At 46.8% G+C, this 217,665-nt stretch overlaps 2 protein-coding genes across 2 annotated transcripts; both read right to left on the reverse strand.

The window, feature by feature from the left end:
* Positions 1–4,164: 4,164 nt before the first annotated feature.
* p2rx1 (purinergic receptor P2X, ligand-gated ion channel, 1) lies at positions 4,165–29,292 on the reverse strand. The gene is made up of 11 exons (XM_055657415.1): positions 26,118–29,292; positions 23,127–23,274; positions 20,391–20,555; positions 18,353–18,422; positions 16,394–16,490; positions 15,200–15,280; positions 14,956–15,097; positions 13,399–13,535; positions 10,242–10,332; positions 5,945–6,010; positions 4,165–5,372 (listed from the first exon to the last, which is right to left on the reverse strand). Exons 1-11 carry the CDS (start codon positions 26,255–26,257, stop codon positions 5,259–5,261), a joined length of 1,251 nt encoding a protein of 416 aa, XP_055513390.1. The 5' UTR covers positions 26,258–29,292; the 3' UTR covers positions 4,165–5,258.
* Positions 29,293–43,343: 14,051 nt separating this feature from the next.
* On the reverse strand, positions 43,344–172,899 carry atp2a3 (ATPase sarcoplasmic/endoplasmic reticulum Ca2+ transporting 3). Its single transcript, XM_055657834.1, has 21 exons — positions 172,628–172,899; positions 146,098–146,115; positions 140,917–140,999; positions 124,614–124,715; positions 118,576–118,714; positions 108,333–108,413; positions 100,887–100,972; positions 97,130–97,594; positions 83,308–83,396; positions 82,346–82,448; positions 79,669–79,800; positions 78,502–78,624; positions 77,806–78,024; positions 72,865–73,200; positions 71,796–72,016; positions 70,802–71,004; positions 69,081–69,166; positions 66,632–66,765; positions 65,049–65,166; positions 63,182–63,299; positions 43,344–44,772 (listed from the first exon to the last, which is right to left on the reverse strand). Exons 1-21 carry the CDS (start codon positions 172,743–172,745, stop codon positions 44,726–44,728), a joined length of 3,021 nt encoding a protein of 1,006 aa, XP_055513809.1. The 5' UTR covers positions 172,746–172,899; the 3' UTR covers positions 43,344–44,725.
* Between the last annotated feature and the right edge of the window lie 44,766 nt (positions 172,900–217,665).

Consider the following 217,665-nt stretch of genomic DNA (forward strand, 5'->3'; position numbering starts at 1 on the left):
CATTGTTATACAAGAATTTTCCAGACGTCTGTGACCCATAGTGCTATGTTTAAAGCACATAGTGCTGCAGCCGACAGCTCTTTGTTTAAACTCCCACGCGTTAATGACAGCGCTCTATTTAAACCTTTGAGCGCCAAACCGGCAGCAAAATTATTCCATTTCCCTAAAATTACCTGAAGACAACCAGAATTTCCCGAATTTCAGGTAATTTCCTTCAAAGTGGAAACACTGGAGTCAACAGCTTCAAGTTCCTGGGCGTGCACATCTGTGAAGATCTACCCTGGGCTGACGACATTGATACAATTACAAAGAAAGCTCACCAACGGCTCTATTTCCTTGGATATTTGTGGAGAATCATCATGTTACCGAATACTCTATATCGCGGTTCTACAGGTGTACGATGGCGCGCATACTGACTCATGGACTGGTTCGGTAACTCAAAAGCTCGAGTTCAAAGGAAGCTGCAGATAGAGGTGGCCATTGCCTGGTCCATTACGGATATTGACCTCCCCACCATTGAAGGATTCAACAGCTCTGCCTCATGAACGCAGCTAATATCACCAAAGACCCACATCACCTTGGCCACACTCGTATCTTGCTGCTGCCATTGAGAAGAAGCCATAGGCGCCTTCGAACCATCAGCCATCATCAGGTTCTTGAACCAACCTGCATAGCCCTACTCAGCACCAAATTACTATAGACTTTGCACTACGAAGTACTCAGGTTGGCACTAATATGGTCCTGTGCATGGGTGCAGGTTTGGGCCCAGGAGCCTGGAAGTCCATAGAAAGTTGGGACCCTAGGATGTGTGGGGTGCAGTGGGCAGGAACAAAACTAATCAACTCCATCCTGGGCAAGGGGCACTAAGCACTTTGGACCCACACTCAGGTGTGAAACCCCCATGTTGCAGACTGCCTGAATGTGGGTGTGGTGCCCGTGGAATGAGTGTGGCTAGTGGTAGCCCAGACGGCAAGTTAATCTGGAACCCACACTCACACTGCCAGCAGCCGCTCCCACCGGTAGTGCCCCCCCACCCCCCAGTCTAGCAGCAGACCTCCTCCTCCTGTACCTGGCCCTCTAGTTCCTCACCCACCTGTCCTTGGCCACTGCCATTTCTCACGCGTGCCACAGCCCCACCTTGGCTTTATCACTCGCCGTTCTGAGTGGAGAACCTATCGTGACCACACTGCAGAAAGCAGCAAAGTTGGTGCTGGTGGTGATTTGTGCATCTCTGGAGGATTGCCAGGGACAGAGAGCATGGAATCAATGACTCAGCTTCACCAATGCATTTACAGATGGAGACTGGTCTCCTGTCTCCACCCTGTGGAGTGGAGAGGGACTGCAATCATCAGTGACTACGAGGAATGGTCAACAAGTAGTTCCATCCATTCTGTGGAAATCTGTCCATCAGCCACCATCTTCTTTGCCTAATGAGAGTATGAAAACTCTATCCTTTCCTTGCTGGACTTAGTTGTAAAGTGAAGTCATTTAATCAGTTGCCTCTGCTGTCTCTCCCTCCCCCCTCCAACTGAAGTGTTTGAATGTACTATTCTCCACCGGCTACTTCTACTATTCCCCAATTCTGGCCTCAAATTAATCCATCTCTACTTCTGCTCCAATTTTCCTAATGTCTCCTCTGAGCGTGGCCTATTTTCACTAATCTCCCAACCATCCAGCATCTCTGTGGCTCATATTGTTCACAACTTTCCTCCATCCCGTTTCTTTCCTTTAATGTTGCCAAGGGTCGATCCTTGCTCTTTCCCATCCATTGTCCACATCATCAGAACAACGCCATTGATTTGCACCTATCCCTCGCGGGCATCAACTTTATTTCCCCATCACCACTCCTGGTCCTTCATTGTCTTAAATTGTCAGTCTGCTTATTGGATAAAAATTCCTGGGTGGGCAGAAACCTCCATTACCCAACAGAGAAACTGAGCCTTATCAAAATACATGGCAGCATCCTGTGAAAATGGAACCAAGTCAATGTTTCAGGTTGAAGATAGACTCAAACTGGTGGAGTAACTCAGCGTGACAGGCAGCATCTCTGGAAAGAAGGAATGGGTGCAATTTTGGGTCGAGATCTTTCTTCAGACTGGAGATGTGTGAAGAGAGGTCTCCATTTTGTGTCTATCTTCGATTTCAACCAGCATCTGCAGTTCCTTCCTACACAATATTTCAGGTTGTTGACCCGACATCGGAACTGGAAAGGTGAAGTTGGATCATGTTTGACACAGCCCATGGATGTCAGCGCTCGTGGAAACCATGTGTCGTCGTCTCCTGTGGTCTGGTTATTGACAAATGTTACAAGTTTCAAGGTTCAAAGGTTACTTTATTGTCACATGTACCAATTGTGATCCAGTGAACCTCAACTTACCATACAGCCATACAAAAAAAGCAACAAGACACACAACTACATAAGAGTTAACATAAACATCCACCACAGCGGATTCCCCACATTCCTCACTGTGATGGAAGGCAATAAAGTCCAATATTCTTCCTCACAAATAAGTAACAACATTGGTTCCACCAATTCCATTGGACCAGTTCATGCAAACGCCCAATCTGAGGACTTACAACAAGTGGACATTGAAATCCAAAACAGGAGGGTGGATGCAATTGGGTCAGTCAATGTGTCACTGGTGTAAACGCTGCATTCTAAAGAGGGAGAGGTCCTCTTTGGAAGGTTGCCACTGAAGACTGTAGAGGCCAAGTTAATGGATAGTTTTAAGGCAGAGGTAAATAGATTCTTGATTGGTACGGGTGTCAGGGGTTATGGGGTGAAGGCAGGAGAATGGGGTTAGGAGGGAGAGATAGATCAGCCATGACTGAATGGTGGAGTAGACTTAATGGGCAGAATGGCCTCATTCTGCTCCTATCACTTATGAACATGACGTTTGAGGCCAAGTCCAGTGGTTTGGGAGGGATGTACGCAAAATAAACTATTAAAGGAAGGTTACACAAAAAAGCTGGAGAAACTCAGCGGGTGCAGCAGCATCTATGGAGCGAAGGAAATAGGCAACGGTTCGGGCCGAAACCCTTCTTCAGACTGATCGGGGACGGGGGTGGGCGGGGACAAGAAAAGGAAAAAGGAGGAGGAGCCCGAAGGCTGGGGGATGGGAGGAGACAGCAGGGGGGCTGAGGAGGGGGAGGAGACAGCAAGGACTAACAAAATTGGGAGAATTCGATGTTCATGCCCCCGGGATGCAGACTCCCCAAACGGAATATGAGGTGCTGTTCCTCCAATTTCCAGTGCTCTGCTCGCTGTGGCCATGGAGGAGACCCAGGACAGAGAGGTCGGAGACGGAGTGGGAGGGGGAGTTGAAGTGCTGAGCCACCGGGAGGTCAGCTTGGTTATTGCGGACCGAGCGGAGGTGTTCGGCGAAACGATCGCCCAACCTCCGCTTGGTCTCACCGATATAGATCTGCTGACATCTAGAGCAGCGGACGCAATAGATGAGGTTGGAAGAGATGCAGGTAAACCTCTGTCGCACCTGGAACGATTGCTTGGGTCCTTGAACGGAGTCGAGGGGGGAGGTAAAGGGACAAGTGTTGCATCTCTTGCGGTTGCAAGGGAAAGTGCCCGGGGGGGGGGTGGTACGAGAGGGAAGGGAAGAATTGACAAGGGAGTTATGGAGGGAGCGGTCTTTGCGGAAGGCAGATATGGGGGAGATGGGAAGATGTGGCGAGTGGTGGGGTCACGTTGGAGGTGGCGAAACTGACGGAGGATTACTTTTTGTATGTGACGGCTGGTGGGGTGAAAGGTGAGGACTAGGGGGACTCGGCCCTTGTTGCGAGTGGGGGGATGGGGAGAGAGAGCAGTGTTGCGGGGTATGGAAGAGACCCTGGTGCGAGCCTCATTTATGGTGGAGGAGGGGAACCCCCGTTCCCTGAATAATTAGGACATTTCAGATGTCCTGGTGTGGAACGCCTCATCCGTGGAGCAGATGCGGCGTAGACGGAGGAATTGGGAGTAGGGGATGGAGTCCTTACAGGAAGCAGGGTGGGAAGAAGTGGATTACACAAAAAAGCTGGAGAAACTCAGCGGGTGCAGCAGCATCTATGGAGCGAAGGAAATAGGCAACGTTTCGGGCCGAATTACACAAAAAAGCTGGAGAAACTCAGCGGGTGCAGCAGCATCTATGGAGCGAAGGAAATAGGGAGATTGACTTGTCATGCTGGCTTTATTTGTCACGTGCAACTGCACAGTGAGTTCCTTTTTGCATATTTACACATGCAGGCACCGCCATGTTTTGCTGTCAGTTTGCTCTAGTTGAATTGGATTGGCATTTTTCTGATACGCAGAAGACATGGTTCTGATGACAGGACTCATTCTGCCTGGGCATTTCTTCAGGAGTAAGAGGAAGGGCATCTTTGTTAGTCTTTGGTCTCTGTTGGAAGCAAATCCAATAACATCATGCCATTGCCTGAGAAGGCAATATTGTCATCCCACTAGTTAATCGAAGCTAATCAAAGAGCCAGGATCAAGTGTAAGTTTTATTGAACTCCTCAGTCCAGACTATTCAGGTTCCTAAAAGTAAACGGAGTGAGCGTGCGTTGGATAATTTGGTTTGGTGTGGTTAGTTTATGTTTATTGTCACATGTACCAAGACACAAAGAACCAGTTTGTTGTGCGTGTTATCCTGGGCAAATCACACCACACATGAGTACATCATGCGTTATAAAAGAGGGTGGAAACAGAGTGAAGAATACAGTGTTACTGCCAGTGTTATAAGTACCGATATGAAACAATTACAAGGGCGCAACCGAGATAGATTGGAAGATCTGGAATTCATCCCAAGTACATGAAAGGTCTGTTCAGTCAACTGATAACAGCAAGGAAGAAGCCTTTCTTCAATCTGGTGCCATGTGCTTTCAAGCTTTTGTGTCTTCTGCCTGGTGGGAGAGCGGAGAAGAGGGAATGACTGGGGTGTGAGTGGTCATTGCTTACGTTGGCTGCTTCTTGAGGCAACGTTACCTTGGGGAGCTGCTGCTGGACAACTCAATGGTTCAAATGTACTTTATTGTCACATGCATACAGTTCAGTCAAAATCTTACAATGCGAAGGCAGAATCATACTTAACAAGTGTAGGAAGAGTAGATTTCACTGAGACAGTTCTCTAGAGTTGCCACGTTTCTGGCGCCATTTTGTATAATTCAAGTCAAACGTTGTTAAAAACCTAACTTGGCCATAAAGGCCTATTGTCCTGTTGGTGGCACTGGGTCAGAGTTGCAGGGTCAGCCTGTCCAGGCGATGCCTAATGTCCACTCCCTGCTCGGAGTGATGATTCCACGTTCTTGAACTTCTTTTGCTTGTAGTAGTTGCGTTTTGGGAGGAGGTGAAGGAGGACTAAGTCACACACAATAGTCGCCTTTAAAGAAAGAAACGGATCATTCAAAAACAGCCACCTTTCAGCTGCAAAAGCTGATCTACCGCAGACTGCAAGATGAATGCCCCATTGAGTCAAGTCCCCCACCTCTCCAACGCCCACAATAACCTTCTGACCCTCACCCAACCCGGTTACTGGCCCTGACCCACCAAGTATCTGCTATATGGCCAACCTGACCCTCCCCCACCTGATCAGCTGACTCCCTCCTTGATGATCACCAGCCATGGCCCTGACTCGTTCCCCTGTCCCAGCTCCAACTACAGGGCAGCTCTCTGGGCTCGGTCAAAGTCCCGGCCCAACTCACGTTTCTGAACTTGACTGACCGCAAGTCCTCGCGAGCAGAGGGAATGGGCGGAGGCTGTTCGGCCCTAATGTTGGCTGCCTGCCCACCAACTCCCATCTCCTCCCAGTTTCGTAGACCCCGGGCACTCTGACTGCTTGCCCTCCCCAACCCTGGCACAACATCGCAGAGGCAGCATGCAACTTCATGCAGGCAGTTCCCTCTCCTGGGGTCTGGCCTGTGTGTGTGGAGATAATCTAGTTATTCTACTCACCACCCCAAACACACCGATCCCAGAGCCGATGGTTGTCATGGTCGGGATGATGTTAAATTTACCAGCCTGGGTAAAACAGAATGAAGCCGAGAAATTAAGTGAGCGTGTCAGACGGAGGAGCAGATGGGTATGTGTCACAGGTACAGTCCAAAAACGTGCCGGTTTGTACATTCATTGGCTTCTGTAAATTAACTGTAAAGTGCATAGGATGCAAAAGTGGAGTAACATTGTGGTCACTCCAAAGACGCACAGGTTTGTAGGTTAATTGGCTTGGCATTATTGTAAATTGTCCCTAGTGTGTGTAGGATGGTGTTAGTGTGTGGGGATTGCTGGTCGGAGAGGACTCGATGGGCCAAAGGGCCTGTTTCCACGTTGTATCTTTATACTAAACTAAAACTAAACATAGAATGGGTGGGTGATGGATGGTCAGCGTTGACTCGGTGGGCCGAAGGGCCTGTTTATATGCTGGATCTGTAAACTAGATTTTCTTCACAGAAATTAACACAAATAACTCAGCTGCACATTTAAAAACAAATTAATTCCCAGAGCAAGTGCAGCACCATTGGCCATCCCCAACTGGCCTTGAGAACCTGACCTGCTTTTCTGAACCATCGCAGTTCTTCTGATGCAGATACTCCTACAGTGCTGCTGCAGAGGATTTCTGGATCTAGATCCAACGATGATGAAGAAATGGTGATATATTCCCAAGTCAGGATGGCGCGTGACTTGGAAGGGAACCTGCAGGTGGTGGTGCTTCCATGTAGCTGCAGCATTTGTCCATGGTGCTGGGCTTACGAGCTGCAGTTGGAGTAGACTGGGCATGTACCTACAGTGTAGATGGTACACAATGCAGCCACCGGGTACCAGTGGTGGAGGGGGCGGATGTTTAGGGTGGGTGATGGGGTGGCAATCAAACGGTTGGTGCTGGGCTTCTTAAGAGTTGTTGAAGTTAAAACATCGAAACATAGAAAGCAGGTGCAGGAGTAGGCCATTCGGCCCTTTCGAGCCAGCACCGCCATTCAATATGATCATCCAAAATCAGTACCCAGTTCCTGCTTTTTCCCCATATCCCTTGATTCTGTTAGCCCTAAGAGCTAAATCTAACTCTTTCTTGAATTTGCATTCATGCAGACAAGTGGGAAGTGAGCCTGACTTGTGCCCTGCAGATAATGGAAAGGCTTTGGGGTGTCAGTTCATGAGTCACTTGCGGCAGGATTCCTAGTCTTTGACCTGAAATTGTAGCCAAGGCACAGATGTGGTTGGTCCACATGTGTTTTTGGACATTGATGATGGGGTCTCGACAATGGATATGCCATGGATAGATGGTTAGACCAGCTCCTGTTGGAGATAGTCACTGACTGGCACTTTAGTGGCATGAATCTGACCTTGCTTACAAGCCCATGTCTGAATATTGTCCTGATCTTGCATGGGCAGCTTCATTATCTAATGAATTGTGACTGGAAGTGAATGGTGCACAATTATTAATGAAAATCTCCATCTATGTCTTGTGATGGAGAGTGATCACTGAGCTGATGTTGTGTCCAGAATACTGAGTCATGGCTGACTCTTGTCTGAAGCAGGATCTCCACCCGAAACGTCACCCAGAGATGCTGCCTGACCACCTGAGTTACTCCAGCATATTGTGTCTATGCTGGGTCATGGAATCATTCAGAATGGAAACAGGCCCTTTGGCCCAACTTGCCCATGCCGGCCCAAAATGCTCCATCTGCACTAGTCCCACCTGCCTGACTTTAGGCCACATCCCTGCCATTGAGTTCTCCAATTTTATGTGAATACATAATCCACCCCATCTTCCTTCTTCCCTCATATAAACCCCCTTTCTTCCCTCCTTCCCCCGTGCCCCATCTGGACTCACCCCTATTTCTCCACCCCCCCCCCCCACCCTTCCAACGACATTCCTTCCTCTAGCTTCACAATTTGCAACTCTTCAATCCTTCCGTCACACCAGAAGTCTTTTCATGTCTGGCCTTTGTCCAATCATCTGCATATCATATAACACTCCATCACCCTGTGTCTGTCTATTGCCTGCCGGGCTTAGTCCTGCCCCTCCTCTCTTCCAGCTTTCTCTCCCCCACCCCCACCGCGCCCCCCTCACAATCATTCTGAATAATTGTCCTGACCCGAAACATCACCTATCCACGTTCTCCTGGGATACTGCCTGACATGCTGTGTTACTCCAGTAATCTGTGCCTTAACCCTTTTCTATCCATGTTCTTGTCCAAATGTCTTATAAATATTGTAATAGTGCCTGCCACAACTAACTTCTCCAGTAACTTGTTCCATGTACCCACCACCCTCTGTATGAAGAATGAAAAAAAATGAGCTGGAAGATTTCTGCGCTTGTCCTGGGGCTGAGATGACTGCCCTCTAGTGACCACAGCCATCTTCACAACCATATTGAGGTTTGATTCCCCATACATCAGTTTCATCAGGGCTGTTATCAGTGCAGCACGGTGGTACATCGGTAGAGTTGTTGCCTTACAGCACCAGAGATCCGGGTTCGATCCTGACTACGGGTGCTTGTTTGTACGGAGTTTGTGCGTTTACCCCGTGACCAGCGTGGCTTTTCTATGGGTGCTTTGGTTTCCTCCCACTCTCCAAAGACGTACAGGTTTGTAGATTAATCGGCTTGGTATAATAGTAAATTGCCCCTAGAGTGTGTAAGATAGTGTTAGTGTGCGGGGATCGCTGGTCATCGCGGACTCGATGGGCCAAAGGGCATATTTCCGCGCTGTATCCCTAAACTAAACTAAACTTTAGATTCAATGCTCAATTAACTGCTCCGTTGTTGTAAAGAGCAGCCAACCCCTGATACGTATTATGCTCCAGTTTGGCCGAAGGCTGTCATTTGGGTGGGATTGGGACCTGGGGTACTTTGAGGTGTAGGGTTGGGGGCCATTAGGATGGGTAGGATGAGCTGGGCCATGACTATGTATGGAACAAGCTGTCAGAGGAGGTAGTTGAGGCAGGGACTATTCCAACATTTAAGAAACAGTTAGACAGGTACATGGATAGGGCTGGTTTGGAGGGATATGGACCAAATGCCGCCAGGTGGGACTAGTGTAGCTGAGACATGTTGGGTCAAAGGGCCTGTTTCCACACTGTATCACTCTCTAACTCTATGACTCCATGACTATCTGCTGGGAAGAGGTGATGTTGCTGCAACAAGTGATGGTGACAGGCGACTGGTTGGTGAACTGGGGCATCAGTAGAGTGGTAAGTGGCGAATGGCCTTAAACTGAGCACCAAAGGATGTAGCTACAATGGCTTGGGCAGGTGGCCTTTGAAAGACGTTTGAAGCAGTGAAACTTCAACTGTTCAAGTCACTGTTGAAAAGAAGGATGTGTAGTATTTCTTAACAGGCGGACAATTCCCCAGGTCCGATAAGATGCATCCCAGTTCCCAGCTTGCCTACGGGAGTGCAAGGGAGAAGATAGCCGGGGCTCTGACAGAGATGATTAGATCTTCATTGTCCACCAGAGTGATGTCTGCCTGCTTGCCCGGCAACAGAACAGAATCCCCTGTGACTGCAGCTGACTGGAGCTTTCTCTTCACTCTCCGTACAGCCAAGCCACCCATGTTGTTGGCTGCGGCTTCTATCCCCAAGGGACGCCTTTCCCCTCTAGGCCTGGCTGTTGGCATGAAAGTTGTCTTGTGGTTCTCACTGATAACTGATGCATTCCGGGGCTGAGAAACAAGTGACGGCCACAGTCTGACAGCGATCAGCAAAGTTACTCCCGATTAGTTATGCTACTTGATGGAAGTTGCAGAAGGCAAAAATAATAATAATAATAATAATAATTGAAAGAGTCGTCAAGTCACACAACACAGGGACAGGCCATTCGGCCCACTGGGCCCATTCTGACCATCAAGCTCCCAGTTCCTTTAATCCCATTGGATTCTTGTCATCATCCCATCAATACTCCCAGATTTTATCACCCACCCACCAGGGATTATTGATAGCAGTTCATTCCCCCCCCCCCCCCCCCCCCTCCTCATACACACCACAACTTGCACATATTTGAGATGTGGAAAGAAACTGGAGCTCCTGGCAGGAAAGCCCGCTGTCACATAGAACATGCAAACACCACACAGACAGCGTTGGAGGTCAGGATTGAACCTGTTGAGGCAGCGGCTCTGCCAGCTGTGGGAGCTGGCCTCAGGTAGGGTCATCATTGCACTAAACCCACTTGACCACGTGGTACCTGATGAAGGCTCCATCCCCATCACATATATCCTTTATTTTGGAGAACACAAGAGCAGTAAATAGCCTTACCTTTCCGTGCACCATCACATCAAACCGAATTCCAAAGACCTTGTAGAGATCTCTCATTTCTGTGCCATTTTCCACATAGTATTTAGCATACCTTTGGAAAATAACAACGGGATTTAATATGCTACTAATATCAGGCTAAGCCTGAAAGGAAAAGATGGCAGATGTTGGAATCTTGATCAAAATACAAACTGCTGGAGGAACTCAGCGGGTCAGGCAGCATTTGTGGAGGGAAATGGACAAAGGACATTTCGGGTCGGGACCCTTCTTCAGATCGATGGAGTAGAGAGGAGAGAGCTGGCAGAGAGAGGTGAGGAGAAGGGGTGAGACACAAGCTGTATGTAATGGGTGGATCCAGGTGATGAGGAGTTGATGGATAGAGTCAGGTGGGGAGAGAAGGATGGAGGTAGCAACTAAACCTGGAGATGATAATTGGAAAAGACAGAAGGGTGCAAATGGTGCAATGTGATAACGAAGGAAGATGGGGAGTGAAATGCAGAAACAGAGGGAGTTGTTTTTCTCTATGGCATCAATCACAATCTCAGCATGATCCAAAGTCACTGACTTAGTTCTGATTGAAGTCACCGACGTAATGTAGTGGTGGGCAATTAGATTGTCCGCAAACAGTTCAGCTCCAAATGTCTGAAGCAGTTGAGTTTCCCTGCGTCCAGCCCGGGCACAAGGGGAATGTTATTTGTGTAAAGAAATGTTTCTCAGGCCTTTTATAGTTTGAATTCTAAGTATCCCAACTTTGTGGATTTATACTGGATTCCCTTATTCAAGTTGCATTGTACATTTCTCCGCCATTTGACAGACCATGGGGCTGCTCTTTACTCTTTCACCTGCAGCTTCTCTTGGGTCTACAGGTGACCCAGGCGGTTAGTGTAGTGAAGGTGTTTGATATCCAGCTGGTCTTGTATGTTGAAACAAAGAACTGCACATGCAGCACGCTGCTCAATACACAAAAGGACACAAAGTGCTGGAGTAAATCTTGCAGGTGATGTTTTGGGTCATTTCTTGAGTCTGACGAAAGGTCTTGACCCGAAACTTCACCTAACCATGTACTCCAGATACACTGCCTCATCTGCTGAGTTACCACACCACTTTGTGTCTTTAAGGCATTTTGCATGTTTGCCTTCATAGGCTCAGGCATTCTGCATAGGAATTGGGAAGTCATGTTGCAGTTGCACCAGACACTAGTCACACTGCAACTATGTACAGTTCTGGTCACCACACCACAGGAAGAAAGTGGTAGCAACAGAGAGAGAGAGAGTGCAGAAGAGACTCATCAGGATATTGCTGGAAAGGAGGGCTGTAGTCAGAGGACAGGCTGGATTTATTCTCATTGGAACATAAGAGGCTGCAAATTGACCTGATGGAGGTTTATAAAATAAAACGACAGGCATGGATAGGATATAAAGACTTTCTCTGAGGACAGTGGGGTCCAGAACTAGAGGTTTAATGTGAGGTCAAAAATGTAAAAGAGATCTGGTAGGTTTTTCTCACTGAGGGTAGTGAATATCTGGATTAGGTTGCCTGGGGAGGTGGGACTAGCAGATGCAATTACAATACTTAAGAGGCGTTAGGATAGTTCTATACAGGTAAAAAAAACATAGAGGGAAATAGGTCTAATGGGAGAAAATAGGCTTCATGATCAGCAGTCACGGAAACAGACCCTTTGGCCCTACACATCAATGTGAACCAAATTGCATACCCGAGCTAGTCCCGTTTACCTGTGTTTGGCCTATATCCCTCTAAATGTTTCCTATCCACGTACCTGCCCAAATATCTTTTATACCCTGTTATTGTATCTGCCTTTACTATGTCTTTTGTCTGCTTGCTCCAGATACCCTCACGTCTCTGAGTGAAGAAGTTGCCCCTCAGTTCCCCTTTAACTCTTTCCCTTCTAGTTTTAAACAATCCTACCTTGGGAAATTGACCTTGACCATAAGACATAGGAGCAGAATTAGGCCATTCAGCCCATCAAGTCTAGTCCATCTAGGCCATTCAATCATGACTAAGTCAGCAATTTTGTTGTCATCCACGAACATGCTAATCATGCCAACTGAATTCTCATCCAAATTGTTAATATTGATAACAAAGGCCGTGGTCCCTGCACAGACCCTTGCTTTGTTCTTCAAAGAAAAGGAAGGCCTTAAGAGTGTTAGAAATATTAACTCAACTTCTCTCTCCACAAATGCTGCCTGACCTGCTGAGTATTTGTGTCACTCTCTGCTTTTATTTCAGATTTTCAGCATCTGCAGTTCTTTATTTCCAGAAACAATCCATTGCTGCTTTGAGAAATACATTGGAACCTGATTTGAGGACAGCCTTATTTATATTTTGTGTGTTTATTCTCACTATACATTTTATATCAATGCACCCATTTACACTAAATCCATGTTATTCTCACCATATTCTATCAACTCTCTATAGATTTAACCACTCCACACACAATTATAGGCGGCTAATTATCCAACCAAACTGCACATCTCTTGGAGGTTTGATGAAACTGGATCAATTGGAGGAAACTCATGCAGTCATAGGAAGAACGGTGGCGCAGCGGTAGAAATACTGCCTTGCAGCGCCAGAGACCCAGGTTCGTTCCTGTCTACAGGTGCTGTCCGTATAGAGTTTGTACGTTCTCCCTGTGGACTGCGTGGGTTTTCTCTGGGTGCTCCGGTTTCCTCCCACACTCCAAAGACGTAAGGGTTTGTAGGTTAATTGGCTTCGGTAAAATTGTAAATTGTCCCTAGTGTGTGTAGGATAGTGTTGGTGTGCGGGGATCGGTGGTTGGCGCAGACTCGGTGGGCCGATAGGACCTGTTTCCGTGCTGTATCTCTAAATTAAACTGAAAAAACCTTGCAAACTCCACACATATAGCACCCAAGGATGAATCAGGGTCTCCGCGCGCTGTGACTCTACTAGCTGCGCTGCTGTGCTGCCCAGCCCCTTCACCAGGCCTAGTGCATTCTCCCATCAAAGGCTGGGGCCTGATACCTCAGGATCCTGCTTCCCATGAGTTGGACTGGGTGAGACTCCCTTACCACCTCCTGAGCTCTGTGCCATAGGGAAATCCTCCTGCCCTTACACCGGATGTGTGTTAGGTATAGATGTGAACCCTACTCACCAGCACTGTCACCTGTCGGAGGTTGCTCACCTGAAGTTGAAGCCCACTGACACCTGGTCCTTGGTCAGGCTCCGGTAGTGCTGGTGGAAGCTGTAGGTGGGTTTGCAGTCAGTCACTGGCCAGTCCAGGTCACAGTCCCAGTCTATCACGATGCCAATCATGGCTCCCTTCAACAAGGCAAGACCAGAGCCCTCTGTCAGCAATGCTCTTCGAATGTGTCTGGTCTCAGGCTGTACTTTCACCTCTAAACCAGGTTATTGTTGTCACATGGCACTTGGACTGGTATTCAACACACAACAGGAGTGGCGGGCAGTGACCAGAAGCAGTGGCGGGCAGTGACCAGCCTTTGTCAAATCTGCCTGCATCTCGTTCTGTTATGTCAGAGTGATCACAATAGCGCAGATTCACAAGGTCACTCAATAAATCCACCTACTGAAAAATTATAACTTCCACTTCCAAGCAGGAGAAACTCATCCTCACGTCCACTCGCTTTCTGATGCTCAGTTTTATTGACGCCACTGCTGGCTGGCTGGCGCGCGGGCGTGTGTGTGTGTGTGTGTGTGTGTGTGTGTGTGTGTGTGTGTGTGTGTGTGTGTGTGTGTGTGTGTGTGTGTGTGTGTGTGTGTGTGTGTGTGTGTGTGTGTGTGTGTGTGTGTGTGTGTGTGTGTGTGTGTGCGTGCGTGTGTGTGTGTATTTGTGTCAGTCCACGGATAAATAATCAGAAACTTTTCCCCATTCCTAGAAGTAAGAGACTCGAGGCCATGGGCTTAAGACAAAGTTGGTCCCTTGTCTCTGTGTGTATCCTGAGTGTGTGTGTGTGTGTTTCCTCTGTGTGTGTTCTGTGTGTGCATCCTCCGTGTGTGTGCGTCTGGTGTCCATGTGTCCGGTGTTCATTTCTGCGTGTATGTGCATGCGTGTCTGTGAGCACGCGCGTGTGTGTGCGTGTGTGTGCGCGTGTGTGCGCGCACGTGTGTGCATATGTGTGCGTGTGCGTGCGTGTGTGTGCGTGGGTGCATGTGCATTCACCCCCACCGCCAGGTACCTATCCATATTGATCCCATTTAGCAACACGTGGCCCATAGAGGCAGAATAGACTCGTTGGGCCGAATGTCCTACTTTTGCCCCTATGACTTCTGAACATAAAATTCCTAGGGCAGGCGCAGCAGCCTAGAGGAAGCCCGTCAGTTGTGGGCAATGTGGAGGTGGAGCACAGTGAAGGTCAGAGGAAGGTAGAGATGTGATTTGAGGCAAGTTATCACCAGCAGCTGCCTCTCCTTTTAAGAGCACGTTGAATACCCCCGCCTGCTCCGGCAAAAGGAAACAAGTTCTCGATTGCTAGCATTTTTGATATTAAAGTAATCATAAGATATGGGGTTATTGCAGGAAAAAGTTCCTGAGGTAAAAGATGAGCCACGTCTTATTAAGGGGCGGAGTTGATGGAAATATGGGGAGAATAAAATGTGATAGTGTTAGATTAATATAACAATGGCCGTTTGATGGTTGGTGGGACCTGTTTCTATGAATCCATGATGCTAAGTTCTGTAGAGTCCTCCCTCCATCCCCACAGTAGATGGAGTCTAGACTTACTCTGTATGCCAGTGTAGAGAAGTTCTCCTTTATCTCTTCAGCAATGTGTCCCAAACGAAACACAGGACAGAGGGGGTGATGGACCTTGTGGTAAGTGCAGTTGCGCAGATATGCCTTGGTAATGAATTCCACCAAATTCCTCCTGGAAAACAGTGTACACTTGGTAAAAACACAGCTGGCTCTTTCTCTTCCCAAAATTATCTTGAAAAACTCTGAGTGAAAACTCAATATTGTGAATTGGTACCTTGAAACGCCGAAGGCTGTGAAAGTGACCGAGTTCTTGATAAAAATGGTGAAGTTCTCTGCAGCCATCAGCAAGGGCGGACTATGGAAAGCAGTAGGAGGTCATTGTCAGGGATTACCGACGGCAGCAGGCCGGGCTATGATGGGGTGCTGGTGTGACCTGCCATGTCATCCCGGGACAGGGATGGGAAGGAATTCCTTCACCCGAAAGGTGGGATATCCTTGGAAATCTCAAGCAAAGAAGGAAATTGCTGGAGGAACAATGAGCGGCTCCCCAGCGACTCTCTCAGGCATCTGGAGGTCAAGCAGCATCCGTGGAGGCAAGTGAACAGTTGACGTTTGGGTTTGGGGTACTCATCTGGACTGAAAGAGTAGAGGGGAGAAAACTAGTGTGAGGAGGTGAGGGGAGGGGTGGGGCAGGTGATAGCAAGTGACAGGTTGATCCAGGTGAGGAAGGGTTGATGGTAGATGGAGTGAGATGAGGGAAGGGCGGGTGGAGATAACGACAGAGGAAGGTGATGAGTGGAGAGAACAAAAGTCTGCAGGTAAGGGAATCTGAGGAGGAAGGAAAGTGGAGAGTGGAGGTGGATAAGGATGGAGGGGGGAATGGTAGACAGGCAGCGGAAAGCATAGGGAACAGTGGGAGGAGTGTGGTGGATGATGGGATAGATGGGATAGATGGGTGAAGGGAAAGTATGCAATAAGGGGCGGCCTGGGGGGGGGGGGTGTCAGGGGTTGTTGGAAAGTAGGATGTGCAAGCAGACTCAGGTGGATCAGAAGGAGATGGAAAGGGAGCAAAGCCTTGATCTCATGGAACTGGTGGAAAATGGGGTTAGAGCAGGAAAGTGGTGTTGAGCTAAAAGATCAGCCTTGAACATTGAATGGTAGGGCAGTGATGATGGGCTGAAGGGCCCCCATCTGCTGCTATTTCTCATGCCCCTCCCTACATGCGATGCATGAGAGAGTTGCTGGGGAGCCACTCATTCATTGCATGAGCAGCAAACACTGCAGGCACAGTGAACTTTGCAGCTGGTCCTAACATAAGGGCATGATATCTTATGGTTCGGGTGTGTCAGTAATGGGCTGTGGATTTAGGGCATTGTTGCTTCAACAGCAGGGCCACGGGTGTAGGTTTGACTTCACTCCCGTACGTCACAGGCGATGTCAGGCCTGGAATCTGACAAGAGATCCTTACTTTGGAAGATGGAGGTCATCTTCCACGGGGCACCAGCCGAAGATCTCACAGGTCTTCACTCCCGCAGAGTTGTTCCGGCAGCTCCCACTCATCATGCCTGACGATAACAAATGTCAGTAATTAGCAATTTAGTTGCTTCGTTTAGTTGCTATCGGCCCACCAGTCCGCGCCGACCAGCGATCCCCGTACACTAGAACTATCCTACACACACTAGGGACAATTACATTTGCACCAAGCCAATTAACCCGCAAACCTGTACATCTTTGGAGTGTGGGAGGAAATGTAAGATGTCGGAGAAAAGCCACGTGGGTCACGGGGAGAATGTACGAACTCCGTACAGACAGCACCCGTAGTCAGGATCGAACCCGGGTCTCTGGCGCTGTGAGGCAGCAACTCTACCGCTGCGCCACCGTGGCTGTCGTTCCAAGGGGTAAAATGCAACGTGCATGTTACTGAGGGTGTGAGCAATGCTGGCCAATGTGGACGTGGACCACGGTAAAGGGGTGGGGAAATCTGCTGAGGCCAAGCGTAGGTCTAGAAAGGAAGAGGTGGAGCTGTGGCTGTCACCTCTCCTCACTGACAACCTGGGTTCGATCCTGACTGGATGGAGTTTGCACCCTCTCCCTGTGACTGCACTGCTCTCCTCCGCTTTCCTCCCACATCCCAAAGACGTCCAGGTCAACCGCTGCAAATCACCCCCGGTACGTAGGGTGAGTGAGAACGTTGAGGAATTGATGGGAGCAAGCGATGGAACAGGTAAGCAGGTAAATAAAGGGAGATTGCTCTGAGAGCCGGCATAGACTCAATGGGCTGAATGGCCTCCATGGCGTGAGAAGATTGAAATACATAGAAAGAAAACCATCAAAAAGCATGTGTTGCGCTTGCCATATCTAATCTATTTTCCTCTTATCTCCAAATATTTTCATGTCTCCCTCCAGTTTTAGTGCAGTGTCTGTCGTTCCACTTCTCTTGCCCCTGAGATATTTTGGTGGGTCTGGGGATCCAGACTTGCTCCAAAGTAGCTGAGGTGAGGAGAACCCTGTTTCCTCCCAGTTTCTGGGAATCTCCTGACATTTATCATGTAAGTCAGGGAATACCTGTGTTGGCAAATGTTGAAACTCGGCTCGGTTTTCATCAAATCATAGTCATAGTCAGGAACCTGCCCTTTGCTCCATTGTAACTGTGTGATCATAAGCTACCTGCACACAAGAATGTCGTTCTATTCTCTCCACATTGCCTTCAACTCCCCCAGATTCTTCCCCCGCCCACCCATGCAGTGGGAGCAATTAATAGCAGACAATTAACCCACCAACCTGCATGTGTTTGGAATGCTGGAGGAGACCCATGTGTCACGGGGAGAATGTGCAAACACACACTGAGGTCAGGGTTGAACCCCGGTCTCAGGAGCTGGGAGGCAGCAGCTCCACCAGCTGCACCACAGAGTTGCATGTTTAAGGAGAGGATATTCTCTACCCTTGCATACTTGGTTGCTGGGTTTTGGATGCAAACTGTGACCGAAAACTGTGACTCCAAAATCGCCCAAAACATGGGCTCAGTCTTGATCCAAATCAGCCAGCGAGGGAAAATGGAGGGAGGGGGGTGTTTTGTGGGGGTGAGGGAGAGTGGAGGAAGGCCAGTGTTCTGTGGGGGCGGGCAGTGAATGGTGGCAAGAGAGCTGTCGGCATGATGTAATCACGACATGTAGCGAGTTAGAAACAGAACTGCGGATGCTGGTTAATTACACAAAAGGACACAAAGTTCTCGAGTAACTCAACAGGTCAGGAAGCATCAGTGGAGATCATGGATAGGTGATGTTTTGATTTGGGACCCTTCTTCGGACCTTGCTTGAAGCTGCTTTCACGTAGCTAGTGGGAGTAGAACTGCCCAGCTGCCAGCAGCATCCACGGCCCACTGGGGATACTTTGCAGAACACGAGCATCGTGAGGATGTGATCCTTACCTTGTCCATAGCGGCTAAACTTCCCAGTGGGACAGTCGCTGTCTGCTCCACACTCTCCGGACGTTCGATGCTGCGGTAGAGACAACACAGCAGGTGACAGGCAAGTGACAAGTCATAATCCAGCACTGCCCAGATCAGTCTGACCACGTTGGTTTTCTCCGGGTGCTCCGGTTTTCTCCCACACGCCAAAGATGTACAGGTTTGTAGTTTAATTGGTTTCTGTAAATTGTCCCTAGTGTGTAAGATAGTGTTGGTGTACGGGGTGATCTGATCGCTGGTTGGCACGGACTCGGTGGGCTGAAGGGCCTGTTTCCATGCTATATCTCTAGTCTGAAGTCAAAAGCCCCTCCATCTTGCCAACCCATGCTCCAGCTCGACCCTCAGCAAGACCTGCTTGGAATCAGAAGGCTGTGGGTTTGAGTCCCATTCCAGACCAGTGACTGAGAAAGGCTGGCATTCAGACACCTTGCCTCAGGGTGAATCATGGCCCCAGGCAAACACAAAGACAAACCCCAGGACCAGGCCCATCGCTAGTGAGAGAGTCACAAAATGCTGGAGTAACTCAGCAGGACAGGCAGCATCTCTGGAGAGAAGGAATGGGTGATGTTTTGGGTTGAGACCCTTCGCCAATCTGATCTAGTGAGAGGGAGTTGACCTATGATGTTCAACAGCATTGACATGTTGGGTTCCGCATCATCAACATCCAGCACAAAGCCATTCCTCTCCCCTTCTTCCAGTTGTCACTTGGAGTCGAGGGTGACTTGCTTCTACTCCAGTTGCAAGATCAAGGTGGGACCTGCAGACATGCCACAGGTGGAACAGGCAGGTGGATGGCGATGGGGGTGACTTGTACTGACTATGCGCGCTCCACATGCATGGGCTCAAAGTTCTCAATACTATCAGCAAGCTGATCTGTGTCCATCTTGAGCAGCCATAGACCTGAGTTTCCAGGAGTGGATGAGGACCTTTCACCTTTCCAAGGAGACTTTTTTACATAAAGGGTGGTGGATGTATGGAACTAGCTGCCGGAGGAGGTAATTGAGGCAGGTGCTATCGCATTGCTTAAGAAACATTTAGACAGGTACATGGATAGGACAGGTTTAGAGGGATATGGGCCAAACGCAGGCAGGTGGGACGAGTGTAGATGGAACATGTTGATTGGCCTCGGATAATTGGGCCAAAGGTCTATGCTGTATGACTCTAAGACTCTATGACTTTGAGAGCACCTTTGACTCTTCTATCCACTTGGTAGTGTCTTCCTCAAGCAAAGCTTGAGATGGAAAACCTGTTTCTGATGTCAGGAGGCGATTGTACTGAGAGCCTCACTGGCCTGGGAGAGGCTGCTGACGGTTCACTGATCCTGTTATTCTGAGTAGACAAAATTGCTGGAGAAACTCAGCGGGTGCGGCAGCATTTATGGAGCGAAGGAAATTGGCAAAGTTTCAGGCCGAAACCCTTCTTCGGGCATGGCCTCAGAATAAAAGGACGTACCTTCATCTTTCTAAAGAGCAATTTCTTTAGCCAGAAGGTGGTGAAACTATGGGCCAAGATATTGAGTATTTTTGAAGTGGCAATTGATATGTTCTCCAATAGTAAAGGCTACACAGGTTGCGAGGAGAGGACAGGTGAATAGGGTTGAGAGGGAAAAATAGATCTATCTCTTCAAGAGAGAGTTAGATTATAGCTCTTAGGGCTAATGGAATCAAGAGATATGGGGAGAAAACAGGGATGGGGTACTGATTTAAGATGATCAGCCATGAGCATATTGAATGGCGGTGCTGGCTCGCGGGACCAAATGGCCTACTCCTGCACCTATTTTCAATGTTTCTATGATCGAATGGCAGAGCAGACCAGATGGGCTGAATGGCCTAATTCTGCTCTGATCTCTTGTGGTCTTATGGAGTGGCCTGGGTTGAATCTGATGCCCATTTGTTGGCGTCAATACAGCAGCACATGGGACGGGGTGTAAATGGACTCCACCCACACACGGGCAATGGTGGCCCAGGCACCACCACTGGGAGAACACCTGGGAGCTTACCTGTCCGCAGAACTTCATGGACTGCTTCCGAGTTAGGATGTAATTGGTCATTATGACAAAGGAGCTCGATCCCTTAGGAAGGAAACACAGACAGGTGATGAGAGGCAGAGAGAGATAAGTAAGTAATTCCCTCTCTTCACTCTGAGTGATACTGTAGTTAACAGCCTAGATATGGAATTTCAACCCTCTCAGCACAGTTTGTTTTAATTGCTTTAATATTTTTATTAGAAGCAAACACATATTATAAACATTTCATTTATATCAGCCGTACATTATTAATATTATCAATTGTGGATTGATTCTGCTTCTAGTTTTTTTTTTAAGATAGGAAGTAAGAGAGAAAGAGGAAAAAAACCCACAAATGTCAATATTAAAAAAAAAGAATGGAATGATTTACTAATAATACGTGATTGGAGATAGGTTCGTGGATTATAAAGAATAACTTTTCATCTAATCCTGAGTCCAAGCTTCAGTTAAGTTCCAGTGCTGAACCGATCTACCCCTTCAAATAGTCAATGAATGGAGACCATATTCTAACAATATTCTCAGCACAGTTTAAGGAGCACAGTCAGCATCTGAAGCAACTTTGGTGCAGGCTTTGCAGAGCTGGCATGGCGGCCGTTTAATTTCTGCCACTGGTGGAATCTTTCTCCCACCTCTCAATCTCCCCAGGGTCATGACCCTGAACCTTCGCCCCCCCCCCACACAGCCATGGCCGTGAACTTTTCCCCAAGTTCTCTGGCTCTGGACTTTTCACAAAGGTCTCTGACCATAGAACTTTTTCTCAGGTGCAAGACCCTGAACCTTTCCGCCATGAACAAGGCCCCAAAACCCCCCCCCCGGCCCTGAACAATTCCCCCAGGGTCATAACCCTGAACTCCGACCCAGGACCTTTCTCCAGGGTCATGACCTTGCACCTTTGTCTCAGCATCACAGCTCTGAAGGTAGACAAAAATTGCTGGAGAAACTCAGCGGGTGCAGCAGCATCTATGGAGCGAAGGAAATAGGCAACGTTTCGGGCCGAAACGTTGCCTATTTCCTTCGCTCCATTGATGCTGCTGCACCCGCTGAGTTTCTCCAGCATTTTTGTCTACCTTCGATTTTCCAGCATCTGCAGTTCCTTAATAACAGCTCTGAACCTTTTACCAAGAGACCCTGGACACCCCTCCCCCCCTTCCCACACTGCCCCCCTGTGTTAGAGTTCCTACACCAACCCCGGACCTTACCCCCAGGATGTTGACCCTGCAGGCCCAAGCCCCTGATCCTGAAGGTGTCACCTGTCCTGAAAAACACTGAAATGGTTTGTTTTGTGTTCCCTCCAGTCAGATCGTACCACACATAAATGTATACATAATCGAGATGGAGCACAAGAGGAATATCACTGAATGTGGCGTAAAGTGTTTCAGCTTCAGAGAAGATACAGTTAAAAAAGTGCAAGGGCCATAAAGAGGTAGGTTGGGGGATCAAGACTTCATCTTCATGTGTGAGACGACTGTTCAAGAATCTGATAACAGCAGGAAAGAAGATGCTCTTGAATCTGGTGGTACGTGCTTCAAGCTTTTGTAACCTATCAACGACATCCTCTTGCCTCATCTCTTTGGTCAAAATAGGCCACAATGGGGTCTGGAGCGGAGTGTCGATGGTTAGCATTAGCTTCATAAGTTCATGTTAGAGGAGCAGAATGAGGCCATTCGGCCCATCAAGTACACTCCGCCATTCAATCATGGCTGCTCTATCTTCTCCTCTCAACCCCATTCACCTCCCTTCTCCCCATAACCCCTGACACCCCTACTAATCTGGAGTCTGTTAACCTCTGCCTTAAAAAATATCCATTGACATGGCCTCCACAGCCGTCTGTGGCAAGAATTTCACAGATTCACCACCCTTTGACTAAAGAAATCTCTCCTCATCTCCTTTGGCTTGTTGGATTTGAAGTATCAATTGATGTTACAGTTACTAACACTGTTCATCTACTGGCAGACTGGGTTAATAACAGCAAAAAAACTTATACTTAAATTTTGGAAAAATGCTAATATACCAACATTTAAAATGTGGATCAGTAATATGCTGGACACAGCACATTTGGAAGAAATGAGACTCCTCCTAATAGACAAACAAGACCAATTCTTAATGAGTTGGTCCCCATTTATCGATTTATTGGATTCATGTGGTGACATAGTATCATGAAAACTAAAAGTTTCAGGTATGGGTGAAAGATGATTTAGAATATAAAAAATTCATCTCCTTGTGGCGAATGAATAATCTCCCTCCTGCTTTCCTTCTTCACATTCCTTTTTTTCACTTTTTCTTTATCATGTTCACTAGTATATTCTTCACTTTTCACAACCTCTTTTTCCTCTCTCTTTTCTCACCTCTCTTTAAAAAAAAAGGAAGTTGTACAGAGAATGTAATATGTTAATATAATTTTTGTACCAATGCATTGTACTTACTTCTAATAAATTAAAAAAAAAAATTTTTTAATTAAAAAATAAATTAAATTAATTAATTAATTAAAAAAAATCTACTTGCAGACTGCTGGGCGATAATTAGCTGGGCTAGTGAAGGAGCCAAGTTGTCCCGGTTTCAGGTCGATGGTGTTGTAACTGTCCACCCCATCCCACCCTACCACGCCAGGTGACCCCAAAGGTGACCCTGAAATGTCGGCAGTGGGTCAGCCCTTGGGCTGTTGCACACCGATGGTCAAATGCAGTTGACATTGACACTCGCCTTTCTTACCTGCGATGGGAAAGTGTAGTCAACCACGTCCAGCACCTTGGGGCCAACGCTGGAGAGGTTGGTGAAGCCGAAGCCTTTCACCTTCACGGAGACGGAGCTGATGGTGGAGCCTGTGCTCTGGTAGCCCTTCTCGTAGATAAAAACCCAGCTGCAGCAAGTGAACAAAACCTGGATGTTAACTTCAGCCGGAAGCCTGCAGTGAGAGGTGGCAAACTGGGAAATCCCTGGTCCCGTCTCCAGCTCAAGGTACAGGGACATTTCCCAATGTTAGCATACCCACCCGACCCACCAACGCCAAGGGACCTAGCACACCCAACTGCAGCCCGTCTCCAGACAACGGAGGGAGAGGTATAACCAACATTGCCTTTGTCCTGAAGGCAGACACAGAAAGCAGGAGTAACTCAGCAGGTCAATCAGCATCTCTGGAGAAAAGGAATAGGTGATGTTTCACATCGAGACTCTTCTTCAGACTGCTTTCTGTGTCTGTCTTCAGTTTAAACCATCATCTGCAGTCCATCCCTGCACACATCGCCTTTGTTCTGAAGGCCACCTTTGTTTGTGGCTGCACCAACACTGGGGACTGTCCCAGCTCCCGCTCGCCCCGGCCTGATCCCTACCCCAGGCTCAACCTCTCATTCCAGCCTTGCCCCTCAATCCATGGCTTCTATCATTTTGCCTCTTTATAGGCCGTGGGGATTTAACTTTCTTGCATGCCATCAGTTGCATTTTGACAACACAAGGGGACTGATTTCCAGCCCAGGTTTGGCCATCATGTGGCATCCTGCATGTTGTTGGCATGTCCCCAAACATTGCAAAGCCAAAGAATTACTCTGTATTCGTATAATACCATCCCAAAGCTCCGGTGGATGGCATTGGTCATTCCTCCCGCCACACTGGCTCCCACCTCTCCATATCTCTATCACTTTCTCAGGCACTACTATCCATGAGATTCCACGCTCCTCCAATTCTCATTTCTTGTGCAGTCCAACATTGCAGGTTAAACTAAAACACAAAGCGCGGAGGCATCAACAAGCCAGGCAGCATCTGTGGAGGGAATAGATAAGTGATGTTTCGGTTTGCGACCTTCCTTTTTGTCTCCATTGTAGGGTATACCTTCAGGTGTCTGGGTCCCAGTTTCTGGATGTCCCTCAATAAACCTACCCACCCCTCGCTTCCATTTAAAACTCCCTTCTTTAACCTTGCTCTTATTCACACCTCGACGTAGCTCCTCAGAAGGCACTGTGCCACATTGCACATGATGGCGCTTCTGAGACATGATTTAGAATGTCTCACTGCGCCAACAGTGCCCTCAAAGGCACATATTTCCCAAACTTCTGGAATTTTGGGATATCTATCTGTAAGTCATGGGAAATTGTTCCCCACCTCGCTTCTCGTCTTACTCTCTGGGGCATGAGTCTGGCGTTAGTCCTCTGGAATCTCATGGCTTGTTTTTCACACACTGACATGCAATGGACAAAAACTCACTGGAAATTGCACCATAACATTCGGTCACGGTTGTAATTTTAATATGCTTCTTACGAGTTAACTAAACACGATTTATTGTTTCTGTCTGGTGATGGCTGTCTGGGTGTTTAGAGTTAGTTTCTCATAGTCAGCCGATAATATTTTGTGCTCATGGTCTAACTGTACCGTTAGACTTTAGAGATGCAGCCTGGAAACAGGCCCTTCGGCCCACCAAGTCCGCACCGACCAGTGATCACCCCATTCACTAACACTATCTACACACTAGGGACAATTTACAGAAGCCAATTAACCTACAAACCTGTACGTCTTTGGAGTGTGGGAGGAAACCGGAGCACCTGAAAACCCACACGGTCACAGGGAGAATGGACAAACTCCATACAGACAGCACCCATACGTAGTCAAAATCGAACCTGGGTCTCTGGCGCTGTAAGGTAGCAACTCTATCGCTGCGCCGCTGTGCTGCCCTAAAGCCTCCTGAGCATGGGTAAACAAAGTCAGTGTTGCACCATGAATAGACCATCTAATACAAAGGAGAAGGCAGCAAGGTTTTGATTTGCAGAGGAGATCGCGCCTCACAAAACCTGAAAAGAGCTTTTGAGGAGGTAACTGTGAGAACTTATGAAGGTAGACTGATTGATATGGTTCACATGGACTTCGGTCTGGCTTTTACCAAGATCCCACGGTAGGCTGGCGCAGAAAATTAAAGGGTAAGGGAGAAGGCTGGAGAATGGGGTTGAGAGGGGATGATAGATCAGCCATGATTGAATGGTGGAGTAGACTTGATGGGCTGAATTGCTTAATTCTGCTCCTAGAACTTGTGACATAAACATTCTGTCCACTTCTGTCCTTATTGACACATAGCTCGATACCCACCGCAACATGGACTTTGGGAGCACCTTCACCAGAAGGTCTTCAGTGGTTCATAGAGGAAGCTCATCATCACCTTCTCCAGGAAGGGGTATGCTTGGGGGCATGCATTGAAGGTTGGCCTTGCCACCCATGTCCCGATCCTCGAAGATGAATTAATTAAAATAAAAACCATGCACCTATTTTCTATGTTTCTATGCATAGCTGTAGCATATCTTCCAAGCACTGTTCCAGTATCCTAAGGTACCCTAGCAACAGTGAAATCTCATGTGGAGAAGAAACAGATGAACAGGGAAGATTGGACGGCAGGTGGAACGATCATAAAAGATAACTGATGCTGAGAGCAATGGGTGTGGAACGGTGGGAGGGAAGGAGAGAATAAGCTGAGAGGGCGGGGAAGCTAATGCTGATCGTTCAACAACCCCGGCAATGTTGGTCCACAGTGTAACTTCAAGACTGGGGATTTTAGAAAGCAGATTGTGGCCAACCTCAACCCAAGTCTCTTCTTGCCTCTTGTTATAGGTGGAAAGGCAGCCTACTAACATCCATCTACCCTTACGTGCAAAGTGACCAGAGTCTCATCTCTCCAGCCTCACTTAACGTACAATACTCAAGATGGGGAAACAAACGTTCTCTTACCCCACAACGTACGCAAGCACAACGAGCTGGATCAGCCGGAAAATTAGTCCGACCCTCTTGTCCCTCAGAGCTATCAACCGAGGGGTCTTGTACTCAAATAAAAAGCCAGACACATTTTCACTCAGTTTGTTGGATCCCATGGTCTCTGGAGTGAAGATTCCCCACACTGATTCGAGCTGGAAACTTCACTGCCCTTCTATACATCTGTCTGGAATTCATTGCTGGTATCTGGTGGGTGGAGCATATTGACAAAGGTATTTCATGAGTAAGAACAAGCACTTTCCCATCGGGTGATGTATTTGGGACCAGTTCCATACGAGTGAAAAAAATGGATCTGCCGGAGACGGCTTGTTAACCCTTTGTGAACCGATTGTTTGGCATCAGGACAAGAAAGGGCCTGTTTTTATTACGATTCTCGTTTTGGAATGTGACCTCAGGCAAAGCCAGCGAAACTTAAAACAAAATAGAAGCACGAATGGGCTATTCAGCCCACACATCTTGAGCCTATCCCCGTCTTTTAACAAAACTCCACTCTTTTGCACCCCTCAATTCCTTAAATTTCCCCAAAATCTATCCACCTCTAATCTGAATGTACCTCCAGTTATTGAACCGCCACTGCCTTGGGTAGAAAAATCTGAAGATTTACTGTCCTCTGAGTGAAGAAGTTTATTCTCATCTCAGCCTTGAGTGATGTATTCCTTACAGTGCATTCAGAAAGTATTCAAACCCCTTCACTTTTTCCATATTTTGTTATGTTGCAGCCTTATTCTAAAATGGATTACATTCATTTTTTTTCACCGTTCTTCTATGCACAATACCCCATAATGAAAAAGCAAAACAAGGTGTTTAGAAATTTTTGCAAATAATTAAAAATAAATAACTGAAATATCACATTTACATAAATATTCAGACCCTTCACTCAGTACTTTGTTGAGGCACCTTTGGCAATGATTACAGCCTCAATTCTTATTGGGTATGACGCTACAAGCGTGGCACACCTGTATTTGGGTAATTTCTCCCATTCTTCTCTGCAGATCCTCTCACAGACTTGGCACGAAGCCACTCCTGCATTGTCTTGGCTGTGTGCTTAGGGTCGTTGTCCTGTTGGTAGGTGAACCTCCACCCCAGTCTGAGGTCCTGAACGCTCTGGAGCAAGTTTTCATCATGGATCTCTCTGTACTTTGCTCAGTTCATCTTTCCCTCGATCCTGACTAGTCTCCCAGTTCCTGCCGCTGAAAAACATCCCTACAGCATGATGCTGCCACCACCGTGCTTCATCTTAGGTAAAGTGATGAGCTGTGCCTGGTTTCCTCCAGACGTGACACTTGGCATTCAGGCCAAAGAGTTCAATCTTGGTTTGATCAGACCAGAGAACCTTGTTTAGGTGCCTTTTGGCAAACTCCAAGCGGGCTGTCATGTGCCTTTTACTGACGAGTGGCTTTCGTCTGGCCATTGTACTATAAAGGGCTGATTGGTGGTGTGCTGCTGATATAGTTGCCCTTCTGGAAGGTTCTCCCATCTCCACAGAGGAACTCTGAAGCTCTGTCCGAGTGACCATTAGGTTTTTGGTCACCTCCCTGACCAAGGCCCTTCTCCCCCGATTGCTCAGTTTGGCCGGGCGGCCAGCTCTCTGAAGAGTCCTGTTGGTTTCAAAGTTCTTCCATTTAAGAATGACAGAGGCCACTGTGCTCTTTGGGATCTGCAATGCTGCAGAAATTATTTTATACCCTTCCCCAGATCCGTGTCTCGACACAATCCTGACTCAGAGGTCTACGGACAATTTTTGAGAATCATAGCAAAGGGTCTGAATACTTATGTAAATGTGATATTTTCAGTTATTTATTTTTAATTAATTTGCAAAATTTTCTAAACACCTGTTTTCACTTTTATATTGTGAGGTATTGTGTGTAGATTCATGATTAAAAAAAATGTTTTAATCCATTTTAGAATAAGGCTGTAACGTGACAAAATGTGGAAAAAGTGAAGGGGTCTGAATACTTTCTGAATGCACTGTATATGGAGACTGTGATCCTGATTATAGACACCTTAGTCTGGAAATGCCATTGCTAGATACACACTGTCAAACTCCTTAAGAACATTGAACATTTCAATGAAATTACCTCACATCCTCATTGTACTAAAACTTTACAACCCAGTTTGTTTATTTTCTCCTCTTTGGATGCGATAATATTCTGGCGAGCCTTCTCACGCTATTACAAATATATCCATCCCTAGGCAGGGAGACCAGACCTGGACACAATATGTCAAGTGCCGGAGTGATCTCAGCGGGTCGGGCAGCATCTCTGGAGAACATGGATAGGCGATGTTTCACGTCAGGACCCTACTTCAGACTGCAGTAAAGGGCAGCAGCAGGAATCGCAGAGGGGAAGCAGTAAGAGAGGGTCTCGCTGTACTCCCATCAGAGAGCGGAGGAGAACGTCTTTAAAGTAGGCATGCTGTGAGGAGATTTCATAGCGGAGCAGTCAAAATGTAGAAACAAGGAACCGCTGATGCTGGTTTATACAAATGGACATTAAGTGCTGGAGTAACTCAGCAGGTCAGGCAGCATCTCTGGAGTACACAAAAGGATACAAAGTATTGGAGTAACCTCCAGAGATGCTGCCTGTCTGCTGAGTTACTCCAGCACTTTGTGTCCTTATAAGATGCCTCTAGTTTTGGACTTGAATCCTGTTGCAATAAAGACCAGCTGGCCATTACCTTCAAATTGCTTGTTGTACCAACATTTACCTTTCAGTTATTGGTCTTCAGGCAGACACAGGTGCTGAATAAAACACCTTTCAATCATTCAGCATTTTAACAATGTGATGCTTTCCTATTTTATTCTGCTTAAATGGCTTATATTCTTCTGCCATGAGTGTCCATTCATCTGAACAGGAAATATCTCATAACTATACAAATATAGGAGCCGGATAAGGCCATTTAGACCTGCTCCTTTCATCAGGACCAGGGCTGATCTTCCACTTCAGCACCTCTCTCCTGCACTATCCCCATGCAAAAAGCTGTGAACACTGCCCAGCCCATCACAAGTTCTGTTTCACAACCATTGAAGGGATTTACAGGAGTCGCTGCCTCAAAAAAGCCAGGCAGCATCATCAGAGACCCACACCACCCTGGTCATACATTCAATTCACCCCTGCCAGTTACAGGAGCCTGAAAACTGTAATGTCCAGTTTCAGTAACAACTTCATCCCTACAGCCATCAGGCTATTAAACACTACAACCTCCAATAAGCTGCGAACTATTTAGACCTGGGGACAATTGCTTTGCCTTTTTACACTATTATTGTTTGTTTTTCATGAGTACGTACGTATGTGTGTATGTCTATATATATACGTGTGTGTGGGAATATACTGTATGTGTGTGTGTTTGTATACACACGCACACACTGAACTTTTTTTTCTTGTTTATTGTATTGTTTACAGTGTACTATCTTTAAATATTCTGTTGTGCTGCTGCAATTAAGAATTTCCCTGTTCTATCTGGGACACATGACAATAAAACACTTGATTCTTTTGCTTCTCTTAATATTGAAATACCTGGTGATCCTGGATTTGGATTTACTCAGGGACTGAACCTCCAAAGACCTACAGGGTGGAGAATTCCAAAGGTTCAACGTTCCCTGGGTAGACAATAGACAATAGGTGCAGGAGTAGGCCATTCGGCCCTTCGAGCCAGCGCCGCCATTCAATGTGATGATCACGGCTGATCATCCCCAATCAGTACTCGGTTCCTGCCTTCTCCGCATATCCCCTGACTCCGCTATCTTTAAGAGGCCTATCTAGCTCTCTCTTTAAAATATCTAGAGAACCAGCCTCCACCGCCCTCTGAGGCAGAGAATGTCACAGCCTCACAACTCTCTGTGTGAAAAATTGTTTCCTCATCTCCGTTCTAAATGGCTTACCCCTTATTCTTAAACTGTGGCCCCTGGTTCTGGACTCCCCCAACATCGGGAACATGTTTTCTGCCTTTAGCGTGTCCAAACCTTTAATAATCTTATATGTTTCAATAAGATATCCTCTCATACTTCCAAACTCCAGAGTATACAAGCGCAGCCACTCCATTCTCTCAGCATATGACAGTCCCGCCATCCCGGGAATTTACCTAGTAAACCTATGCTGCACTCCCTTAATAGCAAGAATGTGCTGCCTCAAATTAGGGGACCAAAACTGCACACAATACTCTAGGTTTGGTCTCACTAGGGCCCTATACAACTACAGAAGGACATATTTGCTCCTATACTCATCTCCTCTTGTTATGAAGGCCAACATGCCATTCGCGTTCTTCACTGCCTGCTGTACCTGCATGCTTACTTTCATGGACTGATGAACAAGGACCCCCCCCACCCCCACGATACTCCAGGTGTGGTCTCACTAAGTAAGAAATGTTCCCTTCTCTCAGTCCTAAATAGCCCAAAGCTTAGTCACAAAATTATGCCCTCTGGTCCGAGACTATCAAGGGTTCCCCACTCTCCCGTCCCTGCAGACTTGGTCTAGTTAACTTGGTCTCTATTGCCTCACCTCACCATCCAAGTGCTCGGGTTTTTTCTTTGGTTTGATTTCAATTTTTTTTTGCCTTTGTTAACCGCTCTCAAGAACCTTTCTCAAACAACTTCAACAAATTAAATCATGTCAAAAGATTTAATTGGACTTGAAAGTAAGTGGATGCTCTTAGTAACGCTGCATCCTGTTGCAGCAGCCAGTTCAAAGCCCGCTGAGTGCTGTTTACATTTGGAAAGGTTGTGTCCCACTCTGCCTCTCCCACTTGGGAAAGTCTATTTATTGCTGCCTTCCTTGCCATTAAACACCCGATGATTGAAGTCAAAGAATTCAGAAGCTTTTTCCCAAATGGGGCTGGGTCAGCGAGGAGTGCCGAATGCCCCACAATAGACCACGGTCACTGCAGACTGAAGTTGGGAGGGTGTGAGGTCGGGCCCATTGACACCAAGATTCACCCAACAAGGGAGTGTTTCCCTTCCTCCCAATAACCTCTCTGGTCAAACAACATCCACACTAAACTGATTGTCTGCGGAGCGGGCTTCTCAGCAAATGCTGGAAACACCCTGCAGGTCCGCAGCATCTAGGTGTAGAGAAACATAGTCAATGCTTCATGTCTAAGACTCTTCGTCAGAACTGGGAAAGAGAGAAAACAGTTTGCTATTCCACTCCCATTCTAACCCCTGTCATTGCCCTCCTGCGCTGTCACAACCCAAGCTCAGAGAACGGCAAGTCATCTTCTGTCTGGGCACCTCACCAGACCAGTGCGGAATCTTCAGTTACAGTTAACCCTCTACTTCCTCCTTGTATCAGACGTGACCCTGTCTGCTGTGGGTTTAACTCAATGTTTATCTCTCTCCCTCTCTCCTGCCTTTTCCTGATCATTTCCTGCGTCTCCAACCCACATTTTGCAGCCATTGCATGTTCTTCCGTTGTTCGTTCTCTCTAACTGCCCACATTCCGCATCCAACCACAGGGGTTCATCAACAGCTTTTCCCCAACGTGTGCTCCATGTGCAGCATGGGTTCCGCACACTCCGGGGTATGCCGGGGAGGACCTTGCTATCCCAGCCTACTGCTGCATCCTCCACACACACACACTGCTGGTGGTGCATCTCAACTCTTTGCCAGCAAGTTGCAGAGCATGAGGGGAGGGGAGGAGGGAGGTGGAGAGGAGGAGGCGGAGGAGAAAGGGGCGGTGCCCAGTGGCTCTTCAGGTCCATACAGCAGCTGTTTGCCATGGTTCTCATGAGGTGAAGCCACAACTGAATCAGCCCTGGTGGATGGATGAAGGTCATTGCAGCCTGTAGACATGGACCCACCTCATCGCCCACCTCCCACTCCCTCTACCAGAGCCCTTTGGTCGACCAGCTCTATACTGACCATCAACCACCCGTGTACCCTGATCCACTCCACTTAGTTCCCCGGGTATGTTTCCACCCTCACACTTAATCAACCATGGTTATGTTTCTCCTGTTCTCTTTAGCTGGGGACCAGCAGATTTTGGACAAGGATTGGGCAAGTCAGGCCCCATATCACCTCAAACAACCTGCTGCTTTCAGTGCAGTCCGTTTACGAGGGACTCTGCTGTTCACAGTTGTCTTCAACATAGTTTTCTCTCTACACTTTGCCCAGTCAGGGCCTCACCCTCCCAGTGTTAAAGTCAGAGGTCCACACCCACATCTCCCATTAACCTCAACCACCAAACTTCCCGACAACTTACCACCCGAGCCTGTGTTGTTGCAGGAGTCGCTGAAATCAGATCCACGTGGGAATGAGTGACACAGCTCCCCTGACACCTCTTTAATCCCCGTGTAGTAGGTTAGTGTTCCCAGTACTCCGGATGTTTTATTCATGTTAGTATTTCAGCAAAGTGCCAGAACCCCTTCAACAAGCATTCCCGTTATTTAGGAGATTTATCCCCCTGTCACCGATAACTATCTTTAACTGCATTCCATTTATCTTTGAGAATGATGACTGTCGGGGCTGCAGTAACTTTGCTTTGCTTTTCAGTGTCTATTAATATCGTGCAGTCCAACAGTTCACATTAGTCACGTTTGATCTCTATTGGTTTGCTGGGGGCTTTAGTGAGACTCTACGGCAGAGGAGAGGAGGGGAAGCTTACTGGAAATGGTGTATGGAATGAGGGGTTTCGGTTCACTGGGTAAGATTGGCAAACCCTGGCCAGTTGAAGAGCCATCGACTGAACACGGCTGAATGAGGATAAACACAAAATGCTGGAGTAGCTCATCAGGTCAGGCCATCCATCTGATAGACATCATTGGAAGTTCTTCCATGTCGTTTGAAATGAGCCTACCTGTTATCTACAGGATCTTTGCAGTGCCCCCACTGTGAGATCAGCTTAATTTACCTGTCATTTCCTGTTTTCAGTTGTTCATTCTGGGTGAAACCTCCTGCTCCTTACCGATCCACACCACTTACAACCATGTGTAGGAAGGAGCTGCAGATGCTGGTCGGCACGAAAGAGGGACACTAAATGTAGGAGTAATAGGTGACTTTTGGAGTCGAGACTCTTCTTCAGACTGAGTATCTGTCTTCCTTTGGGGAAGAAGGGTTTCACTCCAGCAGTTAGTGTACATCTTCGGTGTAAACCAGCTTCTGCAGTTCCTTCCTACACTTGGTTGAAAGAAGCTTGGATCAATCAGGAGCAGTCAGTTTAACCCAACATTAACTAGAAACATGAAATGACAGATTAGTCAAGCCAATGTTCACAGTGGAGGGTCATAAGGTCATAAGGATTAGGAGTAGAATTAGGCCATTCGGCCCATCAAGTCTACTCCGCCATTCAACCATGGCTGATCTATCTCTCCCTCCTAACCCCATTCTCCTGCCTTCTCCCCATAACCTCTGACACCCATACTAATCAAGAATCTATCTATCTCTGCCTTAAAGATATGCACTGACTGGGCCTCCACAGCCACCTGTGGCAAAGAATTCTACAGATTCACCACCCTCTGACTAAAGAAATTTCTCCTCATCTCCTTCCTAAAAGAATGTCCTTTAATTATGAGGCTATGACCTCTAGTCCTAGACTCTCCCACTAGTGGAAACATTCCCTCCACATCCACTCTATCCAAACAATTCCCTATTCTATATGTTTCGAAGAGGTTCCCCACTTATTCTTCTAAACTCCAGCCAGTACAGTCCCAGTGCCGACAAACACACATCAGAGGGCACTGCAAATATCTCATAGATAACAGGTAGGCTCATTTCAAACGCTGTGGAAGAACTTCCAACAATCTCTATCATAAGGACAGGACATTGGAAGAATTACTAGGATTAAAGGCTGATAAAGTGGCCAGGCCCAGATGACTTGCTTCCAAGGGTCTTGAGGGGAGCGGAGGCAGAAACACAGAAGCTGTTGGTTGTCCTTGTTCAGTATTCACTGTGCTCTGGAAATGTTCCTATGGATTGGAAAACAACAAATGTGACTGCATTGTTCAAGAAGGCGAGGAAACAAAATGTTCCAACATAGCCTTACACCTTGCTTGCACCGGCACCATACGCACCTAGGCTCAAAAACAGAAATCATTTTATATACATAAATTACTCATGAATTCTACAAAACTGTGAAAAGGAAAAGACTGTGCATAAAACAAGCAGTTAGCCTGCAAACCCGCACGTCTTTGTGATGTGGGAGGAAACCAACGCGGTCACAGGGAGAACGTTTAAATTCCACACAGTCAGAGCCCAAGGTCAGGATTGAACCTGGGTCTCTGGCGCTGTGAGGCAGCTGCTCTTTCTGCTGTGCCGCTGTGCTGCTCTCAAGATGGAGGAAATGAGCTGTTTGTGAACCTGGTGGTGTGGAACCTCAGGCTACTCTACCTCCTGCCCGATAGGGGTAGCGAGGAGTGGTGAGAATAGGGCCTGACCCTCGTTGATGCTTTCTTGAGGCAGAGCCTCATATAGATACTTTTGATGGTGGGGATGGATGGATGGGGCCTGTGATGGCCCAGGCTGTGTCCTCCACTCTCTGCAGCACTTGTACTCCTGAGCACTGGAATTGCTGTACCCGGCCACAATGCAACCAGAGGGAGGAGTGAGGCAGGGGTTAACCGAACGACCATCCCTCTGCCTCCTTTGATGCTGCCTGACCCACTGAGTTCCTCCAGCAATTTATTTAATATTCCAGATCTCAGCACCTGCAGTATTTTTATGTTTGTCTTCATAAAGCCGCGATCTCCGGTGGGGAAGAGCCGACTCTGGACTTACCTGGACTTTTACCTGTCTGCACATCTGGACGCCCGCAGTGAAGGCTGCGGAGGGTTGAGGTCCCGACCACGGGGGGAAATGGAGGAGGACTGACCAAATTTTGTGCCTTCCACCTCAGTGATGAATGCTGTGGTGGATGTTTGTGTTAAATTTTCATTATGTATTGTGTGTTCTTTCTCATTGTACCACTGCTGGCAAATTCATTTCACTTGCACTTTATGTGCAATGTGACAAATAAAACCGTATTGTATTGTATTGTATTGTATTAATCTAAATGGCTGGTTGGTGGTCAGCATGAACTCAGTGGGCTGAATGGCCTGTCCCCTGTGATCACAAGGTGTGTGACTTAACGTTTGACAAAGCATGAAACTAGAACAGGAGGTGGTTCGTTCTATCAATAACCCTTTGCTTAAGTTGAGGCGATGCAGGAATGTTTTACCTGAAGTCTGTGACATTGTGATCCACCTGTGAAATGACTCTGTCTAATGACTGACAATACTCGTTGTGGTCTCTGATCAAAGGAGTCACAGCCAAGTGTTCCCAACTGTGATTTATTAATAAAAAACATTAAAACTTAAGACCTGCAAAATATTTTGATTCCACATTTTTCTGTAATGGAAATGATCATTTATCTTGTCCCGTGCGTATATCCCGAGCTGTCTCCTTGCATAGAGCAGTGAAGGCTGGAGATTAGGTCTGGACTCAATCAGTATATTCAAAGGAACAGCTTACGTCAAAAGAGAGTCAGGAGATGAAATATTAGTTAAAGGAATTCTGTTAGCAATTTTAACGATTATTATTAATTTATATGTAATATATGGAAGAAATGACCGGCTATATATACCATACATTTCACGTTATACCAAACTACGGCTGATAGACTGCGGGCCAGTCACACACTCAGCACCTCCTTACACAGGCCCATGGCTAACACTCTGTTGTGTCCAGTTTGGGTCGAGGGCTGAGATTGTGATCACACTGATGTACAGCAGGCACAGTGGTGCAGCAGGTAGTCCTGCTGCCATGCGGCACCCTTGCCCCGGGTTCGATCCAAACCTCGGGTGCTGTCTGTGCCCAGTTTCCACAAGACTGCGTGGGTTTCCACCAGATGCTCCGGTTTCCTCTCGCATCACAAAGACATGGGTTAATTGGCCCTCTATAAATTGTCCCCAGTGTGTAGCTAATTGGTGGAATCTGGGGTGGACTTGGTGGGAATGTGAAGAGAATAGAATTGGATTAGTGTAAGTCAGTGCTCGATGGGCCAAAGGGACTGTTTTCACACTGAGTGCCTTTATGAATCTACTTATAAAGCAGGTACGTGCTGCTTCTCTGGGTGATCGGGTTTATTTAGACACATGGCCACATGTTTGGATGGGGATGTTAAACATCCTCACAAATCATTCCTCCTTTCTTTAAAAAATCGAATTGTATTTTGATTTAAGTAACCTTTTGGAATCAGCGTCTCAGTACAGGACGTTTTTCTCCCTGCAGGTAGACAGTCTAAACACAGGCAGACGACAGTGTCAACACAGGCAGACTGTGCCGTGCAGAAAACCTCAGCAGAGGCAAACCATGCAGCACAGGCAGACAACCAAGTAACCGGTTACACAGGTAAATAGTATCAGCACATGCCGACTATGCTATAACACTGAGAGATCCCTAGCACAGGCACACTGCTACTACAGGTAGACCATTTCAACACAGGCAGATCACCGAGTATCAGGCTGCACAGGGAAACATTATCAGCACAGGCAGACTACTATTACACTTAGCAACCCCCTGTACAGGCAGACTGCCAGTATAGGTTGACAGGCAGAGCACAAGAAGACTGCATCGTTATGGATAATCAATTTCAGTAAAGGCCAACTGCAGAAACCAGGAACTGCAGACCGTCATTCAGTATTCAGTATTTACTTTAATGTTATTTTAACTGAGTACCTGTACTTACATACACAGATGAAATGAAACAAAAAAATAGTTTCTCAATCAGTTCCCATCAGTGCGGTTAATAAAAACAGAATAAATACATATAACTTTAAAAATTAAAATTAACATATCTAAAATAGGCCTAAAAATTGAAATAAAAACAGACATTCCGACGGAACAGTGGCTTTGCTTTGACAGGTGCCTAGCTGTCAAAGTATGGGCGAGGTTAGATGTGTTGGTGTATGATATATGGGGAGGGGACACAGTCCGTTAACCAGTCTTATTGCCTGTGGGAAGAAGCTGTGTAGCAGCCTGCTGGTTTTGCAGCTGATGCTCCTGTAGCTCTTCCCAGATGGCAGAATGGAGAAGATGTGGTGTGATGGATGATAGGGGTCCTCAATAATGGAGATGCCACCCTTCCATTGACTCCATCTACACTTCACACTACCTCGGCAAGGCCGCCAGCATAAACAAGGATCAGTCTCATCCCCGATCACTCCTTCTTCTCCCTACCCCCATCAGGCAGGAGATACAGACACCCCAGCAGTTTGAAAACACCTACCTCCAGATTCAGGGTCAGTTTCTTCCCAGCAATTTCAGCGGTTTCAGGCAATTGAACCGTCCCCCATTAAAGAGCAGCCCTGACCACCTACTTACCACATTGGAGACCTTTGAACTATCTTTCAATGGACTTTACCCAGCACTAAATGTTGTACCTTTAATCTGTGCACTGTGGACAGCTTGATTGTAATTATATAGCATTTATTTTTGACTGGATATCACACAAACAAAACCTTTTCACTGTAGCTCGGTACACGGGACAATAATCAACAAAAGTAAAAGTAAAAACAGAGTTTTTAAAGTGCTGGAGTAACTCAGCGGGTCAAGGCGGCATCACTGAAGAACATGGAGAGGTGACTTTTCGGGTCAAGACCTTTCTTCAGAGTCCATCCATGTTGTCCATAGATGTTGCCCGAGTTACTCCAGCACTTTGTGTCCTTTCTCAGTAAAGGCCAACTGTGCAGAAGTGTATGCAGACAAACTCAGCACAGACAGACTGCACCTACACAGGCCGATTGCAATGGTACAGGCCGACAGACTCAAGCCGATTGTATCAATACAGGGACTCATTAGCTTAGCATAGGCTGATTGTTCCACCCCAGCGCAGAGGGAGAAGAGGAGGGAAGAGACTGCGACCTAAGACTTTTGCCTCCATCACAGTGAGGAGATGCTGGGTGGACTCACTGTGGTGGATGTTAATGTGTGTTTATTGTTGTTTTATTGTATTGTATTATATGTATGACTGCTGCAATTTCGTTCAGACTAAGTCTGAATGACAATAAAAGGCTATCTATCTATCTATCTATCTATCTATCTATCTATCTATCTATCTATCTATCTATCTATCTATCTATCTATCTATCTATCTATCTATCTATCTATCTATCTATCTATCTGTTTGTACATTCCTCCTGTGACCATGTGGGTTGGGGTTAGGGACTTTGACCCTTTAAGGGGCAAGATAAGTCGCAGTAACCTTGCATCATTAAGCTGATTTGCAGTCTTCTACTTGTGATTCCCCCGCAATTAAAGTTCACCGCAATGTTTCCCACAAACTGCCGGACAGCTTCAGAGCACGACGCAATAGAGAGCCCACTTTCTAGAGAGGCGCACTCTGATAGCGCACCTTTTCTCTGCTTCACCCTCAAGACAAGTTGATGCCATTTTTAAATATTGAATTAATTTTCATCTGGAGTCCCTCTTCATTGCCATTTATACCCAAAGGAAGAAGTCTGTTTCTTTCTGTGAAAGGCCTTGAGCAGCAGAACTGTCTGCAGTTGGGGACACATCATTAGATTTGACCCGCTTCACCCACGGTGTAACAAACCTGCGGCGTGTCCCTGCACCCGCAGTAACGTGGGAAGCCACGAGGTGGCGGGAGAGGGCCTTTCTCCAAAGACGGATAGTTGCATGGATGGGAATCCCCTGTGACGTCCCATCTCCTTTACACGGCTGCACATTCACAGAGGTCACGGTTCAATGCACGGTTAGATGGAATTGCTCAAGAAACCACGTATGGATGACATCAGAAGCAGAATATGTGAGAGCAAGATGCGGAAGAAATCTTCTTGATTCAGCTGATCGAAGAGATCTACTGGGTCAGGATTAGTGTAGGATGAGTGTGCTTGACTGTCGGCACGGAGTCGATGGGCTGAAGGGCCTGTTCATGTGCTGCCCGACTCTCTGCTAAAGGCTAGGGGGGTGAAGATATCAGAAAATCATAGAAACTCACAACACAGAAGAAAGCCATTCAGCCCATCGCTTCCAGACCAGCCAAACAAACTCTTCTCCCAGTTCTCAGGCTGCAGCCCTGCAGTTCACTGATGCTCTGGTACTAATGTTCTGTGGGTCTCTGTCTGCACCACCCCATCGAACGGTGACTTCCAGCAGACACTGTTGGTTGTAGTAGATACATGTCCTTACCTCCTCCACAATCACTTTCTAAATTATTTTTAAACATTGTGATCGTACCTGCCTCAACTGCCTTCTACGGCAGCTCATTCCATATATTTACAGCCTTGCCCACTGCTCCGTAAGTACCTCCAGCCTCTGCTTTCATAGCCTCAGAATTAAAGGGCGCTCTTTTAGAAAGGAGGTGAGGAGGAACTTCTTTAGTCAGAGGGTAGTTAATCTGTGGAACTCATTGCCACAGAGGGCTGTGGAGGCCAGGTCAACTGATATTTTTTAAGGCAGATAACAATTCTTGATTAGAACGGGTATCGAGGGTTTGGGGGAAAAGGCAGGGAAATTGGATTAGGAGACAGAGATCAGCCATGATTGAATGGCGGAGTGGACTCGATGGACCGAATGGCCTAATTCTACTCCTATAACTCGTGAACTTGCTTCGCCACATTGCTCTCTCTGATCGCCTCGAGTCTATGGAGGGTCTTCGCTTCCACCAAACGCCCGCGGCAGTCCTGGGAATCAACGAAAGCACCTCACACCTGAAAAATCTATGCAAACCCGCCGTTCCCCCAGGAAATTCCCGGGATCGCAAGAAGAGATTGGGATGAAAGTAAAATGTGGGACTAAGTGTTGGGATAGCGTCTAAAAGCATGGATGAGGCAAACGGTAAAAAACAGACTGAGAGTGGTGGTCAAGTCCAGCGTTGTCACTTTATTTGTGTATAGAAAATCTCACTTCAAAATCCAGCTAGCAAAGTGGAACAGTACAATAAATATACCAAATTATTATTGTCCCCACATTCATAAAGCTATTTACAGTAGTTTAAGCACAGAATACCCTGTAGCAGAAATGATCAAAGACTCAATTATATTAAAGTTAGACAGTTCCCTTGATTCATGTGCAACCTCTCATATCAGGGCACACCAAGTAGATTCATTACCAATTCCTCACTTCAAAACAAATATATTGTACAAGCCCTGCTTTTGATTTTGTTTTCTTCAATGCAAATCCTCCTTGTTTAACCCTGTCATCCAAGCCTGACAGTCTCCCAAAGAAATCGTGGTGATCTTCACCCTTCTCACAGTGCACCCACAATTATGTCCTTGCTCCTGGGATCCCAAACTTGTTTACCGGTGAGGAAAAATATCATGATCGCAATGAAGATATCCCAAAATATTCCAGCCTCAGTGAATGAGAATATTCGGTTCCAACCAGCTGTCCCAGCTTGCCCCAAGCTGGACAATGGTTTTCCAGCGAGAAAACAAGACATGGGTGTCAGGGGTTAATGGGGAGAAGGCAGGGGAATGCGGTTGAGAGGGAAAGATAGATCAGCCATGATTGATGGGCGGAGTAGACTAGTTGGGCTGTATGGCCTGAATCTTAGACTAGAATGGCCTAATTCTGCTCCTAAAACATCGACATTAACTATATGACATGAATAATCATTAAATGAGGCAAGTGGCTTTGTTAATCCTCAGCATCAGTTCGTCAAACAGAAGAAGGGCCTCGACCCAAAACGTCATCTGTCCATTTCCTCCACTGACATTAGTTGGCATGTTTTAAATTGTATTGGCCAGCCCTGGTCCCTGGGATTCTGGTGCAGGAGACTTCCTGTTTGTTATGGATCGAGCAAGTTGCTAGTTAACTCCATCTCCCCTCAGAGGTGACCCCTGGCGGCAGAACTGTGAAATGCTCAGGTTTTCCATGGTGAGGTTCCCTGGGTCGCTGGGAGGAACTGGGACAGGGGTTGGCGTGAGCAGGTGAAGGTCCTTGTGCAGTGGGACTGAACGGTGTTTACCGGGCAGCTTACTCTGAATGAACTAGCAGGGCAGATGTGGAGCACACTCTGTGCCGTTGCTCAGACTAGAGACCAAGTTATTAAAGGAACATTCCACTGAAGAGAAAAGTAACAGCACAATGAAAATATTAAAGCTGCCAGCACCTGGAGAGACTGAGTCACGTTGTTTCCACAATCTAGCCAGTGCTGGAGGTCCGGCTTCTTCCGATACAGCAGTCTCATTCGGGAACAGTTCATTGATAGCTGTTGACTGTACACAAGTCTTTAACCCAGTCCCTGTCAAAACTTTCACTCCACCCCCTGAGAGCACTGCACTTGGCCACACCATCTCAGACACGGCTTAGCCCAACACTTTAATTGTTGGGCTTCCGTTATGTCAATGGTGAACCAGATCCAGCAACTACGGACTGCAGCAGTGCACAACCAGCCCTCCAGCAGTGCATGCACATGACTGCAGTGTTGCAAGCCCAGTACTGCAGTGCAGCAAGCCCATGACTCCAGCAGTGCACAACCAGGACTGCAGCGGTGCATGCCCATGACTACACTGGTGAAAACGACATGACCTCACCTGCAAGTGAATAATCCTCGATACCATCTCAGCCACAGTGCATCCATATAGTACCTTTAATATGGTCAAACATGCCAGGGTGGTTCAGAGGGGGAGCATTGGGCCTCTTGGAGAAATGTAAGGAGAGGTGACCTAAAGATGGGCATCATTGTGCAGAGAGGTGAAGAAGGCAGTAGGTGGAAGGGAGAGGTCTGGGTCAGCTGAAGACATGCCCATGGGTGGTGGTTGAAGGGAAGGCTGGACCAAACGCCTCACACCTGAAGAACCACTGGCCAACGGGATAAAGAGAACAATTGCAATCAGATGGTGGGGCCGGGATCTCGTCTGCTAACAATGGCAGGAAATGTGGGAATCCTCCCCCTCGGCGTTGTTGCCTCGTACCCCACATTACGTTAAGACCTTTCAATGAAGCCACTTCTACTCATTTTAGATAAACAGAATTTATTTGTGGTCAGCCACCAACTGGGACTAAATGGAGCCCCCGAGGATTGGGCTGGTGCCCGGACCATGCAAGACTGCCTGACCTTTCTGGAATGCAGAGTGGAACATAAGGACCGCGCGGATGCATTTCTGTTCCTGCCCCCTTCTGCAAAGCAAGCCCCTCCACCCGCCACAGTCACTCAACTCTATATTAAATTCAAAGAGTAACAGGCAAAAGAGAATCAGCTGTCTCCCAGAACAATATATGATCGACCCATCGAAAATCATCATCATTTGTAAAAACTTGAAAGAACATTTTAAAACCCTTTAAATACAGAACATTTTCACTACAAAAAAACAATAACCCGCGCATGAAGCGGGCAATGGGGTGAGGGTGAGCTGCCCGTCCCTCTCGACTGGGATTGGGTTCCCGATCTCTCGGGCTTCCCAGACGGAGGAACTAACTGCTTGTCAGACCCGCAGGTCCGACAGTAAACCGACCGCTGGAACTTTTCATCCGGCCCCGTCGGAAAAATCAGCGAGTGTGTGTGTGGCAGGAACGGGGGTGGAATGTGCAGAGATTGGTGCGCGGCTCATTTGGAACGAGTTAACACGTTTGAAGCCAAAATCTGCGCCTCGTGTCCAATTGGAAGAAGTGAATTGTGCCGACTGAGTTGAAGGAATTGTCTGTTTGATAGTTCCTGAAGTTGGGGCTTTTAGTGGAGCTAGTGGACCCTCCCACGGTGTACAGTGAGAGGGGAGCAAAATAACATCCATCTATCTACCCGCTCACATCGGTGACGCCGCTCTCCCATGGCTGAGATTGACTGCTCTTCTGTTGGGATCCAACCCTATACACACACACACACATATATATATATATACATACATATATATATATATACATACATACATACATATATACAGTGGTGGACTGGCCAGGGTATCAGCTTGCCCGATGGCAAGTGGGCCCCTGATGAAGTGGCCCCCCTTTGTCTCCTGGCAACCAATATTTTTAGACCCAGTCCGCCATTGTATATATATATATATATATATATATATATATATATGTGTGTGTGTGTGTGTGTGTGTGTGTGTGTGTGTGTGTGTGTGTGTGTGTGTGTGTGTGTGTGTGTGTGTGTGTGTGTGTGTGTGTGTGTGTGTGTGTGTGTGTGTGTGTGTGTGTGTGTGTGTGTGTGTGTGTGCATGTGTGTGTGTGTGTGTGTATGTGTGTGTGTGCATGTGTGTGTGTATGTGTGTGTGTGTGTGTGTGTGCGTGCGTGTGTATGTGTGTGTGTGGGTGTGTGTGTGTGCGCATGTGTGTGTGTGTGTGTGTGTGTGTGCGCATGTGTGCGTGTGTCTATAGTATCTCACTTGTATCCCATTCTATGTTGATGCAGACCTAGGTAACAGATGACCATCAAGATCGACCTTGAATCGTCATCAACTGCTCTGGAAAATGGTAACTCTTTTCCATGTTTTACTGAAATTATTGGTGCCTGGGTGCCTCAGCCTCCCAAGTACATACACATCATATGTGCATATAGACGGTGGAAGGGCTCACAGGGACTAGAGTGGGGCTGTTTCCTATCCCAATGGTGTTGGGTTTTGGGCACATTCTGGCACTGTTGAACTCCCTGACCTTTAGAATATTGATGTCCTGATACGTTAATAGTTTCTCTCTACTTGAATTCACATTTCCAGCATCTGCCATATTTGCCTATTTTGTAGGATTTTCTTTTAAACCTTTAAATCTTAGAAGGACAGGTGACCCTAAGAGGGAATGGGGAAGCTCACTGGAATTTATAGTGAAAAGTCTGGATAGAATGGATGTGGAGAGGACGTTTCCACTAGTGGGCGAGGCTAGGACCAGAGGCCATAGCCTCAGAATAAAAGGATGTACCTTTAGAAAGGAGATGAGGAGGAGTTTCTTAAGTCGGAGGGTGGTGAATCTGTGGAATTCGTTGCCACAGATGGTTGTGGAAGCCGAATCAACGGATATTTTTATGGCGGGGAATAACAGATTGTTGATTAGTATGGGTGTCAGGGGTTATGGGACGAAGCCAGGAGAATGGGGTTGAGAAGGAAAGATAGATTAACCATGATTGAATGGTGGAATAAACTTGATGGGCCGAATGACCTAATTCTGCTCCAAAAACACATACATTTATGAATTTATGACACTGGACAAGAATGGAACATAAACTTCCGGATTTTCTTGTGCCGGTTCCAACAAAAAGTGACTTCAAGCCATTTCCTGGTCGTTACAGAAAAGTGTTTCTTCCTGATTTCCACAAACAATATAAAACTCATGCTACGAGACTTTTTTTTCTCCATAGAATTTAAAGGGGGATTCTAATTTTCTGGTGAACAGTACAATGAGGAGGAAAGGGCACAGAGCCAACAGGAACTACTAAACAAAACACCACATCATTCTGTCAAACGCTAAAGATCCGTTATAGAATTCATTCCAGTTGACATTTGTTTACCCTTACACAGACACTCGCGTTTCAGACGCAGGCCAGCTGTCCAGTTATTGCACACGGCGTTCACAGGGAGATCTACACAACTGGGAAATGCAAGAAGTTTGGCCGCACACCCCTGACAGAGAACAAACGCTCGTTGGTGCATGATGTGAACGTTGTGCGTTGGACTCTCTCGGAGCGCGAATTTCCGGCCAGTTCCTAGAACTTCAGCTGCCTGTTCTTCCTGTATCTGTCGTCTTCTCCTCCTGAAGAAGCAAAGAAAAGATTGGATCATTAGATCGGTAACAATCCCTTTCCAGACACTGGTGCTCTCCTGAAACTAAGCAACTCAGCTGGACAGGCAGCATCGCTGGAGAGAAGGAATGGGTGACGTTGAGTTTAGTTTGGTTTTGTTTAGTGATACAGCGTGGACACAGGCCCTTCAGCCCATCGAATTCGTGCTAACCACCAACACTATCCTACACACACTGGGGAACAATTTACAATATTATGAAAGCCAATGGAGTGTGGGAGGAAACCAGAGCCCACGGAGAAAACCCACGCAGGTCATGGGGAGAACGCACAAACTCGGTACAGGCAGCACCCGTGGTCAGGATCGACCCCGGGTCTCTGGCGCTGTAAGGCAGCAACTCTACCAACTCCACGTAACACTGTGCAGTGTTGCACTGCGCCTTAACCGATCTGGGGGTGCACAGCCTGAGCCAGCGGCAGGAACCGGCCTCTACAAGATCTTGTGAAAGGAGAAGTAAAGAATGGAAAAGGGGGAGCGGTGAGAGGACACAGGGACATGGTCCAAATGGATACTTGGTCAAAGGGCCAGAACACCAAGCATGGGCCAAGTGGCCTCTCCAGCGCGCTGCATCTTGGCGATGCAATGGTTACTTCCTGTTCACAGACAGGAGGAAACTGGGCCGTTCAATATGTGTTGTATGTATTTGAATATCCCATGTGTTGCTTCAGTCGGCAGCCAGGCCAAGCCTGGGGAACCCACCGATGAACAACCGCCGGGAATCTGGCAGGGTCTGTGGGACGCGAGGGGAGAGTTGGACAAGCTGCAGAGAGCAATGAAGGAAGGTCCAGGCCGCCCCCAAGCACCGGGCCTGGGGCTGACAGTGGGCATCGAGAGCCGACTAAGGAGTGAGTGAGTGAGTGAGTGAGAGATGCTCTGCGCGCAGATAAAGGGCCAAGGAGGAAGTCAACAGGAAGTTGTGTTGTGGCAGATAATGTAACGCGTATCGTAAATACATCTGCAAGAAGCCGTTAACACACATTTTAAGAGGGAAACTATTTTGAGAACAACTGAATCGGAGAGACGGTTTCTGTGTTTCTCTCGGAAATGCAAATTGCTATATTACTTTTAAAACCAATCTGAAGATTATTGACATAATCAGGAATTATTGTTACAAACCCTCTAGCTACTGAGGGTGGGGAACTCAGCTAGTTATCTATCTGGAACCCCCCCTCACCTCATCCCAATTGTAGCATTTAACCACGTTATTACTACATCGAGACAGACACAGGCCCTTCGGCCCATTGAGTCCACACTGACCATGAAGTCCATTTCCACGTCCTACAATAATCCCATTTTATCCTCCCCATATTCCACCACTCGCCTTCAGACTAAGGACCATTTACATCAGCTGATTAACCTACCAACCTGCATGTCGCTGGGACGGGGGGAAGAAACCTGAGCACCCGGGGGAAACCCACGTGGTCATGTGGAGAACGTGCAAACTCCACGCAGTCGGGATTGAACCCGGGTCTCCAACGCTTTGAAGCATCAGCGCTACCAGCTGTCACATAGGTTTCCCTACATCATCTCAGAGCTTCTGGCCCCTTTTGTTGAGCATGTCAAGACCACTCCCCATCATAAATGTGACACTTTTAAGCTCCTTGAAGGATCAGTCCCACACTTACTTTACACAACTTTAGGAGAGGGAATTAAACAAAGCTGGGAAAGAAGTGGGTGCGGGGAGAAAGCATCTAGCAGGCTGTACTAAACCATGAGAGGAATAGATCGGGTAGACGAATAGAGAATCGTATCCAGAGTGGGGAAATCGAGAACATAGGTTTAAGGTGAAGGGGGAAAGATTGAATAGGAATCTGAGGGGTAACTTTTTCACGCAAAGGGTGGTGGGTGTATGGAACGAGCTGCCAGAAGAGGTAGTTGAAGCGGGGACTATTTCAACGTTTGAGAAGCAATTAGACAAGTACATGGATAGATACATAGAAAATAGGTGCAGGAGTAGGCCATTCGGCCCTTCGAGCCTGCACCGCCATTCAATATGATCATGGCTGATCATCCAACTCAGTATCCCGTACCTGCCTTCTCTCCATACCCCCTGATTTCTTTAGCCACAAGGGCCACATCTAACTCCCTCTTAAATATAGCCAATGAACTGGCCTCAACTACCTTCTGTGGCAGAGAATTCCAGAGATTCACCACTCACTGTGTGAAAAATGTTTTCCTCATCTCGTCTTTCAGCCCTCTAGGATAGATATAGAGGGGTATGGGCCAAACGCAGGCATTTGGGACCAGTGTAGATGGGAAATGTTGGTCGGTTTGTGCAAGTTGGGCCGAAGGGCCTGTTTCCACGCTGTGTGACTAAGATTCGATAATAGAGATTGGATGATTGCTGAGAAATTGGGTTGGAGTGAGTAACTCGTTTGCGGGTACAAACAGGAGCTGGGTTGTAATGGCAGCCTTATTTTTACAGTCCCACTGTCGATGATACTCTGGGCTGTAAATATTAATTACACTGCTTGCTGCAGTAGAGGCTCACGATTCATGCACAGTAACCAATGGCAACTCCATTTATTGCTGAGCAATTTAGAAAGTTACAGTTGCAGCCCACGTCGATGGCAGCGACTGATCATGTCCCGTCAGTCGATAGGGGGCAAAGATTGATGAGCAGGAGGCGCTCACACATCATTCACTCCGCACAGCCAGAAATAAAACGGCCCGTGCACATCTTCACCCCTTGCGAGATTTCCGACCACAACGGCCTGAAACGTGGCGGGCGCTGCTCAGTCACACTACTCAGCGTGAACAACGAGGCTCGGGCTGGGGGTCGTTTAAAGGACCAGGCACAGCCCCGTCTCCTCCGTGATACGACAGATATTGGAACCGCAAACCCAACGCGGCTTGTAACAGTGTTTAAGAAGGAGCTGCAGATGCTGGAAAATCGAAGGTGCACAAAAATGCTGGAGAAACTCAGCGGGTGCAGCAGCATCTATGGAGCGAAGGAAATAGGAAACGTTGCCTATCTCCTTCGCTCCATAGATGCTGCTGCACCCGCTGAGTTTCTCCAGCATTTTGTGTACCTGCGGGTTGTAACAGGGTGCACACAACGCTAGGCTGAACCCACAGAGGACAGGGTGAGACTCTTCTCTTCTCTCCCCCCCACCCCCACCCCCACCCCTCCCTCTCAAAGACAGCTGGCGTCAACACATCTCGCCTTTCATCCCTCTTGAGACTAGGAAAAACCTTTTCACCCAGTGAGTTGTGAATCTGTGGAATTCTCTGAAGACAATGGAGGCCAATTCACTGGATGTTTTCAAGAGAAAGTTAGATTTAGCTCTTAGGGCTAATGGATTCAAGAGATATGGGGAGAAGGCAGGAATGGTATACTAATTCTGGATGTTCAGCCAGGATCATGCTGAATGGCGGTGCTGGCTCGAAGGGCCGAATGGCCTACACTGCACCTATGTTCTATGTTCCTGTCACGCCACAGCGTTCCTTCAGCAACTAGGGTTGTTGGCAAGAAATGAGCGCAGGCTGCTATGAAGGGGGCAGAGGGGGGGGGGGGGGGGGGGGGTTGGAGAGTCCTCACGTGGCACAGGGGAACTTACACAAGCTGTTGACGCGGAGTGGGCGCAGGAGGGACCTGCTTGTAGACACTCGTGGTCTCAAGTGTGCCAGGGAGCATTCTATAAAGGCTGGGCTGCCCCCAGAGCCCAGGCCAGCAGCAAATGCCCCTCTCAGAGGTGAAAGCGAGAGTCACAATGACGAAAAGCAAAAGGTTTCCACTCGACCAGGTGTAGGAAGGAACTGCAGATGCTGGTTTAAACCGAAGATAGACACAATATGCTGGAGTAACTCAGCGGGCCAGAATAGGAGGAATGGCTAACGTTTCGGGTCGAGACCCTTCTTCAGACTGAGTGACCGATACGTCACCCTATTCAGGTTTCCACTCTACCAGGTGAAGTGCTTGAGACTCTCGGGCAGTGGGCGGAGGTGGAGGCGTCAGGTGTGGGCCTGTCACCAGCGACGGCCTGCAAGGTGTCCGGGAGTGACGGGGTCTGACTCCAAGCAGGGCAGGTGCGTGAGGTTTCTCTGTGAAAACCACAAACACAGGCTCCCCCCCACTAACTAACGCCTGCACCGGGCACCACCGAGAGACTGCTGCTTGCATTGCGAGGTGAGATCAGAGGAAGGAAGCACTGACTTGAGGTCAGGGGACCCCAATGTCTGCAGCTCTGGAGGCAGACTGTGTTATGCAAGGGAGTTGCTGACCCTGATCTGAAACTGGGGCAAACCTCCATTGAATTCTGCACTTTCTGCAGAACATTTTAGCCCAGTAATATGAAGCCTATTGGTGAAACTTAGTGTGGAGGAAGGAACTGCAGACGCTAGTTTAAACCGAAGACAGACATACGCTGGAGTAGACAATATGTGTAGGAGTAGGCCCTTCGGCCCTTCGAGCCAGCACCGCCATTCAATGTGATCATGGCTGATCATCCCCAATCAGTGCCCCGTTACTGCCTTCTCCCCATATCCCCTGACCCCGCTATCTTTAAGAGCCCTATCTAGCTCTCTCTTGAAAGTATCCAGAGAACCGGCCTCCACCGCCCTCTGAGGCAGAGAATTCCACACACTCACAACTCTCTGTGTGAAAAAGTGTTTCCTCGTTTCCGTTGTAAATGGCTTACCCCTTATTCTTAAACTGTGGCCCCTGGTTCTGGACTCCCACAACATCGGGAACATGTTTCCTGCCTGTAGCGCGTCCAAACCCTTAATAATCATATATGTTTCAATAAAATCCCCTCTCACCCTTCTAAACTCCAGAGTATACAAGCCTAGCCGCTCCATTGTCTCAGCATATGACAATCCCGCCATCCCGGGAATTAACCTTGTAAACCTACGCTGCACTCCCTCAATAGCAAGAATGTCCTTCCTCAAATTCAGGACGAAACTGCACACAATACTCCAGGTGTGGTCTCACTAGGGCCATATACAACTACAGAAGGACATCTTTGCTCCTATACTCAACTCTTGCCATAAAGGCCAACATGCCATTTGCATTCTTCACTGCCTGCTGTACCTGAATGCTTACTTTCATAGACTGATGTACAAGGACTGCCCCCCCCTCCCCCATCCCGTTGTACTTCCCCTTTTCCAACTTGACACCATTTAGATAATAATCTGCCTTCCTGTTTTTGCTACCAAACTGCATAACCTCACATTTATCCACATTAAACTGCATCTGCCATGCATCTGCCCACTCACCCAAAACGCTGGAGTAACTCAGTGGGTCAAGCAGCATCTCTGGGGAAAAGGAATAGGTGACGTTTCGGGTTGAGAGTCTGAAGGAGGACACATTCTTCATTGATACCTGACCCGCTGAGTTACCCCAGCGTTTTGGTGGAGCTCAGCGTTAGGGGGATCGGTGAAGCTGGTTTACAGCTGAAAAAATAGCACAAGTGATTGATATTCCAGGCCAAAGGCCACAGACAGGAACTGCAGCAATCTACTGAAGGCCGACAACTTCATACTGTATGATTGTGATCATTTGTTAGGGTATTATGCCCCTGTCCCACTTGGGAAACCTGAACAGAAACCCCTGGGGACTTTGCACCCCACCCAAGGTTTCCGTGTGGTTCCCGGAGGTTCCCGGCGGTTTTTGTCAGTCTCCCTACCTGCTTCCACTATATGCAACTTCCGGCAACCACCTGCAACCTCAGGGAACCGCACGGAAACCTTGGGTGGCGCGCAAAGTCTCCAGAGGTTTCCGTTCAGGTTTCCTAAGTGGGACAGGGCCATAAGGGATACTCTTGAGTTTGGTCAACCCCTTATTAATGCATTACAAAATCTAAGTTGCAACTCAAGAATCAGACTAATCAGAAATTATTTGAAGGTAAGATTCAGGCAACCTTTGCCTTACCCTGAGGATGGGATGTGTGACCACACTGTCCTTTGATACACCACCTGCTCAGGAGATAATTCACTCCCATGTCAGTAGGAAACCAGGCATCAAGACCCAGATACGCGGCTCAATTCTGTCCTCTCACATGTTCACCTGTTGCCTTCCTATTTTTGACTACACGGGGCATGGGGAATAAACACCTTGAGGTCTGCGTAAATACACTGCAGTCTTTGTCCTCCAGAAGCTGTCACTTCTCCTTCCTGCGCTCAGCCATTATTAACTCACAGCTCCCTCTTCGTCAGAGAGCAATGGAAGACAAGTAAGGACACAAGAAGCAGAGGCCATTCTGCTTGCTCCGCTTTTCCACAAGACCACCACGATTCTGCACGCACCTCGCAGAATCGTCCACAGCCCTCTAACGCAAAGAATTCCAAAGATTCTCCACCCAGCGTGCGGAGAGGTTTCTTCTCCTCTCAGTGCTGAATGGGTGACCTCCGAGTCTGAGACACCTGGTTCTAGACACCTCAGCCCGGGTAATCATGATACCTGTATCTACCTGCCAAGAATTTTGCATGTTTGAGTTTATATTATGAGTTTATTTTCCTAAACTCCAGAGAGTACAGGCCTAGTCTGCTTCCCCTTGTACAACAACATCCCAATAATCAACCTGATGAACTCCCTCCATTACAACCATATCCTCCCCTCGGCAGGCTGACCAGACCTGTGTACAGGAATCCAGGTGCCATCTCACCCAAGCACAGGAAACGAATCATCTCTACGTTTTGACTTGGTTTTTTTTAAAATTGAGAACATTTTTATTCTCCTTTAGTCTTCTACGTAGTACATTTTCAAAGACTTCTTGAAAACCTATTGGCCTTCCCCCGCTCCCATCCCTGTCGGTCCTTCAGCCATTCCAACAAGATTGTTGAGAAAGAGATTCCCTTCTGAAATTGATTTTGCTATCTTTAATTGTTTTTCTTCCCCTTGAAGTTTGGTAAATTTATACTTTATAGATCCAGTATCCTTCCACCACTGATGCTGAATCACGCCAGCCCATAACAGAATTAGGCCATTCGGCCCATTGAGTCTGCTCTGCCATTTGATCATGGCTGATCTCTTTTTCTCTCTCAACCCCATTCGCCTGCCTTCTCCCTGTAACCGTTGACACCCTTACTAATCAAGAACCTATCAATCTCCGCTTTAAAAACACCCAATTACTTGGCCTCCACAGCATTTTGTGGCAATGAATTCCAGATTCATCACCCTCTGGCTTTAGAAATTTCTCTGCATCTCCATTCTAAAGGTAGGTCCTTTTATTCTGAGGCTGTACCCTCTGATCCTAGACTCTCCCACTAGTGGAAACATCCTCCCCACATCTAAAGGCCAATAGCTGCATGCTTCATCTACCCGAGCTGTGTTTAACTGTGCTGCACTACAATCAGCTGCTGCACACGTATTCCCTCTGTCTTCTCCCAGCCACTCCTTCGCACACGGCCAAGTTAATCTGATGGTTATTCGGCTTCACAGGAAGCCAACAGGACACGCACTAATCTTAACCACATCAAAGTGAGGAGATCCGTGTTTACGAGACACTTGTTTCTGACGCCTGGGTCAGGTGAGGCAGAGAGAGCTGCTGACTCACCTCAACATCTGCTGCCTCAGTAATGCCTGCCTCCTGAAACAATGGAATCTGAAGCGGCAGTGTCTGCTTTACAAGTTCACAAGTTATAGGAGCAGAATTAGGCCATTCGGCCCATCGGGTTCACTCCGCCATTCAATCATGGCTGATCTCTGCCTCTTACTCCCATTTTTCTGCCTTCTCCCCATAACCCTCGATACCCATTCGTTATTCAGAGAGCTTCCTGCATCTTGCTTACATTTCCTCTCTTCTGGGCCATACACAATGAATGCTGCTTGTGGTATGTATGTCACTTCCCACACCAAATTACCAGTCCTGCTTCCTGCTGTCAAAACCAACAGATGGATTCGCCTTCTCATTGTGACTGATGAGACTAGAATGAGCCAGAGTGAAGAGAGTCTAATGGCCCATTTCCCATATCTCTTTATGGATTATTAGAAGGACATTCGTTGCATTGAATCTATGGCAATTCACCGAACTTCCTATTAGAGCCATACAGTGTGGAAACAGGGCCTTCGACTCAACTTGCCCATGCCGACCAACATGCCCAATCTACACTAGATCACCTGCCTGCATTTGTCTCATATTTGTCTGAACCTATCCTATCCATATACGTGTCCAAATGTCATTTTAACATTTTAAAAACACTGTGTACTCTCCCACTACATTTCTCTGTTACTTATCCTCATCACATCCCCATCAGTTTTACCACCCACCCACCTGCAGTGGGAGTAATTGACCACAACCAATGAATCTTCCAACCCACTGAGCTTTGGGATGTGGGAGGAAGCCCGAGCACCCAGAGGAAACCCACCTAGTCACAGGGAGCCTAAATGGATTACTCACGCTTCCCGATTTGTCACTTCCCTGTTTAGTCCATCAGTTCATTGACATCTTCCCGCTGTTTACAGCTTTCTTCCTCACTACCCACTGCGTACAGCTCTGGTCACCACACCATAGGAAGGACTTGAAAGTCACTGGAGATTTCTAAGGATGTTGTGACGGTTGGAGAATTTTAGTTACAAGGAGGGACTTATGAGTGTTTGGTCATTTGGTTTGATCAAAAAGACTGTGGGGACGTTATGTTGAGGTGTAATGAATCACGGGAGATCTACAGAACAATTTTCCTCAGCTGAGAATAAGATAACTGGCAGCACAGAATTCTTGGAAGCATTAGTGGCAAATAAGGAACAATTTCCCCCTGGAGAGTGTTAAAGACCTGGGACGCACGGCTCAAAGAGGTAGAGAAACTAGAACTCTATCAGCACATCAAATACAACAATATGGTAGCTGAAGGGGCAGCACATTTGGTAGAGACACTGCCACATAATGCTAGAGTCCTGGGTTCAATCCTGACATGCGTGTGGAGTTTGTACGTTCTCCCTGTAACAACATTAGTTTCCACTGGGTGCTCCAGTTTCCTCTCATATCCCAAATGGGAATATAGGAAGGGTAAATATAGGGCTGGGGTAGATTGATGGTGAAGATGAGATGGGGATGATGGCCTGTTTCTGTGTTGGATGACTCCCTGAATCTTAGAGCTGTTCCCGACAAAACTCCAGAATACAAGCTTGGGACTAGGGTGGTACTGGGCCCACATGGCCACGATGGGCTGAACGGCCTCCTCTTCCACATTTTGATGACTCAATCGTGTGACAAACTTTGCACCAGCTGCAAACTTCTTCACGGTGGCTCCAAAATGTGTCTAAATCGTGGAAACAAGCGGCAGGAAACCAGGGTCCAGCACCGAGCTCTCAAATTCTCAATGGGGAACAATCTCAACCAGTAAAGTGCCTGATAACTCATGCTGACACCATCATCCCCCCCCCCCCCCCCCCTCCCTTCCCTCACTGGGCTGTTTGGTGAAATCTAAAGGGGTTCTAGTTTTCATATCAGATGACCCTGTGGTATATGGTCACATTCCTACCAGCAGCAGCTATAAACCTCCCTCCCCCAACAAGGAGTAATGTTGTACCCTTTGCTGGAATGGAAACGATGAATTGCTCACCCAGCAACAACGTCTGTGGTTGACAGAAACATACCGCATTTCCAACAGAGCGGAGACAATTTCTCTCCCAAACAATGAGTGGTAGAAGATTCCATTTCACAGGAGCAAAGATACCAGGTTATAACGATTAAATAAAGTGATACCCCATCACTACCTGGATTTCCGTAGGAAAATGACTTCACCCGACACTTAACTTGGTCTCCAAATCTAGTGACTGAGATCAACCGTGGCAGGATTGCATCTCCAGCACACGATAAAGGGAGAATGTTGGTCCGATAAAGGTCCCAAGCAGGAGAAAGTGCAAAACTACCTGTAACCAGCTGAGATGGTCATGTTATAATGATTTCAACACTTTGCCTGGCAGTGGTGAAGCAGAATTAATGATAACTTTCAAAAGGGATTTGGATTACATTTTGCAAGGGAAAGATTCATAAAAAAACAGCAGGGAGTGGAACAGACTGGATTATTCTTAGAAGAAGCATTAGCATCCACCTTTATCATTCTTTAAATAGTATTAGAGGAGTTTAATAATCTGCTTCAGCAAGCGGGCAATTAATGAAGACTTAAAGTTGCGGCAGCACAGTATTTAGGAACCACACAAAGCTTCAGGGTAATTAAACCATTGACCGGTAGGAAGATGGCAGTAGATAACATATGCAGCAGATCCCAAACACCAGTAGTGAAAGGAAACACCAACACAGAATTAGTCAGATTAACAATGATCAAAGTATCTCTCTTCGTTGTTTCAAGAAAATGAATTGGGCCCCCAATGATACAATCAATTTATTAGACTCAAGCAATTTGCAATGTCTTTAATCTCACAATTGCTTGAAATTTGCGCTTTTCCGAATTGACTATTAAAACACATTCAGAGCCCATTTCCAATATTGTGGAAATGTTAAAACCAGATTTTTAACCCCTTCAGTTGAGCTTCAGCTCTGTTTTAGTGTAGGATATAGTGTAAATGGCATGAACTTAGTTGGTTGAAGGGCCTATCTCTATGCTGCGTTACTTTACTGAATGAATTCGACCATCAGCCGAGACCAAATTTTAGTCCGGTGTAACGCTGAGGCTCTGGCATTCCCTGGAGAATGTTTATAAAAATAAAACAGATCTCCCCGGTTCGAATGGACAGGAGATTCCTGGACTTAATTTAGAAACAAGGAATTGTAGATATTGGCTTACTAAAGAAGACACAAAGTGCTGGAGTAACTCAGCAGATCAGGCAGCATCTCTGGAGGCTGAAGAACTGAAGAACAGTCTGAAGAAAGTTACCAATCTGAAACGTCACCTATCTACATTCTCCAGAGATGCTGCCTGACCCGCTGAGTTACTCCAGCACTTGATGTCTTCTCCTGGGCTTAAATCTTCCCTGTTATGGCCTGGATGATGTTCAGGCCAGGTGCATTTGGAAATGGGTCAGTTTCCAGATCAGATGGTATTCTGCTATTTAGAAGTAGATTCAAGAGGGCCAATTTCAGTAGAGGATCACAGGACCCCAGTAGTGTGGTACCGGGGGGGCCCAGGATGTGTGGGGGGGGGGGGTCAATTGAAATCCTTGAGAGGAAGGTCCGATAAAGGTCCCAAGCAGGAGAAAGTGCAAAACTACCTGTAACCAGCTGAGATGGTCATGTTATAATGATTTCAACACTTTGCCTGGCAGTAGTGAAGCAGAATTAATGGTAACTTTCAAAAGGGATTTGGATTAAATTTTGCAAAGGAAAGATTCATAAAAAAAACAGCAGGGAGTGGAACAGACTGGATTATTCTCAGAAGAAGCATTAGCATCCACCTTTATCATTCTTTAAATAGTATTAGAGGAGTTTAATAATCTGCTTCAGCAAGCGGGCAATTAATGAAGACTTAAAGTTGCGGCAGCACAGTATTTAGGAACCACACAAAGCTTCAGGGTAATTAAACCATTGACCGGTAGGAAGATGGCAGTAGATAACATATGCAGCAGATCCCAAACACCAGTAGTGAAAGGAAACACCAACACAGAATTAGTCAGATTAACAATGATCAAAGTATCTCTCTTCGTTGTTTCAAGAAAATGAATTGGGCCCCCAATGATACAATCAATTTATTAGACTCAAGCAATTTGCAATGTCTTTAATCTCACAATTGTTTGAAATTTGGGCTTTTCAGAATTGACTATTAAAACACATTCAGAGCCCATTTCCAATATTGTGGAAATGTTAAAACCAGATTTTTAACCCCTTCAGTTCAGCTTCAGCTCTGTTTTAGTGTAGGATATAGTGTAAATGGCATGAACTTAGTCGGTTGAAGGGCTTATCTCTATGCTGCGTTACTTTACTGAATGGATTCAACCATCAGCCGAGATCAAATTTTAGTCAGGTGTAACGCTGAGGCTCTGGCATTCCCTGGAGAATGTTTATATAAAAAAAAAGAGATCTCCCCGGTTCGAATGGACAGGAGATTCCTGGACTTAATTTAGAAACAAGGAATTGTAGATATTGGTTTACTAAAGAAGACACAAAGTGCTGGAGTAACTCAGCAGATCAGGCAGCATCTCTGGACTCTGAAGAACTGAAGAACAGTCTGATGAAAGTTACCAATCTGAAACGTCACCTATCTACATTCTCCAGAGATGCTGCCTGACCCGCTGAGTTACTCCAGCACTTGATGTCTTCTCCTGGGCTTAAATCTTCCCTGTTATGGCCTGGATGATGTTCAGGCCAGGTGCATTTGGAAATGGGTCAGTTTCCAGATCAGATTGTATTCTGCTATTTACAAGTAGATTCAAGAGGGCCAATTTCAGTAGAGGATCACAGGACCCCAGTAGTTGGTACCAGGGGGCCCAGGATGTGGGGGGGTCAATTGAAATCCTTGAGAGGAAAGAGGCAACCATGATCTCACAAGTGGGCAGGTTTGAGCACCTCTCCTCTACGCCAACTTTAGTGAAGAACGGTGTGAAATCAAACGTCTTTTGAACCTAGTATGGTGTCAATATTTCAGCCCAGTCAAAATGAGAACTGCCTTTGGTAAAAGAGATACATTGACCCTGCATCTGAAGAACTTGTAAAACGTAATTAATACAGTATACTAAACCAAGCCTTAAGTACATTCAGGGTGGGGGAAAATCTTTTATTTTAGGTAAGCAACACGTGCAAAGTGATAACAAAGGTTACAGCATTGAGGCTTCAATAAATATCTTTCTTTTTAAAAAAAAAACTTTTTTGTTTAATTTAATTTTTGTTAGAAAAATAGCACTGTTATGAGAAGACATTGTTGGCCACGCTTTGTAATGTTTCACATGCAAGTTAGCATCACAGCCCAAAACCACCGACATGGATTAGGAGAGTCAGGGGGAGAGGGGAGGGAGCAGCTGGAAGGTGGAGACGGAGGAAGAGGGGAGTGGGAAGAGAAGGAGAAAGTCAGAGAGAAAAAGAAAAAGTGGAGAGAGAGAGAGAGTAAGATCAGGGGAAAGGTGGAGGTGGGAATACAACTCCCGACTTGAAGCGGAAACTGAATACCATTATAATTTGGAACAAAGGTCAGACCATGACATGCTTCTAGGCTTAGCCTTATATTAAACCATGCTCGGCATTCACAGGGGGGAAGATGAACATCCTCACTGTGCTAAAAAATGATGCACAGAATATCTTACACGCTCCAAAAATAACATACATTTCTCAGAGTTGAGTAAGACATGATGGTCCAGGCCACAGATGATCCCAAGAACCTCAGACAAGCTGATTTGTTGAGCGATACGACATTGAATGACAGTGACTCTCCTGTCTTCTCCCAGGGCAGCCGTCTCCTCCTCCCACAGGGGGTAGACTAACACCCAAACTCTAAATCCCCAGGACAGGGATCACTGGGCTCTGTGAGGGATGCAGGCAGCCACCTCTCAGAGTAGGGGATAAGTCTCCACCGCGAGGGGGATTTGTAGTATCAGAATGCTCTGGGGTTTTCCTGGGTCTCTGCCATGGACCGGGGAACTCCACATGTCAATGGAACACAAGAATTTGTCTAAGCTAGCTGGGTCGTCCTGGTAACGGGACACAGGTGCGGGAATGTTTAAAAACAATTGTCCTGACACTGCTTTTGGGAAGATACCGGCACAAAAAGCTGGAGTGGCACAGGCAGAATCTCTGGAGAGAAGGAATGGGTGACGTTTTGGGTCGAGACCTTTCCTCAGACTGAAGCCTTTAGGAACTGGCTAACCACAATTCTGTGGCCCATTGTGAAGTGGATGATGTAGGTATCTGTATCTTTCTTGCCAGGTAGATGTTCCTGTTGGCCTAACAACCGTGACAACCCCCGCACAAGCAGACAGTGTGCGGGAGGGCAGGTTGTGAAGGGGTAAGCATCAGGGTCAAGTTTTCCAAATAATCGAGAACAAGAGGACATAGGTTTAACGTGAAGGGAGAAAGATTTAATAGGAATCTAAGGGGTAACTTTTTCACACAGAATGGTGGGTGTATGCAATGAGCTGCCAGAGGAGGTAGTTGAGGCAGGTAGCAATGTTTAAGAAAGATTTAGATAGGTACAAGGATAGGACAGGTTTAGGGTGATATGGGCCAAACACAGGTAGATGGGACTAGTGTGGACGATGAGACATGTTGGAAAGTTAGGTTGAAGAGCCTGTTTCCAGCTGTAAGACTCTATGACTCTAAGTGAACTGCTGGAAAATGGTTGACTTGGGATTTCACGTTCGAAAAACTAAATCTTTGATTGCACAGTCCCGAGGAAGAACAACACTTTGCACCTGAATGTCCAAGAGGAAATTTCAGCAATATGTCAATATTGACAATGTTGGATCTGACCACTGCCACACTACATGCCAGGTTCCCGGAGATGCAGTTGTGGTTTATGTGTGTCCAATGGGAAAGAGCACACTGTGATATTTCTAAATCATCTTCTTGCAAACTGGGACTTCCTGGTCACTTCCTCACCATGGGGGTACCTATTCCCATCTCCGCCCCCGTCTCCCCCCGTGTCCTGACACTGTGGTAATGTCATGCACAGTGCCATCTCTACCTCTCCACTTCACGGGTACCATTAGCTCCATGCTTTGGTCTCGACCTCTGGCATCACTGGTTTGTAGGGCAGAAGTACCTAATGGTAGGATGATGCCCAAAGGTGAACCCCAAGGACAGATAAGGCGTATATTTCGGATATTAAAGGATATATTTATGGTGAAAATTGGCAGATTCTTGATTAGGCAGGGTATCAGGGGTTATGGGACGAAGGCAGGAAAATGGCGTTGAGACCGAAAGATAGACCAGCCATGGTTGAATGATGGAGTAGACTTGATGTGCTGAATGGCCTAATTATGCCACTGGTCCTACACTTTGTAAGAATTAACTTCCTATCTTGTTCTGCCCAGTGGGAAACTGCCTGATGAAAGGTTAGGTGAGTATAAAAGGCGGGAGGAAGTAGATAATCTGATAAAAATGATTGATTTGTCCTTAAAAAAAAAAATCTGTGATTTTGGAATGTACACAATTTTGTAGTGGAGATTCTTGGGAACATCTGAGAGAGCTTGGAACACCACGTAAAGAGCTGCAAGTACAGGCTCTGTGTTTCCATACAACTTGTACCCAGAACAGCACATTGCAGACCAGGTGGTACACAAGGACAGAACCCAACCTGCCCTCAAACACACAGAGGCCGTACATACATCATCTCAAATCAGTGCTCCCCATGCTGGCTCTTCAGTCCACCAAATGGACTCAGTACCTGCCCTTCATTTTACAGTCTTTGTTTAAAACATAATAATCTGCATTAAACCACAGCTGCACGACTGGTTAATACAGCTTCACAGTCTCCTTCACGATTATGTTATCATTTGTTAATGACATCAGTAATAAAATTACAATGAGTGCTTCTCCAATTCAGGCATCTATAACACAGCACTGGTTTCAATCCCAAAAAACTCCCTGTAAACATAGGACTTTTACCATCGAAGCAAACCTAGACACTAGAGGGGGGGGGTTAAGGAACCATTGAACAGTTCATCATGCCTTTCACAAACCACACTCAGGGATTCTAGACAGCCCCTGCCAAGTCCTGACTGTCAGACGGGCCACGTCTGAAGTTCACAGATATGTTTCTTCTGACACTGCATCCTCACGCTCAGTGGCCAGTGTTGCTGGGTCATACTGGATCTTTACAGCTTGGCTTCAACTACCTGGGACACTCCCAGCATTGCACCTGCAACCTGTACTAACACTCAGCCATCCACTCACAATGCACTGAGCTCTCGTAGTGCCCATAATGACAGCGCAGCCCCACATCCACCACTCATCGACTATCTCAGCATAGACACCATCTCGACACCGAGCTGAGCTCTCCCTGGGCATGAACATTAATGCCCCCCCCACTGTAATCCCCTACATGTAAAGGTAAACTAACGTTTCTCCAAGCTGCATGCCATCCTGATTTGGAAATACATCATTGGTCCTTTATACTCTTTGGGTCTAATTCCTGGACCTCCCTCTTCACTAGGGCTGTAGATAGCTCCTTCATCACAGAAAGGTTCAAGGTGATGGCTCGACCCCACCTTATCCAGGGCAACCAGGGATGGCATTAAAGCCTGGCTTTGCCTGTGATGCCCAGAGCCAATGAATGGGGCCGTTCAATAATCTTGCTAGGTGTGTTTACTTGGGTCTGTGAACGATCGCTGTGCCAATTATTATCAGCTGGCATGGAGCACGTTAAACATTACTGCAAGGCAGTTTGATCAGAATAGAGCTGAGCTTCAATGGTGTGAATAAAGGGGGCTTTCATCAGCTGTGTAGTGTGGGCTGGACCACCCAGTTGGTTTCAGAAGAGGAAGGGAATTAATCAGGAAGGACCCACCCATCCACCCACCTTCCAAGATCATAGGCAATGGCAGATATTGGAAGGTCCATGGTCACAATGACTGATGGTGATCGCCAAAATTGCTCCTCTAAAGGAGCAAGAACTGAGCTCCGAGGGGGGGAGAGGTCAAACCTGGAATTCTAATGGACAGGAGCTGACAAGGTGTATGTAGCAGGAGATTTCTGGGTCAATATCCTATTCTACCTGGAGCTACCTGCATCAACTGCACTGATAGAAAGATGCATTTAAGCAGTTTCTGGATGGTCACAAAGGCTCCACATGGTTCCTGCAGGGTCTGAGACCCCACCTCGGTCACCTGCTGACCCTGCCCGTGACTCTTGATCACTAGTGGTTACCTTGTAGAGGTAAACTTCCCAGTGCAGTTGGCGTTGACTTCATGGACACTCCACCTTAAAGAAGATCCTCAGCCTCACGCTGGCAATCTCTACGCCTGGCACTGCCCTTGGGCTGAGATCTCTGCCAACCCCAGTGATGAGCAAATCAGTGCTCAAGCCAATCCAGGGACACGGGCAACATGGAGGAGCAAGGATTCATCTCAGGACGGGCAATGAATGAGTTCTATTCCCACGTCCCTCCACCACACATCAACGGGAGCCCCCCCAGAATTTGTAACCTGAGTGCAGAGAGCGGTTTGATTGAATTGAAAGATACAGCAAGGAAACAGGCCCTTCAGCCCATCAAGTCCACTTCGACCATCAATCACCCGATCACACTAGTTCTATCCTATCCCAATTTTGTGTCCACTGCCTATACATTAGGGATAATTTTACAGAGGCCAATTAACCTACAAACTCGCATATCTTTGGGATGTGGGAGGAAACCAGAGCACCCGTAGGGAACCCGCGCGTTCACATGGAGAACGTGCAAACTCCCCAAGGTCAGGCTTGAACCCGGGTCTCTAGTAGATGTGAGGCAGCAGTTCTACCAGCTGTGCTGCACTAATGATTGACGAGAGTGTTGTTTTGTGGGACTTGCTGTCCATTACCTGACGTGTAGGATTAACAGGAGATTTGTGTACAATGTCACAGAACACTATGTTTGTCCCATTGTGAGCTGCTCTGTGTACGGGTCTGGGTACTGAGGTGTGTACTGTGTATGGGTCTGTGTACTGAGGTGTTGCTTTAGTGACATTACTGGGTCCCAAACAATGAGGACTCTGGCACAGACTAATCTTTCACTGGCAACATGTCAACATTCTCAAATTACCATGAAAGAGACAGGTTGGAGATTTATTGCTGGTGCCATTTAAAAATGAACCTTCAGAACTTGAAGGAGCTTCAAAGAATTTCTGATGTCATTCAGCAAAAGATATCGTTTGGAGATGTGCTAATGTTGCCCGGGGGCCATTAAAGACTCAGCCTGACTTATTCCTGACCCTCACGATCCTTCCAGGGGGTTTGGGATGGTTCTTAAAACACCAGAGGTCAGTGTTTGATCAAATGGTTCATCGTCTTATTCCAAGCCTCTTGGAGCTTCGGGCATTTTGTTTTGCTTCTAGAAGCACTGGCAACGTTATTCCCTCCAATTAGCTAGTTACTGGATGCTTCGAGTATAATTGAGGAGCAGGGAGGAATCGCATTGACCAATTGCAATGAGCTGCTGTGTAGCCCCATGAATAAATGAGTGCACTCAACAAACCAGCAATAAACACAGCTGTGGAAGAGCATTAGACTAAGCCCCACAGCTAATCCTGGGCCTGGAACTCACCATGATCGTCCTCCCCTTCTGACAACAAACTGTCGCATAAACAGAAACACATTGAATAGGACCCAAGGCATCCTTTTAGGACAGACATAGAGAGTAACCAAGTCCCACAGGAAATAAAAGCAAGCTGGTATCAAGAAACCAGTTCCTTCTGGTCAGCATTGCAGCAGTCCATGGAGGTTAAAGCAGACAGTAAAGCCAGCAGATTAGAGGCGCCGAGACTAAGACGAAGAGCCAGGAAATGTCCCCAAGACATGCCGGAAGCCCGCTAGTGCTCGGACAGACTGCAACAGGGTCTTTACCCTCAATGTAGTTACGGGACAGAAATTTGAGTGACTCGTCCACTAAGATGACGGGCAGTGAGATCTTCAGGACCATCACCCACTGGTGCCAGTCCAGAGCAGTCACTTGGAAGATCAGCTGCAAGGAAACAAAGAGGGAAAAATCGTGTTAATTTAGGCACTGAATTCATCACAGGAACACATTGTGTAAAAAGGAACAGCAGACGCTGCTATACACAGAAGATAAACACAAAGTGCTGGAGTAACTCAGCAAGCCAGGCAACATCTCTGGAGAAAAAGGGTGGGTGACATTTCCGAGAAGGAACATGAACACCTTGGTTTTGCATGGAGGTTAACACACTTAGGTATTTGTTAAGTAACTGGATGTACATATTTTGTGTGTACATGGGCAAAGTATTTTGCAATAAAAATTAATGCATGAGCGAAATCGAATCATTATATTATTTGTTAAAGCAACTCAAATCGCCCTTTTTCTCTCTTTCTTACAGTTCGGTTGAAGAGTCATTGACTAGAAACATTAACTTGTTTCACTGCAGATGCTGCCTGACCTGCTGAGTGTTTCCAACATTTTCTTTTTTTATTGCTATTGGGTAACATTGATATGCTTCCCCTAAACTGGTCCCCCTGTCTCCTAGGCCCTCAATTTATCACGGGGATGGGATGGGTTGGGGGTTAGCTGTACCATCAGGTCATTTTATAAGTGACGATGTAACATAAAGATTGCACGGTCTGTACCCATTGGGGCAGGATTTATCGATGGAAGATAGTCACAAAATGTGTTTCGGTACGAGATCTATTATCAATTATCAATGGAAATTGGAAAACAGCAGACTTTGAAATAAGACTGATTGTGATCATTAACACTGAATCTAGAATGAGCTTGGGGTGGGAGATTGCAACCTTCCTGTGGTTTCGACCAATGCAATCAACCTGGCGTGCACAATCAAATAAGAACAAATAGAACAAGTTGTCCTACAACTTTAGGTTGTGCAAGAAGAAGAATGTGCTTCATCTAACCTCAATTCCTCTGTTTAAGAAGGGAAGTAGAGATAAGGTATTAAACCAGTCAGCCTCACATCAGCGTTAGGGACAGCATACTATTGGAGAGGATTCTTCAGGTTAGGATTTAATTGCATTTAAATAAGAATGGGATGAAGGACAGTCAGCATGGATTTGGCGGCAGCAGGTCATGTCTTCCTAAATTGATTGTGTTTTTTGAGGAGGTGATGAGAGTAGGGCAATGGATGTTGTACATGGATTTTAATATAGGCAACGGATAACGTTCCTCATGGTAGGCTGATCCAGAAGATTAAGGTGTATGAGATCCATGGTGACTTATTAGTTTGGATCAGAACTGGCTTACCCATGGAATAAAGAGGGTAGTGGTGCAAGGGTGTTATTGTGGCTGGAGGTCTGTGACCAGTGGTATACGCAGGGATCTGTGCTGGGATCTCTGTTGTTGTGACGTATATTCATTACTTGGATGTAAATACAGATGGTTTGGTTAATAAGTTTGCAGACAACACCAAAATTGGTGGTGTTGCAAGCAGTGAAGCTATTCAAAGGGAGTCCAAGGCTATCCAAAGAATGTCCATGGATATTCAAAGCTGTCAAACAGTGGGATATACAGTGGGATATTGATCAGCGATAGAAACGGGCGGAGAAATGGCAGATGGAGTTTAATCCGAGCAAGTATGATGTGTTGCACTTTGGGAGGGCGAATATAAGGGTAAAGTGTACAGTTCAGACACTTAACAGCATTGAGGTGGAGGGATCGTGGGGTCCATGTCCATAGCTCAGGAGTGAATCAGCCCGCACTGTGCCGGCCTTCAGTTAGCATGGTCACCAAGTGTACATTCATACTCACAGGGAGCGGCTCCACGTAGAGGATCAGGAAGTGCAGAGACATGGATATGCAGATTGTCCCCAGAAGCCAGATGTTCACCCAGGGCGGCATCCTCAACAACGACTGGTTCTCTGACAAACTAAACACACAGCAAGCAGGGTCAAGCAGGGTCAAGGGTTAACAGGGTCAAAGGAAACACAATGAAGTCTTAATTTTATTTTTAAACTGATCCAGATAGACCAAGCCCTTGGATAGATCTACAGCCCAGGGCTGTCACCACTGTCACTTGGTACAACAGTGTTCATTATGTGACTGGGGTAGTGCTTTTCACCCACATGCCCTCCAAGATACCCACCCACCACCCCCCCCCCATGGGGAGCTGTTGCTGTAGGGGGCTGGGGTAAATTAGTGATGGGGAGGGTCTGCACTGTCGGGAAAAGGGTCCAGTGATGGATGACAACAGTGAGGGAGGGGGTCAAAGTGAAAGGAGATGGATCCAGTGATGGGGGTCCGATGATGGGAGGGCTTGGTGATGAGAGGGGCCCAGAGATGGAGAGAGGGGCAGAGTGAGGGGGGGGGGGGGGGGGGGGGACAGTGTGGAGGATGGGGCCCAGTGAGGGGCAGTGAGGGAGGAGGAGCCAAGTGAGGGGGAGGGGCACAGGGAGGAGGGATGGGTCCATTGAGGGAGAGGGTCTGATGATGGGGGAGGTGCTCAATGGGGTGGGAGGGGCACAGTGAGGGGTGGGGGGTGAGGGGGCAGTGAGGGGGGGGGGGGGAAAGACCCCAGTGAGGTGGGAGGGGTGGACTCACTGAGCTGGGGCTACTGCAGGATTGGGCCTGTGAGTTGAGGCCAGGGTTCTCCTGGCAGGAAGGGGGAGTGTCGTTGCCTCTGGTGTGGAAGTGTTGAACCCCTGGGTGGACCTCCGGGTGCTGTGCCGGGACCCTCACCCTGCTCTCCCTCAGCCCCAGCTCCCTGCACACTCTGGAACAGGGCAAAGCTAGCCAAGGCCTCCATACTGAGGGGCTGAAACTCACATTAGATGCTAAATATTTATAAGATGTCAAAATAGGTGGACAAAATGACCACCAATATTATACTTTGTGGTTTTAACGAGGGAATCTGGATAAACTGTTCACTTGTAATGTGAATGAGATCCTTCAGACAGTGAAATAAATCACACACTCAGAATCCTATCAGGCCCCATTCTGCAGGAATGAAGCTCCTGAATGGGTGCGTTGTCCTTGGACCAAAGGGGATGTTGCAAACTGCGGAATACCCTTCCCTGTGTCTCTCCCTCTCCACTGTATACCCACTACATATGAATGAACTCAATTAGACTCGAGTTGCCCGGCCAGATGATGATGTCAGTGAACTTCACCGCTGCGGTATTCCGGGCTAGAAATGCTTGCCACTGACGTATGCCATGGACTGTGTGTGTGTGTGTGGCTGGTGCCTGTGAGTTGGCTCCCCTACACCATTACCCCCACCCCTCCACACCCTACCAACCCCCCGTCCCCCTCCCCAGGCCCACTCCCTTGCCACGGCTCCGGTGGTGGGTGGTGAAGCTGGGCGACAGTACTTGCCGACTCCAGGCAGCACTAACCTGTTCAAAGCGTTGCACATCTCGATGGTCACCAGGACGGACAGCGCCATGGTTGTCGGGAAGCGGGAAGCAAAGACGGAACACTCAACGTTCTGGTAAAGCGGGTTGTCCGCGGTGCACTGCATGAAGTGTCGCTGGGGGAATGGGGGGAGAGAGAGGCCGGTGAACTGACTGAGAGACTGCATGCAATCTCCCCACACATTTCCCCACATCACTCTACTCCATCAGTACCCCCTACGTTCTGTGTCTACACCAACAGTCTCTACTGCCCTCACCCTGGCTCAGAAGGTGGCGAGTTAAGACTCACTCCACAGCCTTGAGTCTGTCGTAGAGCCATTCAGAATGGAATCAGGCCCTTCGGTCCATCAAGCCAGTGCTTAGGTTTACAAATACAACTTGGAAATAAGCCCTTCCGCCCAGCAAGCCTGTGATGATCATCGACCATCCATTGACACCAGTCCTATTTCATTCTCTTCATGTTCCGGCCACCGTTCCCTGAACCCCAGATTCTATCTCTCTCCCGACATATTGGGGGGAACTTACATTGGTCGGTTTAACCACAGTTCGGCACGTATTTGGGATGTGGGAGGAAACCGGAGCAGCCAGAAGAAGTCCACGTGATTACCGGTAGAACATGCAAAATCCACACATACAGGACTGGGGTCAGCACTGGACTGGGGTCTCTGGCGCTGTGAGGCTGTGGCTCCACTTTCTGCACCACTGCCCCTTAACGAGAGCCCGTGTTCCAGTACATAGTTGGCAATTGGGGGGGTGGGAGAGGCAGGGTTTTCAATCAAGCTCCTCCTGGGTGGGTCTGTCTCATTCATTGCAACACATGAGTGACTGTACAAAAGCTCCAGGCGATGTCCCGACTCGGACAAAGCCCTTCCCCAGAGCCTTTTTCAGGGTGGCAACCTGGGGACAAGGGGCGATCTATGCCCAGTAACCTGCACTGTAAGGGTGGCATAAAGGATTTGCTTTACTGTTGAGCGCTTGCTCTCACTGGGGCTTCCTTGCTCTTCTCTGTGGACCCTCTCTGTCTGCTGGAGAGGAGGGGTGGTTGGTTGCACACCAGTCCCTCGACCCCCCAGCTCGAACTCCCAGCACGGGACCAGGAATGAGCATCTGGCTCACAGACACGCCCCCAGTGTCAACCTCGCGTGCCGGGGTGGCTCAGTGCTCTCTTCCCGCTCCACGATTCCCAGCTCCCTGGCTGCTCTGTTTGGAATTGACCGATGACATTTCCGTTCGGGACAGTTAGCTGCGATAAAATGCTCAGTGATCGGGTAGGTGGTTTGAGAATTGGTGGGTGAGGGTTGGGGTTGGCAGGCACATAGGGGACAAGTGTTACACACACTACCCAGTGTTGGGGTGAGTGTGTTACACACAATACCATGTGTTAGGGTGAGTGTGTAACGCACAATGCACTATGTTGGGGTGAGTGTGTTACACACAATACCCTGTGTTAGGATGAGTGTGTAACACACAATGCACTGGGTTGGGGTGTGTTACACACTTGTGCCCTGTGTTGGGGCGAGTGTGTTACACACAATACCCTGTGTTAGGATGAGTGTGTAACACACAATGCACTGTGTTGGGGTGAGTGTGTTACACACTTGTGCCCTGTGTTGGGGCGAGTGTGTTACACACAATGCACTGAGTTTGGATGTGTTTGGTACAGAGAGTGGAGTAGCTCGGAGAGTTGTGCACACTCGCCCTCTCCTCGATGTGACAGCCCCTGTTGCATTTCGCTGCCTTCTCAGCCGCTGCTGGATCAAGTTGATTAATGGAGTCTTTGGGAAAGTAATTATCTCCGCCTCTCATCGCTGAGAGATATACAGTCCCCAGGCAGCGCTGCGTCACTGTACAGGTCAGTGCAGAGCTGTGCACAATGAAGTGCTTGCTCAAACTGACTGACTGTTATTTACACATTGAAACGCAGAGGAGGGCTACCCTCATGCATCAGAGAAAACGTTTAACGATCTGTTTTTGTCTGGTTTCGGTTCAATTAGACCAAGGCTGTGGATCAACGCAATGAATACAGTACAAAATCAATGGCTAAGACTTTCTAACAGGCAGCCAATAGTAAGTAATGATTGAGACTTCAACCTCCATAAAGCCAGCAGCTATTGTTTAGTTTTTCTGTTTAGAGTTCCAGCATAGAAACAGGGCCTTCGGACAACCGAGTCCACGTCAACCATCGATCACCCTTTCACACAAGTTCTGTGCTCTCCCGCTTTCACAAACGATTTGTGAAATGTCTGAAGAAGGGTCCCAGCTCGAAACGTCACCTATCCATGTTATCCATGCCTGACCTGCTGAGTTACTCCAGCATTTTGTCTTTCCTTTACAAAGGACTCGCAGTAAATGGACAACTAGTGAACTGAACCTCTTGCCCACCCCCCTCACTCCCCCACCCTCTTGAAGGGGAGATATTGAAGCTCCATACCAGCTGGTTGAAGGTGACCTGTGGACCACTCTCATCATACATGAACCACCAGGTGGCTGCTCCGACTGTCGCCAGGCCAACGTACACTGAAAGAGAGCAACAAGTAGGGTAAGCACAACCGAATCATGGGATGTCCACAGCGCTCCACTCCTGTAGCCTGTCAGTGGGGAGAGGACTGTATAACCCTTCGCCTCTGACCACCCACCAGACCAGCCACCCCGCCAACTGTCCTTGCTTTCTCCGAATTGAACCAGCCACAATTTCGGATCAGAAACACAGGCAGGGACTGTGGCCCTTCAGCCCTTTCGGCCTGTGTTGCTCTTTGAAAGGCCCATCTGATGCCGTGCAGAAATAAGGAACTGCAGATGCTGGAATCCTGAATAGAACACAAAGTGCTGGAGTTACTCCAGCATCTCTGGAGGGTACGGATTGGGTCGGGACATCTGAAGAAGAGTCCCAAACCAAAACGTCATCTATCCATGTCGTCCAGAGTTGCTGTCCGACCTGCTGAGTTACCCCAGCACTTTGTTTTCCATATCTGAGATTATGATATTTTAATTAAAACTCTGTCCAATGGTGTCTATGGTTCACCAGTGATAGTTTCCAGAACTGACCCTCCTCCCTTCACTGTAACGGATCAGGTCACAGCAGGCTGCGGAAAAAAAAAGTCTTTCCACTCTGACTCTTTTGCTAATTTAACACTTTCCAAATCCTGTCCAATTCTGAATTCCCCTGAAACTGCCTTAATAGACAAATAAGTGGCTTCTCTGGTAAAAAAAATCCTTCATAACCATTTCTGCTCTTTACACGTCCTTGGCACCAACTCCTAGATCTTGGATGTGGGCTAAGATTTTGTTGTGTGTCTGGAAAGACTTCAACTTCCTGCCAACACAAGAAGTTCAGAGGATGCAAAGCTTTTTAGGGACAATCTGGAGACCCCCTTCCTTGCTGCTGGGTTTGCAGGTCAGAACCACCGACTGGATACAACAGAATCATTAGACGAGACTATAATGTAATCTAAACAAAAGCCTGGTCCCTTAGCTCCATTCCAAACCAATATGTTCCTGAACACACTTGCCCAGCTCCAATCATTGATCCTCGAGATGATCGGGGCATCAGGTGCATGGGAATACCACTTTAAACTTTACCCCCCCCCCGCACTCGGTTATAGGTGACAATCGCCAATAACGGCCACCATCCTCACCCCTCATCCCCCGTAGTCCGTTACTGCAAGGGGTTATTGTACCTGCAGATACCCCTCCAAGCCAGCACCATGACTTGAAAGTATATTTGCATTCCTTCACGGTCATTGGGTCCAGATCCTGCAACTCTACCCAGCAGCACAGTGGGAGCAGCTTCACCAGAAGGACAGGGGTGGTTCAGAGGCAAATGGCAATGGGAAAGAGCAATAAATCATGCTCTTGCCAGCAGTGCTCAAGTCCTGGAACTGAGTAAATCAGTTCAGTTTAGTTTATTGTTCCATGTACAGATACAGTGAAAAGTTTGTGTTGCATGCTAACCAGTCAGCGGAAAGACAATACGATTACAATCGAGCCATTTACTGTGTGTAGAGATTTAAAAGTGTGGAGTGATTGTAATATGCCATTGTACATCTGCTTCCGTGGCCAACAAGCAATTGTCGCCTGGGATGGACGGCATCTTGGAAGAGATTCACCAGGGGACGGCTTCAGTGTGCGAATGCTAGTGTGCGGCCTGCTTACCTCCAATGGCGATGTATCGGAAGAAGAGCCAGCCGCTAATGAGGGACTCCTTGGGATTGCGAGGTGGTTTGTTCATGATGTCGAGGTCGGGAGGGTTGAAGCCCAGAGCCGTGGCTGGAAGACCGTCTGTCACCAGGTTCACCCAGAGCAGCTGCACCGGGATCAGGGCCTCGGGCAAGCCCAGGATGGCAGTGAGGAAAATGCTGCAGGGAAACAAGGAAGAGGAAGGGTGATTGGATTTAACCACAGTCAACGTACCACAACAGGAAATGTCCCTTGTCAGTGATGGGGCTCCAGCCTGTCTTGGGCCCCAGGCTCCATTGTCCTAGTCCTGATACATCATCCATCTCCACAGCAACAAACCAGAGCTCAGAGCAAACATGTACGTGGAGTACATGCACCGATCTTGGTCTCATCATCTGCGGTCGGGATGTTTGAGACTTATGACTGGGTTATAATATGGTTAACCCGAGAGCTCACATACTGGGGAGCATGATGGGAAAATGGCCAAGATAGAACGTAGTTAAGTAAAGTCAGATATAGGGGAGGGGTAGAGTACAAAGCTCCCTCCGACATCATCACCCAAACACCAGTGGAGAGCAACATTGAGCAGTAAGTACTTTGTCCGTAATGTCCAGCCTCTATCTCCACAGTCAATGATTTCATTCAATGATACTTTATTGTAACATGTACCTAGGTACAGTGAAATGCCTTGTTTGGCAAACAACCCGGTAAAATCACATAGCAGACCTCATCCAGACAGTACACGAGAGTCACCACGTTTTGCCGCCGACAATGTCAATTGTGGAATTCAGGTTTTTATGCATAAAACCACTGCAGCAGGCAGTACAGAGGAGAAAGTCTCCATGCATGGCAAGCAAGTTTGGTTGCTCCCATGAGGGATGCACTTGCCACCATGAAGCAGAGTCCTGCAAGTACCGAAAGACCAGACGGCAGGCCATTGTGCTTTAATTTGACAAAAACAAAGCCTTACCAGACCACTTCGCCCACGTTGGAGGAGATGAGGTAGCGAATAAACTGCTTCATGTTGTTGTAGATCGCTCGCCCCTCCTCCACGGCCGACACGATGGTGGAGAAGTTGTCGTCTGACAACACCATTTCTGCTGCCGTCTTAGCCACAGCAGTTCCCGAGCCCATGGCAATCCCAATCTCAGCCTTCTTTAGAGCAGGAGCATCATTAACGCCATCTCCCGTCTGCGGAGAAGAAAGGAATTATTGCTCTCTCCTGGCGGAATTGTCCCAGGTCCACAATCACCTCCAGTGCAGTAGCGCGGAACCACTGAAGCCCCAACATATCCTCAAAGATTAGTTCCCCAAACTCAGGGCATACTGCTGTATCCATCCGTGACTCTCAGATAGGTGCAGGGATTATTCCTATTCCAACCCATTTTATTCTGCAGGCATCAACTCCACTCAGATATCTACCACTCATCTTCACACTGCAGGCAATTTACACCCGCCAATCAACTGGTCAATCTGCACGTCTTTGAGATGTGGGAGGAAACTGGACCACGGAGAATGTGCAAACTCCACTTGAACAGCACCGGATGTCGGGATTGAACCAGGGTCGCTGGTCCTGTTGTGCCAATGTGCCAGCAGTCTGTGGTCTGCTGGTGCATCAAACTGTGCCAGTTGCTTGAACTGAACTCTGCCATGTCACGACAAGTTGATGCAGGTTGATGCAGTAGGTGCTTCCGAGAGGGGTAATTAGACAGGATGTGTAGAAAGGAACTGTACAAAATGATGGAGTAACTCAGCAGGACAGGTAGCATCTCTGGATAGAAGGAATGGGTGACGTTTTGGATTGAGACCCTCCTTCAGACTGAGAGTCAGGGAAGAGGGAGACATAGTGATGTGGAAGGGTAAAGTGTGAAAAAGGAGAAATCAAAGGGGACGAAGGTCAAGGAAAATGTAGAGTGTCACAAAATGCTGGATTTTATCTTCAGTAATTAGACACACATTGGCCCTCGGCTGGGGGCAAAAGCTGGGGCAAGGAGGCATTTGGAAGGAGAGGTGGAGCCGTGGCCAGCACCTGAACTCACCATGGCTGTGATCTCATCGAACGACTGTAGGTACTCGATGATCTTCGACTTGTGCGAGGGCTCGACGCGGGCAAAGCAGCGGGTGGAGCGACAGGCTTCCCGCTGCTCCTCCAGCGACAGGTCGTCAAACTCGCGGCCAGTGTAGGCCTTCCCCGACACGTCCTCGTCCACACCGAAGATCCCAACCCGGCGGCAGATGGCGATGGCCGTGCCCTTGTTGTCACCGGTGATCATGATGACACGGATCCCGGCCTTCTCACACCTCCGGATGGCGTCCACTACTTCCTTCCTCGGGGGGTCCAACATCCCCACACAGCCCACAAACGTCAGGTCAGTCTGCAGGGGAGAGGGAAGAAGCAATGCTTAGTTCACAAGGTCTAGAAGCAGAATTAGGCCATTCGGCCCATCAAGCCTACTCCGCCGTACAAGCATGGCTGATCTATCTATGCCTCTCAACCCTTGCCCCATAACCCCTGACACCCGTCCTAATCAAGAATCTGACAATCTCCGCCATTAATATATCCATTGGCTATGCCTCCACAGCCTTCCGTGGCAATGAGTTCCACAGACTCACCACCCTCTCACTAAATTCCTTCTCATCTCCTTTCTAAGGCAGTGGCCTCTGGTCCTAGACTCTCCCACATCCTCTCCACATACACTGTATCCAGGAGTCAGCAGTGAGGCAGTACGGTGCACATCACGGTACACTTACCTTGACCAGAATCTCAGCCATGATGCACAGCCACGAGTAGTCTGTGGACTCGCTGTGTTGCAGACAAGAAAAACAAGGTCCTGTGGCATTATTAGATCATTAGCACCTCGCTTAAAGGTGCTGGTGTGGCAGCAGGTAGTGCTGCTGCCTCACAGCACCAGAGACCCGGGTTCGATCCTGGCCTTAGGTGTTGCCTGTGCGGACCTGCAGAGGTCACTCACTTTGAACGACACAGATGCTTTTGTTCATCTCGCTGCTGGAAGGGAACCCTCCAGAAAGGCAGTGTTGGGCACCTGACCCCACAGGATCAGAAGACGGCTGGCACGGTGGTGCAGATGTAGAGTTGCTGCCTTATGGCACCAGAGACCCTGGTTCGATCCTGACTATGGGTGCCGTCTCTACGGAGTTTGTACATTCTCCCTGTGACCTGCGTGGGTTTTCCCCAGGTGCCCCGGTTTCCTCCCACACACCAAAGGCGTGCAGGTTAGTAGGTTAATTGGCTTCGGTAAAATTGTAAATTGTCCCTCGTGTGTGTAGGATAGTGTAAGTGTGCGGGGATCGCTGGTCGGCACGGACTCGGTGGGCAGAAGGGCCTGTTTCTGCACTGTATCTCTAAACTAACCTAAGAGACCAGCTCTTTGAAGTCTTTGGCGAGGACGGCACTCTGCCTCGCCGCGGACAATGGCTGCCTCGTTGTTGCGTTTGTCAATAGGCCGTATCTGTGGGCTCTCGGTGCCCGGGATAAAATAAACAACAGAAGATTTTACAGCTGCAAGATGACTTTGTATTTAAGTGTTATGGTTGGATTGGGAATTCATGCTCTAGATGTGAATGGGAAGTGGTTAGGCGGTTTGGAATTCCATTTGAGGAACAGCACCTCATGTTTCGCTTGGGCAGCTTACAGCCCAGCGGTATGAACGTTGATTTCGCTTGGGCAGCTTACAGCCCAGCGTTGTATGAATCCATCCCTTGTATTCTTCTCTAATTTAAAGTACCCTCAGATGCATTTTCATTGTCCTCCCAAAATGCCTCCACCATCCTTGTCGTTGTACAAATAAATAATAGTTCCACGCTTCACATCGTTGTTTTATATCCCTTCAGTATCGACCTGCTCTTCTCCAACCAACAATGGGACGCCTTATGGGGTTTAAAACCCTTCTTGGCGATGCTGAGCGCCCTCCGCAGACAGCGCTGCTGGCAATGGAGTCCTTTGTCTTGCTGCCGGCCCGGCTTTGTTCTGGCCACCAGTTCCCTCCCCTCTGCTTTTAGTCTGAAGAAACATCAGCCATCCCTTATCTCCAGAGATGCTGCCTGACCAGTTGAGTTTCTCCAGTGCTTTGTGTCTATTTTTGGAATTCCTTTGCTTGGGTTGGGCATACATTTAACGCAAATTGGCTGTTGTTATGATCTGGTACAGAAGTCCTCTGTGGGACTGGTACTAATGTCCACTATGGGATTGGTACTGAGGTCCACTATGGGCGACAGAGTAGTTGGCGTTTGTGCCAGTGCTGCCGTGTCTGGCTGGGTAATGAGGTGACAAGGCCCAAGCTCGGGAATTCCCTCCAAGTACCTTTCTGCCTCTCTCTCCATTTTCCCTTTCCGAGGCTCAGTAACACCCACCCCTTTGACCAAGGGCTCAGTCATCTGCTCCAATATTTATTCACGAGGGTGGACATCAGCCGATGTTTGATATTACCTCCGTGAAGCATCGGGAAACATTTTGTTATTTTAAGGGCACTTCATAAATGGATGTTGTTATTATCATTGCAAAGCTTGTCAAAATAATCTGTTATAAAAGCAAAAAAATCTGGAGGCTGGTATGAGGCATAGCAGAAGCCAAGAACAGTAAGTTTATAATTGGCTCTTAGTCACCGAATACTGACTAAGATGCGGGATAGCTGTCACATTCTCTCATCCTCTGCCTCTACTGATCACACAGCCAGATTCTTGCAAGGGAGGACTACATTTCAAAGGCATCGTTTGCTTCAAGACCTTTTCCATGCCCACCTACCACTCCCTTTTATTACGGCACTTTCCCCAAGAGCAAGGGATGACACACCCGTCATAGAATCAGAGTGATACAGTGTGGAAACTGGCCCTTTGGAGCAACTTGCCCACATCGGTCAACATCTACATGAATCCCACCTGCCTGTGTTTGGTCCACATCCCTCCAAACCTGTCCTATCCATGTCCCTGTCTAACTGTTTCTTAAATGTTGGGATAGTCCCAGCCTAAACTACCCCCTCTGGCAGCTCATTCCATACACCCACCACCCTTTTTGTGAAAAAAATACCCCTCAGATTCCTATTAAATCTTTTCCCCTTCACCTTGAATCTATGTCCTCCGTTCCTCGATTCCCCTACTCTGGGCTAGCGATTCTGTGCATCTACCCAATTTATTCCTCTCATGATTTTGTACAGCTCTATAAGATCACCCCTCATCCTCCTGTGATCCAAGGAATAGAGACGCAGCCGACTCAACCTCTCCCTAGAGCTCAGACCCTCTAGCCCAGGCAACATCCTCGCAAATCTTCTCTGAACCCTTTCAAGCTCGACAATATCCTTCCTATAACATGGTGCCCAGAACGGATCACAAGATTCTAAATGCGGTCTCACCAACATCTTATACAACTGCGACATAACTTGCAACTTCTCTACTCAAAACTCTGACTGCCCTTTCACCTCTTCTCTTCCCACCATCTAAAGCCCCAAACAGTTTTCACGGGTGAAGCAATGATTCACTTACACCTCTTGGGGCCTGCTGCAACTGTGTTCATTCAGTGTTGCCAGTGTGGTCTCCTCCACACCAGAGAAACCCAATTGTAGATTTGGGTCATCGTTTGTGGGGCACCCGTGCTCTGTCCTCCACAATGACCCAGAGCTGCCAGCTGTCTGCCACTATAATTCTCCATCCACACGTGATCTTTCCACAGCTGGCCTCCTTCACTATTACAACACAACTACACCAATGCCTCACAGCGACCAGCGACCAGGTTCGACCGCATGGGTTTTCTCCGGGGGTCTCGGTTTCAGAGACGTGCAGGTTTGTAGGTCAATTGGCGTCTGTAAATTGTCCCTTGTGTGTGGAATAGAACTAGCGTATGGGGCGATCACTGGTCGGTGCCGACTTGGTTGGCTGAAGGGCCTGCTGTATCCTGCTGTTGCCACGCTGTATCTCTAAACTAAACACAGCCAACACAAGCTTGAGGAACCCCTCAATCTTCTGTCTGGGCATGTCTGGGAATATCCGGGGGTTTTCATTTTTATAACAGTTAATTGCAGGCGAGGCAATGAATGAACCTCTCTATCAGTTTGAAGATCTACTTCCAAACATCAAAGACGATTTGATCATCAGCTTGTTGTCTTCCTGCTGGTTGAATCTTTCACTCCCTTTGCAGCTGTTGAGATCTAGTCACATATGACTTTAGATGTTAGTGATACAGCGTAGAAACTGGCCCTTCGGCCCGTCGAGTCCGTGCCGACCAGCGATCACCTTGCTCACTTGCGCTATCCTACACACACTAAGGACAAGTTACAATTTTACAGATGCCAATTAACCTACTAACCTGTACATCTTTGGGGTGTGGGAGGAAATCAGAGCACCCAGAGGAAACCCAGCGGTGACAGGGAGAACGTACAAACTCCGTAACAGACAACACCCGTAGTCCGGATCAAACCCAGTCTCTTGTGCTGTAAGGCAGCAACTCTACCGCATTGCCACTGTGCTGCCCACAATGAGCTAAATACACCTGAGACACATTGACTTGAGAACAATTCAAATCTCAGGGACAAGTAGCAGTGGACCAGCACAGTAGCTTGGGGTACTCTGGCCAAATTTAGGAAGGAGCAATGGGATCCAATCTGATCACAAGCCCTGACGACAGTGTTCCCGATGAACCAGTTCCAGTGGTTGCACCAGATATATTGACAGCAACATTCCCTTTGAACCAGAACAGGGTAGTTTCAATGCCTAGCTCTTGACAGGTACAATGGTCCATCCCATGTACACCAAGTCCCAACAGAATTGAAGCCCTCTTGAAGACAACCCCTTCCACCTACAGACTGGCTGGTGTGTTGCTACTAAATGGAGTGCTCTCATGTGCAGGGAAAGTGTGTTCAGGGAGATGGCAAAGGATAGAATGAGAGGACATTCCTCTGGCAGCCTCTCCCCCCTCCCCAAACCCTAGACCCCTTCCCTCAGACACCCGCAGCAGAAGAAACATTGCTCACCTCATACTTGATGAATTTGGTGGCATCCTCCAGGTCCATCTCGTCCTTCTTGGGCGGGCTGTCCCGGGTTGCCAGCGCCAAACAGCGCAGCGTGTCCCGTCCCGTTCCCCACTCCTTGATCACGCTCAGGATCTGCTCCTTCAGTCGGGGTGTCAGGGGCACTTTGGAGGTGCCGTAACGGATGTAATTGCAACGCTCGATTACTCCTTCAGGAGCCCCCTAAAGAAACAATGTTCTCGTAGAGTCACAGTGTCGCATAGCATGGAACCAGGCCCTTCATCCCAACATGCGCATGTCCACCAAGATGCCCCATCTAAGCTAGTCCCATTTATCCATGTTTAAGGTCATAAGAAATAGTAGAATTAGGCCATTCGTCCCATCCACCATTCAATCATGGCTGATCTATCTCTCCCTCCTAACCTCATTCTCCTGCCTTCTCCCCATAACCTCTGACACCTGTACTAATCAAGAATATATCTATCTCTGCCTTAAAAATATCCACTGTTTAGCCCTATCCCGCTAATCTGAAATTTCCTATCCTAATTCAGGCAACAGCCTGGTGAACCTCTCCTGCATCCTCTCTATACCCTCCACATCCTTCCTGTAAAAGTGCGACCACAACTGCACACAACACTCCAAATGTGGCCGAACTACGACATGCCCGACTCTCCCCGCGAGTGTACGGAGGCCTCTCACCTTCACAAACATCTTGTTCCCAGCTCCGACCGATGGATTGACGGGAGAGCAGTAGACGGACATGGACTTGCGATCGCGGGAGAATTCCAGTGTCACTTCCTTCTTCATCAGCTGCTTGATGGTCTACGAGAGAGTGAGTGGCAATAGTCAGTTGCTGGAGCCTCCAACAATTGTAGTAGTGAGTGAGTCAGCCAACAGATGCGTGTGCGCACGTGTGTGTGTGTGTGTGTGTGTGTGTGTGTGTGTGTGTGTGTGTGTATATGTGTAGGACGGAAATGCAGATACCAGTTTAAACCAAAGATAGACACAAAATGCTGGAGTAACAGGCAGCATCTGTGGAGAGAAGGAATGGGTGACGTTTCGGGTCGAGACCCTTCCTCAGTCTGAAGAACACTCTTGAATCACTAACTATAATTCTGCTATAATGCGTGTTTCCACAATGTTAATTAGATGTTACGCGCGAAATGAACTAGGCAACACAATTTGTGTTACATGGGTTAAAATAGCTATCGCAATTGGGTACTCGAGAACCACTTCAAAGATACCTTGAAAATTGAAAAGCAGGAAAAAAAGTTGTCATGGGGAAAAAAAATCTGAGGAAAAATAAACAGTTTCCATGTAACCTCCTCACAGTAATCAGACACCATTAAGGGCCTGTCCCACGAGCATGCGACTCCATGCGGCAAGCGCGACCTAAAGGTCCGGTCCCACCAGCATGCGCCTGCATGCGGCAAGCGCAACCAAACCAGAAGCGGGAGCCGCGCGGAGGTCGAGTGAGTGACACGGCGGCTGCGGGCCGGCAGGCCGTTGCTGCGTGGAATTTTTAAACATGGTCAGTTTTTCAGAGCCCCGCGCGATGTCGGGACCAGCTCCGCACAACTCCGTACGGCTCCGGCGATCGAAGTGGGACCGGCCTCGCGAGGCCGTACGGCTCAAGCGACCAGGTTAGGTTACGCTTGCTGCATGGAGTCGCATGCTGGTGGGACCAGCCCTATAGATCGCGTTTGCCGCATGGAGTCGCATGCTGGTGGGAACGGCCCTTTATCTCTTATGAACATAGTTTATCAGTTTCATCGTGACTGGCCATTGAAATTGACAAGCAATAGCTGCTATTGATACTAGTGTAACAATACTCTATTAAATAACGATTCACAACATAACACTTACATTGTTGCAGTAGGTGGCTTTCTCCACTTTAGTGATGTTGTTGATATCAGTGTTGAAAACGTTCATCTTTTCCACCAGGCAAACGAGAGCAGTTTCTGTGGCTTCCCCAACCTTCTCGTAAATTCCCTTAGCCTGGGATAGGACGGGGAAAGGAAAGAACGAAGAGTGTGTATAAGTATGTCATGAAATCTCACTGTTGTTCACATCATTAAAGCGCAGTTTCAGGGTTTTTAGACACCCGAGTCCTGAATGTCCATCAGAAACATTTGTTCCATTTTATTAATGATGCAAGGAGACATCTCATTTGAGACAAAATCCTGTGCACTTTCCAGATATTTCAAGGTTAGGAGGGAAGAGGGAATAAGACTCCGTCAACCCTGAAATTAATCACTTTTAGACTTTTACATTTTAGAGATACTGGCTGGGAACAGACCCTTCGGCCCACCGAGTCCGTGCCAGCCAATGATCACCCATACACTAGCACTATCCTACACACTAGAGACAATTTACAGAAGCCAATTAATCTACAAACTTGCATGTCTTTGGAGAGTGGGGAAAAAAAATCAAAACACCCAGAGAAAACCCACAGGGTCACAGGGAGAACGTATGGACTATTTTTTTTAAATGTTTTCTTCCGTCAACTCCTTTCATTTCAAATTATTATTCATATTTAAGTTATTAAGTCAGAGTCTTACAGCGTGAAAACAGGCCCTTTGGCCCAACTTGCCCACACCAGCCAACATGTCCCATCTACACTAGTCCCACCTGCCTGTATTTGGTCCATATCCCTCCAAACCTGTCCTATCCATGTACCTGTCTAAATGTTTCTTAAACATTGTGATAGAATTTGCCTCAACTACCTCCTCCGGCAGCTCGTTCTAAATGTTGTAAATGTTATTTTCAGTTTTGTAAGGGGATAGGGGTCAGGAACTTCTCCACATTGGAATGGGACGCTGGGCCGAATGGCAGATGCAAAACGATTGTATCGGAAGGTAGAGGTGTAATTGCCCCGTGACCAGTGATCACAGGAAGATCTGTTGTAATTGCGGAGCCAGGAACATCAACAGGGTAAAGCTCCAAAGGTTGACAAGAATATGATGGATGACAGGAAACAAGATTTTGTTGGCTGCGTGCATGTGCGATATATTTAATTATAGCACATTTCCAATAAAATGAAAATTACACTTGGGAATTTAAAATTGCATTGAAACTATATTGAGTAAAGACTAAGATGCTTTGTAATGGAGAACAGCATGGAGATATTGATGCAGATGAGCCAGACAGTGAGAAGGATGAGGCTAAATTTTCTTTGACTTAGCTGTCCACTAAAGCCATAGCTATCAGACAGAAACAGCCCCCGAACAACAAGCACAATGGTGGCGCAGCGGGTAAAGCCGCAGCCTCACAGCGCCAAAGAGACTCGGGTTCGATCCTGACCTCAGATGCTGTCTGTGTGGAGTTTGCACATACTCTTCCCTTTGACCGCGTGGGTTTTCTCCGGGTGCATCGGTCTCATCCCGCATCCCAAACATGTGCATGATTGTAAGTTAATCGGTGTCTATACATTGCCCCCTAGTGCCTTGGGAGTGGTTGAGGAAGTGGGATAACATAGAACAACTGTTAATGGGTTGGTGTGGACTCAGTGGGCCGAAGGGTCTAACCGTTCCCATGCTGTATCTCTCGAAACTTAAAACATCAGTGAGGAGAACAAGAGGCAGAAGTCGTGAAACCCGTGGGTTGTCGACATTCACATAGGCAATTGATGGGTTAATCGTCTGAAAACCAAGTTTTCAGATTATCTGCAGGGTAGCATGACTCACTGGAGACTGAGAAGAAAACTTTCACATCTATAACAGAGGAATTAAGATTCAGGCTACATCCCATAGGAACTGATGGAAGTATTTCAGTAAGAAACTGAAATAACAATTTCAAAAAAACAGCTTTTTTCCACGAGCAGTAGCTCTACTCAAAAACCAAGTCTGTATCCTCCTTTTGCTCTGGTATTCTATTTCATTCACATGTTTATTCTTAATGTTTTATGTTTTATTCTTAATTGTACTGTATGTCGTATTGTTACTTGCGAGCGGAGCACCAAGGCAAATTCCTTGTATGTGTAGGTACTTGGCCAATAAACCTATTCACTCATTCATTCATTGTTCTATCTGGGACATATGACAATAAAACACTCTTGACTCGTGACGGTATAAAATTCGGGATTAATCAAGTACCTTGCTTCTGACATACGTCGATACACACATACGCACATGCACACAGCAATATTCAATATTCAATACAATAAAACCAACACATTCAGAGGGAATGTTAAAGGAACAAGGAATCGAGCACCAGAGGACAAAGGTTTAAGGTGAGGGGGGAAAGATTTAATAGGAATCTGAGGCGTAACTTTTTTTACACGAAGGGAGGTGGTTGTATGTAATGAGCTGCAGAAGGAGGTAGTTGAGGCAGGTACTATCACAAGGTTTAAGAAATATTTAGACAGGTACGTGGATAGGATAGGTTTAGAAGGATCTGGGCCAAATATGGGCAGGTGGGACTAGTGTAGATGGGACATGTTGGGCGGTGTGGGCAAGTTGGGCCAAATGAGCATGACTCTATGAGCTCCTTATGTCAGTGACTGTAAAGATCAGCAATCAAATTAGTCAAGTTTTATACTCACTTCATTGTAATCCAGGGAGGAATCGTTGCACAGGGCACAAATAGTAGCCAGCTCAACAAGTCCGGCGTACTGGCTGGTTTCAATGGGCTTGTCACCAATGAACCTGTAAAGAGAGAAAGACTTGGATTGAGATCAGCAACCTTTTTACCCTCGACGATAGTGTTGAGTTTCATCGGCAAATGGCATCAATGGGAAGAGAAATATCTGATTTGTTCAGCTCTCCCGGGATTAGACAGTCACATGGTCATATGCACAGAGAGGCTCTTCAGCCCATCAAGTATGCACCATCCATCAACATCCATTTGCACTAATACAGCTTTATTCTCTCCACATTCCCATCAACTCCTCTCAGATTCCACCACTCGCCTACATAAGGGGGACAACTCAAAGAGCAAGAGTGGGTTTCTCAGTGTGTGTACTGTGCAAGGCTAGAGAGAGACCATCTCATATTCTGTCTGGGTGGTATGAATGGCCTGAACACTACACTGAAACACACGCACACACGCACACTCTCTTTCTTTCTCTTTTTCTCTCTCTCTCTCTTCTTTCTCTCTCTGTCTGTCCAATCTTCCTTTTGCCCTCCCCTCCACCTACATTCCTTCCTCTAGCTTCACCATTCGCAATTCTTTAATCCTTTTGTTTCACATCTGTATCCACCTATTGCTTGCCAGGCTTTGTCTTGCCCCTCCTTTACTCCAGCTTTCTTCCACCTCACCCCCACACAATGTCTGAAGAAACGTCCCGTCCTGAAATGCCACCTATCCATGTTCTCCAGAGAAGTTGCCTGACCCGCTGAGTTATTCCAGCACTTTGTGGCATTTTTTGCTAAACTGGAATCTGCAGTTCCGTGTTTCTGCACTAACGGCCTGCTTGTCATCTGCATTTTTGGGGCCAAAGGCAGCCCACAGGGCAATGCCGAGTCTGGAGCGTATGATGTTGGGAGCAAGGATGCCGTTACTCACACTTCCCCCTCTGGTGCGTAGGTAGATCCCGTGATGTTGAACTCATGCAGCTTACACTTGTCCCCCACCACCGTATCGACCACGAACATCTGAGGCAGAGGGAGGTTAGAGTCAGGTTAAAACATTCCCAATCAGATCCCGCCTTTCACCGGAGATTATAAAACAAGAGGCCATTCGGCCTGCAGACAGCCCTTCACACAGTCAACTCGACCACGGAGAACCACCTCTGCCCTTTCACCTTTGAAGGACAATTTCCTTATCTAAAAATCCCAAATCGCAGTTGTAAATGATGCAAATATTATTGATTAATTGTTTCATGGTCAATATATTTATTTATTTGATCTCCACCTCTTTTCCCCTACCATCTATTTGTGTTTTCCATATTTCCACAAAGAAGGAGCCAGTTCAGTCCATCGAGTCTATGCTGGCTCATCAAGAGAATCAAACCCCAAACGTCCCTCAAACCCCACCCCACCCCCCCCAGAAAAGTTGCAGATGCTGGAAATCTACAACAAAAACAGAAAACTCTAGAAACACGCAGCACGTCAGGCAACATCTGTGGGAAGAGAAACAGAATTAATGTATTAGATCAAAGAGTCTTCATCACAGCTGCTTCAAGATGAAGCATCTCTAACCTGAAACATTGTTTGCTACTCCTCCCACAGACGCTGCCTGACCCGTTGAGTATTTCCAGTGTTTACCGATTTTGTAATTTTTAGCCCATGGCAAATGAACCAGAGGTAATATACATTGTGTAGTGTAGGAAGGAACTGCAGATGCTATTTTACACCAAAGATAAATACAAAATGCCGCATTAACTCAGCGAGTCAGCAGCATCTCTGGAGAAAAGGAATAGGTGACGTTTTGGGACGAGATTGGGAGAAGAAGAATCTCAACCCAAAACATCACCTATTCCTTTTCACCTATTTGTTTTCTCCAGAGAACTCTGGCAAATTTTGATTTGCTCTTCGCTAATTATGCTAACAATTTGGTGAAAGACACTCTTTAGTCTGCCCACAACTTGTTGGACACCCAGCAGAGAAAGATATCCTTCTGCGAATGTTGCCGACTGGCCCATTCCAGACTGCAGGAGTACATGGTGAGGGACTCACTGAAGCTTGACGCAGCCAACACCAAGGTTCTGTGAGAGCAGGATCACATTCTGCTGCTGGTGGACATTGAGGGGCAGAGCGGATCCGGAATGGACACCCTTCAAACAAGGGAAGGGATATCATCCCGGGGACCACATTAGTGGTAAGGTGTTCACTTTAAGGATAGATGTGAACACTACTGAATATGACACTATTGAATGCACAGGCACTGAAAAGTCTGAAGAGTTTTTGCACAGTTTTTGTTTTGCATATATCTTTTAATCTGAATAAAGTTCATTTTTGGTAGCAAAACAAAAAAAGAAATTGCCTGAGAGGCTAATCGATCTAGGTCTACTTATCTCCCAGGGAATGAAAAGATGAACCCATCTCTGGTGGGGCAAACCCCTAAATGGCTAAATTAGTCCTCAACTATTATAATTATTCCTCAACCGCTGTTATCGGAGAGAGATTATGTCTGGTTATTTATCTTATTGCTAGTTTGTTCCAGCTTGATAATAAGTTGACTGCTCTGGTTTCTACATTGCTATAGCAACTATGCTTGGATAGTACTTCAGTGGCTGTGTTGCACTCACAAAAAGCCTTGGGCAGATGCAAGATGTGTCTTATTACTGAGTGCAGTAAAACTCACATAATTTGGCACCTTGGGCCATTGGTGGTGGTGGACTGGCAGAATCCCCAAACTACTGGATGTTATTCTAACAACAAAGCAACCCAATTTTAATTCACAAAAGGACACAATGTGCTGGACTAACTCAAGGCAGGTCAGGCAGCGTCTCTGGAGAACATGGATAGGTGACGTCTCAGGTTAATTCACATTTTATTACGATGTTGCACAGTGGTATGATACATTTTCCAGTGAACCGGGCGAGTTTAAAGGGAAGCCCAAAGAATAAAAGCCAGCGAGTTTAAAGAGAACACAGCCAATGGTGCCCTGGCAGTTTAAATGGAGCTCAGGAAATGTGGCCCTGGCCAGTTTAACAGGAGAGTGAGAGGTGAGGTCAAACAGCCAGTTTAATGGGACTGTGGGAATGGGTTCCTTGTGTCATCCCTCAAGCTGGCAGAAAATAGCGATAAGATAAATAACCAGACACTCTCTCTCTCTCTCTGAGACAATGGTTGAGGAATAAGCATCAGCCACTCACGGGCTTGCCACACCCGAGATGGGCTCAGTGTTTCATTCTCTTCAAGAACAGGACAGCACGGTGGCACAGCGGTAGAGAGTTGTCTTACAGCACCAGAAATCCGGGTTCGATCCTGACTACGGGAGCTGTCTGTACGGAGTTTGTACGTTCTCCCCGTGGGTTTTCTCCGGGTGCTCCGGCTTCTTCCCACAATCCAAAGACTTGCAGGTTTGTAGTTCACTTGGATTTCCCGGTGGCTCAGCACTTCAACTCCCCCTCCCATTCCCAATCTGACCTTTCTGTCCTGGGCCTCCTCCATTGTCAGAGTGAGACCCAGCACAAATTGGAGGAACAGCACCTCATATTTCGCTTGGGTAGTTTACACCCCAGTGGCATGAACACTGACTTCTCTAACTTCAGATAGCCCTTGCTTTCTCTCTCCATCCCCCTCTCCTTCCCAGTTCTCCCACTAGTCTTACTGTCTCTGACTATATTCTCTCTTTGTTCCCCCCCCCCTCCTCTGACATCAGTCTGAAGAAGGGTCTTGACGCGAAACGTCGCCCATTCTTTCTCTCCAGAGATGCTGCCTCACCTACTGAATTACTCCAGCATTTTGTGTCTTCAACCAACAGCACTGCAGTTCCTCCCAGTGAGCGCACTCAAAGCTCCCTCAACTAACATCATGGAAACAGAGTGATCACTTCCACACTTATGTAGAACCATGGTTGCCCACATGGTATGACATGTTTAAAAAGGATCCAGCGGCTGTAAATCGCTTGGCATTCACAATGAAATTATTAACATGTGCAAGTTGAATCATTCCTTTCAGTGTAGAGCCGCCAGCAGCCCATTGACCATCAGTGGGTCACATCACTAACAGCGGAGAGCTGAGTGGTGGCTTATGTGCTAGTCCCACTGAAAGATAAAGGGCAGTATGCCATCCCAAAGAACTGTGGGCCACAGTGGTGCAGTTGGTGGAGCCACTACCTCACAGCACCAAAGATCCAGGTTGCATCCTGATGTCAGTTGTGTGGAGTTTTCTGTGTGGAGTTTGCACGTTCTTCCTGTGACCACGTGGGGTTTCCTCCAAGTGCTCTGGTTTCCTCCCACATCCCAGGGATGGGTGGCTAAGTAGATTAATTGGCTGCTGTAAATCATCCCTCGTGTGTAAGTGAGTGATAGGTACTGAGGGGAGACGAGGGGATGTGGGGAGAATAAAATTGGTTGGTGTAGATGGGTATTCGGAACAAGCTTGATGAGTTGAAGGGCCTGTTTGTGTGCTGTACAATTCCAAAATAAATCTTGCAAGTTGAGGGTGGCACAGTGGCGCAGCTTAAGTTGAGCAGGTGGTACAGTTGCTGCCTGGGCCCAATCCTGACTACAGGTGCTGTTTGTGTGGAGTTTGTATGTTCTCCCTGTGACTGTGTTCTCTGGTTTCTTCCCACACTCCAAAGACATACAGGGTTGTAGGTTGATTGGCTTTGGTTAAAAATTGTAAATTGTCCCTAGTGTGTCGGGTAGCGCAAGAGTACAGGTGATCGCTGATTGGCACGGACTTGTTGAGCCGAAGGGCCAATTCCCACGCTGTATCTCCAATGTCTAAAGTAAAGTAAAACTATAGTATTCTGAAAGGGTTATTAAAGTTTTAAAGCTTTAAATATTTAGGTACCTGGTTGAATTTACTGATCCAGAGTGACCAGGGACTTCCTCTTAATGCCACCCCAGGAGAAATTCTTTCACCTTCACAGAGACTGAGCAAAACCAACAACCCCAGCACTGAACCAGCGACTAGTCGTCACTGCCACTGTGCTGAGATACAGCGCGGAACCAACCCTTGACAAGAGGGTCAAGAATGTTTCAGATTTTCCACCAGCTGCTTTCAAAGATGAGCAGCCACCGTCCCATTCAGCTGCATGTCGACGAAAGCTTGGCCAAAGTCAATCCTTTGTTTTAACTCATTAAGATCCTATGTCCAGGGCAGTTTCGAGTGTATCACACTGTCTCTGCCGAACATGAAGCCGTAATCATGTGTTCCTGCTGGGAAGAATTCGTTGGGCTCTTTGTAAGAATTAATCTTGTTGAAATTACATCCTGGTTTACTGCAGATCTTAAAAAGGAACCACAAGTCGGGTACAGACTGCTCTGAAGTCTCATTACAGATCCCTTGCATGACTTAAAGAGGCCAAATGTCATCCTGGCAATCCGACAGCACTGGCCTCCAATGTCGAGAAATTACAACTAAGCGGCTGAAGGGAACAGTGAACAAATTTGTGAAACAAATCCAGGGAGAAGCACTAAACCCATTGCTTTTGGTGATAACCTATTTGGTATTTGGTTCACTTCTGCATGTAATTTATAAAAATGCCAGAGGACAAGGCAAGAATTTTCAGAATTGGGAGGTCATGAAATTGAATCCTCCAGAATATGCAGCTGGCATGAGAAATGATTCACCCTTTAGGTGGTAAGGTTTATTAACCCAGGTGGATGACATGGTGGCGCAGCAGTAGAGTTGCTGCCTTACAGCACCAGAGACCCGGGTTTGATCCTGACTACGGATGCAGTCAGTTTGGAGTTTGCATGTTCTCCCCGTTACCTGCGTGTGTTTTCTCCGGGATCTCCAGTTTCCTCCCACACTTCAAAGACTCAGGTTCCACCCTGATGTCAGGTGCTGTCTGTGTGGAGTTCGCATGTTGTCCCTGCAACCACGTGGGGTTTCACCCTGGTGCTCTGGTTTCCTTCCACATCCCAGAGATGTGTGGCTAGGTAGATTACCTAACTGCTGTAAATTGTCCCTTGTGTATAAGTGAGTGGTAGATATGGGGAGAGCTGAGGGGAATGTGGGGACAATAACAAGGGGTTAGTGTTTTAGGGGTAGTCAGAACAGGCTTGAGGAGATGAAGGGCCTATTTCTCTGCCGTACAACTCCTAGCAGGTTAATTCGCCTTTTTAAGTTGTAAAAATGTGTGTAGGTTAGTGTACGTGGTGGTCGCAGGTCGGCGTGGACTCGGTGGGCTGTTTCCGCACTGTATCTCTAACATCTAAATCATGGTGGAGCTACAGTTTTCTAAGCCGCTCCCATTAACTTGCCCCCGCTATTCGAGAAACCTTTCAGTTTTGCTGTCCATGGGTTGCACCATTGCAGTTGCTGTAGAACTGGTGCAAGGCAACATGTAACCAGCCTGGTCTGCAGTGTCTTCACTGACCAACCACCTCGGCATCAGTTTGCTTTATCCCCAGGGTTTCTTTCTCATCCCAGAGGAATGAAGGAACCTGGAGGCTTCCAGCAGTTGCTCCAGAGCATGTCAATGCTGCGAGAATAATTATATGGGCGATGAGTGTAGACTTCAAGGTGGTATGGATAGGCAGATGAAATGGATATAGGTGGCAGATGACATTTAATGCCAAGGAAAGTGTTTCAGCAAAAAGAATGAGGAAAATCAAAATAAACTGTCCGACACAATTCTAAGAAATGCAAAATAACAGGGATCTAGATTTGTTGGTTTACGGATCATTATAAATTGGCAGGGCAAGTGGTCAAACACAGAACACTTTAGAACAGGAATGGGCCTTTCGAATTCTGCCACTCTAACGTAATCCCATCTACATCCCTCCATCCCCTGCCTGTTCCTATGACAGTCCAAACGTTCCATAGACTTTGCTGTTCAATCCGTTTCCACCACCTCCAGTGGCAGCAAATTCTGGGCAGCTCCCACTTGCAATCTTCTTTAAACTTTCCTCATCTTATCTTAAAAATAAGCAGTCCACTATTTGGCATTTCTACCCTGGGGAAATGCTCAAATTTCAGGTAACAACCCTGTTCCCTCTCTCCCTTTCCTGTGCACCACCTCCCCCACCCCATGCATACCCATTTCTCCCACTAATCCCCAGCCGTCTTCCTCCCTCTTCACACCCCATCACGTCCCGTTTTACCTATATCTCTCCCTCTGGCTTTACATTTCACTCTTCTCTCCTTATCAGACATCCTTTTGTCTCCTTTTCATCTCTAGCCTTTGTCCACCCATCTGCTAATCAAACCCCTCCCTTGCCTTTATCCCCCAATCACTTGCCAGACTTTGTCAAATCCCCATCTCTCTTCCCCCTTCTAGACTCAGTCTGCTGAAGGGTCCTGACCTGAAATATTTCCTATCCTTTCCCTCCATAGACGCTGCCTGACCCGCTCAGTTGCTCCATCAAGATTTCAGCATCGGCAGCTCCTGGGAAAGGGACACTCTACCCTATCTACACCTTTAATAATTCTTACATACTTCTATCAGGTCACCCGTCAACCTTCATCGTTCCAGAGAAAACAATTGATTAGTTGTACAGCCTCCCTACCTAATCCTCAATTTCAGAGAACATAATCCTTCAACCTCACGCCCCAATCTGTTGCACACAAGATTAGTGTCATCTTGACAACACACACTGTGCTCCAGAAACTGGAGCTGCTCATTGACTCCGAAGCTCAGATGTCTCATTAAAAGAACACGTGATCAAAGAGAGAAAAAAACTCACATAGAAAAAGTGATAATACAACAAGTGAGAATGGTTGAGGAGAAACAGAATCTATTTTTTGGGCTGAATTTGAACTCATTTTGCAAAGCTAATGAAGAATTCTAGCATGCAGTCAACCAGCCTCTTTGTAGAAATGAACAAGTGTCCTGAAAGTGTTGCAGCTTTTCACAAGCTAGTTGCGATGCCAGGGCAGTTTTCAGTGCTGCCAACATGCCTGTTGGCCTGAGTGTCAGCTCAAGACAGCAATGATTTATAAAGGATATAAATTACTCCATGGAGCTGGCTTTCAAATAACTAACCTATTGTGTGTGTGGGATGATGTGATGTGGACTCAGCACTCACTCCACCGTCTTCCTGTGGCGTCTGCTGGGTTTTCCAAAGACTTTTCCCTCAAAGCCTCAGAGGAGATGCCATGTGGTGTGTGTGTGTGTGTGTGTGTGTGTGTGTGTGTGTGTGTGTGTGTGTGTGTGTGTGTGTGTGTGTGTGTGTGTGTGTGTGTGTGTGTGTGTGTGTGTGTGTGCACGTGCTCTGTGTGTGTGTGCGCGCGTGTGTTTGTGCGCGCGCTCCAAGTGAGTGTGCGCGCGTATCTTAGAGACGCTGGTGTGTGTGTGTGTGTGTGTACGAGGCTGCTTGGACATTTAGGAGCACTGGGTCATGTGGTAGAGGGACAGTGGTCAGAGGGTCAGGGGAGGGTGAAGTCCACAGGCAGTGGGCGGGTCCCTGTGACCTGACCCTGGGCCTGGGAACCCCAAGCCCAAAATAGTGCAGGTTTAAAATCAGCAGACAATGCAACGCTGCTTTCCCTGTCACTTCTGATGAGCTCAGCCCTAGAGGGCTTTTACAGTTTGTTCCATTTAATGAATGCATAAAGATGAGAAATAATGGAAAACACCATTTACCCCGGGGGTTTCGTGCTGAATACAGCCGCAGAAAGAGAAGAACAATTAACCAGCATCTTTCAAAGCCTCAGACAATCGGGTCAGTGATGGGTTTTGGGGAAGTCACCGTGGTAAAGCAGAAACTAAATGGTGCACATGCATATCCCACAGGGAATGTGATGTTGGTCTCTACATCATTTGTAAGAAGAAATTTCAGATGCTGGTTTACACCGAAGATGGACACAAAATGCTGGAGTAACTCAGCGGGTCAAACAGCATCTCTGGAGAAACGGAAGTCTGTTAGAGGGGACATCAACTATTCCTTTTCTCCAGAGATGCTGCCTGACCCACTGAGTTACTCCAGCATTTTGTGTCTGCTTCTACATCATGCCTGCATCTCTCTCTCTGTGGCCTCCTGTCCCAGGATACTCAGTCTGACTCTTGCCAATCACAAACCCAGCAGACCACGTAAGGCAGCCGTGGCCAGACCACCTCCAGCACTGGTCCGGGCACCTCTGGAGGAGGGAGGAGGTCAGACACTCACAGCGCTCCCCTGTTGCTGTGGTATCTGAAGACACCGGGCTAATACAGGCAGCACAATGTCTGGTGGTCTACCCGCACCACGAGGTTGCAGCCAGCTGTGGGAGGGAACCCCCCGGGAAACAAAGGTGGACGGGCAAGGAGGGGGTATCAGTTCGCAGGTTGATCGACACGTCCAAGGAAGGCGATGGCTGGAGGATTGCAGCAGCCTGGGGCTCGCCAGGATTGGGCCGCGCTCGCTCATAATACCTAGAGCACAGACTGGATTTGGGAAATAGCACCTATACATGGCGTCTCTTGCATGCAGGGTCACTATACTATTTCTGTACAATTTGCAAATCGGGAATGTGCTTAGGCTTAGCAATACTCTGCTGGATTGTGCGTATGAAAATAATTGTTGCTGTGTGCACATGACAGTAGAAGCCCCATTGCTAAACCTGTGAATGCAGATTGAAATAGGGCAGCACGCCACCTCAGCCATGCCAGCTGACTGGCATCATTGGCATGTTCTGCCAGCTGGTACTGCACTGTATGATTCACCAGGGAGCAACATCGTGGCTTCCCAGTTCCACAGGGCTGGATAACACAACTGAAAGGGACAGGGAATAGTGACCAGAGGTAAGTGATGGAAGTTGTAGCAGGATTTCCCTGCCCTGGAACAGCACGACAGAGAGAGAGTAGCCCTCAAGCTGATGCATTATAGAGCCATGGAAGAGCACATAAAGCACAGAAAAAGGCCCTTCGGCCCACACTTTGTGCCAACCATCAATCATCCATTTACATAAATAACGTTTATATTCTCTCCACATTCCCATCAGCTCCTCTGGATTCCAGCACTCATCTGCACACTCGGGGGCAATTCACAGTGGCCAATTCACCCACCAACCCACAGGTTTCCAGGATGAGACGAAATACCGGAGCACCCGGAGGAAACCCACGCTGTCCAAAGGAGAACATGCAATGCATTATCCTGAGCCAATGTGGCCTGCAGTAATCTGGATGGATGCAGGAGGAGAAGCCTGCACCAACACACCCACTCCACAAGCATGGAGGTTAAAATCGGAGACAAGCCCAGTGCTCAAACAGAGAGGAAAGTGTACTTTAACCACCCGTCTTTAATGCCAGCTCACCACGGACTGGCTAGCCCTGACTGCCAGAGGTGTAGATCATCAGGATGGAGAAACCTACAGCAGTGAGAAGCCAGAAGCAAAAAGATTCATTCACATGTTTCCGTCTTTAGTCAGCCAGAAAGTCAAATCATCAGGAGAGCTAAGAAAGCAATAACAGGCATTGTACAATCCCTTCGCTGCAGCCAAGTACAACGGCAATCTGAGCAGCAATCTGTGGCTCCAAACCACCTTCTACACAATGTCAAAGCAGCAGCCCTCCATGTTACTAGCTTGGCCAGATTAACTCTAAAAATCTTACTTCATCCACTGCCAGGCACCCCTGGAGAAGGTAAACATCCATCAAGTTGGGGAAGTGTTCGAGTGGCAGCGTGGCCAAGATGAGTTGCTAGATTTCTGCTGGTCACGTTCACTGTGCAGCCTCCAGTCAGCAGGGCTTCCAACAAGAAAACTGGTAGCCACTCTCTGCTCAGGTCCCACAAACAGTACTGGGATATAGTGGCTGGATTTTCATTTCAGTGATGTCACTTGAGGTCTACATGACGACTGGGATGGTGGGTGAAAACTGCCTCCTCTTTGATTCCAGGGATGATTGGGTTAATGTATGTGGAGCATTTGATGGGCTATGGACCTGTTCTTGCTGGAGTTTAGAAGGATGAGGGGAATATCTCATAAGATCATAAGGAATAGTAGTAGACTTAGGCCATTCGGCCCATCAAGTCTTCTCTGCCATTCAATCGTGGCTGATCTATCTCTCCCTCCTAACGCCATTCTCCTGTCTTCTCGCCATATCCTCTGACACATCTCATTGAAACCTACCGGATAAGGAAAGGCCTAGATCAAGTGGACGTGGAAAGGACGGAACCAGAGAGCACAGCCTCAGAATAAAAGGGCGTATCTTCAAATTGGAGACGAGGAGGAATTTCTTTAGCCAGAGGGTTGTGAATCTGTGGAATTCGTTCCCACATATGGTTGTGGAGGCCAAGATATTGGGTATTTTTAAGGAAGTGATCTTGATTAGGAAAGGTGTCAAAGGTTACCAGGAGAAGTCAGGAGAATGGGGTTGGGAGGGAAAAATAAATTAGGTATGATTGAATGGTGGAGTAGACTCGGTGGGCCTAGTGGCCAAATGCTGCTTGTGGTCTTAAGGTCTTATACAGTGCCATGGGATAGGAAGGGCACTAGGGAAATAAACTGCCGAGAGTTGTAAAAATGAATACACTCGTCCATTCATGCCCCTCACTCAATTAGATTAAAGATGCTGTCTTCACTTTCTCTTTGAGTGCATCACTTGATCTTACACTGGGTTTTCGCTGCGAACAGGCTCGTCACAACCCGATACCACTTTATACATTACTGCATGATCTCACTTAGAATAAGCTTTCCCTCAATTAACACGTGACTAAGATCAAATAAAGTGTAGTTTAATGAAGTGTAGAATCCATTGTCATGCATTCATTTTGCTCTCCATGCCACTCATTGCCAAAGTGGGCTGCCTCCTCCACTGACAGATTCCAACAATATAATGCTCATTTTTCTTTAGTTTAGTTTAGAGATACAGCACCTCAGCCCACCGAGTACGCGTTAACCAGCAATCCCCGCACACTAAAGTCCCTGTCCCACTTAGGAGAACTAAACAGCAACCTCTGGTGACCTTGCCCGCCACCCAAATAAAAATCAAGGTCGAGGTGACCTGCAACCTCCTACCACCTCCCACGCATATGTTGAAAACCTTCCTCGACTATGAAGAAAACCAGCTTCGACTAGACCTGCAACTAAAAAATTATCGATTTTTAAAACGGCAACCTATTTTTAATCGAGGCCAGTTTTAATCATGTTGAAAAAATAGCAGCAACCTAGATGAAGCCTCGACCACGCAGAAACCACGTTCGACTATTAGGGAGAGTGACCAAAACCTCCGGTGACCTCATGAAAACCTTTGGTGGCAGGCAAGGTCACCAGAGGTTGCTGTTTAGGTCTCCTAAGTGGGACAGGGGCTTAAGACGATCCTACACACACTAAGGAAAATTTACATTTATACCAAGCCAATTAGTCTACAAATTTGTACGTCTTTGGAGTGTGGGAGGAAACTGGAGCTTCCCAGAGAAATCCCACGCTGGTCGCGGGGAGAACGCACAAAAAACTCTTCACAGACAGTACCCATAGTCAGGATTGAACCAGGGTCTCTGGCGCTGTAAGGCAGCAACTCTACTGCTGTGCCACCGTGCCACCCATGTTGCTCCATTAGTTCTATGCCAGAGATTACACTTCATAGAATCACAAGAAAATTTACCGCATAGTGGGCAGCTGCTTGGCTCATCTCAGCCACGCTAATTAAAGAGCTAGCCAACTAAATCACACCTTTCTGCACTGGTTTTGTAGACCTGCAGGCCAAGGCTCAGTAAGAACGTGTCCAAGGGCTGTTTAAATATGGGGGGAGGTTCCCTCTATCACCTGCTCCAGGAGTGAGATCTAGATACCCACCAACCTCCAGAATTTTATTATTCCTCTTATCCATTCAATTACTTTAAATCCCAGTCTTTTGACCACTTTACTAAGGAAAATAGAGCCTTCCTATTTACTACATCCATGCCCTGCAGTTTTATACATCTCAATTCAGTCTTCTCTCAGCTCAATAAAACAAACCTGGTCCGTCCAATCTTTCACTTTGCCTTTGAATCTCTTCTCCGCCCACTTCAGTACAATCACAAGATGGACACAAATATGATGGTTTTGGTCCGACCCAAAACGTCATCCATTCTTTTTCTCCACAGATGCTGCCTGAACTGCTGAGTTACTCCAGCACTTTGTGCCTATCTTTGGTATAAACCAGCATCTGCAGTTCCTTTCTGCACAATGTCAGTAAGGTAACCTCCCATGAACCATGAACAATTAACTAGGTTAATTAAATGTGAAAATGCTGAAAAAAATACAGCAGTTCGTGCAGCATCTGTGTGAAAAAAAAGTAGCGAATGCCATCTGTCCTGCAGAGTATTTCAAGCGATTTGTATTTTGATTTCAGGTTTCCAATATCTGAAGCATTCACTTTGCATCCCGCATAGATGTTTGTTGCTGTGAAGGTGACTGCTTCTGGTGACAACGAACCAAACACAAAACAAATCTTTGCTTAATAAAAACTCATTAACCAACGTAATAGACCATCACCATCCATCTGATATCACTTCTGATAGATGAGACGCCAACAGCAGCCTCTCAGTAATGAACCTGCTCGTGTGTCGAAAATCTAAATGGGTTTCAGTATAAAGCTCCTGCAAAACCGCAGATGTTACAAAGCTGGATAACTGAACACAGTGCAGGGACAATGACAAAGAAACGTGACTGATCAGTCCACACAGGTCAGTTTTGTTTAGAGATACAGCACAGAAATAGGCCCTTCTGCCCAACTTGTCCATGCCATCCAAGAAGCCTAATCTCTGCCCATTTGGCCCATAGTCTCCCCAAAATGCATCATCTTACACTCACTACCCCATCAATATCAATCTGCTGTTAAGACAAGCCTCCTCACTACCAGTTGGGTGGGAGCTACAAGGTAGATGGTATGGGACACCAAAATGGTACTGCACCCAATAAATGGTATTGGGGACAATATGTCCCTAACAACTCTCACCAACTTCTACAGTTGCGCCGTAGAAAGCATTTTATCGGGATGCATCACAGCATAGTTTGATCCATAGATGCATCTCAGCTCCATCCAAGGCCGCAAGAAATTGCCAGAGAATTGTGGACGCAGCCCAGACCATCACACAAACCAACCTCCACCTTTCCATTTAAACCTCGCGCTTCCTCTGAAGGTATAATCAAGGACGAGTCGCAAACCTGGGCACTTCCTCTTCTCCCCTCTCCCATCAGGCAAAAGGTATTAAAGTGTGAAAATGCACACCTCCAGATTCAGCAACAGTTTCTTCCCAGCTGTTATCAGGCAACTGAACCATCTTACCACAACTAGAGAGCAGTCCTCAACTACTATCTATCCCATTGGAGACCCTTGGGCTATCTTTGATCAGACTTTATATTGCTCTAAACATCATTCCCTTTGTCATGTATCTGTACACTGTGGATGGCTTTGGGGAGTCTGCATCCCGGGGGCATGAACATCGAATTCTCCCAATTTTGTTAGTCCTTGCTGTCTCCTCCCCTTCCTCAACCCCCCTGCTGTCTCCTCCCATCCCCCAGCCTTCGGGCTCCTCCTGCTTTTCCCTTTCTTGTCCCCACCCACCCCCGCCCCCGATCAGTCTGAAGAAGGGTTTCGGCCCGAAACGTTGCCTATTTCCTTCGCTCCATAGATGCTGCTGCACCCGCTGAGTTTCTCCAGCTTTTTTGTGTACCCTTCGATGGATCTCTTTACCTTGCACTAAACCTGCAGTTCCCTCTTAAACACTGTGGATGGCTCAATTGTAATCATGTGTTGTCTTTCCGCTGACTGGTTAGAATGCAACAAAAGCTTTTCTCTGTACACATGACAATAAATTAAGCTAAGACGTTAGCCAGGCGGGTAATGCCCATCCACGTACCTTACAGACGGACATCTGGTTGGTGGTGAGTGTGCCTGTCTTGTCGGAGCAGATGATTGAGGTGCAGCCCAGGGTTTCGACGGAGGGAAGGCTGCGGACGATGGCGTTCTTCTTGGCCATGCGGCGGGTGCCCAGGGCCAGGCAGGTGGTGATGACAGCGGGCAGTCCCTCGGGGATGGCAGCCACCGCCAGTGCCACCGCGATCTTGAAGTAGTAGATGGCGCCGCGAACCCACGACCCCCCGTGGACGGGGTCATTGAAGTGGCCGATGTTGATGACCCAGACAGCCACGCAGATGATGGATATCACCTTGGAGAGCTGCTGGCCAAACTCGTCCAGCTTCTGCTGGAGAGGAGTCTTCTCGCATACCGTGGACGCCATCTGGTTGCGAATCTTGCCGATCTCCGTGTTGATGGCCGTGGCCACGACCACACCCAGAGCCTTCCCGGCCGCAATGTTGGTTCCCTGAGAAAAACAGCGAGCACAAGGCAGGGTCAGTGATGGGCCGAGGGACTGTCAGGTGGGAAAATCCACGGAGAAATGCAATCTGGAAGAGCCAATGACTTTCAAAATATTATCACAGTTGACAGAAAATAGTATTCTAGATAAACCTTCTAACATAAAATGTGTTATATTTTCTTTTACAAAAAGTTTGGATTGTGGCCCAACCTTCCATATCCCATTGGGTCCCATCACAGCAGCTGTCTCCTGACATCATCTTTATTTCCATTATTTCAGGGATCGCACAGTGGCGCAGCTGGCCGAGCCGCTGCCTCATTACGTCAGGGACCCGGGGTCGATCTTGACCTTGGGTACTGTCTGTGTGGAGTTTGCACGTTCTCTCTGAGACCATGTTGGTTTCCTCCCACATCCCAAAGACATGCGAGTTTGTCATTTTCTCGGCCTCTATAAATTGCCCCCCAGTACAAGGGTTCCCAACCTGGGGTAAACTACCTCCAGGGGGTACATTTTGCCTACCCCAGGGGGCTAAATTTGTTGATTCTGGATTTGTTTAAAAACAATATTTTAAAATGTTCCCTTTGTCGGTTACTTCATTATGGTAGAAGTGAAAACTCAAATTACTGAAAAACAGGGTGGGGGTAAATTTACTTTCGATAAGTTGCCAGGGGTAAACGGGATGAAAAAGGTTGGGAGACCCTTGCCCCAGTGTGTAGAGTGCACAAGTGGGATAACATAGAAATAGTGATATAACGTGAACGATGGTCGAAGTGGACTTGGTGGGTGGAAGGACCTATTTCCATGCTGTATCTTTCAATCAATCAGGTGAATTACATGAATGCTCCAGTGGCTCCATGTTCATTGTAACAGAAGTCAACTGCTCAAAATCACAATGCCTGCTTGTGGGAACAAATCAATCCCGGTCATTGTCCTTCCCCTTTGATCCAGCTGACCAACTACGCCTCAGTCACAAAACATCCTCAATGAATTCCCTTCAGAAAAGCAATTTCATTGCGCCCAGAAAATCACTGGCCTATTTAGTGTCGGGGGCGATTCTTGCAAAGCCTGCTTCCACTTTTCATCCTGCATGAGCCGTGAATTGAAAAAGCCTTTGATGAGCAACACAATAACTGGGTTGGCTCGACCTCTCAGAGGTGACAGCCTGACCCCTCTCTCAGATCATCTGCATTTTCCTGCCGTCAGAAGCTATGCTTTGAACTTCTAGTGACGGATATTTATTCCTTCATCTAGAAATGTTATTGATTTTTTTTTTTAAACCTGCATCTGCCAACTTTTCCATTATAAATGTACACATCTACATTTACAGCAGCTGCCCAAGTAAACCAGACATCAGCCACATTATCAAACACCTCCACATTTTTTTTCTGCACCCTCCCTTCACCAGACTGAATACAGAGGTAGAATTCTCCCTGAATCCCGTTCATGCCTTTACCACGTCGTCTGTTCCTCAATGGCTCACATCTCTTCACTTTCGACCATTATCTTGCACATTGGCACCGACTTCTACTTCAATGCTTTTCTTCTTTTTGGAAGCCTTGATTGAGACACCTTTTCAACCCAATTTTTTTAACCCGTGGAATTCTCCCTGCTTTGCTCCTTGTTTGCCACATAAATATTTAACACGGTTGAACAAGGCGCACCATCGACCTGATGTCTTTGTTCCTCTCCTTTTACAACCTTCCCTTTAATAGACACACAGTGCTGGAGCAAGTCAGCGGGTCAGGCAGCATCTTTGGAGAATAAGGATGGTGACGTTTCGGGTCGGAACCCATCTTCAGTTCCAACTCGAAATCCTTTCTCTCTCGAAATGCTGCTTGTCCCGCTGAGTTACTCCAGTACCGTGTGTCTATCTTCGGTGTAAATCAGCATCTGCTGTTCCTTTCTACACAACTTCCCCTTTAATTTTTCTTTTCAAATTTAACATGGCTGGAAACTTGATCATGCTTAGAATAATCCTTCTTTGGGCCTTCTGATGTTTTCGAGTTCATTTACTAAAACCAGCACGGGGATCACCTTGTTCCTCACTGACCGTGTACAAACACTGGAGGAGCTCCAGTCAGTTTGGAATAGGTCAAAATCTTTCATCTTTCGTATTTTGTTTTTCTATCCAGACATCTCTAAACCACGTTTAATCACCTCCACATAATGCAGTCCAAGTCGAGTTATTAACTCGTGTCCTCCTTTGCAGCCATCCGCTGGATTCGTATTTATAAATGAAGCCAACTTAATGTCAGAATGAAATGATCATTCCTTCCACTATAATGAATTGTTAACTCACTAACTGCATTGCTAAAATGTTATACATTCGTATATAAAGAAGCTAAAAATCTCACTTTACTCACTAACTTTGTCCTTTCTATCCTCCCTGTACATCCCATGGGGTTGAGAGGGAAAGATAGATCAGCCATGAATGAATGGCGAGGTAGACTTTATGGGCTGAATGGCCTAATTCTGCTCCTAGAACTTATTAATAGGTTAACTAACGCTTAACCTCCATGCCATCTGCTCCACGACTAAATTCCTTGTTTGTAGAAAGCCTCTGTCCGACTTAGGCCCTTTTTTTGGCAACTAGGCTGTGGCCACATGGTCGCAGGGTGACACCTGTATGGTCGTGAGTCGTCTCCTCAAGTGGCCTAAACGTTTTTCTGGTCACCGCTGGATTTTGAAATGTTCAAAACTTTTCGGCAACTGTGGGCTTGACATAGGTACTGTCGTAGGTTGTCGACAGAATGACGCGGGGTGCTGACTTTGGTGAATTCCATTGCCGACTACCTACGTCAACCTATATCAACCGGCGACTGAATTGTCGCCGACATGGTCATTGCTAGTCGCCGCTTGTCGCGGGTGGACGTAGGTTGACTTTGGTTGTCCTAGGTTGTCGCCTGTGTGGTCGTAGGTGGACGGCCTAATAGGTTGCCGGTTGTCGGTAGCTTGCCGTCGACTAGGTGGCAGGGTCCAGTCGCTGCTTTTTTGGCAACCTGCTACGCCTATGACAATTGACGTCAATCGCCGAAAAAAATTGCCTAAGTGGGACAGGCCGTTAAAGGTGAACATACCTAGTCACTGTCAGGCTTCACCAAGCTGCTTTGCAAGCTGTTGGTGCGAGAGCTGTGCCCAGCACAACACACTTCCAAGCATCTGATTTATTCACAGAGTCAATCTGTAAATTGCAATTATTAATAATAACTCAAAATTCCACCTGACAGCAGAAATTCATCCAGAAGAGTTTTTTTGTTTTTGTCCCACATCCTGAAATTAACTCGCACTCTATACGTACCGAAAACAGCATGTTCTTCTTGTCCTGGTTTACCGCTCGTGGGTCAGGCACGGGATCACTGTGCTTGATGACAGAGACAGATTCACCTGGACACAGAAAGGAAAGAGTTACAGTCAGCACGGTATGAAGCAGGGAGAGACGGGAATCCCCAGAGGAGCAGAAAGCGATCACCATTTGATCCTGTTTATGCAACGTCATACTGGGTTCAAGCAAACTAGTGGAAAGGTTTCCTGTGGATGGTCGGCTTTGGTTCTCACCCAGCAATGGAGACGCAGAGTTTAAGAAGGAACTGCAGATGCTGGAGAATCGAAGGTACACAAAAAAGCTGGAGAAACTCAGCGGGTGCAGCAGCATCTATGGAGCGAAGGAAATAGGCAACGTTTCGGGCCGAAACGTTGCCTATTTCCTTCGCTCCATAGAGGCTGCTGCACCCGCTGAGTTTCTCCAGCTTTTTTGTGTACCATGGAGACGCAGAGGTGGGTTGAAGTGAGGGCACATGTAAATTGGAGGAACAGCAACTTATATTTGGCTTGGGCAGCTGACAACTTTGATTTCTCTAATTTCAAGTAACCCTTGCATCCCCTCCTTTCATCCCTCCACCCCCCTCGTTAGATATCCTATTAGTTCCAATGTTCACATTCTTGTATCCCACTTCGCTAGTCCATTATGGGCTCCACTCTTCTTTGGTCACCAGTTGCCAGCCCTGCTTTGGCCTCGTCTTATCTCCAGTTCCCTCCCCTCAACTTTCAGTTTGAAGGAGGATCCCGACCTGAAACGTCACCTATCCTCTTTTGCCAGAGATACTGCCTGACCCGCTGAGTCACTCCAGCATTTTGTGTCTATCTTAATACATTAAGTTAGAAGTTGGTATTCAGAGTATCGTGCTGCTAAACCACAAACGCTAAAGGGCTGTTGACAGATGAAGTTTGGATTCAGTGCCTGTGGTGCTACAGTTGGGCAGGTGTTGACAGCAGTGGTTGAGGATGCAGTCCGCAGAGACTGGTTAGGTGTGGTGGACTGGCTCAGTCTACAGTACCGGCAAGGCTGACTGACAGCTAGGTGTCCCCCTGGGCTCTTGCGGGGGTGGGGGGGGAAGGGGGCAGAGGTTCACATCCCAATCAGAAAAAGGCACGGTGGCTCAGCGGTAGAGTTGCTGCCTTATAGCTCCAGAGACCTGGGTTCAATCCTGACATTCCTTACGGAGTTTGAACATTCTGCCCGTGATCTGCGTGGTTTTTCCCCAGTTTCCTCCCACACTCCAAGGACGTACAGGTTTGTAGGTTAATTGGCTTTGGTAAAAATTGAAAATTATCCCTAGAGTAGGATAGCTTTAGTGTACGGGGATCTCTGGTCGGCGTGGAATCGGTGGGCCGAAGGTCCTGTTTCCACGCTGTATCTCTAAACTAAACTACAAAACAGGCGACAGAGTAGAGTTTGTTTTATTCCTTCAACTAATGCAGGCTGACCCGGCATTTAATTGTCTACCTCTCACTGTCCTTGAGAAAGGTCATGGAGAGCTGTCTTGTTGTACCGGTGCAGTCCTTGAGTTGTGGGTACACACACTATGCTGTTAGGGAGGGAGTCCCAGGATTTTGATCCAGCAACAGTGCAGCAATGGTGATGCATTTGCAAGTCAGGGAGGTCATGTGACCTCGAGCGCAACTTGCCATGCGTCTGCTGCCCTTGTCTTCCCCACTGCTAGAGGTCATGGGTTGAGAAAGTGCCGTCTAAGGGGTCATAATGTGTTTAGTTCAGTTTAGAGATACAGCCCGCAACCAGGCCCTTCGGCCCACTGATTCCATGCTGACCAACATTCCCCATACACTAGCACTATCCTACACACACTAGGGACAATTTACAACCTTTACTGAAACCCCAATTAACCTACAAACGTGTACGCCTTCGGACTGTGGCACCAACACTGCACAGACAGCACGCGCAGTCAGGATCAAAGCCGGGTCTCTGGCGCTGTAAGACAACAACTCCACCACTGTGCCGCCCTGAGTGGCTGCAGTATTGCAGTATATGGGGTAAATAGTCGCCACTGTTCACTGGTCGTGGATGGAGTGAATGGTTGTGGTTGGGGGGAGATGGAGGGTGAAATCTAGAGGGCTGCAGAAGATTCACCAGGTTGCTGTCTGGATTGGACGACTATAGTTATGGGGAAAGACTGAAAATGCTGGGCTTGTTTTCCCTGGAGTGGAGGAGGCCGAGGGGTGACTTGACAGAGGTATATAAATAAGATGCATAGAGTAGGTGGTCAGAATCACTTCACCTTGATTGCGGCCTCAAAAACAAGACTGCCGATGTTTACGGTGAGAAGACATTCAAGGGGTTTGTTTGTTTCTATACATTGTGGTTGACATCTGGAACTCACTGTCGGAGATGGTGGTGGAATCAAATACAATCACGACATTTAGAGACATTAGTATATTTTATATATTTCTATTGGGCCATAAATAAGCATGATTATGCCTAAGGTTATGGATCTAATGCGGCAAATGGTTTTCCTGTAGATGGGAGAAAAGGTCAGCAGGGATGTAGTGGGCTGAAGGGCCCGTTTCTGTGGTGTTTGACTCCGTGGCTCTTGTTCTAGATTATTGCGTTAGGGGAAACATCCTGTCTGCATCCACCCTGTCCAGCTCCCTCAGGGTTGTGCATGTTTCTGACCATTTATTACAAAGCTCGTTGATGCTGATTTTTAAAACCACAAATATTCTGATGTTCACCCTCACAGTATGCTTCACAAAGGTAAAACAAACAAAGGCTACAGTTAGTTACAATTCAGCACTGCCGGATCCACTCTGAATCATAGGACGTGACATCATTCCCCCCCCGCTTACAATTAAGAAAAGCAGCGGTTTCCCTCCGGAGCTGAGGCCATGGGAAGAGCAGAGCCAAGTCGCGCATCTGCCAACACATGAGCTCACGGTGCAGGTGGCATTATATGGAAACTCTTCCCATTGGAAAAAGGTACTGCTATTCCTGGGAATCTGCCATCCAGAAACCACTGGGAAACTGGAACTGGTGGGAGCAGGAAAGGAAGAGCTGTACAAGGCATTAATTAAACAATTTGCCAAGTCGTGTCCGCAGCCAGATCATTTCTACCTGGGAGCTGAAAGCTTTGCTGGAGCTTAATGGGTTCGAACTGTACTTATATTAGTGGGATTCCAGTTCTCCGGGGTAAAAACCTGCCTTAAGATACAGCAGTGATCTGCCAAAGCCTGGGAGCAGACACAGGGATTGCCAAAGGGACCAGGTCTACTTTAATGATCCACTTTGAATGGGTTCAGTATCTGGTCATTGTTTGTCCCGCTCCTTATTGACCAGGAATGTGTATAATGTCATGTGGAACTGGCGACATGACTGAAGAAGGGTCTCGACCCGAAACGTCACCTATTGCTTTTCTCCAGAGAGGATGTCTGACCTGCTGAGATACTCCAGCTTTTTGTGCCTATCTTTGGTGACATTTAAAGGTAGATGGTGAAGTGAAGGTGTCCCAGACAAAACACGTGCTCTTGATTGGGCGCTGCCCTGGGGTGCGTTGGTGGGGAAGGTACAAAGTGACTGCTGCCTTCTCTGAAGACTCCCCAGAGAAGGCAGCAGGACACGTAGCGGCCATAAGGCTCAAGCCTGCCAGTTGTTCAATGACTTGGCTGTGAATGGCCAAGTGCAGGATATCAGCCTTAAATAGCAGCTCCCTACAACCGCACTGCTGCCCACTGCCCCAGGCCATTTCCCCCCAACCCCCCCCCCCCCCCCCCCAACAGCACCTGCATCCCACACCTTCAGGCTGCACCGCAACCTCACAGTCACAGCACTGGTGCAGGGCTCACACCCACGTCACGCAGCCATTCTCAGCGGCAGCAACTCTCTGCACCACCTCCTTCCCTCCGGTAAAGAACAGGCAGCTGGAGGAGAGTTGACCCACCACACCCGACTCCCAGTCCAATCCATCATGGGGACAGGCGTTAGAGACCCTGGCCAAGGACGTGACAGACACTAGGCCTGTACTCGCTGGAGTTTAGAAGGATGAGGAAGAACCTCATGGAAACTTACCGAATAGTGAAAGGCCTGGATAGAGTGAATGTGGAGAGGATGTTTCTACTAGTGGGAGAGTCTAGGACCAGAAAGCCATAGTCAAAGAATTAAAAGACATACCTTTAGAAGGAAGATGATAAGGAATTTATTTAGTCAGAGGGTAGTGAATCTGTGGAATTCATTCCCACAGATGGTTGTGGAGGCCTAGAAAATGTATATTTTTAAGGCGGAGATGACAGTACGATTGTTGGGGTATGGGGAGAAGACAAGAGAATGGGGTTGAGGGGAAAAGATAGATTAGCCATGATTAAATGGGCCGAATGGCCTAATTCGGCTCCTAGAACTGATGCCAGGGTTGATGGCATCCACATAGTGTACATTCCTCGTCACATCTCAACTCACAACCCCTCACACCCGTGTCTGATTTACACGCTGCAAATGGTACAAGAATTAACTCTCGTTTCGTGCTTAACAAGGAACTGCTGATGCTGGAAAATTCAAAAAATTTTGCTTGGGCTGTTTACACCCCAACGGTATGAACATTGACTTCTCTAATTTCAGGTTGCCATTCCCTCCCCTTTCCCTGCTCTCCTACGTAGCCGACTGTCTCCGCATCTTCCTTTCCCCCCCCCCCCCCCCCCCTCCCCCCATCTCGACTCGAAACGTCACCTACTCCTTTTCTCCATAAATGCTGCCACACCTGCTGAGTTTCTCCAGCATTTTTTGTCTACTCTCATTTTGTACTGTGCTGTTCTGAGCAGCATTGTGACCAAATATATAGGTGTTGCCTCAAATTCTCAAGCTATCAATGAGTGTACATTTCCTTTTGTTTAAGTAAAGGTTGTACAATAATTCATAAAATGCCCCCTAGTCAAATACATGAATATATTAATCTTAGTTACCCATTCTGTGACTTTCATGCATCTGATTCATTAAAGAGCAGGGTAGATATTTTCTCGCTGTTGGAAGCATTCCTTAGATACCAATGTCAGTGCAACCCAAGAGCGGCTCACTTGTAACCTTGCATTCAGTTAAAACCACCGACCACACCCGACCTGTACAATGCACCACTGAAACTGAATGCCGATGTCAACTCACTTCATGTCACCTACGTTTGTTTCTTGGCTCCAGGATTGGCAGGGGAACTGGGGATGGTGGGGGAGGGGGTGAGAGGGATGGAGAAGGATTTCTCGAGGGGCACAGTCAATATTTACCCTTCCACCAACCAATACCAAAACAGATCATCTGGTTACTGCCACAACGTTACCGTGAGGAGTGGCTTCGCTTGGACAGCTTACAACCCAGCGGATTGATTTCTCCAACCTCTAGTAACCCTTGCACTCCCTCTCTCTCCGTCCCTCTCCCACCCTAGTCTTCCTGTTAATTTCACGGTTTGTATTCCTTTGTTATCACCTCATCCCCAGCCCACAATGGACTGTTGTGGGTTCCACAATTCATGAGCCATTGATGCAGTCCAACAATTGCCCATACATTAGTTCCTTGTAAGGCCACTTTTCCATCCTACACACTAGGGGCAATTTACAGCAGCTACAGACCTGCTCGTCTTTGGGATGTGGGGGTCCTATACCTTCCCCTCCCTGACTCTCACACTGATGAAGGGTCTCGGCCCGAAAATGTCACCCGTTTCTTTCCTCCAGAGTTACTCCAGCATTTAGTGTCTATCAACTGTGCACAAATTGGCAGCATTGCACATACTCTTCATAGAGTGACTGTGTTTCAGGAGAGCCGGGTTCACGAGGCTGCAGCCTGCTAAGGGATGTAATGAGGCTGTGAAAAGTAGCGCAGGAGGCATGTGTTGCTTTTCTTTAAATGTCTGACAGATGCTCAATGGAACAGACATGATGTTAAGCGCAGAGAGGTTTGAATAATTTAGAGATGGAATTCCCGAGGCAGCGCCTTAGATTTGCTTCTATTCCAGTTCGGTAGACTCGGAGTTCACTGACTGGGCTGATGTGGGACAAACAGACTATTGCACAGAGGGAACAACAGGAGGGTTAATGTTGATGTGGGTGGTGACGGGGCAGTGTGGGATGTAGTGCGGTGCTCCTGCTGTTTTTGCTGGGCTCCAAGCGCGCTCCGGGCTCCTCAGTGCCTTCACGAATGTTCCGCCTCCATTTTGAGCAGAGAAGGGATTTTCGTGATCTCCGGAGCCTGCCCGCAGAATCCACAGTGCAATTTGGGAGCAGTTCTTCGGTCACTTGAAGGGAGAGCAGGGAGACCCTCTGTGGCTGCCACAGCAAGACCTGTCTCCTCCTGAAGCCATCAGCCGTAAATAAACAGCCAGCTTAAAGCCAACCACACAGAGTTCGCTCTGGTGAGGATCTCAGTGTAAACTGGGCCTAGAACTGGATGAAGCAGGCCCTATCAATAAGTAGCCACTATGGACCACAGGCAGGAGTAGGCCCCAAAGTTCTAGAGCTGCTCCCTTACAGCGGCAGAGACCCGGGTTCGATCCCAACTGTGGGTGTTGCCTGCACATTCTCCTCTGTGACCACATGGGTTTTACCCGGGTGCTCCGGTTTCCTCCCACATTCCAAAGATGTGCAGGCCTGTAGCTTCTGTAAATTTCCCCCAGTGTAGGATGGAAAAGTGGCCGAGGAAGGAACTAATGTATGGGTGATCGTTGGACGGCGCTGACTAAGTGGCCAAAGGGTCCATTTCCACGCTGTAACTTTCAACCTCACTAAAGACCATGAGCCCATGCCAGGAGGCCTCTAACAAGATGTTGCTTCCATCACTGGGCCACCAACACCTCTGGTAACCTCAGCGTGTGGCTCCTCACAAGCGACACATTGCAGGGAGAAGCTGTGTGGACACGTAGGTTCTTCCCACCTCAAGGGTAATTGACAAGAACATGGAGCAAGTGCTCCAAACGTGAAAAAACTAGAACTGAAGTAGCAAAAGCACGTAAAAAACATCTCTAACTTAATGTGCTCAATAAATAAATAAAGCAAGTCAACAGCTGGATTCCAGTTGAACAACAATGCAGCTTAGTGGTGCAGTGGCAGAGTTGCTGCCTTATTGTGCCAGAGACCCTGGTTCGATCCTGACTATGGGTGCTGTCTGCATGCAGTTTGTACCTTCTCACCGTGATCTGTGTGGCGTTTTTCTCCGGCAGCTCCGGTTTCCTCCCACACTCCAAAGACGTACAGGTTTTGTAGGTTAATTGGCTTGGTATAAATGTAAATTGTCCGTAGTGTGTGTAGGATAGCGTTAATTTGCAAGGATCCCTGGTCGGCGCAGACCTGGTGAGCCAAAGGGCCTGTTTTCGTGATGTATCTTTAAATTATTATATTATATTATTATAATCTAAACGAAACCTGTGCACAGCAAGCAAGCTTGGCCCGGGAGAGGGCAGCAGCAGCAGCAAGCCGGGATCCTCACCTGTAAGAATGGACTGGTCCACTCGCAGTGTTGTTGACTTGATGCCGATAATCCTGATGTCAGCGGGGACTTTATCACCAACTGAGGAAGAAAAAGGGGGGGAAAAAACACACACACAATTAAACCAAGCATACAGTAACAATCCTCCAATTGAATTATCTGGTGCAAACTCCACGTGCTTCCCTTGATTATTAGTTGATCCATGTCTCCTCCACTCAGAATTCACACTGATCATTTTCTTACATATAATTGAGTGCAGTGCAGCAGTGGTTGAAGAAGGTGCTCACCACCACTTTCTCAAGGGCAATTGTACTGGCCATGTCCATATTCTGAACAGTTCTGACGGGCAGTACAGTGATGCAACGGTAGAATTGCTTCCTTACAGCACTAGGATCTTGACTACAGGTGCTGTCTGTATGGAGTTTGTACGCTCTCCCCGTGATCGCGTGGGTTTTCCCCGGGTGCTCTGGTTTCCTCCCACACTCCAAAGACATACAGGGTTGTAGGTTAATTGGCTTTGGTAAAATTGTAAATTGTCCCTAGTGTGTGTTATCTAGTGTATGGGGTGATCGCTGGTCAGCCGAATGGCCTGTTTACATGCTGTATATCTAAACTAAATTCATTGCAACGTTTAAGAAACCTTTAGACAGGTATATGTATAGGATAGGTTTGGAGGGATATGGGCCAAATACAGGCAGGTAGAACTAGTGTAGATAGAACATGTTGGTCGGCATGAGCAAGTTGGGCCGAAGGACCCATTTCCATGCTGTAGGACTCTATGACTCGAAACAACCAAGGTGTTCCCTCATGTTCCTCCCCTTCAAGTGGAGTGAGAGAAGTAGATTGTTTAAGACTGAAATAATTAAAATCCTTAATTAGCAACGTGTTTGCTGCCCGGTTCCCAAGATAGAGATGCTGCACATTTCTGTTCACAAATGGCGAGGAGTTGTATACGAGGTGTCACAAATTGTCACTGACAGTAAACTACTAAGTGTTTTCTCTTGTGAAACCTTGCTGGCAAAAACAGTCTCCAGGGGTTTATAATCCATCCCATTTCTGGTCAAAAATAATCCTGAACTGTGGCCCAGAGTTACCAGGAACCATTGAGGTCTGAAAAAGGGTTTCAACCTGAAACGTCACCCATTCCATCTCTCTAAAGATGCTGCCTGTCCCGCTGAGTTACTCTGGTTTTTTGTCTGTATCTTCGATTTAAACCAGCATCTACAATTCTTTCTTACACCACTGAGATAATGTCAGGGCTGGTGTGCATTGTTAGACATCCCAATGGTCTGCAATTGTTTATCAGTTATGCTGTTTTTTCCTGTCTGCTCTATCTATAAATATAGAGGAATATGCAGAAAAAAATAATACACCACAGTTCTTTAATCTAATGAAAAGATATATATACAACTACATATAAGCAATGTGTAGGAAGGAACTGACTATTCTGCTTTACACCAAAGATAGACGCAAAATGCTGGAGTAACTCAGTGGAACAGGCAGCATCCCTGGATAGAAGGAATGGGTGACATTTCGGGTCGAGATCGTCATCTCTGAACCTCTCCAAGTGTCTTTAAAATGTTGTAATTGTACCTGTTTCAACCACTTCCTCCAACAGATTGTACGAAGGACAATAGTGGGCAAACACATGGGCAGGGGCAGGGCTAGATTGGGGGAGATGCGAGGAGATCCACTGATCAGGCTGTCAGATGGGCAAAGGCTGACTGTTGCCATAGTTTTGATCATCTGCTTCTCTTCGATACTTGATCTGCACATCGATCCTTTGGAGGCCACGGTTTGTAACATCTCCCTTCCTACCCGGCACAACCACAACTAGACTCGAGTCAACAGCCATTCTGTACATCCAGCAGGGAAGGTTCATACACAGAGATACATGTCTGATTTACGCAAATCTGATCAGCAACAAAATACATTTGCGTTGGAAATTTGTGTTGGAGCAAGAGATACACCCAAGTTGTTGGACATTGAATAGGACCAAGGGTATCGGCAGAGGGTAACCGGAAAGGCTGTGCCTGGGTTGTTCATAAAGGCAGTTAATAACATGAGCCTTTCATATATACAGGGAGTGCCATTGGTCATCCATTTACCTGCAGCCTTCCTGTTGCAGTAATATTACATCCACATTTCCTCAGCACGCTACTTGCATGAAGCCCAGTTACTACTGTGTAACGCACGGATTACAGCGCTGTAGTCTCCCACCACTTGTGCAGCACGGCGGCGCAGCTGGTAGAGCCACAGCCTCAGCGCCAGGCATTCTGGTTCAATCCCAATCTCAGGTGCTGTCTGTGTGGAGTTTGCATGTTCCCCATGTTGGTCTAATCCCCCCCCTCCCCCTAAGTCTAGACATGGGGGTTTGCAGGTTATTGGCCTCTGTAAGTGCCCCTGGTGTGCAAGGAGTGGATGCAAAAGATCGTAATAGAGCTAGTGTGAACAGGATGGTTGATGTGGGCTGAAGGGCCTGTATCTTTCAATCAATCAAATTAGCTCTAATAACACACAGGATTTAGTGTGGGGGCATTAAGTTTGGAGCAAGGGAGAGGCAGTTTTCATTCTGGCTGCCCACGCTGACCCCAGCACTGGTTCAACAGCCTGCCAACACGCCAAGCTCCGTGCCACTCATAACCCCGTCCACTTGCCAAAGGCATGAATACACATTTTCCTTCTAGGGAAAGTTGCTCTGACACAACAAGCAATATTTATGCAATTGAAGTTTCCTATCACAGTCGGCTCAGTGGATGGAACCCACTTCACAAAACCTAAATTGTTCATTGTTCTCCATGAAGCAGGTCAGCAAAATCCCTCGTTACTCATCAATAAGTGCACTGTGCCAGCATCCCATTTCCTTGTGCTTTAATCACTATGGATTGAAGTTCCCACAAACAGAGAACAAACAGGCACTGTGCGATAATAGAATGTGTTGTGGAACAGTGCAGAGTCCAGACCCAAAGGAGCTGATTCTTCAACCCCAAAATACAAGTGTTTAATAATCAATTTCCAGCGAAGTGGTGGAGCATCCTGTTACTAGGAACTGCGATAATCCACACTGCATGGACTATTTATTCCACAGTTGCCTAGGTAGCAGGCAGGGAGCCCAATTGTGGAGATGTTACATGTTGAGCAATACAGTGGCGCAGCGGTAGAGTTGCTGCCTTACAGCGCTTACCGCACCAGAGACCCGGGTTTGATCCTGGCTACAAGCGCTGTCTGTACAGAGTTTGTATGTTCCCCCGCGACATGGGTGGGTTTTCTCAGAGATCTTCAGTTTCCCCCGACGCTCCAAAAGAGGTACAACTTTGTAAGTTAATTGGCTTGGTATAAGTGTAAATTATCCCTAGTGTGTGTAGGATCGTGTTAGTGTGCCGGGATCGCTGGTCGGTACGGACTCGGTGGGCCGAAGGTCCTGTTGCCTCGCTGTATCTTTAAACAAAACTAAACCTCGGACTTATCCAAACCCAAACGGCCATCATCAGCCTGGGAGGCCGAGCTCGGTATGGCTGCTCTCCCTGCTCTGCCCCCACACACTGCAGGCTGGCAAGAAGCTGCTCAGCTGGTTAGGGTACAAATACCAAACAGTCCGTCCCACCCCAAGCTTTGACGCTACAGAATTCCGCTTGTTGACATTGGGAGGAGGATTCCACCCATGGGGACAAACAATTACACAGCTCCTGCGGTTATAAAACCACATTCCAGACTAGTTACTGGCAGTGAACGTTTCCCTGGTGACGGAGCAGGGTTGTGCCAGGCTGCAGAGTATAAACTAGATCCAAAGTGTTATTTCCAGAAGCAGCATGGGCAGGGCAGGGCAGGGGGTAGGGATAAAGGTAATTTTTAGGGATATATAATATATCAGTCAGCCTATTTCACGATCAGTCGCAGCCTAGTAGAATCCAGTCCCCTCGTCCTGCACTGCAGCTCTGTGGGACAGTGCGTATCCCTCAGTGTAGGAGAGGAACTGGGGTATTGCCTCCAGTGCCTTCAAGGTTGACTGCAGCAGGTGCCACCCGAGACACCTATGTCATCGGGCAAGGAGATGGATGTTGGCGGGCCTGAGCTGGCCAAGGGAGGCCCTGCAGCAGCAGCCGAGGGTTTACCGGGATTGTAGATGCTCCAGTACATCCAGCATGTGGAGTTCGGCGTTTGTCTTTATCTTTTGCAAATGGCAGCAAAATATGGTGACGGGTGCAAGAATCTCACTGTGCAGTGCATACGTGACAATAAAGAACCATTGATATCTCAACACCTCCTGAACAAGACCCAGTCGACACTTCTCCCATGGACCCCATCGTAGGTGGCAGTAGTGACCTTCCAGAGATAGCAGCAGGCAGAGGGTTTATTTTCAATGGTCTTGGAGATCTTAGATTAGTGCCATGTTTAACAGAGGGAATGACTAGACAATGGGGTTAGACTGGGTGGGATGAAAGTGTGAACTGTGAGTGGGTTTAGTGGATTATTTAAGGGTGCTGGGAGTGAAGAACACTGGGGTGTAGTGGGAGGGATGTCAAACGTGCTATTAGACTGGGTAGGACCAAATAGATTGTGGAAGCAACACATAATGGGGGCGCAAATTACAGAAGCCATTTTCTCTTCTCAGAGTCTTCAGGATGAGACTCCATGTGTCAACTCAAACTCCTGCGTTAAACTGGCGCATGAGAAGGGTCAAAAAGTCTAAACCATGCATTTTGTCCCAACTTGATCATTTATATAGGTCAATTGCAGGCAAATGGGGCCAGCATAGATTGACATCTAGGTCGGCATGGATGGGTTGGGCTGAAGGGCCTGTTTCTGTAGTAAGCAAGGGGCTGCAGATGCTGGTTTACAGATAAAGACATAAAGTGCTGGAGTAACTCAGCGGGTCAGGCTACATCTCTGGTGAACATGGACAGGTGCGTCTCAGGTTGGGGCCCTTCTTCAGGCCCGTTTCTGTGTTGCACGACTATGACACTAGGTGGTCACCCAAGAAATGCTTGGCCACAAATACGAGCCTTGAACTGGACCACTGCGGGTGGCTCCTGGTACTGAACCTCTCGCCACATCAGCACCACTACTCCAGCCAAAGACTGAACACAAGGGGCTTCCCAATGATCCACTGCCTGGACTGCTCCCAGGTTGTCTCATTGCTCCTTGCTGAGCTCAGGACATTCCACTCTCTGCCCTTAATGTCCCCAGGGTGTCTCAGTGCATCTGCTCTGCCAAAGATGTTTAGCTTAGTTTAGAGATACAGCAGATACCCATGCGGGTCACGGGTAAAATGTACAAACTCCGTGCAGCCTGCACCATTGTCAGGATCGATCAAAGGTCTCTGGCACGGTAAGTGGGACAGGGGCATCAGGCAGCGACTCTACTGCTGTGCCACCGTGCTGCCCTGTGTTTGAGATGAATGCATTTCGTTGTCTCTGTACTGTACACTGACAATGACAATTAAAATCTGAATCTGAATCTGAGATTCTCTTCACAAGGCAAAGGCTCACATCGAAGCCGATCTGTGAGAACGGGACGGTAATTATTTTAGGTGGCGATCAGCTCAGCGTTAAATACCTCTCAGGATACCACTCAAAACCCTTAGTGGTCCTTTTGAAATAGAAGTGGCCATTGTAAGGGGAGGCCTTGTTTCAGCAACTCATCCCAGGCTCGAGTCCAAGACACATTGCAGCAGATCCTCGTGGCTCATTTAGTTATCGTTTAAACAGCAATTGTTCAACCTGATGTGTGGGAAGAAACTGCAAATGCTGGTTTAAACCAAAGGTAGACACAAAATGCTGGAGTAACTCAGCAGGACCGGCAACATCTCTGGCGAGAAGAATGGGTGACCTTCCTTCGGGTCGAGACCCTTCTTCAAACTTAATTGTTTAACCTGACTCGGGCATTGCAGAAAATAATGATTCGGGTTATTAGGTGGCAAGGAATGCACCAGCCTCAACTCACTTTAAAACTGAGCATCTCCAGTGTTAGTCTCATGACAACAAGCAGAGGAATGATTGCCTAGAAACAGCTACTTTCACAACACTTGTTCACCGAAACAAATGATCTAATAGCTTAGCGATGAGAATAACATAATGATTATAAACCAGGGATGGAGGAGGAACATTGAGTAAAAACCACCAGGGCTGTTTAAAACAACAGGTGGACAATGCAAGGTGGACATGAATGGTGGATCGGTCACTTAGAAGTGCCAAGGGTGTAAATAAACACGGCACCTTTGAGGCTTGATAATTAAACCATTAAAAATGTTTAACTGGCAGGTACACAAAGATCATAAGGTGCAATAAAGTTAGATAGCATTTAAGAGCAGGGAGCCAATTAATTTATCTCACAGATTTTCCCCAGGCATGAATGGGATTGTTTAGGTGTTACATACACTAAAGGCACGCCTCACTTTCACCTACCCTGCATGGAGTTCCCCATTGTCCAGGGAAGCTGCTCATTTACATCCTGCTGCTTGCATCAGCACTTCTACAAAGGTGCAGGGACACCCACTTTAGTTCAGGTTTTCTCGGCTCAGTCCCAAGTGCCATAGACACACTAGTCAAACCTGCTTTGGTTTCGGTGTTGGAGCCTTTGATGCTCTGCTCACATCAAAGCTGGAGCAGGCCCAGAAAGTCAAATCCAACATGATGGAGAGAGGTAGCCACTTCCCAGAGTAACGTCTTGGGTTGAAGTCCTACTCCATGGGTTCCAAGCACCTAATCTTGGACAATTGGCTCTCCTCCACTTCTCATACCAATTCAGGCCTCAGGGTGAGTACTGGTAGCAATATTCCCCTTACCCACTCCACCCAGACAAAGGCCTGATCACTGCCCCCATCCTTGATCCAGCCTTGCCCCCTAGCCCGGGCGTAGGACCCATCCACCACTCCTGGCCGCATCCCTCAAGTACCTGCTCACCCCCAGGCCCCCATCATGTCTGCCACCATCGTGCCAGGAAAGTCTCTAACCTCCACCCACCCACCCTGCCCTTGCCCCAGTCCCTATGGAAACGCTCACATACATTGCAGGCTAGGACTCGCCGGTCATGCCCGTACATTGGAGCAGGATGCCTGAAAGATCACAATGAATTTATTCGACCAACACAATGAAGCAGAGACTGCCAATATTTTGCACAGGACTTAAACAAACAAATTGTCGTGAAGTAGGTGTGGCAGGTGAGGTGTTGCCAGTAAATATCCCTTCTCTCTCTCTCTCTCCACTTCCTCCTCATCTGCCAAGTTACTGGCTGGCTTGTTCCATTGACTTTTTAAATGCAGCTTTCAAGGCCAGAACCTCAGTACATCAACTCCCACTTACTCCCAGGCCTTGGGTCTAGAAAACCAAACTGCTAAAAATAGTGGATTGTACACAAAACACATTTTGTCTGCAGCAGTAGAATGGAACAAACAAGAGGCCCTGTCATTCTTTGCACACATTCTATTTCCATCTTAGTGGGTGCCAACTAATGCTGTGCAACATCTTCACAGACCGGTGACACGGTGGTGCATTAGTAGAGTTGCTGCCATTGACTTGGGTTCGATCCTGACAATGGGTGCTGCCTGTACAGAGTTCGTACATTCTCCCTGTGACTGTGTGGGTTTTCTCCGGGTGCTCCAGTTTCCTCCAACAGTCCAAATACGTACAGGTTTGTATGTTAATTGACTTTGGTAAAGATTGTAAATTGTCCCTATTTGTAGGATAGTGCTAGCTTATGAGGATCGCTGGTTGATGTGGTCTCGGTGGGCCGAAGGGCCTGTTTCCGCATTGTATAACTAAACCAAAGCAAACCACTGTTCACACACTAAACACGGCACTCAACATGGGTTCTGTCACGGTCTCTGAGCCACCTCAGGGTAGGAATATTTCAGACCAGTACAATTCTTGTTCTTGCGAGACAGGGATTAAAGAACAGCACAGGGCTACACTTGCTCGATCCTTCACTGAAGTAAAGGATGCTTGATGTAGATGGAACTGAGTGGTTGGTTAAGCAGGTCCTACGTCACCTACAGAAAGCCAAAATAAGTTATCCCTCTCTCTTCTTCGAGTAACAGAACCATCCTAGAGTCACACGGCACAAAAAAACAGGCCCTTCAGCCCATCGTTTGCAGACCAAATATTTTATTCTCTCGACAATCCTTACCCATTGCCTCCTTCAGGGAAGTACTTTTGCAGAAAGGCTTGAGAGACTGTAGCAGTGCTGGTGACTGATGCAAGGAGCGATGAATATAGGCAGAGTGAAACTCAACTGTTTATTCACAATATTGGGATTACAGTGACATTGTAATAATTCTAAACCATTATCTATTATTTTGGAAGCCTTCAGTAAAATTTCCAATTAGCTACAATACTCACTTTGTGAATCAACAGTTGAGCACTTTCTGTAATTAGTGCTCTGCAGCAAAATAATTACGGGATTGATTGCATCAAATGTGTAATAATAAAGTGAGCAGTTTCAAGACATTTAAATATTTGTTTTATCTTCTTGTTATGTTGATTCACTAATCCAGGAGCAGAATTGGTTACCCGAAACTGCTCTGGAAGAAAAGAAAGTTCTTCTTTTCAGCATTGAAGCCATAGAGAATGACAAGAGAAAGGCTATTTGCTTAATAGCATGTAACATGAGATTTTGGACATGTAGTGAGAATTTAAAAAAAAAAATTAGTTTCTGGGAATTTGAAATAACTACAGACGATGCTGGAAAAACTCGGGTCAGGCAGCATCAAAGGGAAGAGAAACAGTTAATGTTTCAGTTTCCAAGAAAATCAGTTGAGCTTTTCCAGCATTTTCTGTTTTATTTTTGGACACATATCCCAATGAAATCTGACCCCATGAGAAATTACACCAGGTCTCCATTAACCTGGATGTAAAATGCATTGGACCATAGCATTTGTGAATGTGATGAAATAATCAACGTGCACAATGCATATTCCGCAGAAATTACATGAAATTATTGCCATTTTACACCTGCATTAGCGCCGATCTTTGCACAAGCACAATGCAGGCAGCAGTTCTCCCCGTTGTTCAGAGTCCACCCTTCAGAGGTGAGCTCCGCAGATTTAAATGAAAGAAGGTTCTGAGGCCCTGGGTGCAGAAGGTGTACGAGCACCTGGAGAGGAACTCAGTTGTGAAAGGTGCTCTTTCAAGCTGAGATTCAGGAGGTACATAGAAACATAGAAATTAGGTGCAGGAGTAGGCCATTCGGCCCTTCGAGCCTGCACCGCCATTCAATATGATCATGGCTGATCATCCAACTCAGTATCCCGTACCTGCCTTCTCTCCATACCCCCTGATCCCCTTAGCCACAAGGGCCACATCTAACTCCCTCTTAAATATAGCCAATGAACTGGCCTCCACTACCCTCTGTGGCAGAGAGTTCCAGAGATTCACCATTCTCTGCGTGAAAAAAGTTCTTCTCATCTCGGTTTTAAAGGATTTCCCCTTTATCCTTAAGCTGTGACCCCTTGTCCTGGACTTCCCCAACATCGGGAACAATGAGTACCGTGAGCCCCGTCACAACTCACCTCCTCTGCTACTGAATATGCCATGTAAACCCGAAGAAGGGTCTCGACCCGAAACATCACCTATCCATGTTCTCCAGAGATGCTGCTTAACCTGCTGAGTTACTCCTGCACTTTCTGTCCTTTTGCCCAAAGGTACATTCCATTTTGGGTGGAATTGCAGTGGGAGGGGTGGGGGGGGGGGGGGGGGGGGGGGGGGGGGGGGGGGGAGAAAGAAGGAGTGCCCTGTGAACTCTGAACATTTGGCTAAATGCAATGAATATGGACCAAACCCAAGCAAATGGCATAATCTCAGATAGACATGATGGTCGGCAAGGTGGAGTTGGGCCTAAAGGCCTAATTGCTGTGCTGTAATACTCCATGACTCTTTGATAACCTCTAAGCCTTTTCTATCCATGTACCTGTTCCAATGTTTTTTAAACATTAAACATTCAAACTGTACCCTCCTCAACAGCTTCCTCTGGCAACTTGTTTCATGTACCCATCACCCTTCATTTGAAAACGTTGCCCTTCAGGTCCTCCATGACTCTGTAGTGACCATCTACAAGAGGAGCAGTATCACAGGACAAGGTGACAGCTCTGAGCACTTCCATCACAAGCTTTTAGTGGAATCAAAATGGCATATCCTAGAGTTGCATTAAAGTTCATCTACAGACAATGCATCCAGTTAATCCAGAGGACCAGATATTCACTGGCCGGAATGCATGTGATAAATCATCAGCAGTGGCAGAGTTCTCTTACCTGCGATTTCCACAATGTCTCCAGGCACAATGTCTCGAGCTTTGATTCTCTGCACAGCCTTCCGGTCCATGCGGTACACCTTGCCCATCTCGGGTTCATACTCTTTGAGTGCCTCGATGGCATTCTCTGCGTTCCTTTCCTAAAAATGTGCAGAGAGTCGTCACTGGCGGGCGGGTATCACCACAGTTTAATGAAGCAAAGCAAGAATTTCATTGGCCTATTAGGGACACATGACAATAAACTCACTTGAACCTGAACTTGAATCTTATCAGCGCAGCACTCACTCTAGCCTGCCGACACACGTGGAGATCCCTAATAATCCTGCATCTATTGGATCACTTTAAAGGACATTTCAGAGTCAGGCCCACTGATATCTCAACCACCTGGTTGAGCAAGTATCCCTGATCCCCCTAGGGCAGTTAAAGGAATATCAGCAACTGTGATGGCCCAAGGTAAGAGAATTCCTCCTTAAATTTCTACCACTAGGGCGGCACAGTCGTGTAGCGTTAGAGCTGACACCTTGCAGAGACAGAGAACCAGGTTCGATCCTGACTACAGATGCTGTGTGTGTACATTCTCCCCGTGACCTGCGTGGGTTTTCTTCAGTATCTCTGGTTTCCTCCCACACTCCAGTTGTATGGTTTTGTAGGTTAAATGGCTTGATAAAATTGTTAATCGGTGTGTGTGTATGTGTGTGTGTGTGTGTGTGTGTGTGTGTGTGTGTGTGTGTGTGTGTGTGTGTGTGTGTGTGTGTGTCAATGTTTGTGCATGGGGATCGCTGGTCAGCAAGGACTTGGTGCGCTGAAGGGCCTGTTTCTTCACTGCAACTCTGAACTAAACCAAACTTAAATTACAATTCTGAGCCTTTTTCTAAACCTCTCCATGTTAGTCACTCAATGCTTTGTTGCATAGTTTTAAGTACTGTCTAACCTGTGCCTATTTCTTTCCAATACTAAGAGAACCCCATTTTCTCCAATCTTTGCCAGAAGGTCAACCTTGGAAATGTTATTTGACACGTTGTGAAGTGCTCTCCATCTTTATGCCAGATGGAGTCAGACACACGCAGATCAACCACACAGCCAACTACACATCCATCCAAATGCAATACTGTACATGTTTGGCTTCAATTCGATTTTCAATTCCATTCCTGGAGATTAAAACAAATTATGGACACAGATTTTTTCTATTAAACGTATGAACTTCTTTTATGGCTTCTAACAACTCAATTATTTGTATCCCTGGTCCCTTTGGTCTGCAATTCCATTCAAACCCTGATTTGCCAAGGAGCACAAAATGCATTGCTTCGTATCATTTGCTTGAAGTCATTTACTATCTAATAAAACTTGCATAATGTCTTTGCATATTTTGCCACAATCCTCCAAACTATAACCATAATAGGACTTTGAAACTGTATTTCTAATCAAGTCTGTTTCTATAAATTGCCTACCTCCACCAATGTAAAGCACTTTGGCCAACGAGAGTCGTTTTTTAAATGTGCTATATAAATAAAAGTGACTTGACGTGACTTGACTATAGGCAGCATGGTGGCACAGCTGTGGAGTTGCTGCCTTGCAGCACCAAAGACATGGGCTTGACCCTGAGAATGGTTGCTGTTGGTACGGTGTTTGTATGTTCTCCCTGTGATTGCTTGGGTGATTTGATTCCCTCCCACATTCCTAGGTGCAGGTTTGTATGCTAATTGACTAAATTGTCCTTCGTGTGTAGGATAGAACTAGTCTGAAGAAGTGTCTCGACCCTAAACGTCGCCCACCCCTTCTATCCGGAGAAACTGCCTGTCCCGCTGAGTTACTCCAGCATATTGTATACGGGCGATGGTTGGTTGCTGTGGACTCGTCAGGCCAGAGGGCCTGTTTTGAGGCTGTATGTCTAAAACAGAAAACTAAAACTAAAACCTGCAGCAGTTGCAGGGCAAATCCTTATTGAATACCATTTCCACAAGTTCACATATCTCAGTAGTTAATCTTCATCAGAAGGAACAGAAGATAACACAATTTCTTGCTCCCTCTCTACTCTCAATCAAACCATGGAAAACCATTTATCCAACTTAGCACCAATATTGCTCAATACCAACACCGTACCAGGAAATCTCTGTTTGGAAAAGTTCATAATTGATCCAGAATCTGACATTTGGGGGAAGAGAAACCAAATTTTAACTGTCCTTCCCTGAAAATGTGCTTTCTGACTCCACGTGTAAATAATTGCCAAGTTATCTCTGTCACTTCTGGATTTCCCTATAAGAGGAAACAGCCTTTACTGTAACTATCTGCCCTAACTATTCCTTTTTCATGTTTATATAGCGTGAGATCGCTTTCAGTACCTCATGTACCATGTAAGCTCAAGTGAATACATACTAAGTTCGAACAATGGGTCTTTTCAATTTAATCCCTTCAATTCTCAGTTCCATTCTTATAATCATCTGAACCACAGCAGATCTATGTAGCTTTCTAGATAATGTTTGATAAGCTGCAATTGTTAACATTGCAGTTACGGGTGGTCGGGACTTATTGCAATACTCTAAATATGGTTCATCTTGATATTCCAGTTCCCCTGAGAACAAACTACCATTCCATGAGCACGTTCGTTAATGCTTTCCATCTGTTAACTAGCTTAAACCCTGAGACATAAACACTCATTTCTCTGCTCTCTACAATTCTCAGCATTAACAGCGCCTTCTGATTTATCTTTCTTGGACCTAGAATGAATTTCAATTATCATAGATTTGCCTTTGCTGTAATCTATGCCCCTTTGTAACTTTCTGTTCCTTTCTGAATAACCAAGTCTCCCAATTTAGTATCCAATTTGGATATATAACTCTATGATTCATCATGTGTAGGAAAAAAAACTGCAGATGGTGGTTTAAATCAAAGGTAAACACAAAATGCTGGAGTAACTCAGCGGGACAGGCAGCATCTCTGGAGAGAAGGAACTCCTATCTGTAATTGCAAACTCGCTTCCAAAACCTTGCACTTTCATTTCTACTAATAGTGATGACATCTGTAGACACTCCCTCATCCATCGCCTCAGTCATCCCAGAAGTGTGGCTGGGTAGACATGACCTTTCTTCCACACATCCCTTCTCTGACCAGATCAGGAGCCTAGTATATGCCAGATGCAGTAGGTCCCCCACCATTAATATTAAACCACTCTCCTCCCCGCTCAACCACTGATTCAATATATGATGTTTGAGTCATAGTAATCACCCTTCCTGTCCACACCGACCAACCTGCCCCATCTACTCTAGTCCCACCTGCCTGCTTTTGGACCATATGTCTCTAAAATGTTGCGATAGCACCTGCCTCAACCACCTCTTCTGGCAGCTAGTTCCATACACCCACCGCCCTTTGTGTAAAAAGTTACACCTCGGGTTCCCATTAAATCTGTGCTGTCTGTACGGAGTTTGTAAGTTCTCCCCGTGACCTGCGTGGATTTTCTCCGAGATCTTCGGTTTCCTCCTGCACTCCAAAGACGTACAGGTTTGTAGGTTAATTGGCTTGGGTTTGTATATTTGGTACAAGTGTAAATTGACCTTAGCGTGTGCTGGCTTCTGTTAACGTGCAGGGATCGCTGGTCGGTGCGGACTCGGTGAGCCAGTTTCCACACTGTATCTCTAAACTAAAGTAAACTTAATTTGGTGTTGTGAAAAACGTGGAAGATTCCTCAATGGTTCATTTCCATACGGTACAAGAATGGTGCCAGTTCTGGGGCAGTGAAACACCACTCCCCCCCCCCCCTCCGATTTAATGATCTGTGTGTTTGTGTACAGAGCAATTATTTAGGAACCAGTCCCCACCCTGACTTTGATGCAGCAATTTCTAAACATTTCAACATAGAAACGAGAGGTGCAGTTGCAGGATCAGATAAACGTTACCAACAAGTCTATTCAGCCCATGGTTCAATTCTAAAAATATGTTCCAGCCCAATGCCACCTCCCAGCACCGGGACTGAAGATCTGTAGCTCACAGATTTTCAAGTACATATCCAAGTACATTTTCAATGTGATGACGATTTCTCCCACCTTCTCAGACAGAGTTCTAGACACTTTTTGCCCTCTGGGTGTACGTTTCTTTCTCCTCAGCTCCCCTATAACCCCTCTCCTAATTAGCAGTTTTTGTTTCAAGAGAAAGTAACCTTATTCCAACTTCCCTCACATTAGGGTTTTCCAGTCCTGGCCACATCCCGTCTCCTCTGCACCAACTCCAATGCCATCGCTCCTTTCCTGTGATGACCAGTCGAGCTGTGGCCCAATCGGTGTGGCATGGTTACATTCAAAACTGTGGTGCATTGAAACGACTTCTCTCAAAGGTCAGTGCATCTGTGGGGTTCTCCGTCCCCCATGAATGTGGAGGCCACATCATTAGATGCATTTAAAGTGGAGGTAGATGAATATTTGAAAGTTCAAGGAATAGAGGCACAGAAGCCAGCGTGGATTATATCAAATGGCAAAGCTGGCTTGAAGGTCCTGACTGCCTTCTTCTATGTTCCTGTGCTCTTAATCTTGTGCATTTGCAATTTATCTCCCCAAGTACGAAACTATTTAGGTCTCCCTGTGCTCTTTCCCACTTCTGTCAATTTCATCCAATTCACGGTCAAATTCTGTTGCACATGCAAACTTCTTTATCTCTCCCTGTGCATCAGTCTAAATGATTTATATACAATATACAATTAAAAGCAAATGACTAAATACTGAGCTCTGTGGAACTCTACTGATAAAGGCTTTCCTATCACAAAAACACATGTTAACCACTTCCGTTTCCGCCCACTGGGCCAATTTACGATCCAGTCTCTCGGAGATCCTTGAGTTTGTATATGTTTGCCCAGTCTGCTACGTGGGGCCTTGCCAGGTTCGGCAAAAAATTCACCAGCCCCTTCAATCCTCCTTGCTACTTCCTCACAGAATTCACGTCATTAGGCCGACGCAACCTTCCCTTAACAAGCCTATGCCCATTGTCCCAAATTAATCGGCATCTTCCCAAATGAAGGTCCGCACTGACCATTAGAACTGATCCAATAACTTTCCCACCACTGAAGTTATAATTACTCAGATCATCACCCTCTTACACAACAGCACCATTCTAGCGAGCAGTCCTCCTACACCATCCTGTCATTGGGGAGATTGAGGAAATGGAGCACAGAGCCTCTTCTGCTTCCTTCAATTCCCCGTTTCATGAGATGTATCTATGTTCTAAAATGCTACATCTCTTAATACTTCCTTTTTCACAAAGTTTATCCTGTTCAATGTTTTACACTCACATCCTCCTTAACTCCAACTTTAATCTTTGTCTCTACTTTTGTAAAGAGTGCAGTGCTCATTCAGAACTCTCTGCACATTCTCTACCTCCATACGCAGGGCATGCTTTTGGTCCCTAATCTTTGGCCCCCTCGCTTTCCTTCCTTGTCCTCTTGTTCTGCGTGCACCGACCGACACAACATTTGTGGATTTTGTGAGATATCATCTGTGTTTTATCATCTCCTTTGACTGTCCCTCCCTTCTAGGCTTTCACTTTCAATGTCTCAAGGCCTGGTAGAGGATAGGTTGCTGCTCATGATTATTGCTGATTAGGCTATTTGTGAGGAGTGACAGATTGAGGGTCCCACCACCAACATTCATTTATAAAGCACAGCATCCAAGCCGAGTTCAGCACCGTTGCTGCTTCACAGTGCCCGAGACCCAGGTTTGATCCTAAATACGGGTGATGTCTGTACGGAGTTTGCACGTTCTCCCTGTGACCGCTGGGTTTTATCCGGATGCTCCAGTTTATTCCCACATTCCAAAGACGTGAAGGTTTGCAGGTTAATTGGCTTCTGTAAATTATCCCTAGTGTGTGGGATAGTACTAGTGCGCAGGCGATCGTTGGTCCGTGTGGACTCAGTGGGTTGAAGGGCCTGTTTCCACACTGTATCTCGACACTAAACCTGCTGGGATATATAACCAGGTGTGGATGGAGAGGCACGATGGGTTGGGTAGGGGGAAATAAAACCAAAGATGGGTGAATAATGTTGTAACATAGAGTGCTTACCTGCCAAACGCCAACTAGAGCATTCACTATCAGGATTAGGAGGATCACAAAGGGTTCCACGAATGCCGTGATGGTTTTCTCATCCTCAAACCAAGCCAAGACCTGGAATACAAAAGTAGCCATGAGTCCCCGATATCTTCTCAGATGCAGCATTTCTCCCACAGGATTAGCCAGGCCAGGCCCCAGGGACAAACCAGTGCACCAAAGAGTTCATTGCCATGACTTACCTGACCACCCTTCTCGGGCTGTAGTCCACCCTTCCCTAGAGCTGACAGTCCACACAATCCTGGCAACGGGACTGGACCCAAAATATTAACTCCATTTCACTTTCCACAGATACTGCTTATGCTACTGAGTATTTCCAGCACTTCTTGGTTTTTTTTTTTAAGATACAGATTCTTTAACATACTCACAATTTGTATGCCCCTGTCCCACTTAGGAAACCTGAACGGAAACCTCTGGAGACTTTGCGCTCCACCCAAGGTATCCGTGCGGTTCCCGGAGGCTTTTGTCAGTCTCCCTATCTGCTTCCACTACCTGCAACCTCTGGCAATCACCTGCAACCTCCGGGAACCGCACGGAAACCTTGGGTGGGGCGCAAAGTCTCCAGTGGTTTCCGTTCAGGTTTCTTAAGTGGGACAGGGGCATCAAAAGCCATTCCAATGAATAGTAAAGATTAGAATGATAGGATCTCGACCTTAAACGTCACCTAATCCTTTTCTCCAGAGATGCTGCCTGACACGCTGAGTTTTGTGTCTATCTTCAGTGTAGATTCAAATGATCGTGAACAGAATAAGCTGCCTAACCCTAAATTGAATCCCCAGGGGGGCTCACTTTTCTTGCCCCTGTTCAACCACAAAATCCAATCACCGATGCAAGGGTCTGGTAATGGAATCGTGCAGAATCAACAGCGAGGGAAACGGTTAAATAATCCAGTATGAATGAAGAACCATCAGCTTCTTCTGGGTCAGCGCAGTGGCACAGCAGTAGAGTTGCTGCTTTACAGTGAGAGTGACCTGGGTTGGATGCTGTCTACGGGTGCCGTCTGTACGAGGTTTGTAGGCTCTCCCCGTGAGTTTTATCTGAGATAGAAACATAGAAAGTAGGCCACTTAGCCCATCGAACCAGCACCGTCATTCAATATGATCATGGCTGATCATCTAAAATCAGTACCCAGTTCCTGCTTTTCCCCCCCCATATCTCCTGATTCTTTTAGCCCCAAGGGCTAAATCGAACTCTCTCTTGAAAACATCCAATGAATTTGCCTCCACTGCCCTCAGTGGAACAGAATCCCACAGATTCACAACTCTCTGGGGGGAAAGGTTTGGAGGCTGAGCAGTGGCCAATGGAGGCAAGGGATGTTACACTCACAGGCCAATGTGCAATGTGCCTGCAATGAGGTGTGGTGGAGGGAGCTGCAGGCCCTGTTGCAGCCTGGGGCTCAGTTTGCACCCGGAACAGACGCGGTCTGCAGCAGCGCTAAGCTGATCAATACATCGCCGGGCCAGGACAATCCCTGCAACTACAACCCAGTGCTGCTGCTGGGACAATGGGCCTTTATGGCCAAGTTAAGATGCAAACATATTTGACAAATCTGAACTTGAAGGGTACAGGACGTCGCTAGAAACACAGGAACTCGTGTACAGTTTGTGTGTCATCTACTATCTTATACTCTTGCACGCGAGTATGATTGTGCCTAATGTATAGTAAGATTGGTACTGAACTGCATATTTTTAAGAAAAATCGCTATGCCTAGGTACAAGTGACAATGAAGTACATTGAACCATTGACCAATTGCGTTTGAGGTGGTGGTGATGAGCCGACACCTCTGCTGCAGTTTAAATTCCACAGAATGAGTCACTGAACAGGAACAGCTCAACAAATAGCAGGTCTTTGGGTTTTCAGGTTCAGCGCTGACTACCTGCAAGAACAATGCAGCTGCAGCCACCACCCTCCCCTTTCGAAACAAGATGTGCAACATATTTTTCCTCCAGGTGATGATACAGTAATCCTAAAGACACCACAATACACTCTAGGTGAGAACCACTCACAGCATCAAGCAGTTTTTTTCCCTCATCTTGCTCACCAATGATCAAGGTAAATGAGATAGCTTAACCATCCAGCCTGCAACAGCACTCCTGGTCGGCACCATCCAGAACCGCCTGCCCATTTCATTACATTCCCTCCACCATCAGTGCAACGTGGCTGCGGTACGTGTTACCCTTAACGTGCACTGTAGGTGCTCCCCAGGCTCCTGACTGCACTTCACACATAGAGCCATGACTTCCAAAAATGAGCACAGTAGGTTCTTGGGAACACCATTGCCTGCTCGTTCCTGCTCAATTCTAATCCCCTTGTGAATACCCGTTGAGTGTCTCCAACATTTTTGGTTTGGATTTCACATTTCCCACCATGTGAAATTTTTGATTTGATTTTGCCTCTGCCTGCCAACGGTTGGGTAGAAACTGAATGCACAGCTATGAACCCCAGGCTTTGCCTGACGTGGCACTCTCTGGAGATGTGCATGTGCATTCATCAGCGTTTGAGCCAAGTTATTCTTCTTATTTCTGTGCTTGGGTCCTTGTTGGCCTTGATCCAACATTAATTCCATGAAAGGCGTGAAGTAACCAGTCTGAGCAAGAGCAGACCTTGCTCAACAACATTCTTTACCTTTATCAGTGAGGTCAAGATAACTACAGGTTCATGCCCCTTTACCTCATTAACTTGATGCTCAGTGAAGTTCTGTCCATCTAGTTATTTTGCTTTACTCTGCTCTTACATTCCCAAAATCCATATCGTCAGTGTCAATATTTCCACCCAGCACGCAACAAATAGAAATCAGCTAAAGATACAACAGTACACAAACATTGTAGCCATTGGGTGGGCCCTGCAAGGATTCAGGCACTTTTATTGCATCCACATGTTCCCATATAGGATAGAACTAGTGTACCAGTGATTGCTGGTCAGTGTAGACTAGGTGGGCTGAAGGGCCTGTGTCCAAGTTGTTTCTAAACCTAATCTATAACTGTATCTATACTAAAACGTTAGTGAATTCAGTGGTGGGGAGAGGGGGCTGTCTGGTATAAACTGATATTCTTGCAGAAGGGGGGGGGAAATGTAGCAAAGATTTACTCGACTCCTCCCCAGGATGGTGAGTCTATCAGAAAATAAATGCTACATAAAATTAAGAGGGTTATAGGTAGAGTAGACTGCAGGAATATTTTCCCCTCGCTAGGAGTGAATTAAACTAGAGGCATAGATTTAGGGCAAGGGAGATGACATTTTGAGGGGACCATTATCACCTAGAAATTGGCAAGTAGCTGGAATGCATTGGCTGAAAGAGTGGTAGACACAGAATTACTGACAGGATTTAACCAGTGTTTGGACGGGCACTTGAATTGCCTCGGCATAGAAAGCTTACAGACCAAGTGTTGGAAGATAGGTTAAGTAATGGATGGATGCCCAGTGATCAGCATGGAAGAGTTGGGCTGATTGGCCTGTTCCCATACCACACTGACTCTATTCACTAGAGACTTAAAAAATGAAAGGCGACTCGTGAAACTTCCAAAATCCTTATGGCACTTCCCTTGCCAGGGGAGTCTGGACCCTGGGATCATGGTCCCAGAATAATGGGTAGGCCATTTGAGACAGTTAAGCAGCTATTCTTCTCTCGGAGGCTGGCGAAACTTAGGAATTCTCTTCACTGCAAGGGCCTGAAGGCTCAGATATTGATCATGGTCAAAACAGAGACTGGTAGATCACGTGTACTGAGGGAATGGAGGGATAAGGAGATAAGTCAGGGAAAGAAGTGTCGGAGGTAGGTAGTCAGATGGAAGTGTGTTGAATGGCACAGCAGGCCATAGATTTACTGCCCCAGATCGGAGAGCCCCCTCTCCTCAACACAGAATTCACTAACGTTTTAGTATAGATACAGTTTTAGATACAGCTTGGACACAGGCCCTTCAGCCCACCGAGTCTACACTGACCAGCAATCACTGGTACACTAGTTCTATCCTACATGGGAACATGTGGATGTAATACAAGTGCCTGAATCCTTGCTGGGCCCACCCAATGGCTACAATGTTTATGTACTATTGTATCTTTAGCTGATTTCTATTTGTTGCGCGCTGGGAGAAAATATTGACACTGACAACATGAATTTTGGAAATGCAAAAGCAGAGTAAAACAAAATAACAACTGGATGGACAAAACTTCATTGAGCATCTAGTTAATGGGGTAAAAGAGTATGAACCTGGTTTTGAACTCTCCACATGCATGAACGGATATGGTTGCAACAGGGTTTTATACTGGACAAGACTGCCCCACACTGAGGGTCACACTATACTCTAGCCCACGCTATCCCCACATCCTGCAATGTGTTAAGAATTTGGTGTTACCACCTGTAAATCAAACCAATGTCCAACACAATGAGTTTAGAAGGACAAGGGGGGAACCTCATTCATACCAAATAGTGAAAGGCTTGGATAGAGTAGATGTGGAGAAGATGTTTCCACTGGTGGGGAAGTCTAGGACCAGAGGCCCTAGCAACAGAATAGAAGGATGTACCTTTAGAAATGAGATGAAGGAATTTCTTTGGTCAGAAGGTGGTGAATCTGGGGAATTCATTGCCACTGAAGGCTGCAGAGGCCAAGTCAATGGATATTTTTAAGGTGGAGATTGATAGATTCTTGATTAGAACGGGTGTGAGGGGTTATGGGGAGAAGGCAGGAGAATGGGGTTGCGAGGGAAGAAAGATTAGTCATGATTGAATGGCGGAGTAGACGTGATGGGCCGAATGGCCTAATTCAGCTCCCATAACGTATGAACATGAATACACCCCTCACCCAGCCCCAGCTAAATGCCACATGCCCTCCCTCCCCCCTTAACAGTCAGAGGTAGAAGGTTGATTCCTTCTCCAGGCTACATGGAGCTGGTGAATGGACAGTCAAGGAAGAGGAAGAGAGGTCTGGAGCACGCAACAATCGCAGAGAACGTGTGCCGAGGAGGAATGTTCCCAGCCCAAAGCTCAGAACAGGTTCGGGAGAGTTGCCAAACTCTGAGCTCACACAGGCCGAAGATAAAACCAAGGCAAACAATCAGCCACAGGCAGGCTCCGTCCGGGTAAACAGGATTTCCTCAACTTGGCTCAAAATTTAAAAGATCACTCGCAATCGGCCACTTTGCCCAATGATGTTTACTGCCCCGTCTGATGCCCTGACCGCAGGATTCGACGGTTCGGCTGGGCCCGTGGTGGGTTTACCCCAGCTGGCAGTGAGCCCCACCAAATGCCTCCGCCTCAGCTTCCACAGATGCCACAATAGCTGCGTATTTGCATGTTGCTTCATTTCGCGCCTTAATTTGCATAAAGGCAAAGTCACGCAACCGAAAAATATCCACATCGTCACGGCAACCAAAGGCTGCTTTTTCACTCTCTGAAAACCAGCTCTCCCCCTGTGCGGGGCTGCACACACTCCCCATTCCTCTCCCTTCCCACTGCACCCCACCTCCCTCCTCCTGCAACTACTCCCAGCTAGCAGTCAAACAAATGACACAACTAGGAAGAAACGCATGCACTTTTGATCAAAGGCAAACATACCGTGCTTTTCATCAATTTGCTGCTCAGTTTGTTTAACAAATCCTACCCCGAGCAGAACTTGAACTTAGACGTTCAACACGTTTTATTTCAACAGCTTGAGACGTCTCCTAAGCCAGTGAATGATTTCAGCTGAGAAACTTCAGACTCGCTCTGCATGTAAGCAGACTTCTTACTGCAGTGTCTTAGCTGAGTAACTGCAAGAGTAAGTTAAACTGGCCTCACACACAGTGGACACAGAGGGATAATGGCCAACGGCTGACAGGCCAAACAATAGTAGAAATATGCAACACACCCCACAAAAGGTTACCAGTCCCACTTACATACTGGTTTTCAAACCAGTCTCAACCTCACCCATTATATTTAAAAAAACGTACTTGAACTTCATTTTAATGCCAATATCCAATAGAGATTATGCTAACTCATACAGCTCAGCTGCCTCCTACTAAGCATGTATATCTATGTAAATAGACCAGGCTGCTTTGTGGGACTGTGTGGGGAGGGAGAACATGAAACAAGAGTGACAATACCCCCTCTTCTTCCCTCCCTCTGCCCTCTCCTAATGTTAAAACTTTCATACCCCAGCTATTCAGTCCAGCGGAGGGATCATGACCCAAAATGCAATGGTCCATTCCCCTCCACAGATGCTGCCTGACCCACTGGAGCTCTTCCAGTGGTGGATTTATTGTAAACTCCAGTTTTCAACATTTGCTGACATGTGTCTCTATTTCCCACCATTGCTAGGCCTGAACCCCCTCAGTGCTGGGGTCACCCAGTGACGGCGATTACAAAAAGTGGTGGACACTGACCAGTCAACCACAGGCACTGACCTCCCCACCATCTCAGGGACCTCCACACCATTGGAGGTGCTGTCTCAAAAAGGCATCCAGTATCATCAAGGACCCACACCACCCTGGCCGCATCGGGAAGGTGGTATAGGAGTCTGAAAACTAACATCAAGCCATCAAGCCACTGAACACTATGAACTCCACCTAAACTCCAAACAGCCTAGGTTGTAATAGGGACTCGAGTACTGTTTTGTTTTGCACTATGTTCAAACTTATTAAATTATTTCTTTGTTTGTTTCGAAATCTGTTGTGTTGCTGCAAGTAAGAATTTCATTTTTCCGTTTCAGTATACATGACGATAAAACACTCTTAACATGTTTTGGTTTAGCTTTCCAATCAACAATCTACAATCTCATCTCAATCACAACATCAGGGCAAAACACACAAAACATCTAAAGAGGCCTGGCCAATCTTTGAATGCGATTTCAACACTGGCTCAAAGGGTGTGTCGGGGAGGGGGAATCCCAGCTTAACAACAAGAAGAAAAAAACAAGCAAGCAACTTGGGGAAGTTCAACTCTTAGCTCAGAGAATTGAAGATAGCTATCATCTACTAACCCCTCCCCAGCCAAAATGGCGGCATCATGAAATGACAAATGCACTGTGCAGTGAAGGAGAGATTAAGCAGTCACCTCAAGCACAAAAACCACAGTCAAATCCACTTCTACCCCATGAACATGAACGATTACCTTCAAGGTTCCCTCCTGGTTTCACATCACCTTCACTTGAACCTGGAACACTAAACCTAACCAGTGGATGATCTTCTCCAAACGGTTCCTCAAATGAGCTTCCCCACTACAGTGGGTCAAGGCAGTTCACTACCCCCTTGTCAAGGTACAACAGTTTTGAGCAATAACCAGAAATGCCCACATCTCCAGGAACAATGTTGGAAGGGACGTTCTTTAACATTCACCAAGAGAAAATATATTGGACAACGGTATCCTCCAAGGTAGAATCGGCAAGGCCACTGCTTCCCAACGGACAAAATGCTCTGCAAAGAATTCGACCCTGAGAAAATACTTGGGGACTGAATTTCAAACAAGATAATGAACATCAATTTAACAAATGACTTTGAAACTCCAGATGGTTACGACAAGGATTAGCAAATTCCTCCTGTGAAGCTGCACATTATAACAGACTTAAACAAAGCATCCATATTACATCAAACCTTAAACTGTAAAATCTAGTCATGCTCACTAGGGAGACTGCCTTCTGAAGGAGGACACAGAATCCAGAACCTTATGTTTAGTTTAGCTGAGAGATGCAGCGTGGAAACGGGCCCTTCGGTCCACCGAGTCCTCACCACCCAGCTATCCCTGCACACTTACACAACCCTACACACACCAGGGACAATTTATAATGATACCATGCCAATTATCCTACAAACCAGTGTGTCTTTGGAGTCTGGGCGGAAATAGGAGATCCCGGAAACAATGCACGCTGGTCACGGGGAGAACGTACAAACTCCATACAGACAGCGGTCGCAGTCAGGATCGAACCCGGGTCTCTGGCGCCATAAGGCAGCAACTGCACCACTGCTCCATCATTCCGCCCTTTAACGGTTTTACAGTTTAATGGTTAAAGTACTGTCAAATGCAGCTGAAATGGACAAATTGTTGGCCATTCAGCCCCCAGCCTGTTCTACCCTTTAATAACATCACAGCTGATCTGACTGGAACCCCAATTCCACATTCCCATTATCATGCAGAAATCTTAGTCATAAGTCCTTTCTCACTCTTCAAACTTAGCCTGTCCAACCTTCCTCCATGGGACAACATTCCCTTTCCATATTTTGGCCTGGCAAACATTCTCTGAACTTTTTTCCACCCTTCAGTAACCATCTTAAATATGGAGATCAACGTTGTACACAGCATTCCCAATCTAGTCTCACTAATGACCTCTACAAATGAAGCATGACTTCACACCCTCTTTATGCTGTTCCCCGATAAACTATGAACTCTGGTGAGCTTTCCCAATTACATCCTGTACCCATAGATTGGCCCCTCTGCGAATCATACACTTAGACACCCAGATCTCTCAACTTTAGAGTTAATTTTTTTAAGGTTTGTCTGTCAAAATGGACAATTACACATTTTCCCGACGCTGCACTCCATTTACCAGATCTTTGACCACTCACCTAACCCCACTAACGTCCTTTTGCAACCTCATGCTCTTTTCACAACTGATCGTCTACCTGTATTTGTCATCAGCAAATTCAGCAATAATATCTTCTGCTGTTTTCTGGTTGCCAGTCAGTCTTCCAAATGCTATTCCATGCACTATGAGCCCTTCCTATTTCCTAGTGGTTTAGATGCAGCACTATACCAAATTCTATCTGGAATCCTTAGCACGAGCACCCATTTCCCCTTTGTCCACTGCATGCTACTTCTTCAAATAACTCCTACAGTGCAGATAGGATTTCCCTTTCACAAAACAATGCTGACTTTGTCCTGCTGCACCTTTCATTAGAGCTTCTAACATTCTCCACCTGACTGACGTTGAGCTAATTGGATAGGAACACTTATTAAATGAAGGCATGGGAGAACTCCAGCAAGCATCAGTAAGCCTGTTTCATCCACTACACGGACAGTGTCAGCATTCTCGGAGCAAGAGTGCATTTCACATTGGTGGCAGGAGCAACAATGAGCGGGACATTACTAATTATAGTAGAGAAGGCAACCTCCAGGTTAGGTCTCAGATTGCACTGCCACTCTACAATGTCGGTGTGTAATTGCTCTCAGTGCCCTTGGACAAGGGGAAAAAAAAGCTATTGTGACAAGTCGATGCACCTAGTAGTCAATGCCCACAGAGTGGATGTGGAGGGGATGTTTTCACTAGTGGAAGAGTCTAGGACTTGAATTAAGGATGCTCTTTAAGGAAGGCGACGAGGAGAAATATATTTAGTCAAACGGTGGTGAATCTGCGGGATTCTTTGCTACAGAAAGCTGTGGAGGCCGGCAGTGGATATTTTTAAGGGAGTGATAGATTATTGATTAGTACGGTGTCAGTGATTATGGGGAAAATGCAGGATGGGGTTGGGAGGGAGAGATAGATCAGCCATGATTGAATGGCGGAGTAGACTTGATGGGCTGAATGTCCTAATTCTACTGCCCCTTATGACATTACATCGATATCACTCATTCTGTGCGGGGAACAGGCAGGAAATGAATGTGCAACTGCTTGGGCTCTGACTTAGCCAAAATATTTTCCAGTGCAAGAGGTGTCTGTCAAAGAGGCAGCGTTACCGCAAGGAGTTTCTTGCAGGTTTGTTGACAGGAAGTGAATAGAGTAGTGACAGCAACAGTGAGCTGATAAAGAAACACCGAGGGGAGAGCATGCACAAAGCTGCCTATTTGTACACAGATGCACCCAATATCAGACGTCAATCACCAATCAGTCCTTCTGGGGGGTGGATTGGGGGAGGGGGGGGAGGGGAGGAAGGGGAATGAGGAGAGGGCGGTGGCAGCGTAAAAAACAAGACTTAACAGATGGTGGATCTCGCTCTCAGAAATAACTCGAGTGAAGGCAGCGAAGGCAGAATGCGAGCAGTGCAGGCAATGCCCAATGATCTGCTATCGCACCTCCCTATCTAGAGACTACAGCTGCATCAAGTAATTAACAGAAGTGAAAGATAACAATAGCATTTACTGTGCAGAAGTGCCGCCTCTGGGCTCTTGAATTTTACAATGCTAAACGAGTCAACCCTCTTTTTTTGGACATGTGTTTACCCAAATTAAAATGATCGCTATCACGGCGCAAGAAGGCAACGTTGTGACCTCCACCAGGTCTGCCAGGCACCGTTACCAGCTTAACCGGTGAAGGGTCCAGGCATGAAACATTGGACATCTATTTCCTCCACAGATGCTGCCTGATCTGCTGAGGTCCTCGAACACTGTTCTTTGCTCGTGCTTCCAGCATCTGCAGAATCTGGTGTCACGATTACTGACAGTGTTACAGCAAGGCTAGCTGAACAAATGAGAAATCTATTATGAGGCCCAGTCTCGGATCATAGCTGGCATCTAAACCCTCCACAACCAAAGAGCTGGTGGTCACGTTTAATTGGGCTTGCATGAAGGCTCCCAATTTCTGACCTGAGGCAGGCCCAGTAGGCTGGAGAACTATCAAGATGCCACAGAAAATCCAAAGTGCTGGAAATGCTCCAATTTAGGATGGTTACAGCTAAAGCACAGACTGATCCTCCCTGCTCCTTGGGTGTGGCCAAAGCTGCCACGTATTAACCACAGTGTTTGATCCATCACAGCAGAGAAGGGAAGGGTGGGAAATGAGATGGGGTAGGGAAGAGGAGGACAACATTAATTCAGTAACAAGATGGGAGAAGGGTTGCACTTAAATATCAGTCAGGGGGAGGAACAAAAGGAATAACCATGAATCAGGCTTAGTAATGGAGGTATTAGTTGCTTGCTAACAATGGTGGTGTGGTCCCTGTGCACTGCCCTGCAGGTTAAGAACATAAATACAGGAGGGTCACTAAACAATCAAATCAATTATTTGCCACGGGTGTGGTGGGGATATGGAAGGGACTGCCACGTGGAACAGTTGAATCAGAGAGCACTTATGTATTCATGGGGAAGCTTGACATACAATGATTGATACAATGATTGAGTTACAAAAGAGAGTGTACACACAGGTAACCTAGGCGAGGCACCTCACTAAATATAATCACCAGCTGGGGAACTATTCTGTTTGATCTCTACAACTATGCCTTCAATGTGTACTGGAATTATTGACTCATATCGCCAATGCACTGGGTGGGACAATGAGAGGTGAGCAAGGCTGAAGTGGGGTGGCAAGATAGAAATGGGTTGAATGCTTTCCAGGGCATCCATCGCCTGCCATCTGGTGATAATTTGTTTCTTAAAGGGATAGATGGTCACTTCACCAGGACCTCATGCTCCACAGATCCCAAGTTCATAAGCTATAGGAGCAGAGTTGGGCCATTCAGCCCATCATGTCTACTCCACCATACAATCATGGCTGATCTATCTTTCCCTCTTAACCCCGTCCTCCCCATAACCCCTGGCACCTGCACTAATCACACTGGTCAAAGAAAAAAGCATCCTGAAGTCAACAGCAAACCTTCCTGAAGGAAAATGTGTTCTTTGCATACCCGCAGCTCCCATGCAGAGTATTGCAGCTTTCAATCTGCAATGACAGGCAATGCTGTAAATGCTGCTGTATTTGGTAAGTCCCCCTCTGACCCATCAGTAAATGCATGGTTACCAATTGCCAGCCAAGAGCTAGAGCTGCTGATGCTACTTCCTTCATTGGTGCCTTTGACTTGGAGGAATTTAAATCAGCAGAGCGGAGTTTCTGACAAGGAACTATTCAGCAACTCCACATGGGAGGGGGAGGGAAAGGGTACAAGCACGTCATGGTCAAACAGCCAACCAATGTCAACGACTTAGGATCCATCATGAAACTCACTTGGACAGCTTTCACAATCTTTTATTGACTCACCCAGAACCAGTCAGCAGCTTGAAGGGGACAACTCCTAGGCGAGGGAAACCAGTGTGTCAACATGTGCTCATTTCACACAACTCCGCCTAGTGTCTCTCTTTGGCTTTCCATTGCTTTCCTTACTTTGACAGCTTTCACTTGATGGAAGGTGCTATTCATCTCACTTCATTTTGGCCAAAGAGTTTCATATTCCATCAGTCGGTGGTGTCTCCTGATTTCCCCGATGGATTTATTTATAGCGTCACTTCCCCGCACTCTCTTAAAATTTTCAAATCCCTTTGTAACTACTATCCTAGATCAAATCACCCCTGGTCTTTTATCTGCTGGGAACATCCTTGAACTGTTCAGTGTTTGTTGGTTACAATCCCGCTGTTTTGGGATTATCTATGCCAATGTCTTCAAACAGGAGAGAAGAGCCACAACATTGTGGGCTCTTTGGCCATCGGTTCTGGCTGCGATTTGTTCTGTGCCTTTTCATACCTTTTGTATCCCTCTCCCTGACCCTTAATCTCGACCCGAAACATCACCTATTCCTTTTCTCCAGAGATGCTGCCTGACCCTCTGAGTTACTCCAGCACTTTGTGTCTATCTACTAGTAATCAGATCTGGTCATCAATGGTATTCTGGGGAAGAAAGATTAGCACCCAGCAGATTCCATGTAGGGGTCAGTGAGAGGGTGTGCAATGAAGCTAGGAGATTACCCAGTGGAAGGAGGGGGGGGGGGGGGGGGGGGAAGGGAAGAAGGGGTCATGCCAACTCATCACAGCCCGAGACTCTGACCCACAACAGGTTCGCAGGAAGTGACCCATCAGTTCCAATTATTAGATGCCGAGAAATAGTGAACAGTGTATCATTCCTCCGAGATGAAGGATTCATGTGGCTTGCCCAATGTTCTGGCGAGGTACAAGTGCAGCACACAGAACCACACAGCCAGTGAACAGTCATTTGATTGCAGCAGAGTCATCCTTTGGCCCAATTGCAAGCATCACTGGCAGAGAGTGAATGAGGATTGAGTGGCATGCTAGCTGGGTTAGAGATAATTACCATTGCGGGCGGTAGTTTGATTGAAAATAAAGAGAGTTTTCTAAATAACTTCATTGCATAATTGATTTCAGGACCCCTGAAGGCACAAGCTTAGAATCGAACAGAAGGGAGTAGAAGTGAGAAGTTAACAAATAGGAATGAGAGAGTGCATCAGTGTACGGCAGTCACCATGAACTGCTTTGAAAGACTGGTGATAGCGACATTAACTCCAGCCTTCCAGCCAGACTTTGCTTCCCGTCGCAGTGGTCCACAGCAAACACTATCTCCCTGACCCTAAACTCATCTCTGGAACATGTTGACAACGAGGACTCCGATGTTAGATTCCTATTTATTGACTATAGCTCTCCTTCAATGCCAACCAAACTCATCTCCAAACTCTGCAAACTACCCCCTCTGCTACTGGATCTTTGACTTTGACAAACCTCAGTGAAGATCGGAGACAACACTTCCTCCACAATAACTCTCAACACTGGCGCCCTGCAAGGATGCATTCTCAGCCCCCACTTCACACTCACCACCATACAGCCAAATACAGCTCTAATTCTATCTGCAAGTTTGTAGATATCATCACTGTGGTGGATCGAATCTCAAACAATGATGAAATGGAGTAGAGGAAGGAGATAGAGAACTTAGTGACATGATGTCAGGCCAACAACCTCGTGTTAGGCTTCTGAATGGCTCTACCATAAGCTAGGGTACTGTTTGATTCACCTCTATTGAAAACATTGGACTCTGTCTAAGGAACTGTCAGGCAACAATGTTGAAAATTATATGTATGGTTTATCTGATCTGTTTGGATAGCAGGCAAAACAAAGCTTTTCACCGTACAAAGGTACATGCGATAATAATTACCTAATTAAATAATTACCAGTACATGCCACATTCAAACTGTGGTTGGACAGGAGAACAGAGAAACATTGTCCCTCAATGAATCTTTCAAAGGGACCAAGGTTGGCCCTTCCATTCCAGGCAATGTTAATTCATCACTAACGTCCTTCAAAGTCGTATCATAAGGCAACCCCCACTACAGCCCTCCGACTAAAGACTGGACACATCTCCATCCTGCATGGAGACCTGGTGTCAGCTGGTGGGGTTCAGAGGGTTCTGCTACGGCACCTATGCTAGCAATGCAGAGATGGTCGCTTCAGATTCACACACAGATTCCAAAGCTGATTTTGCCAAGTCTTGTCATTCGCAAGCAGGAACAAGAAAAAGCAAATGACAGAGTCATGAAGTCTTAGAATCATAGTCACACAGCATTGAAACAGGCCCTTCAGCCCAACTTGCCCACGCCGATCAACATGTGTTTGGCCTGTATCCGTCTAAACCTAGTGTTTAAGAAGGAACTGCAGATGCTGGAGAATCGAAGGTACACAAAAAAGCTGGAGAAACTCAGCGGGTGCAGCAGCATCTATGGAGCGAAGGAAATAGGCAACGTTTCGGGCCGAAACCCTTCTTCAGACTAAACCCATCTTTCTTAAATATTTTGATAGTACCTGACTGGATAATCGATAACATTCATTTCAGGAAAGGAAGAAATCTTATAGAAACATATCAAATTATAAAAGGACTGGACAAGCTAGAAGCAGGAAACATATGCCCAATGTTGGGGGAGTGCAGAATCAGCTGCACAGTCTAAGAATCAAGGGGAGGCCATTTAAAACAGAGATGAGAAAAAAAGTTTTCACCCAGAGAGTTGTGAATTTGTGGAGGTCTCTGCCATAGAAGGCAGTGGAGGCCAATTCACTGAATTTAAAAGATAGAGCTCTTGGGGCTAGCGGAATCAAGCGGCATAGGGAGAAGGCAGGCACGGGTCACTGATTGTGGATGATCAATCATGATCACAATGAATGGTGGTGCTGGCTTGAAGGGCTGAATGACCTCCTCCTGCACCTAAGTTTCGATGGTTATAGTGCAAACAAACACTTCAATACACACAAGCAATTAGAAGCGCAGTGTAGCTGAGATGGTGCCTTTGCAGGGATGCTGTACATGGCTCCCAATAAATTAGAGCAAGCTCCTGAATTCTCCATTTTCTCATCAAATGACAATGTACATTTATATATTACCCTTAACATTAGAAAAAACAGGCCATTTCACATGAGCTTTATCAAAGGAACCAAATGAAATTGCTAGATTGTTCCCTAGGGTATCATGGATTACAGAATCAAGGCAGGTACGTGGAATTGGGATACAAATCAGTGTCATCCAATGTATAGGAAGGAACAGATGCTGGTTTAAACCAAAGCTAGACACAAAAAGCTGGTGTACCAATGTTAGTTATTGAACAGATCCCGGGGCTGATGGTCTGATCCTGAATGGATCGGTTGCAGTGCAGAAGCTATGGGAACATTCATGACTTTGGGAAGCTGGTGAGAGTTTAAACAGGTTCTATTTGTGGTCCACCTCGCCAGGCAAGCTCCTCGGTCCCTCATATTTAAAATGGACCATGAATGGAGCTTTCAGGTGTATGCTCAGCAAATCGGCATTACTGTTTCAGCTTCAGTTGAACAGCTGAGATCGGTGAGTTTCAGTCATACCTTCCATTAGAAGAGAACGTATGGACTTAAGGAAAACTCCACAGAGAAGCAGATCCAAGGCTCACAAAAATAATGCAGGAAGGAACAGCAGATGCTGGTTTAAACCTAAGGTAGACATAAAGCTGGAGTAACTCAGCGGGTCAGGCAGCATCCTAGGAGCAAAGGAATAGGCGACGTTTCGTGTTGGGACCCTTCTTCAGACTTACACCAGTGATGCTGCCCGACCCGCTGAGTTACTCCAGCTTTGTGTCTGCCTTCGTTCACAAGAATAAGATAGAACCATCTGCATGAGGCGCACATTCCCCCGAGTCAGTTCAACTGAACAATTCCCATTTCTCCGAAGTTGGAACTGCGGAAGTTCGCCGGCTGCTCTTCCCAGGCTAATAAACATGCATTCACACAAACGTAGCTTCCGACTTCAGTCACGTCCTTTAAATCACAAAGCAAGATGAAAGAGGATAAAGGGAGAACAAAAGCCCGGGCAATGGAACTCATGTTCAGCTCTGTGCGTCAGACAAGAGTTTCTTCTTTCTCATGAACCTCGGACAAAAATTCCCATAACCCCAGGGTCCCTTCATGCATTTTGTTATAGTTTTGCTGCTGTTAACCCTTTCACATACAGTTTCAGCACAAAATAGCAAGTCAGATGCCAATCAAAAGGGGCAGTGGGCTGGAGATGGACGAGCTTTCTTAAGCACACATGTGGAGCCCTTTAAAAATAGAAACAGGAAGGCAGGAAGACCAACTACAGTAGGGTCAACACCTTAGTAACACAGCACATCCAATATGGTGAGTACTTACAAATGAGACGCAGGCAGCCAGCAGGAGGATCCTCACCAGCAGCTCTTCAAATTGTTCCAGCACAAGTTCCCACAGGGACTTCCCTAGAAAACATACAAGCATCATCATTCAACCCGGCAGAGGCAAGCAAACTGATTCACTGTTGGAATCTTTCATACAAACACACTGAAAACGACAAAACACAAAAACGGGCCTAGAATCCAGTGGGTGACAAGTGCAGCAACTAGGGGGAGAGAAAGAGGTCATCGGCATGGGTGCAGGTCTGAACAGTCTCATAGATCTCATCACAAAAGCCACAGGAAAGTTAAAGAATGGATGGAGTCAGGAATCTCACTGAGTGTAAGGGTGGCTCAGCCGGCTCCACTCTCATGCCCTCTACTCATCGCACGGGTCCTTATCCAGTTCCCCTGAATTGTGTACTTGCATCTACCTCTATTATTCCCTCAGTACACTCAATGCTAAACGCGTTGAATTGTTCTCCAATCACTTTCATTTCAAGTCCACTGGCTCTTCACCCTACCATTAATAGAAAGTGTCTCTCTCCATTTGCTGTTTCATACTTGTGGTTGCAAAACCCTTGATCAGATCACCGTAAACCTTCTCTGTTGCAAAGAGAGCAACCACAACTGCTCCAGTCTTTCCACACAACTCCAGTCCCCCTTTGATTCACAGTTTTTATTCACGAGTAGTTGCTCTTCACAACAGCCAAAAATCTGTAGCCTCCCTTTGATCTGGTATTGTGTTGCTTCACATGCTTGATCAATGGTGTTTTGTCATTAATGTCTTATTATTATTATTGATGTTTAGTGTTTTCTGAGTCATTTGTAACTGTCACTGTATGTCATGTTGTTACTTGTGGGCGGAGCACCAAGGCAAATTCCTTGTATGTGAATACTTGGCCAAATAAACTTACTTACTTAAATCTAACCTGTACCTTCTCAAACGGCTTTATACCTTTCCTGGTGTGCACATAATTCTGCACCCTATGGCTGCGTTTGTACAGCAGAGGATCATTCTCCTTATACTCCCACCACATCCATCTACATGTCCTCCCATTTCCCTTACATCCCAGCTCTTTCCCCTGTCACCCACATACCTTCACTCCTCTTCTTTCCTTATTTGATACCAATGCGTCTCCTTTTCAGCTATAGCCTCTTACCATCTCCACACATCTGCCATCTGCCCGAGAGCTCCAGCTATCACTCCTTTATCCAACTATCACTTGCCAGGCTTTGCCCACCCCCACCTCTTTTCCTCCCACATCAAAAGATGTGCTGGTTTGTAGGTTAATCTGCCTCTGAAAATTGTGCCCGGTGTGTAGGGAGTGAAGGCAAAAACAAAAGCAATGTGAATGGGTGGTTGACGGCTGGCCGAAGGGCCAGTTTCCATGCTGTATCTTTCAATTATTCAACCCTTTTTATCCCATGGGTATTAATCTTGATCACAAGCTTTTATGGTACATTTCCCAAGCACTTACTTCAACTCAAATCATCCCCCATCTTGTTCGTTGGGCCTCATATTTAAAAAGTAACGCTAGTGAAACAGGATTCGCCTTGAACAAATTCATGTTGACTTTCCTTAATCAACCCACACCTATCCAGTGCTCAAAGCATTCCCACGCTGACATATGCTTAGAAGATAATGACTCTGGCTGCTGCAATTCCCACCTTGTTCTCTCCACATCCCCCACACGTCAGCAGGTTTGTTAACCATCAGAGATCTATCGAATGCTCGCCCTTAATTGTGATCCGACAAGACGTGCTAGAAGATCATGCAATGGCCCTTCAAGACGCAGTGGGAACAAGCTCGGCGGCAGAGCTTGCAGCCGGTTTGATCACAGTTCACACCAGAATTGTCATTGAGGGAGGCCAGTGGCTGTAGAAGGGAGGAGTAGCCATTTCAAAGAATATTTATCCAACTTAAGAGTGTTTTGGACAAAATACAGTAAACTCTGATCATTGGCGACCACTAATCACTGCCAGAGGAAGCTATAGAAGCTTGTTGCTGCCAGACAGGTACAAGGATGTCTTTCAAAAGATATGTGGATAGGAAAGGTTTAGAGGGGCCATGGTCCAAATTGCAGGCAAATGAGACCCCAAAATGCCAACTTGGTCAGGATGGACAAGGTAGGCTGAAGGGCCTGTTTGTGGTGATGTATAGCTCGGTGAGTGAGTTAATCCTCAAGGTTTAGTATCAGGCTCACCAGGCATTAACTCTAGCAGAGTTGTTACTGCAGCTCTCATTCCAGCAGATACCCTGCATGTTGTAGTGTTAACACGACTCAAGTTCTCTCCTTCTCCCTCTCCCTCCCCCTCCCTCTCTCTCTCACTCGCTCTCTCTCTAGGGCGGCAAAGTCTGTTTGGAGGGACTGACTGAATGATTCATGATTGCAAGACTCGTTTACTGTCCTCAGTCTGAAGGCTTTCTTACTTCCACAACGTCCCCTGCTCATTTCAAATGCACTCACGATGATGTTCCATGTTCATCTCGCCTGCCACTTACATTAGTAACCAAACGTGGCAGAGGGTGCAAAGCACAGCTGAAACATCCTCCCTTTTAAAATTTAAACTATTCAGTCCTGATGCATTTTGACACGAGCTGCCTCTATCTCACCCATGGCAAGGTCTTGCCTCATTGATCAATCCGTTTGCTCATCCAAGTCTCCCATGACCGTCCACGACCCACGCCTGCCCCCCAACTAACCCCAGGTTGGCAGTCCAAGGAGCGTGGCAGTCAGCTAATGTCAGAAACCCCACGGGCCTGGAGCATCTCTTATCCCAACCAGCGTTGTCCTGGAAACCAGGGGCAGGGACTGGAAACAGAGTTTGTTCACAGTGGCATCCATCCAAAAGGCAGCTCTGACAGGGAGTGAGGAGTTCAGTCACTTGTTTCCAAATTCTTGGAATTCCCAATTGGAAATGTGCCACCATACACAGTGCTACAATCCAGCACCACCCACTCAGGCAGCAAAGGCAAGGCAACAAATATCAGCCTTCCCAGTAGCACACCCGCCCCTAGAACAAAACACAACGTGGGTTTGTGTTTATGCTTCTGCTGATTAGATCTCAGTGCAAGCAGACTCAAAGAGTTTGCAAGAACTTGTCAGGGCTTAGCCTCATCCTCCATGTACTAGCAGAAGCACCCCGAGCAGTCATTGTGCGTCATCCTAACAAAGAAATCCAGCCTTTCCATCCACCTACCACCCACTGGATCCCCTCCCTAATGTGATCCCATCTTGAGTATTTACCATCACCACCTTTAGTTAGATTCCAGCACTGAGAACCTTTGTGTCCCCACTTATCACCCTCCAGCTTTTCTCCACCTTCACCTGCTCTTCCACTCACCTGGTTCCAATTTGCCTTTTTTCTTTGTCTGCATCCATCCCACCTGTCCGATTGCCAACTCCATCCCTTTCCTTTCACCCCCCCCCCCTCCCCCCCTCCCATTGGATCCATCCTTGGTCCACCAATTGCCTACTGGTCCCCCCTGTCTCAGCCCTCCTCCTCTGCTTTTTACAGTCAACAGTGGGCTATTTTCCCTCTCCACTCTGCCCTGATGCAGGCTCTTGATCTAAAACACCGACTATTCCTTCCTCCTCCCTTCCCCCTCCTCCGCGCTCCCCACCCACAGATGCTGGTCGGAGTTCCTCTCCTGGTTTGGTTCTTGTTTCCATTCTTTCCACCACAGGGAAGGCAATTTACTCTATTCATTGCGTGGGACCTTGGTCAACCGTAAGGCCCTGGTCTGCTTATCTAAAAGGGATGTGGTTCCTGACAAAGATTCAGTCCGGTTCCAGGAATAGCAGTATGTCTTAACAGCGAGTACAGATCTGAAACACATTCTCTAGCGATTAGAAGGATGAATGGTGACATCATTGAAACTTAACATTCTCTTAGGGCTCAGCTGGCCGAGCACCCAGCTATCGGAAAGATACCATAAATCTGGAAACTGTTACAAAGATGGTGCCGGAACTTGGTTATAGCAAGGGGTTGTGCAGGCTGGAATTTTATTCCTTGAAGTATAGAAGATGGAGGGGAAATCTTATAGAGTTGTATAAAATCATGAGGGACATACTTAGGGTGAATGCACAGTCTTGTCCCAAGTGAAGGGGAATCAGAGGACAAAGGTTCAAGGTAAGAGTGGAAAGATTTAATAGGAACCCAAGGGGCAACTTTTTCCAACACAGAGGGTGGTGGGTACATTGACAAAGCTGTCAGATGGTGGTGAAGGCAAGTACATTAGCGACATTTAATTTTCACCCACAATCCACCCTCCAGTGATGCTTCCATGTGCCACATGCCCTCGATGTCAGAGCATGAGAGTTTGGAAGGTGCCATCTTAGTAACCTTGGCAAGTATCGGCTCCATTTTGTAGATGATACACAATGCAGCCACAGAGCACCTGGTGGTGGGGAGAGTAACTACTCAGGATAAGAGATAAGACGGCAGCCTAATGAGCTCCTTTTTAGTGGATGGTATCAGGATGTCTAAGTCTCGACAGAGCTCCAGTCCTCCTGGCAGACGAAGAGTACTCCACCACACATCTGATTTGGTGGAGAGGGTCAGGAGGCGAGTCACTTGCCATAGGATACCCACCCTTTCCCCTCCAGAGTAGCCTCAATGTTGATGTAGCTGGTTCAATTCAGCTTTTGGTCCCTCACTATGTTGATGGTGGTGGGGCAAGAGGTTCAGTGATGGAGATACCAATTGGGTTTGAGTGATGGGTGATGTACCAGAGAGTTTTAAGATCGGATGGTTTGGGAAAAGCAGCTAAGCATGGATTCTGTACTACTGCATTCCCAATCAAAGATAGTCGCTGGGTCCTGAGATTGTTTCCCTCAACTCTCTCTCTCTCTCTCTGTCCATCAAACACAGGTTTTATTTCCAGGTCGTCATTTTTTATTGTGCACAAATCATAATATTCTCTACATGTGGGTCATAAAAAATGAAGGACCCTGCCAACTGGGACTATTCATTCCCAGTGCTCGCTGAGACCTTTGTGGTACGCACTCTCTGATGTTAGCAACACTGTACAAACCCCCACACGCACCATTACTTAAATGTCCACCTCTTCATTATAACGTAATCACAAACCAGATTAAATGCTAAACGCAAACCCACCGGCTTCACAAACAATTGAACGCGAGTCATTTAAAGTATAAATGGAAAAGTCAATATTTACCTTCTTCCGCAGGAAGTTCTGGTTCAGGATGGCCATGGAAAAGAGAAAAATAAATAAATTAGTGAATCAGTCAGCAACTATGCCTGAAGACTTTATAATTGGGAAGATTCTCAGCCTCAGGGTCATTAACACCATTCATCCAACATTCGTCCTCAAGAGCCACCATTAATAGGCAAGCAACGTACATGTTTTATACAAGTTTTGTTTATTTTGAAGATATCGCACTTCACCCACTCCTCAAAGTCCATGCTGACCATCGATCACCTCTTCATGCTAGTTCTACGTAATCCCACATTAGCATCCATTTCCTACACACTAGCAGTAATTTAGAGAGATCAATTAAGCTGCGAATTGACTCGTCTTTGGGATGTGGGAGGAAACCAGAGCACCCGAAGAAAACCCACGTGGCCACAGAAAGAACGTGCAAACTTTGCACAGACAACACACGCAGTCAGGATCAAACCCGAGTCTCTGACGCTGTGAGGCAGCAGCTCTACCATTTGCACTAGTGTGCCACCCATTCTTTTTAAAAAATTTCTATAAATTTAAGGAAATAGTTTACAAAGTCTAAAGTCAAGAAATGCCCTCAGCTTCACACTGCCCTTATCAAAATCATTCTAAATTTGTACCAAATCGAGGGAGCGTTTTCCCATCCATGCACCAAAGCCCACTAAAGCTTTATGAAGAATCTAAATCAGGTTCTCGTTTTTGCTAGTTTTCTGCAGCCACAACCAGGCATCTCCAAGCAAGAGTTGGATTAAAGGTTCAGCACAATTTCCACTGCCTCTGGAATCCGACGGCACTCAAAGCAGTGTGAAGTACTGCTGGGAGCAACGCTGCTACCCCTTGAGAGATATAGACACATAGACACATAGAAAAAAGGTGTAGGTCATTCGGCCCTTCAAGCCAGCACGGCCATTCAATATGATCATGGCTGATCATCAAAAATTAGAAATCCCGTTCCTGCATTCGCCCCATATCTCTTGATTCTGTTAACCCTGTGCTAAACCTAACTCTCTCTGATAGCGGTAGAATTAGGCCATTCAATCATGGCTGATCGATCTCTCCCTCATAATCCCATTCTCCTGCCTTCACCCACAACCTGTGACACCCGTAATAATCGCTGGCGCTGTTGGGCGGCAACTCTACTGTTATGCCGAATTCCCACTGTGTGAATTTTAATATCCCAGCCCAGTTTTAAATTTGGGAATGGGATGGGTAATTTTACATCGAAGAACAATACAGGAGGGCACCTGTAAATGGGGAATTAGGGGAGGGCACCTGTAAATGGGGAATTAGGGGAGGGCATGGGGAATTAGGGGAGGGCACCTGCAAATGGGGAATTAGGGGAGGGCACCTGCAAATAGGGAATTAGGGGAGGGCACCTGCAAATAGGGAATTAGGGGAGGGCACCTGCAAATAGGGAATTAGGGGAGGGCACCTGCAAATAGGGAATTAGGGGAGGGCACCTGCAAATGGGGAATTAGGGGAGGGCACCTGTAAATGGGGAATTAGGGGAGGGCAAACCACAAATGAGGAATTTGGGGACCCACCTGCAAATAGGGAATTGGGTCCAGGGCACCTGGGCCACCTCCCAGGGGAATTAGGGGAGGGCACAGCTAAGTGGGGAGGGGCAGGGTCAACAAACCACATATTGGCAATAGCCCCTTCAGCCCATCTTCCACACTGACCAACAATGAGATACTGACTTCTATCCTTCACTCTGGTCAATTGTACAGGGATTAGGCTACAAACCTTTGCACATCTTTGGAGTGGGGCATCTAAGTTTGCCCAGAGAAAACCCCCTTCACAGAGAGAACGTACAAACTCTGCATCCACAGCACTGTAGTCAGGGTCAAACCTGGGTGTCCAGCACTGTAAGATAGCAACGTTACCGTTGCACCACTGTTGGGCATCTCCGCCAAGCGAAGGTGGACTCTATCTTCCTGATGCCAAGCTCTGAATGTACAAATACTAAGCCTAGTCCTACACCAACAGTTCAGCTGCCTGCTCATCCCAACTCTGCACCTTAAACTGAAAGAGGAAAATTGCCCAGAGCTGGGCTGCAATCTGCCCTGTAGATTCCCCGAGACTTATCATCAGGGTACACGTCCAAGATGAGAATAACAGCCATTGAAGATGGGAATGTTTTTCACTATTCATTCAATTCCATGCTTCCTATGTCACTAAATATTGAACGACAATGTAAATATGCCTCAAACTGTTTAATGTAATTGGATAAACACTTGAAAGTTCAGACCAAACGAGGGATGGGACCGTCTCTCAGATCTGGTGCAGCAAGACTTATATGGATGTTACTTTGGAGAACCCAAAGATTGTTTAATACCTGGTGGATTATCTCACGAATTGCAGCACACCTGATGAATAGTTCTTCTGGTATAGACAAAACCTAAGCCTTGGGAATACAAACCCAGCAACCCAGAACCCATCAGTCCGTTTAGTGAATATTCAGCCACACATCCTTGTCAAATATTCAACACCTCTAGACATTCCCTGCGAATATTCATCCCAGGCTTTCTCCGGCAAATCTTTTTTCTGTCTCTCCCCTGCAGTCTCACCCCCAGGCCATGAGTGTCTCCCCATAGATATTAACCCTCCTCCTTTCCACTGAACCAGGCTTCCATTAGAAGATATTCAGCCCAACCCGAAGGCCAGCACCCACACCCATGCTGGAGTGTTGCTGCAGAAAGCGGGTAGACTGTGGGCCTACACTTCCACATGCCCGACCTCCCACCAGCTCGCACGTCTGCCAGCGTGGTCTCTGGTGCCCAAGCCTTGGTCCCAAATACATTCTGGTTCGGCACTGTGTGCCATCGCCATCCCAGGCTACCCGACTGATCCAGATCGAGGTACGATGTAGGTATGACTTACAACTAGACACACCATATGGCCAGTTGGTTGAATAAACGAGTTACACACTACTTGCAGCTCCTCACATCGCAGCCCCATTTTCAATCCTCACTGCACTGCCCATAGTTGGATTAAGGAGCAAAACGGCAATCTGCTGGTAAAACCTAACCGGAAGGAATTGTCAATGTTTCAGGTGGAAGCGCTGCATCAGGACTCGGGTCAACCTGCTCACTTCCTCCAGTGGATTGGTCGTTACTCCAGATTCCAGCATCTGCAGGCATTGTGCCTCTCATGGAATATGGGACAGGACGCAGACACACACAGTGCTGGAATTTCTAAGCACGGACACGCAACCTCATCAAAACCACTGCATCATTGTGCAGAGGATGCAGCAAGAGTCGTGACTGGTGAAGAACATCCTGTACGTGGCAGAGCCGAGCCACAGAGGAGAAAGCCCAGAGGGCCAGGGTGGGGGAAGGAGCTTCACCCTGCCACTGACTAGATAGCAATAAACCCGTCTCCTCCAGCGAGTGGGGTAGTCAAGAGGAGGAACAGAGCAGGAGAAGGCCTCATCTGTGGGGGCAAGGTTAAAGTAACGCATGAAAACTGTTGGGCTGAATGGCTTGGTTCAAATGCTGTAAATTCCATGTAATTCTACCATCCACTGATGGAATAATATGCCTGTATAACTACTTAATAAAACAATACTGGAGGCACATTCATGTGGAGTGAGTGAATCGCCACATGGGACTTGGTTTAAAGGTTTAGCAGCTGAAATAAAGATCAGGCCACTGGAGGATTCTACACTCCCATCAAGGATCAGACCAGAGAGCAGCAAAGGGTGATCTTCACAAAGTGCAGCAATCGCTGATAGGAACTCACTCCACCGCTATCAGCCACTCTTATCAGCTGCTACACTTTGGGTTGGTGTCGACAGTGCAAGAGGCGTCACTTACTTTTAAAGGCAGCTTAGTTTGGGTTTGCCTTACATTGATGTTGTCTGGATTTGACTTACATTGCCCGGGTTTGCTTTCCCTCACATGGACCCCCCCCCCCCCCCTCCTCTGTATCCTGTATACTAGATGTCGAGCAACATTACACAGTTGGGAGGGGCGGGGGTGAGGACACTGGGCTTGCTCAATACCAGGATGCCTGGAGGCAAGCAGATCTGTGAATGAAGGGGTTCCATCTGAACGAGGTCCCCAGTGTTGGCCAGGATCCTAGTAAGAAGTCCCCTTTCAGCTGCCCAGTAGTCATCATGGGGTCTGGGAATGACTGGAGTTGTAGAGAGGGTCCTGCCCAGGGATGTGGTCCTGCCCAGGGATTTGGCCATTCCAGGTGTGACGATTCCAGGTGTGGCCATTCCAGATGTGGCCATTCCAGATGTGGCCATTCCAGGTGTGACAATCATCACAGCAGAAGCCATAGAGCGACCAGAGGTCCAGCCGACGACCAGACGGGAATCGGAGTCCGCGAGCCCACAATGTTCACCCTCACTCACTCCTTATTAAAACTGGACCCTGTCACCCAATTTCCAGGCAACAGAACAAACAAAATGTCTGAGTTTTCCATTCATTTACAGAGATAAACAGATGTCAAAGCAAACAGAAGTGATCACATTACCCGACATCACACTTCACAGCAGAACGGTTTTCCCAGCCCTCTGTTCTAGTTTTCCTACATTTATCTTCTACCTACATCACCTTGCTGTCCGAACCCTTGGTCATGGGAGACGGCAACGTGACCCCCTCACCTGCAGACATCTATACTCCATTCAACTAAGTTATCTTAAGATAGAGAAAAAGTGTAGAAACAAGCAGTCGCCGGTGCTGGTTTACACAATATAATATTTCAGGCCGGGATCCTTCTTCAGATTGATAGGTAAAATTTTATGTTCAAGAAGGAACTGCAGATGCTGGAAAATCGAAGGTAGACAAAAATGCTGGAGAAACTCAGCGGGTGCGGCAGCATCTATGGAGCGAAGGAAATAGGCAACGTTTCGTCCCGAAACGTTGCCTATTTCCTTCGCTCCATAGATGCTGCCGCACCAGATAACATTTTATGTTGGGTCTGAGCGGCCGTAATCTGAAACATCACCTCTCCATGTTCTCCAGAGATGCTGCTTGACCCACTGAGATGCTCCTGCACTTGGTGTCTTTTTGATCTTAAGATAGTTTCCATTCAATGGAAACCAATTCCATTCCCCAGACAGGCATTATTCTGGCTGAGGAGAGTAGTCAGAAAGACATTGATGAACTCCAAACAGTGGAACCAAGCACTGCAATCCGGGGCTGGGAACTAGGAGTTCAAAAGTTCATAAGTTCTAGGAGCAGAATTAGGCCATTCGGCCCATCAAGTCTACACCACCATTCAGTCATGGCTGATCTATCTTTCCCTCTCAACCCCATTCTCCTGGCATCTCCCCATAACCCTCGACACCCTTACCAATCAAGAATCTGTCAAAAATATCCATTGACGGCCTCCACAGCCGTCTGTGGCAATGAATTTCACAGATTCACCAACATCTGACTAAAGAAATTCCTCCTCATCTCCTTTCTAAAGGTACGTCCTTTTATTTGGAGACTATGACTTCTGCTCCTAGACTCTCCCACTAGTGGAAACCATCTCTCCACATTCACTCTGTCCAGGCCTTTCACTATTGGGTAAGTTTCAATGAGGTTCCCTCCGCCCCCCACCCATCCTACTGAACTCCAACAAATGCAGGCCCAGTGCCGTTGAACGCTCATCATAGGTTAACCCAATCATTCCTGGGATCATTCTCACAAGCTCCTCTGGACCCTCTCCAATGTCAGCACACCCTGCCTTCAGATATGGGGCCCAAACCTGCTCACAATACTCCAAATGTAGTCTGACCAGTGTTTTATAAAGCCTCAGCATTACAACCCTGTTTTTATATTCTAGTCCTCGCGAAATAAATGCTATCAGTTGAGATGTGCAGGAAGGAGCTGCAGATGCTGGTTTAAACCAGCATTGTGTATCTATCAGTGGAGAACTGCTTCAGCCAGTAGCACTGAAGGCAGCAGCAAAGTGTTCTTCCACACTTGGCTACCTTGCAGCGTTACACTTCACAGTAAATGCAACACTATCTGTTAGGACTTTCAATATAAAACACAGATGATTTGTGGCCTATCCCAAGATAACATGCATTTTTCAAACAGATCTTCTTTGCTAACATGGTTCTTTAGCTCATAAAAAATCAAATAAAAAATTTAAGGCTCAAAACCAGCACCAGACAAGGCACAGAAACAGCGATTAAAAAAAAATGTATTAAACGGGCAGCTGTAGGCCAGGTGTCCATGTAAAGGCAGTCCCAGGTACTTCCATGTACCACTGTCAGGACAGGTACCTTTGCCACCAGAGGAATCACTGGATTTAAACATGGACAAAGCTGAATGCTGGATTGTCCCAGCATATCAGGCAGAATCAGTGGAGAAAGAAAAGCACAACCCTAATCCTCCCTGAGCAACGGAACACCAAGGGCCATCTCACACCACTGGTTTTCTAAGTGTATTTTTACAGTTTTCCTCACTTATAATGTGTGCAATTTTGTGGATGATTTATGTACAGTTTATGTTTTAGTGCATTGACAGAGTTTCTGTGCCTTTGATGCTGCTGCAAGCACGATTTTTCATTGTACATTGCCAGGCTGACCCCAACTTCATCAATCCAGTGCCGCCAGGACACTAGGCTTAAAGTAAGAAAATAAGTCATTGCAAAACTCCTTGGACCATGAATGAACTTTTCTGGGACGTGGATGTTGCAAGAAGAGGATCTATTGCATTCATGTAGAGTATGATCTGACTGGGTAGCTTGTCAATGTATCTCTGTACATTTGATAATAAATAAACCATTGTACAGGCAACAATAAACTCAACTTTTTAGTCTGGTCAAAAAATCAACATTGGAGAAGGGTCTTGACCCAAAAAGTCACTATTTTTTTCTCTCCAGAGATGCTGCATGTCCTGCTGAGTTACTCCAGCATCTTGCATTTTTACAATGCAGAGGAAGCCACTTTGACAGCATTGAATGCTTAATACTAGATTGGATGAACAAAGGTCAAAGGTCGACTTGAGGGAGACCACAAAAACAATCAGTTGGGGAATAGGCCTGCTCTGAGTAGATACACGATAGTTCCGTTTAGTTTAATTCAGTTTTGCTCATTGTCACCTGTACTGAGTGAAAAGCGAGGGACAAACCAAATTGGCCTCCTCCTGGGTCAAAAGAAAACATGGAAATATCAGGCCTATCTGCCATTTCAAGGCCTCGCTAGTCAGTTGTGCTTTGTGAAACAAAAACTCTGACAAACAGCCCAACGACTGACAGTTCAGTCACTGCCTCATTTGCTCCGCTTGTGGTTTCTGGGTTTGGTTGTTATCTTCAGCATCAGTGCACAGACTGCCTGCACGCAGAAGGGTAAAGCTGCATTAGCAGAAGCTCAGCTGCTTACCAGAGATCACCCTGGTTACAGCGAGTGTTGAACAAAATACCCGTCCCCTTTCTAAACTAGATTTGATTAGGGGTGACTCATGAGTTGCTAGCAACACACCCTTACTCTCACACCTACCTCTGTTTATCAGACCTTTACAAAGCATGTAGTTCATCAGAAAATTCCTGGCCTCCCAGTGAGAAATTCCTGTGAAGGACCTTTCTGCATCACATCTCCCAAGCCCACACATTAAATCAAAAATTAAATGTGGGAATGCCTCCCCCCCCAAGAAAAATCATTGCTCGCTTCCCTGCTCGCTTCCCTGCTCACTTCAAGCACAGCTTCCTGTCATTAAAAAAAGGACAAAACACTGGAGTAACACAGCGGGTCGGGTGTAAAATCCGGAGAACATCAGAGGGCAGCACATGCCGCAGTGGTACAGTGCCAGAGACCTGGTTCGATCCCCACTATGGGTGCTGTCTGTACAGAATTTGTACGGTTCTCCCTGTGAACGCATGGGTTTTCTCAGGGAGCTCCGGTTTCCTCCCACTCTCCAAACAAGTGCAGGTTTATAGGTTAATTGGCTTCTGTATAAATTGTCCCTCGTGTGTAGGATAGAACTAGTGTACAGGTGATTGATGGTCGTCGCGGGCTTAGTGGGCCAAAGAACATGTTTTCACACTGTATCTCCAAATCTAAAACATGGATAGGTGACGTTTCAGGTCATAACTCTTCTTGGGACTCGTTGAGTTACTCGAGTTTGTTGTGTCCTTCTTGAGTTCCGACCCAAAGCATCACCTAGCCATGTTCTACAGAGGTGCTGCCTGACCTGCTGAGATACTCCAACACATTTGTCTTTTAAAAAAAATAAAGCCAACATCTGCAATTCCTTGTTTCTACATCCCTCGTCATTAATATGAGCTTTGCAACGCACAGGTCCATTACCGGGACAGAGCTTTTGATTGCTCCTGTTGCAGACACATTCATTGCACCATCTCCATGTCAATCGGCTGCGAGAATCTTGTTACTGTAATGACCAGGTTACGCATCATAATTGCATCCTCCGAAATACTATTAAGATTCTTGTTAGTTATGGTAAACATGTCTCCAGAGAGCCGTTCATGCTGTGGTTCGAGAACGATGGCCAGCAACAGATGGCAAACTGAATGAAAATCGCAACACTTCACACGATAATCTCTGGAAATGACTAAAACCGAGACAGAAACTTTGCCATTTCAGATCTTTACGCGATTTCAGGACCTTTTTTGTTAAGGAAATTAACTACCATGAAGGGTTCACATCCCCATTCTAATGTCTGCTCCCTTTCTCACTACTACACATCCTCTTCCCTAAGAGTTTGAGTTTAGTTTATTGTCCCATGTACCGAGGTACAGTCAAAAGCTGTTTCTGAAGCTTTCTGGGATATTAAGAGATGAGCGAGTCATTACACGATATGCAAGCTCTCAGCAACCCTTGCGATCATCATGTTCAAAAGCGATGGTGTTGCCATTGAATGTCAAAGGGTAAACCTTGTTGGAGATGGTCATAGAGTCATGTAGCCCAGAGACAGGCCCTTCGGCCCAACTAGTCCATGCCGTTCAAGAATGCTCCATCTAAGCTAGTGCCATTTGCTCATATCCCTCTAAACCTTTCCTATCCTGTACCTGTTTTTCAAAGGTAGATAAAAGTGCTGGAGAAACTCAGCAGGTGCAGCAGCATCTTTGGGTTGACCCAAAGCTATTTCCTTCGCTCCATGGATGCTGCTGCACCCGCTGAGTTTCTCCAGCAATTTTGTGTACCTTCGATTTTCCAGCATCTGCAGTTCCTTTTTAAACAAATACAGTGAAAAGCTTTTGTTGCGTGCTAACCAGTCAGCGGGAAGACAATACACAATTACAATCGAGCCATCCACAGCGTGGAGTAGAGATTTAAAAGAGTGGACCAATTGCAGATTCACATTTGTGACCAACACGCAAAGATTTGCTTAGTTTGGGCGCCATCTTGGAAAGGCAATTCCATTCACCTCCTCTGGGCTGTTATTTGATTACACTCTTTGGAATGCTGTGATGGTGAGAGTACAATGGTGTGTAATCCAGGGCAACATATTGTCCATTTCCTGAATGAATGAAAGAAATGGCTTGGAAGGTCACTGACCTGAAACATAAGGGGTTTTTTTCTCTCTCCCCCTCCCCACAGATGCTGCCTTGTCTGCTGAATGTTTTCAGCATTTGGTTATTATTACGGCCTTACCAATGAGTACAAGAGGCAGAAGCCAAAGACAAGATATTGCCCATATTATTATTAGCTCTCCTGAAGACACCACGTGGCAGATTTACAAGGGTGTTGCCAGGACTTGAGGGCCTCAGCTATGGGGAGAGGTTGAGCAAGCTAGCTTCCTTGGAGCGCAGGAGGATGAGGGGAGATTCTATAGAAGCGAGACAAATAGATTGGGTAGACACACACAGAGTCTCTTGCCCAATGTAGGGGAAATCGAGAACCAGAGGACATGGGTTTAATATGAGGGGGGAGATTTAATAGGAACCTGAAGGGTAACTTTTCTTTATTACACATAGGGTGGTGGATATATGGAGGAGGTAGTTGAGGCAGGGACTGTTACAATATTTAAGAAACATTTACAGGTACATGGATAGGACAGGTTTAGACGGATATAGGCCCCAAATGCAGACAGGTGGGACTTGGGTAGATGGGACATATTGGCTAGTGCGGGCAAGTTGGGCTGAAGGGCCCGTTTTTGTGCCCTCTGGTTATAGCCTCCCTTTGTGAAAGAGCAACTCATTACAAAGAGAGTGCACATGCTGCATTCCTGAACTTCACGTTCACTTCCTGCAACTCTCTCCCCAGCACGCTGCTGGCTAACACCACGCTTTCCACCGACATATGCCCTTGACGCACCGCGACTGACATCTCGGACCTGTGACTTTTGTGGAAATTTGTCAAACCGCTTTAATATAGCGTGCAAATCTGTGATGCAATGTTTATTAAAAACGGCACACTAAGAATAGTGCTTACATCCAGGGCTGCACTGTGTATTAATATACGCACAGGAAATTACATCAAGAGGCGCGGCAGTGACTTGGGCAGCAGTTGAATGCAAAGAGCTCCGCTATAAGATCTTTGGTTGAATGCTTCAACTGCTTTCAACTTCAAGAAGGCACAGGAAGAGTTCAGAGATCAAGCTTCAGCAAACATGGGAAGCAATGGTTAATGCAGGGGAGAACAGGCACAGAACTCTTGTTTAGCGTAGAGATACAGCACGGAAACTAAACCTTCAGCCCACTGAGCTCACGCTGACCAATGATCACCCCGTACACAAGCAATATCCTACACACTAGTGACAATTTACAATTGTTATTGAAGTCAATTAACTTCCTAACCTGTACGTCTATGGAGTGTGGGAGGAATCCGGAGAAAACCCACACAGTCACTCACAGGGAGAACATACAAACTCCGTAGTCAGGATGGAACCCGGGTCTCTGACGCTACAACTCTACCGCCGTGCCACTGTGCCGCCCCATGCTGCAGAGTCTCAGGTTGAAAACCCAACAAAGAAGTGTTGAAAAGTCAAAAAGTTACAAATGCTGGAAATCTGAAACAAAGGCTAGAGTGCTGAAAATACTCAGCGGGTCAGGAGGAGAAAGTGGGCCAAGGAAAAAGATGGAGCGAATTTTGTCTGCATGGTCGGTGAATTTGTGCCAGGAATGTTTCTCTGCTCAGTCGTGGAGTGGAAAAAAGTCATCTTCCGTCCCCAGGGACTCCCACTGGAGTAACAGCAGCACCAAGCGGTGCCTCCACCTAAAGAGCAGAGAGCACAATCTGACGATTCAGAGCAGCCATTAAGGAATTAAGAAAAAAGGATCGCGCTAATGAATTGCCAAATTAAAATCACAAAGATAAGCGTGGGCAAGTAGGAATATTGTAAATCGGAGCTCAATGCTCAGCATGGGAGTGGCTGGGCCGAATGGCTGTACAACTGTGCTGTACAACTAAGGCTCTAGGTGGGCAAGTGAAGGAAAGACTGTCAGAGACCAGTCACTTGCACAGCTGCCAAGGGTTGATCAGTGCTCCTGAGGTCACCACCACCCAGAAATCTCACCTCCTGAAGCAGAGAAGTTCAGTGGGGATGGAGAAAGACAGACCACAGCACCAGAACCCACTAGACAAGTCTAAGTTTTGTCAGAGTCCACATTTTCCCCAGCTGCATGCCATTGTCTTGTGTATTCGGAAACACTAATAGCATTGAAAGCCGGGAGATTGAAGTTTGCATTTTTCTGTTAGTGTGACGCTTTGTGTTGAGTAGCTTCAGCCACAGGCAGGAATTATAACACAGGCTCCGTGCGTTCCCCTGCCGATGAGCTTCATTTGTAACTAATTCCACAGACAGAAAATCTGCTCAGGGCTGCAGCGTGTATCTGGTAAAATACCAGTGACAGAGATTGCAAACAAGCCCGAGCCAGGGAATCCCATTTCCTCTCGGTCACTAACTTGTTTTTTCCTGTTACAGCCCTTGAGGGTTTGACGATCAGAGTCTGCAACATGTAATCCTCTCTCGACTCGCTCAGGAATTTATTTAAGGCTCTTGCACAATACGTAAGTGCTGCTCCTACTTTCTGCTCGATGCCTTCCCTTGTGGGGCGGCAACCAGTGGGGCCTTTTAACCTCAAAATAAAGACGGCAAACGTTGGGAAGTGGAATCGGGACGCAATGCAGATTGTGCCCGACCTGCAGTGAATCTAAATAAGTGTCTCGACCAGAAACGCCACCTATTCCTTTCCTGCCCTGACCCGCTGAGTAACTCTAGCACTTTGTGTCGACCTTTGGTGTAAACCAGCATCTGCAGTTCCTTCCTACACAAATAGACTCATGGTTGGAAACTTGACACAGCACGCTCCCACACACGGCCAACAGATAATGACTGGGTTGTGGGGGTTTGGACTAACTCCAGCCTCATTCTTCACCGGACAGCTCCGTGTCCCGCTACAGGGTGATCTATTGAACAATGGGTTTTAAATGGTTCCACACCTCAGTGCTGCACTTCAGCATGGCCCGAGGTATTGTGCTCAAGACTCTGAAGTGGGCCATTTCATCAGCCAATTAACTAGGGAACAGGTCACACACAGTCAGCACCTCCCCTCAGCATCAGGTCTGGTGTCAAGCTCACAAGGAGGCAGTGCATCAGGAGGGGAATCAGTGTCATAGAGAGAAACTGCATGGAAATAGTTGGTTCAGCCCAACGTCCAATATTTTGACCAGATGTCCTATCTTAGCTAACCCTATGCGCCAGCATTTGGCTCAAATCGCTCAGAACCTTGCCTGTCCATGCATCTGTCCAAATATTTGTCCCAATGTTGTTATTGTAACTGCCTCAACTATTTCTATATGCCATATACCTTCTATCCACCACCTTCTGCAGGGAAGAAGTTGTCCCTCAGGGTCCTATTAAATCTTCCCCCTCTCACCATAAACCTATGCCCTCCAATTCTTGATTCTCCCATCCTGGGAAAAAGACCGTGCACATCTATTCCCCTCATGATTGTAATCACTTCCATATCATCACCACTCAGCCGCCTGCACTCTAAGAAATCACGTGCACTCTAAAGGGCATGTCCCATTTGGCCATCATTTACATGACAGGCCGGTAGTGACTGGCGTGCGACAGTCACGCACGCCATCATGCGTCCGCACAGCCGTGTGGAGCGTGTGACGTCATTTGAAGATAGACACAAAATGCAGGAGAAACTCAGCGGGACCGGCAGCATCTCTGGAGAGAAAGAATGGATGATGAAGGGTCTCGACCCGAAACGTCACACATTGCTTCTCTACAGAGATGCTGCCGGTCCTGCTGAGTTACTCCAGTATTTTGTATATATCTCCAATCGTCTTGGTCCTCGCTCTTGGGGTAGGAGTGGGGACGGAGCCGGTATCCGCAACGGCCGTGAGCCCCAGGCCGAGCTCGGCCATCGTTTGCCTGCTTCTGCTGCAGTTGCGCCTCGCCAGGGTCTTGGACCTGTCCCACTTTGGCTGTCAGTTACTCGACAGGCAGGTGGCGTGCGAAGATTTCGTGCAGGACGAAGTCCATGCTCCTCCACGCCACTCCATGCGCCAGCCCCGCTCTACCCACGCAGGTCGCGTAAATGACGGCCAAGTGGGGCAGGCCCTTAAGGAATCAGCCCACCCAATATCTCCCAATGGCTCGGGTCCTTGAGACCTGGCAACATTCTTGTAAATCTTCTCTGCGCTCTTTCGAGGCAAGATGAAACCCTGCTGGGGTCCCATCGGGGCATGACCTCCTCTGCGTTGGTGGGTCTGGGCAGCCGCTTCACTGACCGCTTGCACTCTGTCCACCAGGGCCTGCTGCAACTCCCGGTTGCCAACCATTTTGATTTCTCTTCCAATCCTATATGGTCCTTTTTAACCTCTGCCTCCTCCACTGCTGGGGGTGGGAATACACATTGGAACCACATCCGGGATACGGAAGGCTAGTCTTTCCTGAGGAAAAACTCAAAATGATTTTAATGACAATCTAATAGCTTCATTAGTTTTCTCATAGGAACATGGGAGGTTTCCAACTCGCAGTGTTTTCATTGAGAGCCTCACCTCTGAACCTTTTGTGCTGCCTGACTCTGGTCCATGGTATTAGCCGACTAATTAAGTGATAGCTTAAGGAAAGAGAGAGAGAGAGAAAATATTTTTTTTAAATCGCATTTTGCTGGTTACTCATTCTTTGGTGAACTTTTCATTCCCCTTGTCAGTAGGGTATCTGGCAACTTAGCAGTTCGTGATTAAATGAGATAATTAGAATGCTTGTGCGATGAATACTTAATGTGCTGTAGGCGTGATCCTGCAAAAGTGTGAAGCAACTGATACAGACTCTGGTTATTATTATTATATTAACAGGCACACTGGAGCGAGCAGCATCAAAATCATTCATCAAAATCAACGGTGCATAGGAGTTTCACATATTGGGCATCGAAATGGTGTAAATATAATTACTCCAGCTCGTTTGGTTGGTGCTACTATCTGTTCCAGTCCTGCTCGCCCCTTGAGATCAATGCTGCATCAATCCCAATCACACTCCCTTGGAACGTCATTGCCAGAGCTGCGAACTACGAGGGAGTGCAGGACTTCTCTCCCCGTGATCCCCGCCAGTCTAATTGCGGCAGAAAATAGATGAGAGCTCTCTCATTGAACAGTGTGCAATCAGAAGAAAGAGCCCTCATCGATTTCACCTCGAGCGCAATGTTAAATGCCCTGAAGCACAGACTGTGTCAGTCCTCATCTCTCCCACCGCTGTCTGCTCCTTCAAAGAGTCATTTAAATTCACAACACTCGCAGTTGCAGCAGGTGTGACGATGAGAATGAGTGAATCAGTCCCTCCCATCACCTTACCAAAGTTACAATGGTCGACTGCAGCCCTCTCTCAAACCCACATAATGCGCCAGTGAAGTTGGGAGACATTTCTGGAATTCACTACGAATTCTGGTGAAAGCAAATCAGATGAGCGGGAAATTGTTCTAGCAACTGTTAAACCATTCAGTCACACACAGTCCAACAAAGGCAAGCTCGCCAGCTGATAATTGGGTTAACTGCACCTTAACCCACCCAGATATATGAATAAAAAGGCTTCATCTGTACTCTGATCATTTACCCATGGCCAACATTAGCAATTTTAACATTATTAACATAACTGTGTGGGAAGGAACTGCAGATGCAGGTTTACACCGAAGGTAGACAAAATGCTGGCGTAACTCGGCGGGTTAGGCAGCTTCTCTGGTGAAAAGGAATAGGTGACATTTTGGGTCGAGACCCCTCTTTAGGCTTGAAGGGCCTCGACCCGAGACGTCACCTATTCCTTTACTCCAGAGATGCTGCCTGACCCGTTGAATTACTCCAGCATTTTGTGTCTATCGTCACTATTAACAAACTGATGGAGCACTTGTGGAAAACATGGCTTCTGCTCTTCCGCACCCCGAGCACACTTGAATAAAAGTACTCTGTTAACTCCGAGATGCTTCCAAAAGGCATGGTGAACAATTTGATGGGAAGCTGATTGTGCTGGTATTCCCATATACCCAATGTCCTTCTGGACATTTAATATTCCATTTAATATTCCAAATGGAATTTAAACTGGAGGTGGCGGAGGGTGGACTGAAGCAAAAAAGGATTCTTGGAGAAGAAGAGCTACATGTGACAAGAGGAACATGTGACAATAAAGTATCAATGAATCATTAATCATTCAAGAGCTGCAAAACATAGAGGCAGTAATGATGGGGGGAGGGGAGGGGAGGGGGGTGTTCAAGTAACCCGAATATCAAAAGGGACATGGGCACAGTAAGAGGATAAGGATAGAGCAAATTCAACAAGGGGTACAGCTCTGGTTTTAGACAGAGATAAGCTGGCAGGTGGCAGGATATCAGTTGTGTTGCAGGAATCATAATCCTGTTAGATTTAACATAGTTATGTAAAAAGACAGATACAACACAAGTTCATATTTGGCCAATTTTATTGTATTGAGAATTGATTTGGCAGAAGTGAGCAGGAAACAGCTACTAGATGGTAAATCAGTCCCACCGCATTTAACGAGAATCAAGAGTTTCAGGCAAAACATTGTTCCAAGAACGGGTGGGACGGCCAAATTCAAGAGTCTCTTGGTGCACTGAGGGCAGGCAAGATGAGACAAAAGAAGGAGTGCTTAGACAAGATACTGAGAAATTAATATGGGATAAAGACTGGAAGAATCCAGGTCAAGTAATAAATTAAAATGAAAGCGAAGATAAACATGCATGGAGAGGTAATATCGATGAGAAAGACTAAAAAAATTGCAAAAGATGCTCTCTCAGTAATGAACAAGGGGAGAGTTCCTCGAGGGCCTGAGCTGTGGGGACAGGTTGAGCAGGCTAGGACTTCATTCCTTAGAGTGCAGGAGGTTGAGGGGTGATCACATGGAGGTGTACAAAATCATGAGGGGAATACATCAGGCAAACATGTAAACCAGCATCGGCCGTTCCTTCCTACAGGGACAAACACACATCATTTTTTGCACACAGTAGGGGAAATCAAGAACCACAGAATATTGGTTTAAGGTGAGGGGGAAGAGAATGAATGGGAACCCGAGGGGTAACCTTTTATTTTAACATGAGAGGTAACTTTTTCACACAAAGAGTGGTGGGTGTATGGAACAAGCTGCCGGAGGAGGTAATTGAGGCAGGTATGATCACAACGTTCAAGAAACATTTGAACAGATAGATGGATAGGATAGGATTAGAGAGATATGGCCAACAGAAGGCAGGTGGGATTAGTGTAGATGGGGCATGTTGGGCGGCATGGACAAGTAGGGCCGGAGGGCCTGCGTGGCTCTACGGCTGTGAGGATTAAATAAAGTCATAAATGTGATGAATTAGAGCAAGTTTCACAATGAGTAATTTGGGGCTGTCCTTCAAAACATGGGGTGATGCTAATACTGTAGTTAAAGCAGACATGTGTGAAATGCTGAAAACAGCTAAACATGGTAAAAGAGGATAGACACAAAAAACTGGAGTAACCCAGCGGGGCAAGCGGTGTCTCTGGAGAAAGGGAATGGGTGACGTTTTGGGTCGAGACCTTTCTGAACATCCTTCTCTCCATGGAGGCTGCCTGTCCCGCTGAGTTACTCCAGTTTTTTGGGTCTCTCTCCAGTTTAAACCAGCATCTGCAGTTCCTTCCTGCATTTGGTATAAGTGGGAGATGAGCATTTTTCTGATTGAATTTATTTTCTGATAAATCACCAGGCCGGGATGAAATACACTACAGGCCATTAAAGGCAGCAAAGGGGAGGGGGAAAAATATCAGAGACCCCAGATACATTGCTTCAACCTTCTCTCGTCTCAGAGGATTGGAGGAGGGCCACTGACGTTTATAAAAGGGAGAACGGGATAAAGTCGGGCCAGTTAATTTAACTTTGGTGGCAAGGAAATCATTGGAACGTTCCAAGGGACATCATAGCTTCATATGGGAAGACACAGATTAATCAGGAGATTAATCAAAAGATTTGTTAAGAGAAGATCTTCTCTGAACAACAATTTAATGAGTTGAGAAGGTAGCAAGAAATGTTATGAATATTGAATTCTCCAATTTTAACTAACACCACTCTCTCCTCCCGCCCTTCCCCCTGTGCCCCACCCAAGTGAGAACCAATTTCTCCCTCTATCTCCATCCCAGTTCCTACCCACACTCTAATCCCAATCACCTTTATCCCTCCCTGGGCTTTATAGTTCACTCCTCTTCCCTCCTTATCGAACACAGCTTTGTCTCTTTCCCATCAAGCCCCTGTCACTTACTCCACCAATCTGCCAACCAAACCCCCCCCCCCCCCCCTCACGCACATCCACCTATCACTTGCCAGACTGTATTCCTCCTCCACTCGCAGTCCAGCCAGTCCCACCCCCCTATCCATGGCTCCTTGTGTTAGCCAAGGATTGATGGAGGAAATGGTAGCCCAAGCTGTTTCAGAATATTCCCCACCATGGCAACGTTACCGACAGGGCATAACTTGACCGCAGACTGATTCATTACAGCTATTCCAGAGCAGACCGTTTAATTCCAGAATGTCCCCAGAGTCCAGCAGTGTAGCAACTTCATTTTGGAATTTTCACCGCATGATGGGGAACAGCACGACTTCACTGGAGACACAAGAAACTGCAGAAGTGGGAACCTCGAGCAAAAACAAAAGCAAACTGCTCGAGGAATCCAGCGAGATTTTGATCTGTTGAGTTTCTCCAGCATTTCAGTTTTTTGCATCATATTCCTGGAGCTTTTACGCCAGGAGTCAAGTCAGGCATTACTGGGTCCGTACAGTATTCACCTCATGGATGTACTATATCACCTCCAGAATAACATGGATCACGTCAACCATGGAGCAGTCATCAGTGGAGCATGTTCCGTCATGCCAGCTAATGCGCACACACTTTGCAAAACTCTATTCCCGCCCCACATTCCAGCAATTTTGTGGATTGTTTGCGTATTTCTCCAAATATATTTTGAACAGAAGAATGTTCCAAGGTTGAGCATATCTACTTTTATCGCTAAATGATCTGACCAGCTAAGCTTCTTCCTCCGTTCCCAGACCTCTACTCAAACAAAAACTATGTTAGTTTCTAAAACCGCACAAGATCCTATTTATCCACAGTGACCTACATTAGGTTCTGGTCCATTCAAATGTCTAATGGAAAGTTTAACCTCTACAGCATTACCCCACTCATCTCCACACACACACAGATTGACATTCTTCCAGACATGGACCCCACCATATCCCTGACTTTTGTCGCCCCCTTATTGAAAGCAACCTAGTCAATTGACTCTGCTCTTAGTGGAGCTCCAAATCCCTCTGCCTTATTCACCACCTTCCTGAAAGCCTGTCACATGCCTTAGTATCTCTGTCCTTAGTGCAACGTTAATTGGTGCTCATTAATGGATCTACGGTACAATAGAACTTTATTTATCCTAGGAGGGAAATTGATCTGCCAACAGTCATAAAACACAAAATACATGAAACATGAAATTAAGTGGAAAGGATTGAGGATGTGCAAAGATTGGGGTGGGGGTAGGGGATTCAGTCTACCTCACGACAGAAGGGGGAAGAGTTGTACAGTTTGATAGCCACAGGGCAACCTGTACTGTATCGTGGTGGAACCAGCGTTTTGCTGAAGGTACGTACTCCTGTGTGTCATGGAGGGGGTGAGCTGTATTGTCCAAGATGCTCCACAGTTTGAGGAGCATCCTCCCCTCCAAGACCACCTCCCATGAATCCAACTCCACCCCCAGGAGGGAGCCAGCCTTCCTGATAAGCGTGTTAATCCTGTTAGTGTCCACGGCCTTCGCCCTGCTGCCCCAGCACACGGCAGCGCAGAAGATGGCGATGGAGACGAAGCCATCTCAAAACGTACAGCCAGCTATGTCCCTTCTTGTACAGTTCTTCTCCGAACTGCCTAGCCAATACTAACAGCCAAATACTAATAAGTGGTGTTGTATGGGCAATGCAGAAGAGACAGCTGAAGGGTAACAGCAACAGAAGATAGATGCAACACTGATAATAGACATGAACTTCGATAGAGACCCTTTCTTTAACTAATAATTATATAACACTGATAAAATGTGCTAGTACACTATCACAACAGTTGCCAAGCAGCAGTAACTTATGAGTAATTCGGTTCTATTCTTAGTATTCCTTCTTGTTCTGTGCAAGACGCCTCAATACATACAAAGCTACAGTTCCCTGGAATTTTCACTGCAACTTGTATTTAATCAACGGAAAAATGTGGTTAACAACTTGGCTATCTCTGCAATTAAATTCAGGATGGATAAGAGAAAAATTAATGGAGTTTGCCTGCCCTGACTCCCCAACTAATGCCCGCTCCAAAATGCTTTCCAGGTTCTTATCACACCTTCGGTGAAATTTATACTTCTCCCAAAATTAAATTGAAGAAAGCTGTTAATCTCAGCAGAGTTTAAGTTAAACACTTTTTTTCTGCCCTTGATTGGAACCCAATAAAAAACCTGTCTTGTAAACCAGCATGTGTAGTTCCTTGTCGGTGTTGCCTTGCAGCACCCAAAACACACTCGATATTCATTTGGGACTGCCAGTGCACATCCACATATAATGGCCTCAACTGCTGAACATTGCTAGTTGGAGCACTGCAAGGGGGCTTGGACTCTGTTGTTCTGAGACACTGGGTGTCCCTGGCACAATGTGATCTTATTAACAGAATGGCAGAATAAGCTGCCCACCAGATTAAATAAATCACACACGCCTGCCCCTATACCACACTAAACCACCACCACCACCACCCCTGGCCACATGTTCCAGGCAGGCATCATTCACTGTGCAAAAAATAAACTGCCCCACCCATCTTTTTTGATCTTTGCCCCTTTCACGTTAAATGTTAGCCCTCATATAGTTCCCAATGTTTGAAATAAACAATATAAAGGTGAGATATTGCTTAAGTTCTCAAATGCAGGAAGTGGAATTTATAAACAGTTAACAATGTAACAATGTTAAAACAAATTTCAGGCTCAGACACTGACAGCATATGTATGTCTTTCCTTTAAATCACTGTCTATCTGTTCTGTACTCCATCTACCTGCCTTGGCCGTGTATTCCTTAATACCCCCGGCTAAATAGACGTACACCAAGTACAACATTTCCAAGCAACTACTTGTTTTCAGATTGTCGTTCAGCTGTGTTTCAGCGAGTTGAAGAGAGAATCTTAACTTGGCTTTGATCTTGACACTGCCTTATCAGCAGATCCCCTCCTCTCTCACAACCGGTCAACTCCCGGCTTCCTCTTTTGCTGAACCCAGTTCATAAACTAACAGCCACGTCTAGAAGCAGGCACGGTAAAGAGGGAGGTGCCAAACAAGAGATAGCTTGTTGTTGGGGCCTGTGTTCTTACCACATTTTTGCACACGCTTCGCTCCAGTGAAGTGCTTTGAATGTGCGCTCCCTGCTTCACTGTAACAGCGAGAGGGAACAGAGGGACAAAGCAGACAAAATCCAGCAACTTCAACATCTGATGTTTGTTAGATATATTTGTTAGATATGATATGTTGCACAATGACACATGTTCCCTCTACTGCAAGTAAACTTGCTGTTAGAGCACAATCTATCAGGTACTCGAGTGCAAATGCTACTTCCTACTCTTCAGACTACTTTTCATGTCCCTCTTAAAGCAAACACGCAGCGAGCATTGTTTACCAGCAGGCTGACGATTAATTTCATCTCATCACCATGATGGAATCTCTTGAGCTGCGCATTTTCTGCTCTGCTAGCTCACTGCATTCCCACTTATCCTCCCTCACACATGTATTTCATATTCCCGCACGTCAGCCTAGAGATCGCCGTTGCAGTCTCAGTCCGTGGCAGCTTCTGTTGGCTTCTCAGTAGAACAGCTCAAGCCAGGAATTCCTCTGCAGTCCAGTTACTGTGAATACGTCACAGAGTCAGTCGCACGCCACAGTAAGAGGCTCTTCAGCCCATTGCATCCATGCTGGCCATAGCCTACCCATCCGCATTCATCATCACTCAGCCCCCCTCTATTCAGATGCTCGTATAAATACTGTGAGTGCCTGCCTGCACCATCCACTCATGAAGCACATTCCACATTCTAAACACCCTCAGGTAAAAACATTGTTGAATCAGATTCCTTTAATCCACACCTTAAATCCCATGCCCTATAGTTTCACATGTCTCCAACATGGGGGAAAGTTCCTCATTTTCTTCCTTTTTTATGCCCCACATAATTTTGGATACCTTAGTCGTTCCCCGTCAGCTTTCTCGACTGCAAGAACACAAATCCAGCCTCCTCTCAGAACAGGAATGCTCCATTTCAGACAACAGCCTGTTGGAATCACCTCTGCAGTTTAGCCACAGCCTTCCTTTAGTACGCTGACCAAATGCTCACAATACTCCTGCAGTGGCCTGAGCAAATCGCGGTACAGTTGTACAGTGAAAGGCCTAGCAGAGTGGACGTGGAGAGGGTGTCTCCAGTAGTGCGAGAGTCCAGGACCAGGGGAAACACCCTCAGAATAAAAGGACGTTCCTTTAGACAGGGAGATGAGGAGGAACTTCTTGAGCCAAAGGGTGGTGAATCTATGGAGTTCATTGCCAAAGATGGTTGTGGAGGCCAACTCAAGGGGTATTTTAAGATGGAGAATTATAGGTCCATGATCAGCAAGGATCTCAAATGGTTATGGGGATATGACAAGAGAATGGGGTTGAAAGAGAAAAATAGATCAGCCATGATTGAATGGCAGGGTAGACTCGATGGGCCGAATGGTCTAATTCTTCTATGTATCATGGTCTGCTTACACTGTGATTTGAAGAAAAGACTTTCAAAGAATTGAGATCCCCAGAGAGAGAAATAAATACCTCATCTCTTTTTTAAGTTGGATGAACCTTATTTTTAAATAATTACTGCTACTTCCTTATTTTTAAACAGGGAAAAAATAGATCAGCCACATTCGGATGGGGGAGAAGACTCGATGAGCCGAATGGCCTAATTCTGCTCCTATGTCTTATGAATCTTTTCTTCTATTCTTATATCCCACCCAAAGTAGGCAAGTGTCCTCTATGCCGTCTAAGCCACCTGATCCATCTGTGCTTCTGCTTTTGGGCATCCTTGCACTGGTCCTCCTAGGCCCTCTCTTCCCCAGCACTCTGCAGTGAAGCAGCAGCAACATTAAAAGTGAACTGGAGTCGGCAGCAGCAGCAGCAGCAGTAGCAACAGCAACCCTCTGCTGGGCTGATGATATTGCTTCACTGCTGTGTTTTGGACTATTCTGTGGGTTCAATTGACCAAGAACACATTCACTTGTTCCAGCACTTCAAAGGAAAAGCACTCCTGTCACAACGAAGATGCAGTGTAGGAGACAGAGGGAGCTCTGTGGACAGTGCAGCATTTAGCTCATCATACGCAGTACAAATGTCAGCTTAGACACGTTTTTCTAATGCCAGTTGTGCTGAAGGACTGCACGGGCATTTTGGAGAATCTGAGGAAGAGTCTCGACCCGAAACGTCACCCATTCATTCCCTCCAGAGATGCTGCCTGTCCCACTGAATTATTCCAGCATTTTGTGTCTACCTTCGGAGAATCCAAGTCTATTCCACAGACAGATGTATACATTTCCTCAACATACTCAAGGTAGATGTTTGACACAAATTATTTACGTTTAAAGCAAGCTATAAAACTTTAAACATTTTTCGATGAGTTGGAATAAAATAGAACACCTATAAAATAAAATACAACAGCAGTCGCACAATTAAAACCCAGGGAGATGCAGTCGAAACGACTGCGGTGTTTCACACAGACATGCACAAGTCTCTTTTGCCTCCTTTCAAGACCCAACTCATAGACTAAAGGGAACCACAGGTTCAATGGAAGGTTAACCAACACAAGGGCCCCGTGGCTCCACTCAGAAGGGTCACCCAACAGACTCAACAGGTCTCATGTCTGTGGGGCAGTTTATATACTCAAGCAACAATTCGAATTTAGGCTGGCCCATCAGAAAATAAGCAATGCAAAAATATTAATGGTCATATTTATTACTTGCTTTGATGTTTACCGCACAATAGAGGGAGGGGGAGGGAGATTGCTCTGCACAATTAATTGCAACACGATTCAATCATATTAGACTCTGGACAGAATTTGAAGCTGTAATAACCACAAAACTGTTTGCTTGCTGTCAACAGTGAAAAGCTAACAGCAATAACTGGCACCTGCATTTGCACAGTTTAATACGGGAAAAGTAATTTGCATATTCCCTCTGATTAACTTTTAAAGTTTATACCATGACATTTATTTTTTAAATGTGGCAGTTTAGCTAACTAATTCTCAGATAGCCAATGATCCATTCACTTCCCAAAGCAGTAAATCATAATCATGCCTTTTGCTTCCTAAGACAGAAACAAAAGGCTGGAATAACTCGGCGGGTCAGGCAGCATCTCTGGAGAAAAAAGTATTTTTCTCTGGGGAAAAACAAAATCTGTAGGGAAGAAAAACATTCTCCGGAGATGCTGCCTGATCCACTGAGATACTCCAGCCTTTTGTGTTTGTCTTCAGTTTATACCAGCATCTGCAGTTCCTCCGTACACTTTTTGCTTCCTGGTTTGGTCTCTGCAGTAATTTATTGATGCGATTTGCAGCTTGGCCGGCTTCATGCCTTTGTTTGCACGGTGGGTCAGAGATCTGCGACAGATGGCATTGTACAGAGTGACAGAGTGGGGAATCCATCACCACACGGCCCGCTCCGCCGTCAGGTCACAGGCCAGTGCCCCTCTGCCACCCTGTTGCAAACATCATGCCGCTAACTGTGGAATTAGTGGAGCATGCAAAACATTAATTTTGCATGAATATTAATACAACCAAGACCAAAAACAGATGCTCACACAGCCCACAAGGGCATTCATGACCCAAGCCTGACTGAACTACATTCCTCTGACCGACTGCTACTCTTTTCAGCCTTAGAGTCTCACATCGTGGAAACGGATCCTTCATCCAATCTTCCCCACACCGGCCAAAATGTCCCATCTACACTAGTCCACTAAACCTGTCCTATCCATGTCCCTGTCTAAATATTTAATATAATAATAGGTGCAGGAGTAGGCAATTCGGCCCTTCAAGCCTTCAATGTGATATGGCTAATCATCCCCAATCAGTACCCCGTTCCTGCCTTCTCCCCATATCTCCCGACTACGCTATTTTTAAGAGCCCTATCTAGCTCTCTCTTGAAAGCATCCAGAGAACCTGCTATCCGCCACCCTCCGAGGCAGAGAATCCCACAGACAAAGTTGCAATAGTACCTGCCTCCCCCGGCAACTCGTTCCATATACCCACCACACTTTGTGTGAAAAGGTTCAGGTTCTCAGGTTCCTATTAAATCATTCCCCCCTCACCTCAAACCTATGTTCTCTGGTCCTCGATTCCCCTACTCTGGGAAGAGACTCCTTTGTGGGATTATACTCAGAACTGTAAGCATTCCAATCCTGCCTTCCTTGCAGCCATATGTTGCAATCTTCAAACTACTCTTGGTGTTACGTACATTCTACGATTACTGTGGAGACCTTCACGGCCTCCAACCATAACACGTTTTAAGCAATGGTTGTAAATTTAGAATATGTGAACATATTCACATGAAGTTAATTCATTCCCCCTCACATACAGACTGCAGTAAAGCACAGTTCACATCAAATCAACTCCTCCCTGGTTGCATGAGATTGGGGTTCAGGATATCCATGGAGTGTAAGCAAATCATTGGCTGCTGCCCTGCCAATGCATGTTCACCAATAGCCTCCACCCAGTGGCAGAGAGAGAAGGCTTCCAAATCATCAGTCTACTGGAGGTGGAGTAACTCAGCCGGTCAGGCAGCATCTCTGGAGAAAAGGATTAGGAAACATCTTGTGTCGAGACCCTTCTTCAGTTTTAAACATAGAAAATAGGTGCAGGCGTAGGCCATTCGGCCCTTCAAGACAGCACCACCATTCAATATGATCATGGCTGATCATTCAAAATCAGTACCCCGTTACTGTTTTCTCAACATATCCCTTGATTCCATTAGCCCTAAGGGTTATATCTAACTCTCTCTTGAAACCATCCAGTGAATTGGACTCCACTGCCTTCCGTGGCAGAGAAATCTGTGGAATTCTCTGGGTGAAAACGTTTTTTCCTCATCTCAGTCCTAAATGGCCTACCCCTTAGTCTTAAACTATGACCCCCTGGTTCTGGACTCCCCCGATATCGGGAACAATTTTCCGGCATCTAGCCTGTCCAACCCCTTAAGAATGTTTTATGTTTCTATAAGATCCCCTCTCATTCTTCTAAATTCCAGTGAATATAAGCCCAGTCGACCCACTCTTTCGTCATATGGCAGTCCTGCCAAGGAGTCTCATCCCGAATCGTCACCCGTTTCTTTTCTGAATAGATGCCGCCTGACCCACTGAATCTCCAGCTTTTGTGTGTCTGTCGTCGGTTTAAATCCGCTTCGCCAGTCCCCCCCCCTGCAGATTTAATCCACAGGACGTGTTCTACCTGCACCAGGTTTGGGGTTGCATGCAAGTGTCTCCCCATTACCACACACCCAAAGGTGATCTCTCTGTCAAACACTTGCTCACTGTCCTTTCCCTTCATTCTCCCTGCCTCCCCCCACGCACTGTTCTTCCCGACACCTCCCCGTTCCCTCAACCCTCATCTCCCCCTTTAGCTCGCACTTCACCATAACACCCTTCCCGAGGCACAAGAGGCATTCTTCCCTACAGACAATATCGCATTGCACACCCACCCACGACCCACCATACCCTGCCCACTCACCCTCCCACTCCCCCGGCACGCTGTTCACCAATTTCACCCCAACCACACTTAGGTAGTCTACCCACCCACCAGGTACTCTACCCACCCACAAGGGTCTCTGCTAACCCTCCGATCTGCCCACCTGCCAGCAGGCAACCCGCCCTGCCATGCACTAGCCCACCTCCAGCCCCTGCCCACTCTCTCAGCCACAGCCACTGTCCGCATATTTACTGCCCGCCACCCACGGGTGCACTTCCCGCCCGGCCGCCAACCACCCCACGGGTGCTCTGCCCGACCGCCCATCCACCCACACACGGCTCTCACGAGGCACCCAAGGGTGCGGACAGACCCACCCACGGCTCCCTGTCCGCTCTCTCACCGTTGAAGCCCCAGCGCTCCTGGCTCTGCTTCACTTGCTCGGGGCTCAGCCCCGTGTTCTCATTCACGGCGAAGTGGGCGAGAACTTCTTCCACCGTCTTGCTGTGCGCCTTCTCCATGCTGCTGCTGCCCGCTGCCCGCGCCCCGGCCGCTCTCCGCTCTCTCCTGGCTGCGCTGGAGCTGCCTGACTCCACTCGCTAGTCCCGGGACCGGAGCTGCGACTGATCCGCCCGCTGCTGCTGCATCCGCAGGTGTGTTTGGGCAGGCAGACTCAGACCCCTCCCCTCTTCACATCCCCCCCCCCTCCACATGCCCCCCCCCCCCTCCACATGCCCCTCCCCCCTCCACACACCCCTCCACCCCCCACCCCCTCCACAGACTCCCTCCCCCTTCACCATGCCCCGCCGCTGCCCCGGGCAAGCGCTGTAACAAAGCGCTGTAACAAATGTGGAGGAAGGAACTGCAGATGCTGGTTTAAACCGAAGGTAGACACAACATGCTGGAGTAACTCAGCGGGACAGGCAGCAACGCTGGAGGGAAGGAATGGGTGACGTTTCGGGTCGAGACTCTTCTTCAGACTGATCAGAGATGCTGCCTGACCCGCATAGTTACTCCAGCATTTGTGACTTTCAGCGCTGTAACAAACCTTCCTTCTCCCCGCTTCCGTGTTTTTAGTGGGCGCGGCGGAGCTGACACGACTTGCCACCACTTCCCTGCACCAGACTGACCGCGGGCCTGTTTCCATTCCCTCGCTTATCACCCCCCACCCCACTGCTTCATCAGTGGCTGTTCCTCATAATTCTCAGCTTCGCGCGTTCACCCGTTCCCTGGCTCGGTGTGTTTGTCCCCACTACCTACTTCAAACTCACTAAGTTTGTCCCCACTACCTACTTCAAACTCACTCGCCCCGGTCACTGGCCTGACACCTCATAACAAGTCCCAAGTGCGAGCTGACCACAGCATTTCCAACATCAAAGAGCTTCTCCCGTGTCGGTTATCACCCCAGGACGGTCCCAAATAATCTTGCAGCCAATAACATACATTCTGAAGATGTGCTCATTCATCCATCAAATGTAAAACGGCAAAATTGCCCCAGAAAATGTTTCACAAACAAAGTGAAAATGCCCAGGTTATCTGTATTATTTAGGTTGGTTGAAGACAAATAATAAAACAACACCTTGCCCTTAAAAAAAGACTAGCTGGATTTCTGTTTGACTTTAAAATATGAGAAGGATCTTGGTACATATTTAGAATATCCAGACAAAACTATTGAGCTGAATCTTCCATCTGGTTGCCTGCCTTTGAAGTCCATTATTGACCAGGTCTGAGGCTATGGTACAGGAGGAAGCTGACTCCTACCTTTAGTTTAGTTTAGTTTATTGTCCTGCGTACTGAGGAAACAACGTGTAGATGAAGGGAATAACGTTGACCTCCCACTGAAGCAGAGATGAGACAAAGTCTTTTCTCTCAGAAGGTTGTGAGCTTCCAGAATGCTTCCTCAAAGGGCAGTGGGAGTGAATATTTTGAAGGCAGAGGTCAGTGGAATCATGAGATGCAAGGAGGTGAAATGTTACCAGGTTAATAAAGGCCCGTTTCATTTATCATCGTTACTTTTTGGCATATAAATCTTTCATTCATTGTTCTTTATCTCTCTACATCATCGTCTATATCTCTCATTTCCCTTATCTGAAGGGGGGGTTCCGACCCAAAACATCACCCATTCCTTCTCTCCAGAGATGCTGCCTGTCCTGCTGAGTTACTCCAGCATTTTGCGTCTATCTTCGGTTACCAGGTCGTTGTCTTGACAACAAGTTTCAAGGTTCCCAATCACCTTTCTGTACTCCTTCTCTTCATTATTCAATATCCAACCCACTAATGTGGTGTCATCTGCAAATTTGTAGGTTGAGTTGGATTTATACTTGGCTGCACAGTCGTGAGTGTATAAACCATATAGTAGGGAGCTGAGAATGCATCCTTGCAGAATACCAGTATTGAGAATTGTCGTGGAGGATGGTTTGTCACCTATCGTCGATTATTGAGGTCTGTTGGTCAGGAGTCAAGGATCCAGTTGCAAAGGGGAGTGTTGACTCCAAGTTTGGAGAGGAGCTTGGTTGGGATAAAGGTATTGAAAGCGCAGCTATTGTCGATGAATAGGAAACTGACATAGGTGTCCTTCTTATCCAGGTGTTCCATGGATGTGTGTAGGGCCTTGGAGATTCCATCAACTGTGGGCCAGTTCTGAGAGATTAACAATGTCCGGGAACATTCCTCCTAGTTGGTCCGCGCAGGTCCTAAGGACACAGCCAGGGTCTCAATCTGCACAGTTGCTTTCTGGGAGTTCATCCTCAGGAAGGCCGACCTTACCTTTGTGACAATGACCCAGGGAAAAGGCACACTCACATCTGTTGGAACCTGTTCACTCTCTCTAGATCTCTTCTTCACGATTTCCAGGAGGTTTTCTGTGCCTTCTTCCATGAAGACATTTGTTTAATTTCTTTACCAATTCCTTATTCCCCAATATAGTTTCTCTTGTCTTAGTCTGTCAGTGACCCACGTTAGTTTGTCTACATCCATTGAAGATTTCACATGCTGTTTTTATTTTTCTCTCTTATTCTAGGTCCGTCAATCTTTTGGTCCTTTGCTGAACTCTGGAAGTTTCCTAACCTTCAGACTTCCTGTTGTTTTTGGCAACATAATAAGCCTTTTCCTTTCATCTAAAGCTATCTTTGAATTCCCTTGTTAACCACAGCTGGACCACTTTTCCTGTTGTGCTTTTGTGCCTGAAAGGAACATATATTTGCTGTAAATTGTGCATTAATACTTCAAGTGTCGGTAAATGCTGTTTACTTTTAATTTGGTTTTGTGTGTAGCAAAGTCAACTTATGTTCATATCTTTGTAGTTTGTTGTTTAGATTGAAAGTTCTGGTTTCAATCTGAATTAAATCATTCTCTATTTTGATATAATATTCTATTCTATTCGATCATTATTCTCTGAACGCTTCCTCAGTACCAGATTTTTAATTAACCCTTTCTATACACAATAATAAGTTGACACGAGGAACTGCAAAGTGTTGGCTTTAACCAAAAAAAGACACAAAGTGCTGGAGTAACTCATCCGATCAAGTGGCATCCCTGTAAAACACGGATAGATGACGCTTCAAGAAGGGTTACAACCTGAAATATCGTGTGAAGGGTCACTTATCCATGTTCTCCAGAGATGCTGCTTGACTTGCTAAATTACTCCATAGACTATAATAATCTGTGCAAGTTGAATGTTTCCACAATGGTTATTTTAATTTAGGTTAGTATATTGTCACGCGTACTGAGGTACAGTGAACGGCTTTTGTTGCGTGTTGACGAGTCAGCGGAAAGACACCACGTGATTGCAATCGAACTATCCACAGTGTACAGAGATTTAAAAGAGTGAAGCGATTGTAATGCAAGTTTGCAGTTTGGGAAGAATGGTTTTTAGACGCCCTTTATTGCAAGAAGGGTGGAGTAACAAAGCAAGGTTTTTTTTAGAGAGACCACACCCAGAGTAAAGCTGACAGTCCGGTCTCCGTGATTAACGAGGGAGAGTCTCTTATATTGGAGGCGGTTCAGAAGTTTACTAAATTGACTCCTGGGGTGAAAACGTTGTCTTCAGAAGTAGGATCAGCAAGTGTAGGCCTATATTCAGTGGGGCTCAGAAAAGTGAGAGGTGATCTCATTTGACCAGATATGCCTACATGTGTTTAGGATTCAGTGGAATGGCATTAATGCTAACCACAGAACATACAATACTTTCCCTGGAATAACCGGACCAGTTACATTCAACATATTACTCACAAATTACCATTACTTATTTTGCAAAGTAATCCAGCTGGATGAACTAGTTGAGCTTGTGTACATTCTATTAATGTCTGTTGATGTGGTAACTTCCTTCTTGATTGCGCAGAATGATTTCCAACCCCTCTCAAACTCCTCAAATGTCAAATGCGGCTCAGCGGCGACACCTTCATCCCACAGCCTGAGTGTTATGGGCTTGGCTGCCACTGCCGAGCTTTGAGCAGATATTGCAAGCTGGCACTGTCGTTCAGCCCAGACCAACCCCTACCACAGGGTCTGCTGCCTCTCACAGAATGTGTGAGATAAGGATAGAGGAAGCAATATTCAAAAGTCAATAGTGCTTTATTTGTCACGTGTGCAACTGTACAGCGAAATTATTTTTCCACATACTACCCACGCTGCTGCAGCACGGGTTTGCATGTTCCCCTTTCCTCTGGCACATGTAACATGCTTGCTCCGTGAAGGAACAGCCATGTGGTGAGTAGCTGCAATCATATCTGCAGCGAGACCTCAAGTACTATTGTAATGCTCACCCTGTTCCTAACGTGAAGGTCTGACCTGAGCGGCTATCATGCCTGGTACTTCCTCTCATTCCCATTGTAATCTGCAGGCAAAGTCAAATGTTGGACTCCTCACGCTTAACAATTTACAATTAATTTGCTTGTAATTTAAGCCACAAACAAATTTAGCCCGCAGTGCAAAGTTTACAAGCTCGTTGGTTGGATAGCTCTTGAAATGCAGTACAGGGCCAACGACTGCCGCACTCTCTAACTTCTGGTGACGGGCATGTGTCACTGTCATCTAAGATGTCGTGCACTCAAGTAACTCCCCAGTCTCCGTCCTAATTGTAAGAGGGGAGCACCTTTAGCTACAGGTTAATCAACTTGTGATATGTCCCAATCTTCATTGATAAATTCTACATCCTCCACTCTGCGTAAACAATCCCAGCATGCACCTCAACAACATAGCATCATAGAGACTAAACATTATTAGATATTAGCGACTGTTCTGCCAAACATTTGCCCTCGGTCCACCAAGTCCTGCTGGATCTCCTCGTTGCTCCCGGTTTTAACTCCCCCTCCCATTCCCATACTGATCTTTCAGTCCTGGGCCTCCTCCATTGGCAGAGTGAGGCCACACACAAACTGAAGGTACAGTACATATTCCGTTTGGCAGCTTATAACCCAACAATACTGTGCTGGATCGAAGGGCCGAGTGGCCTACTCCTGCACCTATTGCCTATTGAGATGAACATTGAATTTTCAATTTTTAGGTAAAGTAACCAACATACAGACCCCCCTCCCCACTTTCCTGGACCAGCTCTGCTAGGCGGAGGCGTGTATTGGTTGACGGAAATTGGCTCATTCTGCGGTCGAGTAAGAAACGGAGGGGTTTAAGACCCTCCTAGTGGGGGATGGAGGTGTAGAGTGACTGGGCATCTATAGTAAGAATGAGGGAGTAGGGGCCTGGAAAACGGAAGTCATTAAAAAGACGAAGAGCGTGTGAGATGTCTTGGACATAGGTAGGGAGGGTTTGAACCAGGAGAGATAGGATGGAGTCAAGGTATGTGGAAATTAATTTGGTGGGGCATGAACAAGCAGAAACAATTGGTCTGCCAGGACGGTCCTGTTTGTGGATTTTGGGGAGAAGATAAAATTGGGCCGTGCGGGGCTGGAGAACGATAAGGTTGGAAGCTATTAACGTTGCCTATTTCCTTCGCTCCATAGATACTGATGCACCCGCTGAGTTTCTCCAGCTTTTTTGTGTACCGTCATCTATCCATGTTCTCCCGAGATGCTGCCTGACCTGTTGAGTCACTCCATCACTTTGTGTCTTTTTTATTAGCCGCCTATGCAACTGGTGACTCAGAAGTGGGCTTGTGCACTCTGAAGCTGGCTAGATGCTTGTGCTCGAGCTGTCATCCCGTCCTGCTTCTTGTCAATACTGTGATGCTGCTGCACTTGTACCTCCTGTGTGTTTACTTTCCCTGCTTCTCTCCGGGCCGACCACTGCCGCTGTGAGCCTTTTATTTATCTCTCTAATTGCTGCTGCTGGTGCAGATAGGGTGACTCACTGCACTGCTGGGGAGGCTTTGACACCAGTACCTCCCCTCGCCCGCACTGCGGACCCAAGGTTCTGTGGTGATCAGTGCTGCTGAGCTGAGTGTCAGGATGGTGTGAAAGCAGGAACATGTCTCTTGTCCGGACTATCCTTCTGCACTGGGCTGGTGTCTGTAAGCAACGCTTGCAGTGCCAGCAGGTTCTGACTGTAATCCTTCCTGGCCGACACACACAGCTTCAGAAGGAGAGTGTGTGTTTCATTGTCGACCAAGGGGCAGCCTTATCCCACCCATTTATCCCCATCAATGGCCTCTGGTGCTCTTGGTGCAGGTCACCTATGTATCTGGAACACACTGCTAGCACCGACACTGAGCATCCGCTCATACTCTGTGCTGGGAGAACCTAGCCCAAGCCCAAAGGCAGCACTCCCACCCAGTGATTCAATCCTAACAGGAGTGACATCCAATTAAAGAGTCGGAAGGAACTGCAGATGCTGGTTCAAACCGAAGATAGACACAAAAAGCTGGTGTAACTCAGCGGGTCAGACAGCATCTCTGGGGAAAAGAAATAGGAGACATTTTGGGTCAAGACCCTACTTCAGATTCGACCCGAAACGTCTCCTATACCTTTCCCCCAGAGATGCTGTCTGACCCGTTGAGTTACACCAGTTTTTTGTGTCTTTCTTCAGATAAAGAGGCTGCCACCCCTCTGGGCAGCTGCAGGTCAGGGTGGTACCTAGTTGGCACCTCCAGCGACCATTGGCAGAGAGGACAGCGGCATTTAAAAAAAAATAAAAACATTTAAATTAAATTAGAAGTACAATAATATGGTACCATAGTATATATTGGCATGTTACAATTCATGTACAGCTTCTTATTATTTTTATTTTAACAATAAAAAGCAGACAGAAAAAGAATAAAAAATAAATTGAGAAGTGTGTGATATCACAAAGTGAGAAAAGGAAAATGAGAAAAGAAAGAAAATGAAGAGAAAAGAAGCAGAGGTAGAAAGCACAAGAATAAAGGAGAGGTAGGTATTTGTTATTCTTGACCTCCATTCACCCAGTCCTGAAACGGATTGTTTCTACATATGTATTGCACCATATGCTCAGCGGCATATTAAGATCAATCACAGGGCAGTGGCCGTGCAGCAATGCAGCTCAACGAGGGACACCAACAGTGTCGCCCGGCCAGATCAATACCGACCCAGTGCCGCCACCAGTACAACGGGCCTTTAAGACCAAGATAAGACTCTGCACTATTAAGAACTTTGTAACTTGAAGGGCACAAGTTGTCGCCAGAAACAGGGTGAATCTGTGTACTGCCTCGGAAAAGTCCACCATTCTTACACTACAATCGTTACATTTGTCCGTCTATGATTGTGCTTATCTATACAATGCTTTTACTGGGTTGTCTGCAAAACAAAGAATTTCACTGACCCTAGGTACTTGTGACGATAAAGACTCATTGAATCATTCCTGAACCTCCCTCCCAATCTCTGAACTCATCTGATTTATGACACCACTTTTCTGTGGTGTAGACAGGTCCTCCAACCTGATCCTCGTGCCTCTCTCATTTCGGAGATCAAAACCTCCAAGCCCACTAGACACTTGAGAACCACGAGGGAAGATGGCGCACTGTTAATCAATTTTACTCTCTGCCACCTGCATTTTCAGTTCTTCCTTCCCCTCCTATCTTTTTATCCTTCCACCCGTCCACATCCTTCCACGCCATCTCTTCTTGGCCTTCTCTCACTCCTCCTTCCAATCTCTATCCACCTTCTTCCAATGAAGTCAATGGCCTTCCTGTGGTCTTCCAGCAAGGTGTTGAAAGTATCTCCGTCCACTGTCCACATGGTACCCAGTACTCATCATCAGCAGTCTGAAGAAGGATTCCAACCCGAAATGCCATCTATTCCTTTTCTCCAGAGATGCTGCCAGACCTGCTGAGTTGCTCCAGCATTTTGTGTCTATCTCATCATGACAAGCCTTGTGGTGCAATCCTGGTCCTTCTAGAAGTACATTGTAGCCAGTGCAAAGGTCAGATGCAATGAGGAAGTCCAGACTGAAGCACCTGGAAGCAACAGATGCCAGTAGCTGGCACTACCTTTGCTTTACAACCATCTTGCTTTACAAGATGGCCAAACTTGGTGCCAGGGTGTTTCCACTAGTGGGAGAGTACACAACCAGAGACCATAGCCGCACAATAAAAGGACGTAACTTTAGAGAGGAGATGAGGAGTTTCTTTAGTCAGAGGGTAGTGAATCTGTGGAATTTATTGCCACAGAAGGCTGTGGAGACTAAATCAATGGATATTTTTAAGGTGGAGATTGATAGATTCTTGATTAGTATGGGAGTCAGGGTGATGGGGAGAAGGCAGGAGAATGAGGTTGGGAGAGAAAGATAGATCAGCCATGATTGAATGACGGAGTAGACTTGATGGCCAAAGACCTAATTCTGCTCCCATAATTTATGAATTTATGAATTAGGAACCTTTGGAAAGATCTGCCATGATGGACACAAACAAACAGTGAGGCCCATTAGACATATGAGACTGTGTAGAATCTCTGTGTAGAATTGGAGAACCATCTTTGGTTGTCAAGTGATTATAGGATGCTCACAAATGCAAAAGCTTACGTTCAGACCAGGCTTCAACCCAATTATTTGCCATCTATGTCCATTAGTACAGTTTCAGATCAAAAATACCATGGCAACAATTTACGCCAGTAATCAAATCACAAGAAGCTGTGATTATTGTGCTGTGTGGTGGGCAGAATATAACGCAGTATTTAATGAGCCTTTCCTGCCCAAGGGAAAAGACCCACGTTTGCCAAAATGCCGTTCTCCTGTAACCAGGTGGTCTCGTTTCCTCCCATATCCGAAAATCAAGTGAGCCCCTGTTAATTACTCAGTGACTACAAGGGAATGAGGAGAGGGGAATGGGCTGGCATTAAATGGAGTGTTTGAAGGCTTGGTCATGCAGCTGCGTTAGTGTTACGGGAGGTGAAAGATGGAGATGTCGCCATCGTGTAATGTCTGCAATGACCACATGAAGCTTTGGACTCCATTGTAATCAAACAAATGTCATCACTGATGCTGACTGGAGCAAGAGAAGCAGGACAAGGAAAGGAAGTCATAAAGAAAGTCAAGTTTACAAAGTAGAGTAGGACGTTAGGCAAGAGGGATAGGAATTCACCACATGACCCCCATCTTTGTTGTATTTCAAACAGACTTGTGGTACTTTTGTGCACAAATTCCACAAACTTAGCAAAACTACATTTCACTCAGCATTCAAACCTCTGCTCAGTCTGGAGAAGACTCCCAACCTGAAAGCTGTCTATCCAAGTCCTCCCGAAATGCTGCCTGACCCACTGAGTTACTCCAGCACTTTTTGTCTTCTTTTGTAAACCAGTATCTGCGGTTCCTTGTATTTACATTCAAATATCTGTGCTAGTGTTAGACCAGAGCATAAAACACAACAAAGTCAACAAATGTGGTTCTTCACAGGTTAACTTGCACGCCAGTCAGTTGCCAAAATCAAGTGGGCCTGAGTTCAAATCCCACCTGTGGAAATTACATTTCTAATAATGTACTCTGGTTTCCTGCCTGGCCTCGTCAAGCATCATTGATTTAAAAATTATGTTTTAATTATAAAAGCAAAACTAAGAAGAACATCCAGCCCCTTGAGCTTATTCTGCCGTTCATCAAGGTCACGACGGATCTTCCACCTCAATCCCCAGTCGTTTGATTCTCTTGAAACCCAGAAATCTATTGATCTGCTCTTTGAGTGAACTGTTTCCGCAGCCTCGGGTGCAGTGAATTGCAAAAATTCACCGTCTCTCTGGGAGGAGATTTTCGCTTTAAATTGCCGTCCCTTTAGTCTGAGATTTATCCTCAACTCCTCAGCAAGAGGAGAAAACCTCTGTGTGTGAAGACTGTCAATTCCTGCAAGAATTTCGTAATGTTCTTTGAAATTCCCTCTCATTTTAAACTGGAGATGACATTGGTCCCTCTCATTCTCTCTTCTTGCGGCAAATGACCTTCTTACGGCCTTCCCAGGAACTGACCAGTGAATCTTCAGTGGACCTCCGCAATAGCAAGTACATCCTCTCGTGGCGAAAAGACCAAAATGGTACATCATTCTGCTGGAGACATCTCACAGTAGGGTTCTGGGAAATATTATAGATGGATCTAAGAGTACGTATCTAGTTCACTGAGAAGACACCAAGTGCTGGAGTAACTCAGGCAACATCTCTGGAAAACATGGATAGGTGACGTTTCAGGTCGGGACCCAACTTCAGGCTGATTGTGGGTACAATAGACAATAGAAAATATGTGCAGGAGTAGGTCCTTCGAGCCAGCACCACCATTCGAAGTGATCATGGCTGATCATCCGCAATCAGTACCCCATTCCTGCCTTCTCTCCATATCCGCAGACTCTGCTATCTTTAAGAGCTCTATCTAACTTTCTCTTGAAAGCATCCAGAGAATCGCCCTCCACGGCCTTCTGAGGCAGGGAATTCCACACATTCACAACTGAGTGAAAAAGTTTTTCCTCATCTCTGTTCCAAATCCTGAATCCTCATAGCACCCTCCTCACACTTCACACAGCCACCCAGCTTTGTGTCATCTGCAAATTTGCTAATGTTACTTTTAATCCCTTCATCTAAATCATGAATGTATACTGTAAATAGCTGCGGTCCCAGCATGGAATGCAAATGGTGAGGGAGAGGAAGTGACCACAAGTGAGAGAGATATATAGGATGGGAAATGGTAATCGCCGCATCAGAGCCATAGAGCATGGAAACAGGCCCTTCAGCCCACCAAGTCCCTGCTGAGCAAAAAACACCCATTCACTCTATCGTATTCATTTCCCCATATTCCCCTTAAGTATCCAGATGTAACGGATTAGCATGGGCCCATGGTAGGGAGGGGTGAGCTGGATTTCAGGTGAAGAGGATCTTTGCAAAGTGGGGCAGAGCATGGTTGTGTGTGGCAGTGAGATATTTATAGTGAGAGTGTTGGGTCAGACAAGGCAAGAGTGGACAAACAGGGTAAAACGGAGACAAAGTGAGGCTCAGATTCAGCACTGGAGCAATCTATGGGCCACTGAGACTTTACACTGGTTTAACAGCAAGGCACCCGAGAATGTGGCGTTTATTTCTTAAAGTCACAGGCCAACATGATGTGTTTTGTACGTCACACAGAATCACACAACACTGGTTGACCAGCTTTCATAAGGTCATAGGGTCATAGGAGTAGAATTAGGCCATTTGGCCCATCAAGTCTACTCCACCATTCAATCATGGCTGATCTATCTCTCCCTCCAAACCCCATTCTACTGCCTTCTCCCCGTAACCTCTGTCACCTGCACTAAATAAGAATCTATCTATCTCTGCCTTAAAAATATCCACTGACTTGACCTGCACAGCCTTCTGTGGCAAAGAATTCCACAGATTCACCACCCTCTGATGAAAGAAGCTTTCTCCCCTCTCCAGCTCTGATGATGAGCAGACTCTCCCAAGCAACACTCCCCATTCCCAGCTCTGGGTGCAGGGGTAGGGTGCAGTCAGGGCACAGGGATGTGAAACTCTTTACCTGCCAAGTCAAGGATGCGGCACCTTGAGCCGTTGCCTGGGTCAGAGGCGAGGATGTCAGCGCGGTTCTAACTCGGAAATGTTTCCGCAGCTGCGGACAAAACATTGGCTGCCTCTGGGCCTGGAGACATGACATTCCAGCAGTGCCCACACAATGCTGTTCACTGTGAGACAACACACCACCATTCCCACCCCTCCAGTCAGGAGCGGTGAAGGTCTTCACGAAAACAAATCACAGGCAACATTAATGCCAGCTTCGGACGTCGACTCGGCCAAATGCGAGTCTGTTGAAGGCTTTGTTCTGATGAATGTCAGTGGTAAGTTTTGACGTATGACAGATGGGCTGCGGGCTGAGCTCATTTCATTCAAATCACCACAGAAAACAAATGATGGAACATGAAGCAAAGCAGACACATCAATTATGCACACTCCTCAAGTGAGAGAGGACTGATGAACAAACACAGCCCCAACCCGGCGATGTTTTTCACAAGATTTTTAGTTTTCACATCAGCAGTGTGTAGTCGCCTTGTTGTTGGCAATGTGAAGGCAGGGGAATCCCTGTTGCTGTGTGGGGCTCGCTGCTGGTGTTGTCAAGGCTCTTAGTTCAGTGGAACGAGCTGGGAACTCACACAGCTTGAAGGAAGGAAATGGGTATTACCGCTCAGGGTTATAAATAACTTTGTTGACAACCAGGGAATCCTTACTGGAACAGGAGATTGTGTTGTCAGTGTGTTGTGGGGATGTCGAGGGGGGATCATTGCCAGGGACTTTCCCTGGAAATGACGTTTCCCACACTGGCTCTGTGTTCTCTCTCTCTCGATCGCCTTGGTTTTAAAGTCACATTACACCAGGCCATACTGCAGCATTTTGAGCTGTTGTACAAGATCTCTCTGCCTCAGCCAAGATGAGAATATAAAGCACCATCATTCCTACCTCCATGCGGGCGGGTGGCAGAGCGTACACACTGCTCCAGGAGCGGCCTCACCAGAGTTAGACCGACACATGGACCACTGCTGGCTCACCCCTCCCTGTAGAGTCCAGTGGAGCCCAGGTCTGAACCACTGGGTGAGCTGTCAGTCCATCACAGGGTTAGGCCCAAGAACCGTATCATGTGCAAGAACAGATACAGCATAACAGGGCCAAAAGGAATCGATCAAGTACACATTTATTGTCACATACAGCAATTAAGGTGCAGTGATATGTGAGTTACACATCCATCACAGTGGAATCCACATTACTCACTTTGTTGGAAGGCAATAAAGTTCGTTCATCTTCCTCTTTGTTCACCATGGTCGGGGCCTTGAACCATTCGCAGCCGCCAGCTGCCGACGGTCCGATGTCCAACGCCCTCATCTGGACGATGGTAACTCCGGCGTCGGGATGGATCGGAACGCATGGAGCTCCCGCATCGGCCTCTTCTTACCGGAGACCGCGTGTTTCACGGCGTTATGGTCCACAGGCCCCGGCGGTCGGTGCGCTTCCACAACGATCCTCGGCAAAGGATTGCAGGATTAAAGTCCGTGCCATGCCACGGCTTGAAGCTCCAGGCCGGTCTCCAGGAAAGACCGCACCACTACACGTTGTTGGCCACAGGGGGGGCGGGGGCGGAGATGCGACACGGAGGAAAGTCACATTTCCGTCGAGGTAAGTGACTGAAAAAGGTTTCCCCCGATTCCCCTCACCCCCCCCCCCCCCCCTACACCCCCACATAAAATCAGGCATGAACTCCACTTTTGATGAGGACGCTATATAGCTTCTACACTTAGCGCCCATGTGATGGCAGTAGATGGTACTGTCCACACAGGGTGGTGGTGCATCCTCGGACAGCGAATGTCCCCGTCACACTTACACCAAATTGCACGAATCTCCAGCATCTGTCCACAGATCTACCACTGTGGGAGTAGGCCCCAATGTGTCCTTAAGTAAGGGCAGCTGGTGGAACCCCGTGGGTTAGGCAGCATCTGTGGAGGGAAATGGACGAACTAGATGAAGGGTCCCAACCCAGAAATGTTGACCATCCACTTCCCTCCACGGATGCTGCTTGACTCACTGAGTTTCTCCAGCTGCTGTCTTCTTTTACTGCAGATCCCAGCATCTGCATCCCAGCTTTGTGCCTCCATTTAGGGAGCACTTGACTGAGTGGGTTCCAGGCCCTGGAGTCTGGTACTGGGGCAAATGACTGCCAGCCATCCTTTGGTCTGCATTCACCCCTCACTGCAGGACACGATCCCAGCTACTCACAACCTAGCACAACAACAGGGCTGAAGACTCATATCTCCAGTGCAAAAACAGAATATAATGGAAGCTCTCAGCAGGTCAGACTATACCTGTGGGAAGAGTTGAGCAGGATTGAGAGTTTTCTGTTACTCTTCCCACAGATGTATACATATCATTTATTTTACTCTCTCTCATGTGTGTATTATTATCTATCGCTTTCTCTCCATCTCCTCTTTGTCTCTGCCTCTATCTCCCTCCATTTTATTTTTCTGTATCTCCTCTCACCCATTCTTCCCTCTCTCTCCGTTTGTTTTCTCTATTGCCTCTCTCTCTCTCTCTTTATATACATACATCTTTCGATCTCCTTTCTCTGTCTGCATATACATCTTCTTTCTTTCTCTCAGTATCTCTCTCTCTCTGCCTCCCCTCTCTACACATACCTTCTTGCTCTCTCTCTCTCTCTTTCTTTCACTCTTTCCACCTTCTGTTTCCCTCCACCCAGCGGTAAACCAAGAAGTGAGAGGGCGAATCTTACACGTAGCAGGAACCCCGACCAATTTCCATGCCTCTGAATGCGCACATCCAGCTCTAAGGGAAAGTTCCATTCCACTGCTCTTGGAAGCAAGTCGATATGTTGGCAATGTCCAGCTTCCTGGCTACAAAACTCAGCATCAACGCCAATTCTTTGCATTTCCCTCTTAATGATGTATTCGAATTGCCATTGCCGTGATGTCCCAAGATAATGACATTTGGGATCCAACAAAGGAAAGTCGTGGGGCGTTCCGTTCTATTCACAACTCCCCAGCAACTGGAGCGGTGGTGATTGCAAGCTCAGAAGGTTAAGGGGGGACTTGATAGAGGTCTTTAAAATGATGAGAGGGATAGACAGAGTTGACGTGGATAAGCTTTTCCCATTGAGAGTAGGGAAGATTCAAACAAGAGGACATGACTTGAGAATTAAGGGACAGAAGTTTAGGGGTAACATGAGGGGGAATTTCTTTACTCAGAGAGTGGTAGCTGTGTTGAATGAGCTTCCAGTGGAAGTGGTGGAGGCAGGTTCGATTTTATCATTTAAAAATAAATTGGATAGGTATATGGACAGGAAAGGAATGGAGGGTTATGGTCTGAGTGCAGGTAGATGGGACTAGGGGAGAATAAGTGTTCAGCACGGACTAGAAGGGCCGGTATCCAAATCTGGAAGGGGAAAGGAATGGAGGGTTCACCAGACTATGGTCTGAGAAGAAAGCACTTGGTAGAATTTAGAAGATTGACTAGGGGAGAAACTTACAAAAATAGAGTGTTCAGCACGGACTAGAACAGAGAGTGGTGAATCTCTGGAACTCTCTGCACAGATGGCCTGTTTCTGTGCTGTAATTGTTATAAGGGGATCAGGGGGTATGGAGAGAAGGCAGGTACGGGGATATGAGTTGGATGATCAGCCATGATCATATTGAATGGCGGTGCAGGCTCTGCAATGGCCTACCCAGACAACATGTTTCATGCTATGTTTCACAAGCTGATATGCATATGGTTAAGCTGCACGCCCCAGACAACATTCAGCCACAAGCTGATATGCAGCAAACAACAGTACGCTACGATGAATGGAGACACTGAGCTGAAGGTAGGTTGGGCAGGCTGGGACTTTAATCCTTGGCGTGCAGGTGTATAATATAGGAACTTGAGCAGGTTTTTCACGGAAAATGGTTGGTATATGGAAAGAGCTGCCAGAGGAGGTAGTTGAGGCATGTACTATACCAACATTGAAAAACAGGTATTTAAGAAGGAACTGCAGATGCTGGCAAATTGAAGGTACACAAAAAATGCTGGAGAAACTCAGCGGGTGCTGCAGCATCCATGGAGCGAAGGAAATAGGCAACGTTTTGGTAGGTACTCGGGTAACCCGGTAACTCGTGAAGTTTTCTCAACTGTGAAAAATGTCCAAGAGTTTCTCGAGTACCTGCCGTTCGCATTAAGAACCGCTACGGGACATCCACGAGCTCCTACATACCCGCTACGTACATTCTACATACTTACCACGAGTTTGATTTTGTTTTTAACTCGGGAGAGCTCTTGGGTGAACTTGCATCGTGGAACAGGGCAAGAAGATGGACAATATCCCGTCAAGGACACTTGTTCCTGTCAGCGTCTTGCGTAATATAGCTTAGGCTGCAGTTCTGGCCGCCACTCTTTGGGAAGGATGTCGTGGTGCTGGAGAGAGTGCAGAGAGGATCAACCAGGAAGCTGCCTAATTTCGACTTTAATAAATGGGAGAGATTGGATGGGCTGTGTTTGTTTTCTCTGGAGTGAAGAAGGCTTAGGTGAGACCTCATAGAAGCATACAAAGTTATGAGAGGCGTTAATGGGGCGATTCAGTATCTTTTCCCAACATAGGGTTATCAATAATAACAAGGCATAAGATGAGAGGAAGGAATTTTAAAGGGGATACTTGCGAGGTATTTTTTTTAAACACACAAAAGAAGGATGAGGCAGCAGAGGAAGGGCTGGTAGAGCTGCTGTCTCACAGCGCCAACGATCCAGGTTCAATCCTGACCTCGGGCGCTCTCTGTATAGAGTTTGCACGTTCTCCCTGTGACACGTTTTCCCTGTTTCCTCCCACATGCCAAACACGTGCAGGTTTGTAAGTTAATTAGCCTCTGTTAACGTCCCCTAGTGGGTAGGGAATGGATGAGAAAGTGGGATACCATAGAACTAGTATGAATGGGTGATCAATGGACAGTGTGGACTCGGTTGGGCTGAGGGGTCTGCTTCTATCCTGTGGCTATACTAAACTAAATGGAACATAAATGTTTGATATCTGGAAGTTGCTGCCAGTCGAAGTGGTGGAATTGGATATGTTTAGCCTGACATCTTAAATAGGCAGAGAAAAGGACATTGTCGTCTTAAAACTGAAAGGTGTTCATGATCAGAGCGACCTGGGTATCCTTGTGCACAAATCACTGGAAGTTGGCATGGATAGTAGAAACAACCAGCATGGCAAATGGTATGTTGGTTGTTGATGCAAGAGGACTCGAGTATAAGAGTAGTGGCATCTTATTGCAATTGTTCATGGCCTTGGTGAGACCGCATCTGGGGTATTGTGGGGTAAATCTGCTCTCTAGAGCACAATGAAGGTTCACTGAATTGATTCCTGAGAAGGCAGATTTATCCTTTAGAAGAGAGATTAGCAGATTGGGTCTATTTTAAGGTTTACGAAGAATGAACTGAGACTTCACTAAAACATGCAAAATCCTTTTGGGGTTGAATGGAAAATTATTTTGAATAGAACTAGACACACCCTCAAAATAAGAATTGGCCTTTCAGGATAGATGATAAATCTCTTTGATAGGTGGCATGGCGGCATGGTAGAGTTTCTGCCTTACAGCGCCAGAGATCCGTGTTTGATCCTGTCAATGGGTGCTGTCTTGTACACAGTTTGTACGTTTTCCCCGTGACCATGTGGGAATTAATCGGGTGATCCGGTTTCCTCCCACACTCCAAAGACGTTCAGGTTTGTAGGTTAATTGGCTTTGGTAAAAATGGTATATTGTTCCGAGTGTGTAGGAATGGGCTGGTGCATGGGGGTGATCACTGATCGGTGCAGACTCGGTGGGCCAAAGGGCCTGTTTCTACACTATATCTCCAAACTAAACTAAGTTAAGTTAGCGAGTCCTTAGTGTTCTTTCCCAAAGAGGGCTGTAGAGGCTCTGCCATTCTTTATCTACAAGGTTGAGGTAGTGTTGGCTTTTCAAGTTCTCAAGAGACATGGGGAGAGTGTAGGATGTTGGTGCTGAGGTGAAAGACCAGCCTTGACCTTACTGACTGCAGGGACAGGGTTGTTAGGCCAAGTGGCCACAATCCTGCTTCCATTTCTCCTGTTTGTCTGATGTTTGGTACTAAATCAGGTGACTGAAATATGAGATAATAGGATCAGTGTCAGTTCCATAATCCCATCAAACTTGTGTTTAGTATTCCACTGACTATTTAATCAGCTGTGTTTGTACTAGTCTGTGACCTTTCACAACCACTGGTTGCTGTAAATTGCAAAAGAAGCCTTCAACTGGATCAAACAGCAAGGATTTAATTTTTACCAGAATTCCTTTCAGGGTTTGCATTTTAGCAGCGAGTAAACTCATCTCCCATCTGACTATGTAGCCGAGTGTAGGGGAGGGTGTATGTGTGGGAGAAGGGAGAGGGGAGAAGGGGGGAAGGGGGTGTGTGTGAGGAGGGGGAAAGGGGAAGGGGGAAGGGGGATATGGGACCACTTAGCGGCCACTGGCCACGGCACCGCACAGCACCTCCCAACTCCACACAGCAACGTTCCCAACTCCACACAGTGACTTTCCCGACTCCACAGCGACTTTCCCGACTCCACTCTTGCGGACTCAATCAGCACTACTGGACTCAGCCCCGCCTCCGGGGTTTTATTCTCCAGCCGGTGCCGGAAGGGGCGTTACCTTCTTGGTGACAGACAGGCAAAAGACCAATCTGCTGAATTCACGATTTTTTAAGCCTTCATAACTTTTGTATAATTCCACCGATCGGAACAAAATTTGGTGCGCTTGGAGGAGAAGAGAACAGTGAGTAAGGTGGTGATAAATCCTAGTGATAAAGGATATCGTTTTGCACAAATTAAAAAAAAAAAAGCAAAAGCGGAAACCGGAAGTGGTCAATGGATGGGATGGGAGTTTAGGATAGGATGGTAGGATAGGTAGGTAGGTAGGTAGGAGGTAGGTAGGTAGGTAGGTAGGTAGGGTAGGGTAGGTAGGTAGGTAGGTAGGTAGGTAGGTAGGTAGGTAGGTAGGTAGGAAGGTAGGTAGGTAGGTAGTAGGTAGGTAGGTAGGTAGGTAGGTAGGTAGGTAGGTAGGTGGGTGGGTTGGTAGGTAAATAGGCCAAATGCAGGTAAATGGGACTAGCTCAGATGGTGCATATAGATCCGCATGGAGGACATGGGCCGAAGGGCCAGTTTCCAGGCTTGATTACTCTATACACTAATGAGGCTCATTTCGTGTGATAAGTTTGCTTCTATTTATTCTAATACACTATGAGGCGTGTGCATGCAGGCGCAATTGTGGCATTTACGCACAAAGCATTGTTTTCCAGGATGTACGAAAGAAATAAGGGCAGCACAGTGGTGCAGCGGCAGAATTGCTGCTTTAAAGCATGAGAAACACGGGTTTGATCCTGATTACGGGTGCTGCCTGGATGGAGTTTGCACCTTCTCCCCGTGACCTGTGTGGGTTTTCTCCGGCTCCCCCCGATTTCCAAAGACGTAGGCTAATTGCTTTGGTAAAATTGTAAATTGCCCCTAGTGTGCATAGGATAGTGTTGGTGTGCAGGGATCGCTGGTTGATGCAAACTGTGCTGCATCTCCAAACCAAACTAAACTAAAAATGAAAGCTTGAGACCTACTGGAAGTGATTCAGGGCAAACTTATCACATGAAACGAGGCTGCCCATATCAAATGAAACACAACAATTTATCATTTATGAAAACACAGGAAACCAGTGAGCTGCTTACAATCAACCCTCTCATTCTTTTTCTGCAATGTGCATTTTGCCACAGTTTCTATTAAAAAAATCTGAACAAATTGTTTGAGTTCCTAGAGTGGATACGCTAAATATAACGACATTTTACATAACTACATAAATATATTCTACATTTTCCTATTTCATGTTTTTTGTTATGCCACACTTAGTTTTCTGTATGCTGTGACTCATTGGTATGTTGTAGACTCCAATATTATGCTTGACTGATGTTTCATTAACTTCTAACACTCAATATTCCTTTTATTTGGATGGCATGATGTTGACAGATTACCGTGGAAAAGAAAAAAGGTTTTTACGCGTGGCCCAAAGTAGACAAACCCTTGCGTGTACGTGACTCTGGTCCCATACCAACGTGTTTGCCTTCTAACTTGCCCTCGCAATTGTCCGAGCATGACCCTTGGGCAGATCCAATCACCAGGAACAGCAAACTCATCTATTTGACAAGACCCACTAACTGAAGGGAGCCGAGAATGGGCAATAAATGCGGACTGCTTTAGACCCGCTCTCCAGGAATGGGTAACCATGCATCATTTTGTAGTCGGTGAGTTGGCCAAGCTTGTCCCCGACCAGGACCCTCTGCGGTTCTCTTTCCATTCTGCCCTCAGGAACCAAGCATCCATTCCATCTGGGTCATGTGGAGTGGATAAGTGCACTCCACCAAGATCCTGGCTCTCGTTCTCTTTAACAACCTGGCATGTGTCATCTGCTCTTGATTTCTCCTCTGTTCTACTCTCTTTGTATCTAGGGAGTTCTGGTTTTAATCAACCTGCCCTTCACCCTCATGGGGGACTTTTGGGCGAACCATCTCCGCACTTATCTGTGGAGTTTTCCTGCACAAACTGCACCTCCCCCACTCGTGCCGTGTCTGATGTGGCCAGTCTATATTTGGACATCACTATCATATATTTTTTTGAAAAATTCTGTGACTTTGCTACAAATTTGCTCCTCGTTATCTTCCCCACTTATTGATCCCAGCACTGTTGAGGTGAGCCCACCTGACCCGTACAGGGTCCCACCTCTCCGGGAACTAGTCCCATAGCCTGCAGATTTAGTATCAGGCCCTCAGCTGTTAGACTGAGGGCCTAATTTTTGTCTCTGAGGTCTTTAAGAGTCAGACATTTCAAATAATTCAAATAATAACAAGGATTGCATTTAAATTTCCTGGGATGGGGGCCTTTGATAACAGCAACTGACAACAGCCAGGAAGATCAGTCCACACTGAACATGGACCTGCGATGAAGTGAGCCATGGGTGACAGAGTTCAGGAGTGCACCGTGTGAAAGGATAATGGAGGCAGATGCAAAGGAAGCTTTGGAATTGGTGTCAGACATACTTGGGAACAAAAACAAAGCAATTAACGCTGCTTCACAGCCTCAATGACACAGGTTCAATCCAGAGAGAGCAGTTAAAGGAAATAATTGTAGAAATAAGACTGAGTTTACTTCACTTCATATCCCTGTGTACATTTTCATTGAGCAGAATGCTATTTACCTCAAATTAGCTTTTAACAATTGGCTTACCATTTGCACAGGTTGTTCCCACATTTCCACCTCCAGCTGTATTCAGAATCCTGTATTCAGAGTCAAGATTTCCCAATCACAGGTGCTAATTAGATTTGGACTTTAGGCTTTAGAGATACAGTGTGGAAATAGACCCTTCGGCCCGCATAGTCTGCGCAGACCAGCAAGCATTGCATACACTAACACTATCCGACACACAAAGGACAATTTACAAGTTTGAAAAATCCAATTAACCTACAAACCTGTACAGCTTTGGAGTGTGGGAGGAAACCGGAGCGCCCGGAGAAAACCCGGGGAGAAACTACAAACTCCATACAGACAGCACCCGTGGTTAGGATTGAACCCAGGTCTCTGAAGCTGTAAGGCAGCAACTCTACCATTGAGCCACTAGTTTCCATTCATCTATCGATTTTCAACATTGTAAACTTTGATCAAATTACTCAAAAGTCCAGAAAATGCATCGGATTTTAGTTCATTTCCCTTTTAGTTTGGCCTCAGGGTGTTTGATGCCGAGTCCCTAGAGGCCGACTCACACTGAGACACTGGGCCAGAATTATTAGCAATGCTCACAGTGGTAACCATTCCACCAACTCTTAATAACTGCGTCAGCAGCTCTCCCCCATCCCCCTCCTTGCCCCCACTCCATTCCCCCTCTCTCCCACCCCAACTAATCACCAAGACAGCAGGTGAGCATCTGCATGTATCCACAGCATGTTATGGATCTTTGTGTAAGGATCTCCAAGCCTTTGGCCCTCACTGTTTCTTCTATGCGGTAAGTTCACTGTTTCTGTTTAGGTCCACAGCAGATAATCACACATTTGCCTAAATGGAAATTCATTTCTCACTGTTTTGCCTAGTTACCTAATCTATGATCATCTCTGTAAACTAATGCTTTCATTCCTCCCACTTCCCTTTTGCCTGCCTCAGTGTTATTGAAACATTTGTGTACGCGGCTATCCATCGCATTGTGCCTATAAATAATGCGTGATTGTTATGTGAGTTCAGATCCTTGTTTTTTTAGTTTAGTTTAGTTTAGAGATGCAGCGTGGGAACAGGCCCTTCAGCCCACCGATTCTGCATCGACCCACGATCCCCGCACATTAACACTACCCTACACACACTAGGGACAATTTACATTTATAACAAGCCAATTAGCCTACAAACCTGTACGTCTTTGGAGTGTGGGAGGAAACCGAAGATCTCGGAGATAACCCACGCGGATCACGGGGAGAACGTACAGACAGCACCCGTAGTCGGGATCGAACCTGCGTCTCTGGCGCTGAAAGCGCTGTAAGGTAGCAACTCTACCGCTGCGCCACCGTACCACCCGCAATGCTGCATCCTGCCAATTCGAGTATCGTGCCATCATCCCCATTCTTGACTCTTGCCGCTTATCACTTTCCTAACCACGTTAATACTTTGTCCTCAATTACCTGAGCTAATGCTTCCTTACAAAGTAGGCCGATTGTTAAATGTAATTGGAAAATAAATGGATTTCCGTTGATGAAAGGTATACAGGGATATCTTTGGATGATAATCAGCCATGACCTCATTGAATAACAGGCCAGGTTTCCAAAGGAAATCCAAATGCACACTTAGCAGTGTTGGATAGAAGATTCTTAAAGATATTCCAAGTTTCGAAGTGTGTTGGAATTAAGTGCGTCCTGTGGAGCGGCCTTCTCCCTGTTTGTACGAGAGCAACAATTACAGGCTATGGGTGCATGGTACGTCAAGGTGTAAGAACAAAAAATGGAGGCCGGAGGAGACCTTCCCTCCATTGTTGTTGCTGTTTGGTCACTGATCTTTCACTCCGGCACCCTTGATATCCTGCATTTGGTCAGTCAGACAACAGAGTTCACCCCGACCTTGGTTATGTGTGTCCAAGGAACACTTCATCAGCTGCTGGGTGGAGAGAGATCTTCTCCCGACTCACTGCACCAGGATTTCCATATTGAACAGAAGCCAAATGGCACTCGATGCAAATCCTTCAGAATGCAAAATGGTCCCAAAGGTTAAAACAAAAGGTATCTCTGTCCGCAGGTGTTCTCTGTCAGCTTGTCCAAACTTATTTAAAAAGGGAATCAATTTCCATTGCAAATCTTGTTTGTGTCTGAACATTTATGTTTTATTTTGTTTCCTGCATCTTGCTTTGATTGTCAATACTTTGGCCTTCACTGCTGCCGTGCACTCACGTGATAGTCAGTAGCCCCACTTGTATGCTGCTGATGGCTGATGCTGCTTCACAAACAGCAACAAGCCAGGTGGAGTTGGCAGAAGTGCTGCTGGCTCTGCCCTTCCACAACACCCTCACCAAGATGTATTACAAAGCACTTCTGGCAACTTTGTTTAGTTTAGAGCTACAGCATGGAAACAGACTCAGCCCACCAAACCCACCCCGACCATCGACCATCCGTTCACATTGGTTCTATGTTAATCCACATTCTTGTCCACTACTTGCACATTAGGGGAAATTTTATTGAGGCCAATTAACCCATTAACCCTCACGTCCCTGGGATGTGGGAGGAAACCGGAGCACACAGAGAAAATCCACGAGGGAGAACATTCAAACTTCACACAGCCAGCGCCCGTGGTCAGGATTGAACCTGGGGGTCTCTGAGCAAAGGTCAAAGTTTCAAAGATTCGAACCAAAGCCCATTTAGTTGCCTTGTTGCCTGGTCTGGAATATATTTCTGAGCAGTAATTGTTATTTGTATAAATGCAGCATCAGATATTTTCGGACTCTCTCTTTTTCCTGTTGACTTTCTTAACATTACATTTATCACCAAGTAAGACCATAAGGGTCTTTACTCAGAAGTGACAATTCTCAAAAGATGAGGATTAGGCAGCACAGTGATGCAGCTGGTAGTGCTGCTGTCTCACAGCACCAGAGACGCAAGTTCAACCCTAACTACTGATGATGATTGTGTGGTGTGCGTACATTCTTGAGAAAGCTCCCCTGGGTGCTCTGGTTTCCTCCTACATTCCAATGAGGTGTGGGTTGGTAGGTTAATTGGCCATTATAAATTGCCTCTAGTGTAGGTGCGTGGTGGAATCCGGGAAGGGCTGATGAGAATGTCGGGAGAGCAAGCTACGGGATGTGTAAATGGTTGCCTGATGGTGGGCATGGACTCGCTGGGCAGAAGGGGCTGTATGAATGAAACCAGGGAGCTGTTGCCTGCACAGAGTTAAAAGATGCCCACACCATCCTCTAAGAGGTTAATGAGTTGGAGCAAAGGAACGTGAGTTATTGATTAGTTGAACACCATCTGCCCCCTCAGCCCTCAGTGCTTTAAATGGTCAGAAATGTTTGGACATTTCCTGTGTTGGCCTGGTCTGGGTTCACCTCATACATTCGATGTCACACCCGGCCCTGCGTGTTGTAGGCGTGCCCGTACAGGACCTCCGCACAGTTGGGGATAGTATGGCTGCTGTCGCAGATGCAGAAGCAAGGAACTGCAGATGCCGGTTTGCAAATACACAGAAAGCTGGAGTAACTCAGCGGGTCATGCAGCATCTCTGTAGCACATGGACAGGTGGCGTTATGGGTCGGGTCCCTTCTTGAGTCTGATGTTCTCCAGAGATGCTGCCTGACCCGCTCAGTTACTCCGGCACTTAATGTCTACAAGGAACCTAGGGCATGGTCATTGAAACTTCCAGTGAAGGGCACTCTGAAGCTCCACAAAGGGATTCGGTACAGAAGTGGATACCCACGTTTGTTTGGGTTTGAAAACTCAATAAAACGACTTGGTATTCAGTGGTATTCCAGTGTCTCTGAACCCTTAACACTGAGGCTAGGCTCAGTCGGTCGATTGTGTCTAAACTGAGTACGCGCTCTGCCCCTTCCAAACAGAAGTACACCAGGCCAACGTCTCTCTCCCATCAATTGACAGAACAAAATACCAAATGAAACATGTTAATTTGGTGAATCATGATGAAACTGTGACAATTTGCAAATTTACCTAATTCAGCTGAGACCTGATAAAGAAGTTTAATTATCTCAAACTATTTTGTACCACTTATAGCCTGAAGCAACATTGTAACCTTGCTGAAGTATAATAAATTAATTTTCTCGCTGCTTTGTCTTTTCCAATGATATGCATCTATTCCTCAAGGTACCAATTGTACTAATAGCTTTGTACCACGGAAACGAGATGTGAATCTTCAATTGCAAAGCCCTAGGGAACCCATCAGAATTTTCAATGCTAAAAATAAACAGCTGACTTTCTCTCAATCTCACTTGTTTCGTATGTGGAACAGTGAGGACATTTTGTTTAGACAACTTGTTTGCTGAAAACTCCTGTTCAGTTCCAACATATGGGAGAATGGGCATGAGGCCATTGGAGCCCTTAGGCAGATTCTGTCCTCTACACATGGCTGACCTGTACCTTAAATCCCCCCTTCCTGTCTTCAGCTGCACAATTCTGAATGGTATATCTAATAGAAATCTATACCTGCAGCGATAGAAGCCTTGACCTCTTGGTTTAACCCTCTTACAGCAAGCCTGATCCTGTCTGGTCAATACTTATGCAATAGCACGGTGGCACAATGGTAGAGTTGCTGCCTTACAGTGCCGGAGACCTGGTTTCGACCCTGACTACAGGTGCTGTCTGTATGGAGTTTGCACGTCCCTGTGACCACATGGGTTATCTCCGGGTGCTCCAGTTTCCTCCCATATTCCAAAGATGTGTGTGTTTGTGGGTTAATTGGCTTCTATAAATTGCTTCTCGTGTGTAGGATTCAAAACTGGGATAACATAGAACTTGTGTACAGGTGATCGTTGGTCGGTGTGGACTCAGTGGGCCAAATGGCCTCTTTCCAGACTGTATCTCTAAACTAAACTAAAAGCATTTTCAGATCATTAGTTTCTCTTGATTATTCAACTTTTGGCATTAAGGTTGTTATATTAGAACGAGAATATTCCTCTGCATGAGGATGGTTTTGATGTTTCCTGGTAGTTCAAACAAAACAAGTTGGGAAAAGAGGAAGTACAACGGGATCTGGGGGTCCTTGTTCATCAGTCTATGAAAGTAAACATGCAGGTACAGCAGGCAGTGAAGAAAACAAATTACATGTCGGCCTTTATAACAAGAGGAGTCGAATATATTGGAGTAAAGAGGTCCTCATGCAGTTGTACAGAGCCCTAGTGAGACTACACCTGGAGTATTGTGTACAGTTTTGTTCCCCTAATTTGAGCAAGGACATTCTTGCTATTGAGGGAATGCAGTGTAGGTTTACACGGTTAATTCCCAGGATGGCGGGACTGTCATATGCTGAGAGAATGGAGCGGCTGGGTTTGTATACTCTGGAGTTTAGAAGGATGAGAGGGTATCTCCTTGAAACATGTAAGATTGTTAAGGGTTTGGACACACTAGAGGCAGGAAGCATGTTCCCGATGTTGAGGGAGTGCAGAACCAGGGGCCACAGTTTAAGAATAAGGAGTAAGCCATTTAGAACGGAGACGAGGAAACACTTTCTCACAGAGAGTTGTGAGTGTGGAATTCTCAGAGGACGGTGGAGGCAGGTTCTCTGGATGCTTTCAAGAGAGAGCTAGATAGGGCTCTTAAAAATAGCAGTCAGGGGATATGGGGAGAAGGCAGGAACGGGGTACTGATTGGGGATGATCAGCCATGATCACATTGAATGGCGGTGCTAGCTCAAAGGGTCGAATGGCCTACTTCTGCACCTATTGTCTATTGTCTATTGTCTATTGTCAGTGGTCAACTCAAGATGATGGTTTTTGCATTTTGAGAGCTCCCAAGGTTGAATCATGTCGTTGGGCCTCTAATATTTGCTGTTGAACACGGAGTCTCTGTCTGGCTTCTTCCATCTCTTACATTACCCATGAGTTCAATATTTTAGTTTAGTTCTGTTTAGTTTAGTTTAGTTTAGTTTAGTTTATTGTCACGTGTACCAAGATACAGCAAAAAGCTTATTTGTTGCGTGCTATCCAGTCAGTGGCAAAGTTATACATGATTACAATCAAGCCGTCCACAATGTAGAGATACACGACAACGGCAACAACATTTAGTGCAAGATAAAGTTCAGTAAAGTTTGATTGAAGAGAGTCCAAGGGTCTCCAATGAGGTAGATGGTAGCTCAGGACCAACCAGTCTAACAATCAAATCCCACACTTCTGGGTCACCAAGATTGTAAGCATTGTGTTCATGGAGGGAATTCTAAGAAAAAGGAGGGGGGTGGTTATAGTACAGTGGTGGCGCCACTGCCTCCCAGTGACAGAGCCCCGGGTTCAATCCTGAGCTGGGGGGGGGGGGGGGGGGGGGGGCTGCCTGCGTGGAGTTTGCACGTTTTTCCTGTGACCACATGGGTTTTCCGGTTTCCTCGCACATAATAAAAACAAACAAGTTTGCACCTGAATGGAAAAAGACTCAAAGGGTATGTGTGGAAAATACATTTCTCTGAGGAAGGGCCCTGAGCTGAAATGTCACTTATTCATTTTCTCCAGAGGTGCTGCTTGACCCGCTGAGTGTTACTCCTGCATTTTGTGTCTATTTTCAGGGAGAATCAATTGCTGGGTACAGGGAAACAAGGAGAGGATGGATTGGGTCCCTCAGAAAGTGGCACGGACTCGATGGGCCGAATGGCCCACTGTATAACAAGCAAACTTGCAAATGTGAAACATTTAGCTGTTTCCTCCACAGAGAGGGAAGACAGGTGGGTGGGGGGGGGGTGGTGGGGGGGGGGGGGGGGGGGGGGGGGGGGGGTCATGCAGCAAACCTCTAGGTCTGAATCCAACCAGTGCTGGCAATGATACCATGTTTTGTCCTAGAGCTGTAATTTGCTAACTAACTGGACAATTTGTTGTGCTGATATATTTTGGATTTTTCTTCCATCTGCTTTTTTTTCCTCCCTGTTTGGTGTATAACGCACTCCTGAGACACAACACTCAATGTCAGAATGGGCTGTGAGAAGTTTCCATCTCATTGTGTGTCTCAGCCACTTGACCTGGTTTCAGAAAGCCGACTGCCCCTTGGCACAGCAGTTTAGTAGCTCGAGACAAGCAGAAAGACCTGTCATAGATTGATTACTTTTTTTCTCCAGTAAATCTCAGCAGCTTCTCATCTCAGTTTAGTTTAAGGATACAGCATGGAAACTGGCCTTTCGGTCCGCTGAGTCCTTGCTGATCGCCCGATCACACTAGTTCTATGTCATTCCACTTTCTCATCCACTCCCTTCACACACGGGTCAATTTACAGAGGCCAATTAACTTGCAAACCCGCACGTCTTTGGGATGTGGGAGGAAACCCGAGCACGTGCCGTCTCAGAGGGAAAGTGCATACTGCACACAGACAGCACCCGGGGTCAGGATCAAACCGGGGTCTCTAACTCTGTGAGGCAGCAGCACTACCAGCTGTGCCACTGTGCCGCCCCAGTGTGCAAGACAGCCAGGCAGAACAAAGGTGCAGCCCGTAGAGGCACTGCCTCACAGCTCCAGTCACCTGGTTCAATCCTGACCCCCAGTTCTGTGTGGAGTTTGTATGTTCTCCCTGCGGCTGTGTGTGTGTGCGTGTGTGTGTGTGTGTGTGTGTGTGTGTGTGTGTGTGTTTCTGCTGGGTGCTCTGCTTTTCACTCATATCCTAAAAATGTGCGGGTCACTCGGATAATTGAAGGCACTGGATCATCCCAATGTTGAGGTGAGCGGTAGAAACTGGGATGTGGTGGCTAATGAAAATATGGGGAAAGTAAAGAATTAGGGGAAATGTTAAATGATGGACAGCATGTGCTTGTTGGGCCAAAGGGCCTGTGTTTGTGCCGTGTACCTCCGATTGTAAAACTAGAGCAAAACAAATGTGGATGGGCAAATAGTCAGAGGGTGGTGAATCTGTGGAGTTCTTTACTACAGAAGGCTGTGGAGGCCGTCAATGGATATTTTTAAGGCAGAGATAGCTACATTCTTGATTAGTGCAGGTGTAAGGGGTTATGGGGAGAGGGCAGGAGAAAAGAACAGCCATGATTGAATGGAGTAGATTTGATGGGCCGAATGGCCTAATTCTGCTCCTATCACTAATGACCTTATGAAATAGCTGCTTCGTGCAATGGAGACAATGGAGATAGCTATGGCAATGAAGGCCAACTCTATCTGCCCGCACATAATCCATATGCCTCAGTTCCCTGCATATCCAAGTGCCTTTCCCAAATACACTGGTCATCAATAAGCTCACGCAGCTGGATGGTGTAACTCCAGTGTAAATGTGAAGGTTTGTAATTGATGAGACTTGATGGCATCGATCGAGAGGCTGAAGGACATTAATTAACAGTTGCCCTTCAAACAACGAGGAGGAGGAGGAGGATGGAGCTGCTGAGCTCGGGGTGGAGTCTCCTGGAAAAGCTTGGATGTGGCGATGCAGCCTGCGATGCTTCAGCGTAGCAGAAGGCCCCAGCGCAGCCCGAGCGTCAGTGTGACAGCTTCACGCCGTGCAGCCAAAGATCGGGCAGGCGAGCTAAGTGTGAAATGTCTGCCTTCGAAAGCTGTGCTCACAGCAGGCACGAGAATGTTCACAAGCAGCTTGTCTTTTGCATCACTTCTCAGAGCCGAGACCGGCTTTGATTCATCACCTGATTCATGTTTCTGACAAGATAATAACATGTTTCAGCTTTGTAGGTGATCTTCAGAAAGAGCTTGCAGTTCCACATAGTCCAAGGTCACCTCTGGTCTTCACAGATAATCACCAGGCAGACCAGGAGGAGTTCAGCTTCCAAGGGAGCGTGGATAAGGTGTGGGGGGGGGGGGGGGAAGGAAACAGTAAACACTACAAATTGCCAGCCCACACATTTCTGTTTTTAACAGAGGCCGTTGCAGGTTGGTCCAAGGGCTAATCGGGGCCAATGAGAACTTTTCCATCACTAAAACACTCCTGATGCAGGCTAATTGGATTAGTGTGGTTGGGAAAAGGTTGGCAAGGACATGGTGGGCCGTATTTGTGCAAAATAACTCTATGGCCGTGCGAGAAGGCTGCTTGACTTCTGGTTAACAGAATCTGAGGTTTAATTTAACTCCCAAAGTCCAACAGAACTACTTGCTAAGTTATGTTTGATTCTGTGGGTTCAAACAGACTCAGTCGTAGAGCCATACAAGCACAGTAACAGGCCCTTTGGCCCACCATGTCCATGCAAGCCCTTTGTCCATCTGCACCGGTCCAAGTTGCCAGTAATAGGTCTATATTCCTTCCACGCCACTCCTACATAAGTGCCTGTCTAAATGCCTCCCACACATAGTAATTACATCTGATGACACCGCCTCCTCTGGTAGCGAGTTCCACATCTCAGCCACTGAGTTCACTATTCTGAGGGAAATTTTGTCTTGGCCAATATTTACATCTCAATCAAAAAAATAATATTTTCTATCACTTTGCTGTTTGTGGGTGCTTTCTATGTACAAAATATCTGCCATGTTTCCTCTATCACAAAGGTGACGACATCAACTGTTGCTCCTTGTCTGCAAAGATATTTGGAAGGCCATTTAAAAAGGGCCATTTAAAACAGAAATGCAAGTCTTTCCTACTGCTGTGTTTGGCCTTGCGATCAGCAGAGATGGTTCAATGGTGAGTTATTTGTCACACGTGCAACTGCACAGTGAAATTATGTTGGTATATATATATATACACAAATGCGGGCACGGCCATGTTTTGACACCATCCCCAAAGTCAGACCTGCCCACACACTCAATCTACTGGAGCAGTTCCCCATCCAGGCAAGTCCCAGGCTCCTTGCAGCATCTTCCTCCATCGCCTTCGACAGGATCGGCCTGTGAACTGACGTCCCTCTCCTCGCCCTGCCAGCTTTATGTCCCAGGGGCACTGGAGGCATTACCCCAGTTCACCCTCCTACCGACCCTTGCTCCTTACGGCTAATGTCTCCAGCGGCTCGTTCAAGTTCAAATGTATTTGTCACGCACGCAAAATTTCCCTCAGAATAGTGAACTCAGTGGCTGAGATGTGGAACTCGCTACCAGAGGAGGCGGTGTCATCAGATGTAATTACTATGTGTGGGAGACATTTAGACAGGCACTTATGTAGGAGTGGCGTGGAAGGAATATTACTGGCAACTTGGACCAGTGCAGATGGATAAAGGGCTTGCATGGACATGGTGGGCCAAAGGGCCTGTTACTGTGCTTGTATGGCTCTACGACTGAGTCTGTTTGAACCCACAGAATCAAACATAACTTAGCAAGTAGTTCTGTTGGACTTTGGGAGTTAAATTAAACCTCAGATTCTGTTACCCAGGAGGTGGAGGACTGGCTGAACTGCATTTCCTACCACCACAGTGAAGAATGCTGTCTGTGTTGAATTATGTTGCATATTGTGCCCTTTTTTAATTGTAACGCTGCATGGTAAATTGATTTCACTGCACGTTGGAACTTTTCTTTGGTATATCTTCGGAATAAACCAGCATCTGCAGTTCCCTACATTTTTAGATAGGCACGTGGATATGCATGTAGTGGAGGGATATGGATTAGGCACAGGTAGATAAGAGATGATCTTGACATCATGTTCTGTACTGATATTAGGAGCCGAAGGGGCTGTCTTCGTGCTGTTCTGTGTTCTATGTGTACTCGCACCACTGACCATATGTGGCTGGTCAATAGCATAGTGTCTGCAACAGTTATGGTTTTCGTACCAACCGATTGTGGACTGGCCCGATGTGACAGAGGGTTTACACAGCGTTCGAAGGATGGGGCAGAGGCAGCTACATCCCCCAGACATGAGAGTACCTAGCGTGGGCCTCGGTCTTCGCTCAATGGGACCGTCAGGAGCGGGCCTCTGTCCACCTCACTGCCACCAGGCCAGAGATTAGACTTTAGAGATACACCATGGAAACAGGCCCTTCGGCCCATCGGGTCAACACCAACCAGTGATCACCCATGACACTAGCACCATTATGCACACTTGGGGCAACTTACAGTTAACCTACAAATCAACACGTCTTTGGAGTGTGGGAGTAAACTGGAGCACTCAGAGAAAACCCACAAGGCCACAGGGAGAACGTACAAACTCCGTACAGACAGCACCCATAGTCAAGATCTAATCCGGGTCTCTGGCCCTGCACCACCGCACCATCCTAATGTCAAATCTGACAGATTGCTGGTCATGAGCAGTACCTGAGTTCTCAGTCTCCAGTACATCCACTCTATATCTGCACGTTAATAAGCTCAAGCTCCACCAACACCGACACGACTCATCGTGGAGTTGTTGGCTTGCGTCCCGGAGCAGCCTTCACATTCACGTCAACAATCGCACCTGTAATGACCCTGGAAAGCCCCCAACTCTGCAACCAGCAGAGATCTCGCTGTGTGCTGCAGAAGTTGGCAGCTCATTTCTCCTCCTTCCAGACTGGAGGAGTCTGTGAATCAGCCCCGAGAGCAGAGAGAAGCAAACCATTGCAGGTGGAAAATAATAATGCAAGTGCATCTCCATGAAGGTCTGACACAAATTGAACCGTGCCTATGACAGTGCGCTTGGTCACTGGGTCTGCCCACGGTCACTGCAGCGGACCAGCAATCTTCCACCCTCTCACTAATGAATCCCAAAGACATGAATTCACATCCTAATATTTGTAGTATAAAATTAGGTTTCAATTTTAAAAGAATATGGAAAGAAGAGAGAGATAGAAAGAATGAACTGCAGATGCAGGTTTATACAAAAGATAGACACAATGTACTGGAGTAACTCAGCATCTCCAGTGAAAAAGGATGGGTGCCATTTCAGGTCGGGAGCATCAGACGTCTGAAGGAGGGTCCTGACCCATTCTTTTTCTCCAGAGACGCTGCTTGACCCGCTGAGTTACTCCACACTTTGTGTCTATCCTTTCATCAATATGGAAATAAGAAGCTTGTAAATTATTGTAAAGATCTAACTGGTTCACAATTGTCCCACGTAAAGGACACCGGATGTACAATATGGGCCAGCCTACTTGTGTCTCCTTCTCTCAATAACACCCCACAGTTCAACTCATCATGCACCAGTTAACTCACTAGACTGGTATTCCAAACGTGGGTCATTTCTGGGGTCAATGGTGTGGCCACAGTATTAACTGATTCACCAAGAGGCACCACCAACAACATCACCATATTCCAGGTGCTCACCTTACATGCAAACATCAACACACCTCCGCTGACCTTCTGTGGAACATATCACCGCCACCCCCAAAAAAATGTCCACCACAGATTTTCAGGCATCCCTGGTTCCGGAGCCTTTCAGCATTGTCCATTTTGCCAGATCAACAGAGGGCACAGCTTCCGAGAGGAGTCTAACGGTGCTAGAATGGTCCGCCTCAGCAGCCGAGCAGCTGAGATCTCAGCCGACCAACTTGGCTGTGGGAGTCGGCTATGGGAATGGATCTGCCAGCTGCAGGGGGCAATTCGACCAGAAGTCCCGATGAGGTCAAGATCAGCCACATCACCGAAGCCCTAGGTGCCACATTTGTTTTTGGGGTACTTCTCGGTGTGATTTCAAGTGTGTTCTTCTAATTTCATCCGGATTAAAGGACCATCAGTTGCCGGAAAATCGGTGGTGGACCTGGATTATGTTCTATCAGTCTGAAGAAGGTTCCCAGCCTGAAACATTGCCTATCAATGTTCTCCGGAGATGCTGCCTGGCACGTTAACTTACTCCAGCACTCTGTCTCCTTTTTGTAAACCAGCAACTGCAGTTCCTTGTGCTTCGTAATGTTAAGTTTGCTTGTACATACAGTATTACTATTTCCAACCAAATATCTAAATAGAGGTTGTTTTTAAACGAGAGAGAGGTGATCTACAATCTCATTTCAAAGTCACTGTTGAACTGACAGCTCAGTTTTGTTATTGATGGGGAATAGGAGGCCCCTTCATAAATGGGAAACAAGGCATCAAAGAGCAAGCACATCCCCATCTATTAACTAACCGGAGTGGGGAAAGTACATTGGTCTTGTTATATTCACACAATAATTTTATTCTCACTGATATGAGTGATCACTCCGCTGGGTACTGAAATTATCATTCACTCCCACAGAATAAACTCTCTCCAGCCCCAGTCCTGCTTTGCATTATATCAGTTGGATCCTGAAACCTCACACAGCCTCAGTTTCCAATGGAAACACACAATACGTAATCTCTAACCAACCAAACTGGCTCCTGCTGGAACGATATAGAAAAAAAAGAGTGTGAAGTTTTTTTCCATCCCCCTTGTTATTTTAAAATGAATGTGCATGTTCAACCTTTTCTTGTGGTGTCTCCGTGATGTTAACCTCTCTCTGTTGCTTTCTCAACCTCCCTCTCTCCTACTCGTTTCTCTTGATCCCCTACTTTCATTCACAATCCTTCCCACATTCACTCCCAAGGGCGGCACGGTGGAGCAGTGAATAGGATACTGCTCGTGTTCGGGGTGATTGCTGGTCGGCATGGACTCAGTGGGCCGAAGGGCCTGTTTCCACGCCGTATCCCTTGAACATTTTTTTGTTGGGGGACAGATAATGAGGGGAAGAGGATGGTAAGAGGGAAAGAGCGCAGGCCGTTGTAGGCAGAGTTTGTCTGTGGATGTGGAGGTAAATTAGGGTGAGCTGGTCAGAGAATTGACGGAGGGACGCAGTGGACCCAAGCACAGCAACAGGGTAGTGGGTTGTGAGGAAGAAATCAGTTATTGGCAGCCTGAATAAAATGAAGGACATTTAATGTTGACACACCCTGGTTGTAAGTAAAAGGTGAGAGGGGGTGAAGTTTAAAGGAGATGCCTGGGGCAAGTTTTTTTTGTACACTCATGGAGTGGTGGGTGCCCTGCATGCGCCTCCAGGGGTGGTGTTAGAGCGGATATACTTGTGGCAATTAGAAAACTTTTAGATAGGCACGTGGATATGCAGGGAATAGAGGGATATGGAATATGTATCGGTAGATGTGTGATGGGCTTGGCATCACATTCAGCACAGACATTGTGGGCCGAAGAGCCCGTGCTTGTGCTTGTGCTTGTGCTGCACTGTTCTATCTTCTATGTTCTATGTTCTAAATGGTCTGTGCTCCCCAGCTATGCCCAGACAATGTCAGGCCCACTTTAACCAAGGCCAAGGTTCATCTCATGTAGGAACGAACTGCAGATGCTGGTTTATACCCGATAGACACAAAATGCTGGAGTAACTCAATGGGTCTGGCAGCATCTTTAGTTTTGTTTAGTTGAGAGATACAGTGCAGAAACAGGCCCTTTCGGCCCACCCGGGTCCGCGCCGCCCACACATTAACTGTCCTATACCCACTCGGGGGTATATATCTCTGGAGAAAAGAGATATATAGAAGAACGGTCTAGACCAGAAATATCGCCCATTCCTTTATCCAGAGATGCTGCCTGTCCCACTGAGTTACTCCAGCATTTTGTGTGGATCTTTGGTGTAAACCAGCATCTGCAGTTCCTTCCTACACAGGTGAGTTATCGGGTCAGAACCCTTCCTCAGATTGGCCCTTCCTCTACTTACAGCCTCAACTGCTAAACGTGAGGGGCCATCTGGGCAGGTGACGGTCCAAGTGGTATGAGAGTGAACCTTGCACACTGTTTGATTTTCGCTGACTGCGCACAACACCCTCTCTGTACGTAAACACCTCCTGATACCACCACTTCTCTCTGCCCCTGTCTCTCATCAGCTTGTCAGTTGCCGCTGTACTGCATTGAATCTTTTTGTTTCAACCACATCTCATGGTGATTATGACGACCAAGTTTCTCCGAAACACCATTAGACCAACTTGACCCACCTGAAGCCCGTTTGCCCATCTCATACACAAAAAGGCACAAAGGTTGCAGATGACACAAAATGCTAACTCGTGTAAACGGTGAAGACAATAGTAACAAGTTTCAGAGATAGCAAGATGGGCAGGCAGATGGCAGATGGGATTAAATTAAGTGAGTGTGAGTGTTATGTGTTACATTTTGGAAAGGAGTAAAAGAGATGCAGTGTGAAAGAAAAGGGTGCAAATTTTGGAGGTGCAGGAACATTGTACCAGGATTAGTGCACACAGAACAGGATCCTATAGAGTGATAAGGTAAGAGATCAAGACGTACAGTATATAGGAAATGTTTACAGTCTGTCATAGAAACATAGAAAATAGGTGCAGGAGTAGGACAAGCAGCCCTTCGAGCCAGCACCGCCCTTCAACGAGATCATGGCTGATCATCCTAAATCAGTTCCTGCTTTCTCCCCATATCCCTTGATTCCATTGGCCCTAAAAACTATATCTAACTCTCTCTTGAAAACTATGTTTCTTTGTCTGTCATAAGGTAAGTTATCGCCTGTGTGCCATTTAATCACCTGCTCCCATGTCCCAAGAACAAGAGTTCAGAGTTTGTTTGAAGTTGTGTTTAATAGTCTGATGGCTGTGGGGAAGAAGCTGTTCCTGAACCTGGATGTTGCAGATTTCAGGCTCCTGTACCTTCCACATGAAGGCAGCGGAGAGATGAGTGTGTGGCCAGGATGGTGTGGGTCCTTGTTAGGTACATTTACTACAAATGTTTGCACATCTAGTGACAGCTGGGCCTTTCCCTCAACAGCCGCAGCTATTATATTTATCTAACACAATTTTATTAAACAAACCAACCATGTTTTATGAGAGTGAACGCGGACATTTGACCAAGCCACTCATGACCACCTCGCTGCCTCTGTTTAGAAGTACCAGGATCCAGTTTCCCTTTAAAACCTCTTCCTCAACCTGCCCTGCAATTCTCAATGACTGTCCACGTATTCCTCCAGTCCCTCTGTTCGTGCGCCCTTTCAGAATGGAGCCTCTTGGTGTGTATCACCCCTCCTCATTCCTTCCACCAAAATATAATACCTTCCATTTTTCTGCCCATCCACCCATTCTACCAGCTGATCTGCATCTCCTCGAAATCTCTTACATGCACCTTGCATTTTAACACTGTTTGATCTGTGCGTATTTTAAATAACACGCATGTTTAATTAATGCCAAAACCTAATTTACGAGCTGTATTTTTGAAATACCGTGCTCACATTTATGCATATTTAAATGCATGTGTTTTAATTTATGCATTTTTCAATTACTTGCTGTTTTTCAGGAACGGAACCCAGTTGTAAATTTCATGGACCCTGAACTATCTTCCTCACAGTGCATCTCCCTCCAGGTGTTGTGCCATCTGGCCATTTGGAAATTGTCCAAGTACACCAGGTCCAAGTCACTAACAAATATAATCAAAGCAGGGGCCCAGTACCAACCCTGGGGAGCTCAAGTGCATGCTCCCCTCCAATGGAAGAGACAACAACCTACATACTCTGGACATCTACCTGGTTTCTTTATTCATGCTGCGACTATATGCCACCTTACAGAACCTCTTTGGAAGTTGCTACACACAACGGCAATTGCATTTTCCTCAATGAGCCTCCCTGTTACTTTCAAAGTCCCAATCAGTTTGGTTACACATGATTTCTCTAATCAACCCCACACTTGTTCAAGGGACTAATAGTTACGTCTATTAATTTTTTTCCTCACAATTTCCCTCTCCAGAAGATAAATTGTCTGGTTGGTGCATCGTGTTTTATGAACGAGAATGTCGAGTTGCTGGGAGCTCTCCAGTTTCCTACGTTGCTTCCCTCAGTAACCTGGGATTATTCCATCGGGACCGGACGATACAGAATCACAAGTGCATTGGCCTCTGCCGAGACCCCAGCAGCAGCTCCTTCATTCTCGGTGAAGACTGATGTACACTCCTCACTCACTACCTCAGCCAGTCCTTCTGCCTCCATGAAGATACGCACTTCCATTCTCAACCCTGATCACCCCCATCTCTCCTCCTCCTGCTGGTGCACATTAGCCTACAAACCTGTACGTCTTTGCAGTGTGAAGGGAAACCAAACATTTCGGAGAAAACCCGCGCAGGTCACGGGGAGAACGTACAAACTCCACACAGACAGCGCCTGTAGTCTCTGGTGCTGCAAGTGCTGTAAGGCAGCAACTCTACCGCTGTGCCACCGTGGCCACCCATTGTGCTATGTGACTATAAAGGTGACCCTGTGAGGATATAAAAGACACTTAGCAAGCTGTGAGAAACCTCCCAGGGCACCCCGACATGTGTAAGATATGACAGCCTTACACAACGCATTCTCCACAGGTTACGGTATCCTGCCATCAGTCCCCAACACCTCTCACAGCATTGTTGCCATGATAACATTACCTTACAATTGTGACAGCATTCTTAGAAAATAGCAGCTGCTTGTTCGTATTTTCACTGAGATTCTGGCCTATTTTATCTCCCGCAGATGTCCCTCTGGCAGGGATTCAATGTAAACACATGATAATCCTGTCTCTGTGATGTTTGAGAGAAAGATTTGTCGTACTGTGTTCTAACGATGGCTGGCAGTGAGCTGACAAGTGCGGAGAAACTTTCCGCGATTCAGAAACTGCTGGATCAGTGACCTGGTGTTAAAGCAAAATTGACTAAAAGTGAGAATTTCCATGAAAATCTGGCAGTGAGAAGTGGAGCGAGGAGAGCAGGATCCAGATCCCTGGCTCTGGCAGCTCCTCCAGGAAAAGTCATGGAAGGAAAATCAAACTACCGCACATGGTGGCAATCTGAAATAAAAACTGAGTTCTGATGAAGGATCCCAGACCTGAATCGTTAATTATTTCTCTTCCCACAGATGCTGCCTGATCGGCCGAGTGTTTCCTGCATTTTCCGTTTTTAATTATATTCATCAACTTTGTCTATATATTTCATGTCGGCAAAGCAACCAACATATCCAAGAACCACTCTCACCCTGGTCATTCTCTCATCTCCCAGCTCCTGTCAGGCAGAAGATACAGTATAAAAGCTTGAAAGCACAGGCCAGATTCAACAATAGCTTCTGATGCACGTTATAGAGGTTGGGAGGTCATGTTGCAGTTGTAGAAGACATTGGTGAGACCACAATTAGAGTATTGTGTTCAGTACTGGGCACCATGTCATATGAAAGATATTGTCAAGCTTGAAAAGGCTCAGAGAAGATTTACCAGGATGTTGCCAGGACTAGTGGGTGTGAGCTATAGGGAGAGGTTGAGTAGGATGGGACTCTATTCCTTGGAGCACAGGAGGATGAGGGGTGATCTTATAGAAGTGTATAAAATCATGAGAGGAATAGATTGGGTAGATGCACAGAATCTCTTGCCCAGAGTAGGGGAATCGAGGGCCAGAGGACATAGGTTCGAGGTGAAGGGGAAAAGATTTAATAGGCATCTGAGGGGTCACTTTTTCACACAGGGTGGTGGGTGTATGGAACAAGCTGCCAGAGGGGGTAGTTGAGGCTGGGACTAACCCAACATTTAAGAAACAGTTACTGTAGACAAGTTTGGAGGGAATGGACCAAGCGCAGGCAGATGGGACTAGTGTTGATGGGACATGTTGGCTGGTGTGGGCAAGTTGGACCAAAGGGCCTGTTTCTACTCTGTATCACTCTATGACTCTATCAGACCCTTGACCAGACCTCTTATATGCTAAGGATCTACTCTCGATCTCCCAATCCACCCCGTTGAAACCCATGCACTTTTCTTATCTGCACTTTCTCTGTAGTGAAACACTACATTAATCCACCAGGTGGCACCGCGAGCGGCAGCCTCGCCAGCAGCTTGTGTGTGTGTTTTTTTTAAACTTTTTTGTTATTTTTAGAGTGTCTGATGTATGTTTTAATGTCCCTCGGTAGGTTTGATGTGGGGGGGAAATAGGGGGAAACCGTTTCCAGTCACTTACCTCGACGGAGTTGCGCCTTTTTTCCCATGGCGCTTCTTCACCTTCCTCGTGGCCTAACAACTGGATTAGTGCGGCCTCCCCAGACCAGGGACCGGCCCAGAGCTTCAAGCAACAGGCGCGGCGCGGACTTACCATCGCGGAGCGGGAGATGGCATCCTTTGCCGAGGATCGCTAGTGTTGGAAATTCGACCGCGGGGCCTGTGGACTTTAACATCGTGAAGCCGCGGTCCCCGGTAAGAAGCGGCCGATTCGGGAACTCCAAGCCGCAGAGTGTTCCGATCCATCCCGACGTCGGAGTTTCGATCATCCCAGTGAGAGGGCCTGAACATCTGTAGCGGCAACTGCGGAGGGTTCAAGGCCCCAACCACGGGTGAACAAAGCAGGAAGATGACTGAACTTTATTGCCTTCATTCACAGTGAAGAATGCTGATTCCACTGTGGTGGTTGTTTATGTTAAATTCTATTGTGTATTGTGTTCTCTTTACTTGAATGGCTGTATAGTAACTCAAATATCACTGTACCTTAATTGGTGCATGTGACAATAAATGTGAAGTTGAACGTACATTCTGTAATACACTATATTCTGCACTCACATTATTTTCCCATTTGCACTACCTGATGAACTCATGTATAATATGATACACCTGGATAGCGTATACAAAGACTTGTTACTCCAGCAGTTTGTGTCTATCTTTGGTATAAACCAGCATCTGAAGTTCTTTGTTTCTACATTCTAAAGTTTTTCATTGAATCTCAGAACAAGTGACAAAAATAAACCAATACCAATACCCCTACCAGGAAGGAGACTGTGAATGAATGGGGCAATGTGGTGGTTATGGTTATTGGTGCAGGCAAAAGCAATGCTCAAGGCTGATGATGTGTGGGCTGCTGCTGTGGTTGATATCCTCTGCTATGCATTTATAAAATAACACATCTGATTCACTCTTTGCCCAGGAATTTCCATCCCCTTCACCTTCTCATCATTAATTTAGGAATCAACAGGAATTTTAATCAAATAACAGATCTGCAGTATCTCTTCCCACCAGAGCCAAGATTTGTCCCATCAGATTCACTGCTGAAAATCTGACCTGATGTGAACCCTCTGATTCACGCACAATCTGCTCCACACTTTTTTTTGGCATTACGTGCTTAATTTATTTTAGGAAGAGTGTTGTTTTTCCACATTTTCCTTCAACAAGGTAAAAATAAAGTTTATTTTTCTGGCATTTTTGAGGGTTTAGCTCAGCTCCGCCTGGCTAAGATATAGGTCACACATCAGTGGCCCGGTTCAGCTCCAGTTACAAGTCTGCAAGTCATCTGCTGATTATTACAGCTGGCAGCAAAAGGCCAGAACAAAGCAACAGCAATTAAAAAACACAAACGCACGTTGTTAGCCTAATTATTTAGGCAAGGTATTCTTTACCATCAATAGTCCAACCTGGAACCTTTTAAGGATTTCCTCTAAGGTTACCAGGCCTTAACCCAACCAGATCCCTATGGCAATCCTACATGTGGCATAAAAATCTGGGAAGAAACGTTGTCATCAGCATTCCTCCCATCCTCCCGGGGAAAGTCAACACTGAGGTAAAGACCATTTGTTGCGTCCTCCATTCTAAGAGAAACAAGCAGTGTCCAAACTTTGTAACATCACATGGTCTTTACCGAGTGTCACACAGCCACGATCACATGATCTCTACAGAGCGGCATCACTTGAATTCAATCACATGATCTTTGCCATGTGTCACATGGTCACAGTCACATGATCTTTGCAGAGTGTCACCGGGGGGGGGGGGGGGGGGGGGGGTTGGTTCAGTTGTTGGTGTCCATATTTGGGACATAGGTTAGAGCAAGGTGGGCTGAGGTTCAGATGAGGATCTGGGTCAAATATCAGGCGCAGGGCTGGTGGGGAAGTGCTGGACATGAGGTCTCATGAGTTGGGTGACTCAGGAGCCTGGGGAAATTGGAGGGCTCTTGGTAGGTCTGAAGGATTCAGAAACCCTCAGGCATGTCAAATGCCATGAGGATCAGAGGCTTGGAGAGTCGGGAGGATAGGTTCACGGTCGGAAGTTTGAGGAGGATAGTAGACTGAGAACACCAGGAGGTGGGAATGACATTGAGAATGATCAAACATTTATCCTTTTGGTCCCAACACACCCCTACGTCACCCCCAACCATATCCCAAGCCACAACCCAGTAATCAAGTCAAAGGTACCTGACAATGCTCCAAATGTGGTGTATAATTAGCAAGTTGGCACAATCAAATTTGGCGATTTAACAGAGTGCACTGAATTAGCTCGGATTCCAACAAAAGCTCCTTCAAACTATCCCCTGATGCAGCTACGTGAGAAAACCTTTTTATAGATTCACTCAAAAATGCAGCTTTGGGCTCTGATTCTCATTGGCAGATTTCCTCCATTTCCACCGCGTCCAATCGTATCGACTTCAACGTGGAGTTCTTCCTTCACCCACTGTCCCGGACCCACCCATGGTCACCGCTGCAGGTGGGAAGTTCAATATGTCGTGCCCTAGAAAGTCAGTCAGAAATTGTAAACAACTGAATTAACATCAAAGCTGTACGGGAGAAACTGCAACCCAGCAACGTACCTCCAAGACAGAGTTTTCAGTGATCTCTTTATAATCCAGGTATGTTTTGTCTCCCATAAAAACAGGAGTGCAGCCTAGAATCTGTTAACAAGGGAAGGGATAAAACAGCTTTTATATCATAAAAATTGTCACAAAATATCAGAGACGGCAAGAACAGAGAGAGTAGAGTGAGGATTGGAGGTGGAAGGAACACAACTATGATGTGCTATTATATGATGTGTAGGAAGGAACTGCAGATGCTGGTTTAAACCCAAGATAGACACAAAAAGCTGGAGTAACTCAGCGTTTGGGTCGAGACCCGAAACGTCACCTATTCCTTTTCTCCAGAGATGCTGTCAGACCCATCGTGTTACTCCAGCTGTTTGTGTCTACCTTCTGATTTTACAGGATTGTAGACATGTAACATGGCACAACCAACACGGCGCAACATTATATGGTCTGCAGCAGCTACTTGCTTTGTTTTCTCTTTGCCAAAGTTGGAGATCCGTTTGATTTATCTTTCAAGACAGTTGGCATATGCCCTTCATCCTGGGGAATCTAGATCAAGAGACGGCGCAGTGGCACAGCTAGGAGAGCAGCTGCCTCACGTCTCCAGTATCCGGGGTTCGACCCTGACCTTGGGTGCTGTCGGTGTGGAGTTTGCACTTCCTCCCTCTGACTGTGTGGACTTTCCCTGGGTGCTCCGGTTTCCTCCCACATCTCAATGATGTGCCAGCTGGTCGTTTAATTGGCACTTGAAATTCCCCTGGTGTGCAGGTGAGTGGTCGAATCTGAAGGGAGTTGCTGAGAATGTGGCAGGAATAAAGATCAAGGTAAATGTGCAGTTGGCACTTTGCACCGATTCAGTTTCCACGCTGTTTGACATGACTGCTAATGCATGTCCCACATGCGTGTCAATCTTCGAGGCATCTGAGTAGATTTGGCAGGTTCACAGTTATTCTCTTGGACTTCTGCAGATGCGCTATAGAACATATTGCAATGGGATGCATCTCAGCCAGGTGTGGCAAATGCTGTACCTAAAGAAATGCCTGTACCTAAAGAAGGTGGTGAACACAGCCCAGCCCATCACAAGTTCATCACTTCCTTCCATCCAGTCCATCGTCATGGTATATTGCATCAGGAAGGCTGGGAGTATGACAAAGGATGCCAGCCACGCTGCCCGTTACCTTTTCTCTCTTCGACCATCTCAGAGAAGATTCACGAGCTAAAAAACTCGAACGTTCAGGACTCAGTAAAGCTTCATTCCCATGGCTATCAGCCTGCTGAACCAATCAGCTCAATCACACCCCATAACCAGGGTGCTGCCACACTCTCGACCCTTGAACTCTACTTCATTCAATTATTGCACTTGAGATTTTTCGTGCACTGTTTCCAATTGCACTCCAACCTTTGCATCATGCTATGGTTCGCATTCATCGCTGTATTTATTGTTGCATCTATCATTACCATATACTGTATATCCCATGAGCTTCATGCACAAAAGGAATTTCATTGCATCCTGGTGTATATATCAATAAACTCATCTGAAAATGTGTGTAGGATAGTGCTGGTGTGCAGGGATCGCTGGTCGGTGCGGACTTGGCGGGCCAAAGGGCCTGCTTCCGTGCTGTATATCTAAATCTGAAATAATACAGAAAATGTTGGAAACACTCAGTAGGTCAGGCTGCATCTCGACCTATGCTAGGAGGCTGCAAGGTGACTTGGATAGGTTGGGTGAGTCGGCAAATGCATGGCAGATGCAGTATAATGTGGATAAATGTGAGGTTATCCACTTTAGTGGCAAAAACAGGAAAGTAGATTATTATCTGTATGGTGGCCGATTAGGAAAGGGGAGATGCAACGAGACCTGGGTGTCATGGTACACCAGTCATTAAAAGTAGGCATGCAGGTGCAGCAGGCAGTGAAGAAGGAGAATGGTATGTTAGCATTCATAGTAAAGGGGTGGCCAGAGACAGGCGCGGTGCCCCCAGGCCCACAGCCAGCGCAGAGAAGCAGCTCTAAACACAGCTCAACTCTGCCTCTCCCGCCGGGTTAACCTACTGCCCGCCTGGACTTAAAGGAAATATGGCACAGGCTTGCAGCCAGCACGGAGAAGCAGCGCTAGCTCCATGACTCTGGACTGGTATTCCGTCAGTCCAGGCAGGGCTGCATTTGAGTATAAGAGCAGGGAGGTTCTACTGCAGTTGTACAGGGTCTTGGTGAGACCACACCTGGAGTATTGCGTACAGTTTTGGTCTCCTAATCTGAGGAAAGACATTCTTGCCATAGAGGGAGTACGGAGAAGGTTCACCAGACTGATTCCTGGGATGTCAGGACTTTCATATGAAGAAAGACTGGATAGACTTGGTTTGTACTCGCTAGAATTTAGAAGATTGAGGGGGGATCTTATAGAAACTTACAACATTCTTAAGGGGTTGGACAGGCTAGATGCAGGAAGATTGTTCCCGATGTTGGGGAAGTCCAGAACAAGGGGGTCACAGTTTAAGGATAAGAAGGAAATCTTTTGGGACCGAGATGAGGAAAACTTTTTTCACACAGAGAGTGGTGAATCTCTGGAATTCTCTCCCGCAGAAGGTAGTTGAGGCCAGTTCATTGGCTATATTTAAGAGGGAGTTAGATGTGGCCCTTGTGGCTAAAGGGATCAGGGGGTATGGAGAGAAGGCAGGTACAGGATACTGAGTTGGATGATCAGCCATGATCACATTGAATGGCGGTGCAGGCTCGAAGGGCCGAATGGCCTACTCCTGCACCTATTTTCTATGTTTCTATATGCACGTGCCCAGTTATGAGAGTTATAAAATAATTGCTCGGTTTAATAAAATTTCAATTTGCAGTTACAGCACAGACCTGGAGAGAAGTGGCGAGCATTTCTGAAGATCCCATGATTCACGGTGATGCATGAATTGCAAGAGACTGCTGAAACTTTACCTGTCCTTATATCTTCAGATAAAAAGCTCTCTGGTGTACA

The sequence above is a fragment of the Leucoraja erinacea genome, chromosome 28 (assembly GCF_028641065.1).
Source record: "Leucoraja erinacea ecotype New England chromosome 28, Leri_hhj_1, whole genome shotgun sequence".
Lineage (NCBI taxonomy): Eukaryota > Metazoa > Chordata > Chondrichthyes > Rajiformes > Rajidae > Leucoraja > Leucoraja erinaceus.

What these genes read in the sequence shown, in the direction of transcription:
- p2rx1 (XM_055657415.1), bottom strand. Translation starts at nt 26,257, where the DNA reads ATGGGATCCAACAAACTGAGTGAAAATGTGTCTGGCTTTTTATTTGAG. An exon ending in ACTACACTTTCCCATCGCAG is followed by an intron (nt 20,556 to 23,126) that starts GTAAGAAAGGCG and finishes TTCCATATCTAG; the next exon opens with GCTGTTAACTACAGTATCAC. An exon ending in TCAGTGGGCTTCAACTTCAG is followed by an intron (nt 10,333 to 13,398) that starts GTGAGCAACCTC and finishes TATTTTCCAAAG; the next exon opens with GTATGCTAAATACTATGTGG.
- atp2a3 (XM_055657834.1), bottom strand. Translation starts at nt 172,745, where the DNA reads ATGGAGAAGGCGCACAGCAAGACGGTGGAAGAAGTTCTCGCCCACTTC. An exon ending in CTCTAGTTGGCGTTTGGCAG is followed by an intron (nt 118,715 to 124,613) that starts GTAAGCACTCTA and finishes GCACATTTTTAG; the next exon opens with GAAAGGAACGCAGAGAATGC. An exon ending in TCGATGAGATCACAGCCATG is followed by an intron (nt 72,017 to 72,864) that starts GTGAGTTCAGGT and finishes TCTTCTCCGCAG; the next exon opens with ACGGGAGATGGCGTTAATGA.